The 240,827-nt window shown below is 42.2% G+C and overlaps 2 protein-coding genes across 10 annotated transcripts; both read right to left on the bottom strand.

The window, feature by feature from the left end:
* Positions 1-5,799: 5,799 nt before the first annotated feature.
* On the bottom strand, positions 5,800-86,226 carry wdr19 (WD repeat domain 19). 3 transcript variants are annotated; one of them, XM_033027100.1, is made up of 37 exons: positions 86,130-86,226; positions 80,690-80,781; positions 76,465-76,530; positions 76,086-76,211; positions 74,696-74,811; positions 72,554-72,669; positions 70,658-70,738; positions 68,733-68,845; positions 67,877-68,050; positions 67,530-67,600; positions 66,429-66,601; positions 65,997-66,111; positions 63,105-63,211; positions 54,475-54,597; positions 52,347-52,496; positions 51,872-52,019; positions 49,086-49,290; positions 44,269-44,428; positions 41,219-41,329; positions 39,847-39,956; positions 38,733-38,790; positions 35,961-36,107; positions 34,247-34,329; positions 33,128-33,211; positions 31,205-31,351; positions 30,436-30,560; positions 27,755-27,864; positions 25,561-25,629; positions 24,386-24,463; positions 20,809-20,905; positions 18,944-19,068; positions 18,185-18,266; positions 12,270-12,420; positions 9,323-9,446; positions 7,747-7,823; positions 7,367-7,510; positions 5,800-5,983 (listed from the first exon to the last, which is right to left on the bottom strand). In XM_033027100.1, the coding sequence occupies exons 1-36, from the start codon at positions 86,133-86,135 to the stop codon at positions 7,399-7,401; spliced, it is 4,032 nt and encodes a 1,343-aa protein (XP_032882991.1). In that variant the 5' UTR covers positions 86,136-86,226; the 3' UTR covers positions 5,800-5,983; positions 7,367-7,398. The 3 variants fall into 3 exon arrangements, 2 of the variants coding, with proteins under 2 accessions (XP_032882991.1, XP_032882999.1); XM_033027108.1 differs by having other exon boundaries at positions 5,800-5,972; XR_004413083.1 differs by lacking the exons at positions 5,800-5,983; positions 7,367-7,510; positions 7,747-7,823; positions 9,323-9,446; positions 20,809-20,905 and having other exon boundaries at positions 12,362-12,420.
* Positions 86,227-113,970: 27,744 nt separating this feature from the next.
* On the bottom strand, positions 113,971-237,132 carry klhl5 (kelch like family member 5). 7 transcript variants are annotated; one of them, XM_033027059.1, is made up of 12 exons: positions 237,078-237,132; positions 198,184-198,255; positions 179,052-179,237; positions 176,267-176,403; positions 170,836-171,032; positions 158,160-158,372; positions 142,696-142,882; positions 136,128-136,352; positions 129,097-129,259; positions 126,879-127,091; positions 117,274-117,445; positions 113,971-116,887 (listed from the first exon to the last, which is right to left on the bottom strand). In XM_033027059.1, exons 3-12 carry the CDS (start codon positions 179,192-179,194, stop codon positions 116,831-116,833), a joined length of 1,707 nt encoding a protein of 568 aa, XP_032882950.1. In that variant the 5' UTR covers positions 179,195-179,237; positions 198,184-198,255; positions 237,078-237,132; the 3' UTR covers positions 113,971-116,830. The 7 variants fall into 7 exon arrangements, with proteins under 7 accessions (XP_032882950.1, XP_032882932.1, XP_032882960.1 ...); XM_033027041.1 differs by lacking the exon at positions 237,078-237,132 and adding an exon at positions 236,900-237,017; XM_033027069.1 differs by lacking the exon at positions 237,078-237,132 and adding an exon at positions 236,900-237,017 and having other exon boundaries at positions 179,052-179,234.
* Between the last annotated feature and the right edge of the window lie 3,695 nt (positions 237,133-240,827).

The following is a 240,827-nucleotide window of genomic DNA, read 5'->3' as shown; positions in this document are numbered from 1 at the left end:
AAGACTGCAGTGGTTCAAGTTAGCAGCTCATCATGACCTTAAGAGCAGACAGAGGTGGACAATAAATGTTAGTCTTGCCAGCCCAGAAATGTATGAATAAAGAGGACTGTCCATGTTTGAGATTATGACTGGATAGGGTAGAGGGGCAGTAAATTACAAATAAACACAAAGTACTTGTGCTATAACTCCAGGATAAGTGCTCAACTAAGAAAACCAAGCCTCAAACCAAAGTATTATCTAACTAAATACACCAACTTGCAATAAATGACTCCATATGTAAAAACCCCAGCTAGCTCCATATTAATTGGCTCCTAAAAAATATGAATCTTGTAGCTGCAAGCATATCATTGGGCTTATCAAGTGGGCACCTACATTCATTGGTGTTTTGTTGAGTTATGCCATCACCCGAGGTCCTCTGTCCTCTAGTACATCTGGGAGATTGGTTCTGTCCATGAAGGAAGACACGAACAAAGTACTGGTTCAACTCGTCTGGCATTTCCTTGTTCCCCACAATAAATTCACCTGTTTCTGTCTTCAAGGGACCCATATTTGGCTTAGTTAACTTTTTTTTCCCTCTTCACATACCTGAAAAAAATGCTTTTACTATCCTCCTTTATATTCTTGGCTAGCTTACCTTTGTAATTCATCTTTACTAACGTAATGTCTTTTTAGTTGCCTTCTGTTGATCTTTAAAGGGTGTCCAATCCTCTGGGTCCGCTCATCTTTGCTATATTATACATCTTTTATTTTTATACTGTCCTTGACTTCCCTTGTCAGCCACCGTCGCATCTTACTCCCCTTGGAGTCTTTCTTCCTCTTTGGAATGAAATGATCCTGCATCTTCTGGCTTATTCCCAGAAATACTGTACCTGCCATTGTTGTCCCATTATCATCCCTGCTAGGGTCCCTTTCCAGTCAACTTTGACCAGCTCCTCCCTCACGCCTCCATAGTCCCATTTGTTCAACTGCAATACTGACACTTCCGCTTAGCAAAACCAAGGAACTGATTGTGGACTTTGGAAGTAGTAGAATGGGGACCCACAGTCCCGTTTATATCAACGGGTCGATGGTTGAAAGGGTCAAGAGCTTCAAATTCCTGGGCGTGCATATCTCTGAAGATCTATCCTGGCCCGAGAACACTGATGCAATTATTAAGAAAGCGGTTTGTCAAGGAGGATTCTCTCTAACGTCTACAGGTGCACAGTATAGAGCATGCTGACCGGTTGCATCGTGGCTTGGTTCGGCAACTAGAGCGCCCTGGAACGGAAAAGATTACAAAAAGCAGTAAACACTACCCAGTCCATCATCAGCTGTGACCTCCCTTTCCTTCGAGGGGATCTGTCGCAGTCGCTGCCTCAAAAAGGCTGGCAGTATCATCAAGAACCCACACCATCCTGACCAAATACTCATCTCCCCGCTACCTTCAGGTAGAGGGTACAGGAGCCTGAAGACTGCAACGACCAGGTTCAGGAATAGCTACTTCCCCACAACCGTCAGGCTATTAAACCTGGCTCGGACAAAACTCTGAACATTAATAGCCCATTATCTGTTTATTTGCACTTTATCAGTTTATTTATTCATGTGTGTATATATTTATATAGTGGTATATGGACACACTGATCTGTTCTGTATTCATGCCAACTATGTTCTGTTGTGCTGAAGCAAAGCAAGAATTTCATTGTCCTATCAGGGACACATGACAATAAACTCTCTTGAACCTTTCTCAAATTGCAAATTAAAACTTATCATATTATGGTCCTGATGGTTCCTTTACCTTGAGCTCCCTTATCAAATCCGGTTCATTACACAACACCAAATCCGGAATTGCTTTCTCCCTGGAAGGCTCCAGTACAAGCTGCACTGAGAATCCATCTCAGAGGCACTATACAAACTCCCTTCCTTGAGGTCCAGTACCAACCTGATTTTCCCAGTCTACCTGCATGTTGAAATCTCCCCTAACCACTGTAGCATTACCTTTACTGCATGCCAATTTAAACTCCCGATGCGACTTGCACCCTATCTCCAGGCTACTGTTTGGGGGCCTGTAGGTAACTCCCATTAGGGTATTTTTACCCTTACATTTTCTATCCATACTGAGTCTACATCTCGATTCTATGTCACCCCTCGCCAGGGACTGAAATTAATTCCTTATCAACAGAAGGTAGACAAAAATGCTGGAGAAACTCAGCGGGTGAGGCAGCATCTATGGAGCGAAGGAAATAGGCAACGTTACCAACAGAGCCACCCCACCCACCTGTCTGTCTTTTCGATAGGACGTATAACCCTGAATATTCAGTCCCCAGCTCCAATCCCCTTGCAGCCATGTCTCTGTAATTCCCACAACATCATACTTACCAATTTCTAACTGAGCCTCAAGCTTATCCGCTTTATTTCTTCTACTTTGCACATTCATATATAACACTTAATTCTGTATTCACCTCCCCTTTCACACCAGTTCTTATTCCTATTACTCTTATCCCTTCTTGAACTTTCCATCCCATTAATTTGGGTGTCTTTCGTAACTTTTCCTGTACTCTCTTCCCCTTTAACTCCATCCTTATACTCCCAATTTGTCAACCCCTCCCCCCTGCTATTAGTTTAAGTCCACCCTTGTTGCACTATCAAACCTGCCTGCCAGAATGTTGGTCCTCCTACATTTAAGGTGTAACCCGTCCCTTTTGTACAAGTCATCCCTACCACAGAAGAGATCCAAGTGGTCTATAAATCTAAATCCTTGCTCCCTGCACCAGCCCCTCAGCCACACATTCAGATCCCCTATCTCCCTGTTCTTGCCCTCACCAGCACGAGGTACTGGAAGCAATCCAGAGATAACCACCCTAGAAGTCCTGGTTTTCAGCCTTCTTCCCAACTCTCTAAACTCACGTTGCAGAACCTATTTCCTCTTCTTCCCAACATCATTTGTGCCCACGTGCACAACTACTTCCGGCAGCTCTCGAGGATGTTCTGAAGTCGGTCCGAGACATCTTGAACCCTGGCACCAGGGAGGCAACAGACCATCCTCGACTCTTGAGCCAAAGACTCGCACTTTACTCACCAAGGCACTTCACTGCAACAAGGCCGCTCCCCAAGTGCAAGCCCTACTTTTATTTGCTGTTCAATTAACTAATTTTACAAGTTTGCTAATTTGGATTCTGCAGCCAATCCCCGCACTCGCTCCTTCCCTGCTGCTCCTCTGCTGACCTTGCAGGTTCCTAATATATGAATTAACCAATCTCTAACCTTTCCACCTTAGAAATTGGCCCCTCATATACTGTCAATGGCCACATCAACCTAGGAAATACCCCCAACTGAAAACACCGCAACTTCAACTTGCCTGGAAGCCCTGACTTCTCTATCCTTTCCAACCCGTCAGTAACATCCTTGTTAAGTTGCTAAACCTGTTCAGTGTCATCCAATTTCCTGTTATACCACCGACCCAAACTTAACTGGTTTCTCCATTATAGACTCCATTTCTCTACCTTTCCTCTTGCCAAAGAAATACCACGTGACTTCAATCTACCCCATTTAACATTATCATTTACTGTAACTTCTCCAACAACCTTCTTGTACAAGCTACTGTTGTGGTCACCAGGGTTATATCCATATAGGCCCTGATTGGAGGGAGGCGCAGTCTGTCCTGCCGATGATCCACCATGATGCTCTAATCACCAGCTTCATTGCCATTGTTAACGTCTACAGGGAAATTCTTGGAAATATGCTTTCACTAAATTTACTATTAATCCTGGAACGCTAAAGAAATCAAAAGCATTCCAAATAAGACTGGCACATATCCAAACGCATTTGCCACGTCCAAAAACACTACATGCAAATCTCTTCTCTTGAGCTTGGCTGTCTGAATCTGGTGCCATATTACACTAACGTGTTCTAAGCAAACTGCAAGACCTAGGATTCCTGCTTTCTGCACTGTGGTATCTATTAACCTGTTCCTTTCTAAATAACTTGCCAGCCTCTGTGCCACTATGCTAAAGAAAATGTTGGCATCTACATTTAGGAGACATAGGCCTAAACTGACTTAACTCTAAAGACTCTTTCTCCTTGGGAATGAAAATTCCCCCTGCTCTACGCCAAGCCGTTGGTATGACCTGCTTCTCACAAACTATACGCAAGAGCCTCCACAAGAATCTAAGCACATCAGGTGCACTTTTATATACCCAGTAAGGGACTCCATTCGGCCCTGGGGCCGAAGAAGTCTTTGCCCACTATTGTGGCTTCCACTTCCTTCCACTTTGGTGGTAAAACATCTAACATACTCTACCTCTCCCAAAGGTGGTTTATCTGGAGGGAAACCCATTCCTCTTCTTTTCTGGATCCGAGTATGTCCTTTTTAAATATTCCTTTTCCTTTGAAGCTTTGAGCTTTCCACTTTTTTCCTGACTAAACATTCTTTTAACAAATTTAAACGGATCCCTATAAAATGCTGACCTGACTCGCTCCTTTCTCTTCCACCTGTGTTTTGCCCTCCTTAATATTGCGAACCGATTTCTTAACTCTTCTTGCAAAACATTAATTCCCTCATCAACTGTAGCCTTTCTCCACTGCTTTCTCAACTGTCTCCTCTTCTTCACTAATCTCTTGATTTCTCTCTCGTCTAGATCAAAACACCTCTAGAGCCTGCACTTTTTCTCAATAACATCAAACCTGACCGCACCATATTGATAAATAAACTCTCCCATCTTATCTAACTTGTTTTCCACTCTCCCTTTCAGAGTCCCTAACACCTTTACCAAATCTATATTACCAGTTTCCTATTCCTTCCTTTTTACTTGCCCTAGGCCATTTAACTCTAGGTTTCAGCCCACCGTTCTTCTCCCTGACTGGCAGATTAACCTTGCCACCACCTTCATCCCCCTCTGCAGTGTTTGCTTCCTCCTCATCAGTAACAGGGGTAATGATATCCTGCGAGCTGTGGTTTTCTACGCCGGACTTCTCGACTTGACCGACTTCTCAAGAAGTACTGCTCAATGCGATTTCCCTGCACTCCCTCTAACAAGCACTTCTTCTTTCCCTGATGTATTTAAGTAATGTGTGAATATTAATTACTTTGTGTGGAAATGAGTCGAGGGAACAATCTGATACTTGGGACTGTAAGATCATCAATAAAGTGGATTGAAGAGCAATATAAAAAAACTTCATAAATTGGTAATATGGCTGTACACCACCTTGTGCTTATGAACTAAACATCACAGTTGGAAATACCAGGCCAGTAATCAACTTTAGGGCTTGCTGTGTAACTCCAATGACATACAGGTTTGTAGGTTAATTGGTTTGGTAAATGTAAAAATTGTCCCTAGTGGGTGTAGGATGGTATTAATGTGCGGGGATCGCTGGTCGGCGCAGACCAGGTGGGCCGAAGGGCCTGTTTCCGCGCTGTATCTCTAAACTAAACACAAGTGGAGTGATGTAAGCCGCTAATTTTATCACTGAAATACTTTAAAGATGTGAGGTTTCCACTCTGGTCAGGATTAGAAGGGGTTTGGCAGCAGAGATGAAGAGGAACCATTCATTCCTCAATATGTGCTTGTAAGTCATTCCCCAACAATGCAATGCTAGCTTCTACTCAACTAATTTGTTTGGGGACATTATGCAACTTTTAAATTAGATTTTAAAAATTGAAATCATTATTTTAATCAAAGACAATGTTTTGAGGTGCGCTACCAAGCAACCAACTCAAAAGTTCATGAAAGGTGCGTGTAAATGGAGACATCAGAATAAAAGTTGAATTAGCTCTAATGTGTTCTAGATCACGATAGGTTGATTTTTGAAATCATCCATTAATCATGCATTTACTAAAAACTTTATTAAAAATTTAATACATAATATAAATGTAATTTGCATTTCCGCAAAGTGATTATATACATTTTCAGTCCATAAATATTTAAAAATGAAACTAGATCTACACTAAGCTTGCATTAGAGCTTCATACTTGGTGTCTTGAGCGTCTCCTGCTGAATCTGCAAAATAACTAGAGCAATGAAAGTTATTTTGAACTTTGAGCAGTAAAAATGACAATTAAACATTGATTTAAAGACAAGAATTGCTTTCAATCTAAAATAATCAAAGCAATTTTTCTATTGCCTGTTTTCTACAAATTTGTTGTGTTTCAAATCGCATAACTACTTTAAGTTATTCTGGGTTTGTTTTTTAAAAAGCAGCAAACTGCACACAAAATTGACTTTATGCAAAATAATGAATTTTGTTTCTGTGAGTTATTTTGCCTGAAGTGTTCCATAGCGGACATATTGCTGGAGCAGTTACTGTGTGCATCATATTGAACATCTAGCGAAGGTATCTTGATTGTTTATCACTTTCTATCAATGAAGTACTGCGTTACCTATTGATGGTTAGTGAACGCAGGCCCAGGTGGGAAAACATTCCTGGTCCATGAAGGATGAAGATAATTGTAATGCCAACATCTTGTCCCCATCTGGAATGATTGAATCGGCTATTCTCCTGCTTTGTTCATGGAGTATCAGTTTGGCCAAGCTTTGCAGAAAATAAAGATGGATCACTTTTTTAATGGAATTCAGTGGTCTGTGAGCAGGGTGGACATCTTGGTTGAAAGATAATGCAGTATTTGGAGGGACTTGAGCATTGATGAAGCACTCCAAAGAACGTTGATGAAATGCCTTGGGACAATATGTAGTCGATTAGTAAGTAGTACATGTTGATGTGGAAATTATTCTACTTATGTAAAATTGCAGCCATTAACTTGCAGTGTTAGCCTAGCACATCAAACCAGGGTCCTGGTGCCTTAACAAACAATGGTTGCTGATTGACAAATTAGTTTCCATGCTGTACGTTCAAAGCTAAATTTCAACCGTAACAACTGCTTCATACTAAAGAGGTTTAAGGGGTTTTACCTTCTCTGAATTCTGTTACAATGCTTGGGATGACTAGGCTACAGATCACTACCCAATTTATTTTTGGGTTGCCTGAGAGTGCTTTTGTTAATTTAGATTTTGAATGATGCAAGAACTTGTTTCTTAAAAATGATCACTAATTGAGTAACCACGAATCAGTTGAATATATCAGCCTGATGATCAAATAGATTTTGCAATGCGCTTGAAAGAAATTTGAGATTTACTGTGTAGATTGTGAATATTGTGCTTCATACAACAGTCTTTGTTCAATTAATCTCACTGAGCAGTTATATTTCCTATTGGTAGATAAAATAGATTCATAACACATGGCAGGTACTTAATTTTGCCATCTTAACTGTTTTGAACCGTTGCGTCTACTTTGACCATGTGAACTGCTGCAACCTTATTTAGGGAAAGATTCTGGATTAGAGGAGATTAAATGCATTCAATCACATGCAAGAGTTTAAAGTGAACTTTATGCGTACCTTGTACATTGCAAGCTTCATTCAACCTTCTCTTAATCAGCATCCTCGTGCAGGAAGTACGGTGCTGGCTCAAAGATTTTTGACAACTGCTCTGCGCTCAGTTTTTCTGCGCACATTGGACAGGTCTTCTCTGTAGCTAGTATTCTACATATAAAATTGTGTGACAAGAAAAGCAATACCATTCATTTATATTGGGAAATATTCTTGTTCTAAATTTATGAATCTATTTTAGTGAATTATATTTTTGTGCACTTAAAGCACTCAAAGATGAGAAAATTGAGTCCAGCTGCTTGCTTCTGATTGTGACAGCAGCTAAAACCCATGGAATTACCACACTTCTTGGAATATACTTGCTGTGGATGTTAAGGCTTTTAACTCACATTTTGAACTCTGAATACAATCCAGGAAAGTCACAATGAGGGCAAACTGTCCAGTCATCCTTCACCATATGGCGACCCTGTTAAACAAATTCCAACACTGAGTACTGTAACACTCGAGTTTCTATTCACACTCACATGGTAACCAATGTTCACACATTTGAAGAGTTAAATGGTTTGTTGGAATATTGTCAGTCTACCTTAAAACCTAATGCTTAGAAACTAAAGGTTTTAAGTTAATTATAATTTTTTAATCTTAATAAAATTAAATTAGTTCTGTTTTAGGATATATTTTAAAGCAACAGTACAACTCAAGACCTTTGCATATTGTTAAGAAATACAATGCTTTTGCTATGGCATTGGGTACTCAGAAATTGCTTAAGTCCATTAAAGAAGGCATGAAAAGAGAATACAGGTACGTCCCAGGTTATAACAAGGTTCTGTTCCTGAGAACTGTTCACAACCAGAACAGTTTGTAAGTTGGAAATGTGGCTGATCTGGAATATATTTAAATAACTTAAGCCAACCAAGGGTAGATCTAGTTAAACCAGGGTATTTACATTAATCATTCACCTTTCTCGGCAAGTTATTACCGTAAACAGAATTCCCACATGACTTTCAAGGATTACCTGGCATTGTGTAAGAAGTTTGTTGTCATGTGTACTGAGGTGGAGTGAAACACTACTTTGCTTGCCATCCAATCAGCTCAAAGACAATAGGTGATTATAATCAAGTCCATAGTGCACAGATAAAGGGAATAACATTGGGTGCAAGATAAAGTCCAGTAAACTCCAATTAAAGATAGTCCGAGGGTCTCCAATGAGGTAGATGGTAGGTCAGGACCGCTCTCTAGTTGATATTAGGATGGTTCAGTTGCCTGATAATAGCTAATGATCTACCAGGGATAGATTAAGACAAACGAGGATGTCAGGAGATAATTCCAGAACAAAATAGTCTCGTCATAATTCTCATCGACCCCCACTACAGATTCTACCACTCAATTTACCAAACAAGGGGCAATTTAATGGGTAAATAACCCACCACCTTGCAAATCTTTGGGATATGAGAAGATATCAAACCTGTTGGAGAAAATCAGTGGTTACAATGAGAATATGTAAACTCCACACAGACAGAAATACCTGAGGTTTGATTTGAACCCGAGTTTCTGGCTGTGAGGTAATGGCTCTAGTTTCTGTGCTCTACAACTAAGCTCTCAGCAACATGGGTGCATTATATAGTTTATAGTGGGGTGAGACGTTAGAGTATTATAGATGAGTCTTAGTGGTTGATTTCAGGATAACATGACTGGGAATGCAGGATACTCAAATGTAGCTGAATGTAGTTAAAGGACATTGTATTCTTAGAATTAGTGTTTTAATAGAAATCCAAAGATAAACCATTAAAATCTAGGATTAATACAAGATGCTATACAACTGAATTTTTGTTAACAGCATGTTTCTGAAGTCAGGCGAGTGCTTCATTCTCTGTTACTTGTGAACAATAAACATGTATCCCCCACAAAACAGCCATCTTATTAGAGGATGTTGTTTTTTTCCCCCCTCTACTTTCTAATACTCACAGTAACTATGCAGTAAGGCAGATTGTTTTTACAGCCTGGACATAGTAGCTCGCACTCGGGTAACTGAAAAGCACAGTATGGGCACGGTGTAATTAATTCTTCCACTTCAGAAGCATCAGGACGCCTAATGCAGATCATAAACAACTTTTTAATTGTTGAAAGCTAACATAATGTGCTATAATCATTTAATGACACACACAACCTCCTCGTCGCCCAGGCTTCCAGCTGAGATCTTTATCTCCATTCCATCTAAAGTCACTCATTTACATGAATAGTCTTATGAGGTTCAATACTTGTGGCATGAGTCATCTAATACATGCACACAGTATTTATCATCTGGTGTTACAGTTAATCATATTTTAAGAGAAACCAAATACCATGCAATATTCAATGGCATCTTTATATTTCTCACAAGGTTTCTAACATTTCATGAATAATATTTCTGATGGTCAAAATGGGAAACAATGAACTGGAGTACTTAATCTGAAATAAAACAGAAAACGCCTGATGTGCACATTGACCACTGATCTTCAAAATGAAGTATAATCATGTATTTTTTATGCTGCCTGACATCCTGTTGTTTAACAGAACTGTTTTTTTATATAAAAGTAGAAAGTAGAAGTAGAATATACATATGTATATGATTAATGTGGAAGACCATGGAATCAGCTCTTTTTAAAAATATCTGTGTTCTATTTTTTAATTAATACCCCCAAACAGACAGAAATGCTATGCAGTGAGTAATACAAATTTGTAAGAACTGTATCTTAAGTTCAACCATTACTATATTTCCCACTCATATTTAAATGCTAATTGCACTCAAAATTCACCTGGATCTATGCAAATATCAAAATTTGATGTCTAGTAACACAATTTGCACTGTGGCACCTCTTGGATTGGTGACGTTTTGGGTCGGGACCATTCGTCAGAAACGTGGACTCAAGCCCCATTCCAGATAGCTGAACAAAAGGTTGATACTTCAGTGTAATACTAAGGGACTGTTGGAGGTTTTAGCAATGTGTTTCATCAGCCTTGCAGTCTGGGTCTGCCCAGGGGGTCTTCACAGATGAGCAGGGGTTCACTTTACATCCTATTTCTTTCTGCTCTGTGTTCTACATAAATTGGTTGTATATGTTAAGTAACTACATTTTTAATTCGTTAAGTTTTGGGATTTCCTGAAATCATGCAGGGCACTATGTGATGCAAATGCCTCTTACTCCGTGCAAGTAAGTAAGTTTATTGGTCAAGTATTCACATACAAGGAATTTGCCTTGGTGCTCCGCCCACAAGTAACAACATGACATACAGTGACAGTTGCGAATGACTCGGAAAACACTAAACAATAATAATAAGACATTAATGATAAAACACCATTGATCAAGCATGTGAACCAACAAAATACCAGATCAAAGGGAGGCTACAGATTTTTGGCTGTTGAGTAGAGCAACTACTCGTGGATAAAAACTGTTTTTATGTCTGGCTGTGGCAGCTTTGACAATCCGGAGTCGCCTTCCAGAGGGAAGTGATTCAAAGAGTTTGTGGCCAGGGTGAGAGGGGTCAGAGATGATCTTGCCCGCTCGCCTCTTGGCCCTTGCAGTGTACAGGTCATCAATGGATGGAAGGTTGCAGCCAATAATCTTCTCTGCTAATCGGACGATTCGCTGCAGCCTCCAGGTGTCTTGCGTGGTGGCTGAGCCAAACCAGACCATGATGGAGAAGGTGAGAACAGACTCTACGATGGCCGTGTAGAATTGGACCATCATTGCCTGTGGCAGATTGTGCTTCCTCGGCTGCCGCAGGAAGTACATCCTCTGTTGTGCCTTTTTGACTAGAATCGATGGTAGTCCCCCACTTAAGGTCCTTGGAGATGATGGTTCCCAGGAACTTAAAAGACTCCACAGATGTGACTGTGGTGTAGTTGATGGTGAGTGGGGTGAGGGGAAAGGGAGCTCTCCTAAAGTCTACAATCAATTCCACTGTCTTAAGAGCATTGAGCTCTAGGTTGTTGCTACGGCACCAGGACGCCAGCTGTGACACTTCTTGATCGTGATCGGTCCAATCAGGGTTGTGTCGTCTGCAAACTTGAGAAGCTTGACCAGAGGTGTCTGTGGAGGTGCAGTCGTTGGTGTCGAGAGGAGAGGAGAGAGTACGCAGCCTTGCGGTGCTCCTATGCTGAGCATTTGCGGGTCCTAGATGTGCTTTCCCAGCCTCGCATGCTGCTTCCTGTCTGTCAGGAAGTTGGTGATCCACTGACAGAGGGGTTCAGGCATAGTCAACTCAGAACGTTTGGAGTGTAGTAGCTCTGGCACAATGGTGTTGAATGCAGAGCTAAAATCAACAAACAGGATCCTTGCATAGGTCCCCTGGCGGTCTAGGTGCTGGAGGATGAAGTGCAGGCCCAGGTTGACTGCATCATCCACAGATGATGTAGAACTGGTGTATCACCATTTAGAATTGTTTAGAGATCAATAACCCAATATATAATGTGGTGCTGCTGCTGCGGGTGTGCATCCTTTGGTCAATTACATGTAAAATTGGCTTAAATGTTAACTGCTACGATATAAGACTGGTCACTGATTTTAATTGAATGATGGACAAAGTGCTTTCTCATTTCAGATTGTAGCTTTGAAAGATGAAACATTTTAGAACCAGATAGAATGCAGAAATGTTGTTATAATGTAACTGAAAACTAAACATTTTTGAAATTAATTGATCCTTTATCCCTCCATCCAGTGACACTAAAGCTAGTTGTAGCACCTTTAAAACTGCAGGTAAAATCAATAAAGGACTACATTCTCAAGTCTGAGATTTGGAAGTTTACTTGTCCACAAAATCTTGAATAACACTAATATGCCACCCTAACAATTATTAACTTGAAATTCCATTTAACACAATGGTAAATGGAAAGATTAAGATTTTCAAAGTGCCGTTTCAAACAAATGCTTACCTAACCATAGCCTCGATCTTCTTTTTATACTTTGCATCAATTTTGTTCCTGTACTCCGGTCTCATCAGCATGGCAGCAAAGCTAAAGGCAGAATTCCTCAACCCAGCTCGGTGACATTCAATTACCGTTGATGTCAGAATGGGCACGATATCTGAAAGAAAAATTTGCATGTAAGAAACCTAGAAAGTAAATAAAAGACAATGCTGGAGTAGTTTTTCTGTCTGAAGAAAGGACCTGATCCAAACCGTCGCCTATCCATGTTCTCCTGAGATGCTGTCTGATTGGTTGCGATACTCCAGCACTGTCTTTTGTAAATTAGCTTCTGCAGGTTCTAGAAAGTGCTTTGTAATATTGATAATATTGTGAAGAACTGAAGGGTTGTACAATGCACAGTATTTATGATACCTAAGCAGTAGAAACAAAGAACGGCAGATGCTGATTTATATGAAAGTTAGGCACAAAGTGCTGGAGTAACTCAGCAAGTCAGGCAGCATCTCTGGAGGAAAAGGATAGGCGACGTTTCAGGTCATAGTCATAGAGTGATAGTGTGGAAACAGGCCCTTTGGCCCAACTTATCCACATCGGTCAACATGTCCCAGCTGCACTGGTCCCACCTGCCTGTGTTTGGTCCATATCCCTCCAAACCTGTCCTATCCATGTACCTATTTCTTAAACATTGGGATAGTCTCAGCATCAACTACCTCCTCTGGTAGCTTGTTCTATACACCCACCACCCTTTGTGTGAACAGGTTACTCCTCAGATTCCTATTAAATCTTTTCCCCTTCACCTTGAACCTATGTCTTCCGGTCCTGAATTCACCTACATCTGGGCAAGAGATTCTGTGCATCTACCCGATCTATTCCTCTCATGATTTTATACACCTCTATAAGATCACCCCTCATCCTCCTGCGCTCCAAGGAATAGAGTCCCAGCCTACTCAACCTCTTCCTATAGCTCAGACCCCCTGGTCCTGGCAACGCCCTCATAAATCTTCTCTGTATCCTTTCCAGCTTGACAACATGAAGACCCTTCCTCAGACCTGGAGTGTAAGCAGTTGGAAAGTCAAATATTTTAATAATTTTGAGCTAGTTTAACTTTATTCAAATTAATATTGTCCAAGAAGTCATTGCTAATATTGTTAACAATACTTAACTATAGTACCAAACAAATATTACATGTTTCAGCTGAGTTCTTTGGAATTGTCAACATGGTTGTCCTCTGAGGATGCATTCTCAGCCCATTATTATACACTCCTGACATTGCAGCCACATTGTACCCAACTCCCATCTACAAGTTGCAGATGACACCACTGTAGTTGGCTTGATCTCGAACAATGACGCGATGGAGTGCAGAAAGCAGATGGGGAGCTTAGTAATGTGTCAAGATAACAACCTCTCCCTCTCATGAAAGGAGCAAGTTATTGACTTCTGGAAGCGTGGTGGAGTATATGCCCCAATCAGCATCAATGGTGCCAAAGTGGAGATAGTTGAGAGCTTCAAGCTCCTAGCGTAAATGTCAACACCAATTTAGCCTGGACCAATCACATTAAAGTTATGCCAAAAGAGGCATACCAACTATTTTGGCAGGAGACCATGGAAGTTCGGCATGTCTTCAACAACTCTCACCAACTTCTTTTGATACACTTTAAGCATACCACTGGGGTTGCACCACAACTTGCTTTGGGAACAGCTCTGCCTAAGACTGCAATTGATGTAGTCTAGTCCAAAACATAGACCAGCATTCCCACCATCAACATTTCACTCTGCCATGGGAATGCAGCAAATTTAATATTCCCTCCTCTTGTGTCAGGCAGAAGACACAAAAGCTTGAAAGTAAGTACCATCAGACTCGGGAACAGCTTCTTCCCATTATCAGACTACTGAATGGTCCTCCCATAAACCAGGGTGTCGTCCCATTCTTCCAACTTACTTCTTAAAGGCCTAGGAAGTTCGGCATGTCCCAAACAACTCTCACCAACTTCTACAGATGCACCATATAAAACATTTTATCGGGATGCATCACAGCTTAGTTTGGGAACTGCTCCATCCAAGACTGCAAGAAACTGCAGCAAATTGTGGACGTAGCCCAGATCATCACACAAACTAACCTCCCTTCCATTGACTGCATTTGTACCTCATGCTGCCTCAGCAAGGCCAGCAGCATAATCAAGGATGAGTCGCACCCTGGCTACTCCCTCTTCTCCCCGCTCCCTTCCAGATGCAGGGGCCGTTTCTTCTCAGCTGTTATCAGGCAACTATATCATCCTACCACAACCAGAGAGCAGTCCTGAACTACTATCTACCTCATTGGTGACCTTTGGACCATCTTTGATCAGACTTTATTGGCTTTACCTTGCACTAAATGTTATTCCCTTATGTATCTGCATTGTAACAGGCTCGATTGTATTCATATTACCTTTCCGCTGACTAGTTAAAACACAACAAAAGTTTTTCACTGTACCTCGGTACACATAACGTTAACCTAAACCAAATATTATGAAAGTTGGACTTTTTCTCTAAATGTAACGCTACAGTATAGTAACACTGTATTTTAGTTTGGAGATACAACATGGAAACGGGCCCTTTGGCCTACGAGTCCACGCTGACTATCGATCACCTGTTCACATTAGTTCTGTTATCTCACTCACTCCTGACACATTTTGGCCATTTACAAAGGCCAATTAACCTACAAAATCGTTTTTGGAATGGGGGAGGAACCCGGAGAAAACTCACGCAGTCACAGTACAAACTCTAAACAGACAGCACCTGAGTTCAGGACTGAACCCGGGTCTCTGGTGCTGTGAGGCAGTAGCTCTATCAACTGTACCACTGTGCTACACTCTAGTATTTTTCACTTTACACTACCAGTTGTACTTGTGTTCTGCTTGATTGGACTCCTGTAGAGTATGATTTGATTTGATTTGATTTGACTGGATTGCACACAAACAAAAGCTTTTCACTGTAACTTTGTACACTTTACAATAATAAAGCAATACTTATTTGCTTTGCAGGAGTTTTGTGATTTTGTGAATTGGGGAAGGATTGAGATGGGGCATGTGAAAAGGGAAAGGGAGTGATAGTGTGCACAGGTCTGGCATAATGATGGAAAATAAGCCTTGCTCCCAATTTGACTTCAACGCTATTGCTTCTATATGCAAGATAATGGGTTATTTGGGGACAGCTGGGTTTGTCTGCGGCAGGTCCTGTCTTATGAACTTAGTTGAGACTTTTGAGAAGGTGATTGATAATACATAAATGATTTGGAAATAGACGAACTAATTAGTAAGTTTGCAGATGACACCAAAATTGGTTGGGTTGCAGAATGGGCAGTTAATATTAAAAATATGACCTTCTGGTTGGAGGATATGGATCAACAACCAGATTGGTTAAAGATGGAAAAGGAAGATTGTTTACCTTTTGAAATTGGTTCGATTTAACCCCTACAAAATTGAATTAAAAAAACTTATAGTGGAAATCCGATATAGTGGTATACGAACTTGGAAACAATTAAAAAAGACTTTAAAGTTGGATAGTTTATCACTCCTTCTCCCTTTAGTAAATAACCCTTCATTTAAACCTTCCGTGTTAGATAAAGGTTTTGCACAATGGAAAACCCATGGAATTAAAAAGGTGGGACACCTTTATCGAAAAGGTATTTTTCTTTCATTTCAGGAGCTACAACAGAATTATGGACTACACCCAAATAATTTTTTTAGATATTTGCAACTTAGAGATTATGTAAAATCACATACACAATATAGAATTAGGGATCCAGAAATCCTTGATGAATGTTTGAATAAACATCCTAATACAGATAAATTAATATCCCACATCTATAATATCCTTTTAGATATTGAGGTCCCGTCGACAGAATTACACAGACAAGCATGGGAAAATGAATTGGCTCAACCCATAATGAAAGATATATGGGATGAACGTTTACAACATATGCATCAATGCTCATTAAATGCCAGACACTCTTTAATACAATTCAAAGTACTACATAGATTGCACTACTCTAAAACAAAATTAAACAGAATTTTTCCAAATATCTCTCCTATCTGTGACAAATGTCAATGCTTAGAAGCTAATCTCTCATACCTTTGTAAACTGCATAAAAATCAAAAATCTTTGGACGGATATTTTTTAAATTATTTCTGAAGTTGTTAATATTCAATTGGATCCTGATCCAAATAATATTAGGAATATCAGAACAAAGTACAAAACTTACAATAAATCAAAGAAATGTTCTTGATTATATTAAAATTGGGAAAACATTAATACTAAAATTTTGGAAAAATCCAACAACCCCCACAATTAAAAGTGGATTATGGAAATGTCTGAGACTTTACACTTGGAAAAAATTAGACTTGTCTTAATTGACAAATCAGAACTATTTGCTAGAATATGGTCTCCATTTATTGATTTTCTAAAAGGTTCAACACGGAAGCTGGACTGAAACTTGAATCCAGGACTGGATGAACAGCTACATTCTATAATCTATGGACCTATCTCCAAAATTGTGTTATTGGTAATTTTCTGTTTTTTTTCTTTCCCCTCTCTATTAGTTTATAGTCTCCTTTCTTTTTTTCTCTTATTTCTTTTCTTTCTATAGCTCTATCTTTCAAAAAAAAAATGTATTAAAACAAAAATAGAAGTTTTGTTTATATGTAATTGGTAAGCAAATCGTGTTTTGGTTATATGTTATGCTTCTAAAAAAAATATTATTATTAAAAAAAAATTAAATTGGTGGGAAAGCACACTGAGGAAGGCTGTCAAAGTGTACAGTGAGAGAAAGATCAGCTACAGAAATGGGCAGAGAAATTACAGATCAATTTGACTAAATGCGAGGTATTTCACCTTGAGAGGTTGAAAGTATATATATAGTTAATGGCAACAGTTAACACCATTGATGGACAGGGACCTTGGGGTGCAAAACCATAGCTTCCCGAAAATGGCAACACAAGTAGATGGTGATATAGAAAGCGTATTGTATGTTTGCCTTCATTGTTCAGGGTATAGAGTATTAAGAATCAGGAAGTCATGTTGCAATTCTATAGGACTTTGGTTAGGCTGCATTTGCAGTACTGTGTGCCGTTTTGGTCCCCTTATTACAGGAAGGATGTGGAGGCTTAATACGGGGTGCAAAATAGGTTTACTTTACTGCTGGTACACACAATTGCTGGGGAAACTCAGCGGGTGCAGCAGCATCTATGGAGCGAAGGAAATAGGCGACGTTTCGGGCCTAGATCAGAGGATATTAGGTCGGAGTGACAGGTGACTCCTTGATTCGTTTCTACTGGAGTGTGGGATGTTCAGGGGAGACCTGAGAAGCATAGAAATGATAGACAGCTAGAACCTTTACCCCCAAGGTGGAAATGTCAAAGACTAGTGGGCATAACTGCATGGTGGGGCAGTTTAAATTAGATGTGCAAGGTGAGTTTTTTTTCTTCCACTCACGGTGGGTGCCGGGAACGCTCCCGGGGCGTGGTGGAGGCAGATATGATAGTGGCATTTAAGAGGCTTTTGGATAGCAGTTTCACTTGTACGGCACATACATTGTGGGCTTGTTCCTGTGCTGTGTTCTATGTTCACCTCTAGGCATACAGATGGCCACCTAGCCAAAGCACATGGATTATTTTCTCATACCATAGACGGAAAGTAAATTGTATGTTTAAATTCTTAGTTTAAAGAGGTTAAGACTGAATAAGTAGTTTGAGTCTGCAGAACTTCTGGTCCATGTTATCTATGTTTCTGGCAAGTTCCAATTCAGTGCATATCCAATTTGTATTTAACAGAAAATGCATACAGTTTACACTACAGTTGGTACCTATGAAGTAGGATTGTATTTTTGTACAGCTATGCCTAATCTGACAATCTCTTTAAAACCACAAACATTCACACTGAATACTCACGAGATGGAAACTTGCTAATGTTGTTTGCCACTCGGATAAGCATCCTTGCTCCTTTCATGTGGTCCCCACGCTTCACATGAGTCTTAAAAAAAAATCACAAGTTAGTAAAAAATAACGCTGCAAACATGTCTACAATTAATTTGAGTTGTTCTTGAATCAAGCCACCACCTTTCTTAACATTCTTAATACACCTGCTTCAATAATATGAGTATTTATGCTCTTCAATTTTTGTCCACTAGAGTGCAGATGATGATTTGTTTCTGCACCAATTTTTCTCCCCCTTTCCACCAGCCCAATTTATGAGGTATTCCATAAGGTCATGAGATATTCCAAAGGATTAATAACAAAATAGCTGTTGGATTAGTTACCTATTACTCATCCCATTTATTTCCATTCATTTTTGATACTTTGATTACCTGAACAAACTGGAATGTTTTATTTACAGTGTGAAGGGGCAACTAATTACAATTAGCAGCATATTGCCACTACTTTCTCAATGGCAATTAGAGGTCACTATTAAATATTAGTCTTATCCGGAACATCCTTTTAGGAAAAAGTCAATGGACAGTTGCTGAATGCCTTTTGTACCCACCGCAGATCAGGTGTAAGTGCATGAGACACAACAATGGCCATTTGAGACAGCAATGTGGACAAATGGATATTTTCAAATCAACACCATTTAGTAAATATGCAATACCAAGGTCATCAGGCATAAAATCATCCATACTTTTATAACATAAACCATGGCTGGTTTCCTACCTTCACCAGGATGTAGCTGTGCAGAATCATAAGGTTTGTTACCATTTCTGAAGGGATTTTGATCTTCTGTGCTTTGAGCTCGGTGTACATGCTAAAAAGCACATCGTGTGCATTCCTATAGTTTCCTGGAGCAAAGGAAATCATGCGGTAAATCTAATTATCTTTTACAATACAATACAAATGTATTCATCACCAGCACCAAAGTACCATCTAAGGTACAATGAAATGAATTTGCCATGCAGCGATACAATTGAAAAAAAGGAACTCACAAAACACAATAGAATTTAACACAAACATCCACCACAACATTCTTCACTGTGGTGGAAGGCAACAAAGTTCAGTCAGTCCTCCTCCTTTGTTCATCTGCGATCGGGCCATGAACCCTCCATAGTCGCCGTTATGGACGACCGGATGTACAGGCCCTCTCATCGGGATGATCGAAACTCCGACGTCGGGACAGCTGAACACACTCCGCGGCTTGGAGTGCCCGAATCGGCCACTTTCTTACCGGAGACAGCGGCTTTAGGATGTTATAGGCCACAGGTCGGCGGTCAGAGCTCTTCTCCGGTGATCCTCGGCAAGGGATCCCAGACTCCGGATGGTAAGTCCCACGGCTAGAAGCTCCGCAGACCACAGCCCCATGATGCCAAAGTCACCAGGCCAGCGATCAGAGCACTCCTTTCTGGCGACCCCAGACAAGGGCCCACCCCACTCCGCGATGGAAAAGTCCATGCTGCGCCCACTGCTGAAGCTCTGGGCCCAACACCGGGAAAGGCCGCTCCAATCCAAGCTGTTAGGCTGTGAGATGGGAGGCTGAGAAGCGACATGGACAAAGTCGCCTCTCCAACGAGGAAATTACTGAAAAACGGTTTCCCCCATTTCTCCCCTACCACCCCCCACAAGACATACCGAGAGACACCAAAACAAACACTTGGACATATTAAAAAAAAAAAAAAAGTCAAAATAACGAACACGCTGTGGGCAGGGCAGCCGACTCGCAGCGCCCTCAACCGACCATGTATATCTGCATATGCATTGTTTGGCAACTAAAGTACCACTAATGTGCATTTAACATTACCGGTCGGTTCTCCTTGGTTCTGAAAACTCATGCTTACGTTTTTTCCCTCCCAATGAGCCAATGAAAATGCCTGGTCAGCAAAGGCGATTAACTAAAATTACCTACAACTTGCTCGACTGCCTATAACTACATGACGACCCCACTACAACTGCACCTACGATTACAAAAGTATCGATTTTCGCCATGGCGACCAATGTTTGGTCGCAGAAAATTTGTGGCGACCCTACTGAGGCCGCCGACTAGTTCCCAGAATGCGGGAACTCCTCGGGACCATGAAGGAGACTCACCAGAGACCACCAGCGAACCTTTGGACACCATATGGCGATCATGTGGTGAGCGCAGAGTCTCCTGCACTCGACTAAAAAGTCGCCTAAGTGGGACAGGCCCTATAAGGTTTCCTGTCAAAAGTTTAAAAATAAAAGCAGGCTTCCTCATATTCTTCTCTAGTTCATGTCATGTGATAGGAGCAGAATTAGACCATCAAGTCTACTCCGCCATTCAATCATGGCTGATCTTTCGCTCCCTGCTAACCTCATTCTCCTGCTTTCTCCCCATAACCTCTGACACCCGTATTAATCAAGAATCTATATATCTCTGCCATATCCACTGACTTGGCCTCTATTCTTGGCAAAGAATTCCACAGATTCTCCACCCTCATCTCCTTCCTAAAATAATGTCCTTTAATTCTGAGGATATGACCTCTAGTCCTAAACTCTCCCACTAGTGGAAACATCCTCTCCACATCCACTCAATCCAAGCCTTTCATTCTTCTTTTAGATATTCATACCTGCACATTGTTCTTCTCTAGCAATGATTATGGCTGTTCTTGCTGCTTCCCGATAGTGCTTTAATGCCATATATAGGCGGAAAAGATATTTTGCATCCTGTATTGGGAGAATTTTTAGGGATTGTGAATGGGATGAAAGACGCAATTTGCTTAAAATGCATTTTTATTTCACTTTAACTGCATACAAAAGTCTTATAAAACCCATTTCTGATGTTTGATTTTTTTTTTGTCTGCATTTCTATGAAAATGCTACAAGAACATTTGGTGGAAAATCAGCATCTTGCCCCACCCCTTTCTCTGAAGCCTGATATCATATCTATCTATCTATATACTTTTAAAACTGTGTGTGTGTGTGTGTATGTCATTTTTTTGCCCTTTGTCATTTTTTTGCCCTTTGATTCGTTATTCTGCCAAAACCACACGCAAAAACGCCGAGATTTTTACCATTTCGCTAGCCATTTCACTTACATTCGCTCATCCACTCATCATCAAAGTTCGTCATTTTTCTGCACACATTTTTAATAAAATCCTTCCCCCCCCCCCCCCCACCACTCACTCATTTTATCGCCTCCTGCTGGCCAGCGACCATAACGGCTGCTGCCGCCCGGCTCTCCTCCAACAACGCCGGCATTTTTCCCATTTCGCTAGCGATTTCACTTCCTCCACTCTCCCCCCGGCCCAGCTCCGTCACGCTGGCCGAAACCAAAGATCGCCTGCTCACCCCGCTGCTTTTCGCCATCCTCGCTGGCTTGCACTTTCCGAAAATCCCGCGCGTTAACGGCCCGTCGGCCCGCAGGCGCATTGAGGGCGTACACAGCGTCTCGACGGGCGTACGCAGCGTCTGGACGTCATACGCAGCGTCTTGACGGCGTACGCCTAGCGCGTTGCGTTGCGTCATGACGTCATGCCACCCCCCCTTGCAACCGCGCGTTGCGGGAACAGACCCAACAGGTCTGCACTTGGTCTAGTATACTTTTAAAACTGTGTGTGTGTGTGTGCGTCATTTTGCATGTCAAACGTATTTCCTCGAAAACCAGACGCAAAAATGCGGAGATTTTTACATATTCCGGTAGGGATTTAATTTATGATTTCAGAAATCCACTCCTCTAGATTTCGTCAATTATTTCCCCAGATTTTGAATAAAATTGTTCACAAAACGTCAAAATATTTTAAAATCAAACTGCTGCATGAGTCACAGTGCCACCTCACAGACGTCCAATCACAATGGATTCAAGCAGTGCGGAGGGCACGTGGGCTGCACAGAGCTTCCCGTGTTACAAGCGCTGCAGTTGAAAGGCACGGAGAATTATGCCTACCTAAGAGATCGATCTCCTAGATAGGCATAATTCTCTCATGCCTTTAATATTTATATTTAGTAATTACTATGTTATAATTTTAGTCAGGGTAGGCAGTGCCTACCTTGCCTACCCTGGCGGCACGTGCCTGGTCAGTGGATAGGGCGGCTATGGGGTAAAAGGAGAAAAATAATAATATTAATATATCAAGGGGGGTAGTAAGCGTGTGTGCGGGAGGGTAGTTAGTGTGTGTGACGCCGCATGCCGCCCCCCCCCACCCCCGCAACCACACGTTGGGGGAACAGACCTAATGGGTCTGCACTTGGTCAAGTATCTATTAAAACTCTGTGTGTGTGGGTGCATGTCATTTTGCCTTTGAAATGTATTTCCTCAAAAACCAGATGCAAAAACACAGAGAATTTTACATAGATTTCAGAAATCCACTCCTCTCTAGATTTGGCTCTCTATTTCCCCAGATTTTGAATACAATTGTTCACAAAACATCAAAAAAAAAATTAATCAAACTGCTGCATTAGTCACAGTGCCACCTCACAGATGTCCAATCAAAATGGATCTCATTTACATATATGACATCACAATGGGACAGGTGTGGGAGATTGGAACCTTCACATGGTCCCACTAAAACCAACCTGCTGCATGAGTCACAGTGCCATCTCACAGATGTACAATCACATCACAATGGGACAGGGGTGGGAAATCTATCCCACTCCCTGACATTTAAAAAAATATCAAGGTTACCCAGCTGCTGACCTCACAATGCCTTTGCACCTGGCCCAACTGCCCCCCGACAGTTTAAAAAAAACCCATTTGCTGTCTTCATTGACAGGTTAGATCGGACCCGCTGTGTGTGTGTGTGGGGGGGTCCTCCCCTGAATTCCATAGAGCTGCCGACAGCTTTCGTGCATGAGACGCGGACGCTTCATTTCCAGAACATTCTGAACGCATGACGCACGGTTGCATTTCGCTCTCTGTCTCTCCTCCTCTCTCTCTCTCCTCCTCTCTCTCTCTCCCCATCTCTCTCTCTCCCCTCTCTCTCTCTCCCCCCACTCCTCTCCCCCACCCCCCTTGCCCTCCCCACCCTCTCTCCCCTAAACCCCCTCCCCCCCCCTCCACCCCTACCCCCTTCCCTCCTCCCCATCCCCTCCCTCCCCCTCCCTTCCCCCCACCTCTCCCCCTCCCTTGCCCCCTCTCTCTCCTCCCATCTCACTCACCCCTCCTCCCCCACCCTCCCCCCCTCACCCACCCTCCCTCTCCTCCTCCTTTCCACCCCCTCTCCCTCTGTCTCTTGCCCTTCTGTCTCTGCCCCTTTCTCTGTCTCTCCCCATTCTCTTTACACAGAGAGTGGTGAATCTGTGGAATTCTCTGCCACAGAAGGTAGTTGAGGCCAGTTCATTGGCTATATTTAAGAGGGAGTTAGATGTGGCCCTTGTGGCTAAAGGGATCAGGGGGTATGGAGAGAGGGCAGGGATGGGATACTGAGTTGGATGATCAGCCATGATCATATCAAATGGCGGTGCAGGCTCGAAGGGCCGAATGGCCTACTCCTGCACCTATTTTCTATGTTTCTCTCTGTCCTCACTCTCTACCACCCCCCCCTCCCTCTCTAGACGCGCCTGCGAGTTGGGGGCTATGCGTCAATGGATAGGACGGTTATGGGGTAAAAGGAGCAACTTAATAATATTAATATATCAAGGGGGGTAGTTAGCGTGTGTGCGGGGGAGGGGGTAGTTAGTGTGTGTGACGCAGCATGCCACCCCCCCCCACCCCCAGCCTCCCCTCTCCCCCGCAACCACATGTTGGGGGAACAGATCCAACGGGTCTGCCCTTGGTCTAGTCACATCTAAAATTGGTGGATCAAATACACAATTTATTTTTGAATTTTAATAAAAACAATTCCAACAAGAATCCAGATTCTGACTTTCTGTCTTGATCAGAAAGCTGAACCAGAATCACCATATCTTTAGTGAATTACAAACATAATAAAAAAATAATTGATCTTATTGACCACAATTCTTTTCCCTAGAAAATGATTGGTATCTGAAACACATGCATTGGAAATAATAAAATTAATAGCTGTCCAATTAAATCGCCTATTGAAATTAAAAATAAATTAGCGTTGTAACAACTTAGTAGGTACTATATGGAAGTAGTGTCATATGAGACGAGATAATTTTTTCAATTTTGAATATTATATTAAATATGCAAAATGTAGCATGCAAACAAAATAAATAGCATATATAATAGCGGATCAAACTAATTACCTTGGGCATTCCATCTCCTTCACCCATCAGGTAATCTATCAGCTGATTGGTTAGAACTTCATCCTTGGCTTGTCCAACCTTGGAAACACCAAACAAACTTTGATTAAAAGCATTCCATTGACCTCTTCATTATTACAAAAGTACTCTACATAACTCAGAAACACACGTAAACTCTCAACAAGTTACCACCATATGGTCCTTTTAGATGCAGAGAGAATTAATAATAAAACTTCTATACAATAAGCAGAAATATTTTATTTTATTCTTGGAAAAGTTTCAGCTTTGTACACATTTCCGTTTGTTTATAGTAGTAAGAAACACGAATAAAATTACTGCAGAATGAAATATCATTCTCATGAAAAAATTGCTGACTACTTAAGGAGTAGAGAACACATCAATAGAATATTTGCTCATTCTCCAATGTCTGGTTTGGTACATATTGCCTGGCAAACAATTGGACATGCCTAAGTATAATATTGAAGAGTTACTTTTTGCATAGTCGGAAACGTTAGACTTAGTTACATTTATCATTCAGAAACTAAATACTTGCTGATATGTGACAACATTTATATTTGATGGGAACAGATGGATTGTCTGCCCACTTCAAACAGGGAGCAGCAAATTCAATAAGGATAGACATCTATATTTTCCATACTGTGGAATGAGTTTGTCAAAGTACTGATGTAGCAAATCAAATTTCTTAAGATTGGGAAAAGGCAATTAATTACTAGGAAATGCAACTTTTCAAGAAGTCTTAATAATTGTAGGTTATGTTCTCGTCCGCAACGGAGGAACTTGAGATGTGAGGTGTCCAGGGAAGTATAGAGAAATCGTATTGGTGGAGAAAGCAAAGGTGAAGACGTGTATCATCAGTACTCAAGTTGGTTCAAGATATGTTTATTAAGGATCGAGTTTTTTATTCTGGTAAGTTAAACGAAAGTTAAATCATCTGCAGTTCCTTCCTACATAAGTTAAATGAAGGCATGGATAACCTTGTTTCTGGTTACCTAAAAACAGTATTAATCCAGTAATTGCTAGTTAATGTTAATACAAGAATCTATTTATCTTTTCCCTTCTATGATGAAATTAACTTTATAATTAAATTAAAAATTGCTGTGTTCCTTAACAATGCAAATGAATAATCTTTTCTACAATTGACAAATAATGGTTCTTACTGCTTCGATAGCCATCTCAATGGCTTGGCCATCTTCACACACTGGACATTTCAAGAAGTGCTTCAATGCCTATTGTACAAAATTTAACAGAATAGAGTCAGATGTTTCAATTAATGCTTTAAATATTTGAGGCAAAACCAAACACTTGTATTTATATGACATCTTTCAGGTACTAAAATTAGTTTTAGGTATAGAATTCTCCGAAGTGTTTACTCATAATTTGTTTCAGTCTTCTGTGTAGCATCATCTACTGCTTCATGAATTCAAATGAGTGAAACATCACTCCCATTTACAAATTAATACATTAACGCTCAAGCTTTCACAATGAATTGGACATTCAGGTTAAATATACAATTGAAGCATGACTAATTGATCAGTATGTTTCTTGTACTATTCAACAGTGGTATAATATGTCATCATACAGTGCTATGTAAGGATTTTTATTTCTATTAATTTTGAGTTAGCTTAGAATGAATCCCAATTCAGCGTTTTAGACTATTTTTCTAATCGTAGCGTTTTTCAGGGCTAAAGGGCGATAGCAGGCTGTGTATGCCACTTATAATTTCATATACCTAAATCAAGACATCCCTCGGCTTCCTTTGATCCAGGGAAAACAAACCCAGCCTATTCAATCTCATCCCATAATTAAAGTCCTCCAATCCAGGCAATATCCCAGTGAAACCCTACTGCACTATCACCAGCACAACCACATCTTTCTTTCGTGTGGCAACCAGAGCTGCACACGATATTCTAAGCGTAGTCTCAATGTTTCTTTGTGAAGTCGCAATGCAACATCCCTATTTTTTATATTCGATGCCCAATACGAATGGCAAGCCATATGTCTTCTTCACCACCCTATCTACTGTTTTTCCATTTTCAGATAACTTGAACCTCCACTTCTCTTTGTTCATCAACATTATTCAATGCCCCACCATTTACAGTTTATGTCCTGCTCCTACTTGACTTCTCAAAATGCATAATCTCTCATTTGTTGGGATTAAGTTCCACCTGCTGGCATCCTGCCCTACTTTCCATCCGATATGCCCGTCTGAGAGGGCGCTGTCCTGTGCACGGCTGCCCAGCCAGCAGCTGTCTGTCTCTTCATCTTTTATTTTTAATTTTTAGTTAGTTAGTGTTTTGTTTGGAGGTCTAGACTTTATGTGGGGGGTGGGGAAGGGGGAAACTACCTTTCAGGGTCCCTACCTGGTCGGAGAGGCAGCTTTTCTCCGGGCTGCAGCTTCGACCCGTCCTCGTGGCCTACCAGCGGGCCTGGAGCGGTGTTTCCTGTCGGGGACCGCCCAGAACCTCGGCTTCGGCGGCGGCACAGCGTGGAGCGCTATCGCGGAGCGGGCGATGCCTTGCCCGGGTCGCCGCGCTGGAGCTCCGGTGAGCTGAAGACCGCCGGGATAAACATCGCGGAGCTGCGGGACTGCGGAGCGGCCAGCTGCGGGCGGCGGCGCCGAACTTTACACCGGGAGCCTGGGATCTCTAGATGAGATCGCCAGTTGTGGAGCTCCAACCGGCGCGGCCTTGTTGGCTTCGGAAGCCGCGGCCTCCAGTGCGGAAGCGGCCGTTCCAGGATTCCCAGGCCGCTGGGAGGACTCTCCCGACGCCGGAGCAACATCACCCGGCGAGAACGGCCTGGAACATCGGGCCTCCGTAGAGGCAACTGTGGAGGCCTCAATGGGCCCGACTATGGGTGAACTGGGGTTGGGGACTGGACTTTGTGCCTTCCCTCATGGTGGGAGCCATTGTGGGGGGATGTTCTTTGTTTAAGACTCTTATTGGTGTTATGTCTGTATTCTTTTTTTTGTGTGCTGCAAAATGGCAAAAAGCATTTCACTTCACTACACCTGGGTGTATGTGAATGTGACTAATAAAATACCTTTGATATGTATTCTGCTATAGCCATAGCCAACCTCCCTCACTATCTACAACACCACCACTAACGTTCGTATCTCAGCAAACTTATTAATCATACTGCTTAATACATTTAACCTTTCGTTACACATCCCGACTGTGGTTCTTTCACATGCACGAAAATTTGTATAGCATCATCTTTTTGTCTAAAAACTGAGTCAACCTCTCTGAAATGGATTGAAAACTCAATTGTAACATCTCTTGCCTACAACTGTAGCCATTTCAACCATTCTGGTCTAGAATGACAACATAAAATAAATCTTTATGTACTTACTCGGGTATACTGGCCACAAAGCATGAAGAATTTTCCAGCAAGGAAATGTTTTTTTTCTCCTTCAAAGTACAATGCAATACTCTGATAGTCCTCATTACTGGCACCAGAACCTGCAGAAAAGGAGATGCAATTTTGTGCACTGGAATCTAAACAAACGAAGCTACCTGCCATCCCTTGATGCTTTTAACTTAAAAAATATATATTCATTAAAGTACAAATATTTTAAAAAACTATGTATTTGTCTACAATGATGCATGAATGTTCACAATGTGGATCGGATCAGATTAGCCTATGGAGCAATCTTCAAAGGCCTAAATAAGATTATCTTTAGCCTAGATTAGTGAGTGTAGAGGCACAAACACCAGAGTCAGAATCCCTGCAGTAAGAATTCACCCTTCAGGAGAAAATTGGCAAGGAATCCTGGTCTCAACTGCTAGCCATCGATACAATAACTATTTCATGAAGGTAAAACAGTTGGGAGAAAACCTAGAGATGAAGAAAATAAAAAATGATCAAAGGAAAGAGAGAATCTATTCGCTACAGTTTGAAGTATTACTTTGCTACACTTGTGTTATTAATCTTTCCCTTAGACCAATTAGCATTGATTTGTGCCCTCTGATCTGCAGCCATCAGTTGGTTTGAAATAAAATTTTAATAAAGGGCCTGTCCCACTTAGGCGAGTTTTAGGCGACTGCCGGCGACTGTCATAGTCATAGCAGGTCGCCTAAAAAACGATGACTGGACCCGCCCACGACAATGTCTACGACAAGCTACAACAACCTACCACCTAGTCGACGGCAACCTACGACAACCCATTAGGACTTCTACCCACGACCACACAGGCGACAACCTATGACAGCCGATGTCAACTTGCGTCCACCTGCGAAAAGTTATGACCTTCTCGGCGACAACTGAAGACAATTCAGTCACTGGTACCTGTTGCCGGTTGACGTAGGTTGATGTAGGTAGTCGCCAATGGATTTCACCGAAGTCAGCACCGGCAACAACCTACGACAGCAGCTACATCAGGTGAAGTCAAGCTACGCTCATTGGCGTCAACCCACTGTCGCCGAATTTTTGAACATGTTGAAAATCCAGCGGCGACCAGAAAGACGCTACGAGTCTTTGGACGTCTTTGGACGACTGAGGAGACCACTCATGACAATACAGGCGACACCCTGGCGACAGCCTAATCCAAGAAAGGCTCAAGAAGTTGGAATTGATATTGCAAAAGAGCACAGACGTATTGGTTGTATTTGAAATAAGAGAGTTAGACAAGAGTAGATAAAGAAAAATTATACCTGTCTATAAATGAGTGGAGCGCCAAATGACAGATTTATGATGATTGACAAAAACCAATAGACAATGGGTGCAGGAGTAGGCCATTCGGCCCTTCGAGCCAGCACCGCCATTCAATGTGACCATGGCTGATCATCCCCAATCAGTACCCCATTCCTGCCTTCTCCCCATATCCCCTGACTGCTATTTTTAAGAGCCCTATCTAGCTCTCTCTTGAAAGCATCCAGAGAACCTGCCTCCACCACCCTCTGAGGCAGAGAATTCCACAGACTCACCACTCTCTGTGAGAAAAAGTGTTTCCTCGTCTCCGTTCTAAATGGCTTCCTCCTTATTCTTAAATTGTGGCCCCTGGTTCTGGACTCCCGCCAACATCGGGAACACGTCTCCTGCCTCTAGCGTGTCCAAACCCTTAACAATCTTATGAGATCAATGAGGTCCCCTCGCATCCTTCTAAACTCCAGAGTGTACAAGCCCAGCTGCTCCATTCTTTCAGCATATGACAGTCCCGCCATCCCGGGAATTAACCTTGTAAACCTATGATGCACTCCCTCAACAGCAAGAATGTCCTTCCTCAAATTAGGGACCAAAACTATCCAAATTAAACTTCATCTGCCATGCATCTGCCCACTTACCCAACCTGTCCAAGTCACCCTGCATTCTCATAGCATCCTCCTCACAGTTCACACTGCCACCCAGCTTTGTGTCATCTGCAATTTTGCTAATGTTACTTTGAATCCCTTCCTCCAAATCATTGATGTATATTGTAAATAGCTGCGGTCCCAGCACCGAGCCTTGCGGTACCCCACTAGTCACTGCCTGCCATTCTGAAAGGGACCCGTTAATCCCTACTCTTTGTGTTCTGTCTGCCAACCAATTTTCTATCCATGTCAGCACTCTACCCCCAATAATACCATGTGCCCTAATTTTGCCCACTAATCTCCTATGTGGAACCTTACCAAAGCCATTGGGAAAAAAAACATTTTTAAATGGGGTGATTATCACATGCAATGCATTGAATCTACTTACATCACTCTGAGAGGCAATCAATGCTTTCAAAATAATTGAATCAACACAGAACACAGAATACAGAAAGAAACAAAAATACTTCAAGGCTAAATTGAAAGTGTATGGAGTGGGACTAACTGCATTGCTGCCTCAAAGAAATTGCATGGGCTCAAGAGCCATATAACCTCATTTTGTGCTGTAATTCTTCTTTGTTTCCATACATTTCTTTGTTCTAGACAACTCTTATTCAATATGGCCACTGGGTTTAACATTATTGAAGAAACAATGTTTTGCTGAAACTCTTACTGTAAGCTGCTACAAATAAGTGTGCCAACTTTGTGCTTTGTCTGTTCCTTCTCTCCCTCATGTAGGCTTACCAATGATGTCTGCATAAATTTCCATTTGATTGTGCTGCTGTGCGAGTCGGAAGGCTTCATCATTACACTTAGACATCACCAGGAATTGAATGGCAGAGCCATAGTCACCGAGATGCAGGAAAAACCTAAACAAAAATCCTCCTTTGTTATAACACTAACTCAAGTACAACCCAATTTTTAACCTAAGGAAGCTTAAGTTTTTCTTAATGTCGGCTGAAAGTTCTAGTGTTATTATTAAGTGTTGATTATAGCAACTGGTCAACAATTGAAATCCTAAAGAAGATTAATTAGTATCTTTTGCATTCACAGGTTCCTCCTCCCACTAATTAATTTATCAATTAATTCTGATGTTAATCAATCTCGCATATGTCGGTGCAAAGAAGAATTTTAACATAGAAAGCAGGAAACCATGTGCAATGTTGTGGGATCATTTACAGTATGACTAACCGAGGAGGTGGACAGTCTAACCTCCTACCTGGTAATCTAACTGGTAAAACAGGATAGCAACTGATAATACATTTATATCCCATTAATTAATCAAGATGCTGGGAAAGCTTTGCAATAAAGCTCTAGTCTGTGTCCTCAAAGACCATATTGTTCCTACCAAGATGTATAGTGATTCTTGTAAGACTCTTGTATGATTGTTGTAAGTAGTAACTAGTGTAATGTGTCTGACTAAACTGTTTCATTTCCGAAATCTATTGGGGCACAATTATCCTAGATTTGTACATAAGTAAATAATTTTAGTTGAATAAAACAGATTGTGTACCTGGCTACCATTTTGGCTCCATCAATTGACTGGGTTTCTCGGATGATACGAACAGCTTCTTCTGGATTACTGAGATGATCCAAATGAATTCGAATTACGTTGTCCCAATCTTTGGCATTTTCATAAGCTGTTGCAGCTTCTTTATATCTAAAAGTGTACAAGAATGCAGCTCAATTATGAATTACCAAGGAAGACAACGGTTTCAGCAATGAAGACTGGATATGAAAGTATTTAACACCAAACACCAAAGGGGAGGAGGTAAGGGCACTTTTGTTCCTCCTCACTCACAAATGGCCCTGCCAGTGTATGGATTCTGTTGTTCTCTCCGTTAACCCAAAGACTTTGTTGCAGCTGGGGACACATGACATACATAGGGCGGCATAGTGGCGCTGTGGTATAGCTGCTGCCTCACGGCGTCACAGATCGGGGTTCAATCCTGACCATGGGTGCTGTCTGTGTGGAGCTAGCATGTTCTCCCTATGACCGTGGGTTTTTCCATGAGCTCTGGTTTCCTCCCGCATTCCAAAGACATACAGGTTTGTAGGTTAATTTGCTTCTGTAAATCGCTCCTAGTGTGCAGGATGCGAAAGTGGTATAACATAGAAGTAGTGCACAGGTTTAGTTTAGTTTAATTTAGAGATACAGCGCGGATACAGGCCCTTTAGCCCACCGAGTCCGCACCAACCAGCGATCCCCGCACATTAACACAAGCCTTCACACACTAGAGACTAATTAAACTTCTACCAAGTATACAAACCCAAGCCAATTAACCTACAAACCTGTACGTCTTTGGTGTGTGGGAGGAAACCGAAGATCTCGGAGAAAACCCACGTGCTCACAGGGAGAACTTCCAAACTCCGTAGAGATAGCATCCGTATTCGGGATCAAACTCGGGTCTCCGGCGCTACAAGCGCTGTAAGGCAGCAACTCTACCGCTGCGCCACTGCACAATGAGCAAAGGTTAGCGTGCACTCGGTGGGCCCAAGGGCCTGTTTCCATGTTGTATAACTAAACTAAACTAAATTACATGGCCAAAGAATTACATAGAAATCTTGTTGAAATGGAGGTGCACAGTTCCTTAAACGTTTTAACAACCAGCCCACCTTTTGATTACAGGTTAATAGCGCAACTCCTAACCAGCCTCTTCAGACATTATGCAGTGTAATTAGGTACAATGTAAATATTTAAATGGTATTTCTAACTTGATTCATGAAATAAAGGAACAACCTGGATATCAACAGACTTCCATTTGATTCACTGCTCACATTAAAATGTAACTGATAACCAGCAATATAATTTGGGAATGTGGAACCTGCAATATAACATCATTATGTCCAATATGTTAGATTAAAATTGCATACTCCATGAAGAGTCAAGTAAATTGCTCATTAGGAAGTTTAACAGGCAATTAGATTATGAAGATAAATTCCAGAAACTTGACCCATATTTCGTTGAACTCAGGAGGCAGAGAGGTGATCTCAAATCAGAGGTTTACGCTACAGAAGGAGGCTGCACAACCCACGGTGTCCATGCCAAGCAAGATGTTAAAACTAATGGAGGGATCCGATGTTAAATGAACAAAATTGTCTCCCCACCTCCAATATTCTGCCATCCCATATGACAGTAACCAATGTTTTCTATGAGAACAAGCCACTCAAGTTACATTGTAAGAACAGTTAAAATATGGACTGTATTTCTTGAACAGGATGCAGATGCTGAGTTAACTGAAATGTTAAATTCATTAATATAATATTACTTTAGGCAAGGGTATCAAGAAATATGAACCAAAGGCTGACAAACTGAGATAAAGATTAATTTTGATATGACTGAAGCTTGAACAGCCTTGAAGGACTTGCAGGTCTATATGTGTTCCTAGATATCTTTTACCTACTGCAATTATATTTCAGTTGTTCATGACAGTACCTGCCATCAGCTTCTTTAGCTTTTGCATACTGTAGATGTATCTTAGGAGATGATACATGAGGCAGAAGCTCACCAACCTTTGCCCTGTGTAAAAAAAAAAAAAAAAATCAAAATATCTGTACCGTAAATATCGTAAATGTTTTCTTCGAAGAAACATGCAAGACCAAAGTTACACAAGTCAATTTTGAAATAAGATAATATATTTTTAAACAATCTATTGTATTTTTACCTCAGTCTATTTCAGGAACTGACAACTGGACTTGGCTCATTTGCTAGAGTACACCATCCTGCAGCTGATTGTGTCCACCATCCTTCCGAATAGTACCGATTTCCTTCTTAACTAAAACTCTAACCGTTCATACCATACCGCCCCCTCAATTTGTACTTGTTATCTACTAATCAAGTTCCTTCTCTAACTTTATAAAATAATTTTAAAAAACAATGGCTCAGTGTTCATTTCTGGCTTATGGAACAATTTATAGGCCATTTTCTTTACAACATGTATTTTACAAAATTTGTCAAGCATCCATCGGTATCATCGCTGCAGTTGGGCTATTTTGAGCAATAGGAGGTAAAGTCACTGGGAACAAACATTTTGGGAAAAGATTTTGCACTGTTAAGATCACTAATCCACTGAATAAATAATAGCTCACTTCTTTTCCCTCTGGTTCTCCCTATACATGAACTAATCAAGTTAAAGATCCCCAACAACGTGGGTGATAAAATTCTACAATTATTGTTTTTTTAGTCAAGAACCACGGAATGTATAGCAGCAACTTCGGGACTTCTCCCTTCTTGCCAGGAGATTGCTATCTATTGAGGAGACTATATCTCCTCAGTCCAGCATAGGTAGAGTATGTGCTATTATCATACTAGTTAGCTTGCATTCTTCTTTGCTGTTATGAAATGGAATAAAAATTTCATAAATGGAATAAAAAAAGGTAATTGACCCAAAATATTAACTGGTTTCCATTTCCACAGATGCTGTTAGACTGGCTGAATTTGCCTTGCATTTCCGTTTCTGCTTATTTTCCCCTTTACAGTATAAGACATGTTTGAGTTAGTAATTCATCACTTATTTTAAAGTGAACTGTAATATATCTGTGATAATTTTCTTACCAATTTTTACAACGGATGTAAACAGATGCAGCCTTCTCATAATACTGTCCTTTTTCATATAGTTGCGCAGCCTCGGAGAATTGCTGCGAGAAAGCGAAATAATGTTATATTGTGAAAAACACTTATAGAGTGATGGTTCTGGATTTCTATTCAATCTGCATTACAATTTCATTTAGATCTGCATTATTAACAGGGAACGATAGTGCACAAGGACAGGAATTTCCTGTTACAGAAATTGGGATAATCCAGGGAATCATATTGACTTTATTGTACAGTTTACGGAGATCCATTTCAAATTCTGTAGCTGGCTTATTGAGTTTTTATTGAAAGAAATTTTGATTTACCATGTCAAATTCAAAGGATGCAAAGGGGGTGAAGCTCAAAAGAACTGCAAGCTGGTTTAAAGTTGAATGGCTTAACTAAATAGTAAAAACTGCTACACCTAAAGCTCATGAGGTCATATATTTGCACAAGAATTCAGTGCGCACATGCATTTGTAACAGCATAAAAAATTGCACAATACAAGATTTCTGCGCACACGAACTACTAAAAATTAGAGGGAACATTGCTTGGATTATGTGATCTATCGTAATAGGGAAGCTATTGTTGAAGATTCTTCGGGATAGAATTTACTCACATTAGTAAGAGAATGGATAGATTAGGGACAATTAGCTTGGCTTTGCATGGGGCAGGGCATGTCTTTCTGACAATTGAGATTTTGGAAGAGGTGGCATATGCGATTGATAAAGGTAGGACAGTGGGTATTGTCTACATGGACCACCATGTATAAGATTCAATAAGGTCTCTGATGGTAGCCTGATCCAGAAGATTAAGATTCATTGGATGCATGGTGATTTGGTAGCTTGGATTCAGATTTGGCTCACCAATACAAGAGGTTAGGAGTGGCAGGGAGTCATTCTGGCTGGAGGTTTGTGACCAGTGGTGTTCAGTAGGGAGCTGTGCTTTGACCTCAGTTGTTTGTGATATATATAAAAGATATATATATAAAAGCTGCATCGCCACTTCCTGACATTTGTATTCAATGCCCTTCGCAGTGAAGATAGGCATATCATATGAGCTATGAACTTGGATTCCAAGATCCCTCTGCACAACATGGTCTGAACAAGGTTCCTGACCTGAAACATCACCCATCCTTTTCCTCCAGAGATGCTGCCTGACCCACTGAGTTACTCCAACACTTTGGTATAAACCAGCATCCATAGCTCTTTGTTTCTACAGAATACAATTAATGGCAAGTCCCTTAACAGCATTGACGTGCAGAGGGATCTTGGAATCATAGCTCACTAAAGGTGGCAACACAAGTAGATAGGGTGGTAAACAAGGCATGTGATATGCCTGCTTTCATTGCATAGGGCATTGAATACAACAGTCAGGAAGTCATGATGCTGCTCTATAGGACATTGGTTAGGCCGCATTTGGAATATTATGTGCAGTTCTGGTCGTCCCATTACAGGAAGGATGTGGAGTCTTTGGAGGGGGTGCAAAGGAAGTTTACCAGAATGCGGCCCTGGATTAGAGGCTATCAGCTACAGGGAGAGTTTGGATAGATTTGGATTGTTTTCTCTGGACGCCAATAAACGAAACCATATCATCAAGAATACCAAATGTCCTTTTGAGCTACTTGAGTGTAATGACAATTTTGCTAATGTTTGTAGTTATCCAAGAACTGACTTATCAATAGATCTTTTCATACCTTCATGCTCTCTAGAAGAGCACCACAGTCTTTTTTCAAAACTCTGCTGTTGTGTCTGATGGCCTGGTTGACTCCACGTCGAATATCACCCATGCGTATTGACATTCTTGCAATTCCAGCTGAACAATTTTCGTCATGGTCGAGGTACTATGCAGAAAAGAAGAAACCAGCAAATAATAATTAGCATGGAGAAGGTCTGTTAGATAGGCATACAATGAAGAAGAAATGTGTTGATGGGCAGAATGATAACCACCATTTGAGTTTGGGAGAACGGGCAGAAAACATCACAGACAGTGACAAGGCGGCAGGATTGCAAAGAGGAAGCAAGTATTTTTAGAAATACGGGTGCAATCAATACATTTACAATTAATTTCAAAGAGACACATTGTGGAAACAGGCTTTTCTGCCCACCAAGTCTGCGTCGACCATAATCACCCTTACATTAGTTCTATCCTACACACTAAGAAAAATTTACAGAAGCCAATTAACCTACAAACCAGCGCGTCTTTGGAATGTGGGAGTGACACCAGAGCAATTATTCATATCAATTATTCCACAACATGGAATTCTGTGAGAAAAAGAATAGGACGAATCCCAGGTTGACTGTTACAAATAAAACAGGTTATATTAAGATTACTATTTGAATTAATTTACACTACCATTTTTAACCACCTTTCCCGTGAGTTTTTTTCTATACATTGACTAATCGTTTACTGAAGTATTCCACCTCTGGCTTAGTTTTGAAATGATTTCCCTTTCACCATCTCTGGTTCTACCATTCCAGACAAGATAAAATAATTCTTCTACATCCTATGATTCTATAATTTTGAACATAGTTAAACAGTTTGTCATGCTCTACATCATTCAGGTTTTTAGAATCCAAAGAACAAACGTCTCATCTCTACTCAATCTTGCCTTTTCCTGTCAGTCATTGTCTACTTACGCATTGTCCGTTGAACCTATAATCTCGTTTCCCTTATTACTCTGATTGATATTTACTGTATTTCTTCAATTGATGCAATACATGCACTGTGACGATACAGTATTTGGCCCAATATAAAGCTCTTATTATTCACCCGAGCATTGCTGGATACCTTTAATTTATTGTTGATCGGGAGTCTCTAATTTTTTTACATGTCGGTTGTCTGCTTTCAAATTAATTGGCTCTCCTTTAATTTGCCCCAACCTTTCATGCTCCTGGACTGAATATCATTTGCCACTTGCCTACTTAATTCCCAAGAACATTCAAATGCTCTGCAGTTTATTCCCTTTAGCTACGGGTTGATTTTGACTGCACATTCAATAATGATCACCTTCAAGGGACAATCAACACCTACTACGCATTTCGACAAGAGAAAGAAAATGTGGAAGAGGCAAAACTTAAATATGCAAACTAAATGAAAAGTGGCAAGTTGCTTAATCAAGAAATCAAATTTGTTTTATTTTCACTAATCATGTTTTTTTTTTGGTTAACATTATGTCAGTGTAAATAGAGCAAAATATAAGAAAGCACTAAAATATTTACTGGATTTTTGTACAATGAAAACAGATTAAGATAGCCAGAATAAATTGACTTGTATTTACGCTGTCCTTTCAGTCCCTTTAAAAGCACTTGTTGGACAGTGTAGTTAGTCCCTGGTATTGATGGGGAAATCCAGCTGTCAATGTAAGCCTAATATCAAATTCAATTTTTCAGTACCAACATGTATGATTAGTACACTGATATTCTTTGAATTTAATATGATTATCAATTCAAAATTGACTGGGATTATTTAGCATTTAGAATTGTGGAATTGATGGAGCTCCAAAGGAAGCCATTCAGCGTGCCAAGCCCTGGCAGATTTCCAGTACAGTGTTCCATTCATTCCCATTTGCTTGTTCTTTTCCCACAGACATGCAAATAATTTTTCTTCAAATTCCTCTTCAATTCCCTTTTGAAACCCATAACTGACAGTTTCCTCTACATTTCTATATCATTGAAGAAGTGTCTCGGCCCGAAACATCACCCATTCCTTCTCCCCAGAGATGCTGCCTCTCCAGCTGAGTTACTCCAGCTTCAGAATAAAGACTTCCACACTTTCTCCTGTATATCAGGCCTAAAACTTTAAATCTGTGTTTCCTGGTCCTTGAACCATTTGCTAATGGCAAGTATCCCCATTTTATCTTATTCAAACCAGTCATAAATCTCCTCAATTTTCTTTGCTCCAAGGTGAACAGTCCCTGCTTCTCCATGTTAAACTGACGGCTGAAATCTCTCCTCCCTGGTACCATTCCAGTAAATCTCTTCAGCACTCTCTTGACGACCTTCATGCCCTTTTAAACGTAATATGACCAGAGTTGAATGCAATAATCCAGGTAGGGCCTAACCAGCTTTTTATAAACTTTCAAATTGATTTTTCTGTTTATGTACTTTGCTTATGAAAGTCAGGATAACAAATTCTTTACTAACAGCTTTCTTGACATTTCCTTCCACTTTCAAAGATTTATGCATCTATAAACCTCGGTCCCTCTGCTTCCCTGTGACAACCATTTGCCATAACTCTCTGCATTTTGACCTTGAGCCATATCATTAATCCATGTTGTCATTAACTCATTTATTTCTAATGTCACAACTATATGCACCAGTCATGTATGTGGGACTTTGTTAAATTTGTTCTGTTGATTTGCATATTGTAGAAGGAAAATAATACTAGATGGTTAAAGTCCATTTACACAATAACATAATGCTCTTGCGTTTACTGTTAAGTAGGGAATTAATTGATAATATCTTGCCTTATTATCTCCAGTCATGCCTTTCTCATAATGTGCCAGTGCATTCACATAGTCACCCCTGAAAAACACAGATTTGTCAATGTGACAAAAAGCACAATTTTAACATTTAGAGTATGCTGTTCATTGAGACTATTGTGTTCAGTTCTGCGCACCGTTATAGGAAAGATGTTGTCAAGCTGGAAAAGGTACAGAGAAGATGTACAAGGATGTTGCCAGGGCTAGAGGGTTCTTAGCTATAGGGAGAGGTTGAGTAGGCTGGGACTCCATTCCTTGGAGCACAAGAGAATGAGGCGTGATCTTATTGAGCTATATAAAAACATGAGAGGTATAGATCGGGTAGACTGAAGTAGAATAGGTGAATTGATGACCAGAGGACCTAGGTTTAAGGTGAAGGATAATAGATTTCAGAGGAATCTGTGGGGTAACTCAAAGGGTGGTGGGTGTATGGAACAAGCTGCCAGTTGAGGCAGGGACTAATCCAACATTTTGAAAAGGTTAGACAGGTCCATGGATAGGACAGATTTGGAGGGATATGGACCCAACGCGGGCGGGCAGGTCGGACTAGTGTAGCTGGGACAGGTTGGCCGGTGTGCGCAAGTTGGGCCAAGGGGCCTAGTTCCACACTGTATCATTCTATGACTATTAACCTAAAATCATAAGTAGTCTATTTGTGACACATTATGATTTTATTCATATATAACATGTACTTGTAGGTAAAATGAGATAATTTTTACACTTTTTTCAACACCCACACTGACAATGACTTTTATGTGCATTGAAAATTTTAATATTCGAATTGTAAGAAAACACAGTTGCATTTACATGCAAAAAAAAAACAGATGTAGAAAAGTGGTTACTTCATGCAAGTAATTTGTCCCCAGTCAGTAGCTCACTCTGTTTCTGCTAATACATAGCACATGATGACCAGAGATGAACTACCTTGCAGAAAAATTATAACTTTTATTGAAAACAATCTGCAAATTCTAGTTAATGGGAAAAAAGCATTTGATGTACAATGACAAACTGTATACCAGCAAGACATTAAATAGGAACCAATAAATTATAGTTTTTACTGTAAAAGGACCACTGACCCTTCGTGCAATGTTATACTTACGTGAATTCCAGCTGAATTGCATATTCTTTGGAGATAAATGGAATTTGCTCCGGCGCCAATCGTTTTGCTAACTGCAAAGCACTGTCCCAATGTTGCAAGTCCCTCCGCATCTGTGCAGTGAAAAGTGTGTCACTCAAGAAGTACAATGTAAAAATATCTGCACCATGATTCAAAAATAACAATAAGTATTTTGGAATGGGCTGATATTCACAGAGTGCTTTCGATTACAATAAATATTATACTAAATAAAGCTACTTCACAATTTTATATGTATCATGCTTTTAAAAACATCAGTACAGGCTTAAAAGATCCACCACTTGTCATTGTGACATTATTCCATGATGATAGGAATAGTTTCCTGTGAAGAAAGTTCTTACTAAAAACTCTGGTCTTTCATGTAGTGAAATAAGGCAGTATCATATTTATATACAGATACATATCCTCTTCTTTTTACAAATGTTCAGACATATGAACGAGCATTCGGGAGGATTTGTTGCATGCTGCTACGGCGGCCCGATGTTCAGGCACTCTCGCCGGGATGATCGAAACTCCGACGTCGGAATGGAAGAACATTCTCAGCGGCTTGAAGTTTCCGAATCGGCCACTTCCTACCGGAGACTGCGGCTTTCCAAGCCTTCAGGCCGAGCTGGGCGGAGATTCAACACTGGCTGCCCTCGGCAAAGGGATTCCAGGACTCTGTGATATAAAGGTCAGCGCCGCCCGCGGTTGGAAGCTCCACAGACCACAGCTCCACTGTGTTAAAATCGGGTGTCCACACGGCGACCCCAGTAGGGCATCGCCCGCTCCGTGATGGTACTTCAGTGCTGTGCCGCTGCTGAAGCTCTGGCCGGTCTCCGGCAGGAAAGGCCGCACCAATCCAGATAGTAGGCCGCGAGGAGGGGGCGAAGATGCGGCTTGGAGGAAAGACGCATCTTCGACCAGGTAGTGACTAAGAAAAAGTTTCCCCTTCCTCCCCATCCCCCACATAAAAAGGCTAAAAGACCTCCAAAACAAAACTTTTAGATGGACTAAAAATAAAAAAAAGGATGAAAGGACGAACAGCTGCAGGCGGGGCAGCCATACTCAACGGCACCACTCTCGTAACATTAGGGAGCACTTCTATCATTGTCTTCTTGCCATTTATTGTTAGATGATGACCAGTCAATACTGGATATTTTTACATTTTTAATATTTTGTATATTCTTAAACATTATAATAAATGTGAATACTGAGAGTCATCTTCTGCAAATTTGAACCAATATTTTAAACACCAAAAGAGACCTAAAACACATGAAATGAAAGCATCAGCATTCCTTAAAAAATAAAAAACAGGTTGAAAGATTGGGGGTTTCTTTTAAAACAGTAAACGTACCTCCAGAGCAGCAATTGGACAGCTGGAAGACAGATACAGATCCTGTGCCAGATTAAATTCATTTGCAAACATCGCCAGATGTCCAGCAAGTAAATTGTGGTCTTCTATTCCCTAAAAGATTAATAATAACATGGCACTAACAGAAACCAATTTTGGCAAGGGACACAGCAGTTAAAGTGCTAACGTATCACATTAACCTTTAAAATCTTTTTTTCATTGCTTAACTTAGTTTGCAAAAAATACCACTGTAATTATCCTGATGGTATCTGTTCCTAAATTGCCTAGGAAGATAGTAAAAAATATAGCATTTATACTGATATGAAGTCTGGTGATTATGTTTTACTAAACAATAAGCACATATCTGAATGCAATTTCTATGTGATTTTCCATTTAACAGCCAACTCTTCAATATCAGATTTGCCACTGTGATCATGACCTAAAGTAGTAAATCAGATAAGCTGAATGTGACACTCAAGTGACGTGGGCTGGAAGTGTTTATTGCTTGAACACGATATATTTTGTGTTAAGAGAAGAAATGGATGAAATGGGAGGAATTAGCAAGGATATCTTACTGTACTCACCTGGAGTTTCTAATTCATTTGAACTTGCAGTTCTTTATTTATTTGTCTCAGACATTAGAAAAAGCCTTTCTCTCGCAGGTAATCCATTAACATTGACTTTCTAACTATCAACGCCCTTTTAATTAGCAGGCTACATAATTCACCATTTTGTGAAAGAACTGATACAAGTGTAAAGAGATTCCTTCCATTCAACATTCTGAGATGTATAAAACAAAACTGAATATCTCTGCGATGTATGGAACACAAAATTAAGCACTGAACTGCTGTAATTAGTGTAAAGTTACTTTTCCTTCACTATCACAGCACTCCAAAATAATGGTCAAATTTAACTGCAATTAGAAATTCATCTTTGAGTGATAAAATTAGAAGATACAGTTATCAATTACTAGACGATAAAGACCTCCCACGATACATATACCTATATACAGCCCATACACATGATGGTGGGTTTGGGAGAGCGGCCGGATGGATTTGAGGCTACTGTGGGACGGGAGGCATCTTCTGCTATATGAGAACATAGTTTGTGACACTATCTGAATGGTTGAGATAACACCCTAGTTTAAATACACAATGCCCTTGGTTAGCCCATGTTTTAATCTAATTCTCGATTTACGAAATGTTGGGTACGAACAGTTCTCAGGAATGGAAATATTTCAAAATCTGGGGAGGACGTATACTGAATCTTAACGAAAGGTATTGACCTATTCAAGGAAATTAGGTGCACCAGATATACATGGACGGCACAATTTAATTTACTTTGAGTCATTAAGTAGGTGGTGAGGACAAAGGTAGGCCTCTACTTATTCGGATGCAAGCAGAGGTATGGGAAATAGAATGGACACAGTTTAGAACCATGACAACTATGGAGGAAGAGAAGCCACAGTTAAGAAAAAAAACTATATCTTAATCAACACTCCTACAGAAAGTTGGATTATTAGGGTAGATATGATGGAGAGAAAGAAATCATGAGAATAGAAGTTCTTACAGGAAGTAGATTAGGAGATTGTGCGGTCAAGATTAAAGTGGGAGTTGGTGGTTTACTATGGAAATCAGTTGCTGACCCATCTCGAACAACCACTCTGCTTTCAGGTAAGACTCCATTCCAATCCCCCAGTTTCTTTTGTCTTTTCACATCTGCTCCAATTATGAGACTTTCCACACCACTGCCTTCAATATTTCATCCTTTCTCCTTAACCATATCTTTCCTTCCAACATAGTTTACAAGATTTCTACTGTCTCCTCCATTCCCATTCTCTCCTCCCTGCCAGAAAAAGGATGTGGTTCCTTTGCCCCTTATGTTTTTCCCGATCAGCCCCCATCCATATTCAATGAATAATCTTCCTTAAATTCCACCAACTTCAACAGACATCTTACCCTTTTCTGCTTTCAGCATTCTAATGTAATTGTTTCTTCCATGATTCCCTGGTCTACTCTTCCATCTGCACCAATCAATTTCCTTCTGTCCTCTGCAATCTCAGGGCATGCAGCATGTGTTGGTAGTTTTAACTGTTTCCTACTCACAACCTAGGGACACAGACAATCCTTCCAAGTGAAGAACTTCTTCCCGTTCACTGTTTTGTATTTAATGCTGACAATATAGTCCTACATTGGAGAATCCATGGAGACTGGGTGACCCCTTTGCAAGGGCTGGCCTGAACCTTCAGTCACCTGTCTCTTTAGTTGTTTGTCACACACTCACTCTGACATCTCTACCTTCAAGCTCTAGGTTTGTCTAATGCAAGGTAAAGGAACTGCTCCTCATTACAATGAGAATACAAACAGAAAATGCTAGAAGCACTCATTAGAGCAGAATTGATGTGGAATATTCGATCTGAACTGATGAAGGATCGTTGAGCTGAAACGTTAACTCTACATCTCCTTCCACAAATGCTTGCTGACCAGTTTAAGCATCCCCTGCTTTTATTTCAGATTTTCAGCATTGGCAGTTTTGTTTTAATTTTAATTGAACAACACTTTCTTTTTCTCTTTCCACAGCTGTGACTGTATCTTTTTTTCAATTTGTTCCCATTTTCTCCTTGGTCTCCAACTACTGATATTTAATGCAATTATTAACTTAACAGTGTTGGTTTCACTCTAATTAATATTCCCTCTATTCTATATGCCCCTCCCCATCTCTGCAATTTAAACTAAGCTTGCTTTCGCATTTTTCCAGTTCTAATGAAGGATCCTTGGCCTGAAACGCTAAATCTGTTTTTACCCCCACTAATGTTGCGTGGCCTGCTTCTAGCATTTTTCAGTTTCACTTCACTTCACTGAGCTATTGCTGTTGACAACATTCCATGCTAATCTATTTTGTGCATCACTGAGGCTTTAAAAAAGAAACTTTAATGAAGACATGTTAAAATAAAAATGTTTCACCATAATTATATTCTTATTATGAACAATATGACCAAATAAGAACATAAATATTCGTAATCAATATTTTCATTCAACCTCATTAGAACCAACCTTGATCTGTTCCAATGAAATGACCATTCCTACATTTCCAATCATTCGATATACACGTACAGCAAAATCCACCTCCATATGGTGGAGGCAAGCACGTGCTAGCTCCGTCCATGGTGCAGGATCATTAAGCATATTGCACACATCCCATGCTTCAGTAAACCTGCATGAGATAAAAGAAAATTTGAACACAGATTAATAATCTGGCCAGAATGATACGAATGCCAAGCATGATCCAAATAGATAAATGCACAGTGTACTTTTAGAGCCAAGGTCCTGAGATCAGGAACGTTTCAGTTCAAAGTGTGTGTTAAATTGAGTCAGCATAACAATGGAAGACAACAATGAATTTGAGAATCTCTGGCCCAAAGGTAGTCTAAAAAGTCTGAATTTAATAAGTCAGTCATCTGCAAACAATCTTAATTAAAATGTCCTCCTTCCAGTCAGGGTAAAAGGCCCCTGATGGGGGTTATACACAGGTCTAATAAACCAGTGGATGTGGTGTATCTGGACTTCCAGAAGGCTTTCGACAAGGTCCCACATAAGAGATTAGTATACAAACTTAAAGCACACGGCATTGGGGGTTCAGTATTGATGTGGGTAGAGAACTGGCTGGCAAACAGGAAGCAAAGAGTAGGAGTAAACGGGTCCTTTTCACAATGGCGGGCAGTGACTAGTGGGGTACCGCAAGGCTCAGTGCTGGGACCCCAGCTATTTACAATATATATTAATGATCTGGATGAGGGAATTGAAGGCAATATCTCCAAGTTTGCGGATGACACTAAGCTGGGGGGCAGTGTTAGCTGTGAGGAGGATGCTAGGAGACTGCAAGGTGACTTGGATAGGCTGGGTGAGTGGGCAAATGTTTGGCAGATGCAGTATAATGTGAATAAATGTGAGGTTATCCATTTTGGTGGCAAAAACAGGAAAGCAGACTATTATCTAAATGGTGGCCGATTAGGAAAAGGGGAGATGCAGCGAGACCTGGGTGTCATGGTACACCAGTCATTGAAAGTAGGCATGCAGGTGCAGCAGGCAGTGAAGAAAGCGAATGGTATGTTAGCTTTCATAGCAAAAGGATTTGAGTATAGGAGCAGGGAGGTTCTACTGCAGTTGTACAGGGTCTTGGTGAGACCACACCTGGAGTATTGCGTACAGTTTTGGTCTCCAAATCTGAGGAAGGACATTATTGCCATAGAGGGAGTGCAGAGAAGGTTCACCAGACTGATTCCTGGGATGTCAGGACTGTCTTATGAAGAAAGACTGGATAGACTTGGTTTATACTCTCTAGAATTTAGGAGATTCAGAGGGGAATCTTATAGAAACTTACAAAATTCTTAAGGGGTTGGACAGGCTAGATGCAGGAAGATTGTTCCCGATGTTGGGGAAGTCCAGGACAAGGGGTCACAGCTTAAGGATAAGGGGGAAATCCTTTAAAACCGAGATGAGAAAAACTTTTTTCTGGAACTCTCTGCCACAGAGGATAGTTGAGGCCAGTTCATTGGCTATATTTAAGAGGGAGTTAGATGTGGCCCTTGTGGCTAAGGGGATCAGAGGGTATGGAGAGAAGGCAGGTACGGGATACTGAGTTGGATGATCAGCCATGATCATATTGAATGGCGGTGCAGGCTCGAAGGGCCAAATGGCCTACTCCTGCACCTAATTTCTATGTTTCTCCGAACAGTAGACAGCATACAAATTATATACAATCGGCATGCAAGAAAGACGATGTTACAGCGGTCATGGTGGATTTCAATATGCAGATAGACCGGGAAAAACAGGTTGGTACTGGATCCCAAGTGAAGGAATTTGTAGAGTGCCCACTAGATGGTTTCTTATAGCAGCTTGTAATTGAGCCTAGCAGGAAAAAGGCAATTCTGGATTTGGTGATGTGTAACAAACTGGAATTGATTAGGGAGCTTAAGATAAAGGAACCCCTAGGAGGTAGTGACCATCTCTACATAACTAAAAGTCTTCGTCTTATTTGTGCCCACAATCTGTCTGCGTCAATCTGAACAATTCGTATCTTCTACCAAACGCTAGGCCACAGCCTACCCATTTTCACACATCCTACTCACATTTTTCCCATGGTGGCGATAAGCATCTTCCCGTCGCATTTCCACCTATATTTCCAGTTTATTAAAATTTAAAAACAGCCAAAACCGCCTTCTCACAGCTTCCAGCCTTTTCACAGTGATGATATCACAATGCCTCTCACAGTGCACCAATCACAATGGGCTCTCATGCCGGCTGTCGACTACTGCAATGACATCACAATGGGACGTTGCCAACGGTAATGAGGTTGCTGCCCCTCTACCAATATCTGAAGGGGCTGCTCCTCAAGTTCTGGTTGCATTTTGGTCCCACACCGTACTCAGCTTCACTTAAGATTTCATGCTATATTTCAAAAGTTATTCATGATTAAAGTTTTAAAAAAAGGCAAATTTGAAAAAAAGAAACTGCTTTTCAGTGGCAGGCTCTTGCAGCACCTTCCAGTGATGATATCACAATGCCATCTCACAGAAATCCAATCACAATGGATCTCATTTACAAATGACATCACAATGGGACATTGCCAATGCTAACGAGGTTGCTGCCACTGTACTAATATCTGAAGGGACTGCTCCTCAACTTCTGATTCTCCTCCACGGCGTAATCAGGTTCATTTCAGATTTCATGCTATATTTCAAAAGTTATTCATGATTAAAGTTTAAAAAAATGCCAAAACGCCTTCTCAAAGACAGCCCTTTTTCCAGGAGCTTCCAGTGATGATGTCACAACGCCACTCACACTGCACCAATCACAATGGGCTCTCAAGCTGCCGACTGCCACAATGGCATCACAATAGGACGTTGCCAACCGTAACAAGGTTGCTGCCCCACGATCCTGGTGATTGGCCAAAAGGCAGGGAGTGGGGAGGGCAGAACGGGGGGGGGGGGGGGAGAAACACTCATCGCCCCCCCCACCCAACCAGCCCCCCCCCCGCCCCCGCACCCCCTCCACTCCCTCCGGTGTGAACGCCGACACCGCACCCCCCCGCATGTCTTGGTCTAGTAATATGAAAAGTAACCTGCAGTTTGAGAGGGGGAAGATGAAAACAGATGTGTCGGTAATACTGTTGATTAAAGTAAACTACAGAGGTATGAGGGAGGAGCTGACTAAGATTGATTGGAAAGGGACCCTGGCAGAAATTACAGTGGAGCAGCAATGGCATAGCAAAGTATGCGGTCACGCACTTTGGTAATAGGAATAAATTCATTGACTATTTTCTAAATGGGGAGAGAATTCCGAAATCCGAGGTGCATAAGTACTTGCGAGTGTTGGTGCAGGATTCCCAAAAGGATAATTTGCAAGTTGAATCGATAGTAAAAAAAACAAATACATTGTTAGCATTCATTTAGAGACGACTAGAATATAAAAACAGGGATGTAATGCTGAGGCTTCATAAGACATTAGTCAGACCGCATCTGGACTATTGTGAGTAGTTTTGTGCCCCATATCTGAGGCGGGATGTGCTGTCGTGGAGAGGATCGAGAGGAGGTTTACGAGAATAATTCCGGGGATTATTGGATTAATGTATGATGTTTGACGGCTCTGGGCGTGTACTCGCTGGAGTTTAGAAGGATGAGGGGGCACCTCATTGAAACTTGGTGAAGGCCTGGATAGAGTGGATGTGGAGAAGTTGTTTTCCCCAGTGGGAGTGTCTAGGACCAGAGAGCACAGCTTCAGAATAAAAGGACATACCATTAGAAAGGAAATAAGAAGGAATTTCTTTAGTCAAAGGGTGGTGAATCTGTGGAATTTGTTGCTGCAGACGTCTGTGGAGGCATTGGGTATTTTTAAAGTGGAAATTGACCAGTTCTTGATTAGTAAGGGTGTCAAAGATTATGGGGAGATGGCAGGAGAATGGGGTTGAGAGGGATAGATAGATCAGCCACGATTGAATGACTTAACGGGGTGAATGGCCCAATTCTGCTTCTATGACTTATGAACTTATGGTTGTAATAATTTAAGACTATGTCGCAAACTGGAGTCCCCATTTGGAAGCAACTTGTTTGTCATTTCAAGACTCAAAAGGCTAGCCTAGAAATAAGATTGGTGTAGAGCTTTTGTTTTCTCAGTGCTATGAAATTAAATATAATAATTACCACGCAGTAAAACATTTTAACAATTATTTCCAGGTTCGACTCCATTTCAGACATTCAGTTTTTGTACATCATTGTACAAGTTATGCTTTCGGGCCTTGAATTCTGACATTTCCCAAGGAGGAAGCCATTGTCCTGGGAACATTTATTATCGATTATCTGGGGACCAACTGGGTCTCCACAGCACAGCAATGAATTGCAACTCCATGAATCCTACCTCAACCTTATCCTTAATTTTAATCCTCAGGTCCCTCACCCCTATGTCACTGACAATGCTCCTTGCCCCCCCCCCCCAAACAAAGCAAACACTCAATGTACTGAAGGGCCTGTTTCCACGCTGTATCTCTAAACTAAACAAAAATATTGTTGCTCCTTCATCATTATTGTGTCAACAATTTAGAAGACTCTCTCTAACATCACAGAGAGTCTCTCTATCTCAGACGGATTTAAAGAATGCAGTCACCATCTTATCAAAGCCAATTAAATTATTTTCCTGGCAGTAGTGCCCACAAGTATGAGTAAAATAGAAGTTAACTGGAACTTCAATTCAAAATCTATTAGCATCATAATAAATCACTGTCATTGATTAAAAGTGACAATTCAAAATGTTTACATTTTTCATAGAATTAATTTCCACAGGCACGTCTTTATTATTCTTTATAAAACATATCCCACCTTTTCAGCATTAAACTCTGGGTTAAAACTGATTGAAGGTCCTTACTTCCAAGATCCTTCAATCCACTGAGGAAAGAGTGCGTGGTTAAGAGAGTAGTGTTGATTTTCCCATTCTGCATCTGACAGGTTAACTCCCCGTTATACAACGACAGTGGCTTGTGAGAAAATGGAAGTTTAGTGCCACCTGCCAGTATGACCTTGGACCCTGTGAATTAAGCAAATGTCATCATAAGAATGTCACCAAATCATTAACAGAGAAATTACTAAAATTAATTTAGGGAACTTATTTTAATTGGTAAACCACTCAGTCTGGTTTGTAAGCATATAAAAGTGAATGATTAGATCAAAATAGTCAAGACACTAAAATATACTTTGGATTGCATTGTGAGAGCTCTCCATTTCCTCTCTTTTAACCTAGAACACATAGATCCCAAATACCAAGTGTACCTTGTGGACACTCGCATAATTAACCTCTCATGTCAAGTGTCTATCCTGAAGCCAAAAGAGACTGCAGATGCTGGAATCTGGAACACAAATAGCACGATGGAATGATTCAGAGGGTCAAGCAACATCTGTGGAAGCAAAAGGTGTAGGTCGACAGTATCTGCCATGGCATAAATGACAACGTATGATCAGGACAATACGCTATCTGTCCTCAAGTTTATCAGCCTCTACACCAACTTTGATGCAGTTCACCACAATACCCTTCACAACTCGTATCAGTTGACCACATTTGTAGAAGAGTTTTTATTTGGTTCCATTATAATGTATCAATCATTGCTAGAGTACCTCAAACAACAACATATCTTCCCACCTTTGTATTTTCTGATCCCTTTAAGGAACTATCCTTCGGCCTCTTCCTTTGATCACTTGCACATCGCCCTTGATAACATTATGCATAGATATGAGGCTAGATTTCAAATTAATGCTGACAACTGATAGTGTCCTCCCTTCATCATCACCGGCTTTGACCTCCCCACTGTCGAAGGGATCTATCGTAGTCGCTGCCTCAAAAAGGCAGCCAAAATCATCAAGGACCCACACGATCCTGGCCACATACTCATCTCACCATTGCCATCAGGAAGAAGGTACAGAGCCTGAAAACGGTCACGACCAGGTTCAGGAACAGCTCCTTCCCCACAGCCATCAGGCCATTAAACACAACAACGAATAAGCTCCGAGCTCTGAACGTGCTTGTTTTGAGGCAGTGCAGGGAGTTCTCCTGCTATTCTGGCAATAATAATAATAATAATAATAATAATAATAATAATAATAATAATAATAATAATAATAATAATAATAATAACTTTATTTATAGAGCACTTTAAAAACAACCACTGTTGCAACAAAGTGCTGTACATGACTAATCATGAACAAAAAATTATTACAAGACAATAAAAACATTAAAAAAGAGAGTAAAAACAATTAAAAAAAAACATTAAAAACACTAAAACAGGAGCAAAGTCTCATGCAGGGTCAAAAGCCAAGGAATAGAAAAGGGTTTTAAGACTGATTTTGTAGATGGACAGTGAGGGGGCCTGTCTGATGTGCAACGGCAGAGTGTTCCATAATGTCGGAGCAGCAACAGAGAAGGCTCTATCCCCTCTGAGCTTCCGCTTAGACCTCGGTACCTCAATAATCCCTCAATCAAATTATTCCAGTGGATTATCTGGTTATTACTAATAAGAGCTTTCTCCACACAACTAGTTGCCTTGTTTCTTACACTGACTATACCTCACAAAGGATCTTAAAGGCACAATTCTCCCCTAGAACTAGCGTTGATGTTCAATCTTGTGGATTTCGTACTCCTTACTATAACTGAAACTTTTCTCTTCTTATAACCTCCAGGAACTCTACATTTCTCTAATAGTGGCATCTTTTCCCCTACTCTCATTTCACTGCTAACCATGCCTTTAGATTTCCCGACCTCTCTTTCCCATTGCTTATACATTTCTCCATTTCCCTTAATTCTTTAAGCACGTCATTAAAATGAACCCAAGCATTTGCTCTTCTGTGCTATTAGGTACTTTGTTTATTTGTCCACTGATACTGATGTTATACTTCTGGCTCCTTTCAACAGAAAAATATATAATGCTCAACTACAGACAAAGTACAAATGGAATTCAACAAATTTAAGATCATATCAGAAATCATGAGTGAGTTGTGAGGAAGTGCTGGAACAACTAAGGTCATATTCTCAAAAGTGTGACAACTGAGAGGAGATTTGATGAATGTACCCAAAATAAATAAAGGATTAAGCAGTATAGACACAGAAAATTTGCACTTGATGTTAAGCTATTCTGTTGTGCTTTGGATGGTTACAGAAATATATCCCCCACCTCCTCCCCCAAATTCAATAGAAAAGTAAATCAGATACAAAATTGGAAATAAAAAACATAACTGCTCTTTTCATTATTATCATTACCTGACTTAAATCAGCAATCAAGGACTTTATCCCTGAACTACTGCAGTGAGAAAATGGCAGTACAGGTATTATGCAAAAATTAAATGAAAAACCCAGAAAAAAGCCCCATATAGTATGCAATCATGTTCGCACATTAAGGCACTGTAAAGAAGAAACAAAACCAACTTTTTCAGCTAGCTGATAATTAATTGCAGTATTATTAGAACAGGTATGAATTAATATTACATTTTATTGGACACACTACAGTTGCTATTGTACTTCCCTTGTTGATATTTCTGCTAAATTTTATTCCTGAGAATAAGGATGGCAGTGGGAGTACAGCATGACAACTTTATATTTTATTCATGCACAAATGCATTACCTTGAATTGTGCCCTTGTGAAAGACATAGGTATATACTTTATCATCATCATAAGCAATAAAGACTCCTTTATCCATTGTGAAGTGTTCCCACAGGATGCTTCTGACAGTTGTTGGAAAATTCGGGATCTCATATACACTATCATTCACCTTTAAAAGAACAAGGTTAATGAGAATCAAATCCATTGGTTCAAAATAAAAAAAATACACATCTAGAATCTTGAATGCTTTGTTCGAGGATTATAATAAGCTGCATTGTAAAAACAAGTGTTCCCTCAGTATACAAGATTTAGGTACTGAGGTATTGCCATAAAGCTGAATATTTACGAATGAAATGATCACATTAAGAATATCTTAATTGTCATTAATACAATACTATTGCTATCACAATTCCCTTTAGAGAATGTTTATAATATACAAAGATATAAGTACGCAATGCTACGATGTGCCAAGGAAACTGAAAAGAACGACACTTACTGGGCAATAGACAAACCCATCACTCTTGTCATCAATGAATGCCATTCTGGTTCCAGTGGGATCAGGGAAAACTTTACGAATACTGACTGAATGTCGATATTCATTCACATATTGCCAGTCCTCAATGAAGAAATAATGGATGATGCCAGTCTGAAAGGAGGAAGTCAATGCTCATAAGCAAATTGGTGAAATTTGTGATATAAAAGTCTTAAGAGATACTCTTGTAGCTTATAGCAAATTGTAACCATTGTTCACAATTCTGTTTCCTTACCCCTCCTCTGTATCCCACGTTGACTTGCACACATTTCTCCCTTTACCCTCTACCTCCCCCTACATTGCATCCCCTGGCCTCATAATTAACACCTTTTGTCTTTTCATCTCTGGCCTTTGACAAACCATCTGCCTATCCACACCCCACCCCCCACCCCCCATCACTCGCCAGGCTTTGTCCTGTTCCTCCTCTCTTCAAACTTTCTCTGCCCCACAACAATCAGTTCGAAGAGTTTCCCAACCTGAAATGTCACCTATCCATGTTCTTCAGAGATGCTGCCTGAGTTACTCCAGCACTTGGTCTTTTGCAGATACTGCAGATACTGAGTTACTCCAGCACTTGGTCTTTTTTTTAAATCAACCATATTCATATGTTCCCAAATTGTAGATTTGAAGTCCAGCCAACATAACGAGTAGAATTTAAACAAAATAAAAAGTCTCCCTTGAAAAGGATGTCTTCAAAATTGTCTAAAATGGATAGCAGAGGCACATGCCTAAGGCTCCTGTGCAAAGTACTCATAAACAAGATTGGAAGCAAAGCATCTGTTTCACAAAATCTTGTCTCCAAGCATCCTGTTTTCTGATTGTATCCCTCACAAAATCGTACATGGCTATCAAGTCCCTGCCGGTTCTCAATGTAATCCCATCACATCCATTCCCCACTCATTTTCCTGTAACCTTTCCCTCAATTAAAACAAGCCTGATTCTCTTACCACCCACTATGGCGATTAACAAAAGCCAATCATCCAAAAACCAGCACATCTTTAGCTTATGGGAGGAAACCAGAGGACCAGAGAAAACCCACATGTCACAGGAAGAATGTGCAAACCCTACATTTACAGCACCGGAAGTCAGAATCAAACACAGTTTACTTTAGCCATGAGACCACCATTACCAGCAGCTCCACTTCCATCCTAGGGGTGGAGATGGGCCAGTATTTACTGCTATATCTTTATTGCCAACTATCCTATACAAATGCAGGTAGCGGTTTAACCTGGTATTACATCTAAAAGCCCAGTGAAGCAGTGGATCCACTGCACTTCCTACAATACAGATGTGGCACTGGCTAAGCGATGGCAGAACGTTGTCTGACACACGAGCGAACAAACTTCCTACATAAGTTTGATCAAAGCATTCTATAGTAAAATCTCCAAGGACCTCAAAAATGCAGCATGGCTGGGCAACTTAGTAGACTCCAGCACCAACCCTGTATGCAGGGTTCTTCCTGACTTTCAGGAGGAGGCATTGATCAGGATGAAGGTAAAGGTTCAGTCAATGTAAGAACAATGTGCTTGACGAAGCTGCAGTGATGTTGCAGGAAATGAAGGGCCAAGAGTGAGGAATTTGTGATTTAGAAAGTGCAACAACAAATGGTTTGGGAGCATATGTTTTAACTAAGGATGGATACAGAAAGACAAAAGGAGAAATAGGTTGTGAAGGATTTGGGCAGAGATTACCTCATCTGTGGAGCATATTAACTAATAACTCATCTACTTTTTGTGTGTACTGTTATAACCTTTAGTCAGAAAGCCATCCAGCTTCCTATTTTAATGTACTGGATCGACATTAAAAAAATAGCCTCCTTTTGGGTTTGGTGGAAGAATAAGTCAGCTGAAGGTCTTTGTGTTTCAATGTACTGGATATTGGAATACTATAGCATAAAAAGAGGTAATTCAGTCTACTGAGCTGCAATGGCTGTTGAAAAAAGGCATTCAGTAGCTTAGCCATGTTATCTATCATGGCAGGAATCATTACACAACGCAGAGCGGCTGGTGACCATTACATGACAAGGTGGTACCCTGGATTATTAAATAGATCATCTGGGGTGGGGATTGTAGGACATTGGCAAGGAACTCACATCTGTCCCGTAAATCAAGAAGTCAGCAGTAAGTGCATGGCATGTAACTCGGCATTTGTCATCACGTCCAGGAAAAAGACGAGCTTCTCTTTCCTCCTGCGCCTCAATACCTTCGATTTCAATCTGTAACCAAATTAGAATTATACATGTTCAGTAAATCAATTACTCATTTACTATAAATGGCAACATTTTAATTTTATTAAACTCAAAGCAATTTTCATATGGACTAACATAACCAATTCTGGACGTTCAAAAGGTACATGAGGCAATTTTCTAACTAATTTAAAATAATTTATTTGACAGCTTAGTTTACATTCAAAAAAGTGCATCAGAAAAATCATTCTGGTCATCAGGACTAATCCAGCCATGCTCAAGGCACGGATATTGTACATTCAACCTCTCACATCCTTGTTTCATGGGATTGATGCCCCAACTTGAAGGAACAGTAAACACCTTCCTCTGCATATAAAGTGAAAAAAGAAAAAAAAAACACTCAGCTGATTAGACAGGATCTGTGGGAAGAATATTTTAGTTTGCAGCTTAGGTGGCCGCATTCACCAATGAAACAGTCATCTCTGGTACTAAGTTGCCAGGCAGATGGGTTCTGGAAGCACAGCTGGTGCTTCTGACTCATCCGAAACAAATGTTTTAGACAGATTTCTTGAAATTATTTTCGCAACATTACGCTGTTTCACTTACCCGTCCATTTGTAAGGTAATTAACTGGGTTAAAGTTGCAGTGAGTCTTAAATTTCAGTGAGAACAAAGAATTTAGTTTGAGTGTTGCTGCACATTAATTCTGCGTGTTCAACTACTGTTGAAGGAATTTTACGCTGGGTAAAAAATACTGGGCAAACGAACATAGCATTGCAAACCTGGAGTTGAGGTTTCTGACAAGTGCATTGATACCTACAGTAGAATTATATGCAAATTAAGCTAGTATTCCACTGTGTTGTACTTTTTATTTTAAGTGTGCAAATTAATTTTCAAATGTAGTTTTTCTGCATTTTCCTGTAAAGAAGCCCAAATTAAGTTTCAAAACATTATTCTAAAGTAATGATGGGACAGAAATGTCGAGAAATGTTGCCCCGAAATGCATACTTAACAGTAAGCACTAAAACATGAATAGTAATGGCTGCATGTTCGATTCCACTTCCAAAATCCTGTTCTATTAACAACAATGGAGTTAAATTTTGAAAGCACTGTAGAAGATGGAGCGATGACTACATTTTGAAATAATGGGAATTTATAATCTGCTTTTAGGATTTTTATGGGGTAATTAGATATTAAATTGCCTATTTTACTATACCAAAAGACAACAACCACAATGCTGAAGGAGATTATTCAGCCCATTACCTGTGGCAGTGGTTGCTCTCCATGCAGAGTTAATTGATCACAACATATATCTCCCAAGTATTTCCCCATTTCTTTCTATTTGATAACTGATTTTTACTTTACAAAATGTTATATTTCCACCTCTACAAATCTGATCTGTCAATCATTAGAAATATTTACCCTCTCAATATGAATCATAATTTTGAAAATTACTATTTGCCCCTCTCTTCCCTAACTCTTTAGTGTTTTTTGTTCATGTGGGGAAATCCAAGATTCCAGACCTCTGGATGAAAGAATAATGTCACGCAATCATCTGTAGCCAGGTATGAGTTAGCATGAAAGACAGTATAATTGATTATTTAAAGAGGCAGTTGTAGGCTGCACATTGTTGAAAGACAATCAGTTGTAAGCTGCCGTAAAATGTAAATATACTGGTTAGGTGGGCAGAAACGTAGTAAATGGAATTCAATCTGAAGAAGGCTGAGTGAATATATTTGAGAGAACAAACAAGGCAAAGAATAAAAAATAAATGATAGGATAGTTAGAAGTGTCAAGGAACAAAAGGACCTTATTGAACAAATGGACTGAATCATTGAACATAACATTAGAAATAGATAGCTGTTAAGAAGGTATAATGGATTTTTTCCTTGTTTTTCCTTTTTTTGTTGTTGTGGAAAACAAAACAAGAACAATAGAGCATGGAAGTAATGCTACAACCAAATAATTCACTAGTAATGCCAAACTTGATTACTATATGCATATACTTTATGGTGATCACAATATAGTTAACAAAAGGTGATTGCACTAGAAAGGGTACATAGGGAATTTGATTGGATTCTGCCAGGAAATTTGGTCCTGAAATAAAAATCCACTCGGCTCGGGAGAGAAGGAATGCAAAAATGCTCCTTTCCCGACAGGCAGAAGATGCCCGCAGTCCTGCAGCAGCCAGAATATCCATCCAGCTGATGTCCCAAACCACCAAGAAATACTCTGCAGTATTTCCTCTGTAGCTGTATAGCCTGTGTAGCTCTGTTAAAAAGTTAGAGCAACATAACTTTTTTTAAATTGTGCAGATATTTATCAGAAATTTTTCATAAAGATGATTCCTAAATTAGGGCTTTTATAACTCGGGGACTGCCAGTAGTATAAAAAAATTCAGAAAAATTAATGAAAGATTAATCAAATATTTCTATGTTGTCATTCCACACTTATGAATTATCCCAAATATAACCAGACTAAATAAATGTCACATTTAAACAAAAGCAATTCTTATTGCCTGTTTCATTTCTGTACCCTTTCTGAATAACTATTATATCTGTTGCTTAGCAAAGGCTGGAACGGATCTACAAAGGAAATAAAACTCAACATCATTAGTAATAGTCTTAGTTCTAATTTAATGTAATATTATGGGGAAGGTGTACAGAAAAGCTTAAGAACTATAACATTATATGCAAAGTTGTTTCTGTCTTTAACATTGCTAATATAGCAGGATCAATGCTCCCAGTCCCAGGGTTATTTCTGCATTAATACTGATGAAAATCTAAGAGGAAAATATTTGGCACATAATAATATTTTTGTGTTTTCTTCTTCAATTTCAAGAAGTCTTCTAATTAAATATTTGTCAGTAACAGCATTTTCCCCACCATTTGGCAGTCTAGCTTCACTGGGTTGGATGATTGTTTTTTATTAGAATACAATTTATTTGAATTCAGTACCTGGTCCAGCTTGGAACACAATGGGAAAATAAATCAATGTCCAACACAATAGTGTAATTGTTTGGTGTCAAAATAAATGCTCGATCTTGACTGATGAAAATTATTTTAGTCTTAGGAACAAATTCTACTAGACAGATACAAATGTGTACCTTTGCTTTTATACCTTGTTTCTGCAGGTACTTAGGAAAAAGCAATTAAACCACATTTGAAAACTAAAGGTCATAAGTAATAGGAGCAGAATTAGGCCATTTGGCCCATCAAGTCTACTCTGCCATTCAATCATGGCTGGTCTATCTCTCCCTCCTAACCCCATTCTCCTGCCTTCTCCCCATAACCCCAGACATCCATACTAAGCAAGAATATATCTATCTCAGTGATAGAAAAATTCATTCCTATCGCTATCAGGGACTGTACCTTTAATTAATGCTTTAAAGATGTTAGCATGTAGTAAAAACAAGCTTTTGCAGTGATCCGGCAGAACGGATCACAAATCGGCCTTGCAGTAGCTGAGAGAACATAGATAAGAACTGTTCTCATCATTATGACATTCCATGATAATGCTATCATCCTGTATATGTGTTTCCAAACAATATGGTCTTATTCTTGCTTTGGCAGGTGCTCGCCTCCCTATAAACTCCCTGCCTCCCTAACCTTCATTCATGTAATGGAAAATTTCTAACCATGTGGTTTACGGCTGTTTATGAGTATAAAGATATGTGTGAATTCTCTGTATTGTCAGTCTAAATAGCGCCAGCATTTGGTGTGGACGCTCTGTGCACATCGTTGCTTGGCTCTCTCACCTTGGTGACAAGTAAAGCTATTGCAGAGATTTGCTGACTCTTTGATTTATTTGAGCATAAACATTCAGGTTATATCTTTAATACTGTTGCTGGTGTAGTTGGGAAAAAATATTTCTAACACTCGGCCTTAAAAATATCCATTGGCTTGGCCTCCACAGCCTTCTGTGGCAAAGAATTCCATAAATCCATCACCCTCTGTCTAAAGAAATTCCTTCTTATCTCCTTCCTAAAAGAACGTCCTTTAATTCTGAGGCTGTGACCTCGGGACGATTGTGGCGGCGCCTAACGACAGCGGCTCTACTGCAGTCCGTCTGTCTTTTTTAAATTTTTGTCTCGTTAAATGTATGTTTGATTCTAGTTTTATTATTTTTTTAGCTGTGCATGTGTGGGGGGTGGGGGAAACCGTTAATCTTTTCCCTGTTCGGGGACCCGACTTTTTCCCTGTCGGGTCTCCGATGTCGTTGGGCCTAACATCGTGGAGCCGACGGCGGCCTCTGGCCGGAACCAACCTGAGGGCTCCAGTCACGGAGCCTGTGGACCTGCCATCGCGGAGCGGGCCGACTTCGGAGCAGGATGAGCAGTGGTGGCGCGCGGCTGCGACCCGACTTCGGAGCTTCGGAGGCTCCGGCTGCAGGCCCTGTGGACGGTAACATCGGGAGCTCGCAAGTCCCTGGTGGGAGACCGCTGTTCGGAGCTCCCGCAACGGCAACTTCTCCCGCCAGAATCACTGGGTGAAATGACTTGGAGCGGGGCCTAACATCGCCTGGCGCGACTTAACAGCCACGGGACTTACCATCGCCCGCCGAGGGCTTTAACATCGGGAGCCCCAGTTCGCCTCGACGTTGCAGTTAACTGCTGGACCGCGGGAGAAGAACAAGGGAAGAAATAAAACTTTTGCCTTCCATCACAGTGAGGAGGTGTTGGAGATTCACTGTGATGGATGTTTGTGTAAAGTGTGTTAAGTGCGGGTCTTGTTTTTTTTAAATTGTTAAGACTGTAGAAAATGCAATTTCGTTCAAACCAAGCTGTTTGAATGACAATAAAAGGCATTCTATTCTATTCTATTCTGGTCATAGACTTTCCCACTAGTGGAAACATCCTCTCCACATCCACTCTATCCAAGCCTTTCACTATTCGGTATGTTTCAATCCTTATTCTTCTAAACTCCAGCGAGTACAGGACCAGTGCCGTCAAATGCTGATCATAAATTAAACCACTCATTCCTGAGATCATTCTTGTAAACCTCCTCTGGTCCCTCTCCAGGGCCAGCACATCCTTCCTCAGATATGGTGCCCAAAATTGCTCTTTTTTCTAAAAATCTAAAATTGCGACAGATCTTTTAGGCTTTACATTATACGCAAAACTAATTGTTCTATTTTAAACCAAGTACAGGTGGTTCCGCTAAAACGCAAAAGTTGTGCTCATAAAAAACCTTGTGTAATAGGAAATGGTGCTATAAAAATAATTATGTCAATGGGACAAGTGAGTAGAGTGTAGAGTGTTTCGGAATCGCAATGACAATTATTTTTACCTGCAGAATTTTCAAAAATAAAGGGTTTTTTAATAACCATGTTTATTTTTCTTATTGCAAGTTTAAGGCTATATGTTACATTGTTTAATAGTATCATTGCACAATTGTCAAAAGAAGCAATTATTGTCCATTTCAAATGCCCCACAGCAGTAAAAGTAGCTCTGAGTTCTTAAGAGGCAATGATGTCTGATTACTGCAGGGGAGTTACATGGAAACAGTTTTTATTTCCAAAACAGCATATTATTCTGCTTGCCAATTTCTTAAGTGACTTTTAAGTGGTTCTCTAGTTCACGACTGAAATTGCGCTTTATTACCAATTAGGCCTACGTAATACAAATAGCGTTCCCTAATTCATCAATCGCGCTATATCCATCTTGCGTTATAAAAGCATACATAACAGCAGATTGTATTAGCTGTATTAATACAGCTAACTATTCAACCGCTCCAGTAAGAAGCTGAAACACTGAACTCAGAAATAGGATCAATTAGACATATTAGTTTTAGGAGATGAAGTTTTGAATACTTTACCAATTTGAAATTTTGAAAATAGCTACTTGAAGGTATAGCCCTAAACTGTTGACATGTACTTCAGAATAATCCAACATTTAGGACAGACATACTACAAGCTAATTGTTAAATTGTACATTGTCCACAGATTGCGCAAGTCATGCATTGTAAACCCCATGCATTCTTCACAAAGAATCAAAAAAAAATTAAAAAATTGTTATATGTTATATGTTATTCATTACAAATTGTCTAGTGGGGAAAGGGAAGAGATAAAAAATGGAGAAAATTAATACATAGTTATCTGGAAATGGGTTGATTAACTCAAATAATTCCACTTACATGATTAAGCACAACAATGTCTTATTTATGTATACACTTGGAACTGCAGATACTGGTTTACAAAAAAAAAGTGCTGGAATAACTCAGTGGGTCAGGAAACATCTCTGGAGGTCATGAATAGGTGAAATTTTGGATCGAAACGTGATTTATCCATGTCAATAGATAATAGACAATAGGTGCAGGAGTAGGCCATTTGGCCCTTCGAGCCAGCACCGCCATTCAATGTGATCATGGCTGATCATCCCCAATCAGTACCCCGTTCCTGCCTTCTCCTCATATCCCGACTACGCTATTTTTAAGAGCCCTATCTAGCTCTCTCTTGAACGCACCCAGAGAACCCGCCTCCACCGCCCTCTGAGGCAGAGAATTCCACAGACTCACCTCTCTCTATGAGAAAAAGTGTTTCCTCGTCTCCGTTCTAAATGGCTTACTCCTTATTCTTGAACTGTGGCCCCTGGTTCTGGACTCCCCCAACATCGGGAACACGTTTCCTGCCTCTAGCGTGTCCAAGCCCTTAACAATCTAATATGTTTCAATGAGATACCCTCTCATCCTTCTATACTCCAGAGTGTACAAGCCCAGCTGCTCCATTCTCTCAGCATATAACAGTCCCGCCATCCCGGGAATTAACCTTGTAAACCTACGCTGCACTCTCTCAATAGCAAGAATGTCCTTCCACAAATTAGGGGACCAAAACTGCACACAATACTCCAGGTGTGGTCTCACTAGGGCTCTGTACAACTGCAGAAGGACCTCTTTGCTCCTATATTCGATTCCTCTTGTTATAAAGGCCAACATGCCATTCGCTTTCTTCACTGCCTGCTGTACCTGCATGCTTAATTTCATGGACTGATGCACAAGGACCCCCAGATCCCATTGTACTTCCCCTTTTCCCAACTTGACGCCATTTAGATAGTAATCTGCCTTCCTGTTTTTGCTACCAAAGTGGATAACCTCACATTTATCCGCATTAAACTTCATCTGCCATGCATCTGCCCACTCCCCCAACCTGTCCAAGTCACCCTGGATTCTCATAGCATCCTCCTCACAATTCGCACTGCCACCCAGCTTTGTGTCGTCTGCATTTGCTAATGTTACTTTGAATCCCTTCATCCAAATCATTGATGTATATTGTAAATAGCTGTGGTCCCAGCACCGAGCCTTGCGGTACCCCACTAGTCACTGCCTGCCATTCTGAAAGGGACCCGTTAATCCCTACTCTTTGTTTCCTGTCTGCCAACCACTATCCATGTCAGCACTCTACCCTCAATACCATGTTCTCTAATTTTGCCCACTAATCTCCTATGTGGGACCTTATCAAATACTTTCTGAAAGTCCAGGTACACTACATCCACTGGCTTTCCCTTGTCCATTATCCTAGTTACATCTTCAAAAAATTCCAGCAGATGAGTCAAGCATGATTTCCCCTTTGTAAATCCATGTTGACTCAGACCGATCCTGTTACTGCTATCCAAACGTGCGGCTATCTCATCTTTTATAATTGAATCCAGCATCTTCCCCACCACCGATGTCAGGCTAACCCTCCAATCCCCAGGAACTGATCTTGAGTCTATAGAACATTGGAAAATTATCACCAATGCATCCACGATTTCTAGAGCCACTTCCTTAAGTACCCTGGGATGCAGACCATCAGGCCCTGGGTATTTATCAGCCTTCAGTCCCATCAGTCTATCCAACACCATTTCCTGCCTAATGTGGATTTCCTTCAGTTCCTCTGTCACCCCAGATCCTCTGGCCACTACTATATCAGGAAGATTGTCTGTGTCCTCCTTAGTGAAGACAGATCCAAAGTACCTGTTCAACTCATCTGCCATTTCCTTGTTCCCCATAATAAATTCACCTTTTTCGGTCTTCAAGGGTCCAACTTTGGTCTTAACTATATTTTTACTATAGTTTACTATCCTGCTTGATATTCTTGGCTAGTTTACCTTTGTTTACATATAATCTTGTTATAATCCAAGTATAATCCAAAACATATTTCCCCTTGGATTGACAACAAATTGCTCAGATGCATGTATTTTGCTGATTACTGCCCAGTAGGTCCCTTGTGAATAGTTAAAGCCCTTAAGGCATGTCTCATCCAATCTACTAAATGTTGTTAAGATATTGTGCATGACCACATCACCTCAAGCAAACATGAACTCACTGAGAGAGTATTCCTGATGGCCCAAATTTGACTATTTTATTGACAGGGATGCATCTTTGTACATATCTGAAATAAGGCTTTAAACAAAAATCCTGATGAGAGAGGAAGAATTATATTGTTTAGGTAATTTAACAGTCTAGACTGATAAAACAAATATTTATTCTAGCTTGAAAATCTGAATCAAAAATAGCTAATTGTAAAGTTAAGTACAAAATGTGAACTATATTGCATATTTACCATATGTAGCTGAACTCTTCCCTCAAAAAGTACTGCTGCATAATCGGAATTCAAGCACATATTAGTTACAGTACCCAAGTACTCCATGTCTTTTAGCTTCGCCACTCCTAAAAATGTCAAACACAGCAACACATCAATAAGTGTTTTTTGGGATAAAATATGTCAATCACAAAACCAATTTGGAAGCCCCTCAATTTTAGGGGCGCACATGCCAAGTTTAGGCAACCAAGCTTCTTAATTCAATTAGTAACAGAGCAAACACAGCTATCTGGAGAAAGTTGATGACGGAGCAGAATTTTATGCAAGTGACGTCACTATGGAAACCTGGAGGCCCCTTGACCTAGTGCATCAAGTGCTGAGGGAGTACGGTGGGGGAAGGGGGGAGGCACGGTGGGGGAAGGGGGGAGGCACGGTGGGGGAAGGGGGGAGGCACGGTGGGGGAAGGGGGGAGGCACGGTGGGGGAAGGGGGGAGGCACGGTGGGGCGGTGGCAGAGTTGCCACCTGACAGCGCCAGAGACCCTGGTCAATCTGACAACAGATGTGTGGAATTTGTATGTTCTCTCTGTGGCTGTCTGGGATTTTTCCAGGTGCTCTAGTTTCCTCCTAAGTTCTAAAGACGTGCAAGTTTGTAGGTTAATTGGCTTCTGTAAATTGTCCCTAGTGTAGGATAGAACTAGTCTATGGGTGATTGCTGGTCAGCATGGACTCGGTGGGTTGAAGGGCCTGTTTCCACACTGTATTTCTAAACTAAACTAAAGTAGATTGGTTGGGTGCTGATGATTATTTCTGTCATTGCTGCCATCGCAGACTTCAGTTGTGTCCGAGGCCTCCACCTTTTAAGATTCTAAGCAATCTCTCCAGGATGGACGTGGGGAGGATATTTCCTCTTGTGGGAGGATCTAGAGGCCAGTTTAAAAATTAGGGTTATCCATTTAATGCAGAGATGACAAATTTTAATCTACAAGGACGTCATTGGTCTTCCTCAAAGTATGGGAAAGGCAGGGTCTGAATATTTTAAGGCAGGTGTAAATAAACACTTGATTAGACTATGAATAACAGTTTTAAAGGAAATGGGGATGAGAGAAAATTATGAAAAATATTTTTTAAATCTCGAGCATCAATTTCGAAAGGCTTAACATTTGAACTAATCATAACCAAATTAAAAATTCATTTGTTGCCATTAAAAAACTGGGAAGCACTCACAGGTTTCTCCTCATTGCAGTTAAATTATATAAAATAATGCCTTTTATAAATACATTCCAAACAATTAGTTTCAATAAGCGAGTTCGGTATTACAACTGCGCATGCCCAGGTCATGGATCATTCGGGATAAACATTCTCGCCAGCTGAGCTACTGTGTGCGTACGGACCTGCGTATTCATTTCAATGAGATTTATAAATAAATTATTCCGTCAAATATGTCAACAGTAGGCCACAGCGTACTGCAGGCTGCACAAATCCACAATTGTATCTATTAAAATTATTGACTCAATACAGCAACAGCCTTGAAAACGTGAGAATGCCTGGAACGAACCTGTCAATTATCAAATCTCTGGCATTAGCCTGAGTCACAGCCATTCAAATTCGATTTGATTTAAACGAATTACAAGTTGTGTGGTCAACCAATTAGATTCCTATCTAAATAACCTTCCTGGATTGAAGGAAACAAGGAGAATGTGCTGTGTGGAGGGGTAGGTTGGAAAGTTCAGATTGGATTCGAACAGGCTGGTTAAACTTTCGAGGTGGGTTTGACTTAAATAAAGATGCTGTCGCTTTAACCTCTGGGGTTGCTTTCAGTTTGTCAGGGCATACAATTGGGAGGCTTCACTCAGGAGTGGGGCGCAGCTCCCCAGCTGACGGGACCTGTTCTCGCTCTCTTTCAAGGAGGCGCCGCCCACCCCAGCAAGTGGGCAAATGTGGAGCCAACCTGTAATATGAGTGGGAGCATTTTCTCAGTCAGACTTTGTCGACAGTTGGGGTGGGGGATCTGGGAGAGAGAAAGCTGGCGATGCCGCACAGACGGAACAGTTTAACAACGACCCATTAAAATCCGTACTTCGGCCACTTGGCAACCTGGGCTGATCTGATCTGACGGCCCTCTCGCAAGCTCACAGCGTGCCCAATCCTAACCCAGAACCTCCACAAAACCTTTGGGCTTCGGGTAACACCTGCACAAAGAGCCTCTGCTAACAAGGTCTGGCGAACTATGCTGGTCAACATGCACTGGGCGAGATGGCTGGGGGAAATGCACCGCAACCACCGCAAACGTGGAACAGCACAGACCCTCCACTCAATCTATCCAATACTAAAGGGCAGGCATTTCGCAGTTAAATGTCTTATATCAGATTTGTGTCTCCTTCACAGGGCCAACCCTGTACTCAGTTTTACTCAGAGATTAATCTTTGCCTTAACGGTACATTCACACCGCCTGTAGGTAAAGCATCAGCCCACATCACACTGCTACAGTCGCTGCCTGCCTCAGATTAAATATATTTTTACTCATAAATTATGAATAACGATAAGAAAATGTTTCAAACACAAGTAATATTTTCTTATTCCAGTAGCAAACACATTAAGAATTAAATTAAAATAATAAATTCTTTAACTTTTTGAATATCTCATAATTGCAGATTAATGAACTGAATTAGAACGGAGACTAAGTAGTGTGTGAACAGCAGAACAAGAAAGGAAGCTGTTGAGTTGACAGAATTCTAGATGAATTCCTTGGTAGAATAGTTAACAATTTATAGTTTATACAGCACTGCGTTAGTTTTTTTAAAATCCAGAATGACCTTTGACAAATCCCAAATTGCTTGCTTTTATCGAGATACCGAACTCGCTTATTCTTCATTAATGTTTGATATTTGTTCAAAGCATTTTTGTGAACATACGATTTTCTCCAAGGGCATAAAACCAAGCTCGGTTATTCATTCCAACAGCCACGTGATATGGGCCTACAGCAATAAAGTTAGGCTCTACCTCAACAGAAACTGTGATTTCTGGTTCCTGGGGAAAAAATAAATACAGGTAACTAATTAAGATTTTAGTTAGACAAAATTAACGTTAGACAAATTGATGAACTTAATGCTTGATCTATAACATTTCAAATCAAACATCAATCCAATTGCCCAAAATTAATAATAAAATCACAAAAAAGAGCGTGAAATTTCCCCCCGTAATTGATGTTAGATCAAAGTTTTTATTAATTAAAGAGAGTTAAGAAGTGATTTGCATCAACTGTCATTTGCAAAGAGTAATTAAGGAGTTTCATAACTTTCTGATCTACAAGTCAAAGTTCAAGATAACTTTATAAATGCACATACTCCCTCAACATGATTGGCCACTGTGACTTCCAGCAGAGAGGTCAGGAAAGCAATGCGGGTTCCACAGGCATCTCCAAGAACTGGAAGTTTTGTAAGGAAAACATGCAGAGTCCCACGCTGTGTAGATACTGCAAGCAACTGTCCATCATCTGTCCAAGATAGTTGATCCAGACCTGAAAGTTTGATATTAAAATACGGTACATAATATTGTTTGCAATTTAATTCATCTTTGAGATAAATACAGTGGGTAAATGCGAGTACAAAACAGATTTGCTGGTTTTATTAATTTTCTGAATGTAAATGTAGCCACTCAATTATCTATAAGTTTCAGTTCATATGTCCTATACTAATTTGTGGGGTTCCTTCTTATGCTATGTCGTTCAAACTTATACTCCAACATTAAGTCAGCATTTATGAGCTGTTGAACATGTATCCAATTATACTTATGTTCAATGAAGGGGTTTTCAAAGCTATACGTGTGCCTATCGTTAAAGCATTTTGGTTCAGATAGTCTTTACACCTTAACAAATAGCCCCATCCATGATTCTTCTCTCCATGCAGTTATTTATTTAAAATGTATTTTATAGTTTTGCTGAGACAGAGATTAGCCCTGAAAATCATAATCCCGATTCTCAGGTTGTGACTCTTACATATGTTTATAGGCCATCACTTACAGCTACTGTCAATGACAGGGAACAGGATCATTAGAAGCTGCCAGTGCATCTAGATCAGCTGCATGCCACAACAGTGTATCCTCTTTCTTGATTTCTATTTGTCTTCTTATACCTGCTATTCCTGTCTCCTTTCTCTGTCCATCAACCACATCTGTGTCCTTCTGCTTACCCTTGCCAGTCAGCTTCTCTTGGCCCAAATTAGGAGTACCCTTCTAGCTCAGTTGAAGAATTTTCTGACATAGGAAAATTTCTGACTGTGACTGTGCAGTATATTAATCTCTGAGTAATTTTTCTCATGCAAAGGAAAAAACAGCTTGCATTTATATATCACCTTCGGAATCTCAAAATGCCCATGGTACCCTAAAACGGAACGTGTTGATACCATTATAGTGCAAAGGTTTATCAAACTTTCTTTTCCAGTAGTTACCTTTGGTTTCATCATCCAGGTTTATAATAGCATACATTTCTTTCATTTCTGACAGATCGTGGATCTTAATGCTGGTAAGAAATAATATTAGAATTACTTCATAAGAAGATACACCTAATTAAGAAACAGAGTTCCTCAATAGAAACAATCTACCAAAGTAGTAGGTTCAAAACTTTTCTTAACATCTATGAAAGTTTACAGAGCTGGCACAAATTATATACAAACTGGCACAAATTATATACAGGACTCACCTTAAATTAGCGAAACAAAAGGCAAGTAAACATAATTAATTTCTTAACAGCAATAAAGCCAGACAAGATAAATGCAATAATTAAAACATAACATACCAGTTGTCTCCACATGAAGCAGCTTTGTTCAAGGATTGAGAGATGGCAATACTTGTTAAACTATCCTTATGGTTGTGGACTTGGAAAAGTTCTTGGCCAATCTCACAAATATGTGTTGAAATTACTATAAAGTAACCTAGAGAGAAGCCAATCATGATGTACCCATCGCCATACCTGAAACACAAGGTGTGGGTGTAGTATTACAAAAAGATTAAAAAACAGCCATTCACCAAATAAAATAAGGAAATAATAAGTATAAATTGAAAACGTAGCAACATTTTGCAAGTGTTTTGTACTTCCAATACATTATATTTTAGCAAAACCTCTTAGAGGTTTTCTCAATATGTAAAAAACACTGGAACACTATCTTAACTGAAATATTAACAGTAAGATAACTGTGGCATTGCAACTATTGGCACCATGTTTGATCGTGCATGTTACTCTTCAAAATACTTGATGTATTGTATGTTCCACCTAGTGTCTCTGTTTTTAAACATACAATGCAATTGAACAAGTTTGAAAGATAGGGAAAATTCACTGTAAGTTTATCATTTATTTAGAAAAAAAGGACACTGCATATTTATTGCCACCATGAAAAATACAATACTCAGATTGCCTAAAGTAGACTGACTGAGAAAGCATAAAATGTCACATTTATTTAGCAACCTATATGTTCTCAAGAAAGCTAGCCAGGCACAAATGAGGACTCTGTAGTCTTTAAATAATACCAACAAATCTGTGACAATGCAACAGTGATTAATTATGCATTGTCTCTTGCCCTTTTTAACCATTCAAATAGACTCTAATTTCTATCCATTTAATTTAACTCCCATCATGTAGATTAACATAAACTCACCATCTGTAAGATATAATGGTTCCATAATGTTGCTGGAATGCCAATTCAATAGGGTTATCAGGATCACCCAAATTAAACAGAAAGAGTGTTTTCTTGCCCACAATAGCACTGACCTGAAAAAAGACAGATCGGTGACAAATTAAATCCACAGAGCCTTTACAAATGTATAGCTTTATTGAGGAAAGAGGTTTTTCAAGGTTAATACTTCAGACCTGGAACAAGACCTGGAACAAAACAGTGTATAGAACAGCAGTGATCCCTGCTCCACTGTATGTTTCTGAGACCTGGACTACGCATAGCAACAGGCACCACAAGACACTAAAAAAATACCACCAACACTGATTCTGCAAAGTTCTTCCTGAAGAAATGCAACATACTCATTGACTCCTGAGGATCCCTGGCCCATGATTGCTCAAAGAAGAGCATTTGCGATGGTAAGGAAAACTCCAGTCCGTGCATTGGCAGCATGCAGTAACACAACATAAGCAGCAGCACCTCACCTGACAGACTAGCCCTTCATGCCTGTGGAAGAGTCTGTGGTTCCCATAGTGAGTTCATCAGCAATCTTAAAATTCACAAGACTGGAGCAGGATCAAATCATTCATGTCATAGAGGGATTACCCAGGAAGTGAAGAGGAGGAAAGTTACAACATATTGCTCAAAATAAAATTTGGAATAGAATTTCAGAATGATTGAGCAAATTATTACAAAACTCGAATTTATCCTCAATCTAGATCATATTGGGAGTCTATAAATGCTCTCAGCATTTCTGAGTTGGAAAGGTGGAAAAATATTGGGTGAGGTTATGATCTGTACTGGTATGTACAGTTATGAGACATAAGATAATGTTACTGTTCTTATGGTTATGCTAGCAAAGGTTCTAGAGATAGGGGTTTTGCGGCTGCTGCCAGCATGACTCACATAAATCAAGCCAATATTATTGAGACCATGAAAATAAGTAGAACTATGAAGCTCTTTAGAAGAATAATAACCCATCAATAATCAAATTTCTGAAATTGACACAGAGTGCTGGAGTAATTCAGTGGGCCAGGCAGCATCTCTGGAGAACATAAACAAGTGACATTTCGGGTCGGGACGCTTCTTAGGTCCTGACTTGAAATGTCACCTGGTTTACAAAAAAATACACAGAGTGCAGAGTTAATCCAGCATTTCATGTCTTTTTTTGTAAACCAGCCTCTGTAGAACCTGAAATAATTTTGAAATTACTGAGTTGGGAGGGCAGAATGAAAACTGGGATGTGGAGAGATGTCAAAAATTACACCAGTTCTGCCTTTTTCATCTCTGGGCCATGTACGTTTGCATGAAGAGACCATATATGAATGTTTTTTGATAAAAGTGGCATCAAATAAATTGTTTTCTTGATGTGAAGTGATAGCAGAGAAGTAAGGAAAATCTAGGTTTGAAATAAATTGTAGATTTCACATGAGTCTGAAGAAGGGTCTCGACCCGAAACGTTGCCTATTTTCTTCGCTCCACAGATGCTGCCTCACCCGCTGAGTTTCTCCAGCATTTTTGTCTTCCTTGTAGAATCATAATGTCTTTTCCATGAATGTGCTTATCTTTACAAAAAATTCCACTGCTTGATGGACTATCCAGAAGTTACCCTGATCTTCTTGGGGCTTCATAGGACAGACAACCACAACATTCTGCAAATAGTGCAAACCCTCATCTTTCATTTCTTGACAACCCATAGCATTTGGGAAGGAACTGACAATATACCTGGAGACATGACTTTAAACATCAAATATCCAGTGGAGGATGAGGCCTCAGGGAATTTTGGTCCTTCTAAGTAAAACAACTCTGAACAATCTCAACACACCTTTTCACAGCACCATTTTCAGGTGGTCAATCAATTTAATAAGAATTGAATGAACATATATCATTGTTTTTTCTTTGGAACAAACCGTGCTTTCTCCCACAGATGCCCTTTCATCAGTCTTCATCACCGAGAATTGAATGTCACTTGGCTCTGCTCTCACCGTGGTCTGTTGAAACAAAAATGATGTAGGATGATCAAATGCAATAAATCCAGAGCAATCTTAAAACAATAAGAGCAAGACTTACAGGATCTTAGACACAAAATGCTGGAGTAACTAATCAAGTCAGGCAGCATCACTGGAGAAAATGGATATGTGATGATTTGGGACTGACTGCAGAAGGGTTCTGCCCTGAAACGTCACCTATCCATTTTCTCCAGAGATACTGCCTTAACCGCTGAGTTATTCCAACATTTTGTGTCTTTGTTTGGTATAAACCAACATCTGTAGTTCCTTTTTATTACTTACAGGATATTGATCTGTTGGGCAAGTGGGCTGAGAAAAGGTTAATAGAGTTCAATACATATAACAGCAAGGTATTCCATTTTGAGAAGTCAAACCATGGCAGGACCTTCAGAGTGAATTGCAGGGCCCCGAGGAGTAGATAGGGTGATCTAGAAGGCTTTTGGCACATTGGCCTTCATCAGTCAGGGTATTGAGTATAGAAGTTGGGATGTTATGTTACAGGTGTACAAAACATTGTTGAGGCCAAATTTGGAGTATTGTGTTCAACTGTGGTCACCCTGTTACAGGAAGGAGTGTGTAAGAAGCAACTGCAGATGCTGGTTTAAACCAAAGATAGACACAAAAAGCTGAAGTAAATCAGCGGGACAGGCAACATTAATAGGTGACGTTTTGGGTCGAGACCCTTCTTCAGAAGAAGGGTCTCAACCCGAAACGTCACCCATTCCTTCTCTCCAGAGATGCTCCCTGTCCTGCCGAGATACTCCAGCTTTTTGTGTCCATCTTCTGTTATATGAAGGATGTGGTTAAGCTGGAAAGAGTCCAGAGAAGATTTACAAAATGTTGCCAGACCTTGAGGACCTGGGCTATAGGGAGAGGTTCGGCAGGCTAGGACTTTACTTTACTTGGAGCGCTAGACGATGAGGGTGATCTTATAGAGGTGAATACAATCATGAGGACAAAGGGAAAGGGAGAGCTAGGGGGATTCAAGAATCAGGGGACATGGGTTTAAGAATAGAGGGGGGAAATTTAATAGGAACCCAAGGGGCATCATTTTCGCACATAGGGTAGTAGGTAAATTGAACTAGCTGCCACAGGGTGTAGTTCAGCAGGTATAATAATAACATTTAAAAGACATTTGGACGTTCATGGATAGGAAAGGTTTAGAGGGATATGTGCCAAACACGGGCAGGTGTGACTAGTGTAGATAGGGCATCTTGCTCAGCGTGGGCAAATCGGGCTGAAGAGCCTGTTTTTGTGCTGTATGACTCTGGCAGGATTTGTTTCATTGTTAACTGCGTTCAAAATGACCAACAGACCAAGTAACCTCTACTGAGATATAAGATTTCACATGTTTCATTGATGGACTTTGTGAAGAAGGTTTTGCTGTATTATAGTTTGGGGCTAGGAGTATGTAAACTATTTGACCAGGATAAAGGAATATTTTACAGTTTTGGAGGTAGGCATCAGCAACTTTAAATTATTTCAATAAAAGGAAAACATTGCATTATACCAACTCCTGGATTTTTTTTTTTTTAATTCAAGAATGTCTAATTCGGACCTTGAAAGTTCAGAACTACGTCATTTTAGGTCACAATGTAGTTTATACGATATGTAGTATTTAATCATGAACTTATAAATCCAACACAATAAATTTAATTGAAAGATTCTGCAGGCTTTTAAGACTACATTTCCTATCTGGGGTAATTTTAATATCAAATTTAACATATTTCAAATGTCATCAGTTTTAACATAATATATCAATTGGAAAACAAAACTATAACATGTTCTCTCTTTTACCTGCCTAATGGTATCTCCCTCCTGATTGCTAACAGTTATTGTTTTGTCTTCACTGCCCAATGCAAGCAGATTCTGGGAACTCCAGCAACCACAAGTGATGCGTTTTGTGTGTTTTCCTGAGAAAGAAAATGGATAGGAAAGCTAGTTTAGATTAAAGAAGCACAAAGCTTTAGTGAATAAAGTCCAGGGACAGATACTGTTGCCAACATTTCCATGCATGTGAAGCACAGGGAGAGCTAGAATGTGTGGTAATGTCTAACAGTATGCAGGCCGCTCCAGGTAATGAACAGGTTCCATTTTTACACCCCTCCAGAAGTTGATTTTGTCCATAGGCTGGAAAATACACAAAAATCACTGGGTAAGATAACCAGACTGCTACGGTACTATACTCAACTGAAACTAATCTCTGTACACTAATAGACCATTATCTGTTTATTTGCACTTTATCTGCTTATTTATTATTGTATGTATATATTTATATAATGGTATATGGACTCACTGATGTGATATGTTCTGTATTCGTGCCTACTATATTCTGTTGTGCTGATGCAAAGCAAGAATTTCATTGTCCTATCTGGGACATATGACAATAAACTCTCTTGACTCTTGATGAATAGCATCAAAAGCGTATAAGATTGATACGAACAATTATTAAAAGTGGAAAAAGTAAGCTAGTTCTGTGGTTCATAAAAACAATGGTTTGTTCATACATTGGACTTCTGAATTTAATAATGTTATGTAAACTAGTTCAAACGTCAGGAACCCATAAGTTGGGTGTTTGTAACCTGGAGATGGCCTGTTCAAAAGGTAAGAAAACAGAATATCAAACAGCATCAGGGTCAATCTTTCATGTCAAGGATACTTCAACCAGCCCTGGGAACAAGCTCTGTTCCCACGGCACTTTCCTATGCAATCAGATTATAGAACAGTTGCCCTTTTATATTTTCTCTTCAAGGCACCAAATAGGGCAGCGTTTCACAGAATACTGTACAAATCTCTCAACTCTCTGCAGTAACGCAACCATCAATCATCTTTCTGAATCCCGTCATCAACCACCATTTCTGATAACTGCTCACATCCCCAATGCTAATCATCCTCCCTAAATATCCAGCTGCGTAAATGTTCCCATAATCAATTTCTCAATCCAACCCTCTTGGTTTTCTGTCCAAATCTTTCTTATTCCCCAAACCCAACAACCTTAGCTCTCATCATTGTTCAACCAGAACATTCATCACCTGCCCTTCCCAAACCATGCTCCACCAGACAACCATCTAACTAATCCTCTTCTTAACCTGAAATGTTAACTGTTTCTCTTCCACAGATCTTGTCAGACTTCCTGAGATTTTCAAACATGTTATACTTTAATTTCCTCTCATTGACATTTCCTCATTCCTTCAATCCTCTCTCTGCCCTGTTTACACTCAGAGTCCTCTCGTTGTTCTACCACCATCATTGTCAACTGACACCCACTCCCACTCCCAGTTAATACATTCTCTGACTCAAATCCTCCAAGAGAGAAAAACTGAAATAACGTTAGCGTTGGATGACTTTTTAAAATCAGAACTGGCATATTCTGATACAAACTGGAAAGGTTGATTATCTAAAGTTGGTGTAATCAACATTGAGTCTTAAATGCTGTTACAGGCATAGTCAGAAGATGAGATTCTGTTCCTCAAGCCTGTGATGGAATTTGTTGGATTGGGGTAAGAGGGCAAGGATAGTCAGAGTGACAGTGGACATCATAATTCTCCATTCTTTCCCACTCCTACTGTGTATACTGCTACGCAGTGTTTAATGCATATTTATGGACCTGAAACATCAATTATTTTTCTCTGTACACATGCTATGTGACATTCTCAGAGTCTTTATTTCAGATTTCCAGAATATTTGTATTTTTGCTATTCTCCTTTTAAGTCAGAACATTGGCTGAAATCCATTTCTGTGTAAAGTGATTCTCCATCTACTTAAGACATCGTCCAACCACATACAAGAGGAAATTAAGGTTAAATATAAAAGGTTACTGCAGAATTTTGATATTAAACACATAGGAAATGTAAATGTTCAGACTAACTGGAAAAATCACTGTAAATTTCAAAAGATAGAGGAACATTTTGGATCTCACATAGGTCACATTTTACTCACCAAGGACTGGGATTTTACGGGAAGTCTGTAAGTTATAGACAAGCAGATTTCCTTTGGTTGTTCCAACAGCAAGTTGTGATCCTGCTTTTGACCACAGCAAAAATGACATCTGGTCCCTGCAAAAATATATCATAACTAAGAATAATAAATAGACTGAAGGTGAAATGCAGAGGGTTATCAAAGTAAATCCTGCGTCGCATGCCAAGAATTTGCAGAAACTGCATAGCTTTCTGCAGAGGTGAGAAAATAAATCAGATGGTTATTATCCAGACAGATCTACCAGATCTTAGTAAATAGTACTTCATCCAAACTGCTGCCACGAAAAGGAAAACGTCCAATATACAAAAGCTTTCAGATCTTGCTTGAGACTTAAAATGCAATTTACATTAAATAATACATAAAGACATTTTAATGCAGTCTATCCAACTCATAATGAAGCAGCCTCTAATCCTTAATTAACAATTCTAATTCAACAGTACTTATTCTTATGCCTAAATTGAAGTTATGTTACATTAGCTACTTTGAAATATCAATTAGCCAATTTTCTTTCTGAAAGAGAACATCTTGCAGTTAATGCAATTAAAGGACAAATTATTTCCAATAATATTAATGATGTTCAAGTTTCTGTTTATCTGTTTATCAGTCTGAAGAAGGGTTTCAACTCAAAACATCACCCATTCCTTCTCTCCAGAGATGCTGCCTGTCCCGCTGAATTACTGCAGCATTTTGTCTACTTTCTGTTTATCTATTTTGGTCATAATTTCCTAAATTGGATATTACATGCAAGCTGTCATGTGTTTTCAAATTCCATTTAAAAAAAATTACCATCAACCCCCCCCCCCCCTTCAACTTCAATGGGTCAGATCTTGCTGGAGCCATCTGAACTTTATAGTAATCATTGTAAATCCCAATAACCAAAACCTCACCCTTGCAGCTATTCTGCACAGCCCGTGCTGTCAGAAGTTCTTTTCATTGTTTCAGAGACATCTGGGAAAGTTGAAAAAATTAAGAGTTATTAAAAACAATAAGCTTTTTTAAAAGCACACATACTGTTGGAGTAACTCAGTGGGTCTGAAGCATCTCTGGAGAACATGGATAGTTCACATTTCAGGTCAGGACACTTCTTTAGAGGGCCTGAAGAAGGGCCCTGATGCATTCTCCAGAGATGTTACCTGACCTGCTGAATTACTCCAGCACTTTCTGTCTTTTTTTGTAAACCAGTATCAGTAGTTTCTACTTGTTTAGTAATTTTGGATACTATAATTATTCTCTAGGTGACCCAGAAAACCCAGTTTGAGCAAAATAGCTCCTGAAAATATGTAACTTCCTAAAAGTGAAGGAATTTGTTGGAAAATAAGAAAAACATTTACTTCAGTATTAGTCAGCTCACCTCATACCACTGTCCAGCTGTGATGTTTTGTGAGTGTTTGCATCCCATAGGTAGATAGTATTTGATTTGTCAGCAATCACAGCCAAGGCATCTCCATCTTTATCCCAATCCATAGAAATGCAAACTCTAGATGACCCAGAAGGAAAAGATATTTATATGTAAGCTTAACCTTAACTTGAGAATTTAGTTTTATTTGCTTGGAGGTAATTGTTAGAGATTCCCATAAATGTTATATTTATTTAATGTTGCAGATTATTGAGGAATATACAGTTAAATTGGACTATAAACTCCCACCTGAGTTGTTAAGGTGCAAATTAATCACACTGGGGGATGCTGCCTTTATAAGCAGCAATTCAAAATACAATGATTTTCTTCATACCCTGTAAGATTAATGTCATTCCTTTTGTGTCCATGTCGATCAAAGATCTTCACTGTGTGGTCAGACCTGAGACAAACCAATAAGCTTAAGTTTAACAGTAAGTTTAAAAACATCAATATGTGTAAGCTCCTCAAAGATTAAATGACTATGACCATGCATTGACAAAGTGCAGTTAATTGTTAAATCCATTCTGCAGTTTTCTATGACCATCAAACCAAAATCATTGTGGGAATAATAATCATCATAAAATGTGGGTAGGATATGTTTTCTAATCAGGTCTTTGTTTTCATTTAAACAGCAAATCTGTAAAAGTACTAAGTGATCAGCCATCTCCACATCAGGTTGCATGTTGTTCCTGATTGAAGCCATGCACTATTTCTGATGTGGATATATAATTCCTTGTATACTTATAGCAAGGCTTCTATACTTTTACTTTAATGTTCCAAATTACATCATCTGTGGTCTCTTGTCACTTCCTAACTATTACAGTCCAGTCCAGTCCAAGCAAAACGTAATTATTTGCTGTACCTTCATGCTGACTTTTATGTATATATAAATACAGGTGCACAACCTTTTATCCGAAGATCCAAATAACGAAAACCTCCGAATAGCGGCCATTTTTGGGGTCCTTGAAGAAAGGTCCTTGAAAACGTTCACCGAGGGCGGCTCGCAGAGGTGACAGCGGAACCTCCGGTCGGTCCTCGAAGAAAGGGGAACTAAATCCCCATTCATAAAAGAGAAGGTGAGGGTATATTGCGCGGGAAGGTTAATAATTGACAATATGCTGCGGCCTGCCCGCTGAGTTAAAAAGTTCCCACGGTAGACTCACGATACACCGCCCTCGGTGAACGTTTTCAAGCGCAAGCACGGAGATCCCAGAGACCCACAGCCAACAGCAGCCCAGCCCAGCCCAGCCCCGCTCCAACTACAGAGGAAAACTGCAAACTGGCCGGAGACGTCAGGACCACCAGAAGCCGTTCCCCGAGCTGCGCCCCCTCATCGGGACACCGACCCCCAGGCCCACTGCAAGCACGGAGATCCCACAGACCCACAGCCAGTAGCAGTCCAGCCCCGTTCCAACCAAAGATCTTTGGTTCCTACTACAGAGGAACCTGGGTTGCGGATGACGGGGCGCAGCTCGGGGCGTCGTAGGGGTCCATCGGGGAGCGGGTTCCTGTTGGTCCTGACGTCTCCGGCCACCTGCCATCCTCCGGGAACTGTACCGCCCTTGCAGGAGAGTGGGGTTGTTTGCAGTTGCAGAGGGAGGGGGCAAGGGCGGTACAGTTCCCAGTCTCAGCTCCTGTCCAGGGGGGTGGCCGGAGACGTCAGGACCAACGGGACACCGACCCCCAGGCCCACTGCAAGCACGGAGATCCCAGAGACCCACATCCAGCAGCAACTCCAGCCCAGCCCCGCTCCAACTCCAGAGGAACACGTAGGGGAAGAAGCTGATGGTGTGCAAGGTACGTCTTGTTCTTGGGGTGGCGGATGAGGGGGCGCAGCTCGGGCTGTGGGCAAACTGCCACTTGTCGCCGTAGCGGTCCATCGGGGAGCGGATTCCTCTGGAGTTGGAGGGGGAGGGGGGTATTGTGCTGTTTGATCGCCCCCTGCTATCCCAGGGACAGGGAGACACATCGGCTTTTTAGACTGGTGGGCAATCACTTCCAAAGTTCTGCCCACACAGTCAGTACACCTCTCCTACACTGCATTTCATACAAACATTTATTCTGCAAGAAAAAACTACATAGAAGACACAAACTCGCGACCGAGTAACTGCCAGGATCGAGGCGCAAACTCGCGACCTAGCTCGGGGATTCAAGAATCCCTGAGCTAGGCCGCCTAAGGGCATGTAGCCCCGCTAGGGTGACATGAGTGCGAGAGTTGATTCAATGCTGCGGGCACATTTACAAATTCAGGAATTCATTCAACACACTGCATTACATACAGACATTTATTCTGCAAGAAAAAACGACATTGAAGACTCAAACTCGCGACTGAGTAACTGCCGGGATCAAGGCGCAAACTCGCGACCTTGCGGATATGAGCCGAGCACTCTACCACTGAGCCAGCCATTAAAATCTACACTAAAAAATTTCCATTCCGAAGACCGACAAATTCTGAATTACGAAAAGTGTCTGGTCCCAAGGCTTTCGGATAAAAGGTTGTGCACCTGTAGATAGAAAATAGGTGCAGGAGTAGGCCATTCGGTCCTTCGAGCCAGCACCGCCATTCAATGTGATCATGGCTGATCATCCACAATTAGTACCCCGTTCCTGCCTTCCCCACATATCCCTTGATCCACTAGCCCTAAGAGTTCTATCTAACTCTTTTGAATGCATCCAGTGAATCGACCTCCACTGCTTTCTGAGGCAGAGAATTCCACAAATTCACAACTCTCAAGGTGAAAATGTTTTTCCTCATCTCAGTTCTAAATGGCCTACCCCTTATTCTTAAACTGTGGCCCCTGGTTCTGGACTCCGCCAACATCGGGAACATGTTTCCTGCATCTGGCCCTGGAGAGGGTCCAGAGGAGGTTTACAAGAATGATCCCAGGAATGAGTAGGTTAAACTATGATGAGCGTTTGTCAGCACTGGGCCTGTATTTGCAGAGTTTAGAAGAATGAAGGGGGACCTCATTGAAACATACAGAACAGTGAAAGGCTTGGATGAAGTGGATGTGGAGAGGATGTTTCCACTGGTGGGAGAGTCTTGGACTATAGTTCATAGCCTCAGTTAAAGGATGTTTTTTTAGGAAGTAGATGAGGAGAAATTTATTTAGTCAGAGGGTGGTGAACCTGTGGATTTATTTGCCATAGAGGGCTGTGGAGGCCAAGTCATTGGATATTTTTAAGGCAGAGATAGATAGATTCTTGGTTAGTACAGGTGTCAGAGGTTATGGGGCGAAAGCAGGAGAATGGGGTTAGGAGGGAGAGATAGATCAGCCATGATTGAATGGCGGAGTAACTTGATGGGCCAAATGGCCTAATTCTACTCCTATTCCTTATGAGGTTAAGCAACTGGGCAATAAGTTAGTAGATGGAATATAATGTAGGAAAATGAGAAGTGATGCACTTTGGTAGGAAGGAAAAAATCTTGAATTTTTGTTATTAGCAGGAAACTAATAAACAAAGTAAACTACAGTTGCAGTCTTAATTGCAATGTGGTCAAAATACAAGAATAGGAAAGTCTTGTTAAGATTTTACTGTTAGAAAGGAAAGCCTGAAGGAGTTGAGTTTTGCTTACTGAAGGAAGCACCTACAGAGTATAAAATCCATAAGCATATCAACAGCGGCAGACACATCGCGGCCGAGTCCGGAGCCTCCGCAGGTCGGAGCCCACGGCCGGCGGAGGCAGCAAGGCAGAAGCCCCCGCCGATCAGAGCTTGCTGCAGGTGGAGCCCATGGCCAAGGTCACCCATGTGCCATGCGTAGACAGAGCCCGCGGCTGGCGCCTGGGTCGGCGCCACGGAGGCGTCCGGTGAGGACCCGGCAGCGATAGTGGAGAGGTTGGTGCGGCGGTCGATGATGGCACCGACCGACAGATGAAGACGCGCCACGTGGGGCGAGGACGCCACTGCAGAGGGAAGGAACAAAGGAGGACCTGGCGTGGGTGGACCGCTGTGAGGGAGGGAGAAGAACAATTGGGACCCGGTGTGGGGGGACCGCCATGGGGGGGGGGGGTAGAGGGGGGGACAACGACGAGGAGAACAAAGGGGGACGTGATGCGGATACTGAGTATACGTAACTTTGTCAGCGCTCTTAGGTTGCGACTATTGGCATTCCTTGGGTATGCAAGCAAAGAATTTCACTGTGGCTTGTCACATGTGACAATGAAGTATTCATTCATTCTTTCATTCATTCATTCATTCATTCATTCATTCATTCATTCATTCATTCATTCATTCATTCAATCATTCATTCATTCATTCATTCATTCATTCATTCATTCATTCATTCATATTCTACGAAAATGTTTGGTTGCAGACTTTGTATGTGGTGTTTGTGCTAAGCAGGCACCCAATAAAATTAGAACATTAGCATTACTCATATTGCCCAGGAAAACTACCACCTTTCCATTTTGCACAGAATTGACACAAAAAATTCACTAGTGTAATACAAAGATGATATCACTAAGTATAATAATAATAATGCTTTAACTCCCAATTGATAACAGGGGAATTTTGATCTTCTAATAGATTATGTAAAGTAATATGTAAATAGCTTACCCAGTTACAGCGATGTAGTTACCCAACGTTTTCTGCCAGTGATATTGTATAAGGTTACCTGCAATAAGTTTCTCTGAAATGGTAAATACTCGCTGCACAGGAAAGAAAACAAACAGTATTTTTAGAAACACAAAAGTATTTGGCGTTTAACACAGAGATTGGGTGTAGGGTTCAGTTACAGCTATATTTAAACTGTTAAATATAGCAAAAAAATATTCACAATATCATAAGTATTGAAGTGAAATTATCACAATACAAACCTTTCCATTAACTAACTAATTGCAAATGTTTCCAAACTATCCAAATATTTTCAAGTGTCATACAAAACCTGGAAATAACCAACTCACCCGACGAGAAGAAATATTCTTGTACAGTAAACCCTCATTATTATGGACATCTTTATAGCGGATTTTGGTTATAGCGGACGGTCTCTTTAGGAACACAGGCTACTAGTTACACTGCAGAGGCTAAAGGGAGGTTGCACAGCAGTTGGGGTCACGACCCTTGACCCGTACTGTTGCCACGCAACACCATCTGGAGTACAAGCGGTGAACGTCAGGTAAGCACTTACTATAGCTGCCAGTACAGCGTCCCAGCATCCGGACTCCAGGCTGACTGGTTCCACACTCGCGGACCCCGGGCCGTCTGTCCCTATGACCGGCGTTTGCTGGCTGAAACGCTGCAGCAGGGCTACAGACAGCCCGGCACCCGGAGGTGAATCACCCCGTGTGGTGGTGGGGTGTGAATCACCCAGGTGTGGGGGTCAGGGGGGTGAATCACCCCGTGTGGTGGTGGGGGTCAGGGGGATGAATCACCCTGTGTGGTGGTGGGGGTCGGTGGGGTGAATCACCCAGGTGTGGGGGTCAGGGTCTGGGGTCGGGGGTGAATCACCCCGTGTGGTGGTGGGGGTCGGGTGAATCACCCTGTGTGGTGGTGGGGGTCGAAGGGACCAGACTGTCCCCAACTCTGCTGCAGCTGACGGGGACATTGCTGGGTTTATGGCCCCGTGTGTCCGCTGCCCGGAGCCGCGGCCCCGCTCCACCCGACCCCGTGTGTGTGGGCGCTGCCGACCCACAGCCCGTCAGTGCGGCCGCACAGGGGGAGACGGGGCTGAGTGGAGCCGTGGCCGGACAGCGCCGACCCCGGGGGGAGAGTGGGGGTTGTCCCGAGGGATCCGCTCCATCGGCTGCTTACACCTTGGTGCTCGGGTTCAGACCGCTCAGTCAGCCTCCAGCTGATCGTGGGCCGGGACTTGTCCTTAATCCACCGGCACGCTGCTCTTTCGCAAGTCAGTGAGCAGCAGTGATTTTGGTGATTTTCTCTCACGGTTACCCCTATTTCCACAATTTTTTACAGCGCAAATATTTACCATTTTGCTGTTTTTAACAGGAAAGAACATACGTTTTATGTGTTACTAGTGTATGCCGGAAGCTGCCTTGTACTCCAGAAGGCTAGAGCTACTCCGTGCTTCACGCCCTTTGACCTCCCTATTGAAACTGACAAGGCATTGAAATTGACAAGCAATCGCTTCGATCGGAACTTAACTATTAAACAATGTAACAAACAGCCTTTAGTATTTTTAGCTTGCAGTTACAAACATACAATTTAGTTATAAGGACTTTGTTCACTCAGCAGGTTAGGCAGGTTAATATCTCTGAAAGGAGAAAAAGAGTTAACGTTTAAAGTCGATGCTCTTGCACCCTGAACTGTGGGCGGGCAGTTGGTCATGGGAAATCAGTTACAGCAGGACAGGGTTTCCTCACCCTGCCACACAAATGCTCCATTTTGCTCTCAATCTCTGAATGCCGGAATCAGCAGTAGTGAAAGAGGTTATAGCTGTTCCCCAGCTGCACTGGACAAGATAGTGCTGGGTGGCCTTCTTGGGCCGCTGCGCTCCATGTGGTGAGGGAGGTCCCACTGGGCTCTCAGTGACTGGGCTCCAGGCAGTGATGTCCATGGTGGAAAAAGGTTATTGTGGACTATTTCCCCCCCCCCCCCCCACCCCACCCCCGTTTGGTTGATTATAACGAGAGTTTACTGTACTTTTAATTTCCACACAAAAAGATTTACAAGGATGTAAAGGTTTGAATTATAAGAAGAGGCTTATTTTTTCTGGAGCGCAGGAAGCTGAGAGGTCACTTTATCTATCGCCCTCATGAAGCTCATAAAATATGAGGGCAAAGATAAGACAAATAGCCGCAGCCTTTTTCCCCAGAAAGAGAGTAAAAATAGAAGGCAGGCACAAAAAGCTAGAGTAACTCAGCGAGACAGGCAGCATCTCTGGAGAGAAGGTGATGTTTCGGATTGAGACCCTTCTTCAGACTATTTAGGGATAAGGGAAACGAGAGATATAGATGATGATGTCGAGAGATAAAGGACAATGAATGAAAGATATGCAAAAAAGTAACGATGATAAAGGAAACAGGCCATTGTTAGCTGCTTGTTAGGTGACAGAAGGGATTGGTTTAGTTGAGAGCGGATGGATTTAAAAGAGACGTGAGTAGCAACTTTTTCACACAAAAGTTGGTGTGTATATGGAATGAGCTACCAGAGGAAGAAGTAGAGGCAAGTACAATAATGTCTTTTAAAAGTTATTTGGATGATTATGGAGAAGGCACAGGCGAGTGGGACTAGTTCAATTAGGAAGCTTTGTCAACATGGATGAGTTAGGGTGAGGAATCTGTTTCCATGCTGTATAGTTCTATGACAAGCTGATTTTCTTGGGGGGTGTGGTTGTGTGGTGAACGAGAATTTGAAGATGCTGTTGGCCTAATCTCCCTGACCTCCTATGGTTCCTATTTCCCCAACACATTGATTTAATAACCCTTGCCCTCCTTTCGTTCTGGACCTTTAGTTATTTAGTTTTAGAGATATAGTGTGGAAACAGGCCCCTCGACCCACTGGATCCGTGCCGACCGGCGAATCATGTACACTAGCACTATCCTACACAGTAGGGACAGTTTACAATTTTTCCTGAAGCCAATGAACCTAAAAACCTGTTTGTCTTTGTGGGAGGAAACTGGAGTTCCCAGAGAAAACCTATGCGATCATGGGGAGAACATACAAAGTCCTTACAGACAGCACCTCTAGTCAGGAACCCAGGTCTCTGGTGCTGTAAGGCAGCAACTCTATCTCTGTGCCACTGTGCCACCCTGCTAACCGCCATCCCAACAGTTTCTCTGGTATAGTTCTCCCCTCCTTCTCTTAAAACAGACGGCTAGAAATACAGCATGTGGCAGACAATTAGCCTGGTCATTCACCATGACATCTAGCTCAATTATATAAAATAATGTTTCAACTCCCCTTTCCCATCTAACCCTTTCAATTATTTCAGAATATCTTAAATGGTCTGCAGAAGCATAGATTTAGCTTTTCAATAGCAAGCTACATTCTCTGACTCCCTTATATTGTTTTATTATTTTCACCTCAAATAGTCTGAAGCAACAGATTTCTGCATTCTATCTCCATACTGACAATATTTCACTCTGAAGGAAGCATTGAAGCATTATGACCTCAGTTCATCCTGAAAGGTTCAACCAGCTAATTAAGCACACATTAATTGTAGTCATTAATATAATATTGGACAGTGAGCTTACAGAGGTGACAGAAATAACTGATCAGATCATCTCTTTTAGGTAGACAAAAGGAATATGCAGAGAAAAAAACAACGTGCTGGAGGAACGCAGCAGGTCAGGCAGCATCTGAGGATAGAAATTGACGCACATAATGGGTTGTCTTTCCATTCCCCTGCACAGATGCTGCCTGACCTGCTGAATTCCTCCAGCATTGTTTTAACGTTTGATTTAGGTATTGAGTGAGGTATTGGACAGGTTTCCACATCTTCCCTGGTCTTCTAAGAATAGTGCTATGGCAATGCTTTATGGCCAATGAAAACAAAACATTTCACCCAGAGAGTTGTGAATCTGTGGTTTTCACCCAGAGATGTGAATCTGTGGAATTCTCTGCCACAGAAGGCAGTGGAGGCCAATTCACTGGATGTATTCAAGGGGAAGTTAGATTTAGCTCTTAGGGCCAACGGAATCAAGGGATATGGGGAGAAAGGAGGAACGGGGTACTGAATTTGGATGATCAGCCATGATCATATTGCATGGCAGTGCTGGCTCGAAGGTTCGAATGCCCTACACATGCACCTATTTTCAATGTTTCTAACGTTGCCATGGCACAATTTGTTACTTTTGTCCAATGGAGACAACGAATGGTACTCAAATATCTCCTCTAACAAAAGCATCTTTAAATGTGTAACATTTCCTCAGCACTACACAGTGATGAGTCCACCAATTATGTGATCATGTCCATTATATGAAACTTGGAACCATTATTTTCTAGCTCAGAGGCAAGATCACTCACATCCAGCCAATGCCAACAAGGCAGACACAAAGTGCTGGAGTAACTCAGAATAAGCCATTGCTTTGGTATTAAAGAGAAAATATTGTGGTAACTTTAAACAAAATGCGTGACTGATGAAAATCCTGGTTAGAATGGTTCAAAAATGGAATAGAAACAAAAATGGATTTCAATGCAAGTTGAATAATTGTTATTTTCAAGTGTAAGTGAGCAGTTTGGGTAGGATGGGACTGCATAGTGAATGTGGGTAGTAATTGCAAGCAGGAATATAAGCTATAGAATGTTTACAGCACAGAAAGTTGTTTTGCCTCATCATGAATGCGGGGGAAATAATCAGCTTGGGGGTAATAGAACATTTATAGACGTGGACATAAATGAGCTGACGTCTCCAAATCACTGCAGTTTCAGGTAAGTTCTTGAGATTTAGTCAATTCTGCAGAAAGGACCAAAGTAGTGACTAAATATTAGAACAGTCTATCTTCTTATTCATACTTTCTAATGAAGAACTGGATTGATAACAAATAGATTCAGAGATCTGCAACAGTTTTAGGCAAGGATGGAAGAATCACTGCTTCGGATATCTGTACATCCATTGGCTGCCAGTTTTTTCAGATTCCGTGGAACTTATTTTGCCGAATCATGAAAGGGGCCTGTGTAATAAAAGTGGGTATGAAGAAGGGTCCCGACCAAAAATGACGCCTGTCCATGTTCTCCAGGGATGCTGCCTGACTGCTGAGTTACTCCAGCACTTGTGATGGGAGCTTCACTCCGCAACCTGATGGACCTCAATCTCAACTAAATGCAAATATCCGCAGGGACGTTCGGAGCGAGTGGTGCATAGTTGGCAGGAATATATATCGTCCACACTTGTAGTTGATGTGCTTTGCCCAGCGTCCCATGAGTGCAAACTGCCACGTCTCCATGGCAACCACGCCAGGGGCTGCTTCAGGCCCTCGCCTCTTGTACACGGGGCTGCAGAGCTCCCCCGGCCGGTTAACCATCGGCGAGAAGGTCGATGGGCAAAGCACATGACTGAGTACTCAGTGGATTCAAACACCCTCAGCATCTCTCTCACCTTCATCTCCCTCTTTATTTTTCTCGCCGACCATTTGCCTGGATCGCAGCTTCCATCTGCGCACGCGCGACCTTCGTCCCCTATCCTCCCATGACGCAAAGCGGAAGCCTGAGCCCCGCCTCCCCGTTGCCCCTGGCGACCGCCTGAGCCCCGTCTCCCAGTTGCCCCTGGCGACCGCCGGAGCCCCGCCTCCCCGTCGCCCCTGGCGACCGCCAGAGCCTCGTCCCCCCGTTGCCCCTGGCGACCGCCGGAGCCCCGTCCCCCCGTTGCCCCTGGCGACCGCCAGAGCCCCGTCCCCCCGTTGCCCCTGGCGACCGCCGGAGCCCCGTCCCCCCGTTGCCCCTGGCGACCGCCGGAGCCCCGCCTCCCCGTCGCCGGCCCAGAACGAAGATACCAAAGATCTTAGAGCACAAAGATAATAATAATAATAATACATTTTATTTATGGGCGCCTTTCAAGAGTCTCAAGGACACCTTACAAAAATTGAGCATGTAGAGGAAAAACATGTAAGGGGAATGAAATAAATAGTAGAGACATGACTAGTACACAAAGTAAAGACAGAATTCAATACAAAACACAATAATAAGGCAATTAATGCACAGATGAAAAGGGAGGGGGACGTGGGGCTAAGGATAGGCAGAGGTGAAGAGATGGGTCTTGAGGCGGGACTGGAAGATGGTGAGGGACACGGAATTGCGGATCAGTTGGGGGAGGGAGTTCCAGAGCCTGGGAGCTGCCCTGGAGAAGGCTCTGTTCCCTAAACTGCGGAGGTTGGACTTGTGGATGGAGAGGAAACCGGCTGATGTGGATCTGAGGGACCGTGAGGGTTGGTAGGGGGAGAGGAGGTCAGTGAGATATGGGGGGGCCAGATGGTGGAGGGCTTTGTAGGTGAGGACCAGGATTTTGAAGGTGATCCGGTGGGAGATGGGAAGCCAGTGAAGTTGTTTGAGGACTGGAGTGATGTGATGCCAGGATTTGGTGTGGGTGATGAGTCGGGCGACCGCGTTTTGGACCAGTTGGAGTCGGTTGATGTAGGTGGAGCTGATGCCAAGGAGAAGTGAGTTGCAATAGTCCAGTCGGGAGGAGATGAAGGCATCGATGAGTCTTTCAGCAGCGGGCGGTGTGAGAGAGGGTCTGAGTTTGGCGATGTTGCGGAGATGAAAGAAGAAGGTTTTAATGACATGGCGGATGTGAGGCTCAAGGGAGAGGGTGGAATCAAAGATCACGCCAAGGTTGCGGGCCTGGGGAGATGGGGAGACAGTGGTGCCGTCAATGGTGAGAGTGGGGTTATTGATTTTGCTGAGTGGCTTTGGAGCCTATGAGGAGGAATTCTGTCTTATCGCTGTTGAGTTTGAGGAAATTATGTTGCATCCATCTGCTTTAAGATCTTTGAAAGATACTAGAGGAGCCTCGAGGACCAGTTGTTGCAGAGAGGAGTGAGTGCAGGGCAGTGCAAAGATCGGGCAGTGTGTGACTCCAGCTCCAGCTCCAGCTCCCACACCCAGCCCCAGCTCCAGCTCCACCCGCCCGCTGGGCGGATTAACATTGTGCGTAGGAATATGTGGGTCTGAAACGACACCCATTCCTTTTCTCCAGAGATGCTGCCTGTCCCGCTGAGTTATTTCAGCATTTTCTGTCTTATCTTTTGTGCAAAGGAACGGCAGATACTGGTTTATACCGAAGATAGACACAAAGTGCTGTCTCCTGTGGGTATCATCTGGCCGTCTCAGTTTGCTCACACATTCCAAAAACGTGAGGGTTAGTATAGCAATGTTACAACATTTTGAGATTTAAAAAATCAAGTCTGCAATTTATCCCATCAGATAAAGCATAAAAAGAAGTTTAATTTGACACCTAATTCACTTTCATATCTTCAGTATTAAAATAGTTATGGCCATTTTCATACTCGGAAATTAACATCTTGTTCCCTATAGGGGGGTTGCACGAAAGGTCACTGGGTCAGAGGGCTCGACGCACGGAGCCGCACAATCCATCTGGAAGACATCTGTCACTTCCGGTATATGTTATTAATACAAGAAACGCGTACTTTCCTACCTGTTAAAAAACGCCACAATGTTCAATTTTTGCGCTGAAAAAAATTGTGGGAGTCGGGGTAAGTGTGAGAGACATGTACCCAACTTCAGAATTCCAAAAGTGAAGCGAAATGAAGGTATAGAGAAGCGAGAACTGAGGGGACAACAGCAGCTAAAGTGCTTGGTAAACATTGAAAATATTGGGAATTATCGCGTTTGCTCACTGCATTTCATCAAGTAAGGCAATATTTGTGTTTTTTCTTGATTCCTTTGGTATTTAAAAATTCTCAGGTGATAAATCTAGCTGTAAATTTTTCTTCAGATGCGTTTTCATTTTGTATGTAAAAACCCACGAGAACCATGGGCGATTTAAAAAAATTACAGTCAGATTTATCACTTCTGAAACTTTTTAGATGCCAAAGGAATCAAGAAAAAACACAAATAATGCCTTACTTGATGAAATGCAGTGAGCAAACAGCCAATGTTCGCCAAGCATTCGGGCTGTTGTTGTCCCCTTCAGCTCTCGTTTCTATCTACCGTCATTTCTCCTCACTTTTGGAATTCTGAAGTATGCTAAATGTCTCTCACGCTTATCCCGATTTCCATAATTATTTACAGCGCAAAAATTGACAATTTCAGCGGGTTTTAACGGGCCCGCTACGCTGGAAACAATGGTAAGTGCGTACCTGTAGTACATCGCGTGTAATCCATTTGGAGTAGCGTAGCAACAGTACGGGTCATGGGTCGTGACCCGACTGCCGTGAAACCTCCCTATTGCTTTTCCATTGACATAACACAAAAGCTGTAATCGAGGATAGTCAAAAGCCCATAACTTTATTAAAAATTAAGAGAACTGAAATAAATTTTCAGTTATTATAGATTGAAGCATTCTGAAACAAATATGAAACAATCTTACTTAGATGTCTTGAAATTAAAACATATAATTGTAGCTAATTACAAAATTCAATTACTAGATCTAAACATCTATCAATTTCTTAAGAATAGATTAACATTTTTAAATAACCTACGTGTCCAAATAACATTCACACAAGAATTCACAATATAACATAATTTTAAAATCTCATTGTAATGGATTTATAGGCCAAATGGAAGGAATATCTGTAAATTAACGGCCATTTAAATCATCTTGCGAGTGGAACGCGATCATTTGGAACGTTGCGGTTTGCGGCGAATTTAAACCCGTATCGGCAGCAAAAATACTGCCGGTTCGGGTGGGGACTAAATCACCGTTTTGCAACATAAAATGTGAATTAAAGGCATCTTAAGGACCACTTTTATACATAAAATAAACGGCTTTCTTGTACATGTCCCGTACCTGAAATCCGTCCCCGTTGTCGGCGTTGATGGCTTTAGAAGCTGATTTTAAAATTACTCCAGCAATGAAATTGTCAGACGATTTTAAAAAAAATACACAGAACGGCCGTCGGAACGATTCTTCAGCAAAAGCTTGCACTACAAACCAAATATATTCCAGGACAAGGTAGGAAAAAAAACGCGTTTTAACCCCCCCCCCCCCCCCTCAAAGGCGCCAAAATTGCGCACACGGCCAGTGGCAGAATTGCAGCGCCGCTGAAGGTAAGTATTGTAACATACCTACTTCCGGGCGTCTTCCTGATATTCTTTCATCGGTGTGGCATCATCTGGCTCGACTGCAACAGCCAGATGTCGGCTCATGGGTGTCCTCCCTGCAACAGGTCATTGGTTCAAGGTTTTTACTGCGTGCTGTAATGCAAAGGCCCACCCCTTGAGCGTGTGGGAGGGAGTTAGTGTGCGTATCTGCTCTTTTAGTAGACCATTCATACGCTCCACCAGCCCTGCTGCTTGGGGGTAATATGGGATGTGGAGTGTCCACTGCACCCCATTATCAGTTGCCCACTGTTGTACTTTGTTACCGGTAAAGTGGGATCCGTTCTCAGACTGAATTCCCCATGGGGTGCCATACACCGCCATGAGCTGTTGCAGGCCACACGATGTGTGGTCCTGATCCACCTTACTGGCTGAGACAGCCATTAGGACCCCAGAGTAGGTGACCACCAGGGTCAGTGCATATCTCTGACGTATGGGCATCAGGCCAATATAGTCAATTTTCCAGATTCTTCCTGCCCCAGATCCCCGCTTAATCTGTCCCACTGCCCCAGCAGGGCAGCTCCGGGGCTTCACTTCCTGACATACCGCACATGTCTTGTCCTGGGAAAGGGCCACCCCACTGTCCCTCAGCCCACTTATGTGTGGGACCCATGTGCCCAGGCAGCTAAATGCCCATCCACGGGGGAGGTGATGGGGGAGGTGACCATTCGAATACGCGCTACCTCATCTACTACAGCATTAAACAGGGCCTCAGCATCTCCGCCACCAGTGTGCGCATTAACATGGTAAACCGTGATGGGTCTACGGTGGGCCTCTCCCCATATCCTGATCCACAGTGACTGTCTCCACAATGGGTGACCATATATCTCCCACCGCTGGGGCTTCCACAGTGTCATCCGTACAGCCATACCCATTGGCACTGCCCAGGAGTCGATGTACAGTCAGGCTGGAGTATTGTCGTTGGACAAAGGAAGGGTGGCCGCCACAAGCTCGGCCAGTTGACGCACGTCGCCGTGCCAGAGTCTCGTCCAACCTCGCCAGAGATAGGCTGGAGGGTGGCTGTTGCTAGATGGCCTTACCTGCAACCCAACAACTAGAGCCACTGGCAAACCATAACTGTGATTGTTCGTCAGTGGAGAGGTCGGAAAATGAGACCTCCCAAGCAATGGGGGAGGCAGGGCGTGGGTTGGGCTCGGGTACTGGGTCACTTCCCAAGAGGAGAGGTGGGGGGGGGGGGGCATTGCCACATCATGCAGACGGCTAATGCCATCGGGGCCTCTCAGCTCCATCGTAGATGCACCATTTCCATTTTACAATAGAAGAGCGCTGTGCGCGTCCTTCCTTATGGGAGACATGGGCGGACTTAACCCAGGCCATAATAGGTAAGTGAGGGCGAATAACCACTATCCCACCCCGGTAGCAAGGATAGCCAAGTAACATGCAAACAACTCATTCAAAGGGCGAATATATTGCACAGCGGGAACCGGCAATGTCTTTGTCCAGAATCCGAGAGGCACCCGCCGTCCATCATGCTTTTGCCACAGACTCCAGTCTGCCTCACGAGCTGGAGCCAAAACCTGCAATTCAAAAGGGACATTCTCCTGCCATAAGGCAAGCAGGAGTGCTTGTTCCACCACCCTCTTAGCCAAATCAAAGGACGCCTACTGGTCAGCGCCCCACTCAAAGTCAGCCTTTTTCCAGGTCACGTGGTAGAGGGGGCGAAGCAGCATCGTAAGGTGAGGGATGTGCTGTCGCCAATACCCCAAAAGGCCAACGAACCGCTGAGCCTCCTGTTTTGTCCGGGGGACCTCAGGGCAAGAATCCTGCCAGGGCCTTTTCTTGAATGTCCCTGTGGCCGGCGTGCCACTGAATACCCAAGAAGATAACACTTTGGGCCAAACATTGGGCCTTAGCTGGGTTAAATGGCCACCCACAGGAATTAAGGTGTAGAAGGAGGGAGTCAGGGGCCTCTGCCCTGCAGTAAAATTACATCAATGTAGTGGGACAGTGACCCCCATCGGGGAGGGTAACCATGGCTAGATTCTGTGCAATAAGGCCATGGCAGAGAGTGGGGCTATGGACATACCCCTGAGGAAGGTGGGTAAAGGTGTACACTTGGCCAGCCCAGGTAAAGGCAAATTGGTCCTGGGAATTGGGAGCAAGAGGGATAGAGAAAAAGGCATTGGCAAGGTCAATTGCAGCATACCAGTTCTTCTCCTCCCGATATCCTCAATAATGGTGACAACATATAAACATATAACAATTACAGCACGGAAACAGGCCATCTCGGCCCTACAAGTCCGTGCCGAACACTTATTTTCCCCTAGTCCCATCTACCTGCACTCAGACCATAACCCTCCATTCCTTTCCCATCCATATACCTATCCAATTTATTTTTAAATGATAAAATCGAACCTGCCTCCACCACTTCCACTGGAAGCTCATTCCACACAGCTACCACTCTCTGAGTAAAGAAGTTCCCCCTCATGTTATCCCTAAATTTCTGTCCCTTAATTCTGAAGTCATGTCCTCTTGTTTGAATCTTCCCTACTCTCAATGGGAAAAGCTTATCCACGTCAACTCTGTCTATCCCTCTCATCATTTTAAAGACCTCTATCAAGTCCCCCCTTAACCTCCTGCGCTCCAAAGAATAAAGACCTAACATTCAACCTTTCTCTGTAACTTGGTTGCTGAAACCCAGGCAACATTCTAGTAAATCTCCTCTGTACTCTCTCTAATTTGTTGACATCCTTCCTATAATTGGGCGACCAAAATTGTACACCATACTCCAGAATTGGTCTCACCAATGCCTTGTACAATTTTAACATTACATCCCAACTTCTATACTCAATGCTCTGATTTTACTTCGGAGTCACGTGAATGACTACGTGAAGAACCCCGCCAGGACGCATGCGTGTCATATCGCTACACGCATTGCGAAACGTCAGACGCGGTGGAAAGACGTTCCCCCGCGGCGGCAGTTTAAAAGCCGCTAATTGCAGGTAAGCGTTTACTCTGCGGTCTTTTTTGTTTCCATTTCCAACTACAGGTAGGAACATGGATAAAACAAAGAAGAGAAGGGCTGCGACAAAGCTGGGGAGGGAGGACCGCGGAGCAGCGGGCAGCCAGCAACAGCAGCCGACGGCACTTGGATCACCCGTAGTGGGATCAGCTGTGCCCGATGTCGCCTCCGCACCGGCCAAATCCACGCGGCCGGGCGGCAAGGCTAGACACAAAACAAACAAGGTCGTGGACTCAGAGGAGTCCGACTTTGAACCACCGCGGGCGGCCAGCGACCGAGAGCGCTGGAGCCGAATGGAGCGGTGTATGGAGCATTTGCTCCAATGTGACAGACTCCGGGAGATGGAGTCGGGTCACTGTGGGCCCTATGATAAACCCACAGCAGTACCTTTTCAAGGGCTGCACAGTGCTTCTACCTCAGCGGAGGGCAGCACTGCGGGTCAGTTCTGGGCTGACCTGGAAAAGGGGTCCGCAGAAGAAAAGACAAGTGTGCATGGGGTGCGGGAAAAAGAGAACCTACTGGACATGGTGGCCAATTTTATACAGCCGGACCAGACTGGACAAAATTTGGAGCCAAAGCTTGCTGCCAGTATAGACTACATGTCTTTAAACCAGTTACAAGAGCAGGCTGTACTGGACACCACAGGAAGACATCTGGCACCGGGCAATTGCATTTCCCTGAACGTTCCAATAGTTAACAACTGTATATGGAAACACATTGGAACAGGAGTCAGGAGTATGGATGTAAAATTGCAAAAAGTACTGAAATTACTGACCGCAGGGATAACAGCATTTGCCCGTACAGTGGACGACAGAGACATGTCCCAGGACCAACAAGATGCACTGGCACTATTCTGCAATACCCAGCATGAAATAAATAACATCAGGAAAAGTGCCATTCAACCCACACTGAACCCAAAATTCGCGGGACTGTGCAAACCTGGGACCACGAAACCACCCATACTCTTGTTTGGAGGCAACCTATCGAAGCAGGTAAAAGAGCTCGATGAGGAAGCCAAAACCTTGGGATTAATAAAAGGAACACCAACAAAAATCCACTACAGCCAAAGACAGCACCCCTACGCACCCACCAGCAGAACTGGTGAAAGCTCGAAGGCACGGTATTCTAAACATGAGTCTTTTTTAGGCCATGACCCAGGCCGGCCTTCTTGGAAGATGTGGGAACCTCCAATGCCAGCCAAACCGAAAATCCAGACAACAGCGCAACAACGACAGCGAAGAAACTACAAAAATAAGTAAACCTGCCACTGGTAACAATGGAGGTAGGTGGGTCTGGTTCCCTAAAAAATATGGAGAGCATGGAGGTTGGGGGGAGACTACACTGGTTTTTGAATGCATGGAGCATGTTAACAACCAATACTTACATCTTAAGCAGTATCCAGGGATATACAATAGAGTTTATACACAAGTACAGCCCTCCAGTTCAACATATACCGAACCGAGTGTTCGTGCTCTCTGATAAAGAAAAATCAGAGGCGCAATTTGAACTGGAGCGGCTTTACATAAAAGGTGTAATTGAGAAAACTCAACACGAACCATTAGAATTCGTGTCCAATATATTTACCAAAATCAAAAAAGATGGTGGTTGTCGCATCATCATCGATCTGACAAAATTGAATACATTTGTACAATATATTCACTTTAAAATGGAAACCTTTGTTACTGCTAAACAATTAATTTCCAAAGGTTACTTCATGGCCAGCATCGATTTAAAAGATGCTTACTATACAGTGCCTATACGAGGTGACCACAGGTGTTACTTAAAATTCAACTGGATGGGACAACGCTGGCAGTATAAAGCACTGCCAAATGGCCTATCATCAGCCCCCAGGCTGTTCACAAACTTTTTTAAACCAGCCCTAGCATTTCTACGGAAACGTAAACACATGGTGGCCGACTAGGAAAAGGGGAGATGCAGCGAGACCTGGGTGTCATGGTACACCAGTCATTGAAAGTGGGCATGCAGGTGCAGCAGGCAGTGAAGAAAGCGAATGGTATGTTAGCTTTCATAGCAAAAGGATTTGAGTACAGGAGCAGGGAGGTTCTACTGCAGTTGTACAGGGTCTTGGTGAGACCACACCTGGAGTATTGCGTACAGTTTTGGTCTCCAAATCTGAGGAAGGACATTATTGCCATAGAGGGAGTGCAGAGAAGGTTCACCAGACTGATTCCTGGGATGTCAGGACTGTCTTATGAAGAAAGACTGGATAGACTTGGTTTATACTCTCTAGAATTTAGGAGATTGAGAGGGGATCTTATAGAAACTTACAAAATTCTTAAGGGGTTGGACAGGCTAGATGCAGGAAGATTGCTCCCGATGTTGGGGAAGTCCAGGACAAGGGGTCACAGCTTAAGGATAATGGGGAAATCCTTTAAAACCGAGATGAGAAGAACTTTTTTCACACAGAGAGTGGTGAATCTCTGGAACTCCCTGCCACAGAGGGTAGTCGAGGCCAGTTCATTGGCTATATTTAAGAGGGAGTTAGATGTGGCCCTTGTGGCTAAGGGGATCAGAGGGTATGGAGAGAAGGCAGGTACGGGATACTGAGTTGGATGATCAGCCATGATCATATTGAATGGCGGTGCAGGCTCGAAGGGCCGAATGGCCTACTCCTGCACCTAATTTCTATGTTTCTATGTTTCTATGGTTATGGCATATTTAGATGACATACTCATTGTGGGCAAAACTTTGGAATTGGCCATACAAACTGTAACAGCCACAAAACAGTTATTTGAAAAACTGGGATTTATCATCCATCCAGTTAAATCTAAACTAACGCCTTCCACTACTATGGACTATTTGGGGTTCACCATTGACTCAGTTCACATGACGGTGACACTACCTAAGGGAAAGGCTAGAGATTTAATAGAGGCTTGCAATAACCTAATTGACATCAGAAAACCATCCATCAGATTGGTAGCAAAAGTAATTGGTAAAATGGTGGCTGCTTTCCCAGCCACACAATTTGGACCTCTACATTACCAAAACTTACAGAGAGCAAAAATACAAGCGCTCAAAATTAATGCAGGTCACTTTGACAGACCTATGAAACTACCAATCCAAGCCAAAACGGAACTAATATGGTGGATAGATAACATCTGGCTTTGTTCCAATCCAATCATTGTCAGTAACCCTTCCATGGTACTACAAACTGATGGCAGTGCACTTGGGTGGGGAGCCACCAATACCATCACCAGCTGTGGAGGTAGATGGACTGCACAGGAGGCATCTTTCTTACTCACACTGGGCATAAACTACTTGGAAATGTTGGGTGCATTCCATGGCCTAAAGTCATATTGTACTGGGTCATATCACCAGCATGTTAGACTACAAATAGACAATACCACCGTGGTAGCATACATTAACCACATGGGTGGAAACAAATCGATATCATGTGACAATCTGGCTAATTCAATTTGGCAATGGTGCATCCAGAGAGATATTTGGATATCAGCCACTTACCTACCAGGAAGACTAAATTTAGTGGCAGACACCAGGTCACGCAAATTTAATGAAAACACCGAATGGATGTTGAACAAAAAAGTATTTGCTGATATTACAGCAACATATGGAACACCAGATATCGATCTATTCGCATCCAGACTAAACCACCAGATACCAAACTATGTTTCATGGGAACCAGACCCTGGGGCAGCAACAACAGATGCATTTTCGCTGCATTGGGGGAAATTGTTTATTTACGCATTCCCTCCTTTCTGCCTCATCAGTCGGGTATTAAGGAAAATACAACAAGACTCTGCGTCTGGTATTTTGGTAGTACCCGATTGGCCTACTCAACCATGGTTCCCAGTGGTACAAAACATGGTATTAGAACCATCCCACAAAGACCAGACTTATTGCTACATCCCGTAACAGGGGATAGCCACCCATGCCATAAATATTTGAACTTATTAATTTGTAGAGTTTAAAAACACCACTACTACAACTGGGACTAACGGACCGAACAGCGAACATGATCTCGGCGGCCCAAAGACAATCGACTAAAAAACAATATCTGGTCTATATCAGGAAGTGGGAAATATACTGCCATAAAAACAACATCACCAACAGAAACATGAACATCCCGTCTGTTCTGGAATATCTGGCAGGCCTCCACTATGATGAGGGGCTCAGTTACAGTGCCATCAACAGCGCCAGAAGTGCCCTGTCGACTTACCTATGGCAAGGGACAGAGCGTTACTCTGTAGGGACTCACCCACTGGTAACTAAGCTCATGAGGGGAATTTTTAATACTAATCCCCCAAAAAACAGGTACTCCCAAATTTGGGATGTAAGCATTGTCCTGAAGACGCTCAGAAACTGGTCTCCAGCATCAGCTCTGTCCCTACACAGACTGACTTTAAAAACAGTCATGCTAATGGCATTGGTCACGGCACAGAGGGTACAGTCACTGCATAAACTTAGACTGGACAACATGACTTCCTCACCTGACAATATTACGTTCCACATCTAAGAGCTAGTAAAGCAGAACAGACAGGGATCAGCAGGCCTCAATATACAATTTAGGTCATACCCTACAGATGACCGTCTCTGTATAGTTAGACACCTGTTATTATACATAGAGAAAACAAAAATCCTAAGAGGCAATGAGAAGGGACTTCTGGTCAGCCACAAGCAACCACACAAAAGAGTGACGGTCCAGACCATCTCGAGATGGCTGAAACAGGTGCTTACACAGGCTGGGGTGGATACTAACATTTTAAAATCTCATTCCACCAGGGCTGCAGCTACATCGGCAGCAATACAATTGGATGTGCCCATGGACCAAGTCCTCGAAGCAGCAGGATGGTCAGGGGAAAGAACATTCCAATTATTTTACAATAAACCAGTAATGAAACCTGGAACGTTTGCAGAAAAAATTTTAAGTTCTGTAAATTAATTCAAACCCATAAAAGGGTTATAATTTTGTGTTAATAAATTTTATGATTTCAATGTTGAATTCATGTCCAAATTATGTTAACACTATTCCTCCTACAATCAAGGCAGAAGTGATGCATGGACTCGTTTCCACAGCATGAAATCACAGAGCTTTAAAATCTTCACGTAGTCACTCACGTGACTCCGAAGTAAAATAGTAAGTGTGTGAGGAAATATCTTGCTGTGTGTGAGGAAATTAAATACCTAGGTCATGTCATATCCGATGACTGGACAGATGACAAAGACCTCTACCGACAGCACTGTAAAATTTATTTTCAAGCTAACATGCTTATAAGGAAGTTTTCTATGTGCTCTGACTCTGTGAAGTTTTCCCTGTTCAGAATCTACATCACACCGTTATATACTGCTCAATTGTGGTCTAACTATAAGAAAAAGAGTATGCAGAGGCTCAAGGTAGCATACAATGATGCAATGAGGTTGCTGCTTCGTGTCCCTAGGTGGCATAGTGCCAGTCAATTGTTTGTGTCCACTAGAGTGCCAACCTGTGAGGCACTCTTAAGACAGCTGATGTTTAGTTTTATGTGTCGCTTGGACAAGTCAGAGAATCACATAATTGAAGCCCTAGTCAGCCCTCTGAAAAGCTGCTATAGATTCACTTCTAGGCTAAGATGGCATTGGTGCAATAGCTTGTATATTTTATAGGCTAATATGCAATTTTTAATGTATTTTTGTATCTCCTTATACTGTATGATGTGTTATATGGACCTGTGTCTGAAATAAAGCTTTATTATTATTATTATTATTATTAAACGAGAACTTACCAGTTTGAAGTTTGATCTGTATTTTATGAGGAGTTACGATGAGGGATTACGTGCCCTCCGCTCCCACCCTTGATCATATACTTAACTGGTATCTCTTCTCTAATCTTACTATGTTTAGTCATTACAGTTATCTGTGATTTCACACCGCTGCTTTGAAGAATGACACGCATGCGTCCTGGCGGGGTTCTTCACGTAATCCCTCATCGTAACTCCTCATAAAATACAGATCAAACTTCAAACTGGTAAGTTCTCGTTTAATCTTACTATTTATAAAGGCTAGCATACCAAAAGCTTTCTTTACCACCCTATCTACAGTACATGAGATTCCACCTTCAGGGAACTATGCACAGTTATTCCTTGATCCCTCTGTTCAACTGCATTCCCCACATCTGACACAGCGGGAGACAGGGGAGGGGTATTTTTATTCAACTGGCGGTAATCAATTGTCATGCACCAGGATCCCTCAGACTTCCGCACGGGCCAAACCGGCTGTTATAGGGGGAAACCGAGGGACAGATAACCCCTGACCGGAGAAGACCTTGGAATGTCTCGCCAATTTCCTTGGTACCTGAGGGGCAACTCCTTCAAGGGGTGGGTACGTGTATGGAACAAGCTTTCAGAGAAAGATATTGAGGTGGGTACAATAACAACATGTCTTAGAAACCGGTGGGTTTCCTCGGTGGTCCTTGCTCAACCGGGCAACCCAAGGCCTTATGTCCCTGTTACCCTCTATTGGAATGCGGGAGATATCTTCTTGGCTCTGGTTGATACCGGGGCCGAACACACCCTTATTCTAGGGGAGCCTGACAAATGTCAAGGTGCTAGTGTTTCGGTGGAGGGTTTAGGGGGAGCTAAAACACTCGCAAAGGAGGTAACTGTCTGTCTATCCATTGGGGATTCCCTGCCCCTGCAGGCCCAGCTTCCTAGCACCAGATTGCATCTTGGGTATGAACATATTGCATGGGACCAACAATAAAACCACTCGAGGGGCCTTCACCCTAGGGATTGCTTCCACCACGGTACTGGTGGGATCTACAAAATGGGAACCCCTGTATATTCCTCCTCCGTCCTCTATGGTCCATATTGCCGAATATCGCCAAACATGATCAAATGGGACCAGCTTAGGTGGGCATCATAGGTCATGTTAGGCTGAAGGACGTGTTTCTATGCTGTATGGCACTATGGAGAATGTGCAAACTCTACATAGCCTGCATTAGAAGTTAGGATCAAAATTGGGTTGCTGGTGCAAAGAGGCAGCAAACTACTTGCCCATGTGCTGCCCACTGCCGGCTGGGAATCCTGGTCCGAGCATTCGGAATGATACTGGCAACCTGGATTCTGTGCATTGAGTTCAGAAGCCCTGTGTAAAGGATGCAGGGAACAGATCACCTCCTAAACTACCCATTTGTCCACCCCATCAGCCACCTCCATTGTCACCTGGGAAGTGTCTGTGCTTACCACATTGGCCTTCTTAAGCCCCTGTCCCACTTAGGAAACTTGAACGGAAACCTCTTGAGACTTTGCGCCCCACCCAAGGTTTCCGTGCGGTTTCCAGAGGTTGTAGGTGGTTGCCGGAGGTTGCAGGTAGTAGAAGCAGGTAGGGAGACTGACAAAAACCTCCGGGAACCGCACAGAAACCTTGGGTGGGGTGCAAAGTCTCCAGAGGTTTCTGTTCAGGTTTCCTAAGTGGGACAGGGGCATTAGTCACCTCAGAAATCCTCAATACGGAGTGGAAGTAAGTCTTCCTTGATGTCATGCAGCTGCCTAAAAAGAAGCATTTGTGCTAGGTTGTGGACTATATTTTGTTGGTTCACATGCTTGATCAATGATGTTTTATCATTATTGTTTTATTATTATTAATGTTTAGTGTTTTCGGAGTCATTCGTAACTGTCACTGTATGTCATGTTGTTACATGTGGGCGGAGCACCAAGGCAAATTCCTTGTATGTGAATACTTGGCCAATAAACTTACTAACTTATTTATATGTTCTGTGAGGCAGTCTTCAAACATCCTGCACCAGTAGTGTGATAGTTTGGAATATTTGTGACCTTCAAAATCAAAGGGAAGAACCGCTAATGCAGTTAGTCAATAAATGTATTTCCAGCATGTGACATATCTCATTGATAACTTTCCTTGTGAGGCAGAATCCCTTGGACTGTATATTCTCAGAAAAACATGAAAATTAAAAGTGGCATGCTGTAAAAGAATTTAAATTGATCTGCACCAGTCCGTATTTGATGTCACCACATTTCATTTCTATGATCTCAGATCTGTTCTCCAGTAATTTTAAATCCTTTAAAGGGATTTAAATTTCATTTATTTATTCTAATTACAATTTCTCTTTGAAGTTTCATATCTTTTCTAGTTAATTTTCAGCAGTTCTATGATCATTATCTGAGATTACTGGCATTTTCATGCTTGTGTCATGTTCTAATCTAATTCATTATTTCTGGAAAATGGGTATAATGATCTTTAGTTTTCCAATTTATCTTTGGTATCCCACATGTTAAAAACCTTTGCCATTTTTCTCTTACCTTTCTCTAAAGCATCAATCTGACATTGAAGTTAAAATTCAGAACCTTCATGCCCTTAAAAACTTCCTTATACATGAATCTAAATATAGATTAAGGTCTTGTAGTTTGATTGAATGAACTAATGTCGTCAGGCTCATTTTTAAATTTTAGATTTTTAACATTCTCAAGGTACTTTTAGGAATAGTTAATGGCCTTAAGACATATTTTTCCTATTTCAGCTTTTAACATTATACAATTATTGAGTAATATACCACAGAATTCTCTTTGTATGATTTACACAGTAAATGTTAATCAATCTCTCAAGAACTGGCAATAGTATTGGTAGCATGCAAGGTGGAATTCTGAATATATGTTAAAACGCAAACATACAAAATCAGTGCATGAGTAGGCTGCTTGGTCTCTCAAGTCTCCTCTGTCATGGCCGATCTGACTGTAACTTCCACTGTGCATTCTCACAGGAACATCGTAACATAGAGGGGTACAGCGCGGAAACTGGCTCTTCAGGCTTCCGATTATGCGTTGACCATCAACAATCTGTTTACACCAGTCCTAGATCAATTCAATGTTTTTCTGCACATATTCTCGTTACCTCCCCTCAGATTCTATCACTCACGCACACACTGGGAACATCTTATAGTATCCAATTAACTCACCAACCTGCAGATCTTTGGCATGAGGGAGGAAACCCACGTGGTCACAGGGAGAACATGCAAACTCCACAGAGAGGATGTGAGGGGTCAGGTTTGAACCTGGGTTTCTGGCATGTATAACTGTGGGCCCACTGGGTGCACCATTGTGCCACTCAGCTCCTGGTTTATCAAGTATCTGCCTTAAAGATATTCAAATACTCTGCCTCCACTTCCCTTTGAGCATGAGAGTTCCAACATTTTATAGGCCTCTGAGGGAATTTTTTTTTTGAAATGGACCGACTCTTTTTTTAAAGTGACATTTAGTTTTAGATTTGTCTACTATCTCCTCCGCAAATACCTATCAAGAGCTTATATGTTTCAATTAAGTCCCCTATCATTCTGCCAAATTATGAGCCGAGCTTACACAACATATCATTTGTGGAATTAATGTTGTTTTGTTCTGCTTCCACTAAGAATAATATTTAAGGTTAATATTCAATCCAGACAACTAATTAAAATGATAATGTTTTTGTATGTTCAACTGTGCTGCTCACTGAGTAACCTCAGAGTCACACTGTAGGTAGTTTGGAACCATTTCCCAGAAATTCATCCCTGCTCAATTGCATTAAGCACACTGGTGGTGGGATCATGTTGAAGATGGTGGACATTTCAGTGGATGATGTGTTGGCTGCGGAGGCCAAAGGGGAGGACAAAGGAAACTATCTGTGTTCCATCTGGATCTGACAGTTCCGATACATTCAACCTGATCCCTAAGTCACATCTTACCATCCCTACCCCTTTTCACTTTCCACAGAGACTACTCCCTCTGCAACTCCTTGGTTCACTCATCTTCTCCCCTCCAACTCAGGTGCTTTTCAACTGCAGGAGATGTAACACCTGTCCCCACATCTCTTTCCTCACCTCTATTCAGAGCCCCAGGTGAGATAGACATTAAGGCAGAGATAGATAGATTATTCATTAGTACGGGTGTCAGAGGTTATGGGGAGAAGGCAGGGGAATGAGGTTAGGAGGGAGAGATAGATCAGCCATGATTGAAGGGCGGAAGACTTGATGGGCCGAATGGCCTACTTCTGCTCCTATCACATGATCTTAAGAGGTTCACATCGACCTCTTCATTTAATGCATTTGGTGCTCCCAATGTAGCCTCCTTTACACTGGTGTAAACTAGGCGATCATTTCTCTGAACATTTGCACTCTGTCCACCAAGACCTGCTGGATCTCCCACTTGCTAATCATTTTAACTCCTTCCCATACCGCCATTCAATATGATCATTATCCTGTACCTGCCTTCTCTCCATACCCCCTGATCCCTTTAGCCACAAGGGCCACATCTAACTCCCTCTTAAATATAGCCAATGAACTGGCCTCAACTACCTTCTGTGGCAGAGAATTCCAGAGATTCACCACTCTCTGTGTGAAAAATGTTTTCCTCATCTCGGTCCTAAAAGATTTCCCCCTTATCCTTAAACTGTGACCCCTTGTTTCTTTATGACCACTCCCCTTCCATATATTTCTGTCTAGCTTTACATTTCACTCCTCTTCGTATCTGACATCCTTTTGTCTCTTTTCATCTCTAGCCTTTGTCAGTCCTAAACATAGCTCTTCCTCACTTGCATCCACTTGATAGACTGTGTCCTGTCCGCATTCTCTCTTCCGGCTTTCTCCCAACACTCCCGTCTGGTCCCATCCCAATACATTGTCTTTTCATTCCCTTCACCGATGCTGCTTGACCGGCTGAGTTCCTCCAGCAGTTGGTGTTTTGCTCGAGTATTTAAGTAGTGCAGGCTGTGTTTGGAGAGCAAGAGTTTTAGATGTGGCCCTTGTGGCTATAGGGCAGGTATGGGATACTGAGTTGGATTATCAGCCATGATCATATTGAATGGCGGTGCAGGCTCGAAGGGCCGAATGGCCTACTCCTGCACCTATTTTTTTTCTATGTTTCTATATCATTTGTTGATGAATGCTACAAAGACAGGTAGGTTAGCAGGTTATGAAGAGGACAGAAAAAAGCTACTGTTGCACCTCCTCCAACCTCATCTACTGTATTGTACCTCCTCCAACCTCATCCACTGTACCCCGACTGTCTTTTCAGGTGAGGCTGAGTTTCACTTGCACCTCCTCCAACCTCATTTACTGTATCCCCCAAATCTTTTCAGGTGAGGCACTTGCACCTCCTCCAACCTCATCTACTGTATCTGTGGACCCCTGTATATCGGCGAGACAAAACGCAGGCTCGGCAATCGTTTCACTGAACACCTCTGCTCAGTCCGCCTAAACCTACCTGATCTCCCGGTAGCTCAACACCCCCTCCCATTCCCACACTGAACCTTCTGTCCTGGGCCTCCTCCATTGTCAGAGTGAATTGGAGGAATTGCACTCTGTCCACCAAGGCCTGCTGGATCTCCCGCTTGCTAATCATTTTGTTTGGGCAGCTTACACACCAGCGGTATGAACATTGACTTCAAGTAGCCCTTGCTTTCCCTCTCTCACCACCCCCCCCCCCCCTCCCCCCTCCCAGTTCTCCGACCTGTGTCTCTGACTACATTCTATCTGTGTACCACCCATTCCCCCGACATCAGTCTGAAGAAGGGTATCGACCCGAAATGTCACACATTCCTACTCTCCAGAGATGCTGCCTCACCTGCTGAGTTACTCCAGCATTTTGTGTCTATCTGCAAAGGGACATGGTGGGCAAGAAGCTGGCAGATAGAGTTCTATGTGAGAAGATGGCGTTATCAATAATAGAAGGAAGAAAAAGCAAATGACTATTTAGAGTCAAGAGTGTTTTATTGTCATATGTCCCTGATAGAACAATGAAATTCATACTTGCTTCAGCACAACATAATCTGTAAATATAGTACACTGTAAATAATATATGAACGAGAGAAAAAAGTTCAGTGTATATATACACATACTGAGTACACACACACATATCTATATATATATATAGATATATGTGTATATACTGTATTTATAATATACACATAAACACATACTCAAAAAACAAACAATAGTAGTGCAATAATAATAATATATTGTAGTTCAGAGCTTATTTGGGGTTGTAGTGTTTAATAGTCTGATAGCTGTAAGGAAGAAGCTGTTCCTGAACCTGGGTGTTCCAGTTTTCAGGTTCCTCTTCCCAGTGGCAGTGGTGAAATGAGTATGTGGCCAGGGTGATGTGGGTCTCTGATGATGCTGGCTGTCTGTTTGATTGATTGATTATACCTTTAATAATCCTTTACAGGAAATTACAGTGCCACGACAGCTTCAAGACAGACATAACACCACACATTTCCTCAAATAGCTTCCATACTTAACAAGTTAAAATACAAGTTAAAATACAATGAATGAAAAAAAGTGCAGTTATTTATGCGCATTATATAACCTTATAGCAGCTGGTATACAAGACTTTCTATGTCTCTCAGTTTTGCACATTGGTGCAATCAGTCTCTGACTGAAGATGCTGCTCTTGATCACGTTCAGGGCATGGAGTGGGTGAGTGGGCTTGGTCATTATTGAACCCAGTTTGTTCGGAGTTCTGGCCTCTGCCACCTGCTGAGGCAGCGACTCTGATAAATCCCTTTGATGGTGGGGAGATCAGAGCTGTCGATGGACTGGGCAGTGTTCACAACTTTTTGCAGTCTTTTCCGCTCCTGGACGTTCAAGTTGCCAAACCAGGCCTTGATGCAACCAGTGATTATGCTCTCTACTGTGCACCTGTAGAAGTTAAAGAGAATCTTCTTTGACATACCAAATCTCCGTAATTTTCTCAGGAAGTAGAGGCGTTGATGTGCTCTGTTTACAATTGCATCAGTGTGCTGGGTCCAGGAAAGATCGTCGGAAATATGCACGCCCAGGAATTTGAAGTTTTTGACTCTCTCCACCAATACAGGATTGTGGGTCCTCATCTTTCCTCTTCCAAAGTCCACAGTTTTACTGATATTGAGAGCCAGGTTGTTGTGCTGGCACTATTTGGTCAATCGGTCGATCTCACTTCTATACTCTGACTCATCGCCATCTGTAATTCGTCCAACAACGGTGGTGTCGTCGGCGTACTTGAAGATGGAGTTCGCACTGTGTCACAGTCATGAGTATAGAGTACAGCATGGGGCTGAGCATTTAGGCTTGAGATGCTCCCGTACTGATTGTTAATGAGGAATAAGTATTTCTGCCAATTCGAACAGACTGCGGTCTGTGGATGAGGAAGTCAAGGATCCAATTGCAGAAGGATGTGCAGAGACCCAGTTCCGTGCAGAACTCACTGACTTCATCAACTTCACCACTAATTTCCATCTGGCACTCAAATTCACTTGGACAATCTCCGACATCTCCCTACCGTTTCTAGATCTCACCGTCTCCATCACAAGAAACATACTATTGATCAAGACTCTGAAGAAGGGTTTCGGCCTGAAACGTTACCTTTTTCCTTCGCTTCATAGATGCTGCTGCACCCGCTGAGTTTCTCCAGAACTTTTATCTAACATCTACTACAAACCTACTGACTCCCATAGCTATCTTGACTACACTTCTTCCCACCCTGCTTCCTGTAAAGACTCTACCCCTATGCCGCATCTGCACCCAGGATGAGGTTTTCCATACCAGGGCATCGGAGATGTCCTCATTCTTTAGGAAACGAGGGTTCCCCTCTTCCATTATAGATGAGGCTCTCACTAGTGTCTCCTCGATATCCCGCAGCTCTGCTCTTACTCCCCCTTCCCCCATTCATAACAAGTACAGAGACCCCCATCAGCTGTCGCATACACCATATAATCCTCCAACATTATCGCCACCTCTAACGGGATCCCACTGCTGGCCACATCTTCCCATCTCCACCACTTTCTGCTTTCCGCAGAGACCGTTCCCTCCGAAACTCCCTGGTTAACTCGTCCCTTCACAGCCCAACCACACGCTCCCCGGGTACTTTCCCCTGCAACTGCAGGAGATGCAACACCTGTCCTCTTACCTCCCCCCTCGACTACATCCATGGACCCAAACAGTCTTTCCGGGTGAGCCAGAGGTTCACTTGCACCTCCTCCAACCTCATCTACTGTATCCGCTGTTCCAGGTGTCAACTTCTCTACATCGGCGAGACCAAGCGCAGGCTCGGCGATCGTTTCGTTGAACACCTCCGCTCAGTCCGTCTTAACCTACCTGATCTCCCAGTGGCTCAGCAACTCCCCCTCCCATTCCCAATCTGACCTTTCTGTCCTGGGCCGCCTCCATTGTCAGAGTGAGGCCCAGCGCAAATTGGAGGAACAGCACCTCATATTTCGCTTGGGTAGTTTACACCCCAACGGTTTGAACATTGACTTCTCAAACTTCAGATGGCCCATGCTTTCTCTTTCCATCCCCTTCCCCTTCCAAGTTCTCCCACCAGTCTTACTGTCTCTGACTACATTCTATCTTTGTCCCGCCCACTCACCTGACATCAGTCTGACCCGAAACATCGCCCATTCCTTCACTCCAGAGATGCTGCATCACCCGCTGAGTTGCTCCAACATTTTGTGTCTACCCCAGTTCCGTGAGCTTGGTAACTAGCTTTTTATTTTTTATTTTTTAAACAAAAATTTATTTGATTATTAAAAAAAACAATATTTACAATAAAACAACAGAAGCCACCACCATAATAAAGACACGCAAATATACTAAATAAACTACTATACAACTATGTTACAATCCTAGTCAAGGATGCATTTAACCCCCCGCGGTGCCCAGCGGTCCCGAAAATCCCCCAGGGCGCACGTGGGCAGCGTGTGGTCCCTCTCTAGAACCACCCGGGCACGGACATAACCCCGGAAAAGGGGCAGGCAGCGGCTCGGGCTGATAACCAGCTTGGAGGGGATGATGATATTGAATGCTGAGCTGTAGTCTATAAACAACAGCCTGACATGTTTTTATTGTCCAAGTGGTCCAGTGCAGAGTGGAAAGCCAGTAAGATCGCATCCTCCATTGACCTGTTGTGATGGTCGGCAAACTGTAGGGGGTCGAGGTTCTTGTTGAGGTGGGAGTTGATATCCACCATAACCAATCTCTCAAAGCACTTCATCACCACAGACGTTAGTGCCACTGGTCGATAGGTGTTGAGGCACATCTCCTTACTCTTCTTGGGCACCGGTATTATTGATGCCCTCTTAAAGCAGGTGGGAACCTCAGACCTCAGTTGTGAGAGGTTGAAAATGTCCGCAAAAGCCCCAGCCAGTTGGTCTGCACAGGTTTTGAGAACTCTACCGGGTATACCATCAGGATTCACACCCCTGAAGGATCTTCTGACGTTGGCCTTTGTTACTGTGACTGTAATACCATCAGGGCTCGAGAAGGCACATCAGTGTTCTCCCTATCAAAGCATGCGTAGAACGCATTGAGCTCCTCAGGGCGTGATGCTTCGCTGTCGCTTGAGCTGCCTCCTGCATTCGCCTTGTAGGAGGTGATGGCATTCAAGCCCTGCCACAGTTGTCGAAAGGGAGTGAGATTACAAAATATTAGGCAAGGTGACCTAAAACATGAAACCATCAGTTATTATGCAAGTAAGGTAGTAGTAGTTGATTAGGAAGCTAAAGGAATATGAGCCTATATTGCAAGTGTATCAAAGTAGGAAAAATCTAAAGCTAATTGAGACTGCGCCTGGAGTATTTGTGGAAAGTTTAAGACTCTATATGTGAGAAAGGATGTGCATGCATTGCAGGCATTTCAGAAAAGGTTCACTTGATGATTACAGAGATAAAGAGGCTGACATGGATGAAGGGGTTTGGAGAGTGAAGTCAGTGGGAAAGTGATGTCAGTGGGAAAGTGATGTCAAGACCAAGACTGGATTATCCATGATCTTATTGAAAGATGGAGCAAAGTCAAAGAGCTGATTGGAGGAAGTAGTAACCAAGGCTCGAGGTGATGTTGAGAAGACAAATGGTGGAATCTGATAAGGAAGGAGAAAACTGGCACCAGAGGGAAGGATGATGGGTAGAAGGGAATGGGGAGCGGGGGGTGGGGACATAATGGGTGTTGAGACGATGGAGGAAAGGTGTGTAGGCTCTTGGAGTGTAGGCTGCCCAAGTGGAATATTAAGTGCTGTTCTAGTTTATGTGTGGTCTAGCTCTGGCTGTGGAGGCGGAGGACATACAGGTTGATATGGTAACAAGAGGAATTGAAATAGCTCGCAATCTCATAGTTGTTAGTACACTAGTCATCTTTAGTTGCAGATGTAATAATAATTTGATCCTACAAACAATTAAGATCATTCTGCAGACAGATAGATTGAAAACAGCAGCTATACTTTCCTGGCATGTAATTAGTCCTAATTTTACAGAGTATGTGATGTGCTGAAAGACATTAGGTACTGAACATTTTAAATGATTTGACGAAGTTGACTGCTACATTAGTTGTTATTTTATAAATGGGCACATATATTTCTTAATTGGTGGTCTTTCTCAGGGGATTGTTTTTCTGGAAATAAGACCGCATACACAGTGTGGAGAGCTATGGTGTTAATCTGCCTGTGGCTGTGCTATACTTTATCTTGGAAAGTTTGATGTGGAGAAGTGTTACATTTTCAGTCCTAATAACCTAATATCAATAAGCACAAAAACAATAAACAACATTTTCAAACTTTTTTAAAATTAATAGCCAATTAATGAAGAGCCAGTTAAATAAAAAGATTAATGTTTCCTCATTAAATGTTGTTCTTATTTTATTGGGCTTTTATGAATTTGGCTGTAAGAATTCAGTGCAAGTAAACATTGTTTTGGCCTTTTCCTAAAGTGAATAGAGGTTTCCACAGGAACTAACTTCATGTTTGTGGACTCTTCTTCCAAGTGATGCAATCCATCTTTTTTTCCCTTTGTGTGGAACTTCAAAGCAGATTACATAACGATTATCTCATATGATTCTGGAATAAACATCTGCTTCCAGGCAAGTTAATGAAATAATGTATAGCCAAAGTTAGGCCTATCAAAGGCTATCAAGAAAAAAAAGCAAATTAAACTGAATACTTCTTAAATAAAATCCAATAGATAAGCTGGACCCTTTACAGGATAGAAGTAGAATTTAGTTTGAAATAACGACAAAGTGCTGGAAATACTCTGAAATGTGTGTGCAGTGAAAAATGGTTAATGTTTCAAGTGTATTATGTTTCGTCAGAATTTTCTCTCAATTTCAGCTCCTGCAATGTCTAGCTTTTGATAAAACTTGTTTCTGTGTTATGATGAAGACACCAAATTCAAAGCATCAATCTTCCTCATCTTCACTTGCCCGGTTGATAACAATGGTTTATTTTTCTTGCTGACACGTAGACAAAACGTGACTCAAATACCATCTTTCATTGGTTGTTGTAAAAGGCAGCTATTGGTTGTCTCAAAATCAAAGCGCTGTTCTGATGTGCGCGGTGATACTACCTAAGTTTTATAAAGCTCTAGCAGGGTTCTATAGCAATGCAAGAGCCAAGGAAAGCTCACAGGTAATTAAAATATGTCTCCTTGATAAGTTCCTGTTACAATAAATAAATCATGAGATGGTGAAATCCAAACAACTCCAGTATTATCATTTTGAAATAAAATATTAAAACATTTTTGGGTAACAATCAAATTTATTCAGATCGCTTTAACATAAATGTTCAAGATAAAATCCACAGAACAGACAGATTAATTCAAGAACATGTATACATATAGCCCTTCCTGAGATTTTTGTCTGATGCCTGTCCTGAATTTGGCATTCACTTCCTCTTCAAAATGTCACAAATGTAATTAAGGAACAATGGTTAAAACAAAAGCCTGGTGAATAATCAACAGTTTGATACGTCCAATATGGAAACAGCACTTGGACCAAAAAATAAATAAACAATCAGAATTGTATTCATTTATCTAAGGTCAGTTACAAAATTAACAAATGGTGAACATTTTCCTTTTGTGAAGATTGTTTATGATTCCAAAGAATGGGCAAGATTTACTGGAAGGATACTTAACCATAAGGTAAACTGATTATATTGTTAATTTTCCAGAAAAAGAGATTTTGCAAACTTGATCGAGAAATTGTTTACTTAATTTTCTACAGCTGTTGTTTAAAATTGTACCCATTAACAAAAGGAAATATTGCAACAAATTTTGAATAATAAAACATTTTTGTAAAATAAAGTTTTTAATTAAATAAGTGTCAAAGTAGCACATGATATAAATTTAAATAATGGACTGATCTTAAGGCAGACCATGCTATAATCTTCCAAAAGGAATGCATTTCTAACATACTATTTTTCTCTACTGGAATGTAGCAATAATTTTGTGTTATACATTTTAATTGAGCAGTTTATCGCAGGGTGACATATGTACGCAGTTTTAGGTACTGAGAAAACAGACCGGATCATACATTCAACACCATATACCATACAAAGAGTTATTTTCCTCACTAATACAGATCAGTTTCATCATATTACTTGCAGTTTTCTGTACCTACATTGTTCAAATTAATTTAAAAAATAGAAAAAAGGTTGCTTTTTCAAGATTTTCCACAAACATCACACCATTACACAGGCATTTTATTATCCAAACCATTAATCAGAAATCGCTTAAAACTAATATAATATTTTGCAATAAGAATGGTAAACAATACCACTTAAATTTACAATCAACAAACAGGAATGTTTTAAGAAAACTAAATGTGTAATTTATCAAACAAGTGCATAAAGTCCTCAATATATTATATTTTTAAAGCGTGCAGCTATTTATCTTCAGAATCTTTCATCAATCTCAGTATTTATAGATAGTGAAGAGTAAGTAAATTACAGTGAGAGGGCATTTTTATAATATCCTTCATGCAAAGTTGATTTAGTCTGCCACAGAAGCAAGCCTGTTTTTCAATTTTCTTCTTTCTGACTTAAGTCTCTATATTGCTATTGTGGTTATTCTCTACCAGTCTTTCTCCAAAATTTCAGTTCCTTTCATCTCACTATAATCTAAAATTCTGAGCGAAACATTCTGAGCACACTTCTCGTGTGTTCCACTGGAAACCTACAAAACTGCTGAGCTACGAAAGCTACGAGCGGCCCAAGGAAGATTTCACCATGTTCTGCTGCAGTACCTGCACATTTTAATCTCAGGATCCAAGTACATCTTGGCTTTGTGTCTCTTACTCATTGTGAATTATTCCATACTATCTTCATCCCTTCATTTACTTCACTTGCTTATGCCCTCTTATTTTACACATGCCTACTTACCAATCTCTTTTGCCTTTTTGTCACTTCTCTATTTGGTAAAGTATCACACAGTATCATTATTGAATTGCTTCCTCTACTCATGTTTCTCCCAGTTCTTATTTTTTTCTTGATTATTCTTTTGTTTGCTTTCCGGCTTGAACTTTTACAGTATCCACAGTTTCCATGAGGGGAGAATGAAGTGGCAAAGGTGAAAATACCAAACAGCTGAATAAGAGACTTAATCGTCACCTTTTTCTGAAGAGGAACCCAAAAGAGGATGCAGCATGCGACTGGAAAATAGCCCCAGAGTTGTGATGGAAGGAACTGCAGATGCTGGTTTACACCGAAGATAGACCCAAAATGGTGGAGTAACTCAGCAGGACAGGCAGTATCTCTGGATAGAAGGAATGGGTGATATTTCAGGTTGAGACCCTTCTTCAGACCGAGGCTCAGTCTGGAGAAGGGCCTCGACCCGAAATGTCAGCCATTCCTTCTTTCCAGAGATGCTGCCGTCCCGCTGAGTTACTCCACCATTTTGGGTCTATGTCCAGAGTTGTGAGGATGGGGTGAGGGTTGTAGCAAAAATTGAAAGTAGCACAAGTGAATGATGTAATCCTAAGGGAGAAAATGTGAACACATTTGAGACTCTCCATTGAGGAATGATTTGTTGCAGTGGACATCCTGCTGCATATTTCAAGGCAAATTTTATTTTTCTATTTTGTCACCAATGGCAGAGCTTCATGCCGTAAGAAGATATTGGGACCAGTGCCCAACATATCTGCAAAAGAGGTAGATTCAAAGGAGATTATAAAGGTGAGTTTGAGAGAGAGATGGGAAGCTTTAGACCGTGAACCCAAGAGTTTCATGCTTTGGCAGATGATGGCATACTTGTTGAGGGCCAACCAATAAAAACTGGGGATGCAAAAAGATGCAGGAACTGTCAGAGATAGAGGTTTGAGGGGCAGAAGAAGATTGCAAAATAGGTTTCAGGCCTATTGTATTTGAATGAATTTGAACCCAAGATTAACGAAACACTGCCAAATAAGGAGCCAGTGAAGATCCAGGGTCCGAACAAGGGTGACAGGAGAATGGGACTGCACAAGATACTCTCCCACCACAGTGCGTGCACATTTTACCCATCTCCTGACCCCCAGTCACCCTGCTTCTTTCCTCTACTTTGTACACTCACCTCCCATCACCACCTTTCCCCCTATATCTACCCTCTTTTTCCTTCCACTCATCTCCCCTCCCTCTAACTTTACATTTGACTCCTCTGCTCCACCTACCTGACACCCCTTTAACTCCTTTTCACTCTTAGTCTTTGTCATTTATTCCACTCGTCTGCCAATTAGCTATGGTTTTACCTGTATCCACATATCACTTGCCAGGCTTTGTGGGAGAAACTAGTTTTAGTCTCTTCCTTCGGGGGAATGCGACCCACTTTTCCCACTTCGGGGAAAAGTGGGTTACTGGTGAATTATTATAAAAATGTACCTTCCAAATGTAACCTTTGTAACAAATACTATAAATTACTTTAAGTATTTTGCTTCAAGGTGAGATAGATTTTTAAATAGTGGAATAAAGGTGACTTCTAGTCTAGTTTGTAATAAAAGATATATTATATTATTATTATTATGTATGATTATTATGAAGTGGCTAATTGAAGAGTCTAGATAAATTACTGCACATACAAAAAAAGCTTAAAATATTGTATATAAATGGAAATAAAGTCTAACAGATCAGATAAGGTTATGATATAGTACTCTAAACACAAAATACTGCCCAGCAATACATGCTACCATACGTACTGTATAATAATAATAATAATAATAATAATATATTATAGACATTTATTAAATTTATTAAGGATCTGAGACTTAGATATTGGTACCTAGAAAACAATGTTATAATTCAATGAGTACATAGTTATGTGTGATATATAATGAAGGCTGTAGAATTTTAAACTGCAGAAATGTATTATATATTGGTTGGCCATTGTTAAAAAAAAAGTTGTTAACAACACTAAATTAACAGTAAAGAGGAATTGTAAATCTGAGCATTACACTGAAAAATGAACAGTAGGAATTAATTTGCAACCTTTTGCTTTTGGTGCTTTTTTTTTGCAGCTAATAAATCATGAACGTCAATGCTGCTACATGGAAATACTCTGAAGTGTAATGTCTGTAAATAGGTGACCAATACAATATCATTTTGCATACATCAAGGACCAACAAATGGAGAGCTGAATTGCCCATTGAACAGGTTTTGGTGATTTTGTTTCAACAGCGTTATTTATCTGGATTATGGAAGAACTCCCTCTTGCCTTGCAAATGTATCATAGATACAGCACGGAGAGTTAGAACAGCCACACAGAGCCTTGATTTACCATTTTATCCAGAGAATAGCACCTTGATTCTCAGCAGTGAACTGGACTGGCGATTCAACTTATGCTTTCAAGAATGGCACTTATGTCCCTAGGTACAGAAGCCAAACTGAAACGGACTTGTAACTATTATTTTATTTTACCATGCCAATACAGCTCTACTCTGACAATTACCTCTTTATCCTGCTTATCTTCATGATAAATACACATATTTTGAATTACTGTTTCCCTAAACCTTTAGTTGTGTGTAATTTTAAGAACTACCAATAAGAATACAAAAGCCATCAATAAACATCAAATTCCGAAACAGTACCGATGCTCAAATTTATCTTCTTTATCACTGAGCTAAATTCTGTGATCACTACACATCCTTTTTAAAAGCAAGGCGAATATTTACTTTTTGAAATGTGTTGTGATTTAAAATTAATCCTGCCTGAAGTAAAAGTTAATAACTGGAAATAAAATATTAAAAAAAGCTACTGGGTTGCACAAAAATGAAGGTAACTGGGATTTATGATTGAAAAGTGCAGGACTTTGATGAGCAAGATCCATCATACACAACTCCTGATGCTTCTTTGATGCATATCACATCTCTTATCGGAAAGCCAGAGGAGAAAAATAAGCTATTTGTGGGAGTGGGGTGTAAAATGGCTTGCAATGTTCATGTTTAATCTTAAAGATTGTACCCAAAGAAGTTCTGGGAGTTAACTGGACTTCCACATAGAAATTAAATAAAACAAGCTGTGAACCAACTCACGCGCACAATTGCAAATGATAAGCACAAATCCGTGTAATATATATGAAGTGATATGTGTTCACCAAAATACACATGCTTCCTCAAAAAGTTAAATCAATATCAAATAATTCATGTCTCCATATAAATGATAACTAGCGCTAGGTACGACAAATAATCCAATAATGCATAATTTAATTTTAAAGGAAAGTTCATGATCAGAGAGACCAGTTCTGATCAAGGCGCAGGTAGTAAACAGCTTTAGAAAGGTTCCTAACCCAGGCAACTTAAGTGTAATAAATATTTACATTAAGTTTTAAATATAAAACAACCAAACCATTGAAATCAAACTGGTTGCAAAACCAAATCAATATGCGAGTAAACAAAAAAAAAAGACTGGATTGCAGGGCACTTGCTGGGTATCATAAATAACCTTGAATTAAAATGTGCCCTGAAAGGAGAGATCTGGAATGTCATTAATTTTGTTTATTCCCCACCTATTTCAGATTTTTTTTGTTGGAAGATTATTCAAATCAAATTAATAACAGAATCATGAGGAATCCAATTATATTTTCGTTTTGTTTAGAGATAGAGCATGAAAACATTAAATGCATGATTAACATCAAAATAATTTCACCACATAGGTGAATTGTACATGGAATTGTTTGGAGCAATTTCCTCATGGACACAATTTCATCCAGAAGTGATCGCAAGTGTGACCAACCCCAGATAGAGTTCCCTTTTTGCATGTACAATTTATACATGTACAACTGGTGCTAATGGGTCCAATTTGTAGGCTATAGGTTCTTTTTGCCAACAAAAACAAAATTTACAGTCCTTAAAACAAAGAAAAATTATAGACTGAGTTAAATAAAATATGAGTTGTCTCCTATGGCTGTTGCAAAAGGCAATTTCTGTGCAGATATTTTTTGGTGGTTGAAACAATTACAACATACATCAATATAATATGTATTTGTTCAGTTAATGGCTTGTATGAGCACATAAAAATGTATCAATTAATACAATCTGTACTATGAAGGAGCAGGAAATTTGGAATGTTACCAGTTACATAATGATTGCTTGTACCGACACACATTTTTTTTTTACAATGTCTTCAATATATTGCATATTAAATATGTATGTGCTTTTACTTCATTTGTAACAAAGGCAGTTTGGCTTAAAAACAAAAGAAAATATAGATTACATTAAAAAAGAGTGCAACTGAGTATAATAAAGATCATTTCCACATTTGCATTCATGATGAATAGCAATGCTATCATGTTTATTAGACTATCTGGTGTCACTGTCTCATCTTTCATCCAGTAAAGTTAACGGATAGAAAATGAGGCAGGCCAGCCGCATTGTCTTGTATAATTATCACAATTTTTATTTCCTGTGTGTGTGTTGCTTCCTGGATGTACAAATGTGGAAAAGTAGCTTTTACAGTGTGCACTCAGACAACTTGTATTAGGTTTATAGATTTAATGTTTTCTTCATAGTTGTATTACATGGCCTATTCAATCTACTGGAAATAAAATCCACTCTTTTTAAAGAAAAATAAAATAAAGAATTCTAGAATTTGTACAGTTTCAGTTGAAGATAATGTCTTGAGTATTTGGTGGACTTGATAAATAAAAGCTACAATTATTATGAAATTATAATAGATCTTGATTCTTTAAACAGACACAGATCTTCCCTACGTTAATTTTTGATTTCTTAGATCTTACAGTTTTCTTTTTTCTTGAAGTAAAACTCCAGAGATGACAATTTTAATTTTATGGACCTATCGAATGGTTAAATATAAAATTTACATTAAAAAAGATTATAATTTAACAGTGACCACGCATGCTCCAGCTCTTCCAAGGCACAATGATGCAACCTGTTAAAAAAAAACAAAGTACTTTATCTCACTGATAGTAGATAAATGCATGGAAAATAAAATTTGTCAATAACTTTGTCAATTTTAAGTGCTATTTTCTTAAATCCTCTTAAATTGCAGAATTGATTTAAGCATTTCACTTCAGAATTATTCTTGCATAAACAGAATACCACGACCAAATGGAGAATTATTTGCTTTGAATATATTGTACAATGAGAGTTGCCCCACAACCAATAAGGCATTACTCAAACATATAAGTAATCCAGGAGAAATATTTAAAACTGTCCTAAATATGTGTCCTCAAGTTGGAGGACATAATAGAAAGGATTCAGACAATGTGGTTATAAGTAAAAAAATAGTACAGGTTGACATATAATTACTCCTACCTGCATCCACTCATTAGTTTGAGGATCGTAAGCTTCCACGGTGTTTAGATATGACTGTCCATCATATCCTCCAACTGCATAGAGCCGATCACCGAGTAAACAAACACCAACTGCATCTCTGCTTATGCTCATTGGAGCCACTGCTGTCCAAGTGTCTGTTTTTGGATCATATCTACAAGCAAACATAGCCTAATTAGATCCAAATATTTGGAACAATTCAGTGACATATTTGCATTCACAGACTATATTCATATCGGTCCACAAATGTTTGAACTACAATGTAAAAATTCATTTATTTAGTTAAGGGCATGAAATTAGACCCATTTTTATAACCATTTGCTTTGACAATCACGTGCACGATTCCTCTCCACCCCTCCAAAAATGTGCCAAGACTGGCCCCCAATTTGACTGATTTCAGAAAATTAAGATGAATTGCTTTAGAACATGACCAATAAGAATGGTTATTGCAAAATCGTGGAGCTTTCAATTTCTATTCAAGCATGAAAGCTTAAAAAACAAGATCTTTACATTGCAAAACATACATAAGAATGCAGTATTTTTGTACACTAGATAACAGATTTGAATTTCTTATCTTTGCAGCAATTAGTATTTTGTTTATGGACCCATTTAGCAACTGCAAGTATGAATTTCATTGTCATATTTCACAGGGTGGTCAAAAAGACTTATGGCACATCAGTCAGAGTATCGCGTATAGAATTTGGGAGGTCATAGTGCAGTTATTTATGACATTGGTTAGGCCACATTTAGAGTATTGTGTTCAGTTTTGGTCATCATGGTTTTGGAAAGATGCTGTCAAGCTGGAAAGAGTGCAGAGAAGATTTATGAGGATATTGCTCGGACTCTATGCCCTGAGCTATAGGGAGAGGTTGAACAGGCTATGACTTTGTTTAGTTTATTGCCACCTGTACTGAGGTACAGTGAAAAGCTTTTGTTGTGTGCTAACCAGTCTTTAACCGGACTTTATTCCTTGGAGCGCAGGAGGATGATGTGCGATCTTAGAGATGTGTACAAGATCAGGAGAGGAATAAAGTTGGGGAATCGAGAACCTAGGTTCAAGGTGAGGGAGGAAAAGATTTAATAGGAACTTGAGAACGATAATATTTTTTTTACACACCAAAGGTGGCAGATGCATGGAATAAGCTGCAGGAGGAGGTAGTTGAGCCGGATGCTATCGCAACATTTAAGAAACATTTAGACAAGAACACGGATAAGATAAGTTTAGAGGGATATGGGCCAAACACAGGCAGGAGGGACTAGTGTAGATGGGGCATGTTGGTTGGCATGAGCAAGTTGGGTCAAAGGGCCTGTTTCCACCCTGTATGTACTAATAATGGAACAATTAAACCCTCTTGACTCTTCAAGATACAGAAATGATTCCTTGACTTCTGACATTTCAAAGATAATAATATGCTAGACTTTTTAGAAATTAAAATTCTAATATTGGTCAAAGATATTCTCCTAACTCCATTTTTCCTTGACAGGAAAGCAAAGGCTAAAGTACGGTTCAACATTTGAATGTTAGCAGCTTTGCAGCAGAGCAACAGTGACATTTTCTGGCTGGGGAACAGAGAGCATTGCATTGTTTTGAGGTAGAGGGTGCTCACATAACAAAATATATTCACAAAAAGCTGGAGTAACTCAGCGGCACAGGCTGCATCTCTGGAGAGAAGGAATGGGTGACGTTCGGGTCTAGACCCTTCATCAGACCGGTTAGGGATAAGGCAAGATATGGAGAGATAAAGAACAATGAATAAAAGATATGCAAAAAAAGTTACGATGATAAAGGAAACAGGCCATTGTTATATTCGTTGGTTTTAAGCAAAACAAAATTGTGCCAGTGTGGAAACAAAAAAATAATAATGATTACAAAAGATACTATACAAGTGGGAAGTTTAAAAAAAACATGACGTGTAAATTTCATCCTGGTGTTTGATGGGTTCATTGGACGACTCAAGAAGTAGATGAGGCCAGTTACACATTGACCTCGGCTTCATAGACGCACCAGTTCAGATTTGATGTGGCAGTTAATTCATAATTTAATTACTAAGTACACGATTTGGAGTTGTAAATAAGAAGCCTTATCTACAAAGTACTAATATTTATTTCAAAATGCAATGATTGTAACAAGATTTGCACAAAAATGAAATGCCTTTTTAATTTTCTCTCCACAGTTCAGAGTGAATCAAATCAAGATTCTCAACAAGGGAAAAGACTGTTCTTTCCCAGTCAGATATTCTTTAAGTGTAGAATGTCCCATTTTTATAGAGTGCTACAGAGCTTGCTCTCTTGTCAAATGAGCATTTAATTTGTCACTATCTTAAATTAAAAGTCACAGAATCATATGCCAGAGGCGGTGATAATTTAACCTGACAGTCTGTATTGGATTTCCAAAAGAACGATACGTGGTCTACTTTTCTGCTCTTTCCTTATCCGCTTGTAAATATTTCATTTTTAATTATAAATCTAGATTATTAATGTAGTCAGCTGACCTATCTGACCAAACACATGTGACTTGGATTCATACTGTGACGAATAGGCCACATCATTATTTTCTCTCTTAAATCATACAAGACTGGAAATTTGCCTTTAAAGTTTCAAATACACTTCCGTACTTCAGAATTAAATCAAAGTCAGGGGTATGGAGCAATAATTGGCTTTCGATGACAATGCTATTTATACAAGAATTTGCTATTGCATAGTTTGACAGGTGCTCAGATTGGAGGTCAGATGCCTCCTAATTTTCCAACCATGAATTTTAATGATCGGAAAATTTAAAATGCTGAAAATCAGCCAGATAATCTATGCGTCAAATTCTCTGATTCATGGTCCTGTAATATACACCTTAATTGAGTCTTCTGAATCTTACCATTATCTTGGAGAAATCATTTCTAGTGGCAAAGTCTGATTAATAATAATATTGAAAAATACATTCAGCCCTGTTGTATGTATTCTCTACAAAATTATCTTCAAGCCTATGAGTGCACCTGCTGTTTACGGCCTACCTATATTGTATTGTATTGTATTGTATTCAAATTTATTGTCATTGTCTCAGTTAGAGACAACGACCAATCATAACTTACTCTTTCAATTAAAATCCTAAAACTCAGTGGAAGATTTTGTTTGACTTTTGCAATATAATAAAATACATTTACATAGATTGACTTCACACACCATGCCAAGAAAAGGTAGCAGTCAACTAGAGCACTTTTTCCAACACATAATTAAAATAATTCCTTCCAGGCTTAATCATAACTTACTCTTTCAATTAAAATCCTAAAACTCAGTGGAAGATTTTGTTTGACTTTTGCAATATAATAAAATAATACTGAAGTAAATAGCAATGTTAAGCTCTGCGTGTATGTATTGAAAAATGCAAATTATTATGAACCATGTAGATAAATAGATCAAAATCTTATTTAAGAGACTACAAATAAATTACGCTTTTTAAAGACCATATTTAGTAAATCGAGGGTTTAAAATCAAGTTTTGTAGGTTAACCAAAAAATAATATCAACAACATTTACTGTAAATCTCCAGAAATTAGGATCCAGAAATAAATCAAAGTTTACTTAATAAATAACTAAACCAATAGTAAACAAATAAATAAGGCCTTAAAAAATAATCCATAAATAAATAATGCTTAACGTTAAATTTGAATACAGGAAACATGACTTAAACACATTTGAAAATGGATGGACAGAGGATGAACAGCTGGATATATTTTTCAAAATAAGACAAGGTTACACTCACATTCGACAAGGTTCAACATGGTAGGTAGGCTGTTCTGGAAGGTTAGATCGCATGGGATTCAAGGAGACACATGACTGTGCTGCCAGATTCAGGGACAATAAGATCATAAAATTCGCGGATGACACAACAGTGGTGGGACTCATCAGCAGAGACGACGAATCAATGTACAGGGAGGAAGTAAAACAACTAGTGGACTGGTGCGGCAAAAATAATCTAGAATTAAATGTCGACAAAACGAAGGAGATGGTTGTCGACTTCAGGAGGGCGCAGCCAAAGCATACACCCCTCAACATCAGTGGCACCACAGTGGAGAGAGTGGAGAGCATAAAGTTCCTCGGTGTGCAAATTACAGACAGCCTCACCTGGTCCAGGAACACCACTGGGACCGTCAAACGGGCCCATCAGCGACTGCACTTCCTGAGGAAACTAAAACAGGCCTCACTCCCCACCAACATCCTCAGGACTTTCTACAGAGGTACGGTGGAGTCTGTACTCACGTACTGCATAAATACGTGGTACTCCACCTGCAACTGCTCGGACAGGAAGGCTCTGCAGAGGGTAGTGAGGGGAGCAGAGAGGATCATTGGCGTCTCCCTACCCTCGGTACAAGAACTGTTCCAGAGCCGCTGTCTGGAAAAAGCTCAGAGAATTGCTAAGGACAAACTGTACCCCCTCCACATACACCTGGATCTCCTGCCATCAGGCAAGAGATATCGAAGCATCTACAAGACTGCTAAACAGCTTCCTACCACAGGCTGTGAGGCTGCTAAACAGTCACTCTGTACTCACAGTCACTTGATTCTGCGGCTGGCACGGACACTTTAATAACTGGCACTGGCCACTTTAATAACTGGCACTGGCCACTCAAATCAGCTGCCCCGGACATTTTTATGATTGGTTTATTGTATTTTAACGTTGTGTTTTTCCTGCTTTTAACTATTTATACTGTTCCATCAGGGACTGGATTGTTTTTAGTGTTATTATGTGTGAAATGTTTTAAATTTCATGTGCGATGCTCCGCTATTCCCTGGGAAACATCTTTTCATTTTGCACTGTACAACTGTTGCTTGCAAGATGACAATAAAGGTTGATTGATTGATTGATTGATTGAGAGATAGTTGAATGGATAGAAAATTGGCTTCATGGCAGGAAGCAGACGGCGATGGTGGAAGGTTCCTTCTCGGACGGGAGGCCTGTGACTGGCGGTGTGCCTCTAGGTTTGGTGCTGGGCCCATTACTGTTTGTCATCAATAATCAATGATTTGGATGAGAATGTAGTTGGCAAGATTAGCCAATTTGCATACAAAAGTGGGTGGTATTGCAGATAGTGAAGATGGTTATGAAAAATTGCAACAAGATCTTGATCGGTTGGCCAGGTGGACTGATGAATGGTTGATGGAATTTAATACAGAGAAATGTGATGTGTTGCATTTTTTAAAGTCTAACATGGGCAGGACCTACACAGTGAATGGTAGGGCTCTGGGAAGTGTTATAGAGCAGAAGGATCTAGGTGTGAAGGTATATTGTTCCTTGAAGGTGAAGTCACAGGTAGATAGGGTGATCAAGACGGCTTTTGGCACATTGGCCTTCATCAGTCAGAGTATTGAGTATAAAAGTTGGGAGATCATGTTGCAGTTATATAAGATGGTGAGGCTGCATTTAGAGTATTGTGTTCAGTTCTGGGCACCATGTTATAGGAAAGATGTTGTCAAGCTGGAAAGAGTGCAGAAAAGATTTATGAGGATGCTACCAGGACTCGACGGTCTGAGCTATAGGGAGAGGTTGAATAGGCTGGGATTCTATTGAGGGATGATCTTATAGAGGTGTACAAAATCATGAGACAAATAGATCAGGTGGATGCACAGAGTCTTTTGCCAAAAGTAGGGGAATCGAGGACCAGAGGACATTCGTCTAAGGTGAAGGGGAAAAGATTTAATAGGAATCTGAGGACTAACGTTTTCACACAAAGGGTGGGTGTATGGACCGAGCTGCCAGAGGAGGTAGTTGAGGCAGGTTCTATCCCAATGTTTAAAAAAGTTAGACAGGTCCACGGACAGGACAGGTTTGGAGGGATGTGGGTCAAACGGACCCCAAGACCCCAAGAAAGGGAGTTTGTTGAGTGCGTTTGAGATGGATTCTTAGAGCAGCTTGTACTGGAGCCTACCAGGGAGAAGGCAATTCTGGATTTAGTGTTGTGGAATGAACCGGATTTGATAAGGAACTCAAGGTAAAGGAACCATTAGGAGGTAGTGACCACAATATGATAAGTTCTAATCTGCAATTTGAGAGGGAGAAGGTAAAATCGGAAGTGTTAGTATTACAGTTGAACAAAGGGGACTATGGAGGCATGAGGGAGGAGCTGGCCAAAGTGAACTGGAAAGGGACCCTTGCAGGGATGACGGTGAAACAGCAATGGCGGGTATTTCTGGGAATAATCCAAAAGTTGCAGGATCATTTCATCCCAAAGAGGAATAAAGATTCTAAGGGGAGTAAGAGGCGACAAGGGAAGTCAAGGACGGTATAAAAATAAAAGAGAAGACGTATAATATAGCAAAGATGAGCGGGAAGCCAGAGGATTGGGAAACTTTTAAAGATTAACAGAAGATGACTAAAAAGGCAATACGGGGAGAAAAGATGAAGTACGAAGGTAAGCTAGCCAAGAATATAAAGGAGGACAGTAAAAGCTTCGTTAGGTATGTGAAGAGAAAAAAATTAGTTAAGACAAATGTGGGTCCGTTGAAAACAGAAACAGGTGGATTTATTATGGGGAACGAGGAAATGGCAGACGAGTTGCACAGGTACTTTGGTTCTGTCTTCACTAAGGAAGACACAAACAATCTCCCAGATGTACGAGGGGACAGAGGACCTAGGGTGATGGAGAAACTGAAGGAAATTCACATTAGTTAGGAAATGGTAGACTGATGGAACTGAAGGCTGATAAATTCCCAGGACCTGATGGTCTGCATCCCAGGGTACTCAAGGAAGTGGCTCTAGAAATTGTGCATTGTGATCTTTTTCCAATGTCCTATAGATTCTGGATCAGTTCCTCTGGATTGGAGGTTAGCTCATGTTAACCCACTTTTTAAGAAAGGAGGGAGAGAGAGAGCAGGGCATTATAGACCAGTTAGCCTGACATCAGTGGTGGGGAAGCTGCTGGTGTCGATTATTAAAGATGTAATAGTGACGCGTTTGGATAGTAGTAACAGTATCCATGCGAGTCAGCATACGTAGGGGAAATCATGCTTGACAAATCTTCTGGAATTTTTTGAGGATGTAACAAGGAAAATGGACAAGGGAGAGCCAGTGGATGTAGTGTACCTGGACTTTCAGAAAGCCTTTGATAAGGTCCCACACAGGAGATTAGTGGGCAAAATTAGAGAACATGGTATTGGGGGTAGGGTACTGACATGGATAGAAAATTAATTGCAAACAAAGAGTAGGGATTAACGGGTCCCTTTCAGAATGGCAGGCAGTGACGAGTGGGGCACCACAAGGTTCGGTGCTGGGACAGCAGCTATTTACAATATACATCAATGATTTAAATGAAGGGATTCAAAGTAACATTAGCAAATTTGCAGATGACACAAAGCTGGGTGGCAGTGTGAACTGTGAAGAGGATGCTATGCAGCGTGACTTGGACAGGTTGGGTGAGTAGACAGATGCATGGCACATGCAGTATAATGTGGATAAATGTGAGTTTATCTATTTTGGTGGCAAGAACAGGAAGGCAGATTACTATCTGAATGGTGTCAGGTTAGGAAAAGGGGAAGTACAACAAGGCCTGGGTGTCCTTGTATATCAGTCACTGAAAGTAAGCATGCAGGTACAGCAGTGAAGAAAGCTAATGGCATGTTGGCCTTCATAATGAGAGGAGCTGAGTATAGGAGCAAAGATGTCCTTCTGCAGTTGTACAGGGCGCTTGTGAGACCACACCTGGAGTATTGTGTGCAGTTATGATCGCATAATTTGAAGAAGGACATTTTTGCTATTGAGGGAGTGCAGCGTAGGTTCACGAGGTTAATTCCCAGGATGGTGGGACTGTGATATGTTGAAAGAATGGAGCGACTGGGCTTGTATTCACTGGAATTTAGAATGATGGGAGGGGATGTTATAGAAACATATACAATTATTACGTGATTGGACACGCTGGATGCAGGAAACATGTTCCCGATGTTGGGGAGTCCAGAACCAGGGGGCACAGTTTAAGAATAAGGTGTAGGCCATTTAGAACTGAGAGGAGGAAAAACGTTTTCACACAGAGAGTTGTGAATTTGTGGAATTCTCCGCCTCAGAAGGCAGTGGAGGCTGATTCACTCAATGCATTCAATAGAGAGTTGGATAGAGCTCTTAGAGCTAGTGGAATCAAGGGATATGGCGAGAAGGTAGGAACAGGGTACTGATTGTGGATGATCAGCCATGATCACATTGAATGGTGGTGCAGGCTCGAAGGGTCGAATGGCCTACTCCTGCCCCTATTGTCTATGTAACGTAGGCAGGTGGGATTAGTGCAGCTGGGACATGTTGGCCAGTGTGGGCAGGTTGGGGCAAAGGGCCTGTTTCCATGCTGTATGATTATATGACTAAGGTGCCTTCTGGTTCAAATAGATTCAATACAATTTATCTCAAAAAGATCTAATGATGTAACCAGGTATTATCTCATCTGTTTTTTTTTGTGCTAACTACAATTACATGAATTGGGACAAATTTAGTTTGTAAAATTAATTCCAAAGTTTGGATCATTCTGTACTAGCAATTCTTCACACTCTTAATTTTGTTGCTCTACATTATTTATTTGGAAAATTGTGCATTTTCTGTACATAATTGCTTCTAGCGATTTAACTTTTTTAATCAAGCAATTCACATTTTTAGATATCATCTTATCTGAATCATACTTTTATCAATCTCTTGTCACGTCCTAGTTACTTCTCCAGATCCACATTGTGATTACATTCATAAATGCTCAAACAAAGCAGTTAATCATCTATAAAAAAAAAAAATTATTCACCAAGTAATTTCCCCTCCTCTATCCGACAGGTCAATCCTAACTTATGGAAAAGCATAACTGCATTGGCTAGTGAAGGTTGATTTGGGAACAATTAGATAATATACTGGAGATTCCAAGATAATAATAATAATAATAATAAATTTTATATTTAATGGGCGCCTTTCATACAAAATCTCAAGGACACCTTACATAGTAATCGAAATTAAAACATATAATCGGAGTAAAACAAGTAATTAAAGACATCACAATGACACAAATTAAAAACAGAATTCAATCCAAAAACAGAAAATCAAAAACACAGTGTGAAGAGAGAGCAGCGGCAACCAATTCGTGCCAGCGTCCACTCTCCCTTCACGGCAGCCATCTTGGACACAGACCTACAAGACTACAGTTAGACAAAAGATGGGTCTGGTGACCACTGCCTGACTACTTGGTATTGATAAACTAAAACACAAAGTGTGGGAATAACTCAGTTATTTTTATCTCTGACCGTTGTCCACCATCTACCTATCACCCCTACCCCCCCCCCCCCTCACCGGTATCAACCTATCACCTGCCAGCTTTGACCAGTCCCTCCTTTCTTCCAGCTTTCTTCCCCCCCACCCACTACAATCAGTCTGAAGAAGGGTCCCAACACAAAACGTCACCTATCCATGCTCTTCAGCACTTTGTGACTTTTTTTGGGTAAATCAATATCTGCAGTTCCATGTATCTGCTTGGTGCTTGGTGCAGATCCTTTAAAAAAATATTCAAAATTAAAGCCTTTTCTCTATGGTATTTAAAATATGGCGACGTGCATTTTTTTGGACATACAGAGAGTTACATTTACCTTTCCACACAGTCAGACAACCTTGAGGTCAGGTTAGATGCTGGTGCATCATGTCCTCCAATAGCATACAAAAAACCATTCCAGGTGGCAACTCCAACACCGCCTCGTCTTTTAGACATCTGGGCACAGGGGGTCCATTTATTGGTGTGGGGGTCAAAACATTCTACAGACTTAAGGCAAGAACTTCCATCCCGACCTCCAACAGCATACAGCCTAAAAACAGAAATGTAACATTCCAAGGTGTAAAATCCAAAACATAGTTTTGCTTATTGACTGGGGAGGGGATCTTTGCCAGATCACATTTTGCATATGGAATCTTTCCTATTTTGTACACATGGAAAAAATGGTCAAAATATAGTGAAATTATAGACTCTACGACAGTTTCAATCCACATTCGTCAGCATTTTCAGCAAGTAATCATATTATTGTTACTTAATGTTACCACATCAGTGACCATTTGTTTGCAACCTTAAAACAAAGAGTTCATGGGCTTCCTACACAGATTCCAACCTATTTGCTTGCAATGGCAGGAGGGCTCTAAACTGTGGCCCTTCTGCCGCGAGGCCATGCAGCCGATGATGTAAATGGATTTTGACATGCTAGCAGCTAGAATCAAATATTGTTCATGTCGTACAGAGCAGGATCTGCTTCTCAACTGGCAAGTTATCATTTCCAGGGATGTGGGTTGAACTACATGGTGTTCAGACAATACACAATTGACAATAGGTGCAGGAGTAGGCCATTTGGCCCTTCGAGCCAGCACCGCCATTCAATGTGATCATGGCTGATTATCCCCAATCAGTATCCCGTTCCTGCCTTCTCCCCATATCCCCTGACTCCGTTATTTTTAAGAGCCCTATCTAGTTCTCTCTTGAAAGCATCCAGAGAACCTGCCTCCACTGCCCTCTGAGGCAGAGAATTCCACAGACTCACCACTCTCTGTGAGAAAAAGTGTTTCGTCGTCACCGTTCTAAATGGCTTACTCCTTATTCTTAAACTGTGGCCCCTGGTTCTGGACTCCCCCAACATCGGGAACATGTTTCCTGCCTCTAGCGTGTCCAAGCCCTTAACAATCTTACATGTTTCAATGAGATTCCCTCTCATCCTTCTAAACTCCAGAGTGTACAAGCCCAGCTGCTCCATTCTCTCAGCATATAACAGTCCCGCCATCCCGGGAATTAACCTTGTAAACCTACGCTGCACTCCCTCAATAGCAAGAATGTCCTTCCTCAAATTAGGGGACCAAAAGTGCACACAATACTCCAGGTGTGGTCTCACTAGGGTTCTGTACAACTGCAGAAGGATCTCTTTGCTCCTATATTCGATTCCTCTTGTTATAAAGGCCAACATGCCATTCGCTTTCTTCACTGCCTGCTGTACCTGCATTCTTACTTTCATAGACTGATTTACAAGCACCCCCAGATCCCGTTGTACTTCCCCTTTTCCCAACTTGATGCCATTTAGATATTAATCTGCCTTCCTGCTTTTGCTACCAAAGTGGATAACCTCACATTTATCCGCATTAAATTTTATCTGCCATGCATCTGCCCACTCCCCCAACCTGTCCAAGTCACCCTGCATTCTCATAGCATGTTTACTCCAAACAATTTTAAAATAGGTCAAAGCCAATACACAGCCAATACACAAAACACAGAGCATTTTAATCAGAAAATATATTCAAAGAAAAACGGTAAATGAAAATAATAATTATAATGACAAGACCAGTAATTATTGCTCATCCCAAACTGCTCCTTGAGCTGAATATTCTTCTGACAATTTTCAGGAAGCATTTTGGTAGGTCTGGAATCACTGTTAGGTCAGTCCGCCACAGGGTAATGTTGGGAGATTCCTTACCCAGAGGATAGACGATTTAATGGTTTTTACTATTACAATTTGTTTAGAAAAAAAATTCCAGTTTATTCACAAATTTAAATTCCACAGTAGCCATGGTGGGATTCAAACTCTGGTCTCTGGATCAGGAATGCAGCTTCTGGATTACCAATCAAATGACTTGTCCGATTGAGCCATCATTAACTGTCTTGGTTTTCACTTAGTCATCAACTTGAGTAAATAATATTAGAAATCATAAATATACCAATTTAAAAACAGCATGTTGTAGATCTGTCCTTTATAATATTCTCAATGGCACAGACAAATAGATTATTGGTTAACCAAGATATTCATAAATCCCTACATTTATACACAAACAGTTTCTTACTTTCCATTAAGTACTGCCACACCGACTGTACTTCGTGGTACTGACATACTGGCCACAAAGTTCCACTGTCGAGCTTGTGGGTCCCATCGCTCAACTGTATTCAGATAGCTCCAACCATCATGTCCACCTACAGCATACATGGGTCCCTCCAGAACTTCCACTCCTAGAAAGGGAACAGTTTATTTTCATCAGAACTTTACTCATATTAAAATAAATGCTTCAAAATAAATGTAAAGAAATAAAGTCTAACAGTGCAGCTTCCCTCAGGTACTTATTACCATCTATCTATTATTATATAAAACTCTCGCCCCAGATTCCGAAACGGAACTCCGTCCGGCTGCCTGCCTGCCTTTCGATTCGTTCCCGCCGTGCGATGTCACAATGCCCGATGCTCGCAGACGTCCAATCGCCATGCCCGAGGCTCGCAGACGTCCAATCGGAATGGATCCATTTACATGTACGGCTTCCGGCCTGGCTTCCGGCCACATTTCTTCCATTGATTCCCTGCAACTCCGAAACCGGACGCAGAATCGCCGACATCTTTTCCATTTCGGTAGAGATTTCACTTTTCTTTCTAAGTATCCGCTCCTCATTACATTCCGTCGTGTTTAAGTACACGTTTTTAATCAAATCCTTCCCCCCCCCCCCCCCCAAATATTTCAAAACTAAACTGGCTTCTCACCCATAGATTCAGCTTCAGCACCAGCCCCTGCTGAACGTTCCATCGTGTGATGTCACAATGCCCAATGCTCACAGATGTCCAATCGGAATGGATTCATTTACATATGCCTATGCAGGAGCCCAAGCCCATGGTGAACGTTCCATCGTGTGATGTCACAATGCCCAATGCTCAAATACATTGTTGCCATAGAGAGGGATTACAGAGAAGGTTCACCAGACTGATTCCTGGAATGTCAGAACTTTCAAATGAAGAAAGACTGGATAGATTCGCCTTGTACTCACTAGATTTTAGAAGATTGAGGGGGTATCTTATAGAAACGTTTAAAATTCTTAAGGGGTTGGACAGGCTAGATGCAGGAAGATTGTTCCGGATGTTGGGGAAGACCAGAACAAGGGGTCAAAGTTTAAGGATAAGGGGGAACGCTGAATCGCCGACATCTTTTCCATTTTGGTAGAGATTTCACTTTTCTTTCTAAGTATCCGTTCCTCATTACATTTCGACGTGTTTAAGTGTACGTTTTTAATCAAATCCTAACCCCCCCCCCCCCCCCCCCAATATTTCAAAACTAAACTGGCTTCACACCCACAGAAGCTTCACCAGCCCCAGCCCCTGCTGAACGTTCCATCGTGTGATGTCACAATGCCCAATGCTCAAAGACATCGTTGCCATAGAGAGGGATTACAGAGAAGGTTCACCAGGCTGATTCCTGTTATGTCAGAACTTTCACCACTTAAAAGTGTAATGCCCCAACGCAAAAGTGTAATGCCTCCTCCCCCCCCCCCCCACCCCCCCCAGTTTTTGAAATAAAAACTGGCTTCTCACCCATACAAGCAGCCATTTCGGTAGACATTTCACTTTCCCTTCCAGCTATCCACTCCTCATTACATTTCGTTATGTTTATGTCCATTTTTTTCATTAAAACCTTCTCCTCCCCCCCCCCCCCCCCCCCTCACTCATTTTGTCGCCTCCTGCTGGCCAGCGACCATAACGGCTGCTGGCGCCCGCAGCAAACCCTCACGCAACGCCATTTAAAAACGGCCTTTCGGGAACGGCTCTACTTCGAGGACCACGTCTCCCGTGGGGGCTGCGGGTAGGCAACGGCTGCGTTGGGGCATTACACTTTTAAGGCTCTGTGTGTGGGGATGCTTCGTGTGTGTGATGCCGCCCCGCCACCCTCCCCCTCCCCCCCCCCCCCCCCCCCGCGTTGCCGAGATGAACCCGACTTCGACGACTTCAAGATACGCTATTTTAAGACGGCCGGAACCTGACTTCGACGACCACGTCTCTGCTGGGGGCTACAGGTAGGGAACGGTCTTTATACACTTTTCCAACTCTGTGTGTGGGGGTGGTTAGTGTGTGTGATGCCGCCCCCCACCCCCCCCCAGTGGGGGCTACGGGTAGGGAACGGCTGCGTTGGCTAAAGGGATCAGGGGTTATGGAGAGAAGGCAGGTACATCACTCCCCCTACCGCTCCCTCCCTCCCCACTCTTCCACTTCCCTCCCCCTTCCTCTCCACTCTCCCTCCCCACTCTTTCCCCTCTCTCCCCCACCCCTCTCCCTCCTCCCCATCTTCCCCATCTTCCCTCCCCGAAATCTCTCTCCCCATCTCTCACCCCCTACCCCGCTCTCCTTTCCCTCCCAAATCTATCCCGTTTCCTCCTCCTCCTCTCCCCTCCCTCCCCTCTTCTCAACCCCCCACCCCCCCGCAAACGCCGTTGGGGAAACAGACCCAACGGGTCTGCACTTGGTCTAGTTATTATATAAAACTCTCGCCCCAGATTCCGAAACGGAACTCCGTCCGGCCGTCCGTCCGGCAGCCTGGCCAACTCCCTTTGCTGGCGCGCTCCCTTTGATTCTCCGCAACTCCAAAACCGGACGCAGGACCGCCCGCGTCTTTTCAACTTCGGCAGAGATTTCGCTTTTCTTTCTAAGTATGCGCTTCTCATTCCATTCCGTCGTGTTTAAGCGCACGTTTTAAATCAAAACCTTACCCACCCCCCCCCCCCCCCCCCCCAAAAATCTCACAACTAAACTGGCTTCTCACCCACACAAGCCTCACCAGCACCAGCCCCTGCTGAACATTCCATCGTGTGATGTCACAATGCCCAATGCTCACAGATGACCAATCGGAATGGATCAATTTACATATGCCATCACCAGCCCCAGCCATTGGAGAACATTCCATCGTGTGATGTCACAATGCCCGATGCTCACAGATGCCCAATCGGAATGGACCCATTTACATATGCCTATGCAGGAGCCCCAGCCAATGGTGAACGTTCCATCGTGTGATGTCACAATGCCCAGTGCTCATAGACATCGTTGCCATAGTGACAGTACAGAGAGTCAGATGTGGGCCGAGGAGCCTTCAAGACAACATGAGATGTTCCCATATTGTGTGAAAATATTTACGTCATTCACCCCTGAACCTCGATAAGAACACCACCTGCACATCTTAATTAAATTAGAGAAAAACGGAAAAGAGGTCGGGCATTTACACTTTTAAGGCTCTGTGTGTGTCGAAGCTTCGTGTGTGTGATGCCGCACCGCAAACCCCCCCACCACCCCCCCCACGCGTTGCCGAGACGGACCCGACTTCGACGACTTCAAGATACGCTATTTTAAGACGGCAGGGACCCGACTTCGACGACCAAATCTCCCCTGGGGGCTACAGGTAGGGAACGGTCTTTATGCACTTTTCCAACTCTGTGTGTGGGGGTGGTTAGTGTGTGTGAGGCCCCCCCCCCCCCCCCCATTGGGGGCTATTGGGGGCCGCAGGACCGCCCACGTCTTTTCCACTTCGTCAGAGATTTCGCTTTTCTTTCTAAGTATGCGCTTCTCATTTCATTCCGTCGTGTTTAAGCGCACGTTTTTAATGGATAACATACCCCCCCCCCTCACTCATTTTGTCGCCTCCTGCTGGCCAGCGACCATAACGGCTGCTGGCGCCCGCAGCACAACTTCAAGCGACGCCATTTAAAAACGGCCTTTCGGTGACGGCTCTACTTCGAGGACCACGTCTCCCGTGGGGGATACGGGTAGGCAACGGCTGTGTTGGGGCATTACACTTTTAAGGCTCTGTGTGTGGGGATGCTTCGTGTGTGTGATGCCGCCCCGCCACACCACCCCCCCCCCCCGCGTTGCCGAGACGGACCCGACTTCGACGACTTCAAGATACGCTATTTTAAGACGGCCGGAACCCGACTTCGACGACCACGTCTCCCCTGGGGGCTACAGGTAGGGAACGGTCTTTATACACTTTTCCAACTCTGTGTGTGGGGGTGGTTAGTGTGTGTGATGCCGCCCCCCACCCCACAGTGGGGGCTACGGGTAGGGAACGGCTGCGTTGGGGGATCAGACCCAACGGGTTTGCCATTGGTCGTCGTGTTTAAGTGCACGTTTTTAATCAAATCCTAACCCACCCCCCCCAATATTTCAAAAATAAACTGGCTTCTCACCCATAGAAGCAGCACCAGCCCCAGCCCCTGGTGAACGTTCCATCGTGTGATGTCACAATGCCCAATGTTCAAATACATTGTTGCCATAGAGGGAGTACAGAGAAGGTTCACCAGACTGATTCCTGGGATGTCAGGACTTTCATATGACGAAAGACTGGATAGACTCGGCTTGTACATGCTAGAATTTAGAAGATTGAGGGGGTATCCTATAGAAACTTACAAAATTCTTAAGGGGTTGGACAGGCTAGATGCAGGAAGATTGTTCCAGATGTTGGGGAAGTCCAGAACAAGGGGTCACAGTTTAAGGATAAGGGGTAAATCTTTTAGGACAGAGATGAGAAAAACATTTTTCACACAGAGAGTGGTGAATCTCTGGAATTCACTGGCACAGAAGGTAGTTGAGGCCTGTTCATTGGCTGTATTTAAGAGGGAGTTAGATGTGGTCCTTGTGGCTAAAGGGATCAGGGGGTATGGAGAGAAGGCAGGTACAGGATACTGAGTTGGATGATCAGCCACGATCATATTGAATGGTGGTGCAGGCTCGAAGGGCCGAATGGCCTACTCCTGCACTTAATTTCAATGGTTCTATGTTTCCTTCTCCGCACCCCTCTCCCACCCATCCCTCTCTCCCCCACCCCCCTTCCCTCTCTACCCCCCCCCCTTCCTCCTACCCTCTGTCCCTCTTCCATCACTCCCCCCTACCCCTCTCCACCTCCCTCCCCACTCTTTCCCCTCCCTCCCCCACCCCTCTCCCCCTCCCTCCCTCCTTCCCTACCTCCCCATCCTCCCCCTCCACCACATCTCTCTCCCCATCCCCCTCTCTCACCCCCTACCCCGCTCTCCTTTCCCTCCCAAATCTGTCCCATTTCCTCCACCCCTCTCCCCTCCCTCCCCTCTTCACATCCCCCCTCCCTCCCCCCACCTGTGTGTTTGGGGGTTGGTTAATATGCGTTTGATGCCGCAGCCCCCCCACCCCCCCCCCCCCCCTGCAAAACGCCGTTGGGGAAACAGACCCAACGGGTCTGCACTTGGTCTAGTGACTAATAAATGGGAAGGATGTGTAGGAAAGAACTGCAGATGCTGACTTAAATCAAAAGTAGACACAAAATGCTGGAGTAACTCAGCGGGACAGGCAACATCTCTGGAGAGAATGAAAGGGTGACGTTTTGACCCGAAATATCAACCATTCCTTCTTTCCAGAGATGCTGCCTGTCCCACTGAGTTACTCCAACATTTTGTGTCTACCTTTAGTAATAAATGGGAACTTGGTGAGCAAGTGAATTTATTCTAAAAATATACACTTAAATTTGCCGTTAAAATATATGACCTTAACTAGTTTCATTTACAAAATTAACTGCCCGCCGGTGACACAGTGGTCAGCTGCAACTGGCTACCTGAAATTACTGGAGAAAAGGAATAGGTGACGTTTCGGGTCGAGACCCTTTTCAGACTGGTGCACGACACGAAACGTCACCTATTCCTTTTCTCCAGAGATGCTACCTGACCCACTGAGTTAATCCAGCATATTGTGTTTATCTTTGGTGTAAATCAGCATCTGCAGTTCCTTCCTACACATACCTGAAATGACTGTCAGCTGACTCAGAACCAAGATCCCTGGTTGTGGGTTCTGCTAATACAGTAAGTACCACTTCTACCACGTGAGAAGAACAGGAAGCAGTAGGGGAAGAGGTGGCTTGTGACTTGGAGGAAAATTGCTGGTAAAGGACTGCAGAAAGCACTGAAGTGTAAAAATATGGTAGCCACAAAGCCACATTTCTCAGCAGCTGGTCAGGGGTCATTGCCAGTGCCTTCACCAGGTGGGATTAGGTAAAAATCATTAACTATGCATACACTTTTAAGAAATGGGGGAAAAAAAAGTAACACGGACTGAGCATAGTGGATTTTCAGGAAATCCATAAAGCTTTTTCAACATTTACAATCCAATCCACTGCAGTTGCGCTTCAGGTCTTCCTTGTAAACTTACATTTGTGTGGTTTTCAACTGAAATCAAACTAACAGGAATACAAACTAACAAGTTAAAAAAGGATACACTCGACCGTCAAACCTATCTATGCCTCTTATATTTCTATATAACTCTATCAGATCTCTCCTCAGTCTCCGACACTCCAGTGAAAACAATCCAAGTCTATCCAAGCTCTCCCTGTAGCTGAAACTTCCAATTCAGGCAGCATTCAGATACACCTCCTGTGCACCTCTACAAAGCCTCCACATCTTTCCTCTAATGGAGCGAACAGAACTGCACACAATACTTCCAAGATCCCCCAGCCTGCTCTCCTCTTCTCAGACAAGGGAAGTGAGTTCATGAATTATCAACAAAGGCATGTCTTTTGCATGCTTCAATATTTCTGCTTTGAAAGCCTGGGTTCTAATGTCTGCAGATATGTTTATTCCCTCTTGAACCACATTATAAGGATGCTTCCAGTTCAAGAATATTTGATCTTACAATTTATTAGCTCTTAGATCTCGAGTTATTCTCTTTAAATCACATCACCCGCTTTTATGAATCAACGTACATCAGGTTGATCAGACCAGAGATTAGAAAACCTCAGAAATATCCATCATTGATTGTAATAAAATGATTCACATCATGATAATAGTAGCAAATGTATTATTAATAATAGGTCGACCTTATTATTTTCCCTTTATCAACCTAATGCAATTGAACAGGAATGACACAGGCGGTGTCAAAACTGCTGGAATCTCTTATGTAACCTACTTCAGCCATTACATGGATAGGAAATGTTTAGAGGGATGTGGGCCCCACAGGGGCACATGGGACTAGCTTAGATGGAGCATCTAGGGTGGCACAAGTGAGTTGCGCTGAAGGGAGCGTTTCCATGCTGTATGACTCTTTGACTCATGCTACTTACCAAGGCCATGCCTATGTGTCGACATAGGGGGCATTACATTCCAACTCTTAGTTTTTGGATTGTAGCACTCTACTGTATTTAAGGTCTTCAATCCATCTCTGCCGCCCACAACATAAAGTTTGTCATCCAGAACTGCCACACCAAACTGCAGTCGTCTCCCATTCATATTAGCAACATGTGTCCAAGTATTGGAGCGAAGATCATATCTTTCAATGCTTGTGGCACCTGAAACAGAATCACCATTAACATTAAACAAAATGAAAACACCCTCTTTGAATTTGAAGGAGGATTCTTGGGGAAAATGCTTTTTTATTTTAATTTAAAGCTGTACTGTTAACATAAATAAAAAGTAAACCGTAATAATACTTCTTAAAATGTTTTTGAAAATGCAATTTTATTGTACTGCTTTGCATAATTATAAACATGGGCATGTATTTTCTCAGATTCAGACTCGGATTGGTTTAGGTTAATTTTATTGTAATTTACACAAGGGTGCAATAAAACACCTTGTCACATGAAGTTCAGAGTAAAGAGTATACATATGACAATAAACACAATACAAAGAGTGCAGGAATCCCCTGTGGCCGTTCTCCTCAAAATCAAGTATTCCCTTTTGGATACTATTCAGAGGAGAGCAACAGCAGCAGTCAGGTTAGTGGCTTCCAGGCTGGGGTCTGAAGTACAGTAGGGAAGAGTGAAGTCAGACAGGGCTGCAGTGATGGAAGGCTCATTAGTTAGGAGCACAGACAGCAGATTATGTGACAGCAAACGCGACTCCAGGATGGTGCATTGCCATCCTGGTGCCAGGGTCCAGGATGTCCCAGAGCAGCTGCAGAACATTCTTAAGGGCGAGGGTGAGCAGTCAGAAATAATTATGCACATTGGCACAAATGGCATAGGTAGGAAAAGGGATGAGTTCCCACAGGTTCTTGTTTGGGAGTTAGGCAAAAGGTAAAACAAAGCAGGACATAGAAAACATAGAAACATAGAAATTAGGTGCAGGAGTAGGCCATTCGGCCCTTCGAGCCTGCACCGCCATTCAATATGATCATGGCTGATCATCCAACTCAGTATCCCGTACCTGCCTTCTCTCCATACCCTCTGATCCCCTTAGCCACAAGGGCCACATCTAACTCCCTCTTAAATATAGCCAATGAACTGGCCTCGACTACCCTCTGTGGCAGAGAGTTCCAGAGATTCACCACTCTCTGTGTGAAAAAAGTTCTTCTCATCTCGGTTTTAAAGGATTTCCCCCTTATCCTTAAGCTGTGACCCCTTGTCCTGGACTTCCCCAACATCGGGAGCAATCTTCCTGCATCTAGCCTGTCCAACCCCTTAAGAATTTTGTAAGGACCTCAAGAGTTGTAATTTCTGGATCACTCTAAGTGCCACATGCCAGTGAAGGTAGGAATAGGAAGATAGCAATAGGACAGATAAATGCATGGCTGCTGCATGAGGGACAGGTTGTATCTGAAATGGGGGAGGACCAATATCCTGCAGGCAGGTTTGCTATTGCTACTCAGGAGGGTTGCAAACAGTTATAAGACAAATAGGGTTGTCTTGCAGGAGATTTTAACTTTCCCAATATAATCTTGGACTGCCATTGAACCAATGGCTTAGATTGGGTGCAATGTGTCAAGATTATTCAGGAAAGTTTTCTCAGGCAAAATATTCAACACCTCCTTGACAATAATACAGACTGTCCTCAAGACATCTCCAGTAACTTTCCTAAGTTCCCAGCTGTAGATAACCCTATAATTGTGAGGGTAGATTTTGACCTACACTTGGGAATTGGTCTGGGAAGAGTTCGGATAAATTACTCTTTACAACACCAATTTTAAAAAGATATTTGGATAGATACATGGATTGGACAGGTTTGGATATGGAGGGATTATCTTATATGGGGCAATTTTGGTTGGACTGGACCGGTTTGGCTGAAGGACCTGTTTCTGTATTGTACTACTACGAAGTGTCAGTGGGTGAACTTTTGGGAACAGTGACCATGGTTCTATTAGCTTTATAATAATTATGGTTAAAGACAGGGCTGGTCCACAAGTTCAAATTGGGGCAAAGCCAATTTTGATGGTGTTGAACAAACTTGCAAAAGTTGATTGGAGTTGGTTGTCTGCAGGCATAGGGGTGTCTGCGGACAAAGTGGAATGCGCTTAATAGCATCATTCTGACAGTTCAAGGTATGCATATTCTTGGTAGAGTGAAGGGAAAGGCAGAGAGGAGTAAGGAACCCAGGATGATGAGAGAAATTCAAGATCTGGTCAGGAAATAGAGGCATGGGATTAAGTGTATCTCTGGTGTAGTTTGGGAGGTTGAGGATTTTACGAAGGAAATTAGGAGGGCAAAATAAGGGCAGGAGATTGCTCTGGCAGATAACATTAAGGAGAATTCAAATATGTATATTAAGGGAAAAGGGGAAACTAAATAAATAATTTGGCCCATCGGAAACTAAATTGGTCTTCTATGTTTGGAGCCACAGGGGATAGGCAAGGTACTCAATTAATATTTCTTCTCTGTTTTTACCTTGGAAAAAGACACAAGACTATGGAATTTGGGAAAGTTAATGGAGATGTCATGAGGACAGTCTGTATTAGACAATAGACAATAGGTGCAGGAGTAGGCCATTCGGCCCTTCGAGCCAGCACTACCATTCAATGTGATCATGGCTGATTATCCCCCGTTCCTGCCTTCTCCCCATATCCCCTGACCGCTATTTTTAAGAGCCCTATCTAGCTCTCTCTTGAAAGCATCCAGAGAACCTTCCTCCACCGCCGTCTGAGGCAGAGAATTCCACAGACTCACCCCTCTCTGGGAGAAAAAGTGCTTCCTCGTCTCCGTTCTAAATGGCTTACTCCTTATTCTTAAACTGTAGCCCCTGGTTCTGGACTCCCCCAACATCGGGAACATGTTTCCTGCCTCTAGCGTGTCCAAACCCTTAACAATCTTATATGTTTCAATGAGATACCCTCTCATCCTTCTAAACACCATAGTGTACAAGCCCAGCCACTCCATTCTCTCAGCATATGACAGTTCTGCCATCCCGGGGATTAACCTTGTAAACCTACGCTGCCCTCCCTCAATATCAAGAATGCCCGTCCTCAAATTAGGGGGCCAAAACTGCACACAATACTCCAGGTCTCACTAGGGCTCTGTACAGCTGCAGAAGGACCTCTTTGCTCCTATATTCGATTCCTCTTGTTATAAAGGCCAACATGCCATTCGCTTTCTTCACTGCCTGCTGTACCTGCATGCTTACTTTCATAGACTGATGTACAAGGACCCCAGATCCCGTTGTACTTCCCCTTTTCCCAACTTGATGCCAATTAGATAGTAATCTGCCTTCCTGTTTTTGCTACCAAAGTGGATAACCTCACATTTATCCGCATTAAACTTCATCTGCCATGCATCTGCCCACTCCCCCAACCTGTCCAAGTCACCCTGCATTCTCATAGCATCCTCCTCACAGTTCACACTGCCACCCAGCTTTGTGACATCTGCAAATCTGCTACTGTTACTTTTAATCCCTTCATCCAAATCATTGATGTATATTGTAAATAGCTGCGGTCCCAGCACTGAGCCTTGCGGTACCCCACTAGTCACTGCCGGTCATTCTGAAAGGGACCCGTTAATCCCTACTCTTTGTTTCCTGTCTGCCAACCACTTCTCTATCCATGTCAGCACTCTACCCCCAATACCATGTGCTCTAATTTTGCCCACTAATCTCCTAGGTGGGACCTTGTCAAATGCTTTCTGAAAGTCCAGGTACACTACATCCACTGGCTCTCCCGTGTCCATTTTCCTAGTTACTTCTTCAAAAAATTCCAGAAGATTAGTCAAGCATGATTTCCCCTTCGTAAATCCATGCTGACTCGGACCGATCCCGTTACTGCTATCCAATGTTCGGCTATCTCATCTTTTATAATTAACTCCAGCATCTTCCCCACCACCGATGTTAGGCTAACTGGTCTATAATTCCGTTTTCTCTCTCCCGCCTATCTTAAAAAGTGGGATAACATTAGCTACCCTCCAGTCCACAGGAACTGATCCTGAGTCTATAGAACATTGGAGAATTATCCGCAGTGAATCCACGATTTCTAGAGCCACTTCCTCAAGTACCCTGGGATACAGACCATCAGGCCCTGGGGGTTTATCAGCCTTCAGTCCCATCAGTCTATCCAACACCATTTCCTGCCTAATGTGGATTTCCTTCAATTCCTCTGTCACCCCAGATCCTCTGGCCACTACTATATCAGGAAGGTTGTTTGTGTCCTCCTTAGTAAAGGCAGATCCAAAGTACCTGTCCAACTCATCTGCCATTTCCTTGTTCCCCATAAGAAATTGACCTTTTTCGATCTTCAAGTGTCCAACTTTGGTCTTAACTAATTTTTTCCTCTTCACATACCTAAAGATAGTAAAGAAGCTTTTACTATCATCCTTTATATTCTTGGCTAGCTTACCTTCGTACCTCACTTTTTCTCCCCGTATTGTCTTTTTAGTTATCTTCTGTTGTTCTTTAAACATTACCCAATCCTCTTGCTTCCCGCTCATCTTTGCTACGTTGTACTTCTTCGCTTTAATTTTGTCCGTGACATCCCTTGTCAGCCATAGTCGTCCCTTTCTCCCCTTGGAATCTTTCTTCCTCCTAGGAATGAACTGATCCTGCACCTTCTGTATTATTCCTAGAAACACTTGCCATTTTTGTTCCACTGTCATCCCTGCTAGTGTATCTTTCCAGTCAACTTTGGCCAGCTCCTCCCTCATGGCCACATAGTCCCCTTTATTCAACTGCAACACTGACACCTCCGATCTACCCTTCTCCCTCTCCAATTGTAGATTAAACCTGATCATGTTATGGTCACTGCCTCCTAATGGCTCATTAACCTCGAGGTCCTTCATCAAATCCGGTTCATTATATAACACTAAATCCAGAATTGCCTTCTCCCTGGTATTATTGTCAAGGAGCTGCTGAATATCCCAAGATGTGTGAAGGTACCTAAATCTCCTGGATCTGATTAGATATATCCAAGCTCACAGTGGGAAGCTAGAGAGAAAATTGCAGGAGTCCTGGCTGAGATATACAAATTGTCATTAGACGTGCTCGAGGATAGCTAATGTTGGGCCTCTATTTAAGAAGGGCTGCAAATCAAAAGCTGGGAGCGAACAGTGAGCTTAACATCCATGGTCGGAAAATACTGAAGAGGATTCTGAGGGATAAGATATAAATATGCATTTAAAAAGAGAGGGGTTGATTAGGAATAGTCAGAGATGGCGTCTCATGAATTGACTTCACTGTAGGAAGCAGAGCGTGCGTATGTAAAATTGTTTTTTGACTGGAGGCTGTGACCAGTGATGTACCTTATGGATCGGTGCTGGGTCCATTGCTGTTTCTCATCTATGTGCAAGGCATGATTAGTAAGCGTAAATGATATGAAAATAAGATATCAAACCTCTCCTATCCAAGTAGACAGTGAAGATGGTTATGATGAATTAAATCAGGATCTTGATCAGCAGGGCATATAGGCCAAGGATTGGCTAATAGTTTAATTCTGATAGGGTTGGCAGTAAAACTAGGACAGGACTTTTACAATAAACAGTAGGGCCCAAGGGAGTGTTGTAGAGCAGGGGGATATGAGTACATGCTGAGTCCCATAATATTGGCATTGCGGGGTAGATAGGGTGATTAAGAAGACTTTTGGCAGCTAACCTTCATGAGTCAGGGAATTGAGTATAGCAGTTGGGATGTTATGTTACAATTGTACACAAAGTTTGCTGAGGCCGCACTTTAAATATCGTGCTCAGGTTTGTTCACCTTGCTATTGGAAAGATGCCAATAAGCAGGAAAGAGTGCAGAAAATATTTATGAGGATGTTGCGAACTCAAGGGCCTGAGCTATGGGGCGAGGTTGGGCAGGTTAGGATTTTATTCCACGGAGCGCAGAAGGCTGAGGAATTATCTTAGATGTTATAAAATTCTGAGGGGAATACATGGTGAATGCAGAGTCTTTTGCCCGGGATAGGGGAATTAAGAATCACAGGACATAGGTTTAAGGTGAGTGGAGAAAGATTTATATAGGAACCCAAGGAGCAATCTTTTCATAGAGAGTATGCTGGGTATATGGAATGAATTACCAGAGGAAACAATTGAGACAGTACGATAACAACATTTATACTAACTGCATTTCGTTGTCTCTGTACTGTACACTGACAATGACAATTAAAGTTGAATCTGAATCTGAATCTGAATCGGATTTAAAAGTCGTTTTTTTACATGGATAGGAAAAAGATAGGAAAGGTTTAGAGGGATATGGGCCAAGTGCAGCTTAGATGCGGTATCTTCAAAGGCACTAATGTGTTGGGCTGAAGGGCCTCTTTCTGTGCTGTTCAATTATCCGACTCTACGAGTAATGCAAGACAGCATAATGGTGCAATATAGCAGATTGTAAATTGTGTTACCTGTATCAGAAGAAAATTTAAAAATGTGCTATACTCGATAGGAAATGTCATCACCGAAATAGAAATCTGATTTTACGAGTTTATGATTATTTAATGCTCTGTACCTTTTGTTGCATCCATTCCTCCAACTGCAAAGAGTACACCTACAGTAGACTTTCTAGGCTTAGTGCGAGGACTCTGCATCATGTTACGTCGCTCGGGTAATAGATGATATTTCATTGCTTCCATGATGAGTTTTTGGCATTCAATATCATCCCTAAGCAGCAGATTGTTCTCCATGTCTGCAAGAAACTATCAAGAAGAATTCAAACTCAAACAAAATTTGTTGAAATATGCCAAATCTGTGTTCACTTTAAAAAAAAAATCATAATTATATATGAAGGGTCTCGACCCGAAACGTTGCCTATTTCCTTCGCTCCATAAATGCTGCCTTACCCGCTGAGTTTCTCCAGCATTTTTGTCTATCTTCGATTTTCCAGCATCTGCAGTTCCTTCTTAAACATCATAATTATAAGTGTTCTTACTTAAAACCTGGATCTTTCTTGGAACAAAATAAATACTATGATTTATTACATTCAGGTGTAAAGCCAGTAACAATGCTTATTCTCAAGACAAACAGAATAATCTTGGGGAACTCAGCAGGTCAGACAGCATCTCTGAAGGAAAGGAATAGGTTTTGGGTCGAGACCCTTCTTCAGACTGAGAGTCAGGGGAGAGGGAAACAATTGATATAGTCAGCGATATACAGTGCCCATAATGTTTGGAACAAAGACCTATCATTTGCCTCTGTACTCCACAATTTGAGATTTGTAATAGAAAAAAAATCACTTACAATATACAATATTTTTATTCATTGTCATTTGAACCTCAAATGAGGCTCAAATGAGGTCTGTTTCTACAGCCATACAAAAAGAAACAATTTCTACAAGACACACAAACAATTTAAGTCACACAAACATCCATCAGTGACTCTCCTCCTCACTGTGATGGAAGGCAAAGTCTTTGTGGTTAAAGTGCACATTGTCAGATTTTAATAAAGGCCATTTTTATACATTTTGGTTTCACCATGTAGAAATTACAGCTGTGTTTATACATAGTCCCCCCATTTCAGGGCACCATAATGTTTGGGACACATGGGTTCACAGGTATTTGTAATTGCTCAGGTGCGTAATAATTGTCTCCTTAATGCAGGTATAAGAGAGCTCTCAGCACCTAGTCTTTCCTCCAGTCTTTACATCACCTTTGGAAACTTTTATTGCTGGTTATCAACATGAGGATCAAAGTTGTGCCAATGAAAGTCAAAGAAGCCATTATGAGACTGAGAAACAAGAATAAAACTGTTAGAGACATCAGCCAAACCTCAGGCTTACCAAAATCAACTGTTAAGAAGAAAGAGAGCACTGGTGAGCTTACTAATCGCAAGGGACTGGCAGGCCAAGGAAGACCTCCACAGCTGATGACAGAAGAATTATCTCTATAATAAAGAAAAATCCCCAAACACCTGTCCGACAGAACAGAAATATTCTTCAGGAGTCAGGTGTGGATTTGTCAATGACCACTGTCCGCAGAAGACTTCATGAACACAAATACAGAAGCTACACTGCAAGATGCAAATCACTGGTTAGCCAGTTTGGCCAGGTTACAGTTTGCCAAGAAGTACTTAAAAGAGCAACCACAGTTCTGGAAAAAGGTCTAGTGGACAGATGAGACGAAGATTAACTTATATCAGAGTAATGGCAAGAGCAAAGTATAGAGGAGAGAAGGAACTGCCCAAGATCCAAAGATCTGCAAGGTGCAAACCACTGGTCAGTCACAAAAATAGGATGGCCAGGTTACAGTTTGCCAAGAAGTACTTAAAAGAGCAACCAGTTCTGGAAAAAGGTCTTATAGACAGATGAGATGAAGATTAACATATGTCAGAGTGATGGCAAGAGCAACCAAAATGAAACCAAAATGTATAAAAATGGCTATTAAAATCTGGCATGTGCACTTTAACCACGTGTGATTTTTTCTATTACAAATCTCAAATTGTGTAGTACAGAGGCAAATAAATAAATGATGGGTCTTTGTCCCAAACATTATGGAGGGCACTGTAGAACAAATGAATGAAAGATATGCAAAAAAGTAATGATGATAAAGAAAACTGGCCATTGTTAGCTGTTGTCTAGCTGAAATCGATTTACAGACAATGAGACAACACGTTTTCACCTACAGCACAGCTACAGCACAGCCTGTCTCCTTTATCATTCTTACTTTTTTGTATATCTTTAATTTATTTGTTCTCTCTCTCTCTCTCTAAATCACCGTTTAGATCTCTCGTTTCCCTTCCCCTGACTCTCAATCTGAAGAAGGGTCTTGACCTGAAACGTCACCTATTCCTTTTGTCCAGAGATGTTGTCTAACCCGCAGAGTTGCTCCAGCTCTTTGTGTCTATCTTTGGTTTAAACCAGCATCTGCAGTTCCTTCCTACACAATGTTATTCTGTTGGGTATCAAAAATGTGAACATATTTACCTTATTTTTCACTCTTTCACAAAAGAAAATACCACTGGGTTGAGGGACATGTTACTTAGCAACACTCATCCACAAACAACCCGGAGATATATGTACATAAGGTTTCTTGATTGCCCTCCAATTTACCTACTCCAGTATTCCAGAGTTTGTTGCTCAAAACCATGAACTTTGGCATTCTCTTCCAAATTCCGTTTATCTCTTATGTAGGAAAGAACTGCAGATGCTGGTTTAAATCGAAAGTAGACACATAATGCTGGAGTAACTCGGCGGGACAGGCAGCATCTCTGGAGAGAAGGAATGGGTGAGGTTTCGGGTCGAGATCCTTCTTCAGACTGAAGAATTCCGTTTATCTCTTCAAAGCTATTTTCTCTTTAAAGACATTTCTTAAACCATATCTCCTTGAAGTTTTGTTGATTTGCAGCTTATATACAAATGTATCAATGCCAAATTTAATGTGTGAACTCGTGTGAAGCAGTTTGGAAAACATAAATTCAAGTCGTCTTGCTATAGTGTATTTGACAAAAACCTTAAATGAACAGTCTGTACTATCTAGAAATTTTGTAAAGGCGATACTAGCGAATCTTAATAAAAATACACTATTCCATGCAACTGGCTTACAGATATCCCAAAGAAAAACCTTATCAACTATTATTAAAAGCAATCACAGTAAGAATCTAATGAACAAATAAAATGACAGGATAATAGCCTGAAAATCTGTGATTACGTTAGTAGACTCCACATGTGACTTTGAAATTAGTGCCATTACGGAATTAAAGGGGGAATATGGACGAGGCCATTGAATAATTTGAAAGCAAACAGGCTAGGACGAGTAACAACTAGCATCCATAAGGAGTCAACCATTAAGCATTGAAATGAGAGAGATATTGACCAAGGTGATTGTGAATCTTTGGAATTATCCACTTCAGAGGGCAAGCTTTGAGTATATTGAAGATGGAAATCCAAACACATTTGGACATCAGTGAATCAAGGAAATTGGGAATTGGATGGGAAAGGAGATTTGAAATAGAACATCAGCCATGATCTACTGAATGAATAAACAGACTGGGGGGACATAACACAGATATCTGCTCCAAATATGATGCTAATTTAAACCAGTCCCATCTGCCTGCACATGTACCTGCTAAATGGCTCTTATATGTTGCTATTGGATCTTCTACTACTACAGGTGCACAACCTTTTATCCGAAGATCCAAATAACGAAAACCTCCGAATAGCGGACATTTTTTCGGTCCTTGAAGAAAGGTCCTTGAAAACGTTCACCGAGGGCGGCCCGCAGAGGTGACAGCGGAACCTCCGGTCGGTCCTCGAAGAAAGGGGAACTAAATCCCCATTCATAAAAGAGAAGATGAGGGTATATTGCGCGGGAGGGTTAATAATTGACAATATGCTGCTGCCTGCCCGCTGAATTAAAAAGTTCCCACGGTAGACTCACGATATACAGTGTTTCGTGAGTCTTGCGTGGGAACTTTTTAACTCAGCGGGGCAGGCACCAGCAGATTGTCGCTCGCTTCAGTATCACCCCACCTACACCCCTCTGCTTCCCGGCCATGTGTGTGACCCCTTCCCTCCCCTCTCCAGCTCCCCGCCCATTGCACCGGCGCGGGGGCTTTGCACTGTCTTCACGTCGGCGATTTCGCAGGACCGTGTCAGGACCAATTGGACACCGACCCCCAGGCCCACCGCAAGCACAGAGATCCCAGAGACCCACAGCCAACAGCAGCCCAGCCCAGCCCCACTCCAACTACAGAGGAACCTGGGTTGCGGATGACGGGGCGCAGCTCGGGGCGTCGTAGGGGCCCATCGGGGAGCGGGTTCCTGTTGGTCCTGACGTCTCCAGCCACCTGCCATCCTCCGGGAACTGTACCGCCCTTGCAGGAGAGTGGGGTTGTTTGCAGTTGCAGAGGGAGGGGGCAATTCACATAAACATCCATCACAGTGAGTCTTCTCCTCACTGTGATGGAAGGCAAAGACTTGTCTCTCCCCTGCTCTCCATTCCTCTCCCGAAGTCGAGGTCAAAGCCCCCAGCAGGCGCTCGCAAGTCCGCGGCAATTTACAGCCGCGCCGGGCGTTGTAAGGCGCCCCTCCAGGTCACTCTCAACCCTGTAATTCGGGCGGGAGATGTCGCCGCTGCCGGTGCCCCGCAAAGCAGTCTCCCACCGGAGACCCGCGAGCTCCCGGTGTCACCATCCACCGGAGTCGGGTCGCAGCAGCTCGCCCCCGCAACTCTCCACGCTCCGAAGCTGGCTAGCTCCACGGAGGTAGGTCCGTAGGTCCACAGCTCCCACCGCCGCCCACCGACCCCCAGGCCCACTGCAAGCACGGAGATCCCAGAGACCCACAGCCAGCAGCAACTCCAGCCCAGCCCCGCTCCAACTCCAGAGGAACACGTAGGGGCAGAAGCTGATGGTGTGCAAGGTACGTCTTGTTCTTGGGGTGGCGGATGAGGGGGCGCAGCTCGGGCTGTGGGCAAACTGCCACTTGTTGCTGTAGCGGCCAAAGATCATAGAGGAGCTCCTCTATGATCTTTGGTAACGGCCCATCGGGGAGCGGATTCCTCTGGAGTTGGAGGGGGAGGGGGGTATTGTGCTGTTTGATCGCCCCCTGCTATCCCAGGGACAGGGAGACACAGCGGCTTTTTAGACTGGTGGGCAATCACTTCCAAAGTTCTGCCCACACAGTCAGTACACCTCTCCTACACTGTATTTCATACAAACATTTATTCTGCAAGAAAAAACGACATTGAAGACTCAAACTCGCGATCGAGTAACTGCCAGGATCAAGGCGCAAACTCGCGACCTTGCGGATATGAGCCGAGCACTCTACCACTGAGCCAGCCATTAAAATCTACGCTAAAAAATTTCCATTCCGAAGACCGACAAATTCTGAATTACGAAAAGTGTCTGGTCCCAAGGCTTTCGGATAAAAGGTTGTGCACCTGTATATCATTTATCAGCAAGTTCCAGTAACCTATCACTGTAAAAGATCTTGTATAGGTCACAGATCTTATTAAAGAGAAATAATGCAGAATTCTTGGGTAATGGCATTTAAAATGGCATCAGGGCAAACGTGATTAACATGGAACAGTATAGCACAGTAACAGGCCGTTCAGCTCAGGGTGCCTCTGCTTATCCTGATGCCATTTTAAAATAATCTGACTGCCTGCACAATGGTATATATCCCTCCGTCCCCTGCCTGTTCATGTGCCTGTCTAAATCTTCTGAAATGTTGCTTTTGTATCTGTTCTTGCACCTCGTTGGCAGTGCATTCCAGGCACCTACCATTTTGTCTAAAAATTGCATAATTTTGCATAATTCCATTAACTTTGCACCACTCACCTTAAAGTTTTGACCTCCAGCATTTGACATTTCCTCCTTAGGAAAAGACTGACTTTCTACCCTATCTGGGTCTCATAATTTTATATACTTCTATAGATTACTATTGCTCTTATAATTTAAAAAAATGTCTTACTTGATTGATCTTTCAAAGTGAAAACTTGTTAAGATAGTGGTAGAATTATCTTTAGATAGACACAAAAAGTTGGAGTAACTCAGCGGGACAGGCAGCATCTCTGGAGAGAAGGAATGGGTGACGTTTCGGGTCGAGACCCTTCTTCAGAGTTATCTTTTGCAGGTCGCAGAAAGTGAGACGAGACACTGGATCCATAATAGAGAGTCCAACATTTTAAAAACCCAAGCACTAACATGTAGTATAAATACATGCTGAATATAATCAGACTTTTATGGCACAGGAGGTTATTTGATTCACAGTGTGCACTGGGAGAGAAAGCAGCATGGGGGAGAATCTAAATGACAGATTTATAAAAATATGTGAACCTTCAAGCAGAATTTTAAGGGAACCTTCAAGCAGAATTTTATATCTGCTTTTGCTGATCCAAAGCATAGTGTGAAATTTGATGGATGACTTTTGTCACTTTTCATCACGGTGCAATAAATCAAATAAATGCAGCAATTACAAGTTTGACTGCACGCTTCCTGTCGAGAAAAAAAAATTATTACCCAAGGCCATCAGGAAAAAGCTCCTCACCTCAGATCAAAAGCAAGATATGAAGGACATTAATAAAACAACTTACTCTCTCAATCATTCTTGAAGTTCAGTGACCAAAAGTACCAGATTTAAAAATTACATTAAAACTGCAGCCGTGGGAAATTTGAAATAAAAGCAGAAAATGCTGGAAACATTCAGCAGGTCAGTCTGTGGAAACGGAACTGGAGTTAATATTTTAGGTTGCAGAACTGGGAGAGAGAAAATAAATTAGTATTAAGTTGCAGAGAGGGTGGGGAGGGATGGATAGGATAACGGCAATATTTCAGATACAATGAGGCCAGTATTGACACAGACAAGCTGTAAACAAGGTCATCTGGCTGACAATAGACAATAGGTGCAGAAGTAGGCCATTCGGCCCTTTGAGCTAGCACCGCCATTCACTGTGATCATGGCTGATCATCCACACTCAGTACCCCGCTCCTGCCTTTTCCCCATATCCCTTGACTCTGTTATCTTGAAGAGCTCTATCCAATTCATTCTTGAAAGCATACAGAGAATTGGCCTCCACTGCCTTCTGAGGCAGAGAATTCCACAGATTCACAACCCTCTGTGTGAAAATGTTTTTCCTCATCTCCGCTCTAAAAGGCTTACCTCTTATTCTTAAACTGTGGCCTCTGTTTCTGGACTCCCCCAACGTCGGGAACATGTTTCCTGCCTCTAGCGTGTCCAAACCCTTAATAATCTTATATGTTTCAATAAGATCTTCTTTCATCCTTCTAAATTGCAGAGTATAAAAGCCCAGCCGCTCCCTTCTATCAACATATGACAGTCACGCCATCCCGGGAATTAAGCTCGTGAACCTATGCTGTACTCACTCAATAGCAAGAATGTCCTTCCTCAAATTTGGAGACCAAAACTGCACACAATGCTCCAGGTGTGGTCTCACTAGGGCCCTGTACAACTGCAGGACCTCTTTGCTCCCATACTCAACTCCTCTTGTTATGAAGGCCAACATGCCATTCGCTTTCTTCACTGCCTGCTGTACCTGCATGCTTACTTTCAGTGATTAATGAACAAGGACCTCCAGATCTCGTTGTACTTCCCCTTTTCCCAACTTGACACCATTCAGATAATAATCTGCCTTCCTGTTTTTGCCACCAAAGTGGATAACCTCACATTTATCCACATTAAACTGCACCTGCCATGCATCTGCCCACTCACTCAAACTGTCCAAGTTACCCTGCATCCTCATAGCATCAATAGACAATAGGTGCAGAAGTAGGCCATTCGGCTCTTCGAGCCATTCAATGTGATCATGGCTGATCATCACCAATCAGTACCCCGTTTCTGCCTTCTGCCCATATTCCCTGACTCTGCTATTTTTAAGAGCCCTATCTAGCTCTCTTTTGAAAGCATCCAGAGAACCTGCCTCCACCTCCCTCTGAGGCAGATAATTCCACATCCTCCTCACAGTTCACACTGCCACCCAGTTTTGTGTCATCTGCAAATTTGCTAATGTTACTTTTAATCCCTTCATCTAAATCATTAATGTATATTGTAAATAGCTGCGGTCCCAGCACCGAGCATTGCAGTACCCCACTAGTCACTGCCTGCCATTCTGCATTTTAATCCCTACTCTTTGTTTCCTGTCTGCCAACCAATTTTCTATCCATGTCAGTACCCTACCCCAATACCATGTGCTCTAAATTTGCCCACTTATCTCCTATGTGGGACCTTATCAAATGCTTTCTGAAAGTCCAGGTACACTACATCCATGTGCGTACGGGGCGTCGAAGGACGAGAAGCTGAAGCCAAGAATTGGAAGCCAAAATACCGAACGGAAACGACGCCGAAAAGCCAAATAACCAAACGGGAGCGACGCCGAAAAGCCAAATACGTGACGCCGAAAAGCCAGATAAAGGAAGACGTCTCCAAGGACAGTATTTGTCCGAGACATTGCCAGCGATTGGTCCAGACACCACATCCATCACATCACTGGCCGGAGGGTGGGGGGCAATTTATATTTTCCTTTGCCGCTTTTAGACTGCCAAAGATCATAGAGCGCATTATTTACTCTCTCTCGATCAATAGATAGATAGTTAGAGAGGGAGGGGGAGGGAAGAGAGGGTGGGGAGAGAGGGAGGGAGAGGACGGGGGGGGGGGGGGGGGAAGAGGGAGAGGACGGGGGGGAAAGAGGGAGAGGACGGGGGGGGAAAGAGGGGGGGAAAGAGGAGGGGGGGAAGAGGGAGAGGACGGGGAGGGGGGGGAAGAGGGAGAGGACGGGGGGGGAAAGAGGGACGAGGACGAGGAGGGGGGGAAGAGGGAGAGGACGGGGGGAAGAGGGAGAGGATGGGGGGGAAGAGGGAGAGGACGGGGGAGGGAGAGGGAGAGGGAGAGGGAGAGGGAGAGGGAGAGGGAGAGGGAGAGGGAGAGGGAGAGGGAGAGGGAGAGGGAGAGGGAGAGGGAGAGGAGAGGGAGAGGGAGAGGGAGAGGGAGAGGGAGAGGGAGAGGGAGAGGGAGAGGGAGAGGGAGAGAGAGATTCCAGCCTCTTAACCCCAAGCACCACCATGGCAGATCAACGTTTACAAAAATAATCCGCTCTATGATCTTTGGCAGGCCAAAAGCGGCGAAGGAAAATTAAAAATACCCCCCACCCTCCCGCCTCCCACGGCCAGTGATGTGATGGACGCGGGGTCTGGACCAATCGCTGACAAGGTCTCGGACAAATCCTGTCCCCGGAGACGTCCTGTACGTTTTCTGGCTTTTCGGCATTGCGCCCGTTCGTTTATTTGGCTTTGGCTTCTCGTTCTTCGATGCCCCGTCCGGGTACCCACTACATCCACTGGCTCTCGCTTGTCCATATTCCTAGTTACATCCTCAAAAAATTGCAGAAGATTAGCCAAGCATGATTTCCCCTTCGTAAATCCATGCTGACTCAGACCGATCCTGCTACTGCTATCTAAATGTGCTGCTATTTCATCTTTTATAATTGACTCCAGCATCTTCCCCACCACCGATGTCAGGCTAACTGGTCTATAATTCCTTGTTTTCTCTCTTCTGCCTTTCATAAAAAGTAGGATGACATTAGCTATCGTCAAATCCACAGGAACTGATCCTGAATCCATAGAACATTGGAAAATGATCACCAATGCGTCCACGATTTCTGGAGCCACTTCCTTAAGTACCCTGGGATGCAGAGCATCAGGCTCTGGGGATTTATCAGCCTTCAGTCCCATCAGTCTACCCAACACCATTTCCTGTCTAATGTGAATTTCCTTCAGTTCCTCCGTCACTCTAGATCCTCTGGCCACTAGTACATCAGGGAGATTGTTTGTGTCTTCCTTAGTGAAGACGGATCCAAAGTAGCTGTTCAACTCGTCTGCCATTTCCTTGTTCCCCTTCATAAACTCACCTATTTCAGTCTTCAAGGGTCCATCTTTGGTCTTAACTATTTTTTTCCTCTTCACATACCTAAAGCTTTTACTATCCTCCTTTATATTATTGGCTTGCTTACCTTAGTACCTCATTTTTTATTGCCTTTTTAGTTACCTTCTGTTGCTCTTTAAAAGTTTCCCAATCCTCTGGCTTCCCGCTCATCTTTGCTATGTTATACTTCTTCTCTTTGATTTTTACGCTGAACCCTGACTACCCTTGTCAGCCACGGTCGCCCCTTACTCCCCTTGGAATCTTTCTTCCTCTTTGGAATGAATTGATCCTGCACCTTCTGTATTATTCCCAGAAATACCTGCCATTGTTGTTCCATTGTCATTCCTGCTTGGGTATCTTTCCAGTCAACTTAGGCCAGCTCCTCCCTCATGGCTCAATAGTCCCCTTTGTTCAACTGTAACACTGATACTTCCGATTTTCCCATCTCCCTATGAAATTATAGATTAAAACTTATCATCATTATACTGTCACTACCTCCTAATGGCTCCTTTACCTCGAGTTCCCTTATCAAATCCAGTATATTACACAACACCAAATCCAGAATTGCCTTCTCCCTGGTAGGCTCCAGTACAAACTGCTCTAGGAATCCATCACGGAGGCACTCCACAAACTCCCTTTCTTGCGGTCCAGTACCAACCTGATTTTCCCAGTCTACCTGCATGTTGAAATCTCCCATAACAACCGTAGCATTACTTTTACGACATGCCAAATTTAAATCTTGATTCAACTTGCACCCTATATCAAGGCTACTGTTTGCGGGGGGCAGTAGATAAGTCCCATTAGGGTCTTTTTACCCTTACAATTCCTCAGTTCTATCCATACTGACTCTACATCTCCTGTTTCAATGTCACCCCTCGCAAGGGACAGAATTTCATTACTCACCAACAGAGCTACCCCACCCTCTCTGCCCACCTGTCTGTCTTTCCGATAGGATGTATACCCTTGAATATTCAGTTCCCTGCCCTTGTCCTCTTGCAGCCATGTCTCTGTAATTCACCCAAAATATTATTTGCCAATTTCTAACTGAGCCTCAAGCTCATTCACTTTATTTCTTATACTTTGCGCATTCATATAAAACACTTTAACTTCGGTATTCACCTCCCCTCTCTATTGGCCCTCTATTGACCGGTCACTATTGGGCCTGACATTACTATCTTATCCCTTCTCGAACTTTCCTTCCCATTAATTCGAAAGTCTTTTGTAACTTTTCTTGTACTCACTTCCACTTCAACTCCATCTTTATACTCCCAATTTGTTAATCCCTCCCCCCCTCTATTTAGTTCAAACCCACATGTGTAGCCCTAGCAAACCTGCCTGCCAGAATGTTGGTCCCCCTCCAGTTAAGGTGTAACCCGTCCCTTTTGTACAGGTTGATGGATGAGGGAAAGAAAAAATTGGTGTAGACTATGAGATGCGGGAAAATAAAGCGTGAATATAGATAAAGGAATGAAAAAGCTGTGTAATGCAGGGTGTAGGATATGCCAAGTTGGTCAGGCTGTACTAATGAAGATGGAACAACCAAGTCAAAATGCAATACAGCAGGGATAGGCCCTCCGACTCATCCCATCCAGGCTGACCAAAATGTCTACCTGTTCTAGTTTGCCTGCGTTTGGCCCATATCCCTCTCAACCTTTTCTATCCACGCATCAATATCTCAGATGGATGACCTGGCCTGTTCTGATACAGACAGAATTAAGTAAGTAAGTAAGTAATTTTTATTTATATAGCAACTTTTAAATCAAATCACGTTGAAGCCAAAGTGCTTTACAGAGAAGAAATCAGATTACCATACATCCATATAAAATTTAAAAAAAGAAAAGACACAACACACTATAGAATTTAACATGAACGCCCCCCCCACAGCAGAATCAACACTTTCCACTGTGAGGGAAGGCACTAAAAATTCCAGTCCTCCTCCTCTTAGTTCATCCTATTTGAGGCCTCCGCAGTCGCCGCAACGGCGGCCCGATGTCATAGGCCCTCTAACCGGATGATGGAGTTCCGGCGTCGGGAGAACACTCTTCAGCGGCATTGGAGTAACTGGAATGGCCGCTTCCTCCCCGGAGACCGCGGCTCCCGAAGTCCACAGGCCGCGCTGGTCGGAGCCTGACGAGAGATCCCAGGCCCCGCGGTGTTTGAAATCAGTGCCACCCGCATCTGGACGCCCGCAGCCACAGCTCCGCGATGTTCCCGTCGGCGGTCTTCAGCCCTCCGGAGCCCCACACGGCGACCCGGGCAAGGCATCGCCCACTCCACGACGGTGCCTCAGCGCTGTGCCGCCGCCAAAGCTGCAGTCCCAGCCGGTCCCGGCAGGAAACGCCGCTCCAGTTCCGCTGGCAGGCCGCATGGAGAGGGCAAAAATGCGACTCGGAGGAAAGCCGCATCTCCGACCAGGTAGGACTGAGAAAATACAGTTTCCCCCTGCTGAATTCCTCCAACATTTAGTGCTTTGGTCAAGATTCCAGCATCCACAGTTTCTTGGGTCTCCAAGCTGCTATTTCTGCTTGTGCTGTTGACCACTGTCATATTTATGAAAACCTCAGGGATTAATTTCAGAATAAATGTAACTACTTGACACAAGGGTTACATTCAAAGCTTTAATGACTTGTCAAGTTGTCAATCTAGAGTTTGGCAACAACTATCAGTTTGTCAGAAGATAGACACAAAATGCTGGAGTAACTCAGCGGGACAGGCAGCATCTCTGGAGAGAAGGAATGAATAATGTTTCTGGTCAAGACCCTTCTTCAGACTATTATCAGTTTGCCAGCCTATTTATGCAAGGTCATTTTAACCCTTCAAGGATTGAATTCTCTAGGATGTTTTAAGAGCTATACAGCTTTTGCTAAAACAAATGTTGCAGGTTTTCTGCTAACATAGATAAATACGGTTATGTTTGAGACTGAAATGCTTTGTTTCATGCACAAATGCCTACATTAAACGGCTCTTTGGATCAGAAAATATAAAAGGAGAATGTCAGAAATTTTATGAAACAGGGAAGTTGAAATGTTACATGCCTAACCCACTGTTACACACAAATTGGTTTCACTGTCTTTTAATGGGTTGAGGCAGCCTAGCAGGTGCCCAAACACAATTTGTGAAAGATCTCCAATTGCGAGGATCATGGAGCAGTATTTTAGGATGTCCTTGTTTATTGCTGCTCTCAGCTTCAGCATAGCGTTCTCCAGCATTTCTTGAATGGCAATTCTTAAAGAGATATAGTGCAACACAAAAAAAATGCAGAGCAAACTACTGGAGAGTGTTACCATCAAAGATAAATTATATATTGATGGAATAGTTGCAGGGGTTGGTTGGAGATTGCTCCAATTGGCTCAGTGAGACTGAGCAGGCTGCTGGAGTTGAGTGATAGCAGGAGACCAGTTCTATATACAAGTTGACACCAGATGCCCTTCTAGACTACAGACTGACAATACTGGGAAGAGATTGCCAAGGAGGTTTTGAAGGACCAAAGTATGGCCACTGAAGGCCTGGATTTTTGAGAAGTTGATAATGCCAGAAAATATTAGTGTTCATGTGATGAGAAGGTGGATAGTCTTCTCTCCCAAGTGTGGAGTTGGGTTTCCATTTCACGTATTAATGAATAGCAAATTGTAAGATGCAGCACAACATCAGTAACAGCCCGAGGAAGTTGGGTATAAACTTGACCTTGATCTCAAAGCAATACTAGCACACACGAGGGTGTATCCTGTAGGGGGGCGCTCCTCTGTGTGCAGCCATGTCAGCAGCGCGTCAGTTTTTTCAACTTTAAAATTTTTTTTTAGTATGTTTTAAAGTATGTATTTAATGTTCCTTCGTGTGTTTTGTGTGGGGGGTGGTGTGGGGGGGTAAGGGGGAAGCCGCTTCGGTCGCCTCCTCCATGGAGAGGCGACTTTTTCCAGGTCGCCTCCCCCGTGGCCTAACATCAAGGATCGGCGCGGCCTTTCCCGGAGACGCGCCCGGGGCTTCAGCGGCGGGCGCAGCGTGGACTCTCGGCGTGGAGCGGGTGAGCCCTCGCTGGGGCTCGCTGGAGGGGAGCACTCCGTTTCGCTGGCCCGGGGCAGCCGGCAGCCTGAAGTCGCAGCCTGAAGCCACGGTCTGCAGAGCTCCAGCTGGTGCGGCGTCTACAGCCCGGGATCCCTCGTGGGGGACCCGGGGGAAGAAGAAGCCATCACTGCCGGCCCGCGGCCAACTTCTACCGCTGGGCCGGCATGGACTTACCATCACCCCTGGAGGGGAGCTTCGACCGCCGGCCCTGCAGTCTACGGTGCTTCTGGCTGCGGCGAAGACTTTAAATCTCGACCGCCGGCCTGCGGCCTACACCATCTTAAAGCCACGGTCTCCGGTGAGGAAGAGCCGATCCTGGACTGACTCTGGACTCTGGTCCTGTACACGGGGGGGAAATGGAGGAGGACTGGCCAAATTTTTGTGCCTTCCACCACAGTGATGAATGCTGTGGTGGATGTTTGTGTTACAGTTTTATTGTGTGTTCTTTATTATTGTACTGCTGCTGACAACCCAAATTTCCACCGACCCTGGTTGTGTGGCAATAAATTATATCTATCTATCTATCTATCTGGAGGTAAAGGGGAAGACGAACAGTATATATTGTTGGTGGCTTTAGTGTGCGTGTGTGTGTGTGTGTGTGTGTGTGTGTGTGTGTGTGTGTGTGTGTGTGTGTGTGTGTGTGTGTGTGTGTGTGTGTGTGTGTGTGTGTGTGTGTGTGTGTGTGTGTGCGTGTGCGTGTGCATGTGCGTGTGCGCAACACTTGGCCATTCTGGCCCTAACCCTCACCTCACTAGTCTGAAAGGCAACCATCTCACTGAAGATGAATTTTGCGTGTTGGATTACTGTTGACATAATTTGGGAGAACATTTTATGCCAGAATAAAGAGCAAAGGCAAATGAAAACCCTACCAAAAAGTCAGTTTGTACTTCCAAATGGATGCCAAGCCACAAAGACATGTGTTGAAAATTGGCCACTGCATCTGGTCAATTTTCAATGACACGCTACTGTTTTTATTGGAGTTGTGGAAGGCTATTTCTATCTTGATAACTACCAAATTAAAAAGTATGCGAGTTTAAAAATATTTTAAATTACACTATTTGATGAATCAATCTATTTGATTTACATATCTTTAGCATCAGGTCTTTAAAAATGTACTTGCATCTTAGTGTATCGCAATCAAGGCTATCTTTTTAAATGGACATCACATGGCAGAGATATGGACCTTGCACAAAATCAGTAATACATGGATGGGACAGGTTTGGAGTGATATGGAGATGGGACTAGTGTAGCTGGGACATGTTAACCGGTGTGGACAAGTTGGGCCGAAAGGTCTTTCCACACTGTATCACTCTATGACAAAGACAAATGTAATTCTTATATCATTTGGATATTTTAATAAAACTTCACCCATCAGAATTAACTTAAAATTAGAACGCAGCACCATGTTACTTGCTTGTATTATCCTCTTGAAAATGCTAATGACTTGTTCTTTCTAAAATGAAATGTTTGTTAAATACTGTTGATGAAGATCATGTCCATGTAATGACTCAATAGATTGATGGCAATTTTTTTTAATTTACCTGAGGACAGAGGAGAGGAAGTCTGATGTATGCCAGCAGTTTGCTGAGTTCTTTTTGCCTGGTATCTGCATCATGCCGCACCCAGCTGAGCAATGCATTTAATATAGTTTCTTCATCTGGTATATTCATATCATCACTTGCCAGCAGTTTAACAATCTCATTTGCTGGCAGCAGTAGAAACTCTTGATTCCTTATCACGTCCATGAAATGTTCCTAAAACAAAAGGATTATTAACCCATATTAATTCCCAGCAGATTAAGTGTAAACTATAATGGGATTAAAAACGCATCTATAATTCAGTTTTTCTCACAAAAAATGCAAAATAGAAATTATTGCTTGAAATTACTGCACGCAAGTAAAAATGAAGCAAATCAATCATGCCTTCTTCCATTTTTATAAATTCAACTGATGTACTTCCATTACTTATAACATGGTGAAATCACAAAAACCAAACACATTCATCACAGTAGCACGCAATCAGCTGACTAAGAGTTTACTGAAATAGTTCAGTCATTATAAACTGTATGCATTATATGAAAACTGCAAAGGTTGCAAATCTAAAATAAAAAGAGTGCATTGTAGTCTGCCTCCAAAATTAAAATGCATTTTCAATGTTATGTCACTTCTACTTTCATGGAGTCACAGCACGAAAACAGATCCTTCAGCCTCAACTCTACCGTGCCAACAAGATGCCCAATTTAAACTTGACCCATTTGCCCGGTTCTGGCAAATATCCCTCCAAATCTTTCCTATCGACGCACCTGTCCAAATGTCTTTTCAATGTCATTGTTGTTTCTGCCTCAACAACTTTCTCTGGCAGCTTGTACGTGAGAAAGTTAAAATAAAGTTGTCCGTCGGATTTCTGTTATGTCTTTCCCCTTTCACCTTAAACCTATGCTTAGTTTTTGAGTCCCCTAGCCTGAGAAAAAGATTGTAGATTCAGATTATTGATTACCATCATGATTTTATACACAGACATGATGACTGTGGTCCAGAACATAGAACAATATAGTACGGTAACTGGCTCTTCAGCCTGCAATGTCTGAGCTGAAGTAGTTGCCAGGTTAAACTAATCTCCTCTGCCATGCACATGTCCCACATCTCTCTATTCCCTGCATATCCATGTGCCTATCTAAAAGTCTCGTAAATGGTATACTCATATTTGCCTCCATACCACTCCTGGCAGCATGTTTCAGGTACCCACCATGCTCTATTAAAAAGCTTGCCCTGCACATCTCCTTTAAACTGTTCCCCTCTCATGTTAAAGCTCTGCCCTCTAGATCTTGCCATTTACACCCTGAGAACAAGGTTCTGCCTGTCTACCCCATCTATGCCTCTCATAATTTTATATTTCTATCAGGTCTTTTCTCAACTTCTGACATTTGATAGAAAACAATCCAAGTTTGTCCAACCTCTCCTTCTAGGCAAGGCCTTCTAATCCAGGCAGCATTCTGGTAAACCACCTCTACAGCCTCTCCCAAATCTCCACATCATTCATGTAATAAGACAACCAGAACAGCACAAGACTTCAAATGCAGCCTAACCAAAGTCCTATAAAGCTGTAACTTACTTCCTGTTTCTTATACTCAATGGCCCGATCAATAAAGGCATGCATAGCATACACCTTCTTTCCCACTCTACTTACTTTGTTTTTCGTCAGCTATTGCTAGATGCTGAGAATGTGTGGAAATATTTCCTCAGCAATCATACCCACCTCTTTGACACAAGGGAGCATGAAATGTGACAAATCTTCCAATAACAACATTACACTTTCGGTTTTATAATTAAAATCATTTAAGCCGATACAAATATTATACGCTGCCACGACCTTTTACACGTTACGAAAAGGATTGCACCAATATAGTCAGCATATTTATCGCTGGAAACACAGAACTGTACGAAGAACTGTACAGCACAGGAACAGACGTTTCAGCCCATGGTCAGTGCGGAACATGATGCCAAATTAAAGTAATTTAACATTACATCCCAACTTCTATACTCAATGCTCTGATTTATAAAGGCCAGCACACCAAAAGCTGGCGACAAGTGTAGCATTTCTTGCGGTTGTAAAGGGAAAGTGCCCGGAGAGGGGGTAGTTCGGGTGGGAAGGGACAAATTCCTTTTCCCTGCACATGATCCATTTCCTTGCATTTTCTGCCAATCAATGTGCATACCTAACATTTTCTAAAACACAATTTTTGTATCTGCTTGCACCACCAACCCAAGCAGTATGCTCCAGGCACTTACTGTATATACTGCTACAACTTTTGCCAAAAGGATCTCTGTATTTTGAAGGATAAACATTTGCTTTATTTTACAGACTTAGTATGTTTGTTGTTTGCTGCTAACAAATACATTAATGATATTTGTCTTCTATCCAAACAAATGGAAGACAGTGATTTACATATTTACGTAATCATCAAGGCAGATGCTACATCATCTATTTACAATCCACTTGAAAATTGCATCACAGTAGCCTTGCACAGCTATTGAGCAGCCAGTGCGCTGACATCCCATGATTGGTCATCCATTGTGAAAGCAGAAAATGAGAAGCTTGCAATTGAAAGTCCCACTCGTTATTTTTTTGGCAACCCAAAGCCTCTTATTGAAACATATGGAACTGCAGATGCTGGTAAACAAAAAAACACAAAAAGTGCTGGAGTAACTGAACGGGTCAGGCAGCATCTCTAAAGAATGTGGCTAACCGATGATTCAGGTTGGGATAAGATAAGAGGTGAAGATAGTAATTAGTGACAACTGAGACACACTTCCAATCTGAGAGTTTTGCAAAACCATCCATCATTTGATGTTTTGTAATTGTAAAAAGAACAGTACTTGCAGCACTAAAATGATGAAGCCGAATAAAGTTATAAAAATAAGAAGAAATTAAAATGGGTTTCTGGGCTAGCTTACAGCTTATATTTAGTGTCAAATTAGGCTTGCCTCAGGTTGCAGTGTGTGGGATAATAAGTACCATAACATTGTCTCCCAAGTGAGGAAGTGACAGAGAAAGAAACAGCTAGTCACATCTTTGAAGTAAGATGCTATGAACCAAATGACCAATGTTTATGGGGGAGGAGGCAATAAAGGAAGAGAGAAACAGCTAGTCACATCTTTGAAGTAAGATGCTATGAACCAAATGACCAATGTTTATGGGGGAGGAGGCAATAAAGGAAGAGAGAAACAGCTAGTCACATCTTTGAAGTAAGATGCCATAAACCAAATGACCAATGTTTAGGAGGGGCAAAGTGATGAGAGAGGATCCAGGGAAGTGGAAAGATAAGATGCCATAAACCAAATGGCCTATGTTTATGAAGGACCAAGTGACAGAAAGGAAACAGCGAAAGAGCTAGGGTGATCTCTTTGAAGATAAAATGACCTAAAACAAATGGCCTATGTTTATGAAGGACCAAGTGACAGAAAGGAAACAGCGAAAGAGCTAGGGTGATCTCTTTGAAGATAAAATGACCTAAAACAAATGGCCTATGTTTATGAAGGACCAAGTGACAGAAAGGAAACAGCGAAAGAGCTAGGGTGATCTCCTTGAAGATAAAATGACCTAAAACAAATGGCCAATGTTTTTAGTATATCATAACTGTAAACAAAAGGCCTTTGATGTGATGCCTTTTCCTGTACCTCTGACCATGACTAATGTCTGTGGAATGTGCTAATGTGACAAAGAAACACTATATAATGCGATGTAATTCTGTTGTTCAGAGAAGGGAACAGAGGACAGTCGAGTGTCTATATTGGTCACTTAGCTGGAATTCTCGCTCCCTTCCATCGGCCGATGTTAAGTAAAGTTTTGAACTGGTCTACCAAACAGTTTGTGTGGTGTCTGTTTATTAAGAAGCGAACCTGGTTTAGTAGTTATAAAAGTAACTTTTTCAAAAGCTCATGGGCTTAAATATATTTATAATGGGACTGTGGTCATTATAATCACACTATACATGAGGGCTTTTAATGGAACTGTGAAGTCAGAAGAGTCAGTGGTAGAAGAAGAATACGGCTGGTAAATTGAATCTGGCATAAATAAAAAGTTCTGTTGTCCATTTTATGCGGACACCAAAAGGAATTCAATCTTCATATTTCAACATCAGTTCCTTTGGACATTAAGGACATATATCAATTGTTTAAGACTCTGGAATAACAATAAGCTTTTGGGATTCACTTTAAACTCTCATAGTAAATACAGGCAATAAAAGGAAACCATAGGAACAGACAAAAATATTGTTACAAAAAAAGTAACTACTGGAGGAAGCATTTGTGGAGGGAAATGGACGGACGATGTTTCAACTCGAACCCTTCAAGACTGGAGTCGAGGGGTGAAAGCTGGTAGAAAGAGGCGAGGGAAAGCAGTGGGGTAACAGCTAGCAAGTGATGGTGGAGAGACATGAAACTCCAGATGATGGAATCTTGACCAGGAAGGGTTAATTGATAAAAAAATTCCCTCAGAATTTAGGAGAATCCAATTGTGAGATGTTACAATAGTTTTGAATTAAAGGTGTTCAGATTAATGAAATTTTGTTAAGAATAAATATTCCAGAAAATGATGATTAAGAATACAGTGCCCTCCATTTTGTTTGAAACAGATCCATTTATTTATTTGCCTCTGTACTCCACAATTTGAGATTTGTAATAGAAAAAAATCACATGTGGTTAAAATGCACATTGTCAGATTTTAATAAAGGTCATTTTTATACATTTTGGTTTCACCATGTAGAAATTACAGCAGGGTTTATATATATAGTACCCTCATTTCAGGGCACCGTAATGTTTGGGACATAGCAATCTCATGTAAATGAAAGTAGTCATGTTTAGTATTTTGGTGCATATCCTTTGCATGCAATGACAGCTTGAAGTCTGCGATTCATGGACATCACCAGTTGCTGGGTGTCTTCTCTGGTGATGCTCTGTCAGGCCTGTATTGCAGCCATCTTTAGCTTATGCTTGTTTTGGGGGCTAGTCCCCTTCAGCTTATAAAAGGCATGCTCATTTGGGTTCAGATCGGGTGATTGACTTGGCCACTCAAGAATTTACCATTTTGTAGCTTTTAAAAACTCCTTTGGTGCTTTAGCAGTATGTTTGGAATCATTGTCTTGCTGTAGAATAAACTGCCGGCCAATGAGTTTTGAGGCATTTGTTTGAACTTGAGCAGATAGGATATGTCTATACACTTCAGAATTCATTATGCTACTACCATCAGCAGTTGTATCATCAATGAAGATAAGTGAGCCAGTGCCTTCAGCAGCCATACATGCCCAGGTCATAATGCCCCCACCAGGTTTCACAGATGAGGTGGTATGTTTTGGTTCTTGGGCAGTTCCTTCTCTCCTCCATACTTGCTCATGCCATCACTCTGACATAAGTTAATCTGCGTCTCATCTGTCCACAAGACTTTTTCTCCAGAACTATGGTTTCTCTTTTAAGTACTTCTTGGCAAACTGTAACCTGGCCATCCTATTTTTGATGCTAACCAGTGGTTTGCATCTTGCAGTGTATCCTCTGTATTTCATGAAGTTCATGACGTCTTCTACGGACAGTGGTCATTGACAAATCCACACCAGACTCCTGAAGAATGTTTCTGATCTGTCGAACAGGTGTTTGGGGATTTTTCTTTATTATAGAGAGAATTCTTCTGTCATCAGCTGTGGAGGTCTCCTTGGCCTGCCAGTCCCTTTGCGATCAGTAAGCATGCAGGTACAGCAGGCAGTGAAGAAATGAATGGCATTTTAGCCTTCATAACAAGAGGAGTTGAGTATAGGAGCAAAGAGGTCCTTCTGCAGTTGTACAGGGCCCTAGTGAGACCACATCTGGTTCACAAGGTTAATTCAGGGATGGCGGGATATCATATGCTGAGAGAATGGAGTGGCTGGGCTTGTATACTCTGAAATTTAGAAGGATGAGAGGGTCTCTTATTGAAACATATAAGATTATTAAGTGTTTGGACACACTAGAGGCAGGAAACATGTTCCCAATGTTGGGTGAGTCCAGAACCAGGGACCACAGTTTAAGAATAAGGGGTAAGCCATTTAGAACGGAGATGAGGAAATACTTTTTCACACAGAGAGTTGTGAGTCTGTGGAATTCTCTGCCTCAGAGGGCGGTGGAGGCCGGTTCTTTGGATACTTTCAAGAGAGAGCGAAATAGGGCTCTTGAAGATAGCAGAGTCAGGGGATATGGCAGGTACGGGGTATTGATTGTGGATGATCAGCCATGATCACATTGAATAGCGGTGCATTTTGGTTTCACCATGTAGAAATTATGGAGGGCACTGTATGTATAAACACAGCTGTAATTTCTACATGGTGAAACCAAAATGTTTAAAGATACCCTTTAATAAAATCTGACAATGTGCACTTTAACCACGTGTGATTTTTTCTATTATAAAACTCAAATTGTGGAGTACAGAGGCAAATAAATAAATTATGGGTCTTTCTCCCAAACATTATGTATGTATTGCTAATGGGAAAAAGACTGATGACATTGTATTTTTCTTTTAATTTAATGAAACACTGCATGCTTTTTTTTAATGAAATATTACTATCAATTTAATTATTGAGAAATTAAATTGATTTAAATGTACCTGAATAGCTAAATCCCAGCAGTTTCCATAGCAACTGCTCAAAGGAATACCATATTGAGGATGACTGGAGATCGTAATTTCAGATTACCATTGGGAACCAAATAACAACAAGAGCCGCCTCTCCAACAAGAGTAATTAGTTGTGGAAATGATTTTCTAAAAATGTATGACTACTTGAGTTTTTTTTCCCCATGGAGCCCCGCTGCAGATGAGCTTGGCTTGGATTTTGTTTGCTTACACTAGTAATATTATACCAATATTTTTCTGATTACTGGACAAATTATGTGACATCACACAATTAAATGTGGATGAAATGGCTACTAATCGAAAGGTGACAATTTTATGTAAGTGATATAAATTAATCCTTGAAGTGAAAAGCTAGACTCTATTAGTGCCCAGTCTATAAGTTCTGTACACCAAATGCAAATTAAAAGTTAGTTTGCCCAATGCCCACTTCACAAGTGGACATGAACATTAGTTGTAGATTGATTAAAGTCTTGCTGAAAATTACCACACGGCCTGACAGAATCATTTATGTCTGTATTTTTGATTTCAAGCTTTCTAATGCAAGTTAATTAGGTGTTGATAGAATTATATTCATATTTATATCAAAATAAAAATTACATTGAATATCTCAACAAAAAGTTCAGCCGAAGAAAACATATTGTGTTTTGTACTTTGGCACAATTTATCAAGAGATTTCATACTACAGTAAACTCTCATTTATCTGCTACTTAAGAATATTACCATTCTCTTGGAACATGATGAAATGCCATCCAAAATCCAGAAAATAGTGAATATATTGTACTGCTTTTTTTACATTTAGAATTAAATTATTTTAGTTTAAGTGGTAGGCTAGGCTACGCGTAAAAGAAACATAGCTTACATTAGATTGTTTCATTTTTGTGAAAATGAGCTCAGTGATCTTTACTTCAAATCTATCTATCTCTATACATAAAACTCTGATCTTGGATGTGTATTAATTTGTTTGTGTGTTTGTGTATAATCACATCTTCGGAAAAAACGAAGCGGTAACGGTAACATTTTTACATATTCCGGTAGACATTTTTCCCGCGGATTCCAAAATCGCCTTATCTGAAAATTTCATGCTTTATTTCTCGAGTTATTACTGAAAATGTTCAAAACTCTGACAAAACTTTGAATTTAAACACGACTGTCCTTCACTGATGACGTCACAATGGGTCTGCTCCGTGTGCCGTCTTCCACGGGCTGCGAGTGACGTTACTCCCCCCGACCACTCCCCCCTGCCCCCCGGTTATTCAAAAGACGCAGAAAGAACGAGTAAGTCGGGTCCTGTACTCGCCCTGGGTTGGCGTATGGTGGGGAGGTTGTTGCCGCAGGCCGAGCCCAAGCCCGGCGACTGGACCTGGGCAGCAGAGCCTGGAGCTGGAGTGAGGGAGTATTGAGTTCGGGAACCAGCCCTCCCCTGTGATGCTGCGCCACCCACCCTCTCTGACCCCCCCACGCTCCCCCTCTGCCCCCCTCCCGCTCCCTCTCTGCCCCCGCCCTCCCTCTGCCCCCGCCCTCTCTCCCTCTCTAGCCGCGCCTGCGAGTTGGGGACTATGCGTGAGTGGATAGGGCAGGGGATGGGGTAAAAGGAGCAAATGAATAATATTAATATAATATCAAGGGGGGTGGTTAGTGTGTGTGTTTGTGTGGGGGGGGTGGTTAGTGTGTGTGTGACACCGCAGGCCATTCCCCCCCCCCCCCGCGCGTTGGGAGGACGGGATCCAGTGAGGCATTGCGATGTCCGTGGGGCCTCAGGGTGGCAGTGGGTCATTGCGGTGGTGGTGAGGCCTCGCGGTGATGGAGCAGCGGCGGCGGTAGGGGAAAGGAGAAGGAAAGAGGTGAAGGAGGGATTGGGGAGCGGAGGAGGAGAGGGGAAAGATACTGGGGAGGTGAGGAGGGAGAGTGGGGGGGATTGAGGGAGGGGAGGGGGTAGAATCGATAGTTGCCACGTCTACATTCCCTCTCCCCCTCCCTGTCTACCCTCCCTCCCGCTCTATACCCCCTCACTATCTCCCCTCACTCCCCCTCTCCACCCTCCCTCTCTACCCTCTCCCCTATCTCTCTATCCCCCCTCTCTCTCTACCCTCCCTCCCTCTCTACCCCCTCTCCCTCTCCAGGGATTAAAGAGGGAGAGTGAAGAGGAGGAGGAGGAGGAGGAGGGAGTACTGGGGGAAGAGGAGAAATGAGTCGCGCCTGCGCAGTTGGGGGCTATGACTGAGTGGTGGAATATTGCGTTGGGGGAACGGGTTGCATTGGGGGAACAGGCGAGTGGTGGAATATTGTGTTGGGGGAGCAGACCCAATGGGTCTGCACTTGGTCTAGTATATTACTAAAACATTGTTTGTATGCATGTGAGTGCGTGACGTTTCAAAACTCCGCCAAAACGGTACACGATAGCACTACAATTTTGGCCCACCTTATTCACCATTGTCCTGCGATGTAAAAGATACAAGTTTCATTAGGATTGATATTATATTTTACGTTATTGACATGATAAACTTTACAAAAACCACTTTTCAAAATGTTTCTACTTGCCCTGCCCGTCAGCCGTGTCACAATGACATCACAATGGGATCCCGAATCTTATTTACATAAGAAATCGCTATTTTCAAAAAGAAATGACTGCCGCGCTGAGGCTGGGGCGAGGTCTAGGGGCGGCAGCATTGCTGCTCCAGGCCCGCGGGGAGGGAGAGGAGCGGGACCTGGGGCAAGGACTAGGCCGCAGCCTCGGCCTCTCTCTCCCCCGGCTTCAGGTCACTCAGCCCGGCTCCTCCCGACAGCCCCGCCTCAAGTACGGATTTAAAATGACCGCAACGCTGAGGCTGGGGCTAGGTCTGGGCATGGCGGGACCGTTGCTCTGGGCCCGCGAGGAGGGAGAAGAGCGGGACCCAGGGCAAGGACTAGGCCGCAGCCTCGGCCTTCCCCTCCCCCGGCTCTAGGCCGCTCGGCCCGTCCCCCCCCGACAGCCCGTGACTCAAGTACAAGTTCATCGCCGACGTCGTGGAGAAAACGGGGCCGGCGGTGGTTTATATCGAGATCCTGGGGAGGTGAGGGGAGAGAGAGTGGGGGGGGATTGAGGGAGAGGAGGGGAAAAGTGGGAGAGGTGATGAGAGACAGTGGGGGATGGGGGGGATAGGGGGATAGGAGGGGGGAGTGGGGGAGGTAGGGAGTGGGGGATCGAGGGAGAGGAGGGCAGTGGAGGAGGTGAGGAGGGAGAGTGGGGAGGTGGGATAGGGGGAGATGAGGAGTGGGAAGGAGGGGGATAGTGGGAGAGGAGGGTAGGGAGGGGAGAAGGGATATGGAGGGAGGGGTGACAGGGTAGGGGAAAGGAGAGGGAAGGAGATGTGTGGGAGGGAGTGGGGGAGGGGAGGAGGGGAGGAGGAGAGGGGAAAGAAGAGGGAAGGTGAAGAGGAGGGGAAGGGAGTGCAGGGGATGAGGGGTAATGGAGGAGGATAGAGGTAGGAAGAGGCATGGTGATGTCTCTTTTACATCGCAGGACAATGGTGAATAAGGTGAGCCAAAAATTGTAGCGCTATCGTGTATCGTTTTGGCGAGGGATGGCGAGGAGAAGGCAGGAACGGGGTACTGATTGGGATGATCAGCCATGATCACATGAATGGCCTACTCCTCCACCTATTGTCTATTGTAATGGAGGAGGGGAGGGGGAAGAGAGAGGAGGGGAGGGTGGGGGTGAGGGGAGGAAGCAGAGGAGGGTTGGTGGAGGTGGTGAGAGGGAGAAGAAGAGGACTAGGGGACTGAAGAGGGAGGGTGAGATGCGTTCACATTGATCTTATATTTTACGTTATTGCCATTTTAAACTATAAAAACGTCAGCTGCGCCTGTGCAGTTGGGGGCTATGGGTGAATGGTGGAATATTGCGTTAGGGGAATGGGACCCAACAGGTCCGCATTTGGTCTAGTTTGTTCTATATCTCTCATTTCCCTTTCCCCAGACTAGTCGGAAGAATGGTCTCGACCCGAAACGTCACCCATTTCTTCTCTCAGGAGATGCTGCCTGTCCCGCTGAGTTACTCCAACATTTGTGTCTATCTTGCGTCAAGACACTAGACTAGAAGTTATAGGTTGAGACTCTTAATCCAAAGACCTAAATTTGAATTTGACTGCATTAATTGGTGAGTGTAAACTTGAACAATTAATTTCATTCCAAATGAAAGACTGGCACCAGTAACGGTAACCATGAGGATGCCAGATAGCTTTAAAACCCCCATCTGCCTCAATAAGGTGTTTAGGCAAGGAAATCTGATATCCTTACCCATTTATAATCCATACCCACCAAAGCATTTGACTATTAGGTGCCCTCTGAAGCGGCTCAGCAGACCATGTCGTTCATGGAGCAATTATAGACAAATAAGTATTTTGTGTTCCAGTTCTGTTACTGATTTGTTAATTTCCAAGCAATCTCTTGATTATAGTCACTGATCATAGACTCCTGTTACTACCAATTAAATTATTGTTATGTTAGATATTGGAAAAATAGATTGTGAAATAAAGGTGAAATAGAAACTTGTACTATTGGCAGTTCTTTTAACAATTACTTAATCATTGGAAAAGATACTCAAAAGGCCAGAAGCCAATTTTGGAAGTAGCTAAGAAATCTTGGTTCTGTTCTCATCGTTGTCTGTTTTGTCACTTTAGTGCTCTTAATGGTATGAATATATATTGCAATTTTCAGTTACTTAGCTAATGTAAGGTCCTGTAATTGACCATCAGTTTACTGATTGTCATTTTAGATTGTGAATAACTGCAATAATCTCACATTTCTCTGAGATTTTATGTGAAATCTTGTTTTTCCAGAATGACTGAAGTGGCTAATTGTCCTGATTCTAGATGCATTTTCTCACATTCTGAAAACTAAATTTAATGTTGGTAAGTGACAACATGCTTTTTGAAGATGTGTATGGCCTGGAACGCGCAGCCCGAGATGTTTTAGTTTAGATTAGAAATACAGCGCGGAAACATGCCCTTTGGCCCACCAACTAGCGATCCCTGCACTTTCCTACACAGGCTAGGGACAATTTACATTTATACCAAGCCAATTAATCTACAAACCCGTATGTCTTTCGGAGTGTGGGAGGAAACTGAAGATCTCGGAAAAAAGGCAGGCAGTTCAAGGGGAGAACGTACAAACTCCGTAGAGACAAGCACCCGTAGTTGAGATCGAACCCGGGTCTCTGGCGCTGTAAGGCATCAACTCTACCGCTGCGCCACCGTGCACCACCGAGATGGTGGGGTTAACAGATGCAATAGTGGTGTTTAAGAGGCTTTTAAATAGGCACAAGCAGGGAATAGATCACATACAGACAGAGATTAGTTTAACTTGGAATCATATTCTGCATAGACATTGTGGGCCAAAGGGTCTGTTCCTGCGTTGTGTTGTTCCATGGTACACAAAAATGCTGGAGAAACTCAGAGGGTGCAGCAGCATCTATGGAGCGAAGGAAATAGTCAACGTTTCGGGCCAAAACCAAGGGTTTCGGCCCGAAACGTTGACTATTTCCTTCGCTCCATAGATGCTGCCGCCTCCGCTGAGTTTCTCCAGCATTTCTGTGTACCTTCGATTTTCCAGCATCAGCAGTTCCTTCTAAAAAACATTGTGTTGATCCATGTTTGATTTGCCGCTTTGTGTGACAGGGAGCACCATCATTCATTTGAATTGTTTTTGATATATATCACATTAATAATGTTTAACCATATAATGTAGAATTGCAATGCAAGTTCAATTACTTAAATTAATAGGGAGATGATATATATTTTGCCAAAATAAGTTTTTGTATATAATTAGTGTGTGATGTACAGTAATTTTTTTTAAGGAGCAACGAGTATATTCATGCGATTGTTATCACAAATTCCCGCACTGTTGGTAGATGGCTGGGAGTATAATACTGTAGTTATTAAAATATATCTAATTATATTAAACCAATACGGTATTTAGAGCACATTCATTCAAATTATTGACTGGAATCTGTATTTCTTCTTTAAACTATCGTTCATCTAACTAATATGCATGAACTGTGAAAAAACCCATCTTTCCAGATACATACCATGGTGTAATTGTGAGCCACTTTATGCAGGTCAGTGCAGCCTTGTGCATCTGCAAATGAACGAATTCCAAGGCAGTTGGAAGGGTGAAGCTGTTTCATCAAGAACCCACAGCATGCCTCAACAACCTGAGACAGTTGTAACAGGCAGGCTGTAGACAACAGGCACTCAATATTATCTTCTTTTAACTCCAAACGCCCTAAAGAAAACAAATTATGTTTAAAAAAATCTGCGTTTTCGATATTTGGAATAAATTTAATTTCACAAGATTTGTTAATAACCTCTAAATGGTTCCACTATATTAAAATTATTTTTGCTCATCATGCAATTCAAAATTTATAGCATGTTCTAAAAGGTATACTCTTTAGTTTGATTTCTACAGTCAAATAATGGTACTAAAAGGAAAGAGTTCTCCCGTTAACAATATGTTAAATGGAAAATGCATGCATGATATCTCTTTCCTGTTTTGAAGTCTTCAACCTTTTCAATTTTCATTCTATCCATTATTTTCCATTCTGATAAGGATTCAGCAGTGCATTTCATTTGGCACAGACCAATGCTCATCAAGTATTCCTGCCACGCCACCAGTTTTCATGCATGGATCACCTTCTTGCTAACCAATTGACCCCACTCCTCCTCCTCTCCTGCTCAGTTACTTTTTATATGCACGTTGAAGGCTTTTCGATTCCCTATTAAATTTACAGCCATTCTCTTCTCAGATTCACCCTCTGCCCGCCTGGTTTTCCTTTGCATCTCCCATCTCAGTTTACTAAAAGCCTGATTCACACTTAAATTATCCACCTAACACGAGTCATGACCCAATTTTTCTTTCTCTTCCATCATCCAGGGAGATAAATTTTGATTCCTCTACTTTTCTTCCTTTTAGAAATGTACCAGAAACATTTCATTTCTGAAGATTTTCAATGTTTCTGTTTTATTTGCCAATCTTGCTTCTAGTTTATTCTGTTAAGATGTCTTTCAATTGCCCCTTATTTTATTAAGTAGTTCAACTTTAGAGTGCTCTCCATTTTCTCCATTAGTGATGTAAACTTTGTGTTAGATTGATCATTGTTTCCCACCTGACACTTTGTCCATTTGGTTCACTTCATTCTCACTACCTGATCCAGCAATGCTTCCTTGCTTGTTGCATTGAAACCAGTGATTAGGAAGCTCTCCTGCACATATTTCAGAAATTCCTCTTCTCCTTTGTTCTTTACTCAAACATTATCGCAATCAACGGATGGGACCATGTTCATGGTTCTGTGGAGAACAGCTGCCTGGGACTAACTTCTTCCTCACTTCTACCTTTGTTTACTGCAATGCTGCAATGAGGAACACATGGAAGTCAGATATCAATACATCTGACCTCCTTCTCCAAGTCCCGAAGTGATACTCAGTTGTGCTACGCTAAGTGACTGGTCACAATTTTGATCCAGTTCCTCGGCGTTATGAGAAGGTTGTTATTTTGTACCGATTTCAATTTTACAGAGGAAATAATACAGAAATTAAAATGTATATTACAATAGAAAGACTGTTGCTAAAAAGCTTTAATAATACTTTGAGGAAAACAGATTGGTAAACAGCTGAAAGCAACAGCAAGATCACCAATATTAAAGACTTTAATCCAGTTAGCTTAACTTCAATGGGAGGTGGGAAACATCAATGCACTTGACAGGAGACCTTAATTGCGATCTTGCCGTGCAACTCACAATCTGTATAACCTAATACATTTAATCTTGGCTGGGTAGTTGTGGCAAGAAGCTAGATTTCTCTTTTTGTATTTATAATACTTTCTTTACAAAATAGTTTACGTCACTGTGAGAAACCCTGGTGATGCCGGTTTTGTAAGGTCATAAGTGATAGGAGCAGAATTAGGCCATAGGCCCATGAAGGCTACTCCACCATTCAATCAAGGCTGATCTATCTCTCCCTCCTAACCCCATTCTCTTGCCTTTTCCCCATAACCCTTAACCCCCATACTATTCAAGAATCTATCTATCACTGCCGTAACAATATTCATTGACTTAGCTTCCACAGCCTTCTGTGGCAAAGAATTCCACAGATCCATCCTCTCTTAAATAAGACAAAAGCTTCTTATTTTAAAATAGGAATGACATAAAAACAGACTTTGTGGCAATTTTCAAGGGGAATAACATTAGGTGAAGGAAACAGGTACTGGAATTAACTTGCACTCACTTCACTTGGTATGACACACGTGCAAAACTCATGCTGCAACCTCATGATTATAAATGCATAGTTTTCAGGGAACCAATGTTATGGTGGTTAGTAGTATTCATTAACGCCATGCCTATACCTCTTAAATAGGAAGTGGTTTTGTCTGTAACCAGTGGTGAAAACCAGTCTAGAAACCTGGGTAAGTTCATGATAGTGACGGCAGAACATGCAGGATTTCCTGCTGCAGCTTTGGAGCCTCAATCACACAGGCGGAGAGTGGAGGAGATGCCCTCTATTTAGGACAGGAAGCCCTCTAGGAACATAATTGAATGATGGGAGAAGACAACAAACAAGATCAACTCATGGTATTATGACCTAATCTGTCACTCATGACTACTATTTTTAGAAACCATCACATGGCCTAAAGATTAATTTGTACATGAAGACATGAGTACTGAGCCAAAACACATGAAGATGTTCAGCTCGGTACAGCAATGGAATAGCAAGTAGGTTATTCTGTTTATAAAAATCCAAAATGTTATTCTTCTGTCCTTTCCCGCTTTGCGATAAAGAGGCTTCCAATGTTGCCTTCTCCCTTTCTCCTCCTCTTCAACCTGCTGTTCCCCAGATACTAGCAATAGCAGAGCTCATATTATTGGCAGGCACTGGAGAATGCATCACAGAATGACAGATCATGAGGTCCCATTTACAACATATTGCAAGGCACTTCCAGAAGCAGCAGGGACCCCAGAGAAAAATTCTGGGTGGCAGCACAGCCATCTCTGCAGCTCTGCTGTTCACTGGCTTATGGGTTTCAGACTGGTATCAGAAGCTAGGTATTTGGATGTTCATCTCAGTAGATGTGCTATAGGGGGTGTAAGGTCACTAGGTCATAGGGCTTGACGCACGAAGCCGCTCAATCCATCTGGAGGACATCCGTAACTTCCAGTATATGTTATTAATGCAAGAAACGCGTACTTTCCTACCTGTTAAAAACCGCCAAAATGTTGATTTTTTGCGCTGTAAAATATTGTGGGAGTCGGGGTAAACGTGAGAGACATGTACCCAACTTCAGAATTCCAAACGTGAAGCGAAATGAAGGTAAAGAGAAGCGAGAGCTGAAGGGACAACAGCAGCAAAAGTGCTTGACGAACATTGGACGTGCAGATATCGGAATTGAAAATATTGGAAATTATCGCGTTTGCTCACTGCATTTCATCAACAATAAGGCATTATTTGTGGTTTTTCTTGATTCCTTTGGTATCTAAAAAGTCTCAGAAGTGATAAATCTGGCTGTAAAATTTGCTTCAGAGTTTTCTTTTTGTATGTAAAAACTCACTTGAGAACCATGGGCAATTTTAAAATTTTACAGCCAGATTTATCACTTCGAAAACTTTTTAGATGCCAAAGGATTCAAGAAAAAACACAAATAATGCCATTCTGTTGATGAAATGCAGTGAGCAAACGGCCAATCTACGCCAAGCACTCTGGCTGTTGTTGTCCCTTCAGCTCTCGCTTCCATTTACTGTCATTTCTCCTCACTTTTGGATTTCTGAAGTATGCTAAATGTCTCACACGCTTAACCCGATTTCCATAATTATTTACAGCGCAAAAATTCTTTAGAAGAGTGGAGTCACTTTTTCCTATCTCAGCTAGATGGACTCCCTTAAAACCCTTTGTGCATTCTATTCTATTATGTTTCCCCTTCCTGCATGCAATCCATGATTTGCAGAGCATCTCCTCATTCACATTGTCCAACTCATCTTTAAACTGTTCACCAAAGAAACATTCACTAAAACACTTATGCCTGGCAGCAAAAGATTCAGATTTAACTTTGACCCCAAGCACTCTCTAAGACCTCTAACTTCTGTATCCAAATATCAAACACCAACAAACCTCCCAATCCAATCTGTCTTCCAACTACCCATTAAACCTGCAAGTAGGAGATGATCTCATTACCCAGGGATATCAATAGACAATAGGCGCAGGAGTAGGCCATTCGGCCGTTCAAGCCAGCACCGCCATTTAATGTGATCATGGCTGATCATCCACAATCAGTACCCCGTTCCTGCCTTCTCCCCATATCCCTTGACTCCGCTATCTTTAAGAGCTCTCTCTAACTCTATCTTGAAAGTATCTAGAGAACCGGCCTCCACTGCCCTCTTGAGGCAGAGAATTTCACAGACTCACAACCCTCTGAGTGAAAAAGTATTTCCTCATCTCCATTCTAAATGGTTTACCCCTCATTCTTAATGTGTGGACCCTGGTTCTGGACTCCCCCAACATCAGGAACATGTTTCCTGCCTCTAGCGCAGGGGTCGGCAACCTATGGCCCCCGGGCTGAATGCGGCCCAGAACCCGAAATCATCCGGCCCGCCGAGCGCCCGCCCCGAACATGGCCGAGCCCGCGGCTGAACTCTGGCTGTACCGCATCCTGCACAACGCTGCCGGCACGGGCACGGGCACACACCTTCTGTGAACACGTTTAAGAAAGAACTGCAGATGTTGGAAAAATCGAAGATAGACAAAAATGCTGGAGAAACTCAGCGGGTGAGACATTCAAGGATTGCAACAATGCTTTGAGTTATGTGCGCTCCTTATTGTGAGCTTTGATTATTCACAAATTTGGAATCTGGGAATTCCAACTTCTCTTGCCTTCATCTCCCAAGACCCAAAACAATGGAATTCTATTCCCAACCCTTCAATCCTGCTCTCTGCTACAAACATAGCATACTCAGTGTTTTGCTCATCTGTGAACATCTGTGGGATGCAGTATTGTTAAAGGCTTTATATAAATGAACCTTTTGCTGTCTATAAAATCAAAATCCTATTCAGATGTCTAAAACAGAGCCAATGTAGTGTACTGCAGAAGAAAGCCAATAAATAGGCGTGGATACAAGGAAATGCAGATGCTGGTTTGCCAAAAAAAAAGACACAAGTTGCTGGAGGAAGTCAGTGGGTTAGGCAGCAATTTTGGAGAATGTGGATCGCAGTCCGAGTCTAAAGAAGGGTCCTGACCCAAAACTACACCCATCCATGTTCTGCAGAGCTGCTGCCTGACGCATTGAGTTTCTCCAGCACTTTGTGTCTTTTTTTTGGAGACAATAAAAATCAGTTTGTTGCCAAAAAAAATAACCCCTATTTTTATTGAAACAGAATTAAAAGAAAGATCGCTTTGCAAATTTCTCAAGAACACAAATGGTTTAACAGAATTGTTAAATACAGCAGTTGTACAGGAGTTGATTGTTTTGTGTTTACCTGTATAGGCATATTGAACTAATGCCCATAATGCATTTGAGTCAACACCTTCAATCTTTATTTCTTCTTGTTTAGCTTCTCTTACATCATTTGTGAACATTGCCGCAAAGTAGTCCGAAACTGAAGACAGAACCAACCTGGGAAAAGAATAGACAATAGACAATAGGTGCAGGAGTAGGCCAATCGGCCCTTCGAGCCAGCACCGCCATTCAATGTGATCATGGCTGATCATCCCCAATCAGTACCCCGTTCCTGCCTTCTCCCCATATCCCCTGACTCTGCTAACTTTAAGAGCCCCATCTAGCTCTCTCTTGAAAGTATCCAGAGAAACAGCCTCCGCCGCCCTCTGAGGCAGAGAATTCCACAGACTCACAACTCTCTGTGAGAAAAAGTGTTTCCTCGTCTCCTTTCTAAATGTCTTACCCCTTATTCTTAAACTTTGCCCCTGGTTCTGGACTCCCCCAACATCGGGAACATGTTTCCTGCCTCTAGTGTGTCAAAACCTTAACGATCTTATATGTTTCAATAAGATTCCCTCTCATCCTTCTAAACTCCAGAGTGTACACGCCCAGCCGCTCCATTCTCTCAGCATATGACAGTCCCGCCACCCCGGGAATTAACCTTGTAAACCTATGCTGCACTCCCTCAATAGCAAGAATGTCCTTCCTCAAATTGGGGGACCAAAACTACACACAATACTCCAGGTGTGGTCTCACTAGGGCCCTGTACAACTACCGAAGGACCTCTTTGCTCCTATACTCGACTCCTCTTGTTACAAAGGCCAGCATGCCATTCGCTTTCTTCACTGCCTGCTCTACCTGCTTGCTTACTTTGATAGACTGATGAACAAGGACCCCCAGATCCCGTTGTATTTCCCCTTTTCCCAACTTGACGCCATTTAGATAGTAATCTGCCTCCCTGTTTTTGATACCAAAGTGGATAACCTCACATTTATCCACATTAAACTCCATCTGTAATGCATCTGCCCACTCCCCCAACCTGTCCAAGTCACCCTGCATTCTCATAGCATCCTCCTCACAGTTCACACTGCCGAATAAGAAATCAGGTGTCAGTAATTGTTATTATTCACTTACACACGTTCATCCACCGTGATGCAATTCACATTTGTAAATATATAGTGTCATTTGGCCTGGAGAACAAGTCTAGTTAAAATAGTCAGTGGGAATCCATGGGGAAAAACTCACTGGATGGAGTCTTTTTGGAAAATGGCTCTGGGTAGTGGGTCAATAATCTTAGCCTAAACACATCTCATTACTCTGAGGAACTTCAGCCATAAAAGGCACGAAAACGTTCAGCTGCTTCATCAGGGAGCTCATTCAATCATAATAATAATAATAATAATGGATGGGATTTATATAGCGCCTTTCTAATACTCAAGGCGCTTTACATCGCATTATTCATTCACTCCTCAGTCACACTCGGTGGTGGTAAGCTACTTCTGTAGCCACAGCTGCCCTGGGGCAGACTGACGGAAGCGTGGCTGCCAATCTGCGCCTACGGCCCCTCCGACCACCACCAATCACTCACACACATTCACACACAGGCAAAGGTGGGTGAAGTGTCTTATCCAAGGACACAACGACAGTATGCACTCCAAGCAGGATTCGAACCGGCTACCTTCCGGTCGCCATCCGAACACTTAGCCCATTGTGCCATCTGTCATCATAGGGTGGAATTATTAATTGATGGATGAATGCTGCTCAGTTTCATTTGTGACTGCAGATAATTAGGCAGTCTTTAACCATGCAGCAAGTCTTGGAAAGACCAAGTACCGCCATTTGCCAACCAAATATATTACCATGACTGCGTCCCCAGTCATCAACATCCTGGGGAGTCTCCAGTGATCAGAAACTGAATTGGACCAGCAGACCATAGAACATACCACAGGAACATGATGTCAAGTTGTACTAGTCTCCTCTGCCTACACATGATCTATATCCCCTCCATTCCCTTCCAAACCTAGACCAAAAGCTGGGTTTTCACAGTGAGACTCTCTCATGATTCTACAACCATACGCAAGACAGCTGGAGTACGATAGACTGTTTTCTACTTGCCTGTATGTAGGCAGCTCAAAGGTCACTGAGAAACTCAACACCATCCAACGAAACAGCCAATTGAACTGTTCCCCATCCAGGACCACAAATTCCCTTACAAATTTCATGCTGCCCCGACTTGGAAATATAGCTCTACCTCTTCATTGTTGTTTGACCAAACTCCTGAAATACACTTCCTATCAGTACCATGGCACGGCCTTCCTTGCAAAGAGGATTCAAGAAGTTTGTTCACCTCCAATCTCTCAAATAACAATTGAGCATGGACATTAAATGAGTATTCATTTAAAAATATTTTGTGGTTGAAGATGGGAAATTGGTCCAAATCTTAATAAAAGGTATGTTCACAAAACTGTTCTTGATTGGAGTGGATTTCACCAAAATGAAACAATATATTGCTCTCTAAATGAGTGAAATCATCTAATGGGTCGTTTTTTGGGGGAATGTTTAAAAAATGGGTACCAAAATTATAACAGCATTTTCAACATTATTAATAACAACCCCAGTCAATTCAATATTTTGCTATTACAAAACCTCTATTATATTCCTCAACACATTTTACATAGAATACATTGATTACCAAAGACCAAAAAAGGATAATATTGATGTTGCTGCACTTGCTAGTTTTTAAAAGTCAAATATTGATTTTGATATGAACAGCGTGGTAATTGATTTCATTTACAGAAAAATTAATTGATGCATTTTTTATTCACCTGTGAGCAGGAATCCTTCGGTCATCAGCTAGAAGCACTACATCGCACAGCTGTTTATGTCGAAGGTAGTTCTCCATCCTTTTGAAGGTCTGTTCTGCATGGTTTAATGCCTGAAAACACTCTTCAGGGGCAGAAGAATCCATTGTCTGGCACGGGGACAGAGTCTGACTGCTGCTTGAAGTTCTGCTGTGAACAAGCCATATAATTAATACCATTATAATTTGCAAATTATATAAACACATGCAGGCTAATTTTCAACATACGTTGATTTTTGTAATTTGCCAAAACAAAACTAGTCTGAAGAACTAAGTTCCCTAATTATTATAGCTATAGTAATGCTATAAATAAACTATTGAAAGAACTCAGCAGATCAACCAGCATCTATGGAGGCAAAGGAATGGTTGATGTTTAGGGTTGAAACCCTGCAACTGGACCTAGAGTGTAGAGGTCAGTGTGTGGAAGTGAGAGGAAGGGGCTGGAAGGTGACAGGTGAAACCAGATGGACAAGCATGACGGACAGATTGAGCCACATGGGAGAGGGAATAAGTAAAGCGAGAAGAAACCCAGGTGTACAAGTATGTGGGTGATCGGCAGGTGGAACCTGATAGGGAGGGTGATATCTAGGTAATGAGAGGAGGTGGGGAGATGATGAAAAATGTGAACAAAGGAGAGAGACCCTGGATGGACTTGTTAGAGTTGGACAGTAACATAGAGCAGTGGGTTATCTGCAATTGACAATATTCAATATTCATTCAATTGGGCTGCAGGCTATCCCCCAATTTCAGGTAGTCAACGAATTGGAATCATGTTTTAATGCCAAAATGCCAAAACTCTTTGCACGAGACTCTGGTACCAAAACTGGAGACAATGGGTTGGTGCAAGTTAAATTCTTAAAGAATATATTGGGTAAACCACACAGCTTAAAATATGACCAAATTGTAAAATGGCATGCAAGATGCTACGGATAGGATTCACAGCCAGCCTGTAATTATAAGCTCCCTCTAAAAGACTCCCATTATCTCCCCAATGTATACAACCATGTCTGCAACAATGATTCAGTGGGATATTAGGTTAATCAAGGTGAATCACCATGTTACAGAATCACCAAATTTCAGAAATTTGACAGAATTAACAAAAATTCAAGATTCAGAATAAAACTTGAAAACAAGTAAATAACACCAAATTAATTTTTGCATTACGTGCAGATGGGAGTTTGAATGTATTTTCAGGATCATAATTCTTGTAAAGCAGGGGTCGCCTGTAATTATTATATGGTAAACCTATAATCAATCATCATATTTTTATGCCCTTTGAAATTGTTTATATAACATCAGGTTTTAAAACTTAGCACGCAGTCTATTTTAAATTTATTTGCATTGCATTTAGAGAACATGCAATGATTTGCCACTTCAATGAATGGCTCGATTTCTGTCTAAATTTCATTTTGCCTTCTTTTTATAGACTCTTTTCTGAACTAAATAAAATTGGATTTGTTTTACTGGTTACAGTGTTGTTTGAATGTGTTTTTGCACATTCATCAATTCTTAAAAGATAACTTGCATCATTAAGATATTGTACTATGTAAAAACACCCTATGGCACATTTCATCACCCGTCACATCTTCCTGTCAATGCCACGTACTCATATTAATTTAATGTTTGTACAGAACAGTGAATGAGTTCTGTACGAGGCAATTATAATCATATAAAAGAAAAATGCTCCCTAGGCTAAAATTATTAAGTATTGCCATCATCCTTCAGAATACAGCATGACCTAGAAAGGTGTAATTACATTAATCATAAAAACTTTGAAACTGACATGATAAACCTTTTACCATTAGAGAAATTGAATCAAAATTGAAAGCAGGTGTGTTCAAGTTGCTTCATAATTGTAATCCATCATTGATCGAATCGTCCCTCACATTTAAACATATTCTTCAAATATGTTGGAGGAAAATGGGAGACAGTACACAGCCTACAGGAGACTGTTGCTTAACTGAGAGATGCAGGCATAAATAAAGGCGAGCTCCTGATCCGTTCAAGTAGAAAGATGAAGTGGTCTTGACCTATTACGTCTGTTTCAATTCTAATAATACATCTAAATCTACATTTATATTAATCCTATGTTTATACATCTTTACATCTTCAATTATTGACACACTCGAGAAAATTAGAACACCTGATATTTCAACCATACTGATATTCTGTGCCACCATTCAGGTCAGGCACAGGACTCACAGGTGGTGCAGTGATAGAGTTGCTGCCTCATAGTGCTAGAGACCCGGGTTCGATCCTGACTCCGGGTGCCGTTTGTACGGAGTTCTTACGTTCTCTCCGTGACCGCGTGGATTTAGACCAGGTGCTTTGGTTTCCTCCCACACTCCAAAGACGGGCAGGTTTGTAGGTTAATTGGTTTCAGTAAAGAATGTAAATTGCCCCTAGTGTGTAGGATAGTGTTAGTGTATGGGGATCGCTGGTCAGCTCGTACTCAGTGGGCTGAAGGGCCGTTTATGAGCTGAATCTCTAGATTAAACTAAACATAGAAACATAGAAACATAGAAATTAGGTGCAGGAGTAGGCCATTCGGCCCTTCGAGCCTGCACCGCCATTCAATATGATCATGGCTGATCATCCAACTCAGTATCCCGTACCTGCCTTCTCTCCATACCCTCTGATCCCCTTAGCCACAAGGGCCACATCTAACTCCCTCTTAAATATAGCCAATGAACTGGCCTCGACTACCCTCTGTGGCAGGGAGTTCCAGAGATTCACCACTCTCTGTGTGAAAAAAGTTCTTCTCATCTCGGTTTTAAAGGATTTCCCCCTTATCCTTAAGCTGTGACCCCTTGTCCTGGACTTCCCCAACATCGGGAGCAATCTTCCTGCATCTAGCCTGTCCAAACCCTTAAGAATTTTATAAGTTTCTATAAGATCCCCTCTCAATCTCCTAAATTCTAGAGAGTATAAACCAAGTCTATCCAGTCTTTCTTCATAAGACAGTCCTGACATCCCAGGAATCAGTCTGGTGAACCTTCTCTGCACTCCCTCTATGGCAATAATGTCCTTCCTCAGATTTGGAGACCAAAACTGTACGCAATACTCCAGGTGTGGTCTCACCAAGACCCTGTACAACTGCAGTAGAACCTCCCTGCTCCTATACTCAAATCCTTTTGCTATGAAAGCTAACATACCATTCGCTTTCTTCACTGCCTGCTGCACCTGCATGCCCACTTTCAATGACTGGTGTACCATGACACCCAGGTCTCGCTGCATCTCCCCTTTTCCTAGTCGGCCACCATTTAGATAATAGTCTGCTTTCCTGTTTTTGCCACCAAAATGGATAACCTCACATTTATCCACATTATACTGCATCTGCCAAACATTTGCCCACTCACCCAGCCTATCCAAGTCACCTTGCAGTCTCCGAGCATCCTCCTCACAGCTAACACTGCCCCCCAGCTTTGTGTCATCCGCAAACTTGGAGATATTGCCTTCAATTCCCTCATCCAGATCATTAATATATATTGTAAATAGCTGGGGTCCCAGCACTGAGCCTTGCGGTACCCCACTAGTCACTGCCTGCCATTGTGAAAAGGACCCGTTTACTCCTACTCTTTGCTTCCTGTTTGCCAGCCAGTTCTCTATCCACATCAATACTGAACCCCCAATGCCGTGTGCTTTAAGTTTGTAAACTAATCTCTTATGTGGGACCTTGTCGAAAGCCTTCTGGAAGTCCAGATACACCACATCCACTGGTTCTCCCCTATCCACGCTACTAGTTACATCCTCGAAAAATTCTATAAGATTCGTCAGACATGATTTACCTTTTGTAAATCCATGCTGACTTTGTCCAATGATTTCACCACTTTCCAAATGTGCTGCTATCCCATCTTTAATAACTGACTCTAGCAGTTTCCCCACTACCGATGTTAGACTAACTGGTCTGTAATTCCCCGTTTTCTCTCTCCCTCCCTTCTTAAAAAGTGGGGTTACGTTTGCTACCCGCCAATCCTCAGGAACTACTCCAGAATCTAAAGAGTTTTGAAAGATTATTACTAATGCATCCACTATTTCTGGAGCTACTTCCTTAAGTACTCTGGGATGCAGCCTATCTGGCCCTGGGGATTTATCGGCCTTTAATCCATTTAATTTACCCAACACCACTTCCCGGCTAACCTGGATTTCACTCAATTCCTCCAACTCCTTTGACCGGTCCCCTGCTATTTCCGGCAGATTATTTATGTCTTCCTTAGTGAAGACGGAACCAAAGTAGTTATTCAATTGGTCCGCCATATCCTTGTTCCCCATGATCAACTCACCCGTTTCTGACTGCAAGGGACCTACATTTGTTTTAACGTACCGTAGAGGAGGGGAACAGTGGAAAAACAATGGAACAGTGGTTAAATTATTAAACTAGAAATCCAGATAACTGAGCTAATGAGACGAGTGTTCAAATTCCTCTACGGCAGAAGATAATTTTTATTCATCTTAATTAAATAATGGGGAATTTAACATTTGAAATCTGACATTTTTACCTAAGCTGGCCTATATGCCACTCCTGATCTACAGATATGTGGTTGAGACTTAGCTTCCCAACAACCCATCAAATGTTGAAGTTTAATTAAAAAGTTAAATGGGACACTGATCAAGCTTTCAGACTCCTCCTAATGAATATCTAGGGCCGGATATCTAAATGTGCGAGCTGTCTCAAAGACAAATCAAATAGCATATAATCATATTCAGAAAACTCCATCGACTGTCTAGAACCAATGATCACAGTCTCAAAGATTGGAGGCAATCTAAGAGCAGATGTGGAGAAATTTCCCGCAGAGGCTGGTGAATCTCTGGAATTAAGTACCCAACAGGATTGTGAAGATTCAGGTATATTCAAGGAAAAGATCAATAGATTTTTAAGGAATCAAGGGATAAGGGACCAGTTTACCTGATGTCACCCTCTGGTTCTTTTATCAAACATTTGCATCTATGCCTCTTTTATTAAACCTCAGCAACTGGAATTATTTCCTTTGTTTCACATCATTGACACATACTGTAGAAAGCAAGAGTGGGCAAAGACCATTCAATGCGAATGTGCTTGATCTAAACATTAGCATATTTTCACTCTCTTCCCTTGACCTTTCTATCACTAAATCCATAAATCACCTACTTAACACTTTCAGCTTTGGTCTTTGGACTCTAAAGAAATATTGTTTCATTTAATCCTTTCATGTCTACTTCTTATCTGGCCACTTGTGACCCCTAGTTCCAGACCTTTCCTCCACCCATTCCCAAAACAAATATCTTCCCTGCTTCCAGCCTGTAAAGCCATGACAGTATGTTGTATGTTCCATTCATCAACATTTTGGTCCATTTCATCTCTCCTTAAATGACTGTCCCACTACCATGAATCGGTCTGTGAACTTTCCATCATGCCTGTATGCCAACTATATATTTTCTTAGTGAGGAGATCAAAATGGCAGATAAAAATCCAGGTGTGCTCTCACAGAGCCCTTCTATAATTGTAGTAGTCCTGTACTCAAAAACACGCAAATTCAGCCTTACACATACAATTCGCTCTTTTTTAAATGGAAAAATACAGCATTGAAAGATGCCCTTCTTTCAGACTGAATCCATGCTGCCCATCATCCACCCATTCACACTAGCCTATGTTATTCCACTTTTGCATCCTCTCGCTACCCACAGGTGCAATTTACAAAAGCCAATTTAACCTACAAACCCGCTAACACGCATTATTTGTTTGCTGAACTTCCATGGCTTGCTTTCAATGACTTGTGTACAAGAACATCTACATATCAAAAACTCTCAATGTATCACTATTTAAATAATATTCTGATTTTCAGTGTTTCTTATTCGAGTTGATAATTTGGGATTTATTGACAATACAAGGGCATCTGCCAGGTACTTGCCCAGTCACTGAACTAGTCAAAATTATCTTGAAGCCTCATCAAAATCTTTCAAAGATTTTTAGAATTGTATCTAAATTTTCAAGATACAAAATGCTTCCTTTTAGCAGTCTCTCCTCTGAGAAAAACCCTGCAGTCATTAAAACAAAGAGATATCACTAACTTTAAGAAAGTCTATGCCCAAGAATTGTGTTGAATCCTTGGAAAAATTCTGGAATCTCTTCCTCTAAAGGAATGATGCACATGTGTGTGCATGTCTTTTAATATCTAGCATTTGTCCAGCCATTCAGCTAATCAAAACCCCATCACATCTGTATCCACCTATCACTCACTTTGTCCTGTTCTCACTTCTCTTCCAGCTTTCTCCCCACCACAATCGGCCTGAATCTGATCAACAGCACTATTTAAAAACAAAAACCTGCATCAGCAGCTCCTTGCATCTACAATGCACTTAATCCAAAAAAAAAAATCTCATTCTTTCTCTAATTCATCCTCTCCCTCCTATATAACTAAAAGTCTGACTGTGTGTGTGTGTGTGTGTGTGTGTGTGTGTGTGTGTGTGTGTGTGTGTGTGTGTGTGTGTGTGTGTGTGTGTGTGTGTGCATATAATTACATCTTCGCGAAAAAACGACGTGTTAACGATAAAATATTTACATATTCCGGTAGACATTTTTCCTGTGGAGTCCAAAACTACTTATCTGAAAATTTCATGCTTTATTTCTCGACTTGAAATGTTTAAAAATGACAAAACTTTGAATCTAAACAAGATGGTCTTGCTGATGACATCACAATGGGTCTGCTCCATGCGGCCTGCGCTGTGTTCCATGCGCTGCGAGATAACGTCACCCCCTCCGACCCCTCCCCCCGTTATTCAAAAGACGCTGCCGGAGATGAAGTCGACCCTCTCTCTCTGACCCTATCTCTCTACCCCCCTTCCTCTCTAGCCGCGCCTGCGAGTTGGGGGCTATGCGTGAGTGGATAGGGCGAGTGATGGGGTAAAAGGAGCGAATGAATAATATTAATTTAATATCAAGGGGGTGGCTAGTGTGTGTGTGTGTGTGTGTGTGTGTGTGTGTGGGGTGGTTAGTGTGAGTGTGTGTGTGTGTGTGTGTGTGTGTGTGTGTGTGTGGCTGCAGGACCCCCGCAACCGCACGTTGAGGGGACGGGACCCAACGGTCTAGTATACTATTAAAAGTCTTGTCTTGCTTGTGTGTGTGTGTGTGTGTGTGTGTGTGTGTGTGTGTGTGTGTGTGTGTGTGTGTGTGTGTGTGTGTGTGTGTGTGTGTGATGGTATTTCCGCCAAAACGGTACATGATAGCGCAGAATTTTTTGCAGAACCTTACTTGGCTTTTTCCCATCGTTGATCTAATCAAGTTTCCTTCAGATTTAATGTTATATTTCACGTTATTGATAGTTAACGGCTTAAAAAAGGCAACTTTGAGAATAATAACTGACTGCGAGTGAGACTTTTCTAGCAGCTTCCAGTGATGATGTCACAATGGCATCTCACAGACCTCCAATCAAAATGGGATCTCATTTACATATGCTGCCATGAACATTCCGCAAGCCGAAAATAACATCACAATGGGATCTCAGCTGCCATTCCCACAGCCCACTCCCCACAGAACTTTGGCGATGCCCCTCTCTAGAATTGTTGGCCCAATCGTTGAGCAGTAGCATCACCATTAGCAGAATCACGTGGGAAGGATTTATCGACTCCACGGAGCGTCAAAGCCGACTCAAAAGTCGAGTCCATTCATTGGCTCCTGGAAGCGCCGACTGTCCCCCCACTCCCCCACGTGGGAATGATTGATTGGCTCCAGGGAGCACCGACGCCGACCCAAACTTTGAGACCATTCATTGGCTCCGGGAAGTGCCGACTGCCACTCCCCTCCAGTGATCGCCAACGGGTTGCGTTGGAGGACCAGGCCTCCCGTGGGGGCTATGGGTGAGTGGTGGAATATTGCATTGGGGGGGGAATGGGTGAGTGATGGATTATTGCATTGGGGACAGGGCCCAACGGGTCCCACATGGTATCTACCTATCTACTTACCTACCTACCTACCTACCTATCACTAAAAATCTCATCTTGTTATCTTCCGGTTTGCATAGTTTTTACATCCGCGCAAAAACGGTACACGATAACGCTACCTTCTTCACCACCTTACTCACCATTCTCCTATGCTGCGTGCAACAAGTTTTGTTCCGATCGGTGGTATATTTAGTAAATTAAGGTTTAAAAATCTTTAAAACCGCGCATGCGCAGATTGGTATCCTCTCCTGTCAGTCACGGCAAGGCCCCTTCCTGCACCATCGCTGCACTGATTGGCCGCGTCCGCTGTCAGTCACCAGCCGTTACCGCCTCTGCCGCTGCCACTTCTGTCGTCTCCGTCGCCTCTACCGCTGCAGTCGCTCTGGGAGGAGTGGGGGAATTGAGGGAGAGGAGGGGGTAGGGAGGGAGAGGGAGGAAAGTGGGGGTGAGGAGACTGTGGGAATTTAGGGAGAGGAGGGGGTAGGGAGGGAGGGGGGGGGGATTTAGGGAGAGGAGGGGGTAGGGAGGGAGGGGGGGGAAGTGGGGGAGGTGAGGAGGGAGACTGGGGGGATTGAGGGAGAGTTGGGGTAGAGAGGGAGGAGAAAATGGGAGAGGTGAGGAGGGAGAGTGGGGGGGATGGAGGGAACGGAGGGGGCAGGGAGGGGAGAGGAGTTATGGAGGGAGTGACTGAGGATAGGGGAAAGGAGGGGTGAGGGAGGGATTGGGGGAGGGTTGGAGGAGAGGGGAAAGAGGGAGGAAGTGAGGAGGGAGAGTGGGGGACGAGGGAGAATAGAGGGAGAGGAGGGGGGAGTGGGAAATAAAGGGAGAGGACGGCAGTGGGGGAGGTGAGGAATGATAGTGAGGGGATAGGGGAGGTGAGGAGTGGAGGTGAGGAATGATAGTGAGGGGATAGGGGAGGTGAGGAGTGGGGGAGGTGGCAGATAGAGGGATAGGAGGGGTGTAGGGAGGGGAGATGAGTTATGGAGGTGGGGAGAGTAAGGGAAAGGAGGAGGGAGGGATTGGGTAGGAGGAGAGGGGAAAGAAGAGGGAGGGTGAAGACAAGAGGGAGAGAGTACTGGGGATGAGGGGAAATGAGCCGCGCTTGCGCAGTTGCGGGCTATGTGTGAGTGGTGGAATATTGCGTTGGGATAATGGGTTGCGTTGGGGGACCAGGCCTCCCAGGCGATAGGGACCCAACAGGTCCCAATTAGTCGAGTATCCTATTAAAAGTTGTGTGTGTGTATCTACGACAAAACGGTACACGGTATCGCTAAAATCTTTGCACAGCCTTACTCAGCTTTTTCCCGTCGTCAATCTTGTCAAGTTTCCTTCGGATTTGATGTTATATTTTACAAGTTATTAATATTTACACGTTTTAAAGGCCAACTTTAAGAATATCTGTCACTAAGCTCTGGCAGTTGCAGCTATGACATCACAATGGGATCTCACAGTCCCCAGACATTTGCAGCAATGTTGCCATCATAGAACACTTAGTCATGGTCCTGGCAGCACAGGAGGGGGAGGGGCCAGGGGAAGTGGAATTGGAAGTGCTGGGGAGGCAGGGGAAGTGTAATTGGAATTTTTTTATTTTTTTTTAAGTCCAGTACTGCCGATGCAGCGGAGTGGTGGAATCTTACGTTGGGGAACGGGTTGCGTTGGGGGACCAGGCCTCCCGCCTGACAGGGACCCAATGGGTTCCACTTGGTTGTGCGTGTGTGTGTGTGTGTGTGTGTGTGTGCGCATTTGTTTATTTGTTTGTGTGTGATCACATCTTTGCAAAAAAATTTACGTGGTAACGATAACATTTCTACATATTCCGATAGAGATTTTTCCCCTGGAATCCAAAATCTACATCTGAAAATTTCAGGCTTTATTTCTCGACATTACTGAATATGTTTAAAAATTACTTTGAATTTAAAATGTTTTTTCCTGTTAAAATCATTCTTCACAGCTTCCAACACACTTAGATACAGTTGCAAGACAAGAACACTGGCAGCAACACTGAACTTTTTAGCTCAATGGCATCTCACAGCAATTGCACATTTGCAACAATATTGCCATCATAGCTCCTGGCAGGACAGGAGGGGGAGGTATTGGTATTGCAATTGGGAAGATGATATTGGGAAGATGATATTGGGATTTTTTTTTCAACTCCAGTGCTGGGGGAGGCTCATGAAATATAGAGACATGAAAATAGAGGGAGAGGAGGAGAGGTAGGGAGTGGGGAATAAAGGGAGAGGAGGGCAGTGGAAGAGGTCAGGAAGGATGGAGGAGGGGGGGAGATAGGGGGAGGTGGGGGATAGAGAGAAAGGAGAGGGCAGGAGTTATGGAGGGAGGGAGTGACTGAGAGTAGGGGAAAGGAGAGGGAGGATGAAGAGGAGGGGGAGGGAGTGCTGGGGGATGAGGGGAAATGAGCCATGACTTCGCAGTTGGGGGCTATGAGTGAGTGGTGGAATATTGTGTTGGGGGAACGCTTTGCATTGGGGGAACGGGTGAGTGGTGGAATCTTGCGCTGGGGAACGGGTTGCGTTGGGGGGGACTAGGACACCCGTGTAACAAGTACCCAACGAGTCCCACTTAGTCAAGTTCTTACTAAAATCCATGTAAACAACATCCACTGCACCATCATCATTTGTCTCCTCCTTAAAAGAGCTCAGTCAAGCTAGTAAGACATGACCTTTCATGTACAAAGCCATGCTGACTGTGTTTAAATAACCCATTCTCTTCCAAATGGGAACACATTTTATATTGAAGAATCCTCTCCAGTAACTTCCCCACCACTGACAGGAGGTTCACCTGCCCCCAATTTTCTAGATTCGCTCTACTTCCGTTCTTAACCAAAGTAACAACATTAGCTACTCTCCAGTCCTCTGGGACTTCTCAACTCTATAACCTAGCTTTTGTTTAGTTTTGTGATACAGCATGGAAATAGGCCCTTTGGCCCACAGAGTTCACAGTAACCAACGATCAGCCATACACTAGTTCTATGTTATCCCACTTTTGCATCCGATACACACGGGGCAAGTTACAGAGCCAATTAACCTATAAACCTGCACGTCTTTGGGACGTGGGAGGAATCTGGAGCACCCAGAGAAAACTCAGTCAAAGAGAGAACATACAAACTCCGCACAAACAGCACCCATTCTCAGGATCGACCCTGGGTCTCTGACACTGTGAGGCAGCAGCTCTACCAATGACTGCTTCCTCCAACGGTTCCCTCCGCATCTCTCTGGTCAACTCATCCCTTCCTACCCAACCCACCCCTCCCCAAGTACTTTCCACTGTAACCGCAGGAGATGCAACACCTGTCCCTATACCTCTCCCCTCGAGTCTGTCCAAGGACCCCAACAGCCTTTTCAGGTGAGGCAGAGGTTCAATTGCACCTCCTCCAACCTCATCTACTGTATCCGCTGTTCCTGGTGTGGACTCCTGTATTTCGTTCGAGACCAAGCGCAGGCTTAGCAATCGTTTCATTGAACACATCCGCTCAGTCTGCCTAAACCTACCTGATCTTTTTTTAAATTTTAGTTTGTCTAAACAGTTTTGTTTTAGGGATTCTTTAGTTTTTCTATGTGGGGGAGGGGGTTAGGGTAAGGGGAAAACCGTTTCCCCCTTACCCTACGAGTATGCGACTATTTCTCCGTGTCGCGTCCTCACCCCCCCCCCCTCCTCGTGGCCTACCACTGGATCGGCGCAGCCTACCACTGGATCGGCATGGCCATTCCTACCGGAGACCGGGGACCGGACCAGAGCTTCGGCAGCGTGGAGCGGGCGATACCTACCTGGATCGCCGTTTGAAGCTCCAGAGCGTTGGGCCCGCTGCTCCAACATCGCGGCACTGTGGTACGCAGAGCTCCCAGCGCGGGCAGCGCTGACCGACATCGCGAAGTCCTGGGGCCCTTTGCCGAAGGTCGCCAGCGTGAATCTCGGGGACGTCGGGGGCGTGGCCTGGGGACGTCGGGAGCTGTGGACTCCAGTGGGAAGCAACCGATTTGGAGGCCCAAGCCGCTGAGGTTGGCCTCCCGTTCCGAAGTCGGAGTGCCAACATCCCGGCGAGCGGGCCTGAGCGGCGGGCTGCCCGTTGCGGCGACTGGGGAGGGCTCCGGAGACCCCGACCACGGGTGAACATCAGAGGAAGATGACTGACTTTGGTGCCTTCCCTCACAGTGGGAAACTTTGATTCTGTTGTGTGGGGATGTTTTATGTTGAACACTATCGTGTGTTGTGTTATTTATTTTATTGTATGGCTGTATGGTGATCACATTTCACTGTGCCAATTGGCACGTAACAAATAAATGTATCTTGTATCTTGTATCTCCCGGTTGCTCAACACTTTAACTCCCCCTCCCATTCCCACACTGACCTTTCTGTCTTGGGCCTCCTCCATTCTCAGAGTGAGCCTAGCGCAAATTGGAGGAACAGCACCTCATATTTTGCTTGGGTAGCTTACACCCCAGCAGTATAAACGTTGACTTCTCTAATTTCAAGTAGCCATTGCTTTCCCTCTGTCTCCATCCTCTCCCACTTACCAGTTCTCCGACCAGTCTTACTGTCTCCGATTACATTTTATTTCTGCACCGCCCACTCGCATGACATCAGTCTGAAGAAGGGTCTTGACCCGAAACGTCACCCATTCCTTCTCTCTAGAGATGCTGCCCGTCCCGCTGAATTGTTCCAGCATTTTGTGTCTATCTTCGATTTAAATCAGCATCTGCAGTTCTTTCCTATACATTCTGTACTGTACATTTCTATGCTCTATTCATCCATGATACATGGACATTGCTGGAATATCAGCATTTATTGTCCAACCCCAGATGTTCATGCCCTAGCTGGTCTGAAGCTCCTAAAGCAATAAACAAATATGTCGCACAGCAGATTGATTATAAGCGACGTAACAAAATGGTGGTATAATATTGTATTCCATAAGCAATAATGAAGTATGGCAAGAATAAATAGATAACATGTGAAATTTTCAATACAAATTCTAATTTTACTGATAAATGTAATTTACTTTTAAAGTACTTCCTCACTTAATACAACATCACTTTTTTTGTGTATTAATTTTTTATGCAGATTGAAAATCTTCCATTCTTGAGATTACAGGATACAAAATATGAAGATACAGTCAATCTTTTTTTTGTCAATATTCAAGTCTCGAGTTGACTACAACTGGAAAATGTACTTGTAATTGATCTATAATCGTCCCACAGTGACCTCCATATTTTGTTACAACTGCAATTAGGACTAGATTAGTTGCGGAAACAGAAAGGACAAACGAAGCACTTGCAAAAATCAAGACTGGCTCTTCCCCAGTCTGCACAAAATAAAAGTACAAAAATTGGTATTGTTTACATCACAATGAAGTAGGCAATTTACTAAGCAGAGCAACAATGTAGCTTAAAAAAAAAAGTGCTATAAACCAAGTATTCTGGTAACTTACAATTTACATTAAAACAAATGCTACTTCACAAATACAGTATAGGGAAATGGTGCAGCTGTTAATTTCCCTGCAGCACTGGACTTTCTTTGACTGTCACCCAAGCTAAATTAATAAACACAACAGCCAAACCACCACTCATGAAACAATAATTGACCCAAGAGAGCATCAGAGCATGATTATGTCAACAAGGATCAAGATAGTTACAAAAATATTTTTATTTTTTTACTACAGAAGTTCTAAATAGACGAACTGCAAGGTGGATACATGGTTTGTGTTTAGAGCAAATCAATACATACATTTTAATAAAGGATATATCAACTTTAATAAATTCACGTCAAACCAGTCACACAAAATCTAATCTGTTACAGCCAAGATTTACTCTGTACCAATGACAAACTACAATTTTTGACAGGAGCTGAACAATTTAAAATATTTTCTACATGGTCAGTTTTTAAGTACAAGTACACATGGATCTGATAGAAGGTCTTTGAGATTATTAATGCATCACTAAATATTTATGACTTGAAGTCTGAACTTCCAATTAATAATGCAAGAAACTGATTTTACATGTGCCAGTAAGTTGGTCATGCCATGTTCCATATTTGTGTCCTTTATATGTAATATTTTGTCAAATACCTATTCCAATCCAGCAGCAAAGTGTGTTCTTTGGTTGTATACTATTTACTGCATACAGAACCAAAATATTTGTATCTGAAATGATTCTATTGGATACAATACGTCTATGGACATTGAAATAAAATAAAAAAAATTTGCTGAAGGGACATAACAATTCTGATAAAAATAGCGGTAAAGCTGTTCGTGAACATAAAGTCATCAATCATATACGTTGACTGTGCCAAACAGCAACCTGTTGTAGTTACATGATTTGCAATTATTTTTCAGAAGACGGACAAAAATGACACCGTGGATTAATAACTTATTTTCCCTCCAAAATAATCGCTTGTTTTAAGATAATTAAAATATCATCTTAGCACCATGAAAAAAAATTCTAAATGAATGACAAACGCAACCTGAGTGAGCATCCATAGTACTATGTTATTTACAGTCATACATTGAACCTCCTTTTGTAACATAGCTATTTTCAATAAAGAAAACCAATTTTGTTTTAAGAGTACATTACACATTTTTATTCAATATAAAAACCATGCATACTTACACTGTGGCAGTTAAAAGCTAAATTATTTAATACACCTCACAGTTGTCTTAGAAAACATTATTTTCCTATCTTTGATCATTTTAATGTAATGTAAAAAAATTGTAGGTGTTACACTATAAGGAATAATATAGCAAGATAGCCTCTTTGCAGTTGATTGAAAAATCTAACTTAGCATAAATGATCTAAAAACGACACGTTTTGCAGACTGCATATGCCACACAAAAGGAAATTTGTCGCAATAAGTCATTGCAAATGCATTTCAATTTATTTTCTTGAACAATGCTTCCTTCATTTATACAAGAATTGTGAAAGGATTTTTCAGATGTTGTAATACACGATGGTCATGTAGAGTTTCTAGAGTAATACATTTCACTTCACATGCATATTGTGATGTAATGTGCCATATATTATACATAGGACTCTCATATTTTGCTGCATTGTACACATTCGGTTTCAGGCAAGGTTATATTTTATCATTTGGAGTCAACTATCACTCATTTATCTTGCAATTTACCAAATCCTTGACTAATTTTAGCTGTATATTCTGAAAAAAAATCATCTTTTTTTAAAACAGTTTAATATAAGGAAGTGAAAACTGTTGTAAAGTCAAGAAATTCTTTTGCATCAGGTTCAAATTTGAAATGATATGTTGCAAGCATTATGTAGATATTTACAGTGATATTTTATAGGTTGCAAAAATAAAGAGAAAAAAAGTTACAGTAATTGTTGGCACCGTCTTGGATCAAACAAGAAAACCTAACCTGCAGGAACTGCTGTCTGTTTCATTGTCTTCTTCACTCTCTTCATCCTTAGCTTCATGCTTGCCATGCCACTCTATTGATTCATGGTCGTCAGTGGTAAACTCAAATGAGGGGAGATCTGGGGCAGGGGGGACATGCCAAGATGGTGAATTTTGAATGTTCTGCTGGCTCGATCTCTGATAGTTGATAGATGCCAATGGTTGTTGCAGGTGTCCAGAGTCTAGAAATTTTCTCCCATTATTGGATGCACCTTGATCTTTGTTCCAAAATTCTCCGCGTCGATTGTCATTGGATGTAGGAGGAGATGCAGAGTGACCAAAAAACCGGCATCGGATGCGTAAAATCTGTTTCACATCAAATTCTTTACGTGTAACAGACATTTTCTGTTCACCTAGGCAATTGTCAAGGCAACTGAGGAGGCTATGCTTGTAAGGCAAGGCAGCGCTGTATTTTGCACAGCCCAGCCTCAATTATATACTTGCTAGACCCCTGCTTGTAGCTGAATGAAACAATGCTTTCACAGAGTTAAATTCCTCTTAGATCTTCAACAGCAGAATGTCAGTTAATGAAAAATACGATGAAGGAAATGTGAAGAGAAGGCAGGGATGAGTCCGTGTTCAATCAATCGAAACTCACAAATCAACCTACAGTATGACGATCAGTGCACTTTTCATTGCCGTCATCTCTACAACACTACCAGCTGCATTAAAAAACACTGACAGCATTCATTAAACCCTTTTTGAAAGCTGAAATCCAGCACTCCCCTTTCTCTGAACCACAAATGAATGAAAGGGCAACTTGCACATAGCAACCTATCACAATACTTTTCATTTGCATTCCCTCCCCTTTGTTGCATTAACTCTTTAAATATTCTCCCTTGCATTCTATTGCAAAATTAATCATGCAGATGCGTCTCTTTCAAACTTGATTAATTTTTTTTCAAGAATATCTAATGAATAATAAAATTAATTTTATATTAAAGTAAATAATGTCATTTCTGCAATCAAATAAAAAATACACCTTGGGTCAGGAAATGAATCTTTAAACAAAGCATTTCAGCTGTCTGAAGTAGTACACTATTCATTTTATGGAATTTTGCAATATTCAACTAATTTTCTTGATCAGCTAATTGACCACTGATCTTACCAAAAGATACAGAGCACTTCAATTACATCTTAGCCTAAGTCTGCAGGTTCATTTAGCACTTTAGGATAGCAAGTAGAATTTCTACAAATTTCAAACTGTTATCCAGGTGGAAATGGAAATTGGCACAGGGTTAAATTCTGTTAAATTGCTGCATTGTTTCCCCCATTTGTGCACAAACATCTGTACTGTAGTAGTTGCAGTCGATGGAAATCTCATGCTCTGTATTTCACATTCTTTCTTTGGATTGCCAAGTGCAATCGATTATAATGCTGTAAATGTATGTTTTGAAATTACAGTGATCACTCACAGGAGTTTAGATAAATGACAGCCTGGGACATTTTAGGATTCTGAAAGGGACTGAGTTTCATTACTGAGGGACTTCCTTAAGGCTGTCTTAAGACAAGGAGCTAGCCATTAGAACAGAGACATGGAGAATTTGTTTTAACTTGGAGAGTTTTAAATATGCACCATACAGCACAGTGAAGTCTCAGTTGTTGAGTATATTTTAAATTGAGTTAACAGATTTTTATGACAGGCAGAGAACCTAGGGAATGGGGATCAGGCAGGAAAGTTCAATAGTGAGCATTGAGTAACAAGGTAAAAGTTTGAGGGCCATTTGCTTGATTCATCCTTCCATTTATTATGCTGTTCTTATGAGTCACTGGAACCACTGCGTCTGGTCTTCTTAACCTAACCAGAAATATTTATGGGCTAATGCAAAGCTTTTTCAGCATCTAATACAAAAACATAAAAAATACACCAGAAATGTAGGTCTGCAACCGATCCTATCAAAGGACCTTCTGTTCAGAGACACAATAGAATGTAGCATAACAGTTATGTTGAGAGGCCAGTAACACAGAGTTGCGGATTAATGATCAAGAGACACCAGTGTTAATCCAATTTAACCAGCTAGAGAATTCAAATTCAGCTAATTGAATAAAATCTGGAATGAAATGCTATTGTAATGCCGACTATAAAACTATTAATTATCATAAAAATCCACCTGGTTGACTTGCATCCTTAAGGAAAGCGATTCTGTCTTTTTTACCCAGTCAAGATTATATACGACTCTGAACCTACAAAAATTGCAATTAATTCTCAGCTACGTTAGAGGGAAGATACATTCAGTTGTATCGAACTTTGGTTTAAGGTTCTTTGCCATCTTGTCAAAGGCAAAGCAAATGGGTAATAACAGTTTAACAGCTGATCACATAATCCAATAAATAAATATGAAAAGACACACTCCTTCAGTGAACTTGTATTCTGTACATTTATTAGCTTTTCTGAGGATACTGTCTCTTTTAAAAAGAGACCAAAATATTTTGGGGAATGTTTTGGGGAACACAAGCATGACTCCAAGTTACCCGATGTCCACCATATTTTTGTCTGCCTAATTCCTAACCTGACCTCAGCCAGCAGTATTCTAAAGAAGTTCAACAGAAGCTTTAAAATCTATACTTTATAGGCTCATGACTCTACTTTGTGTTCAACAATTTCAAATAATTGATTAATTAAAAACTGCAGCATGGAAACTGGTCCTTTGGCCTACCAATTCCATGCCAATCATCAATCATCTATTCGCACTAGTTCTATGTTTATCCACTTTTGCATCCACTCTCTAAACACTTGGAGCAATTTACAGAGGCAAATTCACCCATATCTGTGGTGTTGGAAGGAACCAGAGCAATGAACTAGGGTAACTGGTGCTGTGAGGCAGCAGCTCTACCGCTGCATAATTGTGCCCCATTTAATGCTGCAGGGGATTTGTTGTTACATCTATGACCAGGCTATTAAAGAAAATGGGGGCGAGGGGTGGCTGCCTCCAACAAGCAATCAAATCATTATCAAATTCTGCAGAAAAAAACAGCAATTGGATTTGGATCAAAAGGAGAGACAACAATTGGGCTACAAGATGAAGACAGGGGGGTATGGAATTGAGGGGGGGGTGTAACTGGGACGCCAGGTATCACCGTTGAGCCCTCTGGAGATGTTGTGGACATCAATGAAACATCAAAGAAGGAGGGTGCCCACCTGATGACCCCGATGAATTACCTACCCTACCTTTCACCACTCCAATCCCACTGCAAATAGCAAGAGTGCCGACATATTACAGGGATTGAAACATCAAGTCCTATTAGCTCTACTTTACTTTTGCTGTTCCCATTTACACCCTTGTTAGATCTTTTGTCTCTCCACTGAAATGTCTTTTGGAGAGAGGGAGAGGGGGAGAGGGAGGGGGGGAGAGGGAGGGGGGAGAGAGAGGGGGGTAGAGGAAGGGGGAGAGGGAGGGGGGGAGGGAGGAAGGGGGGGGGGGAGAGGAAGGGGGGAGAGGGAGGGGGGAGAGGGAGGGGGGGAGAGGGAGGGGGGAGGGGAGGGGGAGGGGGAGGGGGAGATTTTTTGTCAAATTTTGGTTGATTAATACTCTTCTAAAGCATGTTTTATCACAATAAAATGCAATCCAGTTTCACTGACTCGAAATTATATGATTCACTTCAAATCCTTCCAAAAGGTTCAACATTTTAGCAATTGTAAGCTCATTTATATTCAATTTTGTTAAGCTTGTTTAAAAAAAATATATATCCTTCGACTAAAGTAATTGTTTAAGATTCCATAAAAGAAGTAATGCCTAAATATATGAAAAAGTAATGTCACTTACCAACATTAAATTCAGTTTTCAGAATGTGAGAAAATGCATCTAGAATCAGAACAATTTTCCACTTCAGTCATTCTGGAAAACACAAGATTTCACATAAAATCTCAGCGAAATGTGAGATTATTGCAGTTATTCACAATCTAAAATGACAATCAGTAAACTGATGGTCAATTACAGGACCTTACATTAGCTAAGTAACTGAAATTGTAATATATATTCATACCATTAAGAGCACTAAAGTGACAAAACAGACAACGATGACAACAGAACCAAGATTTCTTAGCTACTTCCAAAATTGGCTTCTGGCCTTTTGAGTATCCTTTCCAATGATTAAGTAATTGTTAAAGAACTGCCAATAGTACAAGTTTCTATTCCACCTTTATTTCACAATCTATTTTTTCAATAGGGGGGTTGCACGTAAGGTCACCGGGTCATAGGGCTCGACGCACAGAGACGCTAAATCCAACTGGTAGACATCCGTCACTTCCGGTATATGTTATTAATGCTAGAAACGCGTACCTTCCTACCTGTTAAAAACCACCAAAATGTTGAATTTTTGCGCTGAAAAAAATTGTGGGAGTCGGGGTAAGTGTGAGAGACATGTACCCAACTTCAGAATTCCAAACGTGAAGCGAAATGAAGGTATAGAGAGGGGAGAACTGAAGGGACTACAGCAGCTAAAGTGCTTGGTAAACATTGAAAATATTGGGAATTGTCGCGTTTGCTCACTGCATTTCATCAAGTAAGGCAATATTTGTGTTTTTTCTTGATTCCTTTGGTATCTAAAAATTCTCAGAAGTGATAAATCTGGCTGTAAATTTTTCTTCAGATGCATTTTCATTTTGTACGTAAAACCCCCACGAGAACCATGGGCGATTAAAAAAATTACAGCCAGATTTATCACTTCTGAAACTTTTTAGATGCCAATGGAATCAAGAAAAAACACAAATAATGCCTTACTGTTGATGAAATGCAGTGAGCAAACGGCCAATGTTCGCCAAGCACTCGGGCTGTTGTTGTCCCTTCAGCTCTTGTTTCTAGCTACCGTCATTTCTCCTCACTTTTGGAATTCTGAAGTATGCTAAATGTCTCACATGCTTATCCCGATTTCCATAATTATTTACAGCGCAAAAATTGACAATGTCAGCGGGTTTCAACAGACCCGCTACGCTGAAAACAATGGTAAGTGTCTACCTGTAGTACATCGCGTGTAATCCATTTGGAGTAGCGTAGCAACAGTACGGGTCATGGGTCGTGACCCGACTGCCGTGAAACCTCCCTATATCTTAAGGGGTTGGACAGGCTAGATGCAGGAAGATTGCTCCCGATGTTGGGGAAGTCCAGGACAAGGGGTCACAGCTTAAGGATAAGGGGGAAATCCTTTAAAACCGAGATGAGAAGAACTTTTTTCACACAGAGAGTGGTGAATCTCTGGAACTCCCTGCCACAGAGGGTAGTCGAGGCCAGTTCATTGGCTATATTTAAGAGGGAGTTAGATGTGGCCCTGGTGGCTAAGGGGATCAGAGGGTATGGAGAGAAGGCAGGTACGGGATACTGAGTTGGATGATCAGCCATGATCATATTGAATGGCGGTGCAGGCTCGAAGGGCCGAATGGCCTACTCCTGCACCTAATTTCTATGTTTCTATGTTTCTATCTAACATGACAATAATGTAATTGGTAGTAACAGGAGTCTATGATCAGTGACTATAATCAAGAGATTGCTTGGAAATTAACAAATCAGTAACAGAACTGGAGCACAAAACACTTATTTGTCTATAATTGCTCCATGAACCACATGGTCTGCTGAGCCGCTTCAAAGGGCACTTTATAGTCAAAAATGCTTTGGTGGGTATGGATTATAAATGGGCAAGGATATCAGATTTCCTTGCCTAAACACCTTATTGAGGCAGATGGGGGTTTTAAAACCGGAAACGTGGCCGACGGGCAGGACTTCAGGTCAGAATGAAGCGCTGGGGACTTCGGCCCCCTCTCCCTACTATCCTACTGGCCAACGTACAGCCCCTTGAAAACAAAGTGGAGGACTTAAGGGCAAGGCTGCTTTATCAAAGGGAGCTGAGGGAATGCTCTGTGTTCTGTTTCACAGGGACATGGCTCACCCCCAGCTCCCCAGACACAGCGGTCCAGCCTGAAGGGTTCTCCATCCACCGTATGGACCGTACCTTGGCATCTGGGAAAGGGAGAGGAGGGGGTGTCTGCCTCATGGTCAACTCTGCATGGTGCTCAGACGTGGCAGCCCTGTCCAACTCCTGCTCTCCACACCTGGAACATCTGGCGGTGAAGTGCCGTCCCTTCTACCTCCCAAGGGAATTCACCTCCATTATCCTGACCGCGGTCTACATCCCACCCCAGGCAGACATCCGTCTGGCACTGGAGGAGCTGCACGCCATGGTCAACAAACACCAGACGTCTTACCCCGAGGCATTTACCACCATTGCTGGGGACTTCAATAAGGCAAACCTAAAGAAATCACTCCCAAACTTCCATCAACATGTCTCCTGCAGCACCAGAGGACCAAACACCCTCGACCACTGCTACACCACCATCAAGAATGCCTATCGTTCTATCCCTCGCTCTCATTTCGGTAAATCCGACCATACAGCGGTGCTGCTTCTTCCTGACTTGAACGAATACGCCACAGTCATTACAGACTTCGTAAAGAAATGTGTGGAGGACTGCATCCCTACAAAAACCTTCCGAGTGTTTCCCAATCAGAAACCTTGGATGAACTTTGAGATCCGCATTCTTCTGAAGTCCAGACACAGGGCATTCACTTCCGATGATACAGTGGCCTACATGAAGACCAGATACGACCTTGGTAAGGCCATCAAAAAGGCCAAAAGGGACTTCTGCTCCAAACTGGAGGATAAGACAGATGTTCGGCAGCTGTGGAGGGGCCTGAATGCAATCACCTCCTACAAGGCGAAACCAGGAGGCAGCTCGAATGTCGGCGAAACATCACTCCCTGACGAGCTCAATGCGTTTTACGCACGCTTTGATAGGGAGAATACTGATGTGCCTTCCCGAGCCCCCATTCGCTGTGATGGTATTTCAGTCTCAGTCACAGAGGCCGCGTCAGGAAATCCTTCAGAGGGGTGAACCCTCGGAAAGCGCCTGGACCGGATGGTATACCCGGTCGTGTTCTAAAAACCTGTGCGGACCAACTGGCTGGAGTTTTTACGGATATTTTCAACCTCTCACTTCTGATGGTCTGAGGTCCCCACCTGCTTTAAGAGGGCATCAATTATACCAGTGCCCAAGAAGATTAAGGTGACGTGCCTCAATGACTATCGACCAGTGGCACTAACGCCGGTGGTGATGAAGTGCTTTGAGAGGTTGATCATGGAGCAAATCAACTCCTACCTCGACAAAAACCTGGACCCACTTCAGTTCGCTTACCGCCACAACGGATCAACGGTGGATGCGATCTCGCTGGCCCTCCACTCCACTCTGGACCACTTGGACAACAAAAACTCATATGTCAGGCTGTTATTCATCGATTACAGCTCGGCATTTAACACAATCATCCCCTCCAAGCTGATTACCAAACTCGCAGAACTGGGTCTCTGCGCATCCCTCTGCAATTGGATCCTCGACTTCCTCATTCACAGACCACAGTCTGTTCGTATTGGTGGAAATGTGTCAGCCTCGATAATAATCAGCACGGGAGCACCTCAAGGCTGCGTGCTCAGCCCCCTGCTGTACTCACTCTATACTCATGACTGCGTAGCCAGTCACAGTGCCAACTCCATCATCAAGTTCGCTGACGACACCACTGTTGTGGGACGTATCACTGATGGGGATGAGTCAGAGTACAGAAGAGAGATCGAGCAACTGCCCATATGGTGCCAGCGCAATAACCTGGCCCTCAACACCAGCAAAACCAAGGAACTGATTGTGGACTTTGGAAGGAGTAGGATGGGGACCCACAGCCCCATCTATATCAACGGGTCGATGGTTGAAAGGGTCAAGAGCTGCAAATTCCTGGGCATGCACATCTCTGAAGATCTCTCCTGGTCCGAGAACACTAATGCAATTATCAAGAAAGCTAATCAGCGCCTCTACTTCCTGAGAAGATTACGGGGAGTCGGTTTGTCAAAGAAGACTCTCTCTAACTTCTACAGGTGCACAGTAGAGAGCATGCTGACCGGTTGCATCGTGGCTTGGTTCGGCAATTTGAGCGCCCTGGAGAGGAAAAGACTACAAAAAGTAGTAAACACTGCCCAGTCCATCATCGGCTCTGACCTTCCTTCCATCGAGGGGATTTATCGCAGTCGCTGGCTCAAAAAGGCTGGCAGCATCATCAAAGACCCACACCATCCTGGCCACACACTCATCTCCCTGCTACCTTCAGGTAGAAGGTACAGGAGCCTGAAGACTGCAACAACCAGGTTCAGGAATAGCTACTTCCCCACAGCCATCAGGCTATTAAACCTGGCTCGGACAAAACTCTGATTATTAATAACCCATTTTCTGTTATTTGCACTTTATCAGTTTATTTATTCATGTGTGAATATATTTATATTATGGTACTAGACTAAGTGGGACCCGTTGGGTCCCAGCATCACACAGGAAGGCTGGTCATCCAACGCAATATTCCACCTCTCCACCAATTCTAAAATTGGTGGCCAGTTGGGAGGGGGGGCTTTCTGGAGCGCTAGTATGGGTGTTGTGGGCTGAAGGGACTGGTTTCCAGAGGGCTAGTATGCAAATTGTGCGCCAAATGGATTCTTGGGCTGGCGTCTCAGTCAATCAAGCCTGTTGTGCTGGCAACTCACTCACTCACTCACGGCTGGTGGGCTGGTAGTTGACTCACGGCTAATCCTTGAAATTCTATTTCAAGCAGGGTACAAGGCCACCAAATTCAAGTGCAGTTTCTTACCACTTCTAGCAGGGTGCAAGGCCACCAAATTCAAGTGCAGTTTCATACCATTTGAAGTAGGGTGCAAAGCCACAAAAGACAGCGAGTCGTGACCTCTCCCTCCTCCATCTTGCAGAGACTGAGCCACACCCACATTTCCGGGTTTTATAACTCCTACCCCCCCCCCCCCCAACCGGAAAAGGTGTGGCTTTCATGGGGTGATTGACAGGAGAGAGATTCTCAACATTTAAAAAAAAACTAATAACACTTTTATTTTTCATTGATGGGAAGAATTCTCTGCACCTGCTCAGCGGAGGGGGGACTGAGTACGATGGCCAAAAATCACAGCCGTAAGTGGTAGCGTTTTATTTAAAATCAATATACAGTGCAAACAGGAAGTGCATTTACAGTAGTGCCTTTCAACTTCAAGCCAATGCACCCACGCCACCATTTGCAGTAAGTAGTGCATTTCAACTTCATGCCACCATTTGCAGTAAGTGGTGCCTTTCAACTTCAAGCCAATGCACCCATGCCACCATTTGCAGTAAGTAATGCCTTTTAACTTCAAGCCAATGCATCCAAGCCACCATTTGCAGTAAGTGATGCCTTTTAACTTCAAGCCATTGCATCCAAGCCACCATTTGCAGTAAGTAGTGCCTTTCAACTTCAAACCACACCCAAGCCACACCCGCCACCATTAGCAGTAAGAGGTGCCTTTCAACTTAATGCCAAAGCACCCAAGCCACCATTTGCAGTAAGTAGTGCCTTTCAACTTCAAGCCACAATTTGCAGTAAGTAGTGCCTTTCAACTCAAGCACAATTTGCAGTAATAGTGCTCAACCAAGCCACCATTTGCAGTAATAGTGCCTTTCAACTTCATGCCACCATTTGCAGTAAGTGGTGTCTTTCAACTTCAAGCCACACCCAAGCCATCATTTGCAGTAAGTGGTGTCTTTCAACTTCAAGCCACACCCAAGCCATCATTTGCAGTAAGTGATGTCTTTCAACTTCAAGCCACACCCAAGCCATCATTTGCAGTAAGTGATGTCTTTCAACTTCAAGCCACACCCAAGCCATCATTTGCAGTAAGTGGTGTCTTTCAACTTCAAGCCACACCCAAGCCATCATTTGCAGTAAGTGGTGTCTTTCAACTTCAAGCCACACCCAAGACACCATTTGCAGTAAGTGGTGTCTTTCAACTTCAAGCCACACCCAAGTCACTATTTGCAGTAAGTGGTGTCTTTCAACTTCAAGCCACACCCAAGCCATCATTTGCAGTAAGTAGTGCCTTTCAACTTCAAAGCTCCCAAGCCACCATTTGCAGTGTGGTGTCTTTCATAGAAACATAGAAATTAGGTGCAGGAGTAGGCCATTCGGCCCTTCGAGCCTGCACCGCCATTCAATATGATCATGGCTGATCATCCAACTCAGTATCCCGTACCTGCCTTCTCTCCATACCCTCTGATCCCCTTAGCCACAAGGGCCACATCTAACTCCCTCTTAAATATAGCCAATGAACTGGCCTCGACTACCCTCTGTGGCAGAGAGTTCCAGAGATTCACCACTCTCTGTGTGAAAAAAGTTCTTCTCATCTCGGTTTTAAAGGATTTCCCCCTTATCCTTAAGTTGTGACCCCTTGTCCTGGACTTCCCCAACATCGGGAGCAATCTTCCTGCATCTAGCCTGTCAAACCCCTTAAGAATTTTGTAAGTTTCTATAAGATCCCCTCTCAATCTCCTAAATTCTAGAGAGTATAAACCAAGTCTATCCAGTCTTTCTTCATAAGACAGTCCTGACATCCCAGGAATCAGTCTGGTGAACCTTCTCTGCACTCCCTCTATGGCAATAATGTCCTTCCTCAGATTTGGAGACCAAAACTGTACGCAATACTCCAGGTGTGGTCTCACCAAGACCCTGTACAACTGCAGTAGAACCTCCCTGCTCCTATACTCAAATCCTTTTGCTATGAAAGCTAACATACCATTCGCTTTCTTCACTGCCTGCTGCACCTGCATGCCTACTTTCAATGACTGGTGTACCATGACACCCAGGTCTCGCTGCATCTCCCCTTTTCCTAGTCGGCCACCATTTAGATAATAGTCTGCTTTCCTGTTTTTGCCACCAAAATGGATAACCTCACATTTATCCACATTATACTGCATCAGCCAAACATTTGCCCACTCACCCAGCCTATCCAAGTCACCTTGCAGTCTCCTAGCATCCTCCTCACAGCTAACCCTGCCCCCCAGCTTAGTGTCATCCGCAAACTTGGAGATATTGCCTTCAATTCCCTCATCCAGATCATTAATATATATTGTAAATAGCTGGGGTCCCAGCACTGAGCCTTGCGGTACCCCACTAGTCACTGCCTGCCATTGTGAAAAGGACCCGTTTACTCCTACTCTTTGATTCCTGTTTGCCAGACAGTTCTCTATCCACATCAATACTGAACCCCCAATGCCGTGTGCTTTAAGTTTGTATATTAATCTCTTATGTGGGACCTTGTCGAAAGCCTTCTGGAAGTCCAGATACACCACATCCACTGGTTCTCCCCTATCCACGCTACTAGTTACATCCTCGAAGAATTCTATAAGATTCGTCAGACATGATTTACCTTTTGTAAATCCATGCTGACTTTGTCCAATGATTTCACCACTTTCCAAATGTGCTGCTATCCCATCTTTAATAACTGACTCTAGCAGTTTCCCCACTACCGATGTTAGACTAACTGGTCTGTAATTCCCCGTTTTCTCTCTCCCTCCCTTCTTAAAAAGTGGGGTTACGTTTGCTACCCGCCAATCCTCAGGAACTACTCCAGAATCTAAAGAGTTTTGAAAGATTATTACTAATGCATCCACTATTTCTGGAGCTACTTCCTTAAGTACTCTGGGATGCAGCCTATCTGGCCCTGGGGATTTATCGGCCTTTAATCCATTCAATTTACCCAACACCACTTCCCGGCTAACCTGGATTTCACTCAATTCCTCCAACTTCTTTGACCCACGGTCCCCTGCTATTTCCGGCAGATTATTTATGTCTTCCTTAGTGAAGACGGAACCAAAGTAGTTATTCAATTGGTCCGCCATATCCTTGTTCCCCATGGTCAACTCACCTGTTTCTGACTGCAAGGGACCTACATTTGTTTTAACTAATCTCTTTCTTTTCACATATCTATAAAAACTTTTGCAGTCTGTTTTTATGTTCCCTGACAGTTTTCTTTCATAATCTATTTTTCCTTTCCTAATTAAGCCCTTTGTCCTCCTCTGCTGGTCTCTGAATTTCTCCCAGTCCTCCGGTATGCTGCTTTTTCTGGCTAATTTGTACGCATCATCCTTCGCTTTGATACTATCCCTGATTTCCCTTGTTATCCACGGATGCACTACCTTCCCTGATTTATTCTTTTGCCAAACTGGGATGAACAATTTTTGTAGTTCATCCATGCAGTCTTTAAATGTCTTCCATTGCATATCCACCGTCAACCCTTTTAGAATTAATTGCCAGTCAATCTTGGCCAATTCACATCTCATACCCTCAAAGTTACCTTTCTTTAAGTTCAGAACCATTGTTTCTGAATTAACAATGTCACTCTCCATCCTAATGAAGAACTCAACCATATTATGGTCACTCTTGCCCAAGGGGGCACGTACAACAAGACTGCTAACTAACCCTTCCTCATTACTCAATACCCAGTCTAAAATAGCCTGCTCTCTCGTTGGTTCCTCTACATGTTGATTTAGATAACTATCCCGCATACATTCCAAGAAATCCTCTTCCTCAGCACCCCTGCCAATTTGATTCACCCAATCTATATGTAGATTGAAGTCACCCATTATAACGGTTTTGCCTTTGTCGCACGCATTTCTAATTTCCTGTTTGATACCATCTCCAACTTCACTACTACTGTTAGGTGGCCTGTACACAACACCCACCAGCGTTTTCTGCCCCTTAGTGTTTCGCAGCTCTACCCATACCGATTCCACATCCTCCAAACTAATGTCCTTCCTTTCCATTGCGTTAATCTCCTCTCTAATCAGCAACGCTACCCCATCTCCTTTTCCTTTCTCTCTATCCTTCCTGAATATTGAATATCACTGGATGTTCAGCTCCCAGCCTTGGTCACCCTGGAGCCATGTCTCCGTGATCCCAACTATATCATAGTCATTAATAGCTATCTGCACATTCAACTCATCCACCTTATTACGAATGCTCCTTGCATTGAGACACAAAGCCTTCAGGCTTGTTTTTACAACACTCTTACCCCTTATACAATTATGTTGAAAAGTGGCCCTTTCTGATTTTTGCCCTGGTTTAGTCTGCCTGCCACTTTTACTTTTCACCTTGCTACCTATTGCTTCTACCCTCATTTTACACCCCTCTGTCTCTACGCTCACACATTTAAGAAACCCTTTCCCTTTAACTCCATCCTCCACTATCCCATTAGAACCCCACCCCCCTTATTCAGTTTAAAACCACCCGTGTAGCAGTGGCAAACCTGCCTGCCAGAATGCTGGTCCTCCACCTGTTAAGATGCAATCCGTCCCTTTTGTACAGTTCCCCCTTACCCCAAAACAGATCCCAGTGATCTAAGAATCTAAATCCCTGCCCCGTGCACCAGTTCCTCAGCCACACGTTCAGGTCCCGTATCTCCCGGTTCCTGCTCTCGCCAGCACGAGGAACTGGAAGCAAACCGGAGATAACAACCCTGGAGGTCCTGCTTTTCAGCATTTTTCCGAGCTCTCTAAAGTCACGCTGCAGAATATTCATCCCCTTCTTTCCGACATCGTTTGTGCCGACATGCACTACCACTTCCGGATGTTCACCTTCGCCCTTGAGGATTTTCTGCACTCTGTCCGTGACATCCTGGATCCTGGCACCAGGAAGGCAGCACACCATCCTCGCATCCCGTCTGTTGCCGCAGAATCCCCTGTCCGTACCTCTCACAATGGAGTCTCCCACTACAATGGCGTTGCCTGCCTTAGGCCTTTTTGGTTTTGGCTCAACAGCCCTATTCGCATCACAAGCCAGCCCGTCGCCCAGTGTAAACACATCTTCTGTCCCGACAGCTTCTAAGTGGGTGAACCTGTTCACAAGAGATACAATACCCGGGGACGTTGGCATTCCATGCTTCCCTCCCGTTCTCACTGTCTCCCACCTTCTCTCTTCCAGTACCTTAGGTGTAACAATCGTACTGTAGGACTTGTCGAGGAACGACTCAGTTTCTCGGAAGAAACGGAGGTCATCCACTTGCCTCTCCATTTCCCCAAACACGGCCCTTCAGGAGCTCTACCTGGATGCACTTCTCGCATTTGTAGCAGCCAGAGGCACTAGCGGTGTCCTTGACCTCCCACATACTGCAAGCATCGCACTGAATCAGCTTGCCTGACATTTCCTTCTTTCGTCTCCTCGCCGAAGACTCTCGAGCCAAGGACTCACACTTTTCTCACAAGGCCGCTCACTCACTGCCACTCGCTAAGAGCCGTCTTGCTTAAATTGACTGATAAATTGCCTGATTTACCAATTTACAAACCAAATTCCTCAGTTTTCAACTGTTTTCCCAGCACTGACTCACTTCTATCCTCCCACTTGGGCTAGAGCCAATCAGTCGTATCTCTTGCTAATCTCCTGCTGCTGTTGCTCCCAAAGCTACAGCAGTTCTGAGTTTCTGAGTTTCAACTTCAAGCCACACCCAAGCCACCATTTGCAGTAAGTAGTGCCTTTCAACTTCAAGCCAAAGCAACCAAGCCACCATTTGCAGTAAGTAGTGAAAAAGCTACTTTTATAACTACTAAACCAGGTTTGCTTCTTAATAAACAGACACCACACAAACTGTTTGGTAGACCAGTTCAAAACTTTACTTAACATCGGCCGATGGAAGGGAGCGAGAATTCCAGTCAAGTGACCAATACAGACACTTGACCGTCCTCCGTCCACTTCTCTGAACAACAGAATTACATTGCCTTAAATAGGGGGTTTTTTTTTTGTCCCCTTAGCACATTTCACAGACATTAGTCATGGTCAGAGGTACAGGAAAAGGTTTCCACAGAATGCATCACATCAAAGGCCTTTTGTTTACATGTTACAAGATAACATTGGCCATTTGGTTTACGACATTTTATCTTTCTACTTCCCTGGTTCCTCTCTCGTCACTTCGTCCTTCATAAACATTGGCCATTTGGTTTACGGCATCTTACTTCAAAGATGTAACTAGCTGTTTCTTTCTCTGTCACTTCCTCACTTGGGAGACAATGTTATAGGATTTATTATCTCACACACCCGCAACCTGAGGCAAGCCTAATTTGAGACTAAATATAAGCTGTAAGCTAGCCCAGAAGCCAATTTAATATCTTCTTATATTTTAACTAAAATTCGGCTTCATCATTAGTGCCTTTCAACTTCATGTCACCATTTGCAGTAAGTAATGCCTTTCAACTTCAAGCCAATGCACCCAAGCCCCCCATTTGCAGTAAGTAGTGCCTTTCAACTTCAGGTCACACCCAAGCCATCATTTGCAGGAAGTAGTGCCTTTCAACTTCAAGTCAAAGCTCCCAAGCCACCACTTGCAGTAATAGTGCCTTTCAACTTCAAGCCAAAGCAACCAAGCCACCACTTGCAGTAATAGTGCCTTTCAACTTCAAGCCACACCTACGCCCTCCATTTACAGGAAGTAGTGCCTTTCAACTTCAAGTCAAAGCTCCCAATCCACCATTTGCAGTAAGTAGTGCATTTCAACTTCATGCCACCATTTGCAGTAAGTAGTGCCTTTCAACTTCAAGCCAAAGCAACCAATCCACCATTTGCAGTAAGTAGTGCATTTCAACTTCATGCCACCATTTGCAGTAAGTACTGCCTTTCAACTTCAAGCCAATGCACCCACACCCCCCATTTGCAGTAAGTAGTGCCTTTCAACTTCAAGCCACACCCAAGCCACCATTTGCAGTAAGTAGTGCCTTTCAACTTCAAGCCACACCCAAGCCACCATTTGCAGTAAGTAGTGCCTTTCAACTTCAAGCCAAAGCAACCAAGCCACCATTTGCAGTAATAGTGCCTTCCAACTTCAAGCCAAAGCTCCTAAGCCACCATTTGCAGTAAGTAGTGCCTTTCAACTTCATGCCACCATTTGCAGTAAGTAGTGCCTTTCAATTTCAAGACACACCCAAGCCAAGCCAACGGGGGGAGGGGGGCGCTTTCTGGAGCGCTAGTATGAACCATTTTAGAACCAATAGACATTTTTTTTGCAAGCTTTAAAACCAATAGACATTTTTTTTGCAAGCTCTACAACCAATGGACATTTTTTTGCAAGCTTTAGAACCAATACACTTTTTTTTTTGCAAGATTTAGAACCAATAGACATTTTTTGCAAGCTTTAGAACCAATAGAGACATTTTTTGCAAGCTTTAGAACCAATAGACATTTTTTTGCAAGCTTTAGAACCAATAGACATTTTTTTGCAAGCTTTAGAACCAATAGACATTTTATGCAAGCTTTAGAAACAATAGACATTTTTTTGCAAGCTTTCGAACCAATAGACATTTTTTTGCAAGCTTTAGAACCAATAGACACTTTTTTGCAAGTTTAGAACCAATAGACACATTCTGCAAGCATTTTAGAACCACTAAGGGCACTTACATTTGAGTTGACATGTGTTCAGTGTTATTCACAGCTCAGAGAAACGTGACCCTCCTTCATCTTGAAGAGACTGTGTGGCACACCACTTCCTGGTTTTACAGTCCCTCCCCCCTGCCGCCAGCGGGGGCAGCAGAGAGAATGGGGAATTTTGTAAAAACATTTAATATCTCTGTCATTTTTAATCGACGGGAAAAATCCTCGGCACACATGCGGCGGAGGGGTCTCTGAGCAAGGTGCCCAAAAATGACGGCCGTAGGTGGCGGCGTTCTCTCGGAAATCGCAGCACAGATGGCCAAAACCGGTTAAGACCAGACTTTTAGTAATATAGAAGATAGATATGGACACACTTATCTGTTTTGTAGTAAATGCCTACTATGTTCTGTGTGCTGAAGCAAAGCAAGAATTTCATTGTCCTATACAGGGACACATGACAATAAACTCACTTGAACTTGAACTTTAAAGCTATCTGGCATCCTCATGGTTACTGTTACCAGTCTTTCATTTGGAATGAAATTAATTGTTCAAGTTTATACTCATCAATTAATGCAATCAAATTCAAATTTATGTCTTTGGTTTAAGGGTCTCAGCCTATAATTTCTAGTCTAGTGTCTTAACCATATCCTATTGCAAGCCTGAATCAGAAAGCAGAGCTTCCAATTGAGCCCAAGATGGACACAAATGCTGGAGTAACTCAGCGGGACAGGCAGCATCTCTGGAGAGAAGGAATGGGTGACGTTTTGGGTGAAACCATTCTTCCGACTAGTCAGGGGAAAGGGAAATGAGAGATATAGAACTAATAAATGAAAGATATGCAAAATAGTAACGATGATAAAGGAAACAGGTCATCGTTAGCTGTTTGCTAGGTGGAAATGTCCAGTTGAAAGTTACCCAAATGGTGTTGTTTCTGAGCTCTGCTATTTCCCCCCTATCAAGTTTATATCCAATTCCCTATTCTCAACAATGAGTGAATGTTTCCTTGTAAATGTTCTCTGAACCCTGTCCAGCTTGTCAACATCGTTCCTATAACACAGTGCCCAGAACTGAACACAACACTCTAAATGTGGCCTCACCAACATCTTATACAACTGCAACATGACCTCCTAACTTCCGTACTCAATACTCTGGCTGATGAAGACCAGTGTGCCAAATATATAACTCTTTGAAGAAGTAAATAGCAGGACAGACAAAGGAGAGTCAGTAGAAGTTGTTTACTTAGATTTTCAGAAAGCCTTTGATAAGGCTATTTTTAAGAGCCCTATCAAGCTCTTCCAGAGAACCTGCCTCCACCACCCTCTGAGGCAGAGAATTCCACAGACTCACCACTCTCTGTGAGAAAAAGTGTTTCCTCGTCTCCATTCTAAATGGCTTGCTCCTTATTCTTAAACTGTGGCCCCTGGTTCTGGACTTCCCCAACATCGGGAACACGTTTCCTGGCTCTAGCGTGTCCAAGCTTTTAACAATCTTATGTTTCAATGAGATCCCCTCTCATCCTTCTAAACTCCAGAGTGTACAAGCCCAGCTGCTCCATTCTCTCAGCATATGACAGTCCCGCCATCCCGGGAATTAACCTTGTAAACCTACACTGCACTCCCTCAATAGCAAGAATGTCCTTCATCAAATTAGTGATTCTGTGGAATTCTTTACCACAGACGGCTGTGAAGGCCAAGTCAGTGGATATTTTTAAGGCAGAGATAGATAGATTCTTGATTCGTACAGGTGTCAGAGGTTATGGGGAGAAGGCAGGAGAATGGGGTTAGGAGAGAGAGATAGATCAACCATGATTGAATGGCAGAGTAGACTTGATGGGACGAATAACCTAGTTCTATTCCTATCACTAATGACCCTATGACCTTAAAAGCCTTTTTGACTACCCAATCTACCTGAGACTCTACCTTCTGGGAACTATGCACCTGCACTCCTAGACCCCTCTGCTCTACAACACTACCCAGAGCCCGACCATTCACTATGTAGGTCCTGCCCATATTAGACTTCCCAAAATGCAACACCTCACATTTTCTGCATTAAATCCCATCAACCATTCCTCAGCCCACTTGGCCAGTTCATCAAGATCCTGCTGCAATTTCTCACAACCATCTTCTCTATCTGCAAAATCACCCACTTTTGTATCATCTGCAAAACTTGCTAATATTACCATTTATGTTCTCATCCAAATCATTGAAATAGATAACAAACAGTAACTGTCCCAGCGCAGACCTGAGGCACACCACTAGTCATAGGTTCAATGTTCAATAACAATGTCACTGAAGCATACAATTTATCGTAGAGGTGTAGGAAGGAATGACACTGATCTCCAAATCATACAAAGGAACATTACATTAAAAAAACCCATAACATCTATTAAAAAGGCCTGGCTGATAAAATCACTACACTGTCCTGAAGAGGGTAGAAGTTTTGTTTGTCAAGTACCGGTTGTGACCAACCATTGCTGTTTTTTGTCCATATTTTTGGTATAGACTTAGTATCGGTATATTATTGTCGCATCAACCGAGATACTCGCGAGGGAGCGGCCTTGTGAGTCTTTGGCTCGAGAGTCTTCGGCGGGGAGGCCGAGGAGAGGAGGCTACACATAAAGTGCGAGAGGACGGAACGCGGTGAACACATGTCGGGGCAGATGAGACAGTGTGAGGCTTGTAGAATGTGGAAGCCCAGGGATACAGATGGAGCCTCTGGCTGCTACAACTGTGGCAAGTGCGTCCAGCTTCAGCTCCTAAAGGACCATGTTGGGGCACTGGAGAAGCAGCTGGATGACCCCAGGGCCATCCGGGAAAATGAGAGTTTCCTGGACAGGACCTACAGTGAGGTAGTCACGCCGAGGATACGGGAAGAACCAAGGTGTGTGACGGAGAGAAAGGGTGGAAATCGTGGAGTGCAGATAACTCAGGTGGCTGTGTCTAATGAAAACAGGTACGCCCTCTTGGGAACTGTCCGGGGAGACACTGTTTCCAGTCCGAGCAGCGGACACGTCGGTGGCTCCGTTCCTGGAGATGGGACTCGAGCGGCGAGACTGACGTCGGGCAGAGCCCTAGTGGTGGGTGACTCCAGGAGATTCTGTGGCAGCAGACGAGATGCAAGGATGGTCTGTTGCCTCCCTGGTGCCAGGGTTCAGGATGTCACAAGCCAAATTCTGAACGTCCTCGAGAGAAAAGGTGAACAGCTGGCAGTAGATGTGCATGTAGGCACAAATGACATTGGGAAGAAAAGGAAGGAGGTTCTCCAACATGACTTCAGAGAGTTGGGAAGAAGACTGAAATGCCAGACTTCTAGGGTGGTTATCTTTGGATTGCTTCCAGTACCACGTGCTAGTGAGGACAGGAACAGGGAGACAGGGGATCTGAATGTGTGGCTGAGGGGCTGGTGCAGGGAGCAAGGATTTAGATTTATAGACCACTGGGATCTCTTCTGGGGTAGGGGTGACCTGTACAAAAGGGACGCGTTACACCTTAACTGGAGGGGGACCGACATTCTGGCAGGCAGGTTTGCTAGGGCTACACGTGTGGGTTTAAACTAAATAGTGGGGGGGAGGGATTGACAATTGGGAGTATAAAGATGGAGTTGAAGAGGAAGTGGCTACAGGAAAAATTACAAAAGATTCCCGAATTAATGGGAAGGAAAGCTTGAGAATGGACAACAGAGTAAGGTCAGGGTCAATTGCGAGGGGGGAAGTGAATACGGAGGTTAAAGTATTGTATATGAATGCGCAAAGTATAAGGAATAAAGTGGATGAGCTTGAGGCTCAGTTAGAAACTGGCAAGTATGATGCTGTGGGAATTACTGAGACATGGCTGCAAGAGGGCCTGGGCTGGGAACTGAATATTCAAGGGTATACCTCCTATCGAAAAGACAGACATGTGGGCAGAAGGGGTGGGGTTGCCCTGTTGGTGAGGAATGAAATTCAGTCCCTTGCAAGGGGTGACATTGAAACAGGAGATGTGGAGTCAGTATGGATTGAACTAAGGAATGGTAAGGGTAAAAAGACCCTAATGGGACTAATCTACAGGCCCCCCAAACAGTAGCCTGGACATAGGGCGCAAGTTAAATCAGGAGTTAAAATTGGCATGTAGTAAAAGTAATGCTGTGGTTGTTATAGGAGATTTCAACATGCAGGTAGACTGGGAAAATCAGGTTGGCACTGGACCCCAAGAAAGGGACTTTATAGAGTGCCTTCGTGATGGATTCTTTGAACAGCTTGTATTGGAGCCTACCAGGGAGAAGGCAATTCTGGATTTAGTGTTATGTAATGAACCGGATTTGATAAAGGACCTCGAGGTTAATGAGCCATTAGGAGGCAGTGACCATGGTCAAGTTTCATCGACAATTGGAGAGGGGGAAGGGTAGATCAGAGGTGTCAGTGTTGCAGTTGAATAAAGGGGACTATGGGGCCATGAGGCAGGAGCTGGCCAAAGTTGACTGGAAAGATACACTAGCAAGGATGAGAGTGGAACAAAAATGGCAAGTGTTTCTAGGCATAATACAGAAGGTGCAGGATCAGTTCATTCCTAGGAGGAAGAAAGATTCCAAGGGGAGAAAGGGACGACCATGGCTGACAAGGGACGTCAAGGACAGTATCTATCTATCTATATTTAAAACTCTGTGGCTGTGTGTGTGTGTTTCTTGGCTGTCTTGTGGGTGCCTCATTCGGCCTTTGATTCCATGCTACGCCAGCACTCCGTCATTAAACTCCGTCATTTTTTCCATGTCGCTAGCTCATTCATTTTGCATCCGATTTTGCACTCCTCAAAACATTTTTTCTTTTTATGTACCCATTTTTAAATAAAATCATACACACCCTTCCCCCCCACTCACTCATTTTGTCGCCTCCTGCTGGCCTGCGACCATAACGGCTGCTGGCGCCCGTCTCTCGCCTCAAAGACGCCATTTAAAAACAGCCGAAAGAAGCCGCCCCACGACCGCCAGCTGTCTCCCCCCTCTCTCTGTCTCTGCCCTCTCTGTCTCTGTCTCTCCCTCTCCGGAGACTGCCGCCGCGGGCAAAGCCCGGTTCGACGACCGCCCGCCGCCTCGCTCGGGATCCTCAGGTCTATCCCCGCCCGTGGCCCCCCTCCAGTCCATGCCTGGTGGGGAAGCTGCTGCCTGGGCTCGAGCAGAGCCTGGAGCAGCGCCCGCTCCAAACCCCCCCCCCCTCCTTCTCCTCTCTCCCCCATCCTCGCCCTCTCCCCGCAGACAGAGCAGAACGCCGGCTGTTGCCAGAACCGCTACAATAGGCGCTGCTGGACTCCAGCCCACCCGCCTGCCCGTACACTCCAACCCCCCCCCCCCCCATTCTCCAAATGCTCTGCAGATCGGGAGGTCACCGGAGGTCACAGCGTGGCTTGAACATGGTGGCAGCAGTCAATGTCGCGCGGGGCATTACTCCCTTCGGGAAACCTGAAATTCCTCCGTTGATCGCAGGCCCCGTCCGACCCGCCTGCTCACCGAGTTCAGGTCCGCCCTCTACCTCTCTCTCCCCCACCTCTCTCTCTCTCCCCCCCTCTCCCTCCCCCCGTTTCTCCCCTCCCTGTCCCTCCCCCTCCCTGCCCCCCCATCTCCCCCCTCCCTCTCCCCCCATCCTCCCTCTCCCCCCAATCCCCCCCTCCTCCCTCTCCCCCACCCTCCCGTCCCCCCCTCCCTCCTCTCTCTGCCATCACTCTCTAATCCCCCCCCTCCCTCTCTAGACGCGCCTGCAAGTTGGGGGTTACGCGTCAGTAGATAGGGCGATTATGGGGTAAAAGGAGCAAATTAATAATATTAATGTATTAACAAGGGGGTTAGTTACTGTGTGTGCGGGGGGGGGGTAGTTAGTGTGTGGGGGGGGGGTGGGTGGTTAATGTGTGTGACGCCCAATCCCCCCCCCCCCTCAACTGCACATTGGGGGAACAGACCCAACGGGTCTGCACTTGGTCTAGTAAAAATTAAAGCGAAGAAGTACAACGTAGGAAAGATGAGCGGGACGCAAGAGGATTGGGTAATGTTTAAAGAACAACAGAAGATAACTAAAAAGACAATACGGGGAGAAAAGGTGAGGCACGAAGGTAAGCTAGCCAAGAATATAAAGCAGAACAGTAAAAGCATCTTTAGGTATGTGAAGAGGAAAAAAATAGTTAAGACCAAAATTGGACCCTTGAAGACTGAAAAAGGTGAATTTCTTATGGGGAACAAGGAAATGGCAGATGAGTTGAACAGGTACTTTGGATCTGTCTTCACTAAGGAGGACACAAACCATTTTCCTGATATAGTAGTGGCCAGAGGATCTGGGGTGACAGAGGAACTGAAGGAAATCCACATTGGCAGGAAATGGTGTTGGATAGACTGATGGGACTGAAGGCTGATAAATCCCCAGGGCCGGTTGGTCTGCATCCCAGGGTACTTAAGAAAGTGGCTCTAGAAATCGTGGATGCATTGGTGATAATTTTCCAATGTTCTATATTGATTGATTGATTGATTATTCCTTTAATAATCCTTTTCAGGAAATTACAGTGCCACGACAGCTTCAAGACAAACATAACACCACGCTTTCATACATAACAAGTTAAAATACGTTAAAATACAAGTTAAAATACAATTAATTTAAAAAAAAGTGCAGTTATTTATGAGCTATAACACTTATATGTAGTCTACTAAAATACTAACTAAGCATACACACTAATAATCCTATATAATACTAAATAAATAAACACTACACACAGCTGCTCGCGACAGGCTGCCGTCTCACCGGCGCCATTTTCCAGATAGACTCAGGATCAGTTCCTGTGGACTGGAGGGTAGCTAATGTTATCCCACTTTTTAAGAAAGGCGGGAGAGAGAAAACAGGGAATTATAGACCAGTTAGCCTGATATCGGTGGTGGGGAAGATGCTGGAGTCAATTATAAAAGATGAGATAGCCGTACATTTGGATAGCAGTAACAGGATCGGTCCGAGTCAGCATGGATTTACAAAGGGGAAATCATGCTTGAATAATCTTCTGTTGCCCTTTATAACAAGAGGAATCGTATATAAGAGCAAACAGGTCCTTCTGCAGTTGTACAGAGCCCTAGCGAGACCACACCTGGAGTATTGTGTGCAGTTTTGGTCCCCTAATTTGAGGAAGGACATTCTTGCTATTGAGGGAGTGCAGCGTAGGTTTACAAGGTTAATTCCCGGGATGGCGGGACTGTCATATGCTGAGAGAATTGAGCAGCTGGGCTTGTACACTCTGGAGTTTAGGAGGATGAAAGGATATCTCTTTGAAACATATAAGATTGTTAAGGCCTTGGAAACACTAGAGGCAGGAAACATGTTCCCCCCATCAGTCTGAAGAAGGGTTTCGGCCCGAAACGTCGCCTATTTCCTTCGCTCCATAGATGTTGCTGCACCCGCTGAGTTTCCCCAGCAATTTTGTGTACCTTCTAACATGTTCCCGATGTTGGGTGAGTCCAGAACCAGGGGCCACAGTTTAAGAATAAGGAGTAAACCATTTAGAACGTATACGAGGAAACACTTTTTCTCACAGAGAGTGGTGAGTCTGTGGAATTCTCTGCCTCAGAGGGCGGTGGAGGCAGGTTCTCTGGATGCTTTCAAGAGAGAGCTAGATAGGGCTCAGGGGATATGGGGAGAAGGCAGGAACGAGGTACTGACTTGGGATGATCAGCCATGATCACATTTGAATGGCGGGGGTGGAAGATTGCAACCTTCACGTGGTCCGCCCTGTTTCAACTAATGCAATCAACTCGACGTGCACAAACAGAAGATCTAATAGAACAAGTTGTCCTACAACTTTAGGCTGTGCACGCCACACAAAAGAAGAAGATTGAATGGCGGTGCTGGCTCGATGGGCCAAATGGCCTATTCCTGCACCTATTGTCTATACTGTGGAATAACTCTGTTATCCAAGTTAATGATTCATATGTGATTACAATCAAACCATTATTATTCTGCTCAATAAATCTTTGACAAGAACATATATAAATCTTTATAAAGCACATTTAAAATCAAAATACCAAAAGCAGGAAGCTGGGACTGAGTTGGCAGAGAAATTGTATGCCGAAAGATGTCTTTCTGCTTTGATAAAAACCCCATAATCCTATGCTTTGGGAGGCTCATTGTTGTCATCTTGGACATAAGGTATTGCCGCATAGAAACCTTTATTATTAATTTTTTCTTCAGAATGTTTCTTTAAATTTGTCATTGATTCAAATCTAAGCCATATTTTGTTTCCTATAATCTATATAATAAAACAAAATTGATTTGAAATTGACTTGCGAAATGCAAGTAACTACAAGTAATCATTACACATTTAGGGAGACAAAATGTTTTTATAATTTTCTATTCCAGAGGATGTTTCATATATTTAAAAAAACCCGTGGCAAAGTGAAAACCTGGCATCTAAATTATGAAGCAGCTCACAAAACCAATCTTTTCAAAACATGCATTTACTGGTGGAACGTGCATTTAGCTTTAATCCAAGGATTATTGTATGAGACCCTCTTCTTTTTAGCAACTCACTGTAGCGATGTTACAAAACTTACCTGCAGCGGCACTGCAGTTCTGCCACTGGCCATGTGCGCGACTTTGGCGCCCTTGGGGGGGGGGGGCGGGATTAAAATGCAGTTTTCTACTGCCTGGCGGCGGCGGATTTCCTCGGGCTGCTAGCTGCTGAAGAAAAATTGATCGACTTACGTTCCCGATTTTTTTTTTTTTTTTTTTTTAAATCACGAGCCAATAATTACATTAAAATAAAAAGCGACTTCTAACGCCCTTAACGTGACGGATCGCATGAACGGGACAAAACAAAATGTAAGTCGTGTATTTTACATATAATCTTGTTTCTTGGGCTGGCTTTAATCTAATTTTACGCTGCGAAAATGTGATTTGGGCCCCATACGAACCGGCAGTGTTTTTCCTGCTGGTATGGGGTTCAAATTCACTGCAAATGCAACGTTCCAATCGATCGCATTCCAGAAAAACAAACTTGCAAGATGATTTAAATGCTCTTTATTTTGGACAATCATGTCATAAGAGCATCTAAGTCGTTTTTTTTTTGTTTTATTGTCTATCCATAGTCAATATTTTTATACTAAATATCAGTTTTAGTCCCATGTATTGTGCAAAAAAATACTAGTTTTAATTATATTGAGTGGATGTTTCTAGATTAATTTATGGGAATTAAACATTAAATTCCTTCCATCTGCGATATAAATTCATGACAGTGAGATTTAAAAATCATGTTATATTGTGAAGTCTTGTGTGAATGGGATTAGTTTGTTATTTGGATACAGGCTATTTAAAAAAAAAGAATTTTCTTAAGAAATGGAATCTACAGGACATTCTTAATGGGAAAGCAGTGGGCAGAAAGGCATGTCATGCGTGGTTTGAAGAGTAAAAACTTGTAGTTTACAATGCCAAAATTGAAAAGTTGAGGAAAAACAAGGTGTACAGAGTGGCTTATTGGTTACATTCTGAGGAGTATGATAATGCTACTGATTATGATATGCCAATGTACCAGCTAGCAACTGATCTTCTCCATAAAGTCTTGGTCTATTGCTAGAAATTGTAATTTATTTACCTATCTGTTACGGACTTACAGCATATAATACAATAATATTAAAGTTCTGATCTTGAGAATATCACATTTTTGAATTTTCAAATGACTATTTCCGTCACAACGGTCAATTTTGTAATTAACTACAATTAGGTAATTAACTAATTATATGCTTTAATTTCAGGTCATCCAAGTAAGATGTTTTATATTTGTTTCAGAATGTTTCAATCTATAATAACTGAAAATTTCATTCAGTTCTCTTGATTTTTAAGAACGTTATGGGCTTTTGACTGTCCTGGATCACAGCTTTTGTGTTAAGTCAAGATGCAAATTTCCGAGTATGAAAATGGCCATAACTTTTTTAATACTGAAGATATGAAAGTGAATTAGGTGTCAAATTAAACTTCTTTTTATGCTTTATATGTTGAGATAAATTGCAGACTTGATTTTTAAAGTCTCAAAATGTTGTAACATTGCTACTCACTGGGCTATTTGCATCCTTCCCCAACATGATCATTAAGTGTTCCTTTATTTCATGCGATAACTCAACAAAAAAAAATTCCACTGCTGAGCCCTATCTCCATAAATAAAAACAGCAGAATATTCAAAAATAGCAACAGCCTGCAAGATCATGTGGCAAAAAAAGTTTCAAGCCAGTTCCGTGAGATGCAGCAAAAGGGCCCCAAATAAAGTAATGGGGTGGGACGAGGGCAGTGGGGAGGGAGGATTTGCATGTGTGCTTGAAAACATGGTCTTACAGGTGTTGTCCGATGAAGGAACTTTGACCTGAAATTTTTTTCACAGTAGCTGCCCGACCACTGAGTGATTCCAACATTTTCTGCTTTTACTTTTGATTCTTTGAATTGGCATAATTTGTTTGATTATTTTCAGATGGGTTGGAAGAATGTACTGAGATAGGTGGCAGTGGTATGGGAGAGGATCTAGAAGTAAAGGGATTTTAGAGATAAATTTAGTACAAGAATTAGCCACTGTGGATAAAACTGTCAATAATGAAGCAAATTGACGGGAAACCCACAGGATGCCAGAGTAAGAGCAAAAAAAGTGGAAGTTGGCAATTAAGAAGTCTGGAGGCAGTTAGAGTGTCCCCAGAACCTCTCACTCTAATCTGGTCAACATGGCAATGGAAGACTTGAGGAAGCTGGAGAGGCAAAAAAAAATGAAGAATCACAAACCAAGGAAACACATTTTAAATTTGAAGTGGAAACACATTTTGAATTAATCAAAATTTAAGATTGGGGACAATGGTTTTAAAGTACTTAGTACAGTTCAGGATACAGAAAGCAAAGCTGTGGATACATTCAAGCATGGGTGACAGATTAGTTTAAAGAATTGAAGTAACTTAATATGGAGAAGGCAATAGCAGCTTTTGGTGCCTGATGAATTGTATTGTATTGTATTGCACTGCATCAAATTTATTATTTATTTATTTTTATGATACTGACTGTAAAGGGAAATTCATTTCGTTGTCTCTAATTGAGACAATGACAATAAATTTGAATACAATACAATACAATTGTTCTAAAAAAATTGTGGCTCATTTAAGATTGCAGATTTCTTGATTAGTACGGGTGCCAGGGGTTATGGGAAGACAGGAGAATGGGGCTAGGAGGAAGAGATAGATCAGCCATGATTGAATGGCATAGACTTGATGGGCCGAATGGCTTAATTCTGCTCCTATCACTTAGTCATAGTGATACAGTGGGGAAACAGGCCCTTCGGTCATTCAGCCCAACTTGCTCACACCGGCCAAAATGGCCCAGCTACACTAGTCCCACCGCTTGGTCCATATCCCTCCAAACATTATGACCATAGTCTGATATAAGTTTGAACACAAGAATTATGAAGAAAGAGCCCAACAGTGGTGGAGAAGTTGAACTGGAGGTCACTTGTCTCTCATCCAGTCTATCCCAAACCCTCAATTACATTCAAAGGCGCAGCTAAAAAGTGAGCAAGGTAGAAAGTTGAGAATTGTTCTTTGGAGTTTTCCATAGTAATCAAATGAAGGGATAAGATAAGTCATGCTGCATGCCACATAAACCATGCCAGCCATTATGTTGTAACCAATTAAATAAGAATAACAATGTTAAAGTACGCCAATAACTGAACTATAAGAGACGGCAATTAAAAAATGTATACGGACTTCATTGATCTCTAGAAAACCAACATTCCGATTTTGGTATAGATTTAATAATGCTGAGAGGGTTGGAACCTTATTGAGCATAAGATATAAACAAATATCTAGTAGATATTAACACACTGAATGTTGAGCATAGCCATGTTGATCACAACTGGTAAATTGTACATAAAAGTGCAATATTCTAGTTATCATTCAAGCTTCTGCAAATAAAAAACGTTTACTGACCACAAATGTACAATCTTCCTGACAAGCCTGATTGTTGCTTGGCATAAAAGACAGTTACTGATAATTAAGAATGATGGGAACATAGTAGGAAATTAGATCATTTAAAAAAAAACGTATTTTAATAATTATCTTGTCTACTGACTGTAAAATCATTGAAACTGATTGAAACTTATACAAAACCTTTTACTAAGTTCACTGATATAAATTTAGCAGTGTCTCAAAAAAATTCAACATCTATTTTTATTTAACATGTCAATCATAGCCTGTGCTTCTCAGAAACAAGCACAATTTGAAAATCAAGTGACCAAATCTTTCCATCCTCATCACTTCACTTTGGGTTCAGCTTGGGGGCAAGGCTAGCCTTGGGCAGAAGGATTTTCATGCCAGTGGTAGAAAAATAGCAGAAATTTGATTTATGCTGATATAGCCCCCCCCCATTTCAGGGCACCATAATATTTGGGACACAGCAACGTCATGTAAATGAAAGTAGTCATGTTTAGTATTTTGTTGCATATCCTTTTCATGCAATGACTGCTTGAAGTGTGCAATTCATAGACATCACCAGTTGCTGGACGTCTTCTCTGGTGATGCTCTGCCAGGCCTGTATTGTAGCCATCTTCAGCTTATGCTTGTATTGGGGGCTAGTCCCCTTCATTTTCTCTTCAGCATATAAAAGGCATGCTCAATTGGGTTCAGATCAGGTGATTGACTTGGCCTCTCAAGAATTGACCATATTTTAGCTTTGAAAAACTCCTTTGATGCTTTAGCAGTATGTTTGGGATCATTGGCTTGCTGTAGAATGAACCGCTGGCCAATGAGTTTTGAGGCATTTGTTTGAACTTGAGCAGATAGGATGTGTCTATACACTTCAGAATTCATTATGCTACTACCATCAGCAGTTGTATCATCAATGAAGATAAGTCAGCCAGTACCTCCAGCAGCCATATATGCCCAGGCCATAACACCCCACCACCGTGTGTCACAGATGAGGTGGTATGCTTTGGATCTTGGGCAGTTCCTTCTCTCCTCCATACTTTGCTCTTGCCATCACTCTGATACGTTAATCTTCGTCTCATCTGTCCACAAGTCCTTTTTTTTCCAGAACTGTGGTTGCTCTTTGAAGTACTTCTTGACAAACTGTAACCTGGCCATCCTATTTTTGTGGCTAACCAGTGGTTTGCATCTTGCAGTGTAAGCCTCTGTATTTCTGTTCATGAAGTCAGTGGTCATTGACAAATCCACACCTGACTCCTGAAGAGTGTTTCTGATCTGTCGGACAGGTGTTTGGGGATTTTTCTTTATTATAGAGAGAATTCTTCTGTCATCAACTGTGGAGGATTCCCTTGGCCTGCCAGTCCCTTTGCGATTAGTAAGCTCACCAGTGCTCTCTTTCTTCTTACTGATGTTCCAAACAGTTGATTTAGGGAAGCCTAAGGTTTGGCTGATGTCTCCAACAGTTTTATTCTTGTTTTTCAGTCTCATAATGGCATCTTTGACTTTCATTGGCACAACTATAGTCGTCATGTTGATAATTGATAAACAGCAATAAAAGTTTCCAAAGGTGATGGAAAGACTGGAGGAAAGACTAGGCGGTGAGAGCTCTCTTATACCTGCATAAAGGAGGCAATTAAACACACAGGAGCAATTACAAACGCCTGTGAGGCCATGCTAAACATCACTACTTTCATTTACATGGCATTGCTGTGTCCCAAACATTATGGTGCCCCAAGGACTTCCGGTTGGCGCCACGATGTGAGTGGAATCGCGCCATTACAGCTCCGAAAAAAACTGAATTTAAAACGGGGGTAAAAGGGTCAAACAAACGCATTTACCACAGGAGATCGATTGTGAACGGCTCCGGCAGCGTTTAAAAGGTGCGTGACGTCATCAGGCGCGCGATTTTAAGAAGAAATTATGACCCAGCGCTCCCCCACCCCCACCGCTGGAAAAAAAGCTACGAGAAGGGAAACTGGCCTCAGCTCGGGTGCAACTGCTGCTTCTCAAGAAGATATCTCACAGAGGAAAGCTGAAATGGAGGAACTTAAGACTACCATTCTAGGTGAGATAAAGAAGCAGAGGAAGGAGTATATGGAGGAGATAAAGAAGCAGAGGAAGGAGTATATGGAGGAGATAAAAAGTTTAAAAGCGGATATGCTGGTGTCTCACGAGAAAAATAAAGAAGATAAAGAAGACTTAATAAAACAAGTTATAACGACGGTAAAAAGTATGATGGATGAGTGGAAGGAAAAGGCTAATGCCGAGTTACAAACTCAAATTGAGGATGTAAAGGAAATAGCTGCTGGGATGGAAAGAAAGCTGGATGACAAGATAGATCCTACTATAATTTCGCTAGACCAACAAGGCGAAGCAATTAAAGAGCTAACTAAAATTGCTGAAGTGAATACTAAGGAGACCGAAAAACTCCGTGCCGAGAACAAACGCCTCTTAGAATTATTACATAAAACAAACGAGAAATGTATCGATCTGGAGGGACGCCAACGCCGTAAAAATTTGCGTATAGTTGGTCTGAGCGAAGGTCGTGAGGGGAGTCAAGATCCTCGAAAATTTGTTGCAAAACTTTTAATGGATATTTTGAATTTGGATCATGAACCCCTGTTGAGCCGTGCACATAGGGCTCTAAGACGGGCCCCTGGGATAGGTTCATCGCCCAGACAAATGATTGTAAAAGTGGCCTTTGACCATGTCTTCGAAGAAATGATGAAGATAATAATAAAAAAGAGAAACCTGAAATACGAGGGAGACAACATCAGTATTTTTAGAGACTTCCCTGCAGAAGTGGCCAAGAAAAGAGCTCTATTTAAAGAAACAAAAGGTATTCTGAGGAATGTACAGAATACTAAGAATCTGAGATATGGCTTGATGTACCCAGCAATACTGAGAGTAACTTATGATGACAAGGAATATCGTTTCGTTAAGCATACTGAAGCATTGAAATTCGCCCGAGGCATACAGCAGAAGCCAGAAGATGAAGAGAGAGAAGATGCGGAGGAAGAACCCGAGGGAGAAGGAGAGGACTGAACTTTTATCATCGACCTGTGGTTATGAAATACTCACTTAGAAGGAAGTGGAATAATGGGCATTTAGTAGTAGTTCTGTATTAATTATTAGAAAATATTTAATTATTCCATGATAATAGTATTACATATTATAGTATTAAATACAATTGATATTAGTAATTAGCAAATAGTAATATGAATAATAGAAATAATTACTAAGTACTAAGTATATAAAGTTAGTACCCCACCCCAATATATATAGCATTTGAGATAGGAGCTGGTATAATCAACATCTTTTTTTTATTAAAAAAACGGAAGTCTTTAGATTAATGGCCACGTTAGTGTGGCTTTCACCTTCACATACTACACACTATACAAGTGTAGTTTCTTTTTTCTCTGAGCACCCTATTAACACTCTTTACTTTTTTTTTATTATTGATATTTCTTATTGTTTTTGTTTTTTATTGATCTTATATTATATATTATTTGAATGTAGATGTGAAGGATATTGTGTATTTAGTTTAAGAAGACATAGATGTGGATTAAGGTGGAAAGAAATTCTCATTGGATTGATGTCCGGGTGCAACGGGGAGCTGGGTGAGTCAAGAAGGCTACTCCAAAAAAAGCCGCCCTAATAGTAAAATGCATGATATAAAGGTGAAGACTGGGGGTGATGGAGTAACCTTCTGCAGTTGGAATGTAAAAGGCATTAATGAACCAATTAAAAGGGGAAAGGTATTAGCTCAGTTGAACAGATTGAAGACAGATGTCATTTTCCTTCAAGAGACTCATCTTAAAAAAGATGCTCAACATAGATTAACAGCTAAATGGATTTCTAAGGTGTATCATTCTACATTTATTCATAAATCTAGAGGAGTTGCAATAATTATTCGCAAAGGTATACCTTTCATACAAAGTTCTATTATAGAGGATAAAGAAGGCAGATATGTAATAATTACAGGGGAATTATATTCAAAAAAGGTAATTTTAATGAATATATATGCCCCTAATTTTGATAATCCATTATTTTTTAAGAAAATATTTAATAATATTCCTATATCCACTCAACACAATTTAATAATTGGAGGTGATTTAAATTGTACTTTAGATAATTATCTAGATAGATCATCCGCAAAAAGGAAAGCTGCCTCGAAATCAAGTAAATTCATAAATGCTTTTATCAATACATCTAATATTAAAGACATCTGGAGGTTAGATAACCCATCCGGACGAGAATATTCTTTTTTCTCGCCCGTACATGGAACCTATTCGAGGATAGATTATTTTTTAATAGATTCTAAATTACTTCCTTTTACGTATGATGCAAAATATCATAATATTATCATCTCGGATCATGCGCCATTAACATTTAAGATAAAATTAAAAGATATATCTAATAAAACTACTACCTGGAGATTTAACCCTCAGATATTAAAGGACAATGACTGTTGTAAATATGTGATGGATCAGATTAAATTATTTTTTGAAACTAATGATAATCCTGAAACTTCTCCATCACTATTTTGGGACACATTTAAGGCATTCATGCGTGGCGCAATAATATCCGCACAAGCACATCTCAATAAAGAAAATCGAAAAATAGAACAAAATTTAGAAAATGAGATAAAACGTCTAGATAATGAAAATATAAAACAGCCTTCCAAAGAGTTAAGTAATAAAATTGCATCAGTAAAATATAGATTAAATAAAATATATTCTAATCAAGTGATTAAACTTTTTCAACAAACTAAGCAAGTGTATTTTGAATTTGGAGATAAGCCACAAAAATTACTAGCACGACAGCTTAGAAAATTAGAAGATGAGAAGATGATACACGGAATTAGATCTGAGTATGGAAATATATTAATTACTCCAAAAGATATTAATGATAGATTTTTACAATATTATAAAAATCTTTATTCGTCAAAACTAACAGGACAAACAGATAGTATGGAAATATTTTTACAAGAATGTCAAATCAATAGCTTAGATCAGGAAGGTAGAGAATTGTTAAATGCTGAAATAACAGTAAAAGATATTATAGAATCAATTAGTTCGCTTAAGAACGGAAAAGCAGCGGGCCCAGATGGCCTGAGTGCAGAATTTTATAAAAAATTTCAAGATCTGATTTCCCCAAGATTACAAATAATGTATAGATATGCATATGACCAAGGAAAATTACCAGAATCTTTAAATGAATCCACAATTACACTCATCCCTAAAGTAGATAAGGATTTGGAAGATCCTGGATCATATAGAGCGATTGCCCTTTTAAATACAGACCAAAAAATATTAACTAAGGTCTTATCTAGGAGATTAAGTTTAGTGATCTCTAAATTAATACATTATGATCAAACAGGTTTTATCCCAAAACGTTACTCATCCCATAATCTCAGACGTTTGTTTAATATTATATATTCAAAAAGAATACGAGATACGGAACTAGCGGTTATATCACTAGATGCAGAAAAAGCGTTTGATCAGGTGGAATGGATGTATTTATTTAATATAATGGAAAAGTTTCAATTGGGGGATAGATTTTGTAAATGGGTAAGAATTTTATACTCGAATCCTATGGCAAGAATTTTGACTAACCAAATTTTATCAGCCAAATTCAAACTCTCTAGGGGATGCAGACAGGGATGTCCGTTATCACCCTTATTGTTCGCATTGGTGATAGAACCATTGGCGGAAAAAATTAGATCTGAACCTGAAATATATGGCTATAATACTGATACAACAATTAATAAAATTTCTTTATATGCAGATGATGTTTTGATTTATATTACAAAACCGGAAATTAGTATTCCCAACCTGCTAAACATTATAACTAAGTTTGGTGCATTTTCTGGGTATAGGATTAATTGGGATAAAAGCGAGATTATGCCAATAACAGGAATAAATCTTAATACATTACAACAATACCCATTAAAAGTAGTTACAGACAAACTTAAATATTTAGGGATTAACGTAACTAAAACTCATAACTCATTAATAAAATCCAACTATCCTCAACTATTAGATAAACTTAGAAAAAATATTTTATATTGGAAAACACTGCCTATATCCATGATTGGTAGAATAAGTGCCATAAAGATGGTATTTCTACCGCAGTTGTTATATTTGTTTCAGGCTATTCCTTTTTTTCTTCCGAAAACTTTTTTTAAAAAAATTGATAATATTGTCAATAGCTTTATTTGGGATTATAAAAATCACAGAATAAATAAAAAACATCTATGCAAAGCTAAGATAAATGGAGGATTAGCACTTCCAAACTTTTTATATTATTTTTGGGCTGTTCAGATTAAGAATATGAATTTCTGGTGGGTAAATATGGATCATGAACCGACATGGTTAAATATAGAAAAGGAGGACTGTCTACCTTTCAATGTAGGTTCGATAATTTTTGCACCAACGGAAGTACAAAAAAAATATTATAAAGACAACCTAATAATATATAATAATAGACGTATTTGGAAACAAATAGTTAAGACTCTACACTTGGATAATCTCTCATTTAGATTACCAATTATGAATAATCCATCGTTTAAACCTGCTATATTAGATGGGGGGTTTAAACAATGGGATGATTTAGGAATTACAAGGATAGAACATCTGTATAGAAAAGGAAAATTTCTTTTATTCCAGGAGTTACAAGATATTTATGGATTGTCTCCACAACATTTGTTTAGGTATTTACAAATTAGAGATTATATTAAATCCAATACACAAGATTATAAAAATAAAGAAGCAGGATTGTTAGATGAACTGTTTAATTTATATCCAAATACAGAAAAATTAATAGCCTATATATATAACATCATTTTGGATAAGGAGAATCCAATAACGGAAGTATATCGTCAAGCATGGGAAAATGAAATGGGATTGGCTATAACAAAAGAAAACTGGGAAGAAAGTCTACAACGAATACACCGGTGTTCATTAAACGCCAGACATATACTGATACAATTTAAAGTATTATATAGGTTACATTATTCGAAAACTAAATTAAATAGTATTTTTCCGAATCTCTCCGCTATTTGTGATAAGTGCAAGAAAGCAGAGGCAAATTTAATACATAGTTTCGTTACATGTCCTAAATTGAATTATTACTGGACAGAAATCTTTAAAGTTATTTCTGAAGTCATCAAAGTTAAATTGGACCCTAACCCAAAGCTAATAATATTTGGAATTCCGGATTTACATCTATCACTTACAGTAAATCAAAGAAATTTCTTTGATTACTGTTTAATAATTGGAAAAAAAATCATATTGAAATTTTGGAAGGGAACATTATCCCCCACAACCAAAATGTGGGCAACAGAGATGATGGAGACGTTACATCTGGAAAGAATTAGATTTGTCCTATTGGACAAGTATAATTCTTTTGAACAGATATGGTCTCCATATATACAGTATTTAGAGAAGTAGCTGTTCTTGGCAACACAGCTCGACGTGCACCCTGCGGGATTTGGTGAGAATAATTCATTTTTATATTGGAATTACATATATGTCTTTATTGATACTATCACTTGTAGTAGTGTTATTAATAATACATATTGTGGTTACTAAAAATGTTTTTTTTTTTTTTTTTTTTTTTTTTTTTCGTTTCTCTTTTCTTTCTTATATATAATCAAATTATTATTTAATCACTCTCTTAATGATTTATTCTTTCTCTATTCTTTCTCTATCATTATTTCTAAAAAAACAGTAGATAAGTATTACTAGTGTTTTACTTAATGCAAATTGAATTAATTTGATATAAAGTTGTTTGAAGCATTGTAATTGATTACCTTTAATAAAAAAATATATTACAAACATTATGGTGCCCCGAAATGGGGGGACTATGTATAAACACTGCTGTACTTTCTACATGGTGAAACCAAAGTGTATAAAAATTGCCTTTATTAAAATCTGACAATGTGCACTTTAACCACATGTGATTTTTTTCTATTACAAATCTCAAATTGTGGAGGACAGAGGCAAATAAATAAATGCTGGGTCTTTGTCCCAAATATTATCAAAGGCACTGTAATTGCTTCTTTCATTTTCATTATGGTAAATTGGACACTGTCTGAAGAAGGGTTTCGGCCTGAAACGTCGCCTATTTCCTTCGCTCCATAGATGCTGCTGCACCCGCTGAGTTTCCCCAGCAATTTTGTGTACCTTCGATATTCCAGCATCTGCAGTTCCCTTTTGAACACTAAAGAAAACTACCTGGCACTATGTTTTCACCCTGCACACCTGCATCAAATCATTCTTTAACTTGCTTAGCATTAGAATAAAAAAACTATCCACAAATCTCACTGTATGGCCGTGATTTCTAAATCACCATACATGTAAATTGATAGTTTTGTAACTTGAAATGATTTAGCCATGATCATGGATCATCAAAATTTACAGTGGGAAAAAACAGAAAACAGAAGTACAATAACTTATAAGAAGGAGACAGGAGGAAGATACTGACAACTGATCCACATCCCCTTTGATGGATCATTATAACCGCTTACACCCTTCTGCGTCTCCCTCTCCCATGACTTTCAGCCTGAAGAAGGGTCTTGACCCGAAAAGTCACCAATTCCTTCCATCCAGAGATGTTGCCTGTCCCGCTGAGTTACTCCCGCATTTTCATAATCATACTTTATTAGCCAAGTATGTTTTGCAACATACGAGGAATTTGATTTGCCATACAATCATACCAATAAAAAGTAAAGGGCCTGTCCCACTTACGTGTCCTTGGCACGCTAATTACACGACCTCGTGGTCGCATTCAACCGCACAGCCGTCTGGAGCACGTGACATCATTTGAAGATGGACGCAAAATGCAGGAGTAACTCAGCGGGACCGGCAGCATCTCCGGAGAGAAGCAACGGATGATGTTTCGTGTCGAGACTCTTCTTCAGTCTGAAAAAAGGGTCTTGACCCAAAACGTCACCCATTGCTTCTCTCCAGAGATGCTGCCGGTCCTGCTGAGTTACTCCAGCATTTTGTGTCTATCTTCAATTTTCTTGGCCCCGTTCTGGGAGTAGAAATGGGGGCGGATCCGGATCCGCAACGGCCGTGAGCCCCAGGCCGAGCTCGGCGATCATTTGCTTGCTTCTGCTGCTGTTGAAGGTGAGACGTTGCGTCAGGGTCTTGGGCCTGTCCCACTTTGGCCGTCAGTTCCACGACAGGCCGTTGGCGCGATTGAAGATTTTGGTCGCTACAAACATTTCAGAGCCCCGCGCGATGTCGCGCACAACTACATACCCCTCCGCGCTTCTCAATGGGACCGGCCCCGCATGGCCATACGATACCTGTGCGCCTCAACGCGACCATGAGGTCGCGTAATTTGCGTGCCAAGGACACGCAAGTGGGACAGGCCCTTATCAAAACACACAACATACATTATAACATAAAAATCCACCACATCCAGCCTGTCCCACTGAGTTACTCCAGCCTTTTGTGTCTATCATAAGTATACTTTACTTATGTCTATCATAAGTATACAAACTTAAAGCACACGGCATTGGGGGTTCAGTATTGATGTGGATAGAGAACTGGCTGGCAAACAGGAAGCAAAGAGTAGGAGTAAACGGGTCCTTTTCACAATGGCAGGCAGTGACTAGTGGGGTACCGCAAGGCTCAGTGCTGGGACCCCAGCTATTTACAATATATATTAATGATCTGGATGAGGGAATTGAAGGCAATATCTCCAAGTTTGCGGATGACACTAAGCTGGGGGGCAGGGTTAGCTGTGAGGAGGATGCTAGGAGACTGCAAGGTGACATGGATAGGCTGGGTGAGTGGGCAAATGTTTGGCAGATGCAGTATAATGTGGATAAATGTGAGGTTATCCATTTTGGTGGCAAAAACAGGAAAGCAGACTATTATCTAAATGGTGGCCGACTAGGAAAAGGGGAGATGCAGCGAGACCTGGGTGTCATGGTACACCAGTCATTGAAAGTGGGCATGCAGGTGCAGCAGGCAGTGAAGAAAGCGAATGGTATGTTAGCTTTCATAGCAATAGGATTTGAGTACAGGAGCAGGGAGGTTCTACTGCAGTTGTACAGGGTCTTGGTGAGACCACACCTGGAGTATTGCGTACAGTTTTGGTCTCCAAATCTGAGGAAGGACATTATTGCCATAGAGGGAGTGCAGAGAAGGTTCACCAGACTGATTCCTGGGATGTCAGGACTGTCTTATGAAGAAAGACTGGATAGACTTGGTTTATACTCTCTAGAATTTAGGAGATTGAGAGGGGATCTTATAGAAACTTACAAAATTCTTAAGGGGTTGGACAGGCTAGATGCAGGAAGATTGCTCCCGATGTTGGGGAAGTCCAGGACAAGGGGTCACAGCTTAAGGATAAGGGGGAAATCCTTTAAAACCGAGATGAGAAGAACTTTTTTCACACAGAGAGTGGTGAATCTCTGGAACTCCCTGCCACAGAGGGTAGTCGAGGCCAGTTCATTGGCTATATTTAAGAGGGAGTTAGATGTGGCCCTTGTGGCTAAGGGGATCAGAGGGTATGGAGAGAAGGCAGGTACGGGATACTGAGTTGGATGATCAGCCATGATCATATTGAATGGCGGTGCAGGCTCGAAGGGCCGAATGGCCTACTCCTGCACCTAATTTCTATGTTTCTATGTTTCTATACTGTTTGGTGGCATCACAGCTTGGTTTTGGAACAGCTTTGCCAAAGTCACCAGGAAGTGCAGAGTTGTGGATGTAACCCAGTCTAGACACCCCACTATTAACCTCATCTTCATTCATGCTTCCTTGGGGAAAGCAGCCAACATAATCAAAGTTCATAAATTCATAAGACCTAGGACCAGAATTTGGCAATTCAGCCCATTGACTCTACTCCGCCATTCAATCCTGGCTGATCTATCTATCCCTCTCAATCCCATTCTTCTCCCTGTAACCTTTGACACTCTTAATAATCAAGAGAATATCAATCTCTGCTTTAAAAATAGCTAAAGATTTGGCCTCCATTGCTAGAGTGAGAACAGCACTTCACATTTCACTTTTGTAGCTTACAACACAACAATATGAATAATTAATTCCCTTCCCTGTGCCCCGCCTACATGCACAAAATGTCTCCCACAATCGCAATCACCCTGCTCTTTTCCCCTCCATTGTACACTCATCTTCCATATCGAGGCCCATATTTCCCTCTTATTCCTGCTCTTCCTCCTCCACCCATTCCCCTGACACCCCCAGCTTTACATTTCACATCACTTCTTTCCTTATCTGACACTATTGTTCCCTTTCCAACTCTAGCATTTGTCAATTACTCCACCCGTCTGCAAATCACCCACTCTCACTGTATCCGTCTATTACACGCCAAGCTTTACCCTACCTGCACCTCTTTTCCATCGTCCCCCCCCCCCCCCCCTCCATTGATCTAAAGGTGGTTTCTGACCTGGCCTGTCCATTCCCTCCACAGATGCTGCTTGACCTGCTAAGTTCCCAGAGAGTTGTGAATCACCCAGAGTGTTGTGAATTCACCCAGAGTTGAGAATCTGCGGAATTCTCTGCCTCAGGGCAGTGGAGGCCGATTCTCTGGATGCTTTCAAGAGAGAGTTAGATAGAGCTCTTAAAGATAGCGGAGTCAAGGGATATGGGGAGAAGGCAGGAACGGGGTACTGTTTGTGGATGATCAGCCATGATCACAGTGAATGTGGCTTGAAGGGCCGAATGGCCTACTCCTGCACCTATTGCCTATTGTTCCTCCGGAAGTTTATTTCAAAATCCCCTGGCTGATCTTTAATGACCAGAATTCACTGATTTCAGTAATATACAAAGAAAAACAAAATGTAGCTGTGAATTAAACCAAATATAAAATTGGTAACAAAAGTAGAGCATGGATAATGGATCCATTCCACATGAAAATTGAGTTTGCACAATGAGATCAAGGGCTCATAATGACCAAGCCTCACAGAACAGTGACAATGAGAGTGTTTTATTGTCATATGTCCCCAAAAAAAGATTTTTTTACATGCAGCAGCATAACAGATAGTTAAACATAGTACTCCGGGAAAATCATAATAAACAAAAAAAGTTCAGTTAATAAAAAAAACCCAATACTAACAAATAAGAATAAAATAATATCCGCACAACTCTGCGCCTATTTGAGGATTTTTTAAAAAAGTGATTAATGCTGCGTGAATTAAGTTATCTAAAAATAAAAGAGAAAATATCTGTTTGACAGGGATATGTAGTAATAGACCATTATGAGCAAAAATAATACTGGTTCAGAGTTTTGTGTCCAGAATAAGAGGATTGAAACCTATCTGAAATTGTTCTAAAGGTCTATTTTAAAGATTTGTGGTTTAGCAAATTTAGCAAGTAGACCTTAGCAAAACGTCATGACTTTTTCTCCTTCTGGCGAATTCATGGAAGGTTGGACAATGAATTCATGGACACATTTAATACTTTTTGTCCCCTGTGGCTGGTAAACACTTCTCCAGATTAAAGAAACACAAAACTCTGGCTCCTCCCTCACTTCACTCCTACCATTGGAAAGATAATAATAATAATAATAATGGATGGGATTTATATAGCGCCTTTCTAATACTCAAGGCGCTTTACATCGCATTATTCATTCACTCCTCAGTCACACTCGGTGGTGGTAAGCTACTTCTGTAGCCACAGCTGCCCTGGGGCAGACTGACGGAAGCGTGGCTGCCAATCTGCGCCTACAGCCCCTCCGACCACCACCAATCACTCACACACATTCACACACAGGCAAAGGTGGGTGAAGTGTCTTGCCCAAGGACACAACGACAGTATGCACTCGAAGCAGGATTCGAACCGGCTACCTTCCGGTTGCCAGCCGAACACTTAGCCCATTGTGCCATCTGTCGTCCCAGATGGTATAGGCGTCTTAAAACTGTGACCACCAAGTTCAATAATAGCTTCTTCACAACCACAAAAATTGATATACACAGGGATCTTGGTGGTCCAAGTCCATAACTCCCTGAAAGTGGCAATATAGGTAGAGTGGTACAGGTGGCATTGGTACGCTTGTCTTCATTCGTCAAGGTATTGAGTATGAACCAGGAAGCCATGATGTAGCTTTATAGGACTTTAATTAGGAGTTCGCTCCATAGATGCTGCCACACCCGCTGAGTTTCTCCAGCACTTTTGTCTACCTTTAATTAGGCCACATTTGGAGTATTGTGTGCAATTATGGTTGACCATTACAGAAAGAATATGGAGGCTTTGGAAAGTGTGCAGAAGAGGTTTGTCAGAATGATGCCTGGATTAGGACATAACAACTTCAGTGAGGTTAGACAGATTGTTTTCTGTGGAACGCTGGAAAGTGCCAGTAGACTGATAGAAGTGCATATAGTTATACGAGCCAAGCGAGGGAAGGCAATCAGAACCTTTTTCCACAAGGTGGAAAAAAATATCAAATAGTCGTTGACATAGTTTTATGGTGAGAGGGGCAAAGTTTAAACGATATGTGCAAGGAATTTTTTTTAAGAGTGGCAAGTCTTGGAACGTGCTGCCAAGGGCAGTGGTTGAGGATAAGATAGTGGCATTTAAGATAATTTTGGATGGGCATAAGGATATGCAAGGAATGGAGACATGGATTATAAGAGTTGGTCTTGGCATCATGTTGGGCACAGTTCCTGTGTTATACTGTGTGTGAAGGCAGGTACGGGATACTGAGTGGATGATCAGCCATGATCATATTGAATGGCGGTGCAGGCTCGAAGGGCCGAATGGCCTACTCCTGCACCTAATTTCTATGTTTCTATGTTTCTAACACCAAACCACAAACTGTGGAATGTTTTTGGTTGCACCAAGGACTTCTGGCTTTTTTGCACTAATAATAAATTAATTAATTGAAGTTTGTTTATTATATATTATCCACGTTTATTGTTTGCACGCCTCTTACGCTACTGCAAATAAGTATTTCATTGTTCCGGTGTCGGTACAAATAACAATTAAACACTCTTGACTCGAGTCCCCAAGGGCTGCATACTCTTCCCCAGAGTGAGGAGACACAGGTGGGTTGGTTGTAGTGCTTAGTTGGAGAAACACACCTCGTCCTGAGCCCATGGGAAGCCTGTTGTTTATTAACCAGTGGACAGAACGGGACGGAGAGGTGGGAACGAGTGGAAGAGTTGAAGGAAATGCCACTTACACTGAGCAGGCAGCGCTCAGCGCCGCTTCGCCCATCGCCCACACTCACCATCGCTGGCAAAGAGCCAGGTCCCCGGGCCCCCACCCGCCCGCCACCCCACGCCCAGCGTCAGCCGTCACGTCCCATCCCATCCACTCACCGCGCTGACGTCACCCTCCCACGGTGAGCGGCCGTTTGTTTCCGAACGCGGTTGGTGATACACGCAGCTCCTCGCGCCGCTGCGGACCAACCGCCCGCCCGAGACCAACGCCGCCAACCAAAGATCTTCGCTATAAGATCTTTGCCGCCAACGATCACTCGCTCACGCGCTCACTCACAGTTGCTGCCGGCGCCGCACTTCCGCCCCTCTTGTTGTGGTGACGCGGCGTTCATGCCCCCTTCCCTGGCCACGCGTCTGCGCACTCGGCGTTGCGAGTCGAACCGAGCCAGATGGCCAGGGTTCCCAGGATGGGATAGGTTGCAGTTTACGCAAGAAAAGTTTACGTTTTTGTGCAGGTCAGATCTGCTTCACTATTTCTGGTCGATCCAGTATTTACTCACTAACTCGACTTTTCTTTCACCTCAATCAAGGCTGCAATTCAACCCTTTGCCTCAATATTCCAATGCCCTTCCAGCAGGCGTTCCTGTCTAACGTCTTCCATAAACTGAGTTAGATGAGTTCAGCTGTTAAAATGCACAGAAACAGGCCGTTCAGCTTGCCAATAACACTGGTATACGCGATTGTTCAAGAAGGAACTGCAGATGCTGGAAAATCGAAGGTAGACAAAAATGCTGGAGAAATTCAGCGGGTGCGGCAGCGTCTATGGGTTTCGGCTCGAAACGTTGCCTATTTCCTTCGCTCCATAGATGCTGCCGCACCCGCTGATTTTCTCCAGCATTTTTGTCTACCACTGGCATAAGCGAGTTTGGTATTACAACTGCGCATGCCCAGGTCATGGGTCATTCGGGATAAATATTCTCGCCAGCTGAGCTGTGTGTGTGTGCACAGACCTGCGTATTCACTTCAATGAGATTTATAAATAAATGTATCCGTCAAATATGTCAGCAGTAGGCCACACAATCCATAATTGTATCTATTTAATTTATTGACTCAATACAGCAACAGCCTTCTTCCGTTTGAGGCAGAAGAATTGTGCAGCAGGGTGATGCCATCCGGTTCGACATCCGTAGGTGCCTGCTCTAAAAAAAGCTGCGGCTCTGCTGCTGTCTCTGTTTGTTGTTGTTTGCCTGACTGAGGTCAGTTGACAGGGTTCACCACGGGGAGGTCGACAACATGAGTCCAAGCAACAGCCTTGAAAACACAAGAATGCCTGGAACGAACCTGTCAATTATCAAATCCCTGGCATTAGCCGGAGTCACAGCCATTCAAATTCAATATTGATTTACACGAATTACAAGTTGTGTTAACCAATTTGAGATGATCCTTACATTCCTATTTAAACAACCTTCCTGGATTGAAGGAAACGAGGAGAATGTGCTGTGTGGGGGGTAGGTTCGAAAGTTCAGATTGGATTCGAACAGGCTGATTGAACTTTCGAGGTTGGTTTGGCTTAAATAAAGATGCTGTCGCTTTAACCTCTGAGGTTGCTCCCAGTCTGTCAGGGCACACAATTGGGAGCCGGTTCGGGTGACCGCGCGGTGATAATTATGAGAATGTGCAGCCATTTGAACTGCAGCCAAACTAGAGGCTTCACTCAGGAGTCGGGCGCAGCTCCCTAGCTGACGGGACCTGTTCTCGCCCTCTTTCAAGGAGGCGCCGCCCGCCCCAGCAAGTGGGCAAACATGGAGTCAACCCGTAATACGAGTGGGTGCATTTTCTCAGTCAGACTTTGTCGACAGTTGGGGTGGGGGATCTGGGAGAGAGAGCTGGCGATGTCGCACAGACGGAACAGTTTAACAACGACCCATTAAAATCCGTACTTCGGCCACTCGGCAACCTGGGCTGATCTAACCTGACAGCCCTCTCGTCAGCTCGCTGCTTGCCCGATCCTAACGCAGAACCTCCACAAAACCTTTGGGCTTCAGGTAACACCTGTACAAAGAGCCTCTGCTAACAAGGGCTGGCGAACTATGCTGGTCAACATGCACTGGGCGAGATGGCTGGGGGAAATGCACCACAACCACCGCAAACTTGGAACAGCACAGATCCTCCACTCAATCTATCCAATACTAAAGGGCAGGCATTTCACAGTTAAATGTCTTATATCAGATTGGCAGCTCCTTCACAGGACAAGTTTTCCTCTGAGATTAATCTTTGCCTTAACGGTACATTCAAACCGCCTGTAGGTAAAGCATCAGCCCTCATCACATTGATACAGTCGCTGCCTGCCTCAGATGAAATATATTTTTACACATAAATTATGAATAAAGATAAGAAAATGTTTCAAACACGAGTAATATTTTCTTATTCCAGTAGCAAACACTTTAAGGATTAAATGAAAATAATAAATTAACTTTTTGAATATTTCATAATTGCAGATTAATGAACTGAACTAGAACTGGGACTGTGTAAGTAGTGTGTGAACAGCAGAACAAGAAAGGAAGCTTTTGAGTTGACAGAATTCTAGATTAATTCCTTGGTAGAATAGTTAACAATTTATACACAGTTTATATAGCCTTGCGTTCGCTTTTTATAATCCCAAATGATCTTTGACAAATCCCATGATTCCTTGCGTTTATCGAGATACCGAACTCACACTAATCGCTCTAAACCTGTGCTATCCATGTACCTATTCCAGTGTCTATTAATTGCAGTTAAAGCACCTGCCTCAACTATCTCCTCAGAGCTATGGCTTCTGCAGTGTCAACTCCTGTCACCCCAAAACCTTACCACCATTACCAAAACACATGTTACATGTCACCATGACTACCAAATTCCATAACCTAACCATCATTTCCTACTAAGATTCCCCCTTCAGGCTTCACATCTTTGTTCCCGCCAACCCATAGCTTTCAAAGAAAACACATTATAATATTTGATGAATGTACTAAAAGTTTATTCTTTATTGATATTACAAATTCATATAACAATTCTGCTTCATAGAATGTTGTCTTACCATCGTAGCTCTTCGTTCTATGCCTCAAAACAATTTCAGTCTCTTTGGTATTTGCATGCATTGGCCCATCCTCTGGCTTACCTACTCTTAGCAAAGGTGTGCATGTAGCCATTTAACCTGCCTCTGAGCCCAAATCTCACAATCCTTTTCAGGTGGACGATCATCAAACTCTTCTAAGGTGCTGATGCATTCTATTCATACCATAAGCAGCCCTGATTAGAGAAATAGCAATCCTCTTCATACTCCCATTCAGTGTCTCCTCAGGCAGTGACCATTATCTCTCATTCACCATGTCCGCTCACTTCCATGTTACTTACACTTAATCATTGCCATGACATTCGCTGGAGTAGCAACACTTCATTCTCTTCTGCCGAAGGCTGTTCTGATTTGCTATTTACCAAGACAAGTTACAAAGATGCAAACAAAGTGTCTTCTTTTGAAGGTAGTCAACATTCGGATGAGGGGATTGAAGGCCTTGTGGCCAAGTTTGCAGATGATACAAAAATAGGTGGAAGGGCAGGTAGTGTAGAGAAAGTAGGGACTCTGTAGAAGGACTTGGACAGGTTGGGAGAGTGGGCAGAGAAGTGGCAGATAGATTACAGTGTAGCAAAGTGTGGAATCATTTATTTTGGTAGTAGGAATAATGGCGCAGACTATTTTCTAAATGGGGAGAGAACCCAGAAATCGAAGGTGCAAAAGTACTTGCGAGTGTTGGTGCAGGATTCTCAAAAACTTAATTTGCAAGTCGAATCGGTAGTAAGGAAGGCAAACAATATGCTAGCATCTATTTCAAGAGTGCTGGAATACAAGAACAGGGATGTAATGCTGAGGTTCTATAAGGCGATGGTCAGGCCGCGTTTGGAGTATTTTGAGCAATTTTGGAAGCCATATCTGAGGAAGGATGTGCTGGCTCTGGAGAGGGTCCAAAAGAGATATAGACAATTGACAATAGGTGCAGGAGTAGGCCATTCGGCCCTTCGAGCCAGCACCGCCATTCAATGTGATCATGGC

This window comes from Amblyraja radiata, chromosome 1 (assembly GCF_010909765.2).
Source record: "Amblyraja radiata isolate CabotCenter1 chromosome 1, sAmbRad1.1.pri, whole genome shotgun sequence".
In the NCBI taxonomy this organism is placed as follows: domain Eukaryota; kingdom Metazoa; phylum Chordata; class Chondrichthyes; order Rajiformes; family Rajidae; genus Amblyraja; species Amblyraja radiata.
This window is presented reverse-complemented; position numbering and strand designations above follow the sequence as displayed.

Coding starts and splice junctions, on each gene's coding strand:
- wdr19 (XM_033027100.1), bottom strand. Junction 68,051..68,732: donor ACCATTATATCTTACAGATG/GTGAGTTTATGT, acceptor CTTGTGTTTCAG/GTATGGCGATGGGTACATCA. Junction 44,429..49,085: donor CAGAGTTTAATGCTGAAAAG/GTGGGATATGTT, acceptor TATCTCATGCAG/GTTTACTGAAGCATGGGATG.
- klhl5 (XM_033027086.1), bottom strand. CDS start 194,761: ATGTCTGTTACACGTAAAGAATTTGATGTGAAACAGATTTTACGCATC. Junction 158,373..170,835: donor TGGCTCACAATTACACCATG/GTATGTATCTGG, acceptor CTTTTGTTTTAG/GAACATTTCATGGACGTGAT. Junction 142,883..158,159: donor TTCCTCTCCTCTGTCCTCAG/GTAAATTAAAAA, acceptor TCTTCTTGATAG/TTTCTTGCAGACATGGAGAA.